At 41.8% G+C, this 282,663-nt stretch overlaps 6 protein-coding genes and 1 long non-coding RNA gene across 12 annotated transcripts; 3 read left to right on the top strand and 4 right to left on the bottom strand.

The window, feature by feature from the left end:
- Positions 1 to 7,751: 7,751 nt before the first annotated feature.
- Positions 7,752 to 40,696, bottom strand: RIMKLA (ribosomal modification protein rimK like family member A). Its single transcript, XM_042996822.1, has 5 exons — positions 40,534 to 40,696; positions 24,536 to 24,766; positions 20,387 to 20,473; positions 14,799 to 15,002; positions 7,752 to 12,313 (listed from the first exon to the last, which is right to left on the bottom strand). The coding sequence occupies exons 1-5, from the start codon at positions 40,694 to 40,696 to the stop codon at positions 11,823 to 11,825; spliced, it is 1,176 nt and encodes a 391-aa protein (XP_042852756.1). The 3' UTR covers positions 7,752 to 11,822.
- LOC122240766 (collagen alpha-1(III) chain-like) lies at positions 40,695 to 62,005 on the top strand. Its single transcript, XM_042993841.1, has 5 exons — positions 40,695 to 40,794; positions 40,886 to 41,121; positions 41,834 to 41,901; positions 56,773 to 56,812; positions 61,815 to 62,005. The coding sequence occupies exons 1-5, from the start codon at positions 40,695 to 40,697 to the stop codon at positions 61,920 to 61,922; spliced, it is 552 nt and encodes a 183-aa protein (XP_042849775.1). The 3' UTR covers positions 61,923 to 62,005.
- A 32,474-nt stretch (positions 62,006 to 94,479) lies between these two features.
- LOC122240765 (proline-rich protein 2-like) lies at positions 94,480 to 95,388 on the bottom strand. The gene has a single exon (XM_042993839.1). The coding sequence runs from the start codon at positions 95,386 to 95,388 to the stop codon at positions 94,480 to 94,482; it is 909 nt and encodes a 302-aa protein (XP_042849773.1).
- Positions 94,664 to 243,414, top strand: FOXJ3 (forkhead box J3). 3 transcript variants are annotated; one of them, XM_042996819.1, is made up of 13 exons: positions 94,664 to 94,815; positions 117,164 to 117,224; positions 145,428 to 145,752; positions 158,784 to 158,858; positions 182,358 to 182,441; positions 199,527 to 199,628; positions 212,205 to 212,333; positions 215,522 to 215,696; positions 219,601 to 220,017; positions 223,780 to 223,881; positions 224,509 to 224,700; positions 238,246 to 238,353; positions 240,395 to 243,414. In XM_042996819.1, exons 2-13 carry the CDS (start codon positions 117,181 to 117,183, stop codon positions 240,508 to 240,510), a joined length of 1,869 nt encoding a protein of 622 aa, XP_042852753.1. In that variant the 5' UTR covers positions 94,664 to 94,815; positions 117,164 to 117,180; the 3' UTR covers positions 240,511 to 243,414. The 3 variants fall into 3 exon arrangements, with proteins under 3 accessions (XP_042852753.1, XP_042852754.1, XP_042852755.1); XM_042996820.1 differs by lacking the exon at positions 199,527 to 199,628; XM_042996821.1 differs by lacking the exons at positions 94,664 to 94,815; positions 117,164 to 117,224; positions 145,428 to 145,752; positions 158,784 to 158,858 and adding an exon at positions 169,267 to 169,478.
- Positions 124,527 to 169,349, bottom strand: LOC122241282. 4 transcript variants are annotated; one of them, XR_006221326.1, is made up of 7 exons: positions 168,984 to 169,349; positions 161,983 to 162,093; positions 161,704 to 161,760; positions 157,578 to 157,691; positions 138,195 to 139,820; positions 136,169 to 136,250; positions 124,534 to 125,537 (listed from the first exon to the last, which is right to left on the bottom strand). It is a non-coding gene; the product is annotated as an uncharacterized LOC122241282 (long non-coding RNA). The 4 variants fall into 4 exon arrangements; XR_006221327.1 differs by lacking the exon at positions 157,578 to 157,691 and having other exon boundaries at positions 124,527 to 125,537; positions 139,717 to 139,820; XR_006221325.1 differs by lacking the exon at positions 157,578 to 157,691 and having other exon boundaries at positions 124,535 to 125,537; positions 161,983 to 162,098.
- Positions 243,415 to 248,631: 5,217 nt separating the features above from the next.
- GUCA2A (guanylate cyclase activator 2A) lies at positions 248,632 to 254,424 on the top strand. The gene is made up of 4 exons (XM_007077370.3): positions 248,632 to 248,651; positions 253,224 to 253,332; positions 253,772 to 253,967; positions 254,360 to 254,424. Exons 2-4 carry the CDS (start codon positions 253,258 to 253,260, stop codon positions 254,422 to 254,424), a joined length of 336 nt encoding a protein of 111 aa, XP_007077432.1. The 5' UTR covers positions 248,632 to 248,651; positions 253,224 to 253,257.
- A 3,543-nt stretch (positions 254,425 to 257,967) lies between these two features.
- Positions 257,968 to 260,280, bottom strand: GUCA2B (guanylate cyclase activator 2B). The gene is made up of 3 exons (XM_007077371.3): positions 260,191 to 260,280; positions 258,885 to 259,071; positions 257,968 to 258,150 (listed from the first exon to the last, which is right to left on the bottom strand). The coding sequence occupies exons 1-3, from the start codon at positions 260,278 to 260,280 to the stop codon at positions 258,089 to 258,091; spliced, it is 339 nt and encodes a 112-aa protein (XP_007077433.2). The 3' UTR covers positions 257,968 to 258,088.
- Positions 260,281 to 282,663: the final 22,383 nt, after the last annotated feature.

The following is a 282,663-nucleotide window of genomic DNA, read 5'->3' as shown; positions in this document are numbered from 1 at the left end:
AGGTCATCGCATCTTCCCCATGCATCTTCAGCAGAATTTTCGGGCATGGAGTTGAGGAATCATCCTTGAAAGGTCTAGCTAAATTTTTTCTACCAGCAAGTACATATTCACTGTTAGAAATTTGATCATGTTGTCTATGAACCTTAACAGAAATTCACTTTGAGTAGTTGCTCTGCCTTCCTACTATATAACGTTTAATCACTGATGGCTGTGGAGTGGTGCTGTGTCATAGGTCCTCTAATGACCAAGCTTAGTAACAAACTGCTTTACCCACCAGTCGGTCCCCCTACCTACAGATGTACATGCACAGGCAAGTGAGGGGTCTCTGTATTCACGATGGCCCAATGAAGTGCGACATCTTTCAAGAATAACAGGTCACGAGAAACAATTGTTTGACAAAGTAAATACTTCAAAAAAAGATAATGAGCCATTACTTGAATGACAGACCATGCTGTCATTTTGTTTGATAGAAAAGGTTATGTCATTCCTGATAGTCATCAATATTGATGGCAATGTGATGGAGATAAACATTTTGATGTCTACCCCCACACAAACATAGCAAAGTCTTCAATAAACATCAGCAGGCTTTAAAAGCATATGAACAAGTTACTATTGGGACCAGCTTATAAACCTAGGATCATATATTATAAAATTGTTGTCCTTTGCTTGCAAACTTTTGTAAGGATCGTAGATCCTTACAGAACATCTTAATGAACAAGGCAAAAAAAGGTTTCAGTGACAAAAGACCATTCATAATTTGAAAGTCAAGTTTCACCACAAGAAATAAACGTGTACACGGGGGATGGGGAAGATAGTAGCCAAAAGTAAGTACTGGAGTCGTGGTTTATTTTCTTCTGTTTCTTTTTTTTTCTTTCTTTTTTTCAATATATGAAATTTATTGTCAAATTGGTTTCCATACAACACCCAGTGCTCATCCCAAAAGGTGCCCTCTTCAATACCCATCCCCCACCCTCCCCTCCCTCCCACCCCCCATCAACCCTCAGTTTGTTCTCAGTTTTTAAGAGTCTCTTATTCTCTTTTTTCTTTTTTTAAGTTTATTTATTTATTTCGAGAAAGACAGGGACAGTGTGGGCAGGGGAGGGGCAGAGAGAGAGAGAATCCTAAGCAGGCTCTGTGCTGCCAGCACAAAGCCTGAAGTCAGGGGCTTGGACTCAGGAAACCACGAGATCATGACCTAAGCCAAAACCAAGAGTCGGATGCTTAACTGAGTGAGCCACCCAGGCACCCCCATTTTCTTCTGGTTTGAGCAGGCAGTTGGCATTGTGCACTCAGGTGAGGAGGCCTTGGAAGAGGAGAGGGTTTGTGAAGAAAGAAGACTTATGTGGATCCTGAGAAACTTAACAGAAGACCATGGGGGAGGGGAAGGGGAAAAAAAGAGAGGGAGGGAGGCAAACTATAAGAGACACTTAAAAACTGAGAATAAACTGAGGGTTGATGGGGGGTGGGAGGGAGGGGAGGGTGGGTGATGGGCATTGAGGAGGGCACCTGTTGGGAGGAGCGCTGGGTGTTGTATGGAAACCAATTTGACAATAAATTTTATATTAAAAAAAAAGAAGAACATGCACTGAGACTAGGGCGGGGCAAGATTGAGAAACAGGTAAGACATTTGAAGATAGATGGAAAGGTACAACTGGGCATGCATTCTGACATTAAGAAGAGCAGCCTACGGGCACCTGAGTGGCTCAGTCGGTTAAGCATCCGACTTCGGTTCAGGTCACGATCTCATCGTTCGTGAGTTTGAGCCCCAGATAAATTTGAGAGTATCGTGTAGATGGTAATTAATACCACGGAAAAGGAGGAGATCGCCTACGGAAAAGAGAGAGAAGAGAAAAAAGGAAATGCCCCCAAACCGAAGGTAGGGGAGGCTGACATAATTTCAGATTTCTTCAGACTGTTCAGACAGAGAATTCCCGTGTACCTTTCATCCAGATTCCCCAAACATTTCATACCACATTTACTTTATTATTTTTTCTCTGTACATATTCACTGTTTTCCAAACCATTGGGAAGCAAGTTGCAGACATGATGCCCCTTTACCTCCCCAACATTTAATGTGTTATTTTCTAAAAACAAGGACACGCTCTTACATATGTACGCTCATCAGCGCAATGATCACAATCAGGAAATTAACATTGATATGATACTATCAGACAATAAAACCCAGACCTTATTCAGATTTCAGCAATTGTCTTAAAGTTCTTTGTAGCAAAAGAAAATCCCTGAGCAGGCAGTACATCGGTTGCCCTGTGTCTTTAGTCAGAGGTGTGCCTTCGGATGTGACAGTGAGCTGCTCCTTAGACGTCCTCTTGGTCTCTCATGAGAAATCCAGCCAAAATTTTCTTTTCTGTTTTTTAAGTTTATTTATTTATTTTTTAGAGAGAGAGAGAGACAGAGAAAGAGAGAGAGGGAGAGAGAGAAAAAAGCGTGAGTGGGGGAGGGGCAGAGAGAGAGGGAAAGAGACAGAATCCCAAGCAGGTTTCTACACTGTTAGCTCACAGCCCAACATGGGGCTCTAACCCACAAACTGTGGGATCCTGACCTGAGCTGAAGTTGTATGCTTGACCGACTGAGCTGCCCAGGCTCCCCGCAGCCAAAATTTTCTAACAAATGAAGAAGCCAAGGACTTTGGGAGATCTGAAGAGTTGTGATTCCGTGAGGGTACAATAGATCTGAGGTTGAGGAAAGAGGTCATCCTTGGGAGAAGCCCCTTCCCTGATTTAGGCAATTCCTGCAGTGAAAGACACAGCCGCAGAGAAGCAGTGGGTACCAGTGTGACAGCCAGGTGGGTGCCAGCAGCGTGGAGGCTGGGGAAGTCTCAGAGGAAGACCATGGGACCCTGAAAAATAGAAGGGGAGCTTCACAGGCTTATTCCTTGAGGAGGAGAAATCCCAAGATCCCACAACTTGGGAGGGTGTCTGTAGGCAGCTGGTGCCCCTCCAGTGGTGTCTCCCCTGGTGCCACTGTTTCTGCCAGAACCATAATCAGGATGGTGGGAAAACGACCACCACCCTTTCCAGTGTACCTCCTGCCCCATCAAATGCCCTGGTCTACAGTGCAGCTAAAGGTAGTTCTTCTTGAGACAACCTGGGGAGTGAGATAGAATGGGAGGTGGGTGGGGCACCTGGGTGGCTCGGTTGAGTGTCCGACTTCGGCTCAGGTTATCATCTCATGGTTCATGAGTTCGAGCCCCACATTGGGCTCGCTGCTGTCAGTGCAGAGCCCGCTTTGGATCCTCTGTCCCCCTCTCTGCTCCTACCCACCCCCCTCAAAAATAAATAAATATAAAGAATGGGAAGTGGGTGTTATCAAGGAATTATTGTTCATTTTTTTTGTAGATGTGGTCAAGGCATAAGGAAATGCCCTCTTTCAAAAAAGAGATACATGCTGAAGAATGCAGAGGAGAAAAGATGTAGTGTGTGGGATTTGTATTAAATGCTTAAGGAAAAGAAATGAGTAGATGCAGTAAAAATAGAAAATTTAGATAATTTAAAATCTGGGTGGTTTCCTAAACTCTTTGCTTTTGTGTCCTTCAAAGATGTTCATATAAAATAAAAAGAAACATGGTCACATTCCCCAGTATGTGGTTCGAAGCACGAGTGGTATGACAGTAGCGATGTCCAAATCATCCCGGGCTGCAACAATGGAGCCACTCTCTTGCCTCAGGCTGGGCTCCCTCCCCCTCACAAACTGAGGAACAGCCTAAGTTCAGGAGCCTCAGGCCTGGTGCTGACCACGGTGAGTTCAAGGTCAGATCGCAGTTTTCTGCCAGGAAAACTGGCGAAGCGTTATGCGGACACAGGTCCCGCCGGCTCAGCCTGACCAGGGAGCATTCTTCAGATGGGTACACAGATCCTTTCGGTCCCCCGTGACCCTGACTGCACCACGCGGCCATCCGTCGTTAATGGCCTTCGGCCCTTTCTTGCTATTTGAGTCTTAGTTCAAATGTCAGCCCAGGAGAACGCACGGAGCAGGCCCATGACAAGCCCCCACGATCTGCATTAGTATTTTCCTCCATCATTTTGACGGTTGAGAGTTGGCGGTGTTACAACTCAGATGACACTCGGCACTTGAAAGGAAAATTACGGTTTTTCAGAATGCAGCTGGTGTGCCAGTGAATGGGATGAAGTTTTTGTGACGCTTTTTCCCTCCTTTTATGATATGAAGATAATAAAATGTAGATTCAGCATGTGGTTCTCACTGAAAAAGGCACAGGGTTTGGAGAACAAAGGCAGACAAGGCATTTTGTCCCACAGTACTAATTTTAATAAAAAGCAAAGACAGCAAAACAATCATTTAGGAATGATTTCTTCCCTGTCGGAGAAGTTAACATTGTTATTGCTGTAGAAACCACTTGGAAATGAGCTCCTTTGGTGCCTAGTTAAGGTACGTCCATTATAGCACATTTTCCAGTTTGCCAATTAGGGTGGAGGAACCGAACGCACTTTCCTGGAGGGAACTGAAGCACAGCCCACAGTGAGACAGAACCTACACATGACTCCGTTCAGTTTAGGAGCAAATTAAATACCTTGCTCACGCGTGACAAACAGAGGCAAGACAAAATAGGCAGAGAAGCAGCGTTTTCGAGTGTTTTCCTTTGCCAGCTCTGCACAGTAGACCAGCACACTCGCTTCTGAGAAATACATCACACAGGCCACCTCCCTGGGGTCAGGCGTGCCAATGCTCAGTTTCTTTCTCCGTCACCCCGTGGCAGTGGCGTACTGACAAATGTTGAACAACCAGCCCTCGGTGGGGGGGGGGGGGGGGGAACAACTGGATACGCATCTCTGTGGCGGACATATCCTACCACGGCTGATTTCAAGTGGCCAACGTGATGTCCCTGAATGGGGGGCGTTTGAAGAGACGCGCAAGCAGCTCGCCATTCGTTACATGGTGTTTCCACCGCACAGATACAACGGACAGTGTAACCTCAAGAGCATCGAGAATAGCAAAATGTAGTAAAATAATTAGGAAGTGATGAGTTTTGAGTACTTATCACCTATGTTTTTAATATACTTTAATTGTAGGTTTATAGAATTTAATGTTTAATGATGGCCGTGTTTAAAAACCAGCTCTCCAAATTCCTCTCACGGGCCACTACGGGCCGGCTCCAGCACACCGCTGGCACTCTGGGGGACTTCCGGGTGGGACTAAAAGGAACCAGCGACCTGCCCGATCCTGTCTTCACAGAGACCTTTGTTAGTTCAGCAGAGGGCTCGAGAGCCCCAGCTCCCCTTTCAGGAGACGAGCGTTCCTTGTAGACAGGAGATTATGGGCGTCTCATTCAGGACAGGCCCAGGCCAGCAGGACTTTAGCCACTGTATCGGCTGCTTCCCCATCTGATCTCAGGGCTGGCATCCCTGCCAAGTCCAGATGGTGCCGTTGGGCTATCGGAGTGCCCTGCGCCACCCTGGCCTTCTGCACTCCCCTCAGCCTCTGTTTGACAGATTTCATTCAAGTCCCTGGCACCTCCTCCCTCCATCTGATGCAAGGCCAGCAAACCTAATACAGAAAAGCCAAGGAAACCAGGTGCTAAATCATCCAAGGTCAGGCTGCTCAGCAGCTTTCCAGCCTCCCAGTTGTCCGAGGCAGCCTTTCCTTCAAATACAAGCCTAAGCCAAATACACCACCTACATCTTACACTATAGCATCATCTCAAGCATGGAGGGGGCCTTCCAATTATTAAGCCTAAGCCACGCATGCTTGAGCAGCTGCCGGCCCTCCTCGCCCTCCCAGCTGGAAAGCTGCTGTCTGCCAGCTTTTATCTCCTGGCACAGAGCCACGGTCACCGGCAGGAGCTGTCTGTGACTGTTGACGGTGGAGGAAGCAAGAGGAAAGGAAGCTGCTGAAGGCTAGGCATGTGGTCAAGTGCTCCACACTCAAGATTGTGTTTATCGCATTTATAGGTAGAGAAACAAAGGTTTGGCAAGATTGACTTTCCTGAGGTCTCCCAAGCTAGAAGTTACCGAGTCAGGGTTTGAACTGGGGATGTCTAACTTAAACTGGCGTGAGTTCGTGCTGCCTTCCATAAAGCGTGACGATCCTGACAGCCAGTCGTGGTGATGCCTGGCTAGCAGAGTGGGAATGAAATATCACCTTGGGAGATGACACTCGAGTTTCTCTTGAGGAGGGAGCCATCTTTGTTTAGGAAAATACCTTTAATAAGCCACTGGTGGGGCACCAGGGTGGCTCCGTCAGTTAAGTGGCTGGCTCCTGGTTTCAGCTCAGGTCATGATATCAGGGTTCATGAGTTCGAGCCCTCCATCGGGCTCTGTGCTGACAGCATGGAGCCTGCTTTGGATTCTCTCTCCCTCTCTCTCTGCCCTTCTCCTGCTCAAACTCTTTCTCTCTCGCAAAATAAATGAATAAACATTAAAAAAAATCTTTTGTTTAAATAAGCCACCTGTTAGAGAAGGGGAAATCTTAAGGGTAATGGCATTGGCAGGAATCAAATTAAGGAAAGGACTGGCTATGCTGCTGTACAAGAGAATGTAAATGAATTGGGTCTGTCCCAAGAAGGGAGACAGGTACTTGTGGGGTGGAAGGTTATGGGTTCCTCCGTAGCGTATCAAAAGAACATTTAATGAATGGGAGTGCCCTGTCTGCGATGCTGCAATGTCCTTTCCTCTTACATCTTTGAAAGATACATAAGCACACACGTGCTCATACACGCACATGCACGCGCGCGCGCGCGCACACACACACACTGGCTCATTTGCATTTTGTTGTGTGAAAATGGGGGACAGAACCGAGCTTCGTGTCAGCTGATGCACTGCAGGGATGAGACTCCATCGTTGCTTAAAATGAGGTAGCAGAAGTCTGGAGTCAGCTGTGGCTGCCACAATGTAAGCGCCTTAGAAATCGCAGACATCTGAAGGCCCAGTTATCAGGCTTGTCTGGATCTCGAGGGGTAGATGGTCCTCAGCTGACATGAGGGCTACAACAGGGAGGGATCCGGCCCAGTGGCTGGCTGCAGGCGGGTGCGCCATGGAGCTGAAGCACCAAGAGGGAGCGAACTTTTGACTTTGTGGCTGGCTGTAGCTGGAGCGTGTGCGTCCATCAGGATGCCCCTGCAGGGGTGCCTGATGGGAGAAATATGGGCCCTTCAAGCCCTTGGCTTCCACGGAGGCCCATAAAAGCCTCTACAAATCCAAGAAGTGCCGCAGTGGGGAAACATCAGCCAAACTGGGGCCGAGGGAGCCTTCCGCCAGCTCAGCCGGGACCTTCCCTCTTTCTCTCACGGATGGTGTGGGGCGGGGCTAAATGGTCTTAGCCGGTCTGAAGGCTCGGGCCTTAGGCCAGCTTGCACCATGGAAATCTCATATACACCTCTGGGGCTCTCATTTACAAGCCATCCAAGAGCCGAACGCTTCAGAGCTGGCACATCAACACCACGTTAATCCCGAGCAGAGGCTCAGCAGGAAAAAGGGCAGAGGGTGAGCCCAGGACGGGAGCAAGGGCTAGGCGCCAGGGAAGAACAGAGCCACCTCTGGCAGCATGCTAAACCAGAATGGGGAATCGGACGGCCCGGGTCCCAGCCCTGTGGCTGACTCGCTAAATGATCTCAGCCTCTGGGATTCAGATCCTCCATCTATAAAATGGGGAACTGAACTGGTGTCCAAAGCGCTGTTGTTCCTGTGTCCTCAAATCTGGCTTCATGGGTGACTTTCCCAGTATTGCCTCGAAGCCACAGTGAACCCGAAATGGCACAGTGAGACTACCAGACAGGGTTGGGATGCCGGCACAAGGGCCCAGAAAAGTGCCACACGTGGGCACAGGAGCCACACCAGAAAGAAACGGAAGAGCTTGAAGGAAAAAAATTTTCATTTGGAAGGGAGGGCTGCAGCGTCTGACGGTAGGCTTGGAATGGAATCATAATATAGTTTTAAGAAAGTATTCAAACGACATATTCCTGAGATGGGGGTTCTCCAGGTAGAAACATTTTAAAGTCACGATCTTGAGTCTCAGAGGCAAAAATAGGACCAGGCTTGCTGCTGGGCTGCAGCAACAGATGGAACAACACTAACTTCAGGGACAGGGACAAAGATGACCGTTGTCAGGACTCTTCCCGAACATCTGCATAGACTTACAGCAAATAGTAGCCTCACCTCCAGGTGCAAAGGAAAGTATTAAGCTGAAGTGCCCTGTTTTACTGCCTTTGGATTCGGTCTGACATGGCTCCTTAGACCCACCTCAGAGAGCTGTGGCTCTAAGCTTGCCTGCACGTGGCATTCTGGTCATTAACTTCCAGAAGGGCCAGCTGTTACTAGGGGGATCCTGGAACCCCCGGTGAGCTGCTTCAATCTCCACTGGATTTGCATCATCTTAGACCAACATTCATCAGGACATAAAGCGCTAGGGGATGTCTCTCCCACTTCCTCAGGGTTCATGAGAATCCGTGCATCTCATTTTCTTTCTACAGAAGAGTTTCAAAGACCCCTACTTCTAATGAATACGTGTGCGTGATTCTTTCCTTAAAACAATCCACAGAAGAGCCACTTCTTCCTCTTTCCCCCTGGAATTCCAAATGATCCAATTTCTTATTTCTTCCCCTGAAATGTCACAAAAGTATCCAAGACCTTTCTCCTTCCCTTTCCTCCTTGCCCCACCCCCAACTGTCACAGAATCCCCTCTGAGCTGCATGCAGGGAGTCTGCAACGGTGACAGTAAGAGCTTAGGATTTTATCGGATTTTAAAGACCTAAAAGGCCCAAACGCACGTTCTGGCAACCCCATGCCCTTCAGCAATCAGACAGATAGCATGAAGACATTTTTCCCAAGTGCAGGATCATATATATTCTGCGTGACTGAGCTATTGGCATTCAAGTTTCGACCAGTTTCAAGATAATGGGAAGACCGTGTACAGACACTGCAATTTATGTTACACAAGGAAGACCGTTAGTTGATATAGGAGAGTCAGGAGTTTCCGGTTATATACGATACATCCAGAAGGCTGTTCGAGTACACGGAGAGCCTTCCTTCTTTCAGGAGGTGAAGCCTCTGAGAAGCTGCATCCTTTTCAGGTTCCCCTGACACTCTTTAATGTGCTGATGCCAAGAATTCGTGGCCTCTTTCTTTCTTAACTCCCTCAGGGGAGGGGTGAGGAGAAACTTATAAAACCAGATGTGGGAGGTATTCTTCTACCACCTCCCACATGATGCAAAGTCTCATTAATTAACTCGCGTCAACCTCAAAGCACCCCCAAGAGGTAAACAGAGTAGGCATCTCCCCTATCAGAATGGAAAAATGGAGGCAGACTCCACCTGACTGCACAAGGTTAGTGAGCTATTTAAGGGGAGAGTCAAGACCGGGATTTGGCTCTGAGCCCCGCGTTCCTTCCAGCAGGTCTGGTCCGCAGGTGTAACAAGTGTGGCCCAGACGCATGACCGAGGCTCACAGGGCCCACGGCCAGTAGGGGAAATCCTGGAGGGGAGCTACGAGTTGGGTGTGACCCAGCTTTCTCTGCTTCTAGGCTGGGCCAAAAAGCAATGGTGCCAATGACTACAGATGTCACTAGCAGCTGGAAGATGAGCCCCCTTCGACAAATCCGGAAGCACCCTCTAGCTGCTCTGCTTAGCACAGGGCCCGCTAGTATCCTTTGAGATAAGGTGGGGGGATTGGGCTTACACTGAACAGTGGGAATGAGTGAATGCAGCTTCCAGAAGGTCATCACTCAGTTCAGATGTTTACGTCGAAAGCATTTGGACAATTCAACAAGAACAGACCTAGAACTGTCCTCCTAAACCCACCCTGAGTGGTAAAGATAAGGTAAATGTCGTAACCTGTATAAAGGTGAAGCGTTATCATTCGTCAACCGTACAATTTACTAGAGTTACAACTGAGTGGCATGCACCCTACGTTGGACTGCATTTAGACTACAATGGTGTAGTGCATATCTCCATATCATGGAGCCAAACGTTTTTCAGTTGTCTAAGTACTACTTGGTGAGATGTGCTTTTAGCCACAATATTTTAAAAGCCAATTGCTACTTAGATGTGTTGTGAGAAAACGTGACAGTGTTGGCTTTATACACATTTTTACATTTACAGCAGAATAAGTACAGGAATTTATACACCCAAATGGGTGTTGCTGCCTTCAAACTAGTCACCTTGGGAAGATGGATGTTTAGTCCAGTGAAGCTGACCTTAAGTCAGACTATTTCTAGAGCCTTCCTTGGAAACTGTCCACTTGTGAGCTTCCTCAGTGTTGGTAGGTCTTTGTCCTTTATGGGTAGATTTATGTTTTGAGGAATGATTTTTTTTTTTTAAGAGCCAAAGAGCATTAGAAGATAAGTCTGATAAATAAAATGGGTGATGAAGCTTGGGACTACCTCTCGGGAGGGGTGGTGTGAAAAACGAGGTCTCACTGTAAGGCTGGGAGGCCTCTTACCTTGCATGGCTTCAGAGATCATTCCAAAGAGGAAGTCTATGTGTTCTTGGCATATGTAACATCACAGCTCCAGAGTATGATCTCTCGAGGAAATAATAGGTTATGGTAACTCTTGAGGGCTTACGTTTTAGTGTATTTGGTTAAAGAGGGAGCCTTGCTCATTCTCATCATACTTCATATGAGCAGAAATGGAAAACTCTATCTCCATGATTTCTCCCAAGGGAAGGATCAGCATCTACTGCTTAAAGAGTGAAAATGAAAAGCACTTGGTGTCACGTCTACATTATCCAACACCGTCCTCCCCCAAAATGTGCAATGGGCAATTCCTAATACCTGAGTCTCCCCAGTGTGGAAAAGTGGGTAAGGACAGGTCTCTGAAACCTGGATAGGACTAGAAGGTCAAGGGGATTAGAGTGTGTTTCCAATGGCTCAATCTACCCAACAGGCCCACAACACCAACACGTACAAGAAAACCTCCTACAGCTAAGCAGTACACAAAGTTTTAGGAGAGAAGAGGGAAAATGATTATCTTCCAGTAGCTTCTATGATAAAAACCCACCGGCTTCTGGATGACAAATGAACAGAGTCCATTGACAAGAAAGTTCATGGTGTTCAATTCTAGTGCACGCATAAGAAATAAAGTGTGTGGCCACTAGCTCGTTGAAGTGCATTTCCAGCTGAGGCCAAAGGCAGCAAAGGTGCAAGAGGCTGCTGGGGCTGGCATTAGTTGAAGCAGGGTCTATAAATTCGGAGCGGCAAAGCAATTTGTAGAAAGCCCCAGTTACGCAGCAGGATTATCTGCCAACCAGTGAAGTCAAAGAACGTTCAATCTCGAACTTTCTACAAAGTGCTTCACTGCTAATGAGGAAGCTCCCTAAAACACCATATCCTGAGTGTCAGAGAAATATGGCCAAGATGGTGATTGACGGGGAGCAGAGATCGATCCTCTCATAGCGTTTGGACCGTGTATTCTCCACACATCACACACACACTTAACGAAGAGCACATAACCGCAGTCACATTCGGTCTCTTCTGCACCCGCCTCCGTCCAGTGGGGCTTCTGAGTACAGTATTTCCAGGGGCCGTTCTGAGTTAATGGGCTCTGCTGATCACAGCCAGAAGCAGCAGGACAGAGTCAGCGCCTCAAAAGTCAGCCGTATATCCAAGTGCTCGCAGCAGACATCGGTCTCAAGTTGATCAGTCGGGATGTTGCTCGTGGTGAGTGTCTTTAGGTTAGTCTTTGTAAAAACCACAAAGCTAAGCCGTTTGCTTAAATCATCGTTAGAAAGAATGCTGAGTGCCCAGATGGGATTTCTAGTTTCTGTGCAAATGAAATCACATTAGTCCAGATTTTATTCACTCAAAACTATAGGGAAGCAGTAGGATTTGGTTTAAATGCTGCCCAAAAAGCAGGAATTCACTTAAGTTTTAATTCTGAAGCAATCCTGTTGTTAATGTTGTAGCCAGGTTCAGGCAGCATGGGGGGCGGGGCCCCGGCTGTGCTCACTGAGGAATCCCGGATCTCTCCCAGTTCAGGCTCACTCTCACTAGAGGTAGACCCATTGTTGATGGCGTAGACGCTCTCTGCAACTCCCTGAGCTGAAGTGCAGCCATCTGGCTCTTTCTTCTCCCTGGGACTGGACAGTCCCGGGAGGACAGCCATCTTGCCAGTCTGCCTATTGGGCAGCAAGGACATGGTGTAGTCCGCGATGATGCCACCCACATCTAAATTGCATGCCTGGTCGAAGGCTAAGAAGCCGACGTTGGCGTTTGCCTCACACACCACAAAGGAGCCATCGTCCATGATGAGGAGATCAATGCCACAGAAGTCCATGCCCAGGATGTTGGACACCTGAATAGCCAACTGCTTGCCTTGTTCTGTCAGCGGGCACATGACACCCACACCACCTGTGGGGAAAGCACAGTGACATAATGGTGACATCAGACACCGAGGACACAATAACCCTTCAAAGAAGAGATGGGGAATGCCAAGGAGGGGCAGTGAGACGGGCATTGTCATCACTCACAGAAGGTCTGTTCGGAAATCAGGACACCCTTTGGGAAAACAACAGGGTCATGTCTTAGCTAAGAGTCTTTAAAATGTTTATTTCCTCAGACCCACTCATCCTACCACTAAGGAAATAATCTTACATAATGGAAAAAAGCTTTTTGCACAAAATGGATGGTAGAGTTATTTAAAATCCTGGAAAACTGAAATACTTGTACATAGTAGGCACTCACTAAATATTTGTTGATAAATAAATGAAAAGCTACAAATATCTCCTAATGGAGGAAAGCAGCATATTTTAGAATCATTAATAATAATGCTTGTAGACAGCTTGTGATCCTTTGGAAAAACACGTGAAAGGACTGAAGACTGTGCAGTATGACCACAAGTGTGCAAAGAGATATTGTTGGTTGGGGCCACCTGGGTGGCTCAGTCAGCTAAGTATCTGACTCTTGGTTTCAGTTCAGGTCGTGACCTCAAGGTCAGTTGTAAGAATGAGCCCTATGTCGGGCTCCGTGCTCATGGCACAGAGCCTGCTTGGGATTCTTTCTCTCTCTCCCTCCCTCCTTCCCCTGTGCATGCGTGCTCTCTCTCTCTCTCCAAATAAATAAATAAAATAGATGTTGTTGGAAATAATGATAAGAAAATGTTAACAATGGCTGTCTCTAGGGAGTGGGATTAATGATAGACATCTTTTTTCATTTGACTTTGTCATACTTACCAAATTTTCTACATCGAGAATGTGTTCCTTTCGTATAGAAAAAGCAAAATTAACATTATGTCTTAGGAAGAGGGAGACGGAAAGGCTTATGAGACAAAATCCTATACCAAAGACACATAGAGTCTGACTGCCCTTACGTACCACAAAGCTAAGACCTCAGGTTTAATAGTCTCCCTGGAAAGACTTAAGACTTGTGTTCTCAGGTCCAACAACTAACGTCTTTACCTTAACACTGTCCCTTCCCCACCTGTTAGGTTATAGAAGGAAAAGGCTATAAAAGAGTTTTGGACTAGCTCAGTAACATGGGTAAATGACAAAACTGTGTGGTTCCTAGTTAAAGAACTGATTTTGTAAGGTGACTAAAAAAGACAGCATCATCCACGAGGCTCACTGTGGTGGTACCACACACGAAAATGAGATGGGACAGCATGCTGGGTACTTAGCACTGTGTCAGCCTGAGCCTAGCATCTGCCCCCCTCACAGGATTTCATCACAGTGTCTTGCAATGATGTGCTTTCGTGTCTTCTCCTTCATGGACCCGTAAGCTGTTCCAGAGCAGGGGCTCCCCGGCTGATCGCTATACTCACAGAGTCTGCTCGTGGTGGCTGCTTAACCAGTATTAATGAAGGACCGAATCTGTGTCTCGGCCTCTTTATCAATCACTAGCCTTGGTACACTCACCGGGCCATTTAAGAAATAACCATAGTTGTTTTTTGTTGTTGTTTCTTTCATATTACCAACACACACATTCATTCAATGAGGGTGACGAGAGCTTTCTTTGATGGGGACAAAAATTTACATCCCTCCTGGAACATCTCCATTCACCATAACAGAAAACAAGATTAACAACAGGTTCACGGAGGGCACCTGGGTGGCTCGGTCAGTTAAGCACCCGACTTGGGTTCAAGTCACGATGTCACAGTTGGTGAGTTCGAGCCCCGCATCAGGCTCTGTGCTGTCAGGGTGGAACCTGCTGCAGATCCTCTGTCCCCTTCTGTCTCTGTCCCTTCCCCGCTAGCACTTGCACATGCTCGCTCTCTCTCTCTCTCTCTCTCTCTCTCTCTCAAAAGTAAATAAAAACATTAAGAAAAAAAACCCACAAAAAACAATAGGTTCATGGGATGGGGTTATGCGTTTGACCCAAACATAAACTGCAGCTAACAGTATCATACGTATAAGAAAAACACAATTTTCAATTACAATGTAAAAGCAGAATCACTCTCCTCCTGCCATGCATTAGTGTAGACCCTCATTATTTCTTGCCTGAGCTACTGTAAAATCTTCTGAACTCATCTTCCTGCTTTCTGCCTTATGCCTTCGATCCCTCCCCTACCCAGGGTTTTTCTCAAACACAGATCCCCCTGTCACCCCTTACACTAAACCTGACTGAGTCCCAACACCTCCCAGATAGGGTTCAACCTCAGTGTCCTGATACCCCTGGCCTGACCTCTATCACAGCACTTACACCTGTCCATTCTTCTCCTGGACTGCTCGCTGTGGCAAGGGCTCGTTTCTAACTCTTCTCTGTGATCCTGGCGCCTAGCAGAGCATTTGACAAGATAGGAGGGATCCATCCACATTTACTGAATGGGTGCAAACATCCTAATAAAAATCCCGGTGGCCTCCCGCGACTGACACACTGACTGTGAGCTTTTATACCTTACCGAGAGAGCAGTTGCTTTGCATCCGTCCGTCTGTGGAGCAGCGGAGCATAGAGCCTATCACCCGGCCCCCGACCACCACCACCCGGATGTCTTTGCCATGTGACTCCTTCACATACTTCTGGAACAGGTAGGGCACATCATGGCGGATCAGATGGCAGATGTCTGAGAGGTGATGTTTATCTCTTGCAAGAAAAACTGCTTTTCCTTTAAGAAGAAAGACACAGAGCAAGAGTAGTTACAGAAGCCTCTGAGTCCTGTCCTTGCCCTCCCATCTCCCTGGCCCATACAGTTGTCAATTCTTCCCAAACTTGCCTTACCTTGGCCCCTTCTGTTTCCTGACCAGACTCGAGCTTCTTATCAAATGGCCACTGAACCTTATTTTCTCTTGGTTTTACTCAGGTCCCTCTCCCTCAACAACTCTTTTTTCAAGATGAAACAATAATGTATTCCAGAGACACAGAGAAGAGGCCAACATAGAATCCTAAGGATCTAGTCAATTCAGTTCCAAAAGCAGTTAGCATCTCCAATCACCCCAGGATGCTGATTAGGCAGGGTCCCTCTCTAACCCCATTTATTTAATCTCCAAAACTTACACTGGGCTCGAGGCACAAGGCAGGTGCCAATCCACGCTTACAGAACACAATTAACTGAACACACTTCAGAGGAATTCCAAGTCTAGGTGGAGAGAGACCCGCAAAAGGTAACTACAACACAGCATGATATAGCATTAAAAGAGGTCTATGCAAAATGCCATGGGAGTTCAAAGAAGAAGCCACTGACAGACTCCCTCCTCCCTTTAAACATAGGAAGTTTCTTACTTGGCTATACCTGTTCAATCCTAGATGGAATGATCTATACTTATGCTGTCTAGGGAAAGCATTCCTTCTTGACTCCCAATTCTTTATTTTCTGCTTGAATCACCACTGCTTTTACAATTATTCGGCACCTGCTTTCCATCTGCATACTAGCCAACAAATCTGAGCAAGAGATTCTGATGTCTGCAAATCTGACATGAGCATACCCAGTCTGAGCCTTCTTGTTAGCAAATATGGGAAAAGAAGACACGGTTTTCCTAGGAAGTGTGTAACCACCTTCAAAGGACTGGGACCCTTCTGAAATCTTAATAAAAAGAGTGATGGATCTCAGGCCCTAGTGGCCTAGGAGACTGAGAAGTAACCTCCAACACACGTCTCCATCACTGCACATTTGACACCAGGAGATCTGGCAACTGACACCAGATGGCTGGGATTCAGTTAGAGGCACTGGGGGTTCCCTGGACATTAGGTAGGATTTTCAGCAGAAATGGGGGCTAGATACAGGGACGTGGTTCGTTGGTTGCTGGCAGGTTCCAGTATGGGGCTTAGCCTGCAGTTAGTTTTTAGGCACAGAGCAAAAAGGGGGAGGGGGTGGGAAAGAGGACTAAGATTAGTTAATCATCTACCATGTGCCAAACCCTTTGTTTTTTTTATTATTTCATTTACACTTCATACTAGCCCTATGAAGCCATTAGAACAGGATAGTTATTTTTGTTTTACAGTAGAGGGAAATAAAGGTCTACAAGATTAGTAACTTTCTCAAGGGCACAGCCTGTACCATCCCACTGCCTTCTTCAGATTTATTCCCACATACTGAAGTTTAATAGCTGCTATAATTTGTTTACTTCCAACCCATTTCCCCTAAGATACTATATATTACACTAGCAGGGAACAACCTGAAAATTAAATTAAGAACACAATTCCATAGCATCAAAAGGAACAAAAAATTTAGAAATAAACTCAACCAGGGGCGCCTGGGTGGCTCAGTCGGTTAAGCGTCCGACTTTGGCTTAGGTCATGATCTCACGGTCCGGGAGTTCGAGCCCCGCGTCGGGCTCTGTGCTGACAGCTCAGAGCCTGAAGTCTGTTTCAGATTCTGTGTCTCCCTCTCTCTCTGCCCCTCCCCTGTTCATGCTCTGTCTCTCTCTGACTCAAAAATAAATAAACGTTAAAAAAAAATAAAAAAAAATAAACTTAACCAAAAAAGTAGAAGACGTACCCCTGAAAACTATAAAACATTTTTGAGAAAAATTAAAGATCTGAATAAATGGAGAGACATCCCATGTTCAGGGACCAGCGGACTTAATACTGTTATGATGGTAACACTCCTCAAATTGATCTACAGATTCAATGCAGTCCCCACTAAAAGCCCAACTTCTTTTTTTGCAGAAGTTGACAAGCTGATCCTAAAATTCATATGGAAATGCAAGGGATCCCAAATATCCAACACAATCTTGAGGAAAAAAAAAAAGGACAAAGTTGGAGGACCCACACTTCCCAATTGAAAACTTACTACAGAGTTACAGTAATGAAGACAGTGTGGTCTTGCATAAAAAGATATAGGGATCAACAGAGTAGAACTGAGAGCCCACAATGGTCAGGTGATATTTGACAAGAGTTACAAAAGCATCCAATGGGGGAAAGAATAGTCTTCAACAAGTAATACTGGGGAAATTGGATATCCACATGCAAAAGAAGGAAGCTGGACTTCTTTGTCACACCATATACATAATTAGCTCAAAATGGATCAAAGACCCATTTGTAAGAGTGAAAACTATTAAACTCCTAGAAGGAAACACAGGTGTCAATCTGTGTGACCCTGAATTAAGCAACCAGAAAATGACATCTAAAAGCACAAGTCACCCAAGGAAAAAAAAATAAACAAATTGAACTCCATCAAAATCAAAACCTTCTGTGCATTCAAGGACACTATCAAGAAAGTGAAAACGAAAAGCTACAGGGTAGGGAAAAAACCTGTTCCAATTATGTTCGTATGTCATGAACTCTTAACACGGCAATCAAAAGACCAACAGTCCAAATGAAAAGTGAACAAAGGATCTGAACAGACAGTTGTCTGAAGAAGATCTACACACGCCCAACAGGCACATGAAAAGATGTTCAACATCATTAGTCATTAGGGAAATAAAAAGCAAAACCATGATAAGATACCACAAGGGTAAAAACAAATCACATATTTGCTAGCTGCTAAGAGAGTAAATCTTAAAAGTTCTCATCATAAGAAAAAAAGTTCTGTAGCTCTGTATGGTGATGGGCTTACTGTGCCGATCATTTTGCAATATATACAAATATTGAATCATTACATTGCATACCTGAAACTGATATTATGTTGTTTATCCATATCTTAAAAAAACATGTAAAATAAATGAAGTGGGCCTCTACATCACTAATGCTTGAAAAACATGTATTTTGGCTTGTGGCTTGCTTTTATGGTGGAAGTGTGGGGGCTATTTTCTTTATTTGTCAAGGCAAAGAGGACATTCATACATGTATATTCTAAGAGTTAAACCTGCTCACTTTTCAGGCTGTAAGCTTTCAAATTAATATATACAATCAAAAAGTTTTATTTACTACTCCCCCCAAAAAAATCAATCAATAAATCAATCAACTAATCATGAATGAATGAATAAAACAAGGGTTGGGGAGGATGTGGAGAAATTAGAACCCTCATACACTGCTGGTAGGAATGCAAAATGGCATAACCAATGTGGGAAACAGTTTGGCAGTTCCTTTAAGGTGAAACATGGAGTTACCATACTGGCCTAGCAATTCCGTGCTTAGGCAGATACCCAAGAGAAATGAAAGCATACGTTCACATAGAAACTTACACACATGTCTATCGCAGCATTATATACAATAGCCACAAAGTGGAAACAACTCAAACGTCCATCAACTGGTGAACAGATAAACAAAATGTGGTCTATCCATACAACAGAGTATTACTGAGGGACAAAGTACTATTCCACGCTATAACATGGGTGACCCATGAAAACATCATGCTAGGTCAAAGAAACCAGACACAAAAGACCACATAGGGTGTGATCCCATCGATATGAAATGTCCGAAACAGGCAAATCTATAGAAACAGCAAGTAGATTAGTGGTTGCCAGGGACGAGGGGAAGGGCAATTGCAATTGACCCCTAATAGATACAGGGTTTTTTTCTGGGATGGAAATGTTCTGAAATTAGATAGTGGCTATGGTTGTACACAACAGTGAATGTACTAAAATCCACTAAATTGTACACTTAAAAAAGTGTACTCTTTGTTATGTGAATTACCTCTCAATTTTTGAAACGTTTGACAATACGATGTATTTTATTTAATTTCTGCTTATTGTCTTTCTTACCTTTCTACAATATGAGCTCCCTGAGGACAGGAGTTTTTGTTTTGTTCCTTTCTGTATCCCCAGAGGCTAGAACAGTCCCTGGCAGTCTGTAGGCTAATAATATTAGTTGAATTTTAAATTCTGTATATTTTAGCACAAAAGAAATGGGATGTTGAACTTCAGCAGTGTAGCATATCTAAATAGCACTGAGGGCCCCACTCTGCCCCTCAAACTCATTCTTCTTTCTCCTCGACAGTGTCCTTGGTTCCCACGAGTTGCTTTGCTCACATCTACTTCTGTTTTTTCACTTCCTTCCTCCAATTCGAATTGCACACTCCAGCCTAAGTCTCCTCCCCCGCCAGCAAAGCCCACCCTGCTCGTGGCAGAGCTGGTCCCCCTCTGTTGGGTACAAGCAGGTGCTGGATGAGCCTGCCACAGCGGCCATCACCCTGCAAGGCCACCAACTCTACTCTCTACACACTGGAGCTCCCTGACAGCAGTGACCGCGTCCAGTTCATTTCACCGCCCAGTCCCTACATCCCAGGAACTGCTCAGGACATGTCTGTTTACGGTGCCCCCACTCGCTGCAGATGCCCTGAGCAGTTAAGTATGCCATCTGGGTTGCATCAGGGGGTACCTGCTCACCTGCTGCACCAGTCCCTGCTATGCACGGAGCGCCGGAGCAGGACTCTGGGACAGAGATGCATGGGACTGAGTTCCCAACCCTGAGCAGCTCACAGCCAATGAGGGGGAAAAGGCACATACACCCGTAACTGTCATAAAGCACAGTACTGTTAGAGGCACGGTCAACGTGCTACGGAAACATGAAAGACGAGCAGTTAATTCTGCCCAGCAGAGAGGCAGGGAGACTGGGGGTATGGAGGGGAAAGAGACAATAGCCAGGGCTGGCCTTTACAGGTGGCATCCCTAGGTGTCAGAGGAAGATGGCATTTCCAGCAAAGGAAAGAGAAGACAGCGCAAGGTCCAGCTGGTGAATGAGAAGTAGTCTGCAGTGGACTATGAGGGTTCACGGGGCCAGAGAAGGCTACAAAGGAAGGCTGAAGCTTCAGAGCCTTTGGAGCTACAGAGCGGAATATGGGCTTTGTCTAACAGGCAACAGGGCTCTCGGGAGGGCTTTTTAGCAAGGGAGTGACAAGAACAGAGGTTTCAGAGAAATCACTTCCAAGGAAGAGAGGACACACGGGCGCTGAAGTCAGAGAGATGAGTCAGAGTCCAGGGGATGGATGAGAAGGGTCTGACCAAGCAAGGACGGTGGGGACAGAGAGGAGGGGACAGAGGAAGGACCACACTGTGAGCCCCTTGAGGGGACGCTCCGCTTCTCTAAACCAGCGCTTCCGCGACACCCAGTGAGGGTCTTGCCCTCGCAGAGGTGCGGCCCTAACGGAAGTCCAGGAGGAGCAGCACTGACCCCGGTGTCCTCGTGTGCTCTTCACCACGACCGGGTAGCCCAGGGGCTCAGCCTCATCGATCATTTTGGAAAAGTCATCATGCCCACCTGCCAAGAAAAGGTAAACGTCAGTGAAGGTAAGGCTGATGGTCGGGAGCGGTCAGCCCCGCAGTGCCCCTTCTGTAGGATGTCTTTCAAGGCCTCGTGTTCCTGATTAAAGCAATTCGAACCCATTCCATCCGACAGACATGCATGGGGGACCTATACTATATGCAGGAGTAGAGACACAAGGAAACTGGAGCGCCTCAACTATTTCAGTGTGGCAAAGGCTGCACCTGCTTTAGTTCATGCGATCCTCCTAACAATCCCATAGGCAGGGCAGGTATCTTTCCCTTTCAAATGGCTGTGGCAGGGGGCACCTGGCGGTCTTAGTAGGTTAAGCAGCCAACTTCGGCTCAGGTCATGATCTCACGGTTCGTGGGTTCGAGCCCCGTGTCAGGCTCCGTGCTGACAGCTCAGAACATGGAGCCTGCCTCAGATTCTGTGTCTCCCTCTCTTTCTGCCCCTCCCCCGCACATGCTCCCTCTCTCTCTCTCTCTCTAAAATAAACATAAAAAAAAAAAATGACTGTGGTAGGTAGAATTCTAAAATGGCCCTAAGATTCCCACACCCTGGTTTACACGCCCTGTATAATCCCCTCTCTTGGGTATGGGAGGGACCAGTGAATATGATGGGATATTCCTGTGACTAGGTTAATAGTCTACTTTGAGTTGATAAAGAGGGGGAGGATTTATGGTGGGCCTGACATAATCAGGTGAGTCCTTTAAGGAAAGGTGAAAAGTCAGAGAGACTCTCCTGCTGGCCTTGAAGGAGCACATTGTCCTTGGCCATTGTCAAGAAGGCCATGTGACAGGGACAGCAGTCAGCTTCTAAAAGCTGAGAATAGCCCTCAGCTGATAACCAGCAAGAAAGTAGTAGACACCTCTGTCCTACAACTGCAAGGAACTAAATGCCAACAACTAGTGAGCCTGGAAGACCCCAGACCCCAGATGAGACCACAGCCCAGCTGTCCCTTGATTCCAGTCTGGTGAGGCCTGAGCAAGAACCCAGCTATGCTGTGGCTTGACTTCTGACCTACAGAAACTGTGAGATAATAAATGGATGTCTCCCTCTCTCTCTTCTCTTTTTTTTTTAGAGAGAGGCTGCGTGAGCAGGGGGCAGGGCAAAGGAAGACAGAGAGTCTCAAGCAGGCTCCAAGCCCAGGGCAGAGCCCCACGTGAGGCCCAATCTCACAACCCTGAGATCATGACCTGAGCCAAAATCAAGAGTTGGGTGCTCAACTCACCAGCTGCTCCTAGACAGGTGTTATTTTAAGCTGCTAAGTTTTTAGTACTTTGCGGTACAACAATAGAAAGCCGATGCCCAGAGAAACTAAGCCTGGGGATTTGTCTCACCAGTTAAGGCATGACTCAAAAGCCTTAATTACCTCCACTATACGCTAATTCTTAATTTAAAAAATATGAATAATAATGTATATTAAAATCTTTCTAAATTGTTTCATAAGCGTCCTTGATTTTCTATACATTCGCCTCTCTGGGGGACAGCAGTCTGCCTGCCACAGGTGGTATTATAGTTCATCGATTTTTGCAAAGCAAAATACCCTGGCATACTAATAAGATCTGCCTTGTTTACAAAAGTGTTAATGATTAGAACAAAACCATGGTGAGGCCGTGTAGGTAATCAGGAACATCCTCACGAAGAGTACACTTTATTAGAAAGGAACTCCCGCAGACAGTCTCTCTCCTGCCCGCCGCTCCCTTGCAGTGTATTTAATAAACTTCTATCTCCTTAAAAAAAAAAAAAAAAAAATAGGGATATCCCAACTTCCTGACATCCCTTGACATATCTAACTCCTCTCTAGCTATGCTTTTTCCTTCCCTTATAAAACAGTGAAAGAGGGGTCCTTCTTATCCAAGGCCATCCCTGCACCTGTGCTTTAGACCCCTCTCCCTCTCACCTCCTCGGAGCTCTTACGCTATTAAGTGTGCTCTCTCTGACGGGTCTTCAGCCTCCCCGTTCCTAGTTCTGTCGCCATTTTAAACATGCCCAGTTCTCTCCCATCTTCAACAAACAAAATCGCCATCCTTGCTCCTGTATCATCCCTTAACTACCATCAGCTACTGAGACGGGTTTTCATCTTCTCACTTCTCATTCATTCCCTCATCCTTGAACCTTGATGGGCTTTTCTCCCCATCACTTACCCAACACACCTGTCCTTTCAGAACCAAACAACACTCATCCTTTCTGGAATGTTCTTTCCACTGGCATCTGGCATCTCTGCCTTCCCTCCTCACCTCTCCAAATGCTCCTGCTTGGTCTCCTGTATGTGTTCCTCTTCCTTTACCCATTTTCTAAAGGGTTCCCTCTTGAACCCTCTCTTACTAAATTCTATTTTTTATTGTGGTAAAATATACATAAAATGTTAACCATTTTAAGTGTAGAGTTCAGCACTCTCTTCATTCTATACGTTCTCCCTGAAGCAATCTCATCCATTCTTGTGACTTCACTTAACCTAATGAAGGTTTCCAAATCCGCTTCCCTAAATTACACCTCTCTCAGGAGCTCCAGATCCATTTATCTCCTGCCTACTGAGTATTCTTACTTGCTCATACTATAGACGCCTCAAAAAGAATGTGTCCCAAACTGAAATCATCTCTGCCCGATAACCCCTCACCACCCCACCCCTGCCCCCCACCAACCTGTTTCTCCTCCCTGGTGCTTCTAGTTGCAGTGAATGTTTGCTTTCACATCTGGTTGCCCAAACCAGAAACCAGAGTCACTCTGGAGTCCTCTGTATATTCTTCACATCCAACCAGTCATCATGGCCTGTTATTTTGGTCTCTTTCATAATTTCTGAATCTGTTCACATATCTTCATTCTTACTATGGCTACCTTAGTTTAGATCATCACTGCTCATTTGGACGGATGGATGGACAGACAGATAGACAGACAGACTGATTTTTAAGCAGGCTTCACATCCAGTATGGAGCCCATTGTGGGGCTTGAACTCATGACCCTGGGCTCAAGATGTGAGCTGAGATCAAGTCAGACACTTAACCAACTGAGCCACCCAGGTGCCCCTCACTTTGACAGTTTAAAAACCCTACTGCCTCCTTGTCTCTACTCTGCCCTGATTCCTTCTTCACACTTTAGCCAAAGTATGAAGTACTGAAGTCTGATTGGGCCACCTCCTTGATTAACACCTTCTAGTAACTTCCTATTAGTCTTAGGATTCACCCTACTCCACTTCCCATGCCGTTTATTTTTTTTAATGTTTATTTATTTTTGAGAGAGAGACAGACAGACAGACAGATGGACAAAGTGTGAGCGGGAGAGGGGCAGAGAGAGAGGGAGACATAGAATCTGAAGCAGGCTCCAGGCTCTGGGCTGTCAGCACAGAGCCCGACGTGGGGCTTGAACTCACGGACCATGAGATCATGACCTGAGCCGAAGTCAGACACCTGACCGACTGAGCCACCCAGGCGCCCCCTACTCGTTCTAGTTTAAATCTCAATTCCATCACCTTTATGTTCTACATAATCTGTTATGTACCACCCATCCGTCATGTTCTCGTTTGCCTCCAGGCTGATCTATATTCTGTTCTCTGTGTAGGGAACCCCCTTGTCCCCAGTGCTTCAGCTGGATAACTTCAGCTTAGTTCAGACATTCTCTCTTTCAGCAAGCCTTGCTCGACATCTCCTAAACTGCATGCGGAGCCTTCCTGCGTGTCCCGTACCACCTTGCCCTGGCTCTTACCGTGGCACTTGTTACACTGCCCTGACCCGGCCAGTTTACTTGCCGTGCTCCACCTCTGGTGAACTGGGAACGCCTTCCGGGCAGGACTCTGTCTCACTTGCTGCTATAGCCCAGTACCTAGCATGGGGGTTGGCACAAGTGCGTACCAGATGCATGTAGGATGAGTGAATCACAGACAGAAAGAAGCGAAGGCATTTCAGACAGAGGGAGCGGCCATGTGAAAAACTCAAGATGTTGAACCACCTAAGAGGAACAGATTCACACTGAAAACCAAGATGCTGGAGCGCTTCTGGGCAAAAAAAACAGAGATGCAGGTGATGTGGAAAGCTACGTTCCAATCCCAAGGACACTCACCATAGGAGAAGGTGTCCGGCATAGGAACCCCATGTCCAGCCAGCTCTTGGAAAGTCCAGAACTTGTTGACACAGTTTAAAATGCTCTGTGGGCGGTTGACCAGGCGGCAGCCCAGCTTCTCCAGGTGGCGCAGGACGGTGATGTCGCTGTCTGACTGCACTGAGGGTGTGGGCACCCGCACGAGCACCACGTCTGGGAAAGTGGTAAGTGCCTTCTGGTTCAGCTGAAGACCTGCAATCGAAGGGCCAGCGTGAGTTCTATGCTTGCCACGGTCTGGTCCCACCAGAAGAACTGGTTCTGACAGACTCAAGGCTCAACCCAACAGGGAGACAGCCTTGAAAATGGCACTTGGATATCCTGTAGTAACAAGAAAGCTACAGTCAACCCCGCACTCCACACAAATGGGCAGAGCATGATCATGAGGAAACACAAAAGAATGAACGGGAAACAAAAAAAAAAGAAAGAAAGAAAAGAAAAGCAGCATATCAAGAATAATCCAAGTTAGAAGAATCCACAGGAGATTTACATAGTCCAGCATCTTCCTTCGATGGAGCACTAGTATTACTCAAAGTGTAGTGTCTTTCAAGGCTGGAGACGAAATAAAAAGGAAGCGGTGCAGCTCACTTAAGGAATCCTTACTAGTCTTTTATGACTTAACCTTGAAAAGTCTATCTGGAGGGGCACCTGGATGGCTCAGTCAGGGGAGCAGGTGACTCTTGATCTTGGGGTTGTGAGCTCCAGCCCCACACTGGGCATAGAGATTACTTAAAAAAAAAAAAAAGATAAAAATATGTCTGGAATATTATATAACCATTTAAATGATTTTCATGAATGTAATAAATGCAAAAATGCCAATGTTAAGTGGAAAAAAACAGGACACAAAATTATAAATACAAGTTAGAAAAGACTAGAAGGAAATATACCAACATTTTAACAATGGGTAATGGGATTATAGGTAATTTCCTATTTTCTACTTATCTGTATTTTCCAAGATGTCTCCAAGTGCATATTCTCCTTATAACAACAAAACTCTTAAAAAAATATCAATCTGCTAAAAATCAATTCAATATTAAACAAAATCAGAATGCGTCTGAAGAGAGCTGGTCCACACAGCATAAGGGCACGGGCAAACCGGGAGTATCAGCTTGGAGTGAAGACTCAAGAGGATCAGCAGTTCAGTCTTCACGGATCCGCAGGGCTTTCATGCAGAAGACATAATTTGGTTTGTCTTCTCTAGCCCCAAGAGATAGAGCTATCCATGAGCATTATTTTGTCTGTCTGCTCGCTCCTGTATCCCCAGCCCTTAGAACAGTGCCTGGTGCATGATAGGCACTTGATGGTTGCTGAATTGTTGAGAGGCCCCAGGGAAATAGGTTTGGAACCACAGAGGCAGGAAATGGGATGGGTAGGGCAACGAGGAGTGAGTTCAGGGAATTACTTGGTCAGCCTTCGTGAACCTTAAAGGAGTCTCTACCAGGCTCTAAAGAAAATCTAAACACAGTGTTTAAATCTAAAATTTAAACAGTGTCAGAACCATCTTATAGGCTTTAACCCAAGTGCCTTCTATTTCATAAGTGACACGCTATACAACCACAGAATTCGGAGAACGCAAAAGATGCTCATGAAATCACTATTTCTCCACTGGGGGGGATGAAGAATCTCAATACAAAAACTCAGAGCAAAACAAAAGTAAACAAGCAAAGAAACCAAAACCACAAAACGACTACATGGATCTAACCTGCATAGTTTCCCCCACGTTCTAGAAGATGTTTCATCAATGCAACAAAAGGGGGTCGGCGTAATCACGGAGATAAATTGTTTTTAGTACTTCTGCGGATAGCGTGAACCCGAGGAACTAGAACAGAATTCTCAGGGGTGATTTATAAAGAGCATTTAGGTTATCTTCCCTTTGCCGTCAGAAAACAGTATCATTTATACAGGCTTTTTCCTTTTGCCACTTACAGCCATTGGGGAAAATAACATAAAAGGAGAAGAAGAAAAAAAAAAAAGAGCAAACCCCGTATAGCATCCTCAAAACTGATAGAGGAAAGAAAGAAAAGTATTCATGTTGGTGAAAATGGAGAGTAAACACGCAGGGCAAAAGCAACAGCCTGAGATGACATCACACGAGGAGCTAATACGAGCAAAAATGCTTTGAAAACCATATAGTGCCATACACACGTGAGGCGCTGGCATCATCACTGCACATTCGATGAAGCCAGCGAGGACAACTTATGCAGCTTCGTGCCCGCTGGGGAGGAAAATGGCTTTGCAACAGAAAAGTGACCTAGAGAAACGAGAAGCAGCAGAACCGTCTGGCTTTTAAATCCCAACACGAGGCCACACATGAACAGTGAAGCTTCTAAATGGGAAGAAAAGAATTCAATCGTTTCTGGAAATATCAACCACACGTGGACGGAGACAGCGCGGCCTCAAGCAGAGTCACGTACACCTAGGAAATCTTACCAGAACTTCATCTCTCTTCCCCAAAGGTAAATCTTTGGGCCTGGCTCATTCCAACTGGAGCCTTCAATAAATGAAGAATGGAAGGGGGTTAAGTGTAGCCGAAAAGACTCTACCAAGCAGTTAGACAGGTGTGGTCTCTGGCCGTGCCTGCTTCCAGCTCTGTGCCGAGAGGGGTGGGACAGGTTAAGGAATTACATGTGCACACCCAGCTCCGCCTCCGCCCACGTCCACAGCTCCCGAGATTCTTGCTGTGGGCATCTTCCCTTGTCCCGGTCATTCCTGTTCTCTTTGCCATCTAAACCTAAAGAAATCGTCGGTTCTAGAAGTAGTAGACAAGAGGCTGCTGCTGGCCCGTGGCTTCACTGCGAACGGCAGTTCCACACGGCCGTGGCCAAGAACAACCTGAGTTTAAGGCTGGCTCTTGGCAAACCTGCTGCTGAACTCTGAGACCTTGAACCACTCAGAAATGGCTTCCCCTCTCCCCATTCAAATATCTGCTCTCAGGAAAGGAACTGATACACTTAATACAGGATGCAGCCTAAATGTGTCACCTTTCCCAGAGTCCTTAACATTTCCACTGCAATCCAAAGGCCTCAGGCCAAGGGAATAAAGAGCTGATGCAGGACATCAGGGATGGCAGGGCTCTGCTTGGAGGCCTGTAGATAGACGGAAAGCGTTCAGCAATGAGAGGCTCGTGCCCTCAAATACCAAATAACAAGGGATTTCATGTGACTAAGTGCCCCAGTGCTTTTGGGCATCACCTTGACTTGGGTGACAGGGCAGAAGGAAGGGAGCAGAGCTGTTTCTGGAATATTCAGACTCTCCCAGACTCCTACATTGGGCTTGAAATTTACTGTTCAGCCTCAAACCACTTTTTTTTTTTTTTAACTATATCATTCTGTCCCCAAACAGGTCAGTAAGACAGTGAAAAAGATCAGACCCCAAACTAGTTAGTACAGTGGCCAACAGCCAATCTGATCTAAATCAACCATTTAAAGCCATAACAATGTTTTCTTCATATTACTTCTAAAAAGAATAATCTACTTTCATGGGTTATTATATTCTGATTTCCTTTTGAAGTTTGTTATTTACATTCAGAAATATTTAACTACATTAAAAACAGGATAGAAAAATGGGATAACTTTTTCCAAAGAACCGAGCCTGCTTTTTTCTAACTCACATATCAGGTTCAATTAAGTTAATCAAAACTAGACTTTTGCATTTATATGTACAACAGCAAAGACATGTACTTTATAATACAGAGAAATCGGTTTAGAAAGAAGCAAATCATTCTTGGAAAGTAGAGCTCTAAATATTAAAAACCATTCTCAACCATTCACATCAATAGAGGGAAACAGAAGCACAGATAGTCAGAGGTGAGGCCACTCAGATCTGAATCTGGCTAGCATTTTTAGTGGGCATCTGTTGTATTTTAGGTACTTTGCTAAGAACTTTCACATATATTATGTCATTTAAAGGAAAAATTCCTTGGGGCGCCCGGCTGCCTCAGTTAGCAGAGTGTGTGGCTCTTGATCTCCGGGTTGTGAGTTTGAGACCCATACTAGATATAGAGATTACTTAAAAAAATTAAAAATAAATAAATAAACAAAAGATTTCTTGTCATATGGATCCCTGCCTTAGATCTGACTTTATTTTTTTAAATTTTTTTAATGTTTATTTTTGAGAAAGAGACAGAGCGCGAGCAGGGGAGGGGCAGAGAGAGAGGGAGACACAGAACCTGAAGCAGGCTCCAGGCTCTGAGCTGTCAGCACAGAGCCCGACGTGGGCTCAAACCATGAACTGCGAGCTCATGACCTGAGCCGAAGTCTGACGCTTAAGCAACTGAGCCACGCAGGCGCCCAGATCTGACTTTAAAAGTCTCCACATTGACTGATGCATAATGGGTTACCTCCCACCCCATGCGCACAGACGCACACATCCTTGGTTTCATGAGAGAAAGCTTCAAAAGTAAACTGGTTTTAGGGGTGCCTGGGTGGCTCAGTCAGTTAAGCGTCCGACTTCAGCTCAGGGCATAATCTTGTGGTCTGTGAGTTTAAGCCCTGCGTCAGGCTCTGTGCTGACAGCTCAGAGCCTGGAGGCTACTGCAGATTCTGTGTCTCCCTCTCTCTCTGCTCCTCCCCCACTCGCACTCTCTCTCTCAAAAATAAGTAAACATTAAAAAAAAAAGTAAACTGGTTTGTAGTGCACTAGAAAAAAACCTTCATGTACAAAGCAAGCAGCGGAGATAAGAAAATCACAGGACACTATAGGATGATGGCAAGCAAGGACCTCACTTACGGCAGCTTTCGGGACCCCTATATACACACATATATATACACACACATATATATATGTATATACATATACATATATATATATTTTTTTATGTTTATTTTTGAGAAAGAGCGGGGGAGGGGCAGAAAGAGAGGGAGGCAGGAGATTCCAAGCAGGCTCCGCACTGTCAGCATAAAGCCCAATGTGGGGCTCAAATTCATGAACTTCAAGATCATGACCTGAGCCGAAATCAAGAGTCGGATACTTAACAGACTGAGCCACCCAGACTCAGGATTGTGTAACAGTGGCTGGTAGTGAAGCTCTGAAAGTTGTCAGAATGGCATCGACAGTAGAAGTAAAGTAAGTGGATGATCCACGGAGCGCTTCACATGATCTCATCGTGTTATAAGGAAGATGTGTCATTTGAAACATGACCTGGCCCCTCTCGATGATGTTCCAGGCTTTCCCTGTGTGTTTCTAGCCTCCACCCGCCCCCTCCCCCCATAAGGAAGTTATTTCTCAGAAGGAAGTTATTTTTATTTTTAAGGAGATGCTATCGCCACTCCTTCCCTTTTAAAGTTCTTTGTCACAAGGCCCAAAGAGGTCTTACCTCCACCTCATTAAAACCCACAGTCATTTAGTGGTTGCTTTTGTTCTCCACCAATTGCTATTTTCAGGTCATTTAATTCAGTTCAACCTTTAGTGAACTGTTGGGGTGAGTCAGACACACTATGAAGCAGGAATACCAAGCTGAGCCAGGGGATCTTTGCCTATGAGGGGCTTAGTCTCCTTAGGGACATACAGACACAACGTAAACATTCAGTCTGTCACTCAACACATCCATTCAGCAATTATCTATTTAGCAGCTACTCTGGGCTGAGTCCACTGTTAGTTTGGGTGTCCCCAGAAGCGCTCCCGAGACAAGTGCAAGAAGTTTATTATTAGGATGGTAATTTCAGGAAACACGGGTGCGAGAGGAGAGAAGGGAATGTGGCAAATAGAGGGTATATTATTAAGTGAGTGACCGCCTTGGCAACCAGGGCTTAATCCTGCTGCGTAACAGTAAGAAATAGTTTAGTGCACACGCCTCAGTTATCCCACGTGAGGGGTGACGGAGTTGGCAATCGATAATTTTTGTGCACCGACTCAGTCTTTGGTTGAAAGCTGCTCCAGGGAGCAGCTTATTAATTTCCTGGCCCTTCTGGCTTGCCTTGCACGTATGGGCCAAGTGGCCTCTTGGGATCGGAGAGAGCCCTCAGAGATTCGGGTGTTGATGGTTAGAAGTGGGGCCCCAGTGCCATCAAATGGGAGGGCAACAGGGACACTGGAGGGCCACTCACAGCTAAGGAACAGGCACCATCTTAAGGGCTGGGCACGGGGGTAGAGGGGTGTGGGTGAAACAGATGATATCCCTGGAATTTAAGAAGAAAGACAACACACAATTGTGGTTAATGCTGTCGATGCTCTGTACAGGGTACCTGGGTGTTAGGAAGAGTTATCAGTCTGGTTTGGGCAGTGGGTGGGGAGAGGAGGTGACTGATTATAACACAAGTGGTCGAACAGGTTTATATGTCAGGGCACATATAGTGACATATATATGTGAGAGAATCAAGGAAAGTTTTGGAAAGGAGATGTTGACTCATGGTGCCTTTGGGCTCAGAAAAAATGTGTGAAACTAATAAATGCACGTTCACCTCTCAGAAAGAAATCTATGGGCAAGGTCTGGCATCTTACAAGCACTGAGTTCAGGGATATCCCAGGGTGAATATATTTGCAAAAGCACTGGGAGAAGTTAAGACAACTTGAGATGAAAGGCCATTATGATGAAGGAGATAAAGTGCTGGTCTCCAAGTCAGAGACGTGATTTAATTCCTTGTCATTTAGGGGCACTTGGGTGCCTCAGTAGGTTAAGTTAACTGCCTAACTCTTAATTTCGGCTCAGGTCATGATCTTGGAGTTCGTGAGATCAAGCCCTGTGTTGGGCTCTGTGCTGACAGCGTGGAGCCTGCTTGCGATTCTCTCTCTCTCCCTCTGCCCCTCCCCACTTGTGCACAAGCATGCACGTGTTCTCTCTCTCAAAATAAATATATAAAACTTAAAAAAAAATGCCTCGTTGTCATTCAACAACTTGGCAAGACACAAGTCTCTGTGGGTGTCGATTTCCTCATCCGTAAAACGGAAGGGTCCCAGGAAACCAACCTGCCCTCTCCCAAACCCTCCCCACCCCTACCTCACTGTAACGAGCCTCCTTGCAACCACGAAGACAAATCTCCTCAAGCCCTTTATCCCTTTCACATCAGTCACCCAAGACTCCAGTCTCCGAGGCCACCTCATCTCCCTAGACGCTAATCCCCACCTGGCTCTGACATTGTCTTTTCTACTCCCATCTTCCACCCCTTTCCACCTCGCGGTGTCCTCTGGGACTCAACGGGCAGCAAATCCCCCATCCTCAACCTTTATAGTGAGTGTTCCCTTCACCCTCTTTTCCTGAGTGTGGCTCACCCCCGACTCTCCCCAGTTAACCCGCTTCCCTAACGGTCCTTCCCAGTTGTGGTTGTGCTCTCTTCCTGGCACCTGGGATTCCCGAACCTGCCAGTGGGAGAGATGCGCTCCTTGTTGTGGCTTCCAGACCTTCCTCCTCTCTCTCCCCTAAAACTCCCACCTCAGCTCTCATCAGACTGCACAGCACTCCACTTGTACAGGCCATCTAGGGACCCCAGTCACCCACCTCTGTCTCTGAAGCTTTAGCTCCTGACTCATTGACCCCTCAACACTGCCACAGCTAATGCTGATTTCAGTACCCTTGTGCAGAATTCTTCCGATGCCCATGCCTCTGTTTCCTGACCTCATTTCCTCCAAGGATAGAAGTCCTTGGCTGAAGTCCACCACCCCAACTCAGTCACCACTCCGGGTTACATTCTAGACTTGATGCAATCATCATAATTCCAGTCTCCAAACACCGTCTCCTATCTTTCCAGCTTACTTTCTCTAGTACCCCCAACTCCAGCCAAACTTTGACCCCACTTTGACCCTAGGAACTACCATGTGTAGATCCCTGTTTTTTACTGCCCCTCGCTTCAGACCCTCACTTCCTGCCTTAACCTATTTAAATTTCATAGGAAAGCACTGTAGCATGCATCTTCAAATCTACGGTACATCCTCAGATCTTGCACCTAGTTTTTGCCTGGCTGAACCACATCCCTGGTTAGACCAATCCAACTCTGCCTACTTCGTGTTCCCTCCTGTGCAGTGGAACATGAAGAAAAAAATACAAAAACCTGCCGACTGGTCTCAAGGGCATTCTTACTGCTGCCTGGCAAGCACCCTATTTCCCTGGTCCATTCACTCTCCCTGACCCTAAAGAATGATTTCACTTTCTCTTCTTGCTACTTTCTCCCTCCTTATTTCAATGAGAGAAACTGAAGCAATCAGAAAGGAACTTCCCTATAAGCTCCCACAAGCACATCTATCCATCTACTGGCACCTGGGCCATGTAGGTTATCTTCCCTCTTACAATGGCTGAAGCATCCTTGCTCCTAGCTTAGGCCAATTCCTTGAAATATGTAACAGGTCCCAATCCCTCCTTCTCACTTATAAAGCACTGCTCCAGCAATCCACCTCCCCTGCATCACCAATTTCTCTCTCTCTACTGGATCATTCACACCAGCATATAACACACTGCTTTTTCTGTCTTAAGGAAAGACTCTCAAACCCATCTCCCCTTTGAGCAAGGTCTTAGTCAGCTAGGCTATTACAACAAAATACCACAGACTGGGGGGCTTAACCAACAGACATATATTTCTCACAGTTCTGGAGACTGGAAATCTGACATCAGGGTGCCAGCACGACTGGGTTCTGGTGAGGGCCCTGTTCCTAGCTTGCAGATAGCTGCCTTCTTGCTGTATCATCAGAAGGCAGAGAGAGAGAGAGAGAGAGAGAGAGAGAGAGAGAGAGAGAGAGAGAATTCGGGGGAGAAACAGTTCAGTTCATAGCAGGCTACTAATTCATTTTTCACCTTCCCTTTATAACAAAACTCCTAAGACAGTGCGTATATTCATTGTTTTCCATTATTTCATGAAGCTTCTCTTATCAGAGACACTAATGCTAACTCCATGTTGCTAAATCCAATGGTCCATTCTCACTGCTCATCTAACCTGATCTATCAGCAAAATCTGACACAGTCTGATCACGTCTTCCTTCTTTAAATACTTTCCCCACTCTGCTTCCAGGACATTCCTCTCTCCTGGATTTCTTCATCCCTTATACTTAGGTTCCCTTCCTGGCTGCTCCTCATCTCCCCAACCACTAACTGGAGTGCCCCAGAGCCCAGTCCTTGGACCTCTTCTCTTTTCTATGAAGTCACTCCCTTGATAGGTATGTGGAGATGCTTCTACTTTTGATATCTTCGGGCCAGGGCTTTCCCCTTTATCCCAACTGATATAACAGACTGCCTACTTGACATTTTCACTTGGATGTCTAATGGGCATCTCAGTCTCGGTCCTGATCCTCACCCCCTGCTCAAACCTACTCCTACATCCTTTCCAGGTGGGTAAATGGCAAACTTTATTCTTCTAGCTGCTCAGGACAGACACATTGGAGTCCTCCTTGACTCGTCTTTCCTGAACATCCAACATCTGATCCAGTAGGCAAATCCTGACAACTCTGTCTTCAAAATCTACCCCAAATCCAGTTACTTTGCACCTCCTCCCCCGAAATCATTCTAGTCCAACGATCGTCATCTCTCACCCGAATTGTAGCAATGACCTCAGCAATCTCCCTGCTTCTGCCCTTGGTACCATCAGTCTGTTCTCAACACTGTGACCAGAGTGACCCCGTGACCATAAGGCAGGTCATGTCACCCCTCTGCTCAAAACCCTTCAATGGATTCCCAGTTCATCCAGAGTAAAATACAAAGTCCTTCTATGGCCCACAAGGCCCGATATATTGGCTCTTCTCCCCTCACTCTCCACTTCTCTGACCTCCTCTCAGGGCCTGCTCCTTGGCTCACTCTGCTCTGGCCATACTAATTGCTTTGCTACTCCCTCTTGCCTAAACTACTCTAATCTCAGATATCTAAATGGCTTGTTTCCTCACCTCCTTCAAGTCTTTAGCTGAACATCATCTCCTAGGTGAGGAACACCCTTCCACCCTATCCAAAATTGCATCTCCTCTCCTGCCTCCAGAAACATGCCATCCCCTTTCCCTGCTTTTTCCTTCTTAGCCCTTTTCACCAACATACTATATATTTTACTTATCTTGTTTGTATCCTATCTCTCCCATCTAGACTCTAATTTCCTGGAAGGGCAGGGATTTCTTCCTGTTTTGTTCTGGTACCTAGAATGATACCTTACACATAGTAGGTAGTCAACAGGTATTTGTTGACCAAAAGAATGAACGAAATCCTAACAATGAGGATGGAGACTGTTCTTACTCTCCATCACATCTCCAGTGCCTAGCACAGTGCCTGGCACAGACTGGGCAGGCAACAGTTGTGAAATGGGAAGGACTGTTGTGAAGATGAAGGCACATAAAAGATATGAAAGCATTAATAACAGAGTTACAGAAATAGCTATTCCATTATTCCTGTTGGTTCCTCAATGCAAAGTAACTAATTTAAATTTATCACTTTCTCATGGTGGGGGGGGTCTTCTTGAATTACTTTTATTTTTTTAATGTATGTCTATTTTTGAGAGAGAGAGAGCGCGCAAGTGCGTGAGGAGGGAGGGGCGGCGGGGGGGACAGAGAATATGAAGCAGGTTCATACTGTCAGTGTAAAGCCCAATGTGGGGCTTGAACCCATGAACTGTGAGGTCATGACCTGTGCCAAAGTCGGACACTCAACCAACTAGGCCACCCAGGCATCGCTTGAGTTATTTTTAAGAGTGAAGGATCAAATGGGACTAGATTAAACATTTCAGATCATGTTGTAGTTATGTGTTAAAACAATATAAACCCATAATAAGGTAACGTGTCTCAGGAAAGTGGGTAAGGTTGGCGTACCTAACCACTGGAGAAGAGGGTGGAATGGGGTGAGGCTGGCACTGACATACCTGGATGTCACTGGACTCCCTGCTAAAAGGGGAGTGACAAGGACGTGTGGAGGGATGGGGATTACGTGGACCTCTCTGACGATGGCTCTACCCCTTCCACCAGGCAATCCTAACAAATTTGGAGGAAGTGTTACGGTAACAGCAATAGGTGGTTCAGAACTCTGTAAGTAAGGCTTTGAGATCTACTAAGGACCCCAATGTATTGGTTCTAGAATTCTTTCCAACACAGTTCATGAGGTATCCCTAAAAACTACCGTTAGAATCATAAAGTACACATCCAGTCCATCCTCAGTCCTTGAGGTTGGCCCACGGATATAAATGCGGACCCACGCGGTAAGGCGTATCCATTCAGTGCTCACGTCGGTTTAGAAACAGTATATGGCAGATGCTTCCATCCACTCTCAGACTTTTCCACTAGTCCTGTATGGTAGCTTATTCAGATTACAGAGTGTCAGGCCCAGGCTTTGGGCAGAGAGCAAGGTCAAAGATCAACCTCTATGCACAGGTTAGTATGTACCCTTGCCTGCTAGGGCCTCCTTGCACAGCAATGGGAGACCATCCCTTCTCTGTGAGGCCTCTGCCATCTTCTGGAAGGCTGCGACACGACCATTTCATCAAATTCAGTTCGGATTCCTCCCACTCGAGCACTTACATCTAACTCAGCTGATTACAACAAAGAACCAAAGAAAAATATCCCAGAACACCTTAATTTAAAGAACCTGACCTAGAAATTGCCATATGGCCACCAAGGTTTCAGCTCTGAAAGAAAGACAAGGAATGCTGAGTCATTCTGCTCCTAAGAGACAAACTGCCACACACCCTCATTTCCAGGTCAGGTGCATCTTTTTGGTCTCGATGTCTATCCCTGAGTTTGTGACTATACTTGTTTTTTGAGACAATAAACTGCCATTGTAAAGACCTGTGGGTGATCAAAGAACTTAATTTACACTGGTGGCTCTGTCCTCATAGAATGGCTCATCACAAAAACATTTACATGGCCAAAAATGATCTCCCAAACAGAACCTAATTACAGTAAAAGTCTCATACGCTTCAAATTAGCTTCTCATGCCCTTCACTCAATCACCCAAACATTAACTGGAGGCCTACTATGTATGGAGGCCGGCTTCAGAACATACATTTGAGGGATCCCCAGTCGTTTCGGGAGACAAAGAGAAGACAAACTTCGTAAATAGATAAATTACAATAAAATATGATGGATGCTATTTTAGAAAGATACACAATGTTACTTGGCAGCAAATGGGAAAGAGATTGCCTGAAGGGAGGGGAGGGGAGGAAGTTCAAGAAAGACTGTACAGAGGTGAATCATGGGATCTGAGGATGGAGGAGGAATAAATTTGCCACATGAGGGGCTCCTGGGTGGCTCTGTCCGTTAAGGATCTGCTTCTTGATGTCGGCTCAGATCATGATCTCATGGTTTTTGAGATCGAGCCCCACGCTGGGCTCCATGCTGAGCATGGAGCCTGCTCAGGATTCTTTCTCCCTTTCATCCAGCCCCTCCCTCACTCACATGTATTCTCTCTCTCAAAATAAATAGATAAACTTAAAAAAAAAAAAAGAAAGAAAGAAAGTTTGCCATGTGAGGGGAACTGCACCAGATGGGCACCTTGGGCCGAGGGAATCAAGTGCACGGGGCACAGGGAAGTCAGTGCAGGTGATGCATGGGGCAGAGTGGAAGAGAGGAAACAAATTTGCTGAGACTGGAATTCCTGAGCGCTGGTCCTCACTGCCAGCCAGTACTGTGTGCCAGACACCCTAGTGACGTTTTTGAGAGTTAATTTGCAGAAAGAACCTCAACAGCTGCCTGGCACACAACAAACACTACACATATTTTGCTTTGACTATTACTATGTGCATTTTGGTGACACATGCACCACCACCTTAGCCTGTGGTTAAGAACAATTAAGAAATATTTGTTGAATGAATGAAGAACTTGTGGTTTCTAAGAAGGAACAGAGATGCTACATCCCACGGAAAGGTGAAGGGAAAGTGTTTTCTACAGGATTGCTTCAGTCACCTGAAGGTCATTCCACTCTTCCCGGTGGCCATTCCCACTCACCCCATCCAAAGGTAGGCTGGGGCAGCTAGATCACTGGTTAAAAATACTCATCACAGGGGCACCTGGGCGGCTCAGTCAATTAAGCATCTGACTTCTGCTCTGGTCATGATCTCATGGTTCATGGGTTCGAGCCCTGCATCGGGCTCAGAGCTGACAGCCGGAGCCCAGAGCCTGCTTTGAATTTTGTGTCTCTCCCTCTTTCTCTGTCCCTCCCCCGCTTGTGCACACTCTCTTTCTCTCTCTCTCTCTCAAAAATAAATAAACACTAAAAAAAATACTCATCACAAAACTTTGCATTTGCATGGCATTTTCAGCTTACTTGTATTATCTTGTTTAAAATAACTGCCATCTTTAAATCCTAAACTTTTCATCTCTTGTCTGAATATAACCTGAAATTCTGTCTCTGGATCTAAGGTCCCACTAGCCTCCACAGGGGGAAGCTCAGGAAAGAACTGAAGTAATTGGCTGAGGTCCTGCCCATACTGACTCCTGCATCAACCCCTACACTAATCTGAAGAAGGAATGAAGGAAGCAATGGTATGAATGAAGACTTTGTAAAGGTGGTGCATTAAACTCCTAAACTTTAAAATCACTTTGAAAAGTCACGCTCTAGGCTCAATGTAATTTAATTCAGTTCAATTCCACATCCACAGGAAAAGGTACTACAGGCTGTGGATGCCCCAGCACAGACTTATTCCGTATCCACAGCTGGAAATCAGACCAGGTCTTTAACTGTCGCTACTGCTGACCAGCTGGGTGGCACTGAGTATCTTTGAGCATGTGGTTCTTCATTTATAAAATGAAAGGGTCGGGATGGACAATCCCAAAGGCTTTCCCAGCTCTCACTCAATAATTTTCAAATGGGAAATGGCATTAATATCAGTAACTATTTCTGTATTTCAAAGCCAGTAAGTTCTAGAGTTCATTTCAGAAGAATACTTGGCTCAGCCAATCACCAAGTCTTTTCTATAGTTTGACTGCAGAAGAAACTGGGAAATAGAGTGCATATCTTTATTCACTCAAAAATATATATTGAGTGCCTATTATTGTAAGACACTATTCCAGTCATTGCTACAGCACTGAACAAGCAAGCGAGATCACCCTTCACACCCTTCCTTTGGACGGAGGAAAGTTATCTGATAGGTTTGTTTTATATTATATAAATTGTGTGTGGCTATCTCTGAATTAGCAAAAGATTAAAACTGCTTCAAAAAATACCTATCTTCAGTTTCTCCTTTAACTAGGCAAATAACTATATTTTCTTCTACTGTAAGAAGAAGTAACTCCTAGTTTGTGAATAGATTGAGCTACAGTCACAAATAAATTCCTATAAACTTTTAAGACACTGAACAGAAGTGTTTAAATGCTTTCTGCAGCACCGAGAATTTAATTTTCTCTTTTTCTGGGATGAATTCTTTAAAATGTTTTAAAAAAAATTTTAGTAATCTCTACGCCCAACATAGGGCTCAAATTCACAACTCCAAGATCAAGAGCCACATACTCTACCAACTGAGCTAGCCAGGCACCCCTAAAAGGGGATTTTAGATACAAAACAGCACTTCCCTACTCTTTCACAGAATGTGTGATGGGTTTACAACAGGAATATGATGTGGAATTTCAATGACTATATCTCAAAAATGGCATCTTTACAAGCTGCAAAATAAATAGGTAAAATGAAGAGCAAACAAACTGACCTTGGGGGTAGAAAAATGTATACTAGATCTAGATCAGTAAAATATAACAGATCGTTCCATTTAAGAATTTTAGAGCTCCAAGAACCACTTAGTTTTATAAACAAGAAACCTGAGATTCAAAGACATAAAGGGACCTGGCCAAGGTAAAGCCAAGATACTTGTTAGTAGCAAAGCTGTGGTAAGAATTCAGCTTTGCAGAACCCTTATTCAGGAATCTTACTCTACGTTGACTGTTAAGCGTTTTAACAAATCGGGAATAGAGAGACAGTACCCCTTATAGATGACACATTGCTTTAGATTAATGTGTGACACCTAATGTTTATAGTATATTTCTCCAGCAGGCTATATAATCTGATATTACTTATGAAGGGTTTAGATAAATTTATGGATGAAGCATCTAGAACAGATACATTCTACACAGGTCACATTCAAAATGCCTGTAAGTATCCTGTTCAGAATTTGGAATCCCTTTCCTCTGCTAAAGAAGAGTAACAAATTATGAGCTTATTTAACCAGGTATGATTGAAATATTATGAATGGTGTCCCAAAAAGCACCCTGAACTGGGCCCCAATTCCCCTCGCCCCCAGCCCTACATCTGATCCCCCTGAAGTAGCTGGATTACTTCCAGAGTGGAGGCTGGAGCGACTCAAACTGCAAACCAGAGGGAGGTTCCTAAGCCACGGATTCCTGTCACAGACTGCTTGTATTAAAGATAATTAAGAATATCTAAAAACATACTTAACCTTTTGAGGTCAGGGTCACAGATGATAACCATGTCTTACCCCAAAAATGTCTCTTGGACACAGCATAGAGAAATCTGAGGCCAGAATGGTCTGTACCTGAAATCTTGGCTTTTCTGGAATCAGAATTCAACACTTTTAGGAAGGAGGATGAGTTTAAAGAGAAGCCATCAACGGTCCACTCTCCCACTTACATACTCAAGAGGTGACTCCAATCGTAAATGTCTTCCCCTATGTAGGTTCCTAGTCTGGGAATGACATTCTATGTAGTGCATTACTGACGCTTACACGCTCCTAGAAAACTTTTAAAAACATTCATCTTAATGGCAATTTTGTAAATTTAGTGAGGGTTTCCATAAAGCTATACTGACAGGGTATGGATGCGAGCGGAATTTGCAAATTTTCCTCGGACCTCCAGACGGCTTCAGGTGAATTCGAGTTCCTCCCAAAACAAAGTCCCCTAAGTACGTGAAATTCCGTTCTCAAATCTTGGTCTCGGAGCAGATGGTGGTGGTCAAAGGAAGCTCTCAAGGTTAGGGGCTTTCTCCAACCCTAGGAGGGCTCGCGGGGGAGGGCGGCTGTTCTGCGGGGCCCGAAGGAGACTTGGCTGGGGGAGGCCCGGGTGCGCGCGCCCACCGGCCGGCTCCCGGGGACCCCGGCGCGCCTCCCCGCCCTCCCGGGGCCCGCCTCGCTCACCGAGGTGGCCGCCGACGATGGTGACGGCGATCTGGTCCATGAGCACCGCCCGGAAGCGCACGTCCTGTTCGGAGCAGCGCTGACGGAGAGCGCGCAGGATCTGCACCTGCGGGTAGTCCTCGCGGATGCGCCGGTCCGTCAGGAACCAGAGCTGGGAGCACATGGCGGCCAGGGCGGCGGCGCCCGGCGCGGCGCGGGCCCCCTCGACGCCCCGGGCCGCTCGCTCGGGCTGGCGGGCGGGCGGGCGGGCGGGCGGCCGGCGTCCCGGGCGAGCGCGAGCCGCGGCTCCGCTCCCGCCGGTGCGCCAGGCGCCTCTGCAGCCCTGACCCAGCGAATCTGCCCGGCCACTCAGCGCCGCCGCCGGCCCGGGCCAGCCAATCAGCGCGCGGCGGCGGGCGCGGGCCGGCCGCGCGGCCAGCTGCAGAGGCGGCCTCCGCGGGCGGCGCCCGGGAGGGGCGGCGGGGCCGGGGGCCTGCGGCGGACGGGGGAGGGGCGGCGCTCGGCGGACGGGCCCCGGGGAGTCCGCGGGTGGCAGGCGGGCGACTAGCGCGGCAGCCGGAGGGCATCCCCGCCCCGCCCGGGACCCCGGTGGGCGTGGCGTCGCGGCCGGGGTGGGACGGCGGGAGCGGGAGGGGCCGGGGCGGCGGCCCGCGGGGCGGAGAGGGTGTCCCCGCTACCCCGCTAAAGATGCGCAGCGGGCGGCGGGCTGCGTCCCAAACGCGGTCGCGAGCGGCGGGGTCCGAGGGGCACCGGTGGGCCCCAGCAGAGTCCCGGGCAGGGCCTCAGGGACATCCCAAGGGGGATTCTGGGGCCTGGCGAAGGTCACCCGGGAAGGCCCCCAGTTGGACCCTGGCCTCGGAATTCTCTGCCGAAATCCCGGCCTGGAGCTGGGGTGGAGGGTGGGGGGTTTTGAGGGGGATTAGGCTTTAGCCGCCTCCCATTCAGATAATTTGAAGGTACATTTCTCAGGGTCTCAGATTTTCTTGCACTGGACACCCCCAACTAGCTTGCGGCGGCTGTGGGCCTCAGAACCTCAATGTGACGAAAACGGGTTTAAGAGTCCTTTTAGAAGGACCACTGGCTGATCTTCCCCCCTCCACCCCCACAGGCCGTGCAACTGAGTCATCTTTAAATACCGTCCTTGGTCCTAGCCAATTGCATATTCTGCCTGCAAACAATGTTTGAAGCCAGATCCCTTCTAAATAACTGCAAGACTGAAGTTAGCCATCTTTGAAGATCGCAATTGCTCTTCCAGCTCATTAAAATATATGACTTTTTTTTTTTTTTTTTTTTGGCTTAGGGAAGCAAGAGTAATTTCAAGGCAGGCCCAGCAGTGACGACTTGGAAACCCATCTTAAGATGTCTCAGGTAAGGTACAGGCTTCACTGTAAATATCATGCAGATGTGTGCATTTACCCCACTAGATGTGCCTTTGGAAAAGTTATATCTAAATAGAATTTCAAAAATTAATTCTTTTTCAAGCAAGGTTAACTAAATCCTTTTGTGTTGCAAAATGCCCCCCCCCACTACCATGTATTTTCTTCAAGAATCAGTACACTAGTGCCCTATGGATTAGTAATTTCCAAAAATTATCTTTTTTTATTTATAATTTTTTTAATGTTTATTTATTTTTTTGAGAGACAGTGTGAGAGGGGGAGGGGCAACAGAGAGGGAGACACAGAATCCAAAGCAGGTTCCAGGCGATCAGCACAGAGCTCAATGAAGGGCTGGAACTCATGAACCATGAGATCATGACCTGAGCCGAAGTCTGACCCTCAACTGACTGAGCCCCCCAGGTGCTCCCCCCCCCCCCAAATATCTTCTAACCACAGATGAGCTTGGGCACTAGAGACTCTGTCTTCTACGTTGGCCATTTCCTTGATGCTCCATGGTATTCACCTTGTTGACCCTGGTGCTTCCTATGGGGCTTTTGCAGTATCACACATAGCATGTCTATGAGATGACGAACCGTAGTTTGCTGGCACACTTGTTTACTGAAAACCGTATAAGGGTCTGTAAATTTAGAAGTTGCTTATCATCTATGTCCATAGCTATCTATACAAGGCTAGAATACTTAAGTCATATGAAGATACAGATGCATATCCAGGCTTGGGGAGAGCAGGGTCTGCTTCCTCACTGTCTTTGCTCTTCCTTGCTAGCAGGTTAATACCACCCCTGTGGTCTCCCTTTTCTAGGATGGGTGACAGGTGAGGACGTGGGACAGCGGCATATCCCATTAGGAGATGGCTATGCTTGTATAGGTGTAACGTTTTGTTATATTACGGAAATTCCTCACGCACAGAGATATGGTCCCAGGTTTAGGATTATTTTTCCCAGATGTATTATGTTATGTAACTTTCTCCATAGATGACTCCCAAATTCACATTGAATCCTGACATCTTTTGAGCTTCAACAGTATAAAACAGAATGCTGTCCTGCCATTATCTCAACATCCCTAAAGCCAAACTCACTCTTTCCCCCTCCATTCCAGATTCTACTCTTTTTTTTTTAACGTTTATTTATTTTTTGAGAGAGAGAGAGAGAGAGAGAGAGAGACAGAGCATGAACGGGGGAGGGTCAGAGAGAGAGGGAGACACAGAATCTGAAACAGGCTCCAGGCTCTGAGCGGTCAGCACAGAGCCTGACGCGGGGCTCGAACTCACGGACCACGAGATCATGACCTGAGCCGAAGTCGGACGCTCAACCGACTGAGCCACCCAGGCGCCCCTAGATTCTACTCTCTTAAACAGTAAGGAAAATATATTATCTCATGTGGCAGGTAGGGCAGCTTTAGATTTAGTTCATTTAACAGCTAAATAACATTCTCAGGGACCCAGATTCTTTCCATTTTGTCACTCTGACCTTCCTAGGTTAGTGCCCCTCGTAGTCACAAAATGGTTGCCACAGTTCCACCTAACACATGCATACACGTAACATCTGGCAGAAGTAGAGAGACTGTTTCTTCCCATGTATCCCTTTTATTATCAAGGAAAACCTGTCTTGGAATTCTTCAAGCCATCTTCCCACAATCTCATATGCTGACATCTAAACCAGTCACCATCAAGGAGGAAGAAACTATCATGAATGGCTTAAATTAATTATGATTCGCCCCTGTGGCTGAGAATTAGACTTTTTTTCCCCAAGCACGTGTAGACTTAGGTGAATAACCTGGGCAAAATGGGGGTTTTCTTAGGAGGAATGAAAGGAGAATAGATGTTAAGGGGACAAATAGCAGTGTTTAATACATGTGGTAATACAGTAAATATGTCAGCTAGGTTAGGCTGTGGTAACAGATGATCTCAAAGTGTCTTACGACAACAAAGTTTTTTTCTTGAAATACCCTACATGTTCATGGCAGGTCAACTTGGCTATATTCTAGTTTGTCCTTATGCTGGGACCCACACTGGACCCTTATCTGGAACACAGTTGGTCTCATGAAAGAAGAAAAGTGATCATGTGAATCCCACAGTAATTCTTAATATTTCTACCTGGAACCGATACATGTTCTTGGTCACAAAAAGTTCCTCTGGCCAACTCTGACGTCACTAAGGAAGGACAGCAAATATTTGTTTAAAACTGTGACCAACAACACAGCGGGCCACGCACAAGGACCAGAAATAACCAGATCTTGCTCTGCTAATCATCTCTCCTCTCCTTAGAGTTCCCAAGGGGACTATGCACAAGAAAGAAATTGGAATCGAAACCAGTGGATTATTTTATTCATAGCTGAGCTAGCACCCAATAACCTCCAGAACAGAAATCTGCCGCCAGAAGACTAGGTTGAATGACATGGCATAGGTTTAAGGCTACAGTGAAGCTCCCTAATTCCCTGTTCCCTTTCCCCCCTCTACATTTTGGGGCCAGTATGCGTGGGCATGCCTGCAGAAAGAGGGGAGAAGATGATCAGATCTGCAAAGCAGACTGGATTTACTTTTCTTAGTGTGTGCTAGAGACTGAGCCGGGCCACTTAGCAGGAAATGGGGAGCAAAGCAGCACACACGGCCATGTGACCTTTGAAGACAAAGTGACCGTAACCATGTAAAATGTGAACTCATTAACGTACTGGGTTTTGAGCAATCAGATTAACAAATTCTTCCTTCTGAAGGAAACCATTAAGAAGACAGGGCATTCTCTCTCTCTGCCCCTCTCCCACTTGCTCTCGAAATAAACAAACAAACAAACAAACAAATACATAAAAGGGCAGAAAAGGGAATTCCTTCCTATGTTCCCACACTCTCACTTCTGTTCTTACTCTGTTAGGAAGAGGAATAGAAAAGTGGCCTGTGCATCATCTATTTGCCTCCTCATCTAGACAGTAAGCCTCTTAAGAACAGGGGCTAAAGCATTGTGTATCACTGTTTCTACCTGTAGTAGGTACTCAGGTAACTGTTGATAATAGTTATGACCATCATTAAGAGACATCATTGCAATTTCAGTTGACAAAACTGTGGTCAATTACAGATAAACAGTTGGCCTTTGAATAACACGGTGGGTAGAGATGCCGACCCCCTGCACAGTTGAAAATCCATTTATAACTTTTGACTCCCTAAAAACTTAACTACTAACAGCCTTCTGTTGACCAAAAGCCTTACTGATGACATAAACAACACATATATTGTATATGTGTTCTACACAGTATTCTTACAAGAAAGTAAGCTAGAGAAAAGAAAATGTTGTTAAGAAAATCAAAGGGTGCCTGGGTGGCTCAGTCAGTTAAGTGTCTGACTTGGGCTCAGGTCATGATCTTGCAGTTCGTGAGTTTGAGCCTCGCGGCGGGCTCTGTGCTGACAGCTCAGAGCCTGGAGCCTACTTTGGATTCTGTGTCTCCCTCTCTTTCTCTCTGCTCCTCCCCGTGTCTCTCTCTCTCTCTCTCTCTAAATAAACATTAAAAAATTTTTTTAAAAAATCAAAAAGAAGGGAAAATATACTTACAGGACTGTACTATATTTAGTGAAACAAATCCATGTATAAGTAGACACACACAGTTCAAATCTGTGTTGCTCAAGGGTCAAGCGTACTAGGTTTTGTAACCTGGGATTCTGGGGCTATATTTCTCATCTTACTTTTAACCTTCAGTATAGACTGGCACAAATGGGTATTGAGATGTGGGTGTGGACAGTGGAAAGAAAGTGATAGTCTTCATAAATATTACATATGACCCTAAGCAGATGGATGTGCCAAGTATATAGAAGATCAAAATTCAATTGACCTCAATAAATTAGAGAAATGGTCATCAATGGCAGGTTAAAATGCATTAGGTAGCGAAAGAAGCATCTTTCTCTCTCTCTGTCACACACACACACACACACACACACACGCAAACACAAACACACAATTCAAGAAATTCAAGAAAGAAAAACTGGCCGGGCAGAAATGTGGCCAAAAAAAACCTGATAGATGCGGCAAACCAATAACAGAACGAAAAGAAAAACAGCAGGATATATTAACAGAAGCCTGTGAAGCCAAATTCATCTTCACCTCCCTGGGACCTTGCTTAGTGCCTGGCACACAGTGCACGTTGCTAAGTATATGTGGAAAAAATGCATGACTTTGGCTTTGGTCAGATTATCTGTGCTGTTCCCTTCCTCTGAGAAGACTTTGCATAACCAATTCCTGTCCATTCTTCAAGGCCCAGCTCAAATACAGTTCCTGTCTGGTGCCTTCCTTAAATTCAGCCTACCCTCAGCTAGAAGAACGCTGTTTCTGAATTTTCATAAGTGATGAATATGTGCTAGTGATGATTATTCCAGTAATGGGCATTGGGTAGCTACTGGGTGAATAGTAACTCAGATTAAGACAGTCCAGTACACATAATTTCGAATTATAGAAATAATAACTAACAGAAGGGGTCTGCAATTCTATAACTTCATCATTGGCATTGACTCTGACTTTCTGTGCTCTTGTTTCTTCTCTCTGTGCTGTATGTAATCCAGGTGTCAGTTTTCCCCTCCTCCTCTTATTCAAGCTCACACCCCTTATGCCCTCTCCTACCAGCATCTTAGTGAACAAGATAGAATTTGCTGAAGGGGAGACGTGATTTATGTCACGTGGGCTGTAGCAGCTGGAACCCCGCTACGACACACCTCTTTCTCCAGAGTACACACTCTCCGCTTCTGCCACGGGGATCTCTTCCCATCCCCTACCCCATCCTACCTCCCAGCCTCCAGCTTTCCTGCTCTTTACCTTCCCCCCCACCAGCCCTATGTAGACGCCTCAACCCTTCATTATTCAGAGGAATGCATTTCATCCTAGTTTCTACATCCAAACCTGTGCCCAACGAATGACCACGTTCAGCAAAACCGCAAGTTCTTCCAGTTACAGGACCTTCCCTCTTCAGGAAATAGAAGGCGATTATAAATAATATTTTTCTTTTGTAAACCTAATTAACACAAAACGACTAAATGGGGTTTTTTCATGAAGTCTTCATGTGGAGCTTGTTGGAGCCAGCTTTTGAAGAGTACAGCGGACACAGGTCTGCAAGGCAGGGTACAAAGAAGACGTCCAGGAGGGGATTGCTGGCTGCTGTCCTGCTCTGGATGAACTAGACTCCCAGAACCAGGTAGGAGTTTATAGTTCTCAAGGGGCTTGCCCTATCTGTCTGGAGACAAGGCTGCATAATTGCTTATCTTGTTATCTGCCAGCCCCAGCCTCATGCAGCTGTAATCATTAAGACAGACAGTTGTTCCGTCGGCCTTTCCTAGCTCCTTAGCCTTTTCTGACCAAGTCGGGAATTCTATTAGAAATCCTAACACTATCTTTCCTTTCCTCTCATGTTAGGGAACAGGCTATGCTCAATAACAAAAAGACCCCAGAAGACAGTGACTCGACAAGAAATTTCTCTGTCACTCAGTAGTCCAGTAAGGAGGATGTCCGGGATGGGGAAGTAGCTCTGCTTCACTGGTTCAACCCTGGACCCAGGTTCCTTTCATCCTACTGTGCCACCAACTCATTGTTGGCATGTTTGGGGCCGGCTCTCGTGGCCACATCTGTGTTCCAGGCCTCTGGAAGGAGAAAGAGAGGAAAGAGGAAGTGGACAAGTGGCCGCCTTTGAAAGATGTAACATGAACATTATACTCCTAACTTCCATTCACATCCCAAGAACCTGGACCCATAGTCACATCTACTGCAAGGAGGCTGGAGACTGTACTCCCTAATTGGTTAGGTGTGTGCCCAGCTAAAACTCAGTGTGGGGTGAGAAGGGCTTCTGTTACTAAAAGGAAGAGAAGAAATGGACATGAAGATGAAGAACAGCTCCCACCGTACCTCTCTATCCTTATGTGGGGATAAGAGACCCTACGGATGTGCCACTCTAGTAATCTCCAGTTTCTTCAAATTCCCTGAATATGCATTTCTGTGTCCCAGCTCCACGACTGTTCACGGTAAATCTTTCTCACTTTTCGTTGCCTGCTAGCATCGGCTCAAGTAGCACCTTCCCCAGGAAGTCTTCCTATCTTAGTTTGGGGTAAGTGGCCCTTCTTTGTGTTCTGATAGTGTTATGGAACCAGGCTGGAACGCTGGCGGAAAAACCAAGCGGCACTCGGAGATCTTGGTGGATCGGAGATTTATTTAACACCAGCGGGCTCAGAGGAGACTGTTTTTCCAAAGATCTGAGCTCCGAATGAAGGGAGGAAGGGTAATTTATAGTGGTCAGCTCCCATGTCTGTGGCAGGCTTGTGCGCGTGGCAAACAGGGCAAGAAGAACCTGGAAGAGGGGCCTCCAAACTAGAGACCAGAGCTGGTTTTAGTCCCGTTGGCCATCTTACGGTGTAAAACTGTATTCATTTTCCCAACGGTAGCACACTGTGCATTTTTCTCCTTTGGCAATTGTCAAAGTCCTCCAGTATCTGCACACGTGTGAAATCACCTCCTTGTGCTCTGTTTCTGTCTAGACTATAAGCCATTTGAGAGCAATTTTGCTATGTCTTAGTCATATTTGTGTCTTACTACCTAGGTTGAGCTGAATTCCTTTTCCCGCCAGTGGGTGAAATAAGTTGTGCCATCGCCTGACCCCCTGCATGCCCACTGAGGTATAGCTTTCATCCGTAATGGCCAGGCTGTCTAAGTGGGCATTCTTCCCATTTGGACAAAAGGACTAGCCTGAAACCCTGGCAGGTCTAAAATCCTGACCCTCTTCCTAGCTCTTTGAATTCCTGTCCCTCGTGAGCCCAAGACCTGTTTTTGTTACCCTCTAGGGGCTGGCTGCCAACCTAGAACCATGGTATGACTGCCATTTGCTGACATTGATCTTAGACCCTTCACTAGGTCTAAGCTATGCTTCATCTGCTGTGTACTTCCTTGATACTGAAACCAGCTGGAACTTAGTCCTGGCATATTCTTGATCTTGGGATGTTGACAAATGACCCTTTAGCTAGGTCAGTTTTCCCTAGTTCTGCTCCTGGTGGGCTCTGGCCATTTCCCATTCACCACCGGTCATCCTGCTAAAGCTCTATCATGCTTGACCTGTGAATAAATGTGCCCATGTTAGGATTAATAAGTATTGTTTGTACCTTCTGTTTGAAGATAACTGGTCCAAGATAGGAATCAATTCTTAGCTTTGTGGCATATCACTGGCACAAAGTGATATATACTTTTTGCTTTATATAGACTTTCTTTGGATGAAAAATTACTGGTGTGTGTATATATTTTTATTTATTTTATAATGCACATTATAAAATATATAAAATAAACATTTTGAAAGTATATATATATATATATATATATATACACACACACATATATATAGCTTAAAATATAAATATTTGAGTATGCAAAACCAGTGTATTGAGCAGGTTACTCATTTGCAAATATGTTTTATTTTTACAAAAGGAGTTGCCAGTAAAATCTTAGGAATTAATATGTCTCTCTTTTGGTGCAACTTTAGTAATTATTCAGTAAGGCAGAATTCCCAGTTCAGATGGATGATTTGGTCAGCCACATAATCTGTCCTTCTGTATATCAAAGAGATGGGTCAGAAGCAAGGAACTTTAACCATAAAAAGTCAGGAATTTGGTCAAATCATCCAAAGACCTTGGGAATATCCAGGGAACTGAGAGGCAGGTAACTCTTAGCATCCTTGAGAATATGAAGATGCATTGGCAGTTTGTAATGAACTGAAGGTTCCCAACTCTAAAAGGTCACTTAAGAGTTAGAGATAGGGGGGCACTTGGGTGGCTCAGTCAGTTTAGCATTCGACTCTTGATTTTGGCTCAAGTCATTATCTCCTGGTTTTGAGTTTCAGCCAACAGCATGGAGCCTGCTTGAGATTCTCTCTCTCCCTCTCTCTGCCCCTTCCCCCGCTCATGTGCACACATGTGTATGTGTGTGCATGCGTACACGCTCTCTCCCTCACAAAATAAATAAATAAACTTTTAAAAAGATTTTTAAAGAGTTAGAGATAGGTCCCACCTGCATGTACATTTGACAATTTGCAAGTGACAAATTCCGTTTAAACTAGCATAAGCAAAAAGGGAATGTACTGGTGGCTTACAACCCTTGGAAGTCTAGGAGTGGACTTCAGTCACAGCTAGATCTAGGGGACTAAAATACATTTTCAAAATTGGTCTTTCTCACTCTTTCAATCCCTGTCCCTTCCTTTCTCTCACTCTTACTCTGCTTCTTTCTGACATTGGCCCCATTCTCTTCTACAAGAGATACGTTCCTCTACATGGCAGAGAAGAGGGCCCCCATTCACATTCTTAACACTCTTTATCTGGAAGGCCACATGCCTTTTCTTCTACCTTTAAGCGGGAAAAAAAAAAAAAAAAATCCCCAGGAAGAACCTGATTGGCCTACCTCTGGGCTAATCATAGCCAAGGCTATTGGGTTTCTTGGTTGGCTGGGCCCTGTGGCTGTGAAGCCGGGAGGAATAGTTGGCAGCCTCACCAGACTCACGCAATTTGTGTGGGTCTGGGCAGACAAAACAAGAACTTTCCACCACATTCTCCTTTCTCATGCCTGAGAGTCCCCAACTAAATATCTCCAGTGTTCCCACGAAACAGTCCAGGCTTCATGTCATACTTTCGATGTTTCCACTCTTAACGTTCCACAATGATCACTGCTTGCTTTCTGTGTGGATTCCTGCTCCATGGTTCCCTTGGATTTCCCGCTGCTTATGTTGTTGATGCCACTTAGCTGGACCGTGGTTGGCCACTCTGGTGCTCAGGCCAATGCCTGTGCTGTGTTTCTTTCCTGCACCTCCTTTTAGTACTCTATTTGGAGATGTGCCCGTGAGTTTCCCAGATTATCTGACGGGGGCCAGTCCAGAGAGTTGTGCCATCATGTCCAGTTGTAGAGACTGTGAAGTGCACAAGGGCACCCAGTAAGGGCAAGCATGGGGACCAAAGTCTAGCACGAAACGTAGTTCATTAATGTTGAGTTACCCACCCACCCACCCACCTGTGTTCTCCAGGAGGAAGAAGCACTTTTTCTATTTGTACTAGGGTCCTGATCCCTGCCCTCAGGAACTGTGACTGCCCCTAGGCAGCTGAAGGCTACCAGGAGCACAGCTCCTACTGTTTCCTCTGAAAAGCAGAGGAACAGCTTCCTCTCTTGTTCGCCAGTGTATCAAAGAAATGCCATTATGTTCAACATAACACCGGGGGAGCAGGAGGGATCACAGGCCCATCCCACCTTGTCATCCAACTATAACAGCCTCATATGCCCTCTCAATATGCCAAAGCAAACAAATAATGAAAAACCATCACGAATGTGACAGAGCTGTCAAAAGCACACAGTCATGAGCTGTGGAAATTATGAAGCATTGGGGGGTTCTATGTTTTCTGAAACTGGTACATCTCTTATCAAGATAGAAAATAAAATCTAAGAAAATCTGTCATGGGGCAGCTGGGTGTCTCAGTCAGTGTCTAGGTCTCAATTTTGGCTCAGGTCATGATCTCGTGGTACATGAGTTCAAGTCCTGCATCTGCTTGGGATTCTCTCTTTCCCTCCCTCCCCCGCTTGCGTGCTCTCTCTCTCTCTCTCTCTCTCTCTCTCTCTCTCAAAAATAAATAAATAAACTTAAAAAAAAGAGAAAAGCTGTGAGAACCATCTCACGGAAGTACTGACCATCACACCATGTCAGAGTAAGCCATGCTCACATTTAGTCACGCTGTTAAGACCGTGATGGCTCTCCGATGTGCCAAGGCAGGCCTTTGTAGTGTTACATGCAGCTTAAACCTGGCCCTCTCCTGTTCCCCAGAACATAGAGAAGATACCAATGGCGAGAGACTGGGCTTGACAAGGTTAGGTAATAGCCACCATGTTGGTCCCAGAACTACCATACGAACCAAACCTGTAGCCCTGATGCTGCACGTGGCCGATGATACTGCACCCTTTCTTTTGTGATGAATGCTCTCCTGGGAATCTGGAGTCCTGCCTGCAGTTTGCTTCTGTCAGCCCTCCCCTGCCTCCTTTCCCCCAGCCCCTCAGACATACCTATTTACACAGCGTGGATATGGCTTGAGTTCTTTTCCTGGAAGGCTCCTTCACAATCGGGCAAAACAGAATGCAGCAGAAAACTGGGAGACGTGTCATCTCGTTAATACTCCAGCAGTACCCAAATCCCACTTTGATCCCAGTGGGCACTCGCTCCAGTAGGGATAGAGGAGGATGTGGCCGCTGTTGCCATCTGGGGTGTCCCCTGGAGTGGTGAGTCAAAGGTGGTCAAATGTGTACATTTCTCAATCTGTGTCTCCCCTACCACTGCCCTAGGGCTTTATTTTTCGGCAGAAGGGTGTAAAATTGAAGACACAGGACTGCTTCCTACTCTGCCGCTCAGACGTTCTCCTGTTCTCCTTTTGTGTTATCCTCCATAAAACTAAATCGGATGGGGTTCTAGCCAGTGATAGGGCCAGGGTAGGAGGGAGGTGTGGAAGGGATGTGTCCTGAGGTGGTTACCGAATCCATCAAAGAGAGTTGGAAGAAACTAATCTAGAGACAGTGGAGATAGTAAGACAGACAGCCCGAGGCACAGGAGCTTCTATTTGACTGCTCACGATTAAAGAAAATTAAAAAAAAAACACACCAAAAAAACTGTGAAGAAGGATACTTTCAGCAATGAGAGTGAAACATCTGTGAATAATTCATTTTCAAACTCGTTTGCCAAGGGAGAGCAGTCATGGGGCTAAACCCTTGATGAACTAAACCCTTGATGAAAAGCAAAGGTTGCATGAGTCACACCCATTACTTGGAAAAACTAATAGTAATTGACTCTGTCCCTTCTTGCCAGGGAATCGGACAACACACTGTGTGGTATTTCTTTGGTCCCGTCTCTCTGAAGACTTCAGATTGTATTATTTTTAAAATCTTGATACCAGCTAAAGCATCAGGTAATTTAGTCATGTCCAGTAGAAGAGAGTGTACTGTATACAGCAGACAAGAGATGGGATACATGGGGGGCAGCACAGGTAGTAGGAAAAAAACCTACTGAATTAGGAGACCCACGTTCTTGTCCTGCAAGCTAGCACTGTAACTAGCCAGCAATGGAATGTTAGAAAAGTCACTTAATCCTCACTAGTCTTTACCTGCAAGATGAAGAATTTTAAATTAGATAACCCATTATGTAAATAATCTCTAAAGCCAGCTCTAAAATACTATAATTCCAGAGCGCCTGGCTGGCACAGTTGGTGGAGTGTGTGGCTCAGGATCTCGGGGTTGTGAGTTTGAGCCCCACCTTGGGTATAGAGATTGCCTAAAATCTTTGAAAAATAAAATACAATGCTATAATTCCATAGTCTTATTGGAACATCACTAGGTATTCGAGAAACTCATAGACAACTACCAGGAGCCAGGAGTAAATGGACTGAACTAAGCCCACCCGCAGAGGAAACAAGCCCATGCTGGTAAAGGCTAAAGAGCTGCAAAGTCTGCCGTTGTCTTCCAGGGAGCTGTGTGATGGCTGGGCACAGGGGCCATGGCAGACAGTCCTGGGAAAATACTTAGTCCCGGGCTCCCTAAATGTTCCTTTTGGTCTAGGTGTGAGATTAAGGTACATCTAGGGTCGCCTGGGTGTCTCAGTCAGTTAAGTGTCTGACTTCCGCTCAGGTCATGACCTCACAGTTCATGAGTTTGAGCCCTGCATCACATCTGTACTGACAGCTTGGAGCCTGGAGCCTGCTTCAGATTCTGTGTCTCGCTCTCTCTGCCCCTCCCCTGTTGTGCTCTGTCTCTCTCTCAAAAATAAATATTTAAAAAATTAAAAAAAAAAAAGATACATCTAAAAGTGCTCTGTGATTTGCCTCTTTTCCCATTTTGTCTATTATAACTGTAGAGAAATATATCCCAAGAGATCTACTCACACAGTAAAGTTCTTCATGTGCCTATAGAGGCTGAGGCTGTACACAACATAACAGACCAGTGGCTAACACTAGGATAAAGAATTATGTTGTTGTAGCCATTCTAGATGTGCCTAAATGTGACCCAAAGGTTACTGGTTGCCCCCGGCCTTGCTTGATATCGTTCACGTTCCTAAGATATGATCTGTACTTTGTTGATGGCGCAGCTTAGGTTCCAAATGCCCTCTTAGCTGTCTACAAGACAGGAGAGAGGGCCCTGGCTTATAGGAGACAAGGCTCAGTCTAGGTCTGGAAATATGCATCACATTCCCACAGGCTGCAGACGAGACCTATGAGACACCTAGGAAGTCTTTCTGAACGCCAGCATTTCAAGAGATAGTCCCAGGCTATGTGCAGATCCTGTGTCCCAACACAAGAGTCCTGGAATCAAGGCAAGGCATCCTACTGCATACACTTGCTTTCAGTTGAGCACAATACACCATGGCCTTGACTTCCCTGGGGAGTATTACTCCAAAGCTTAGGCCTTATAGGGGTAATGCTTAACACTTCTCTTTTCTATCCAAGTTCTGAACCACTTAATAAACAAGGCAAGAGCTGGTAGATGGAGGCCAAAAGACTATGTTTCTATGACATCAGAGAACGTGGCTTAGATGTGAGAGTTCAACTGTCTTCTTAATGCTGAAACCTAGAGTTAGATGGATTTATCACCTAGTCAGAGAAATCAGTGAATTCTGTAGGACTCCTCCATAAGGGAAGGGCATTTATAAAATACACAACACGAAGGAGCAGAGCATAGAGCCTGCTAACTCTGGCCAGACACACTCCCCAAAGGAAGGAGATAGGAAAGGGGTTCTGCTGTGCATACCTAGTTTTGTCACTGAACTCAAACTTGTCCGTGCACCTGATGTGCCGTAGGCCAATGTCTTGAGACACCGGTTTTGAAGCAGAGAAAGCTTTGTTACCAGAGGGCAGTCCGATGAGGAGGCAGGGGATCATTTCCAACAGCTGCATCGCCCTGCTGAGCCTAGGCACAGCTTATGTATGTTTGGAGAAGAAGATAAATTCATGAGAGGAGGGTGAAGGGTTTCTTGAAACCTTAAGGGGGGGGGGGGCTTGAAACATCTGGAGGTATACATGCTTCCAGACAATGAAGTGCCATTCAGGACTTGGTACATCAGATAGTTTTAAGGCAAATGTCAGCATCTGTGTCCCGTCAGATTCTTATAATAATCAATGTGCAAACAAGTGGTAGAGTTACAAGGGCACAGTTAATGATTGGTCGTGCACTGGGCTTAAGACATGCATAAAACATAATTAAGTAGGGAACAGAACCACATGGAGCTACGTTAATAATATAACTAATACAACTATTGGGGTGCCTGGGTGGCTCAGTCGGTTAAGCATCAACTTTTGATTTTGGCTCAGGTCGTGATCTCATGGTGGTAAGATTGAGCCTCATGTCATGCTCTGTACTGGGCATAGAGCCTGCTTGAGATTCTTTTTCTCTCCCTTTGCCCCTCCCCCACTGAGTGTGTGTGTGTGTGTGTGTGTGTGTGTGTGTGTGTGTGTGTGTGTTCTCTGTCTCTCTCTCTCTCTCTCTCTCTCTCTCTCTCTCTCAAAAAAAAGCTATAGTGTTGTTTCTGCTTTCAAACAGGTCTAGGAACCAATTGTCCAGCCTCAGATTCTCCTTTCAAACTTACCAATCAGATAACTTACTCTCCTCCCCAGTATTATGCTAAGAATACTGCACCTGCCAAACGGAAGGGATGTGTGAAATTGAGAGGAAGCACTGTTCCACCAGCCACTCTTCCCATTAACAAAGTCCTAGACCTTTTTCTAGTCTCATAGGGAGGCTTAAAGTTTCAGAAGTGAAACAGCACATCTAACCTACCCCTCGGGACAAAATAAATTAAGTGCTCATAACACCCAGCAGAACACTGTTCATTAGGGTGCGGGGGATAAAGAATTAGTAGGATAGTAGGTTCATCCTGTTTTCTTCCAGCTCTATGTCCAGAGTACCTTCCTCTTTTAGGGTAACCAGGCCTGCCACAGGGTGTGGTGATAGTTGAATTGAATAATTACTTATTGAGGAATTGCATAATTACCTGGTAGATGCTGAATTCCTGTTGAGATCCTAGGAAAAATTGAATGGTGAAGGATCTTAGGACATCCTCCAAGAATATCAGATTCAACATGACACAAGATTAAGGACTAGCTTATCGTTGGTCTGTTATCCCCACAGATGATATATCAGAAACTAAGATTCATTCTTCTTCTTTTTTTAATATTTATTTATTTTGAGAGACAGAGAGAGAGCATGCAAGGGAGGGGCAGAGAGAGATAGGGTGAGAGAGCACAAGCAGGCTTTGTGCTGTCAGAGCAGAACCCTACTTGGGGCTTGATCCCATGAACCAAGAGATCATGACCTAAGGAGAAATCAAGAGTCAGACACTTAACTGACTGAGTCACCCAGGTGCCCCACATTCTTCCTTCTTTTTAAGTAAGTTTTATAGGGGCACCTGGGTGGCTCAGTCGGTTAAGCAGCTGACTTCAGCTCAGGTCATGATCTCACGGTCCGTGAGTTCAAGCCCCACGTCAGGCTCTGGGCTGACAGCTCAGAGCCTGGAGCCTGTTTCGTATTCTGTTGTCTCCTTCTCTCTGACCCTCACCGGTTCATGCCCTGTCTCTCTCTGTCTCAAATATAAATACACGTCAAAAAAAAAATTTAAGTAAGCTTTATAATGTAAAACTTTAAGATTTACAGAAAAATTTAGATTTTGCAAAGATAGTAAAGATATTTCCCATGTACGCTGTGCTCAGTTTGCCCTATTAGTAATGTCTTATATTACTATGGCATATTTGTTATAATGAACATATGAACAATGACAATATATGAGCATATGAAAATATTGATACATTATTATTATTATTATTATTATTATTATAGAATAAAAGGTCATTGCCTTTTGGGAGGAAGACCACAAGAGGTAAGGGTTGTTAAAAAACAAATTTGACTTATTTATTTATTTTTAGTTATCCAAAGGGAGTTTTGTTTCCTTTGTTTTTTAATGACAGAGCTGGGAGTGTGGCTACATCTGCCCCCAGTGTCTTCTGGGACCTAACCCATGTCAGTACTAACTGGAGGAGAACTCTGGGGTCTCCATCATCTAGATATCTGTGTGTTGGAGTGGATCCAAAACCATTTTCTACAGAGATTCCTGTCCCGGCCACGTCTTTGCTCTGCTCACCTGTGTGAGGCTCTGGCCCCAGGTCTCTGCCCAGCCCTTCAGTTTTTTACAAGCAAGTTCAGTCAGTGCTGCTCCCAGCTGGGTCTGTATTTAGCATGAGCAGAATAGCTTCTGACCCACCACTTGTTAGGAATCAAAATGCTTTCCATTGTTATTAGTTTGGCTCAGAGAAGCAGTATTTAGGGAGGATTGCTTGGAGAACATATATAATCTTTGAATCTTCCATTTATTTATTATTTATTTTTTTTAAAAACAAAATTCAAGTGAGTAAATTTGAAGATCTAATTCACTTTATTAAGTGATTCATGAGTTGGGCAGCATCCCACCCAGCAAGTAGGAGCTCGAAGAGTTGTATAAAATAGAAGATTGTTATAGGGAGGAGGGTGGGCAAGGAAGTTACTAGCAAAAGAAAGAAAAGATTGTTTCAGGTTGGGTCACTTCTCTTAGTGGAAAGAGCAGGGAGTTTTACGTCCTCTTCCTTTGTTGGGGGGTGGGGGGGGGGTAGGGGAGGGAGGGACCCGGTTGGGCGGTGTGGAACAGTGAGGGCCCATGTGACAGATTACCTCACTGGTGCTTATCAGAAAAAAAATTTTTTTCAATAAGCTCTACACCCAACATGGGGCTTGAACCCCTGACCTCAAGTTTAAGAGTTACTTGCTCCACCGACTGAGCCAACCAGGCACCCCAGAAAATTCTTGACTGACCTGTTAAGACTACATTTCTGGGGGAGGTTGAAATTGCATTTAGGTTAGGTATTAAGCCCAGGTTTGGTGAGTTGGTCTAAGTGATGCCATTTTGGGCTTATGGTTTTCTTTTTAATAGATGCCAGTTTTCATCACATTGTATCAAGGATACATACTATCAATATGACTTGTAACTACTGTTGTTGACCTTGATCACCTGGTTGAGGTAGTGCTGGTCAGGCTTCTCTACTGTAAAATTACTCTCCCCTTCCCCCTTTCCATACTGTACTCTTTGGATAGATGTCACTCCGCAGCTCATACGTAAGGGGAGGCAATTATATTCCACTTCCTTTTTTTTTTTTTTTAAAGTTTATTTACTTACTTTGAGAGAGAGAGTGAATGAGCAGGGGAGGGGCAGAGAGAGAGAGAAAATCCCAAACAGTCTCCACTCTCAGCACAGAGCCCGACACAGGGCTCTATCTCACAACCATGAGATCATGACTTGAGCTGATATTAAGAGTTGATACCTCCTATCAGTTGATACCTGATATCAAGAGTTGTTCTACCTCCTTAAAAGCAGAGCAACTACATAAATTATTTGGATATATATATAGATATGTGTGTGTGTGTGTATATATATATATATATATTTTTTTTTTTTTTTTTTTTTTTGCACGGGACATTTGTCTCTTCTCCCCCATTTACTTATTTATTCAATCATTATTATCACCTAGTGACTTCTTATATTCAATTGCTATTCCTATCTGCAAAAGAAATGGACATGTAGTTTTGTAGTTTGTCTGTTTTTTTTCTGGTCACATAAATTCTGGTCAGAATTTAGGAGAGAATCACATTGGATTCTCATGGATATTTATTCTGTACATTGGGTTATAACCCAATACTACTTTGTTTATTTTGTTGCTTAAATTGTACCAGTTTAGGCCATTGGGAGCTCTTTCAGGTGCTTCCTTTGCCTCTTTGACATATCCCCATCACTGTCTTATTTTTATTTATTTATTTATTTATTTATTTATTTATTTATTTATTTCTATGTCTTTTAGCACTCCATTACTTTCTGGCACTACAAGATGCTTCAGGCTCATCTTGAATATTTCCTATCCCAATCCTAGAATCAGCCATTTCTCCAAGGAGCCAGAGTTTATCCTGATTTGCATATTTGTATCTAAAATGAACTCATTTGGGGCGCCTGGGTGGCTCAGTCGGTTAAGCGGCCGACTTCAGCTCAGGTCATGATCTCGCGGTCCGTGAGTTCGAGCCCCGCGTCGGGCTCTGTGCTGACAGCTCAGAGCCTGGAGCCTGTTTCAGATTCTGTGTGTCCCTCTCTCTGACCCTCCCCCATTCATGCTCTGTCTCTCTCTGTCTCAAAAATAAATAAACGTTAAAAAAAAATAAAAAAAAATAAAATGAACTCATTTGAGGGGCACTTGGGTGTTGTTGTCATTATTATTATTATTATTATTATTATTATTATTATTTTAAGTAATCTCTATGCCCAACGTGGGGCTCAAACTCACAACACCGAGATCAAGATTCACATGCTGCACTGACTGAGCCAGCCAGGCATCCCACAAATTTATTATCTTACAGTTCTGGAGGTCAGAAACGGGCCTTATGGGACTAAAATCAAGTGTTGACAGAGCAGTGCTCCTTTTGGAGACTTGAGGGACAATCAGTCCCTTGCCTTTTCAGCTTCTGGTGGCAATCCACACTGCCTCATGGCCCCTTCCAGCAATGGCATCTCGACTCCTGCAACCTTTAACATATTCTTATTTTATGGGGCACCTGGGTGGCTCAGTTGGTTAAGCATCCGGCTGTTGATTTCAGCTCAGGTCATGATCTCACGGTTCATGGGATTGAGCCCCGCACTGGGCTCTGTGCTGACAGCACAGAACCTACTTGGGATTCTCTCTCTCCCTCTCTCTCTGCCCCTCCTGCTGCTCATGCTCACACTCTCTCTCAAATAAATAAAAGAAAGTAGAATGTTCTTATTTTAAAACCTTTCATTTAATCACATCTGCAAAACCCCTTCTGCTATGTAAGGTGACATACTCACAGGTTTTGGGGATTAAAACTTGAACATCTTTGGAGGGCCATTCTTCTATCTGCCACAAACCCCTACAATGAAAAAGTGACATTTGCTGGTAAATCACAGTCTTACCTATTTCCTTTATACTACATAGGACATTCTAAATCTAAGTATTTTTGACAGCCTCCGACAATCATCTCTCCTTTTCTCAAAAGGAGATAATAACAATATTATCTAATAAACCCTTCTAAACAACATATGTCAACTTTCTGGTATTTTACCACCCCCCCAAAGTAGCACAATTTTCCGAATTCTAGTGATATCATCCCCAATAGCAATTTAGAACATGTGGCTTAAACAATCCATGTAGTTGATTTCCTACTTGAACCAAATGCTCTCCAGACGAGAAAGAATAAAGCCTTTATCCAGGTTCATAGGGTCATAGTGGCTCTCCTGGCCTGTTTCTTATCTATGTGTTTTCCATCCTGGCATATAAGGCTCATCTGTCAATCATGTAGATGAGAGAATCTCCAACTATGTGTCCCATAAGGTGGGCCCAGTGTATTAGAATTAAAAGTTAAATAATTATGGATTTTTTTCCAAATGGGAAAAAGTTACAGTGATGAATAGATTGTTATACATTTCAAAAATGTTCCCCATTAATCTTCCTTAACACTGGTGCTTCCTACTGCTTGCCTGTCAGCACGTGCAAGCTGACAACAAAAGGAATGAATAGGAAGCCAATTAAAATTAATAGAAAAAAGTCAAAGATAAGAATAACAAATCATGCCTGGCTCGATAGCTCATGGTGCTTTCCTGTAATTTTATGTTGCATACATCTAACAGAGAAATATTTTGCTAGCCAAAATGCTGTATCACATAAAGGACTCTAGATGTAAAGGATAAATATCTTTCCCTAAATAGGATGGAGACTATACCACTATTTCTTCATTGCGTTGTAGAATCTTAACAAAAGGATACCGTTTTTGTCTTGTAAGAGGTCAATTTAATCCCGCAGGGGCAGGAATATGGGCTTTGGAACCAGGTAAATCTGAGTACAAACATCTTCCTAGCTGCATGACTGTGAATATGTTGCTTAAATGGATAATTTGAATTCGTTAAGAATTACATTTGGTTGTGTGTAGGTCATAAAGCAGCTGAAAAGTGAAAGAGGCTGATTTCTCCCTCAAAATAAAGAAGTGCCGAGTTAGGTTGTCCCAGTTTGGTATGGTGGCTCCTTGATCATTAAGTTTCTAGTTCCTTTCTGCATGCCTCACCATCCTTAGCACCTTCTAGGTCACTCATGGTCTGATACGGCTTTTGAAGCTCTAGTCACCTCATCTGCTTTCCAAGCAGCAGAATGGATGAAGGGAGGAAGGACAACAGAAGTTTTCCAGGAGCCCCACACAGTGACTTCTGTTGATATCTAATTGGTGGCTCCTATCTGCAGGGCAAATGGGAACTGCAGTTTTTCATCTGCACACAGTGCTCAGAATTTGGAAGGAGGAATCACGTTAGATTCTGTGCAGCAATGCCTAACCAATCCCCAGTGTCCATGATTCCCTTAAGAAAAAAATTTTTTTTACATTTATTTCTTTTTGAGAGACAGAGTGAGACAGAGTGCGAGCGGGGGAGGGGCAGAGAGAGAAGGAGACACAGAATCCAAAGCAGGCTCCAGGCTCTGAACAAGAGCTCAGTGTAGAGCCTGACACGGGGCTTGAACCCATGAACTGTGAGATCATGACCTGAGCCAAAGTTGGACGCTCAACAGTCTGAGCCACTCAGGCGCCCCCGTGATTCCCTCCTTCTAGTAACAGAATCATTACCACATCTGCCTACCACTAGTTTTACCTAGGCATGAGTAGAGCCTCTATTTTTCAGCCTCCCTTGCAGTTAGTTGTGGCTACGTGACTATGATCTTTCTGGACAATGGGACACAAGCTGAAGTGTTTGTGTGCAATTTCCTTAAAGGAACTGCCTGTCCTTCATCCTCTCTTCCTCCTTCCCACAGGCTGGGACATGCATGTGTAGTGGTGAGCCAGCTTTTACCAAACAAATGAGGACAGCACAATGGATGATTCAATGGTGGAGTAATGAGACAGAAGAAAGGTACGGGTGAGTGAAGCCGAGCCACCTGCATCCTGGACTTTCTGCCTGCCTCTGCTGTGTTTTGGGAGAGAAATAAACCTCCAGCTTGTTTAAGCCACTGTCTTTTGTTATCTCTTTGTTACAGCAACTTAGCCTGTATCCTAATTAATACAGTCACCTTTCTGTACCTCGGTTTATTTTTCTGTAAAATGGCAATGGTATTATGTACTCCACTGGGTTATAGCAAGAATTTAAAACATTATAAGTAAGGGATGCCTCGGTGGCTTAGTTGGTTAAGCGTCTGATTTTGGCTCAGGTCATGATCTCCTGGTCCGTGAGTTCGAGCCCCGCATGAGGCTCTGTGCTGACAGCTCAGAGCCTGGAGCCTGCTTTGGATTCTGTCTGTCTGTCTCTCTCTCTCTCTGCCACTCCCCTGCCTCTCTCTCTCTCTCTCTCAAAAATAAATTAAAAAAAGACATTAAAAAATATAAGTAAGGCACCTGACAGAGCTATTATAAGTAATAGTTATTAGCATAGGGCTCCTGAGAGGATTCTGAGAAGCTGAGTAAAGCACTTGGAGGAAACGCTCCCACCATTATAACTGGGAACGGTCCTGTGATTGGATTCTTGATTTAGCCACAAAAACATACGAACAATAAATGTCTTGGATTTAAGGATAAGTAAGCTAGTCAAAATGTTTAGAAAACACCTCCTGATGCATTTTCCCCTTCTTAATAATTTGGATTCTCTTCCTGCCTGAGGTTGTCATGGGGGGTGCAGAATGCAGAGATGATGAATTTCAGTAGTAGACATCAGAACAATACTGCAAAAGATAAGGGAGGACTAGCTTTTTCTCAGTAGGCTGTAACAGTGGGATCAGGGGAGGCCACAGGACAGCGTGGGGTTCCTCCCCTGCTGTCATGAGTGGGGAAAACAGCCAGCAGGGAGTAGAATTTTGAATTGACTAAATTCAATTTGAACTTATAGAGACATAAACATAATGAAAAGTTTTTTTCCCCATGCTATTAGCAGGAATAGAGGCTTGAGTCTAAGAATTTATTGTAGAAAATAGTGAACATTATATTCTTTGGCACATCTGAGCCATAGTATGCAAATTTCTGTCCTGCTGCATGATACTTACAAGGTTGGTACAGAAAAAGCACAAGTATAGTCAATTTCATTTATGAACATAGATTCCATAATCTTAAATAAAACATTGACAAATGTAATCCATTAGGATAGTAAAAAGAATAATCCATCACATCCAAGTAGCCTTTAGCTTACAAATGCAAGCGTAATAGGATTTTAAATTAGAAGTTTCAGTCGGAAACCCCAAGGCAGTAGATATTAGATAACAAAGTTGTCAGCAAACCATCTTGTGGAAGTTTCAAAGTAAATGGTCAAACCTAGTTGCACAGGGGTGCCTACGTAGCTCAGTTGGTTAAGCGTCTGACACTTGATTTCAGCGCAGGTCACAACCTCACTGTTCAGGAGTTCGAGCCCCCATCGGGCTCTGTCCTGATGGTGCAGAGCCTGCTTGGGATTCTCCCTGTGTCCCTCTCTTTCTGTCCCTCCCCCCTCCCGCCCCTCAAAATAAATAAATAAACTTTAAGAAAACCTAGTTTACACATTCTCAACCCTCTCACCTTCAGGGGTTTAAGGTTGCTGTAAACTTTGTAAAGAGGACTTTTCTGAAGAGAGCTATGCTCAGTGAGCAGGGGTAGGGGATATTTTCCCATTCTCAAGGGGGAACCATTTCAATGCGACCACCTGGAGACCTTGATCTGTAACTCCTCCAGGTGGTAGGTCAGTGACTGCCTCATGCTTCGAACATGGGAAGAGCAGAGATGGGCTGGGTAGCTGCTCAACCCATAGGGGAGAAGGGGAAATGGCTATGTCAAGTGGCCTGCACTCCAAGAGTTAGGGTGGAAGATTTCTTTGGAAGGAGAGCTGGCTTAAACCCTATTAAATCTTGCCCAGGAGAATTGCTTGGAAGAGCCATGGGACTCCAACAGAAAGACCCAGGTTATTGTGGGCCACTAAAAAACAAAACAAAAACAAAAACAAACCAAAAAACAAACAAAAGACCACAAAAGCTGAGATGGGAGCAGCCAATAGAAGGAAAATGGTGTCACCTGCACTGTGACAGATACTACAGAAGGTATCTACTGGGGGCCTCTGCAGAATGCATAAACATAGCCAAGAAAGAAATAGTCGGCTTTGAATATTTGCCAATCCCGGAGAACTTGAAACCACTTAACAAAAGTGTTTCTTTCCCAAACCTGAGAGAAAAAATTTTTCTTGACTATCTTCCAAAACTGAGAGTCTGCCTGTCTGCCACCTGGAAGGAGATGTGATACCCCGGATAGGGAAAGAGAGCATAACCATGGCCCCATCTCCCTCATTCTTGCTGTAAGTGTTCGTGCAGAAGGTCTAAGTTACAAGAGAGGAGATTTCACTTTAATAAAGTTTGGCCTTTTAATTATTACATAGAATTCGGCATTCCAATGCCTGAACTAAGATGGTCATTTATTGTGACCATGGGACCTTTTATTATCTAAGTCATGTGAATGCCTGAGATTCATCAGGACCAAAGGAGAAAGCTTCCCCAATGAATACATTTTAAAGGCACATTGTGAATGAGATCGGAAAAGCATGTAATTTTTAAAAATTGGTAAATTGCGTCCCATCAGAATTAAAAAATTTGGAGATGCATCCACACAATGGAATGCTAATCAGCCAGAAAAAGGCATCAGCTACTGATATGTACAATAACATGGATGAATCTTACAAACATGATGCTCAGTACAAAAGGTCAGAGACAAAAGAATACACGCTATATGATTTTGTTCATATGAAGTTCTAGAAAAGGGAATACTAACCTAGAGTGACAGGAACTAGATTAGTGATTGCCTGGGGCAATGGTGCTCATTGCAGCTTTATTCATAATAAAAAAATGGAAACAACCCAAACGTTCATCAACTGATGCAGAGATAAATAAAATGAGGAATGAAATTCTGATACATTCTACAACATGGATGACCCTTGAAACATCATGCTACGTGAAAGCAGCCAGACAAAAAGTACCTCATGCTGTATGATCTCATTTATACGAACTGTCCAGAAGAGGCAAATCTAGAGACAGAAGGTAGATTAATGGTTGTCTAGGACTGGGGGAAATGTTGGGGTAAAAAGGGGATGAGGTTTCTTCTGGGAATGATGAAAATGTTCCAAAATTTATTGTGGTGAGGATTATACTACTCTGTGAATATACTAAAAACCACTGACTTGTACATTTTATTTTACTTTTAATTTTTTTAAAGATTTTATTTTTAGCTTTATCTCTACATCCAATGTGGGATTTGAACTCACAACGCTGAGATCAAGTTGCATGTTCTACTGACTGAGCCAGCCAGGCACCCCCACTGACTTGTATATTATATTTTAGTTTAGTTTATTTGGCAATCTTTTTTTTTGAAGATTTTTTTTAAATTTATTTTTTTATTTTAGAGAAAGATCATATGCTAACAGGGGAGAGGGGCAGAGGAAAAGAGAGAGAGAGAGAGAGAGAGAGAGAGAGAATCTTAAGCAGGCTCCATGCTAAGTGCAGAACCTGATGCGGGGGCTCGATCCCACGACCTTGGGATCATGACCTGAGCTGAAATCAAGAGTCTAGTGCTCAACTGACTGAGCCACCTATGTGCCCTGACTTGTACATTTTAAATGGGTGCATTGTACAGCATGAGATCAATGAAGCTGATGTCCAAAAACTGGGGTTGGAGACATCTACAGACTAAGCCAGCCAGGTGCCCCCAAAATATACATTTCTGACTAATTAAAGACCTAGATATAAAAAAAAAATGGTATCAAATTATTAGACAAAAAACTATAGAAAAATGGTTATGGCCTTATGTGTAAGAAAAATCTTGCTGAAGAAGATTCAAATAGGGGGAAAAAAAGCTTATGGGGTGCCTGGGTGGCTCAGTCGGTTAATACTCCCAATTCTTCATTTCTGCTCAAGTAATGATCTCACAATTTGTGAGTTTGAGCCCCGCACTGGGCTCAGCGCTGGCAGCACAGAGCCTGCTTGAGATTCATTGTCTCTCTCTCTCTTTCTTTCTCTCTCTCTCTCTCTCCCCTGCTCACGCTCTTTCTCTTTCTCTCAAAATAAATAAACATTAAAAAAGAAAAAAAGAAAAACTTAAAAGAAAAGTTGATACCTTTGACTATATTGCTATTAAAAACTTCTGCAGAACAGCAGGTACCATAAGGAAAGCTAAAGGCAGTTAGCTGACTGAGAAAATATATTTGTAGTATATGTATCAAAGAATTAAAACTCATAATATATAAACAACTCATATAGTTAATTTAAAAAAAAGAAAATAGGATACCAAGAATTTACAAATGGGAAAACACAAGTGCTAATATACATATTAGTTAATATATGTACATGTACATGTATATGTATGTGTATTATATATGTATAATACATAATATGTATACATATATATATTAAAACATACATTTGGCCAATTCTCCCAGGAATCAGAGAAATTTAATTTAAAATAAAATATTTCATCCATCTTAGTACAAACAACCTCACACAAAACAGTGTTACCTGCAGGTTGTGTATGAAACATAAGAGTAAGGGGCGCCTGGGTGGCTCAGTCAGTTAAGGGTCCGACTCTTGATCTCAGCTCAGGTCTTCATCTTGGGGTCATGAGTTCAAGCCCTGTGTTGGGCTCCACGTTGGGCCCCACACTCCGTGTGGAGCCTACTTAAAAACAAAACAAAACAAAACAAAACAAAACAAAACAAAACAAAACCCAAAATACATAAGAGGGCTGAGATACTACTGACCTGAAAATAATAGCTAAGAATAGCTATTATTGAGTGCTTTCTATTAACGTTTATTTATTTTTGGGACAGAGAGAGACAGAGCATGAACGGGGGAGAGGCAGAGAGAGAGGGAGACACAGAATCGGAAGCAGGCTCCAGGCTCTGAGCCATCAGCCCAGAGCCCGAAGCGGGGCTCAAACTCACAAACTGCGAGATCGTGACCTGAGCTGAAGTCGGACGCTTAACCGACTGAGCCACCCAGGCACCCCGAGTGCTTTCTATTAAAAAACAACTGCTCTAAGCCCTTTTGAAAGATTTACCTCATTTAGTCCTTACACGCCTATAACATGGGTACTGCTATTACCTTCATGATGATCTGAAGCTGAGAGAAGTTAAATGACTTGTCCAAGTCCTGAGTAAGTTGCAGAATCAAGATTTGAATTTGTAAATAATCTCTCTTATATATGGAATCAAAAATAGTCAAACTCATAGAAGAAGAGAGTAGTACAGTGGTTACCAGGGGGTGGGTGGAGAGGGAAATGGGGAGGTGATGGTCAAAGAGGAACAAGATTCAGTTATGCAAGATAAGTTCTAGAAACCTATGGCATAGTGCTTGTAACTAACAATATTATATTTTATACTTAAAATTTGCTAAGAGGGTAGATATTATGTTAGGTGCCCTTACCACACAACAAAAAATAATAATGCCACATAACAAAAAGTAATAAAGGGGGAGGAAGAAAACTTTGGGGGAGTATGGAAACATCTATGGTCTTAATGGCGGTGATGATTTCACAGGCCTATACTTAATCCCAAACTCATTAAATGGTCTGTATTAAATATATATATATCTCATTTTTCATGTTAATCATACATCAATAAAGTGTTTTTTATACTTTGATTTTATTTACTTTATTTTATTTTATTTTATTTTTATTCTAGAGAGAGTGCGAGTGGAGGAGAGGGGCAGAAGGAGAGAGAATCTTAAACAGACTCCACACTCATTGCAGAGCCCAATGCGGGGCTCCATCCCACGCCCCTGAGATCATGACCTGAGCTGAAATCAAGAGTTGGATGTTCAGCTGACTGAGCCACCCAGGTATCCCAATAAAGTGTGTTTTTTTTAAAGAGAAAAAAAATCAAAACCAAAACCAAACAACCAAACAAAAGATTTGAACATGGACAATCTTGCTTCAGAGCTACAGGTCTTGACTGTGGCTTTCTGTGGGGAGGGGGAAGTAGGATTGGCATGGTGGCTAAAGGAACCATGGCCTAATTCGTAGGGTCTTTGTTTTTTTTTTTAAAGGTGTATTAATTTTTTGTGTCAAAATTTATTTTAAAAATATGATAATTTACCAATTATTATAGAAGGTGCAAGAGATAACTCTGATCCTACATTGTTATTCTTAGAAGTTACATTAGCATTTTTTTTGAAGCACTTTAGAAACTGCAGGTGACCACTTTCTGACATGACAACTTAAAATATGATGAACAAAAGAGGTGCCTGGGTGGCTCAGTTGGTTAAGCTTCTGACTTTGGCTAAGGTCACGATCTCATGGCTCGGGGCTCTGTGTCAGTGCAGAGCCAGCCAGCTGCGGGTTCTCTGTCCCCCTCTCTCTCTGCCCCTCCCCAGCTCAAACTTTCTCTCTCTCTCAAAAATAAAAATAAACATTAAGAAAAATATAATGAACAAAATGCATTCAATTTGGAAACTATAGTATGCTAAAACCGAGATTAAGACAAAACTCAAATACCTCTTTCTTCAGTCTTTTTTTTTTTTAATTTTTTAACATTTATTATTTATTTTTGAGGTAGAGAGAGAGAGACAGAGCATGAACGGAGGAGGAGCAGAGAGAGAGGGAGACACAGAATCAGAAGCAGGCTCCAGGCTCTGAGCCATCAGCCCAGAGCCCGACGCGGGGCTCGAACCCACGGACTGCGAGATCGCGAGATCGTGACCTGAGCTGAAGTCGGACGCTCAACTGACTGAGCCACCCAGGCGCCCCCCTCTTTCTTCAGTCTTACCATAACCTATTTTCTCAATCTATCCTGCTCCTACACCTTCCAGTAGAAGAAATTCATGCTCTATTTCCTGTCCATGTTTTGCTGAATTTGCTCCCATTTTATCCTCTGCCCAGGATGCTTGCACCCCCACCTCTTTGGTTCACTCAATCCTTCAAGGAGACATCTACACCTAGTTCAATGCATAGCATGGAGGCATATAACACATAATGTGTGTTTATGGGCCTTAGAATGATTACCGTAGAAGCCTTCTTATCCAACAGATCAGGACCAGAAATGGAACAATTCTGTTAAAGTAGGAAATCACAATAATGGGATCTGTACTTACTTTAAATATTTTAACTTCAAGCGTATTTATTTATTTTTAATGTTTATTGATTCATTTTGAAAGATAGAGAAAGAGAGAGAGCACGAGCAGGGGAGGGGAGAGATAGAGCTAGAGAAAGAGAGAGAGACAGAGAATCCTAAACAGGCTCTGCACTATCAGCGTAGAGTCCAATGTAGGGTTCGATCCCATGAACTGTGAGATCATGACCTGAGCCAAAATCAAGAGTCCAATGCTTAACTGACTGAGCCACCTAGGTGCTTCTCAAGCATATTTATATACATCAATATTTGATGTAAGGCAAGGTTGAGAATGAGTCCACTGTTTGGAACTCTGCATTATCTTTCTTGAGCAAACTACACCCACAATATGCATTTTGATGATTTCTACTTTGGGTTTCTTCCTTCCTTCCTTCCCTCCCACCTTCCTTCCTTCCTTCCCTCCTTCCCTCCCACCTACCTACCTTCCTTCCTTCCTTCCTTCCTTCCTTCCTTCCTTCCTTCCTTCCTTCCTTCCTTCCTTTTTAATTAGGCTCCACTCCCAATTGGGGCTTGAACTGAGGATTCTCAGATCAAGAAAGAGTCTCATGCTCTACTGACTGAGCCAGCTGGGTGCCCCACTTCGGGTTCTTTACAATGGAACAAGAACTTCAACACACCTGAGAAGGAAGTCTGTGTGCGGGACTTGAAATTACCGTGGTTAGAATTATTTACCCAACTTCTTACAATTGTTTTGCCCACACTTATTTCAATGGTAGTTTTTGTTTTTGTTTTTTGGTTTTTCAGTGACTCAGCTTTTACTGAATCTTTTCAAAGCATTCCACTTAAAAAAAAAAAAACTTAATGAAATGTTGCAAACATACAAGGAGAAAAACAGAGGGAACACCTGTTTCCACACTCAGCTATATGAATGCTAATGTTTTGGTATAGTTGCTTGAGATTTTACAAAAAGAAATAAACATTACAGATAGAGTTGAAAACTCCTGCACACTCCTGATTTTATTTCTTTTTTAAAAAATGTTTATTTTTATTTATTTGAGAGAGAGAGAGGGAGAGAGACGGTGGGGGAAGGGGAAGAGAGAGAATCCCAAGAGGGCTCTGCGCTGATGCGGACGTGGGACTTGAACCCACAAACTGTGAAATCATGACCTGAGCTGAAATCAAGAGCCTGATGCTCAACTGACTGAGCCACCCACGCGTCCCTGATTTCATTTCTATCCCACTTTCCCCATCCATAACAACTGTCCTGAATTTAGCATTTACCTTTTCCATATGAGTTTTTATACTTACTACATATGTGTGCCAATAAGTGTATGGCTTTGTTTTACATATTTTGCATCTATATGTAAATAGTATCATACTACATGCATTATTCTGCAACTTGATTATTTTCTCTCATCATTATGCGTTTATGATTTATCCTTGTTGATAGAGCTCTAGTTAATTCATTTCCATTCAATTTGTAGTATTTTGCAAACATTCCAAAACTTGGTTTTTTTCTCTTATCGAACATTCGAGCTATTTCCATTTTTTCTATTACAAACAACACTACAGTGATCATTCCTTCATAAATCTCCTGGTAGATATATGTGGGAGTTTCTCTAGCCTAGAAAATATAACAAGAAATGGAATTTGGGAGTCAAAGGCATGCACATCCTCACAAGTATGTCGTCAAATTAATTGCTAACACGGTTGTAGCAATTTACATTCTCGCTAGCAGCGTGTGAGAGTTCATTGCTCCATACCCAATACACCTTATCATTCTTTCAAGATTTTCCCAGTTAGATGGGGGTGAAACGGTATCTTAAGTGATTTTACTTTGATTTGCCCAATCGGTAATGAGGTTCATTATCTTTTCATATGTTTATTGGCCATCCAGAAGTCTCTGCTAGAAATTGCTTGTTTCTGTCCTTTGCTCATTTCTCTGTTGTCTTTTATTCTTGACTTGTAGAAATTGTTGTTAAATTCCGGATACCTAGTCAATCAAATGAACTGCAAATATCTTTCTCAGATTCCAGCTTGTAATTTAACTTTACATATATCATCTTTTTTTTTTTTTAAAGATTTAAAGTAATCTCTGTGCCCAAATGCGGAGCTCTAACTCTCAATCCCGAGATCAAGTGTCTCACACTCCATCAGTGGGGCCAGCCAGGCACTCCTGTTCATGTCATCTTTTGTTGAATAAATGTTTCTAAATTGTAGGTAATCACATTTACCAATCTTTTCTGTCATGGTTTGTGCTTTTGGGTTTTAAAAAAAATACTCGCTTATTCTGAGAGAAAGGTTCTCCTAACATTCTCTTCAAAATGTTCTGAAGCTTTATTTCTAATATTTAGGTCTTTATTCCACTTAGATACGGTTTTCCGTGTGGTGTGGGAGTAGGGACCTAGCTTTCTTTTTTTCTATATACAGAATCATCTTACCCCAGGTTCTCTGAAAAATAGAACCCAAGGCACTCTTGCTGAAGTATTGAGAGGAGCAATCCCAGGGCAGCAAGAGTTAAGGAAAAGAGAAGTGAGGAGTAGAAGAAAACAAATAGCAAGTTGATATGTTAGGGTAGCAAGCTGGCAATAGCCTCCCAAGGAAATCCAGCCTTGGTCACCTAGGACATCTTCCCGACAAGTTCTGTGTAAGCACCACACCTCAGAACAGTCCATCAGGGAGAGGAAGAAGGGTGAACAATTTACCTGCTGGATAAATTTCCCCTCCCTGTTCTTGGTTGAAGTTTACTCCACAGGGATTTAATTCACTTCTGGGTTGAGTTACACATTTTCTCTGTATAGCCAGGGAGCAAACCAGTCTCCAGTGCCTTTATTTATTTATTTTTTAAATTTTTTAAATGTTTTTTTATTTTTGAGAGAGAGACAGAGACAGAGAGAGAGAGAGAGAGAGTAGGAGAGGGGCAGGGAGACAGAGGGAGACGCAGAATCTGAACTGTCAGCACAGAGCCTGATGCGGTGCTTGAACTCATGAGCCACAAGATCATGACCTGAGCCGAAGGGGGATGCTGAACCCACTGAGCCACCCAGGCACCCCTCCAGGGCTTTTATATAGAGCTTCATGCTTTACCTGAGCCTGACAGTGACGGAAGAGGCATATATCCTCCATGAGTCTGGTAGGGGGGGAACCTGGGCACCAGAGCCATCGTGTCTTCTGCTGTACTAGGAACAATGGAGACCACACGAAGGCAGGCTCTCACTCTATGGTGAGATTGAGACAACCAAAAGTAGACGAAGAAATGTCAATAGTGACTGGGGGCTTCCTGGGACGGGTGGGTCCAGGTGTATCGTTCGGATTCTCTACAACCAATTTTCTCATAATTGAATAGTTCATCCTCCCCACCCTCCCCCCATTATAATGCCACATTTGAATATATCAAAGTCTGCATATGTTCACAGACCCCTTTCCAGAGTCTCTTTTCTATCCCACTAACCAATTTGTCTATCCCTAAGCCAATATAATGCCATGTTAACTGTAACTTTAAAATAAGTTGCTATCTGGTGGGAGAGTCTGTTTTGTTCTCATCTTCAAAACTGTCTTATCCTTTTTTTCTTCTATATGAATTTTAAGACCATTCTGTTTAGTTTCACAGTCATTTTTTGATTTTATTTAACATTGTATTGAATTTATGAACTTACTCGAGAAGAATTTACATACATATTTATGACATTGAATCTTCCAATTCATGAACCTGGTAGATCTCTCCATTTACTCAGATCTCTGTGTATGTATATATGTACATGCGTTTTTCAATTTTGTACTTTTCTTCCCAAGGATAATTTTGTCAGATTGATTCCTAGTAATCTTGTTTTTGTCCTTATTGTGAATGGGATTGTCATTCTTGCTACAAGTTCTGATTATTTACTGATGTTGAAACACTACTGATTTCTCCGTATTGATCTCAAATACAGCAAATTTGCTAAACTCCCTTATTAGTTTAAATAGATTCTATTCTGTGAATTATCTTGGGATTCTGTATGTAATCAATCATTTTATCTGTAAATAAGGACAATGGTCTTCTGATCTCAGTTTTAAAGATTTTTAGAAATCATGAATTAGTGCTAAATTTTGTGGATTTTTTTTTTGCATTTACTGGCATGGTCAATTTTTCTCCTTTAATCTGTTCACGTGGTATATAATATCAATAGATTTTAGGTTGTTGTAATTCCTTCATTTTTTTGGATAACCAACTGAGTCTTCATAGAAACAATTCTCATTCTTTTGACATTCATATTACATTGCTGTACATAACTTTGAATTATATTATATTACATTATTTAAGTACACCTGGCATCAGGTTATGAAATCAAATACAGCTGACCCCGGATGGGCAGGGTCACAAGTGCACAGCAGCCCATTACCTACAAGTATTATACTGATGGTTGGTTTTTTTTTTTTATGTTTATTTATTTGAGAGAGAGAGAGAGAGAGAGAGAGAGAGAGAGAGAGATTGAATCAAAGCAGGCCCTCCCAATTGTGAGATCATGACCTAAGCTGAAATTGATCCACCCAGGTTCCCCATTGTTTTCTTTTTTTTTTTTCTTAAAGATTTTATGCTTACATAATCTCAATATGGGCTCGAATTTCCAGCCCCAAGATCAAGAATCACAGGCTCTACCAACAGAGCCAGCCAGGCGCCCCACACTGATAGATCTTTTATTTTTTTAAGTTAATTAATTAATTAATTAATTAATTCAGGAATCTCAAGCAGTCTTCATGATTAGTGTGGAGCCCAGCGCAGGGCTCAATACAGGGCTCGATCCCATGACCCTGGGATCACGACCTGAGCCGAAATCATAGAGTTGGTTGCTCAAGCAACCGAGCCACCCAGGCACCCCTGATGGTCCTTTTAAAACAGAATTGAGAGTATCGGTTAAGTGGAAGTCAATTTAAAAAGCGTTCGGTTTAAGGAAATCGGTGGCTGTGGCGACAAAGCACACACTTCGTAAGTCCACATGAGTTGTCTCCATTCAACTAAATTCAAGAAATCGTTATTGAGAAACTACATTAAGTACCATGTTAGGCATGAACAAATAGTTCCTATTTACAAAATATTTTCCAACCTAGTAGAGAGGTTAAGACCAAGTGCATACATACATCATCACGATGCAAAAAGGTAAGACAGATGTCTAGGATGTACAAAAACTGTCATGAGGGGAGGTGTAACTGGGGAAAAGGAGTGATCAGGAAAGAAGTCTTAGAGGAGGTATATTCTGCAGTGAACTAAGAAAGGTGTTAGACCATTGCTGTCCACACCGGCCATATGGAATTTAACTGTTTCCTATAAATCAGCAATTGCCCTGAAAGCAATGGGAGCTCTCTGTCTGGTCTGCCCTGATTACATTTCTTTTCTTGTTGGCCTTGCACACAGACAGATTGTCCCCCTCTGCCCAGACCTTTCAGATGAGAAGTCCACACCCTAATCCCTAGAATTTGTGAATATGTCACGTTACATGGCAAGGGAGAACTAAGATTGAAGATGGAAATAAATTTGCTAATCAACTGATTATTTTCATTATTTTTAATTTTAGTTACTTCTTTAATGTTTGTTTATTTTTGAGAGGGGGGGAATGAGCGGGGGAGGGGCAGAGAGAGAGGGAGGCAAAGGATCTGAAGTGGGTTCTGTGCGGACAGCAGAGAACCTGATGTGGGGCTCAAACTCATGCACCATGAGATTATGACCTGAGCCGAAGTCAGACACCTAACCGACTAAAACGATCCAGGCACTCCTCAGCTGATGTTTAAATGGGGAGATTATCACGGATTATCCTCATGGGCCCAGGGTAATCACAAGAGCCCTTGGAAGTCAAAGAGGGAAGCAGGAGAGTTAGTGCCAGAGGGATGCAGCCTGAGAAAGACTTGACCAGTTATTGTTGGCTTTGAAGATGGAAGGGGGTCATAAGCCAAAGAATAATGGCAGCCTCTAGAGGCTGACAAAGGTAAGAAAATGGATTCTTTCCTGGAGGCTTCAGAGGAAAACGCAGCCTGGAGACACCTTGATTTTAGCCCAGTAGGTCCCATTTTAGACTTCAGGCCTACAGAACTGTAAGCTAGTAAATTTGTGTCATTTTAAGCCAGGTTTGTGGTAATTTGTTACAGCAACAATAAGAAAATAACACAAAAGGTTAATAAAGCTAATCAGGAGAAAGAAAAGGTTTTGAAGGAAGGCTCATGGCTTTGCTCTTGCTATGGTAAGGAGCAGGTGGTTATTTGTGAAAGGGCCAGAAGTCCATTGGAAATGCGGGTTGTCTGAAATGGATCTCAGAAAAGAGGGTGCGATTCGGGATACTAGAATCATCTCATAGATGCTTCACCTGAAGCATGGGGGAGATGGCTCGAAAGAGAAAATTTTGAGCGATGTTGTGCAATAGAAATAGAACACAAAACAGGAATGTGAGCCACATTTGCAATTTAAATTTCTCAGGAACCGTGTTAAAAGCATTAAAAAGGAAGATATAAAATTAAAATTTAATGGCATATTTAATTGTACTCAACATATCCAAATTATTATCATTTCAACATACAATCACTACAAAATTATTAATGAGATATTTTTTATTCTTTTTTTTGTATGAAGTCTTTAAAATCTTGTACACATTTTATACTCACAGCATATCTCAGTTCGGTATATCTATAATTTCAAGAGCTCTATGACCATCACGTGGTTGGTGGGTGCCGAACTGGACAGTCCTGTTTAGAGAAAGAGCAGACACAAAGGGTGGAGCCTTGAGAGACATATGCATTTAGGAGATCGGAGGAGGAAATGGACCCAGTGGATGAATAGACAGAAGTAGGAGGAGAATCAGAATAATGCAATGTTTCCAAATCCAAAGGAATTTTACTTAGGGAAATGTGGGGGGTGAGGGGTGGGAAGCATCATATACTTTTTTTCCTCAGCACTCTGGCTTATTCAACTCTTAGATTTTAGGGGGTTCCCCCATCTGTAGTGAAGCTCTATACTACAAAGTCGCTTTCCTTTGCTCTGGCTTTAATAGTCTCAAATATATATTGAGCCATAAATTTAGGGGCTCAGACATAGGTAGCTAGGGATAACAGGGTGACTAGGGAAAAAAGAAAGGATCACTGAGGTGGCATGAGGTTGTTGGAGGATGGTGACGATTTGGAACAGGTGCCTGGTGGGAGTAAGATGGAGATCATGTTACCATGACAACTGATTATTTCATTGGTCCAATGACCAGTTGCCATGGTGACAAAATCTTTGTGTCAGTGTGACATGGATCCCAAGGGAGAAGATGCTTGTGCAAAGGACCCTTTGCTCATTGGTAAAGCTTTTATATTTGCAATAATTCTTGCGTTGCTTGATGAAACCTCCCCCAGGAACTTCAATCACCATTGATGGCCCCTCTCCTCCTTCCTGTTCATCTATAGCAATCACTGCTTGTAAAGTGCACACATTTTCATTGTTCATGTTCTATATAGTGTTTTCTTGCCTGATAGTCTTTAATTATTTTAGCAATTTATCTCTTTCTCCTATATAGATATAATCCTGTTGAAGGCAGGGATCATTCGTATAATTCAGTTATGTTTTCAAAGGATTGGGGGTTAGTGGAAAAAAAGAGACCAAGAAGACCTTTGGGTTAGACAAATTTGCATTTGCATACCACGTGTGCTTCTGTCATTTGTCAATTGTGTGGCCTTAGCAAAGTCATTTTATCTTCTTGAAATTTAGTTGTCTTCTATAAAATGGGGATAATAAAACTTGCATTGTGGGTTTGTTGCGGTGATTACAGATAACCTAAATAAAGCAGCTGGCCTATGGGAGGGACTCAATAAATAGTTCCAATTATTATAACATTGTGCCCAGGCCCAGTCCTGGATGCCATGATTAGCACTTAGTAATACCTGATGAACAATATGACAATGATGACAGATGATAGGACAACAGTAGGACTAGATCTAATCTTCAGGGTCCTTAAAGATCAGTTGTCCTGTGATCGCCCAACTATATCTCAGCTGCAATTCTTTTATATATATACACACACACACATATATATACATATGTATATATACATATATACATGTATATATGTATATATACATATGTATATATATGTATACACACACACACATATATATGTGTATATATATATATGTATATATATGTGTGTGTGTGTGTATATATATGTTTTTAATGTTTATTTATTTTGAGAGAGAGAGACCGAGAGTGAGAGGCAAGAGGCAGGGAAAGAGGGAGACACAGAATCTGAAGCAGGCACCAGGCTCTGAGCTGTCAGCACTGAGCCCAGCGTGGGGCTTGAACTCATGAACCGCGAGATCATGACCTGAGCCAAAGCCGGACGCTCAATCAACTGAGCCCCCGAGGCACCCCACCTCATCTGCAATTCTTAGCTTGCAATCCAAGTTATGATGATTGTAACTTCTTGGGAGAAAAAATTTGTTAACTGTTTAGTGAGGAAAAAGGAGAGGAGAGAGAACCACATATTTTGTTGCCTCCTAGACAGAAAAACATACTACCAGTGGAGTAGTTGTGCCCCCCCCAACCCCTCAAAAATCACACACGAATCTGATTCAGCCTCTAGACCCAACTACTGATTTACAACACAGAGGGCAGAGCACGTTAAAAACCACCACAGGGAAGCAATCAGCAAGATCCAGATTGTGAGAAATACTACAGGAAAAAGAGTGTAGTTTCTTCAACAAATACATTGCAAGAAAAAAAGAAGTAGAAGGAACTTCTAAATTAAAAAAGATTTGGGGCACCTGGGTGGCTCAGTCGGTTAAGCATCCAACTCTTGGTTTCGGCTCAGGTCATGATCACATGGGTCCCATGGGGCCCTGTGCTGATAGTCCAGAGTCTGCTTGAGAGTCTCTCTCTCTGCCCCGCCCCCACTCACACACATACATGCATGCTCTTTCTCTCTCTCTCTCCCTAAAAAAAAAAAAAAAAAAAAATTAAGGGACATATCATCCAATTTCCATTCGTGGATGTTACTTGAGCCATGACTCAAACAAACAAAATTTTAAGAAATTCATAAGGGGATTGGAAATTTAAACACTGACAGGATGGATAAAAGATACATCTTAACATATGTTTTAATTTATTTTCTGACTTCAAAGATTCCATTAATTCTTAGATAAGAGAATGGTATGATTTGTTTTAAAAAAAACTGTTATTGAGGCACCAGGGTGGCTCAGTCGGTTAAGCTTCCTGCTTCAGCTCAGGTCATGATCTCGAGGTTGGTGTGTTCGAGTCCCACATCGGGCTCTGTGCTGATAGCTCAGAACCTGGAGCCTGCTTTGGATTCTGTGTCTTCCTCTCTCTCTGCCCCTCCCTGGCTCACGTGTTCTCTCTCTCTCTCTCTCTCTCCCTCTCAAAAATAAATAAACATTAAAACAAAAACTGTTCTTAACTTTTTGCAGATATAGCTTTAAGATATGTGTATATTGATGAAGTATGGTATCTGGAATTGCTTTAAAATAACAGGAGGGGCAAGGTGAGGGTGGGGTCTAGATGAAACAAGATTGGCTACTACTTGACAACTGTTGGTGCTAGATGATGGGGAGGGTTCATTGTATTATTTGTCTATTTGCCTCTGTTTGAAGAGGATTAAAGAATCATATTTAAAACAGGAAGTGCATTTATCCAAGATTGTATGCACAATAAAGATGCTCAGATGTAAAGAAATACAGGATATTCCATGCTGCAGTGTTGGACGAATACACCGTGTTGGTTTAACAAATAAATTAATGTATATGTCTTCCCTTGTTGGTCTTCCACAGTGAGGTTTCTACAATGTACACACAAATGATATCTTTCCACTTCAAATTACAATTATTATCATTCATAATGTTGTAGGTTAAATTCCTTGAAAAAAAAAAACAGACTCTGATAGGGAGTTTGTGGGCAAGAGGGGGTGAAGTGTGCTTTTGTGATCATTTCTCGTGGGGAATGCAGTAAAGAGGAATGGGCAGAGTAAAGGTCCAGTAAACTGGACCTGTGATCCAGTTGCCAAACAGATGTCATCTGATCCAGCACCGCTACCCCCAACACCTAGGGAGCTCAGGAGATAGGAGGGCCCTTCAAATATACACAGCCTGGAGCACTGGGGCCAGGTCTTTACACTTGACATCACCCTCCTCCTTCCCTTGCCCCAACAAACTTGAACTAAGCCTTCAAGGCTGATCTCAAATGTTTCTGTGTCTGTGAACTTTTCTTAAAACACCCACCCCCAGGTTGCTGTCCAGTTTTCCCAGCACCATTTGTTAAAGACACATTCTTTCTCCCATTGGATATTCTTTCCTGCTTTGTTGAAGATTAATTGACCATGTAAGTATAGGTTCATCTCTGGGTTTTCCATTCTGTTCCATTGATCTATGTGTCTATTTTTGTGCCAGTTCCATACTGTTTTGATCACTACAGCTTTGTAATATAACTTGAAGTCCAGAATTCTGATGCCTCCAGCTTTGTTTTTTCTTTTTCAAGGTTGCTTTGGCTGTTTGGGGCCTTTTGTGATTCTGTACAAATTTTAGGATTGCTTGTTCTAGCTCTGTGAAAAATGCTGTTGGTATTTTGATAGGGACTGCATCAAATGTGTAGATTGCTTTGGGTGGCATGGACATTTTAATTAGTTTCTTTTATACCATACATAAAAATAAATTCAAAATTGATTAAAGACATAAATGTGAGACCTGAAACCATGAAAATGCTAGGAAAGAATACAGGCAGGAACCTCTTTGACATTGGTCATAGCAATTCTTTCTAGATAGGTCTCCTGAGGCATGGGAAACAAAGTCAAAAATAAACTATTAGGGCTATATCAAAATAAAAAGCTTCTGCACAGTGAAGGAAACAATCAACAAATCTAAAAGGCAATCTACACAATGGGAGAAGGTACTTGCAAATGACATATCTGATAAGGGATTAGTATCCAAAGTATTTAAAGAACTTAAAAACTCAACACCCTAAAAATGAAAAATCCAATTAAAAAATGGACAGAAGATGGGGATAGGCATTTTTTCAAAGAAGACATACAGATGGCCAACAGACAACATGCAAAGATACTCAACATCAGTTATGCAGGGAAATGCAAATCAAAACTACAATGAGGGGCGCCTGGGTGGCTTAGTCGGTTAGGCATCCAACTCCGGATTTCGGCTCAGGTCATGATCTTATGATTGGTGAGATCAAGCCCCATGTGGGCTCTGCACTAAGAGTGTGGAGCCTGCTTGGAATTGTCTCTCTCCCTCTCTCTCTGCCCCTCCTCTGCTCCTACTCTCTCTCTCTTAAAAACAAACAAACCAACAAATCTACAATGAGATATGGCCCCGCACCCTTCAGAATGATGAAAATCAACAACATGAGAAACAACAAGGTGTTGGCAAGGATGTGGAGACATGGGAACCCTCTTGCACTGTTGGTGGTGGATGCAAACTGGTGCAGCCACTGTGGACAACAGTATGGAGGATCCTCAAAAATTTTTAAATAGAATTACCCTGTGATCCAGCAATTGCACTGGTAGGTATCTACCCAGAGAATACAAAAATACTAACTCAAAGGAATACATGCACCCCGATGTTTATAGCAGCATTATTTGCAATAGCAAAATTACAGAAACAACCCAAGTGTACATCAATTGATGAAGGGACAAAGAAGATGTGGTGTAGGGGCACCTGTGTGGCTCAGTTGACTGAGTGTCGGACTTTGGGTCAGGTCGTGATCTAGTGGTTCATGGGTTTGAGCCCAACACCGGGCCTGCTGCTGTCAGTGCACAGTGCACTAGAGATCCTCTGTCCCCACCTCACTCTGCCCCTCCACTACTTACTTGCTCTCTCTCAAAAATAAATGAGCATTAAAAAAAAAAGATGCGGTATATATGTACAATGGGACATTACTCAGCCGTAAAAAAGAATGCATTTTGCCATTTGCAACAACATGGAGGGAACTAGAGAGTATTATGCTAAGTGAAGTAAGTCAGAAAAAAAAATACCACATGATTTCACTCATGTGTAGAATGTCAGAAGCAAAACAAATGAGCAAAAGGAAAAGTGAGAGAGAAGCAAACCAAGAAACAGACTCTTAACTATAGAGAACAAGCTGATGGTTACCAGAGGGGAGATTGGTGGGGGGATGGGTTAAATAGATGATGGGGATTAGGGAGTACACTGGGTGATGAGCACTGGGTGACGTATGGAACTGTCGAATCACTATACTGTACTCCTGAAACTAATATTACACTGTTTGTTAACCAACTGGAATTTAAATAAAAATTCAAAAAACTCCATCCCCAGTCAGGTCAAATTTCTTCCTCCACTCTCCTTCCTCTATGAACACACAGGGGAATAGAAAGAGCTCCCATTTATAACACTTTTTAACATCTAAACACCATGTTGAGCTCTCTACATGTGCAATTGTTTCAGTTAACTCACGACATAGCTATGCAGTAGGTACTATTATTCTACCCATTTACAGATGAAGAAATTGAAGCTCAGAGAGATTAGCAATTTGCCCAACTAAAGTCATTGAGCTACTAACTGGCAGGGCTGGGATTTCACCCTGGGTAAGGGAGCCCCTCTTCACCTAGCATTCACTAGTGCTTACTTATCACGACCACGTAGTCATTTAATTACTATTATGCTGTACTGTCCCCAAACTATTGCTTTTCTCTTTGTGCTCCAAACCCTGAGCACAGGACCCAGCCTAGAGTCAGCATTTAATAAATGTTTACTGAATGAATGGATAGCCATCACATCAGCCTTTCTAGTAAATTTCATTTTAGAAATGGATCAAATCCAGATGCAATTTATAGGCACAAGGATGACAAATGTCTTTCATGGTAGCAAGGAACCAAGCCCACTAGAAGGGTTAAGCTTGGCTATACCTACATGGCAGAAAAAGTGATTGGGTAGAGGAAGTGTGTGTGCATAGCAGGCCACAGATAAATCACTAAGTAGTTAAAAAGGAAAAACTGTACCTAAGTACGTATACATAAGCTTTGTGTTTATGTGTGGATATGCATGTGCATGCAGGCATTTTGGCATCTCTTGCTTTGAGAATTGTTGCAAAAAAGGAAAAACACCATTTCACATTCATTCTATGCTGAATAATGGAAGCAAACCACAGATGGATCATGAATTCAGATTAAATGAAATTAAAACAACTTCATGAGTCAGAAAGTATTCAAAATAGTTGCTCACAAGTGGAGATGAGAGGGGCACCTGGCTGGCTCAGTTGATAGAGGATCTGACTCCTGATCTTGGGGTCATGAGTTTGAATCCCATGTTGCATATAGATGTTACCTTAAAAAAAAATGTAAAAACAACAACAACAACAACAACAACAACAACAACAACACAGTAGAGATGAAAACCTATAATGAAAGGTGGAGGAATTGCAAATAAGTTTCCATTATACAGAAAAACAACTCTTCACCATTTCCATTAAAATATCAGAATCTGAAAAAATATATTTAGACAATCAATATGGGGTATAAGCAAAAGGGATTTTGAAGTCATGGTATTGAGGCTCAAGTTTTTATGTCATTCACTAGCAATATGACCTCAATTTTCCTTGCCTGTAAAGTGGGGATGATGATCTCCAACTTAGTATCATTATAGCAGTTTAGTAAGACAAAATATTACTTCCTTTTTCCACTTCCTATTCCTGAGGGAGCCATTGTTCCCTCCTCTTAACTTCTATAGACATTAACATTTTGCCAGTCTTGTTTCACAGATCTCCTCGACATTTTTTTCCCCTGGAGTATTTAAAAGCAAATCCCAGACATTATGTTAGTTCATTTTAAATATTTCAGTTGCAAAAATTTCTGTTATTTTTTTTTTTTTTACCAAAAAAATCCCCAATGTGGTCTCCTGGCAAAAAATATAAAGAATCTTTTTGTGGGGCGCCTGTGTGGCTTAGTCAGTCGAGCATCCGACTTCGGCTCCGGTTATGATCTCGCGGTTTGTGAGTTTGAGCCCTGCAGCGGGCTCTGTGCTGACAGCTCGGAGCCTGGAGTCTGCTTTGGATTCTGTGTCTCCCTCTCTCTCTGCCCCTCCCCCACTCACACTGTCTCTCTCTCTCTCTCTCCTTCAAAAATAAATAAACATTTAAGAATCTTTTTGCACATGTTTTTCAGTTTGGTTAACCTGGTAAGGTTAACCCAAATAGGCTCCCTGGATAACTCTCCATTTCTCTGCTTTGTATTAGCTCTTTGGATATTCTAATTATGCCCAAACCCTGTTCTACTTCAGTATTAGATGCAAATCATACTTGCAGGATCTTAGCTTTTTAAATGAATAGTAGTAATACCAGGTTGAATCTCTTTCTGGTTTTGAAGGACTGATCCACAGATTTGGGCAGTCCTAATTTATTTTCATGACTGTCTTCAATGCTTGCTTCAAGGATGTTCCATGGAAAGTTTTTCAATTACTGCTCTGTACTCTTTGGAGATGCCTCAGGGCCCTGTACTTTTGTTTGTATGGGTTTAGCCTTCTCCTGCATATTCTCTTAGTCTGGTCACATTAAAAAATTGATTCATAGTACACTTCAGGCTGGATTTCTTATTGCCAAGTCCCCTGGGCTCTTCATGGCTTTCTACTCTTTGTAATTTACTGAGGGAGATTTGTGCACTTTATTGAGTGCCTACTATGCTCCAGCCCAGCAGATGCTAATATCCTAGACATTTTTCATTTATGTGGCCCTTCAAATAAATGAAGTGCATATAAATGATAAGGTATCATATAAAAATTAGTAGTAATATTACCATAAGTATATAACACAACACGAATAACAAATTTAGCACAAATAACAAACCAGTGAGACTACATCAAACTAAAAAGCTTCTGCACAGCAAAGAAACATCAACAAAGTGAAAACAAAACCTCCAGAGTAGGAAAAAAATCTTTGCAAACTGTATATATGATAAGGAGTTAATATCCAAAATACGCAAAGAACTCCTACAACTCAATAGCAAAACCCACAAATAACCCAATTAAAAAATGGGCAGAGGACCTGAGTAGACATTTCCCCAAAGAAGACATATGAAAGGCCAACAGGTATATGAAAAGATGCTCAACATCACCACCAGTCATTTGGGAAAGGCAGACTAAAACCACAGTGAGATATTTCTTCACACCTGTCAGAATGGCCATCATCAAAAACGCAAGAGATAAATGCTGGCATGGACGTGGAGAGAAGGGAACCCTTGTGCACTGTTGGTGGATTGTAAATGGGCACAGCCACAATGGAAAACAGTAGGGAGGATCCTCAAAAAACTAAAAACAGAACTACCATATGACCCAGTAATTTCACTTCTGGGAATATATCCAAGGAAAACAAAAACACTAATTCAAAAAGATATCTGCACCCCCATGTTCATAGCAGCATTACTCACAATAGCCAAGACATGGAAACAACCTAAGTGTCCCATTGATGGATGAATGGATAAAGAAGTTGTGGTATAGGGGATGCCTGGCTGGCTCAGTCAGTAGAGTGTGTGACTCATGATCTCAGGGTCAAGAGTTCAAGCCCCATGTTGGGTGTAAACCCTATTTAAAAAAAAAAAAAGTTGCGGTATATATGCCACATATGGAATGCTATTCAGCCATAAAAGAGAATGAGGAAATCTTACCATTTGGGAAAACATGGCTGGACCTTGAAGGCATCATGGTAAGTGAAATAAATCGGACAGAGAAAGACACATACTATCTGGTCTCACTTATATGTGAAATCTAAAATGAAATAAAACTCATAGAAAAAGAGCAGATTTGTGGCTAACAGAGGCAGAGGGTGGAGTGAGGGGGACTTGGAGGAAGGTGGCCAAAAGGTAAAAACTTCTAGTTATAAGACAAATAAGTAACCGGGGATGTAGTGTACAACATGATGACTAGTTAACTGCTGCATGTACATAAGAAAGATGTTAAAAGAATAAATCCTGGGGCATCTGGATGGCTCAGTCGGTTGAGCATCTGACTTCGGCTCAGGTCATGATCTCACAGCTTGTGAGTCCAAGCCTGGTGTTGGGCTCTGTGCTGACAGCTCAGAGCCTGGAGCCTGCTTCAAATTCTGTGTCCCCATCTCTCTCTGTCCCTCCCCCGCTCACACTGTGTCTTTCTCTCTCTCAAAAATAACTAAACGTTAAAAAAAAAAAAGTAAATCCTGAGAGTTCTCATCACAAGACATTTTTTTTCCCTTTTTTCCTTTTCCTTTTATTGCTTTTGTATGAGACGATGAATAACTGAACCTATTGTGGTAATAATTTCACAATATGTGTAAATCAAACCATCATGCTGCACACCTTAAACTTATAGACTGACATATGTAAATTATTTCTCAGTAAAACAAAAAAGACATTACTATAGGCTTACCCTCTAAGATCTCTTAGCCCACATAGGCAATACACAACACAGGAAGAGCCTTGGTGGAGAGTTAAGAGACATGAGTTATAATTCCAGATCATTCCATTACATTGGTTCAAGAAAAATTTATAAAAATTTATTGAGAGTCTTGTGGGTGCCAGGCACCCAGCAGAGCGCTAGGTTTAATCTGAAGGGTGCCTAGGTGGCTCAGTTGGTTATGTTTGACTCTTGATTTTGGTTCAGGTCATGATCCCACAGGGTTGTGGGATTGAGCCCCACAAGGGGTCTACACTGAGCGTAGAGCCTTCTTAAGACTCTCTCTCTCCCTCTTTCTTTCTTCCTCTCCCTCTGCCCCTCCCCCCCCCACTTGTGCGCTCTCTCTCTCTCTCTAAAATAAAAAAAAAAAGAATGTGAGGATAGCCCTTGCCTCAAGAACGGAGACCGTATCTTTATCTTCGTAAACTTTCTCTCAGACGTGACATGGTCTATGGAACCTATCTTATAAAGGCTTGTCTGAGCCCATAGATCAAGACTGAGTTCCAAATCTTTTATTTTATGGGGTACCTGGCTGGCTCAATCAGTGGAGCATGCAACTCTTGATCTCGGGTTTGTGAGTTCGAGCTCCACGTTGGGTGTAGAGATTCCTTAAAAAAAATAAAAATCTTAAAAAAATTGTTTTTTTTTCTATTTTTAAAGGCTTTCACTACATTACACCAGTCATTCCATTTCCTATATTTTCTCCCACTTCCCAAACAACCTTTTATACCTGGGGATGACGCCAGAAATTTGGATCATCAAAAGGAAAAAATTCAACAGGAGTTTGCATTAGTCAGGATAGACTCTGTTACACTATGGTAGTAACTCCCAAATTTTATTTAAAAAAAAAAATTTTTTTTTAACGTTTATTTATTTTTGAGACAGAGAGAGACAGAGCATGAACGGGGGAGGGGCAGAGAGAGAGGGAGACACAGAATCGGAAACAGGCTCCAGGCTCTGAGCCATCAGCCCAGAGCCCGACGCGGAGCTCGAACTCACGGACCGCGAGACCGTGACCTGAGCCGAAGTCGGACGCCCAACCGACTGAGCCACCCAGGCGCCCCGTAACTCCCAAATTTTAATGACTCAGTCAGCAAAAGTTGTTCTTTTTGCTTATGCTTTGTGTCCTTCCTAAGTCAGCTGTAGCTTTGCTGTACGTTGTCTTCACTCTGGAATCAAGGCAGATGGATTAGCCTTGAATGTTCCTGGTCATCAGCACAGCAGGAAAGGAAAACACAGTGAAGCACACTGACTCTTAAAGCTTCTATCTGAAAGTGGTTCATATAGCCCCTCACACATTTCATGTGGCTAACACAAGTTACATAATCAAGCGTGTTGTCAAAGGAGTGAGGGAAGTACAATCCATCCTGGATCTACCCCTGAGAGGCACAGTAGATGTTTGGGAACAACAAAATGGTCTACAGTTGCTCTCTTTATCCTTTTGTTGTTGTTGCAAAACAAACAGATTTTCAGCTACCTGCCCCCTCATGCAGTAAAAACTATTTGGTCTGTGTGTCTATAGAAAAAAATGAAGAGAATTCTTTGGGACGTTGTGTATGGGTTCCAGCCCCTATTGTGTCACTAACGAGGTTTGAAAGGTTTCCTGAAGTAGTACTTGGATATAAATACACCCTCTTGCAATGCCTGGCACTCAAAAGGCTACAATTCTCATATCTATGTGAATTGATGGTTTTGAGGGTCTTTGAAGATGAGCTTAAGAACCAGGCAGTTCTGGGTTCAAATTCTGCTACCACCTTCACTACTGTCTTCTTCTTCAAAACGGGGATGACCGGGGCACCTCGCTGGCTCAGTAGGCAGAGCATGTGACTCTTGATCTTGGGGTTGTGAGTTTGAGCCCCACATTGGCTGTAGAGATTACTTAAAAAAAATCTTACCCACAGGGGAGCCTGGGTGGCTCAGTCAGTTGAGCGTCTGACTTTGGCTCAGGTCAAGATCTCTCAGTTCATGAGTTCGAGCTCTGCATCGGGCTCTGTGTAGATAGTTTAGAGCCTGGAGCCTGCTTTGGATTCTGTCTCTCCTTCTCTCTCTGCCCCTCCCCTGCTCACACTCTGTCTCTCTGTCTCTCAAAAATAAATAAGCATTGAAAAAATTTAAAAAATCTTACCCACAAATAAATATTAAAAAATTTAAAAAAATCTTACCGACAAATATATGGTCAATTAATCTTCGACAAAGCAGGAAAGAATATCCAATGGAAAAAAGATAGTCTCTTCAACAAATGGTATTGGGAAAACTGGAGAGCAACATGCAGAAGAATGAAATGAGGCCATTTTCTTATACCATGGACAAAAATAAATTCAAAATGGATGAATGACCCAAATGCGAGACAGGAAACCATCAAAATCCTAGAGGAGAACACAGGCAGCAACCTCTTTGACATTGGCCATAGCAACTTCTTACTAGACATGTCTCTGGAGGTAAGGGAAACAAAAGCAAAAATGAACTATTGGGACTCCATCCAGATAAAAAGCTTCTGCACAGAGAAGGAAGCAATCAACAAAACTAAGAGGCAACCAATGAAATGGGAGAAGATATTTGCAAATGGCGTATCTGATAAAGGGTTAGTGTCCAAAATCTATAAAGAACTTATCAGACTCGACATCCAGAACGCAAATAATCCAGTAAAGAAATGGGCAGAAGACATGAATAGACATTTTTCCAACAGACGCATGAAGAGGTGCTCAATATCACTCACCATCAGAGAAATACAAATCAAAACTATGAAGAGATAACACTTCCTGTCAGAATGACTAAAATTAACAGGGAACAACAGATGTGGATGAGGATGTAGAGAAAGCGGAACCCTCTTACACTGTTGGTGGGAATGCAAACGTGCAGCCGCTGTGGAAAACAGTATGGAGGTTCCTCAAAAAGTTAAAAATAAAACGACCCTACAATCCAACAATTGCACTAGTAAGTATTTCTCCAAAGGATGCAAAAATACTGATTCAAAGAGACATATGCACATTGATGTTTATAGCAGCACTATCAACAATAGCCAAGTTATAGAAAGAGCCCAAATGCCCACTGACTGATGAATAAAGAGGGGATGTATATATGAAATATTACTCTGCGATCAAAAAGAATGAAATCTTGCCATTTGCAACGACATGGATGGCGCTACAGTGTATTATGCTAAGCAAAATGAGTCAGAGAAAGACAAATACATATGAATTTAAGAAACAAAACAGATGAACATGGGGAAGGGAAAAAAAAAGAGAGGGAGGAAAACCGTAAGAGAGACTCTTAACAATAGAGAGTAAACTGAGGATTGCTGGAGGGGGGACGGGCAGGGGGTGGGTCAAATGGGTGATTGATATTAAGGAGGGCACTTGTGATGAGCACTGAGTGTTATATGTAAGCGATGAATCACTAAATTGTACTCCTGAAACCAGTATTACACTGTGTGTTGACTAACGAGAATTTAAATAAAAACTAAAAAAAAGAAAAGAAAAGAAAAGAAAAGAAAATCTTTAGAAAAACAAATAAATAAAACGGGGACACCTCCCTCTTGGTTTTGCTCTAAGGATTAAATTAAAAAGTATAAAAGGCTATCATGTTCCCAGTCACACAAGGAACACAATAAATATTAGCCACTCTCCCACCATGCTGGAGGTTCTTGATTGTTCTTATTTAGCGCATTAGGCATGGAGTAGGTCAATACTTCACAACTTGAAATCAAATAATTGTTTCTTTTTTTTAAGTTTATTTTTCAGAGACAGCACAAGCAGGGGAGGGCAGTGAGAGGGGGACAGAGGACCCACGCTGAAAGCAGAGAGCCGATGTGGGGCTTGAACCCGTGAACCCGTGAAATCATGACCTGAGCTGAAGTTGGACGTCCAACCAACCGAGCCACCCAGGCGCCCCCTCAAATAATTTTAGTAGTTTCTTAACTACCTTGTTTGTATCCAGAGTTTCGGCCTCCTTTGAGCTGCAAACCTTGGCTGTCTTTTCCTGCTAACTACGTTTTTCATTCAATCGTTCCAAAAGATACAGCTAACTATCCGGAAGAGAGGAGGTTTCCTCTAATCCCACTCTATTTGAACATCCCCTGACTCACTCTTCCTAGTGCTGCCTAAATTTCTTCTACACCGTTGCTTACACATAATAAGGTAAATACTTCACTTAATCTACGTATCTGTTAATGTTTGCTCAGCTGTCTCCATGCCCTTTTGTCTTTCATTATGCTTTTAATTAGCCTGGTTGATTATGAGTGGAGGCAAGCCAAAGTTTGAGCCAGGTGGTTACAAGGAAGACGGAAGGGGGTACCACCTCAGGATGGGGGCTGTGGAGTGGGGAAGGCGGATGGCATGAGTGCCCTAGTCCAAATGGCATTGGTAGAACTTAGAAGAAGTTTAGGCTACTGTCTTCTACTGGGGAAAAATATTCTAAGTTATTCCTTTCTTATGCTGTACTGATATAATCTGAAGTTAACATCAAGCTTCTAGAGGGCAGGAAGTCAGTTTATGGATGGTTTACGTAGTCTGATATGGTGTAGCTTCATGAGTTAGTTATTCCCATTAGTCACTAGTGTTTAATTACCACCTACATGACTGTAATTTCCATGGCTTCTACTTTTCTCTTACTTATCCAACCTCTGACTTTACACAAGCTGTCCTCCTCTACTCCAGATTTTCTTTCTCTACTCCAGCCTCGCTTCTGTCTTTACATGGCAAACTCCTATTCATTTATTCAGACTTAGCCTTGACCTTACCATTCAGGGTACCTCTTTTTTTGGTGCCCCATCCCCATCCAATCTGACTCAGTTAAGCCTTGTTTCTTCTCAGTTTCCGTGGCACAAGTACAAATCTCTACCAAATAGCATTGTGGTTGTTTACATGTCTGCTTCTCCAGAAGCTTAGGAGCACATTGAAGATAGAGAATTTACGAATTCCCTTTTGATCCGCTAGTATTTAGTCCAATGCAAGGTATAGGGTAGGAACTCAATAAATGATTACTGAATGCCAGTTAAGTGTGCAGAGTGACCAACATCCAACTCCCAAGAGTTGTTTTTAAATAGCATTAGTGGTGCCAAGAGCTTCCCAGTGGCCTTTGTATACAGGCTTTGTTGTTGTTCATCTAATACATGAAATATAAAATATTATATAAAAATATCCAGGCAATCTGGAAGGATCCTCCAGGACTGGGAATAATAGGATGGACTCTCTCGTGTTTTTCTCTCTCCCTCTTGTAGGTCTTGGCTCATTTAAAATTCATTTCTCATTTTCTGCTTTCCTCTTACACTAAATAAAGAGGGAGAAAAGGACCAGGTAAAGCCTCATTTGTCTAAGTGGCTGTGGGTCACGTGAAGTGTTGAACACCCTGCTGTTGATGTACTGCCAGTGCCGCTGAATCAAGGTTTTTGTAGGGCAATTGCAGCCCAGCTCAGGGCTGTGTTTCTTTCAGGGAATTTATAATCCACATGAGGCTAGGAAAAGATTGCAAATAACACAAAGCAATAAAACCTCTATCTCATTGCTTTGAGCAATCTATTTCTCTTAAGGATCTGTCCCCTGAGTCGATCCCTTTGAGGGCTCTCCTGTTCCCCACACTCTGTCCCAGCCTACTCCACTTCCCAAGACTGCGTGAACTACTCTTTTCTGTACTGACACTCAACCTTGTACATAACAATCTTTGGCGGCCTTTATTTTATAGCAGCCAGTGCGTGATCTCTTGCTACGTAGCCGTGATTATTGTTTCCATTTAATAGGCAAGAAAATAGAGATTAAGTGAAACTAAATAGCTTGATATAGGCACACAGGAAGTAAGCTATGGAACATGATTGAACCCAGGTCTGCCTTCCCAGTCCGAGCTTTAAGCTTTTCCTCCCCACTCCTACCAGGTCCCAGAATGCCTCCCCGGCCATTACATCCTTCTGGGGGTTAGGTGAGGGGGATGCTTCTCCATCTTTGACATTCTGGGACTTGTGCTTCTTTCCTTATCAAAGGCTGCTGATCCCCAAGGCCCCAACCCCATTCTGGCAGCTGTCCAGACACAAGTCTTTCTATTCCTTTACCCCATCATTTGGCTGACCCAAGTCAAGTGGTTCAGAGAGACTTCTGGTTTGGGACTTTGATGACCTTGATCCTAGTCTAAAGTTGAAACCTGGTGACTCTTTGCCATAGTTTTTTTTTTTTCCTCTGATAAATAGGGATAATCTCAGCTTTTCCCATATTCTTAATTGCATGACCCAGACTGTTCTTCAGAACTGTTCTGCCTAAAGCCCCTCAGATGATGGTGAGTTTTGAGACCTGGAGGACTGGGAAGAAGATGAATTTTAGCTGTGTTATCAAGGATTCACCCAGTGGTCCAAAAAAGAACTAGAGTCTTCCATTTCCCCTAGCAACTTGGTAGAAGAGAGATCTTCTACTCTCTCTCAAGCAAGCTGGCAAGGGTAGCCCCTTCTTAGGATACTATTTCCCTTATCATAGTGTACTGTGATTAATCTATTTGCTTTCCACTATACTGTGAGTTCTTAAAGTAGAGAGATTGTATCATATTTTTCCTACTCAGTCTATTTGACTGGTCCAAGTCATCACCTTGAACCAGGATAGTGGAGCCTCTGGCTTCCAATGTTGTCCTCTCCCCATCTACTCTTAGCACAGTAGCTAGAGTAGTCTTTTGAAAGCATGAACTGTATAGCGTTCCTCTCTTCAAAGCCCTGTGGCGGTTTTATTTTAGTCAAGATGCTCACAATGGCCTACAAGACCCAACTCTGCCCTTATCTCCCCATTCTTGTCTCAGTAGCTCACCCGCTCCAGTTGTCCTGGATTCTACCATTTCCAGGAATGCTGTCGCCTCAGGGCCTTTCCACTAGCCATTCCTTCTGCCTGGGACACTCCCAGACAATGGCGTGGCTCACTCCCTTACCTCTTTCAAGCTTCTCGTTAAAGTCACCTTATGAATTGGGCTCTAATGGCTGTTTAAAACCATCCTCTAAAACCAGAATTGGGATATTATGAATCTACCTTCATTTCCCTTCTACTAAACCCTCTTGCTACCTGTATTACTTTGCTCCACGAGTCTAGATGTTTTGAGAAGTCTTCCCTCTCCTCCTCTAAATATATTTTCCTTTTTTTTCCCCTCCCTTTTGCCCCAATATAGGCCTAAAGCCACTTGCCTAGATTAACACCTGCATTTCCATGATGAAAGAGGTAAGGTATAATGAAACGGAGAAACAGGAGATGAAGCTGAGGGGAAGCTAGAAAGGGAGTTAGACTCTGAAGACATTAGGTTTGAACCCTGGCTGTTTTTTCTCCCCAGCTGGTGATTCTCTTCTGAGCTGCAATTTCACCAGCAGCAAAAACGAGCACAGGAGTTCTTTCCGACAGGCTTGCGAAAGCATTGCATGAGAGGACACGCGAAAGTACCTGGTATGTGGTCCCCACTAGCTGGGTAGTCCACTAGGTCGGAACTTTGTTGAGCGTGTTCTCCACTCAAGCCCCGGCACCTAACACATGGTTTGGCTTAAGTATTTGGTGAACAAATAAACATCTTATTGATAAATAAACTGTTGCTTAAAAAAAAAAAAAATCCCAAGCCCCACCATCCTCCAGTTTTCTTTGTACCTTACTCTGGTCTATTTTCCCCTATAGCACTGAATACCTTTTATTTTTTATTTATTTTTTTTCAACGTTTTTTATTTATTTTTGGGACAGAGAGAGACAGAGCATGAACGGGGGAGGGGCAGAGAGAGAGGGAGACACAGAATCAGAAACAGGCTCCAGGCTCCGAGCCATCAGCCCAGAGCCTGACGCGGGGCTCGAACTCACAGACCGCGAGATCGTGACCTGGCTGAAGTCGGACGCTTAACCGACTGCGCCACCCAGGCGCCCCCTGAATACCTTTTAATACACCAAATAATTTTTTGTTAGGTTAATCGCCTTCCTCCCCATAACAGAGGAAAGCTCCAAAAGGGAAAGATATGTGTCCTCCTATTTGGCTGATACATCCCAAGCACTAAAATCGTGTCTGACAACATTAGCAGTAATTAGCAAATATTTGTTAGATAAATGCATGAATGAATCTTTTTATTTTCAGACTCTTGCTAGAGTCTTAAATAGAAAAGGAACATCGGAGTACTTTGAATCCCCATTGCCTAGAAATGCTCGGCAAATGGCAGGTGTTCCGTGTTTGCTGAGGCAATTGGGTCCGCAGCTCTTTAACTACTTGAGGTCTTTATCTGATCCCTACCGGACCATGTCAGAAAGATTCCCAGGGCCAATTCACTCAAGCCTCCCCTATTTCCTTCATCCGATTAAGCTAGTATTCATCTAACAAATGTCCGAGTATCCAAATACTGAGCACCTACTGTGAGTTCAAAAGCATGTTGGGTGCTTGCTTTTATGTATGTGACTAACCCAATGAAGCAACAGCAAATTAGAGGTCTGAATGTAATTAAGTGTGAAATTACAGGGCAGATTAGCAGTGCTAATAGTTTAGAGAAAGAATCAGTGAAGATTGACGTAGAGGTAAATTCCAAAGTTCACAAGTCGTCCAAACTGCCCTTCTGTAGGCTCCACCTGTTGATAGCAAGGACCATAAGCTGAACAACTAACTTTAGAATCAAGAAGGGCCTTTAGAATGCCAGCTGCTTTAAGAAGGAAACTAAGGCTAGGGCAGGGTATGGCCTCGGCAGAGATGGGCCTAGAGCCCGGGACTTGGGAGGTTCTAAAAGGAAGGGTGAGCCGAAGGTCCAAGGTGCCCTTGTTTGGGGCCCGTAGAATTCGCGGTGTGCGAAGTTGGAAAAGGGGTCTGGTTTCCCCGTAGAGGCCGAGGGGCCTGTCGCTACGGTGAGGTGGCTGGGAAGGGGTGGGGGGCAAGGTCACGAGGCGTCAACACTCCGGAGCACGGGGTCTGGGAAATCTGTGAGCAGGGTCCAAGGCCGCAGGTCCCTGCTGTCCACAGCCCTCTCCCACACTTCCTAGTCTCCACTTTGATGCGCGGACACCCCACTTCCCTCGGAGCTGCCGGCCGCTCCAAAACACCCGCCTCGCCGAGGCAGAGCCCCCCTAGTCGAGGGGCACTACTTGTCCCAGCGGAGGGATCCCGCGCGCGGTGCAGCGGCGGTGACCGCGGAGGGGAGGGGACGCCGCTGACGCCGTGCCGGTGGCGCAGCGACGTCGCGAGAGGCGGAGGCGACGGCGGGGGCGGGAGGGGAGCGGGTCGGGAAGTAGTTCCGGGTGCGCGGCCCCGGATGTTGGCTGCTCCCGCTGCCGCCGCCGCTCTCGGCGCTGCTCGGGGCCTCGGCCGCTCGCACCAGGCGCCGTTGGGATCTTTCCCGGGGGCGGAGACGCACGCAGCGGCCGGGGGCTCGGCCGGGCCGTCCCGGCCTGCGCAGCCTTGAGGTGAGTGCCAGCCGCCAGGGCGGCGGGGCCGGGGCGGCGGGCGAGGAGGCGGGGCTGGGGCATCTCCCGGGACGGAGGCAGGGGCTGCCCTCCGCGAGACGCCCTCTCCCTTCTCTCGGCCGCGGCCGCGCTGCGGCGTGGGTGGCGGGCGGGGCAGGGGGGCCCGGGCCCGGGCTGGGGCTTGGCGGGTGGCGAGGGCTGGGTCCCTCCCTCCCCCGCGGCGCTTCTCCTCAGCTGCTGCTGCCCCTCAGCCGGGAAGCGGCAGCTCCGCGCCTCCGGCCCCTCCCCCAGGCGGGGCCCGGGGGAGCCAGACGGGGTTCCCGGGGGCGCCGAGTCCGAGGACAGCGGCCGTCTCTTCCTCTCCGCGACCTGCCCCCTGGCCTGGGCTGGCCCCCTACCTCGGCATGGCAGCTTCTTCCCTTCAAGCTTGGGGTGCTTTTCGGCCGGCGGGTCGGGCAATATGTCGCGTCTCAGGGGTGCCCTTCTGGGTGAGGCCCGCGCGAGGGGCCTCCGTTCCCACCCATCCTGACGGCGTGTCCTCTGCCGGCATTGGGGCAGGGGCCGCCGTTCCATGCGGACGTGTTGCTGCCCTGTGTGTGTTGCATCCTGCCCACGTGGTAGGGTGTCTCCCCCCTCCCCCCTCCATTTTTTGCAGCTGGTGAGGAGGGAGGTTTACGCGGTGGTTTTTCCTCTCTGATTTCCTCCCGTGGCGTGGAAGGTGTTAGGGTCAGTTTGCTTTGCTGAGAGGCCGACTGTTGGTTAGCTGGGAGAAAGCAAGAGTTGTACTCTCGGAAATTGAGAGCAGTAGGGGACATGACAGGGCTTAGTTTTCAGAGACGTCTTTCCTCCTCTCCATTTAGCTGTTCTTGTTCTTTTCTCTGTTGCTTCGTCTAAAAGAGTGGGCTCTAGCTGCTGATGCATTGAGGTGTATAGTTTTCACTTCTCCGTTCTACTTTGTGTGTGTGTGTGTGCGTGTGTGCGTGTGTGCGCGCGCGTGTTTGGCTGGCAAAGATGTCCCTTTTCTGTGTTGTGCAGTTCAGTTGGATTCCTGAATGAGCTGCGTTGGGCTGGCCAGGGAGTCAGAGGTTGGTGGGCATCTTGGCTTTTCCTGACATTCACTTTATTTTTTCCTTCTATTTTGCTTCCCACTGGAACGAGTGCATGTCATGAAAGTATTCCATCCATTGCTCTTTACTTGCAAGGGGGTACTAGTTTTCACTGAGTCACATATTTCGTGGGAGCTCTTTTATTTCACTTTTCTTTTCGTTCTATTGAGTACCTTTGAGCTGCTTTGTATTTTGAAACTGGTTTTGAAACATGTGTTTTGGGTAGTTTTTTTTTAATGTCTCTTCCAGGTTAAAGGTTTCCATCTTCCTGTGTTTTGCTCTTGTGTGACCACAGATTGCTCCCGGTAGCTAGAGTAGCAGTGAGAGAAGCCTTTTATTCCTCCCAGACCATAGCAAATATTTGTAGAAAAGCAGTAACTCCCTTCATGTTTCTGTTTTGGTGGCATATATAGATGTGATTGACTTTTTTAGTTTTTTGGTGGTTTTTTTTTTTTTTTTTTTTTTTTAATGTACACCTGAGGATTTGTTTTTTCTTTTTGTGTCTCTCGGAGTTGAGGTGAATCTTGTTCTTGATTTTTTTGTGATACCGGGGACTTTGTCATGCTTTCATTAGGTAGTTTTTGGATGGAGTCAGGACATGTTTATTTTGGCTCTCTTTGGTTCATTAGTTTGGGTGAAATAAAATCTTAATATTTTGAAGTCACTTTTCAGATTCCAAGATGGCTGGCACTGTCACTTTTTCTTGATTTGTTCTTTTGCATTGTGTGTTCTCTTTGAATATATTTTCCTTTTATGTGGTACAACTGTTAGTGTATTCTCCTGTGCAAAATAAAAATAAATACAGATTCTATCTGCTTTCATCATGCTAAGTTTGGGTGGGGCAGTGGAAAATAGAGACTGTTTTTCTGATGCATTCTGAAACAGTTTTTTAGTAAGTCAGTCAGCATTTGTGTATTTCGGCAAAATACTGTGCCGTGTGCGAAGTAGTCTGTGTGAAGAGACTCAAGGAATAAAATATGTGGTCTCTACAAATGCTTCAACTTCTTTGGGGAAACAGCATGTAAGACGTCATTCATAATTATCAAGCATCATCAAACGCCTGGTTGGAATAGCAGTGCAACCAACGTTCAAGGTATAAGTGAGATTTGCAAAAGATAGGAATTTTCAAAGGGAAGAAGATGTATTCCAGGAGGGTGAAGGAGGGGTGTTTACAAAGGTGGAGAAGTGACAGTGTTTATAAAAGATACTAAGCCTGTTGGCCTGCACAGAGAATCTGTGTTGGTGAGTAGTGACAGATGAGTTCAGGATTGGTGAGTAGGTGTTTGTGGAGAATCTGTCAAGGATGGAAGGTTTAGTTTGATGAGGTGCCATATTGGGTTCTAACGACTAGGACTGAGATCATGCATATGGTTCCCGATGAAGGTTTTTGTATTATCTGAATGTTCTGGAGCGAGGAGACTGACTAGAATGCTCTTTGAGAATTTTAGGAATAAGATTAGGTTCTGACATAATCATTATGGGAATAAACTAATAGCCAACGTTTATTGTTTCCTGTTTCCCAGGCACTGTTCTAAGCTTATTAATTGTATTTAACTCAAAATCTTCATAATAAGGTCTTACTATTCCTATGAAGAGACCGAGCTACAGAGAGGTTAAGTAACTTGCTCCAAATCCCATAGAGTAAGCTGCAGAGCCAGGATTTGAACCCAGGCAGTCTCATTTTTGAGCTTTTATATTTGGTTATTACACTGTCCTAAGAAGCATAGGATATATAAGAAGATGTATATGTGAGTAAAAATTAATTTCAACTTAGTAATGATTGTGGGCAAAGGGAGGAATGCAAATAAAACATTAAAAGACAAAAAGCCTAGAGTCCTGGGAGGATGACTGATAATAGGGAAATCAGGGAAGTATCACTGTGAAGGAAAATGAGCTAAGATTGGTTATGGGCAACGCTAGATTGTGTACAATAAATTTTTCAGTAGCAGGCTAGTTTCCTGCCAGTCCTGATGGCCTTCTCTCTTCGCTCGTTTGACTCTGGAAATGGGGGCTAGTTTAAGCAGAACAGTTAGAAAAACAGAGACTGTTCAGAAGAAAAAAATGTACCCCATGTTGCAAAGCCACTTAGAAATAGCATAGGAATTATTTTGGTTGAGCCATACCACTGCTTTCCAACCTTAGTGAAGACAATGAAGAATTGAGTAGAGTAGTACATTGCTATAGGATTAACAGATGAAAATGTAGATTGTTCACTGACCAGGGCTACAGATGGAAGTAAAAAACAGGTGAGCAGATGAGTGATGGGAAGTTGGTAGTATGCTGGTGAAGTAACTTTGAAGTTTGGAATTTTGGGTGTCGTTTTATATAGGCTAACAGGTAAAACATTCTGAGAAGAATCAGGAAATACCTTACTGCTACAGAAGCCAAGAAGAGGAGAGGTAGTATGGTTCATGGTATCAAAGGTAGTCTGGAAGTTTAGAATCAACGATCATGATGAAAACACTATTGAGGTAGGACCAGGAAGTAATTTTTAACCTTAGAATTTCGAAAGGAAGGATAAGAATAGATGTCAGATTTTTTTTCCACAGAAGGATTTGTAGAGATCTTATGGTCTGGGGTGGTAATTTTAAGTGTTTTCTCCTAATGCTTCTGCCAGTCTCATTCTTGTCCACATGTCAGAGCTACTCAAATATCAGAAAACTCAAGTTTTTGTTTTTAACGTTTATTTATTATTGGGAGACAGAACATGAGCATGGGAGGGGCAGAGAGAGGAGGAGACACAGAATTTGAAGCAGGCTCCAGGCCCCTACCTGTTAGCACAGAGCCTGACGCAAGGCTCGAATTCACAAACCATCATATCATGACCTGAGCCAAAGTTGGATGCTTAACCGACTGAGCCACCCAGGTACCCCGGATGTTTTTTCTTTAAAAAAGAAACAAACATGTTCTAAAGCCAGTGACTTTATACTTTAATGGTTCTCGCAAACTTTTTTCTTAATTCTTTAAAGTTTTATTGAGGTATAATTCACATACTGTACAGTTCACTGGTTTAGACAGCTTAACAGTTTTTAGTATATTCATCAAGTTGTTTATCCATCACCACAATCATCTTTAGTCATTTCATCATCCCCAAAAAGGAAGTCTGTACCCTGTTCTGGACATTTCATATAAATGGAATCATACAGCATATGGTCTTTTGTGTCTGGCTTCTTTCACTTAGCATAATGTTTCAAGGGTTACCCATCTTGTAGTTTGTATACTATTTCATTCTCTTTTATTGCTGAATAATATGCTGCCTTTTATTCATTTATCTATTGAATTTTTGAGTTTCTTATACTTTTAAAAACCCTTCCATTTCTTCATCTTCATCCTCACCCTGCCAATTTTACCCCTTTTACTTCATTTTTTATTTTTTAAAAAATTTCTTAAAGCTCTTTTTTCTTTTCTTTTCTTCTCTTTCTTCTTCTTCTTTTTTTTTTTTTTTTTAAGAGAGCACTCGCCCTAGCTGGGGGAGGAGCAGAGGGGGAGACAGAGAGAGAGAGAGAGAGAGAGAGAGAGAGAGAGAGAGAGAGAATATCCCAAGCAGGCTCCATGCTCAGCGCGGAGTCCACTGCAGGGCTTGATCTCATGACCTTGAGATCATGACCAGAGCCAGAGTGAAGTCTTATGTGTAACTGACTGAGCCACCCAGATGCCCTCCACCCCTCTTTTAGAGTGTAACCTCTGCTATGCATTCTGCTAGGCCTTAGGGATATAAAAATGAGTAAGACACGGCCCTCGAACATTCATGTAGTGTTAATGGTTTACGTATACCATACAGCATTCCCAGTCCTATAATGTAGGCAAAGCATTTTTTGAGATGAGCGATTTGAAGTTCAGATTAGTTTATTTACCCAAGATTGTAAATTTAAATCAGTAATGGAGCTATTGGATCTTCTTAGTCCATTGGATCTTCTTGTTCATTGCTTCCTATTACTCTGTGCTGCTGTTCTAACTTAAAGGATTCTTTTTTTTTTTTTTTCTTAATGTTTTTATTTATTTTTGAGACAGAGAGAGACAGAGCATGAGCAGGGAAGGGGCAGAGACAGAGGGAGACACAGAATCGGAAGCAGGCTCCAGGCTCTGAGCCATCAGCACAGAGCCTGATGCGGGGCTCGAACTCACAGACTGTGAGATCATGACCTGAGCCGAAGTCGGATGTTTAACCGACCAAGCCACCCAGGCGCCCCTTAAAGGATTCTTATATGAATTTCTGGATAATTAGAGGGGCTGGGAAATCCCCTTAGTGAATGAGTAATTTTTTATTATTTATTTATTTATTTATTTTTAATAAAAAAAAAATTTTTTTTAATGTTTATTTATTTTTGAGACAGAGACAGAGCATGAACAGGGGAGGTACAGAGAGAGAGGGAGACACAGAATCTGAAACAGGCTCCAGGCTCTGAGCTGTCAGCACAGAGCCCGACGCGGGGCTCGAACTCACGGACTGTGAGATCATGACCTGAGCCGAAGTCGGATGTTTAACCGACCAAGCCACCCAGGCGCCCCATGAGTAATTTAAAAAAAAAAAAATTTTTTTTAAATGTTTATTTATTTTTGAGACAGAGAGAGACAGAACATGAGCGCAGGAGGGGTAGAGAGGGAGAGGGAGACACAGTCCAAAGCAAGCTCCAGGCTCTGAGTCAGCACAGAGCCCGACACGGGGCTCGAACTCACGAGCTGTGAGATCATGACCTGAGCTGAAGTCGAACGCGTAACCGACTGAGCCACCCAGGCGCCCCAGTGAATCAGTGATTTTTAATGTTTAATCTTCAGGACTTAAAATGAACACGTGTGTGTGTGTGTGTGTGTTTGTATAGTTGTTTTTTTTAACCAGATTCTGTCACTTGTTTGTGATTTAGATAAGTCATCTCATATTTCTGCCTTCTCTTTCAGAACATCAGTGGGTGTGATGATGATGATAGTGGTAGTGATAATAGTAATAGCTAACATTTTCTGAAGTCTTACTGTGGGTCTGAAAGTGTTCTAAGTACTTTACATTTATTATTTATATAATTCTCATAACAACTCTGAAAGATTTTATTGTTATCAATTTTGTAGGCACAGAGAGGAAACGGGCACAGAGAGATTAAGTAGTTTGCCTAAGGTTGTGTAGGTAGGGATGGAAAGAGGAAGGATTTGAACGCCTGCAGTCTATTTTCAGAACTCCATGGCTGTTAATCACTACATTGTACTGCTTACTGCGTTATAGGAGTTAACGGAGGGTAATATTTCAAGTAAGGGGGCATGACGAGAATATGAAGATTGGATTTTGAGTATGTTGGGGAAACAGACAGCAAAATTAAAGTTGACATTGTGTCCACATTAAAAAAAATGTGAACCTAATACTGTAGTGCACAGGGATACATGTTTATGCTGCTTTTTGTTTGTCCTTGCTAATAGCCTCTCAGCTCAGAAATTGCATTATTTTCATGGTCTTCACTGTTGTCTTTGTTAGTCACTTAACCTTTAGTAACTTAACCACGTTGTTACTGTTCAGAAACCTTGGCTTAAGACAGCAGAAACTCACTTTTACCTTCCTTAGCTTTCCTATAACTGAATTTTTGTTTTCCATTTTCAGCAGTTAATGTTTCAGTCCTAGATAGAGGTACACTACCCTCTTTCACTCCAAAACTCAGAAAACACCACAGTGGCATTTTGTAACAACTGTCAAAAAATTTGACCATCTTAATTGGTGTAATTGGATTTTAGTGCACAAATCACAAGAACCAAAGCACAGTGTTTTGGTTAAAGAGATTGACTTATACTGAAATTGGAAAAGGCATCTGCTATACAGGATTTTGGATTTAATATAATTTGTTATAACCAGATCAGCAAAGCATTATTACTATGGGCCATCTGTTGGGATATGGAAATAGCTTTGTTATGTGGAGCCAGATGTTGTATTTATATTTATAACAATGGCATTCTACTTATTTTAAGTAACCTTTTGTAGTTAGGTACCTTTGGCTGCTATTCTGCTTGACATATCAACTGATTACCTGAGAATGTGATGGCTTTCAAAATGGTTATCACTTTTCTATAGAATTGAAACAAAGTAACTGAAACAGAAAGCAAATGAGATTCATATATGGTGTCAAACTTTAGTACTGTAACAAGATAAAATATAGGATAAATAAGAATATAATTAGAACCATATTCAATAAGAACTCTTACTTTGACATATTTAATAAACCTAGTTTTAATAATTAACTAAACCACTCTGGTTGCTTTAAGAATTTTTACCATAAATCTGAAGTGATTTCGTTTTAGCCTAATCAGACCTACGTTGACGCTGCCCTGTCTGACTTCCTTCCCATCATCAATGGGTGAAGTAGTTTGTAATGGACTCACGCTTATGGAATGCAATAAGAGGCACTATTGTCGAAACATAATCTTAGAGAACTCTCTTCTGAGTTGAAATGCTAACAGTTTGGGGGTGGGGAAAGTCCTTGTGTGGGAGTTTTTAGAGAGAGTCTCTACAAACTTTGCATGTTGGCTGTCTTAGTCTGTTTGGACGGCTATAACAAAATACCACAGACTACGTAGTTTATAAGTAACAGAAGTTAATTGCTTGTCATTCTGGAGGCTGGTAAGTCTAAGATGAAGGCACACCAGCATGGTTGCCTTCTGGTAAAGGCCCCCTTTGTAGCTGGCACCTTAACATGGTGAAAGGTGCAAGGGATCCCTCTGGAGCCTCTTTAATAAGACACTAATCCTATTCATGAAAGTTCTACTCTCATGACCTAAGCACCTCCCAAAGACCCGCTTCCTACTACCATCGTTTTTGGGGGTTAGGATTTCAACATGTGATGAATTTTAGGGAGGACACATTCAAACTGTAGCATAGCATTGGCTATTTTTTCATAATCTTCCTATGTAGAGATGGTCCTGAAGAGTTAGGTCACATATGGGAGAGACACTGTAGAGTTGATTATTCCAGGACGACTCTGTGTATCTGTATACAACATTTTCAGTACATTTCAGTACATTTCATTTTCAATACAGCTAAAAGCTGTAACTGAATTCACCTACCTGGACAGTAGTATAGTGATATCAAGGAAATAAGATTGATCTGATTGTTGTAGTGCTGATGTTACCTTATTGAAGATCTCAGAAATTGGAATTGTAATTTTTCTTACAGTTCAGACCTGTCCTTATTGTATGTTGACACAGATTTGTGAGAGGAATGGATGAGGGGGGCAGACCACTAGAACTCGCTAATAATTTTAAATTGTTTGTTTATAGAGATGGGGTTGAGAGGTAAAAATAAGTTATTGTTAAGATCTTAGATTTTAGTTGGTGGGTACGTGGGTGCTTATTAAATTGTTAAAAATGACTAAAGTTTCTGTGGTTTGGGTGTAGAACTTCGGGAAATATATAGTAGTCAAATATGCTACAGTCAGGAGCAGGTTGACTGACTCATGGTATGGAGATGAATAATATATGGATTCAGTTTCTGCTAGTGTGGTTGGGTCTGTGAATCTAAGACATGCTTTACCTGTCTACCCTTTGTAAGGAGCTGTTGAAGGTATTATATCCTCATGTAAATAGACAGGAATCACCATCAGAAAAGGCATCTTTGCCTTCCCCATGAAATGGGGAAGTCATGTTTTATATAGTTTATTATAGGGGATGTGTATTTTGGAAAAATATTCATCTTACATTTGAATAATACTTTTTGAAAAGTATTTTCTCTAATTTGTTGGATTCTGGAACCTCCCACCAGCCAAGTAATAGAGGTAGGGCAAGTAATATGCTTATTGACAAATAGAGAAAATGAGATACAAGCTAAGACTCAGTGTCACTCCAGTTGTTTAGTAGAGCAGAGACTGGGACCCAGATCCTGCATTCCGTTTCTGGTCTTGTACTGTTTAGTAGAAACTGAGAAAGTTTTAAGAACATACTTTGGGTTTTTGAGATAGAACTTAAAGGTTATGGACCCCAAAGGACCTGAGCTACTTGGAGCAGAACTTGTCTTGTGACAATAACAGAGTAAGGGACATAAAACTATTGAGAATACCTTCTTCCCTTGTTAAATTTGGGTCCATTTCCAGTCATTGGATGTATTTTTACTTGAGTCTCCTTTGTAGAATTCTGGAGGCAAGGAGGAGACAGAATCAAAAGGGACACTTTTAAGAATTATGAAATAGCGGAGCGCCTGGGTGGCTTATCCGATTCTCGATGTCTGCTCAGGTCATGATCTCATGGTTGGTGAGATCGATCCAGCAAGTGGAGCCTGCTTGGGATATTCTCGCTCTTGTTCTGTCGCTGCCTCTCTCCCACTTGTGCACGCACATGCCATCTCAAAATAAATAAACTTAAAAAAATTACAGAATAGCAGATTTGGTCTTATTTTATGGAAGTACGCATCTGTAAAATTTAGACATAAGAAATTGTACCTGGAACATGAATCTACTGTGGCTATTTGGGTTACTATCATAGTTAGGATATTGTTTCTTGCCCACTGGGTAGGAAGAGTGATGGTATATAAAGAAGCTATAACTGGGTAGAAAAAAAGACTGAAAGAAACCGTTACAATGGGTAGTCCTTATTTTCTCCTTTGAACCTGTTTATATTTTCTAAGTTCTCTACAGTGAGCTCATACCATTTTTATAATCAGAAAAAATAAACAAGGATGATTTTTATGGTTTATATGAGAACTTAGAAAAACGTGAATCATAACACTTTTGAAGAGCAGTTTAAACACTTGGTGTTATCAAAGTTTGCTTTTTTTATTAAAAATTTTTTTATAACGTTTTATTTTTGAGAGATGAGACAGAGCTCTAGTGGGGCAGGGGCAAAGAGAAAGAGTGTGAGGGAGGGAGGGAGGGGCAGAGAGAGAAGGAGACACAGAATCCAAAGCAGGCTCCAGGCTGAGCTGTCAGCACAGAGCCTGACGCAGGGCTTGAACCCACGAACCATGAGATCACGACCTGAGCCAAAGTCAGACACCTAACTGACTGAGCCACCCTGGTGCCCCAAAGTACTTTCCTTTTTGGGCGGTTATGTTAATAAATCAGTTTTATAATAAATTATTTTATTGTAATCTATGGGTCAAGTTGAGGGTGTGTTAAGTGTTTGGGTTTTTCTCTGCATTACAATTTGGTCGTTTAACTCTGCTGATTAAGGAATTAATTTTAGTTCCCTAGAAGCAACCAAGACCTTAGGTTTACTTACAGTAATTACTTATCAATAAGTGACCTAAAAATAGCACTTTGATTTATAATGAAAACTAGACTTAAGATCTACTTGTCTGGTACTGTATTGTTGGCAGGTTTCTAATAAGAAAAACCACTTGTTAGTGCTTCTTTAAGATACTGTTTTCATCCAGGGACATTGGGCTCATTAATTTCTCTCACATGTTGGCTCATTTATTACCATCTGCTGTGTGTTGGGCAATGTACTAAATGCTGGGGACACAAGTAAAAGGGTCCTTACACAAGTAAAAGACTACAGGTTTTAGTTTGGGAGTGACATTGCAGAGATAAGCCTTGGCATATGGAGGTATCCTGGAATTTCTTCTGTTTTCTAGTTTTTGACTAAAAAGGCAGAATGGCTAGCTTTGTTTTTTTGAAGAACTTAATGTATTTAGTGGTTTCAGTAGATGTCTTTAAGAAGAGCTAATGGCTTCATGGTTATTTCTCTGCCTGCAAAATATTGAAAATCATTTATCTAAAGAATTTCCTCATCTAAGGAGCATTTCTTACTGAGGTAAATGACCTAGGCATTCATATTTGCTTTGGGAGCAACCTTATATTGACTCTTCTAGGATGGAGACAGTGTCTTTTGTTATTTATCCTCTATACTTAGCACTGTAAATAACACATAACAGGCATCATTATATATTCACTATAGCAGTAAATGAAAGGGTATTTAAGCTTAATTTTAATATTGATACAAATATATCAAAAGTTTCCTTTTATCTACTATAGTGAGAAATACAGTAGTTCCTAGGATCTTGAGAATTAATCATTCTGGCCAGTGAGATTTCCCACTAAAGCACTTGATACATAGTCCTTTGGCTACTCTTAGAACACCTATAGTCACTGATACCTGTAAGGTAGATTGTCATTAGCTCTAACTGAGGCAAAATTTCCTTTAACTTCATTTCTTTTCTGGTCCTGTGTGGAACAGTAGAGACCTAGTTTGTGTTCTTTAACAAGATACTCCTTCAATAATTCAATGATTATTCATTGAGCAAATATTTCTTGAACACCTGTGCATGCAGGACACTGTCCTGGGCATTATGAGAGATCTGAAGGTGATTAAAAGGCATAGTCTGTTCACAAAGAACGGATACAGAGAAGGAGCCATTGGCTTGTTGAAAGGAGAGTTTTTGCTTATGGTCAGAAAAGCTTTGTGTTGGAGATAATGTTTGAATCAAGATTAGTGATGGACCTTCTAGGCTGACAGAATAAAAAAAAAAAACCCTAGAGATATGGAAGCACAATGGAAGTTAGAGGAATATCAAGAGGTTCAGGTTGGCTATTTTACAAGGTATGCTCCAGAATCTTAAAAATGTTCATTGTATCCCCAGCACTTGGAGGAGTGTTTGGCAAATAATTGCGGCTTGGTGAATTTTTGTTGTATGAATGAACAGATGGTCACATTTGGGAAATACTGACCATCCTTAAAGAATCACAAAGCACTTGAGGATATTGCACATTTTGATAAACCTATTAGAGGAAACAATATTTATTTTAAACTTATCTGGCAGTGGAATGCCTATTACCAACTCTTGAAATCCTCTGGAAAATACTATACTGGGGGGTCTCTGTGGTTGAGGTGACATGGAAGACTGGGAAGTGTTTTCTTCTTTACGCTAAACACACCTAGTTTTTTCAGTCATTCTACACTTGACATTGGGCTTCTAAACTCCTCACTGGTCTGATATCTCTCCCTGCAAGCATTCTAGCTTGTAAGTGTTTTTAAAATTTGGTGCTCAAAACAGAGCACAATACTCCAGTTGTGAACTAAGCAGTGAAGAGTGCATGGGACTGCTACCCTCCTTGATCTGGGTACTATTCTTTTAATGAAGTTTAAGATTGTATTTGGTTTCTTTTTAGCAGCTGAGTCACTCTCTTGGCTCATATTCAGTTCTCATATTAATTTACAAGAAGTTCTTTGAGTAGATTCAGAGAGATTCCTATTAGTAGAGCTAACAAATGAATGCCTGTTTTCTTCTCATTGAGTCTAGGCTGTTTTCTTCAGAAGTACTAGTCATTCTTAAGCTTCCTGAAATCTAAGAAAAGAAAAAGAATTAATTGTACAGTGCCGGAGTTGATCAAGTAACAGGAAGGTCCACAACTGCATTGCTCAGTATATGCACAAGTAGATAATATATAACAAATCCCTATTTATCCATCACAGATTTGACCATATGTGTCACATATACCTCAACTGTCTTTTTCTTTTTTGCCTATTTTAAAGAAAATCTTTTCACCTCTGTAAACTTTAGTATACATCTCTTAAAGATATCTTGGTACATAACCGCATGCCATCGTGTATAACAACGTTGACAATATTTCCTGGTGTTAGCTAACAACCAGTTTATAATAAAATGCTTTCAATTGTTTGTCTTTTTACAGTTGGTTTTTAATTGAATCAGTACCCAGACAATGTCTACATATTACATTTGGTTATTATGTTTATTTTCTCTTTTAACCTAACACATTCCCCCCTCCCCTTACTTTTTGGCATAATTTCACCCTGTCCGCTCCTTTGACCCTTCATGTCTCGGTACCAAGTTCTTTTACTGTTCTTTTTGAAATAATCTGTAAGAGTTGTCCTTCTTTACACCAATTCATACATTTTTAGAGTATTATGTACAAAACATGAGCTAAGCATTGTGGGACATAGAAAAGTTAATTTGGTATATACCTGGCCCCCTATGAGCCAGCAATCGAATGTTAGATGTATACAAAACAATATAAAGCAGATCATTTGCCTTCCAGTGGGTCATGCCTTGATTATATAGCCTCTCCCCACCTCCCATTTTTGTTTTTGTTTTTTCACCCTGGAAAATGCAGCCAGTGAAATCTTAACATGTTAATTTAGTCATGTACTGATGAGGAACCTACAGTTGATTTCCTCTTGAATCAAAAAATTATAGTTGTTTTTGCATGGTACTCCATGTTCTACTGGCTTCCACCTTTACCTAAAGTGGAACCCCTCAAGGCACATCCACCTTTTTTTTTCTGAACCAAATTTATATAATTGTGTAGAATTTTCATTTGTCACAGAAGATTATTGACAATTTGAGAGCAGAAACTTTATCTTTTTTTTCCTGTATAATACTGGGAAGCTTAATAAGTACTTTTGGAGAATACTGATACATATGCCAGTGAGCCTATTCTTGCTGCTTCTTACCCTCCCAGAATCAGCCAGAGCTTCTGCCAGTTAAAAGTAAATAATCGAGATCTAAGTTTCTTCTTCTCTTACCCCAAAAGTGTCCATAAAAAAAGCCCATTCAGTAGTCTCGATCACAGATGACAGCTAGATGGTTTGCATGTGGCCACTTCCCCATCATTTATGTCTGTGGCAAACTACTAATTTCAGGTTGTTTTTAGGCATGACCTCGGTGTAGCACTGCAGGTAGCTATTACCTGTTGAGCACAATTGAGCATAATTGGTAAATGATATGGAACCTTTCTGCTATCCTTGTCCTAAACCAATAGTTCCTGAATTAAGTTGTACATCAGAATCTCCTGACATACTTTTATTTAATAGATTCTCTAGGTTTCACTGTGAACTCTTGAGTCAGGATTTTCAAGAATGGAATAGAATTGGTTCTTATAAAGTGGTTTGTAGACTGACTTTGGGGACCAGACAGGTAATTTTTATTTTGTTAAACAGCTATAGCAGTGGGAGACTACAGCTTTCCATCTTTTCATTGGCAGTACAGTAGGACATTCCTCTGGTAATCAGTACATTCTGATATGTTTACTTTTTAGGGATATGGTAGGATCTCTTGCTTTGAATTACACCAGGCAAAGCACATGAATCAAATGCCCAAGATAAAGATACAGGATCCAGAGAGGTGGCATCTTGACTTTCTAAATATAACTGAGTTTAAATTTAAAGCCTCAAAATACTTCAGCCCTCTCTGAAAGCTTATTCTCCCTCTGTTTAGTGAATACCTTTAAGAGTTTAAAATAGAAAGGCTCAACATTTTTAGACCAAACAATCTTTCGAATTTTTCATATTTCATGTACATTCAATAAAAATGGTTTAAACATACAACATTTAATATCATATGCTTTTGTCATTATCATAAAACCAAATCTATAAATTGGGAAAAAGTTTTTTATTAGATCACATAATTTGGTTTTGAGACTGGAAATTGTGATTAAGTTATTGAGCAAAGTAGAGCGATTGAAGCTTCAGGATTATCCAGTAAGTTAATGACAGACCCAGAAATAGAATCCTGTGTTACTTGCTTGGGTTATGATTTAGTTTGAAGAGGGTGGCCTGTGATCTGTTTGTATAAATTGCAGGAAGTAAGGTTTGGTGTTTGGAAGAAGCTATAGCTCTGTGATGTTTGGCCAAGAAGCTCCTCTCCCCAACATTTACCACCTGTTTGATTGACACCAGACCTAAACTGTGGTGGGGAAAGAGACAGGTCAGACTTCTTAGTCTTAAAATAGTCTTAAAAAGCCAATGTGATTGTTGGTTGGCATGAATTTTTAATCTTCTGTTATTAGAGAATAACAGGACCTGGCCTTGGTTTTGTTTTAGGAGAAGGGAGGTATGACCTAAGTAGTTGATTTGTAGATACTAGTAGAATGATTGTCTGTAGAATTTAGTATAACACTTTTTTTTATGAACCATACATGTATTTTCATTAAACATGTTTAATTAATAGATGGTATAGTTTGGAAATAGTAGAGCCCACCAGAAAACAAACTTTCCTGAACCACTAATGGTTCAGGGGGTTATAGATTTGAAAAGAATTGCTATTGTAGTGTTGCCTTCTGGTGAAGTCATTACTTTTACTCTCCCCTTCCTGTTCTAGTTTGGGAGGTTGAGGTGGCTCCTGATGTACTAGCCAGGGAAGCGGGAACTGAACAGAAAAAGAACATTTGCCTGTGATTGAGTTCTAAATTTTTTTTTAAGCCTTATAGAGCTAGAATTCATATATTCTACAGTTCACCTATTTAGAGTGTGAAACTCATTGTTTTTTAATGTATTCACAGAGTTGTGAAACTATTACTTCAGTCTGATTTTAGAACATTTTCCTCTTCCTCTGAAAGAAACCCCCATACCCAGTGGCTTTTACTCCCCTACCCATCAACCCTAAGAAACTACTAATCTAATTTAAAGTTTTTTTAATGTTTATTTTTTGAGAGAGAGCAAGAGAGAGGGAGAGAGTGCACTAGCAGGGGAGGGGCAGAGAGAGAGAGGGAGACACAGAATTTGAAACCGACTCCAGGCTCTGAGCTGTCAACACAGAGCCCAACAGGGGGCTCGAACCCACAAACTGCGAGATCATGACCTGAGCCAAAGTTGGACGCTTAAAGGACTGAGCCACCCAGGCGCCCTGAGAAACTACTAATCTATAGTCTAATAACTACTAATGCATAGTCTATCAATTATTAATAGTAATTTATTAATAATTATTAATAGTAATTAATAGCAATTATTGATATAACTACTAATCCATAGTCTAACTAACATGAGTTTGCCTGTTGATGTAAACGAAATCATGTAGTCTTGTGACTGGCTTCTTAGCGTGTTTTTGAGGCTCATAACATGTTATAGCATGTACATCGTTCCTTTTTATTGCCAGCTATTCCACTGTATGGATATGGCACATCTTATTTACCCATTCATTAGCTGATGGGCATATGGATTGTTTTCGCTTTTTTGCTATTATGATTTAATGCTACTAAGAACATTTGTATACAGATTTTTCTGTGAATGTATGTTTTCATTTTTTAACTATATATCTCAGGAGTGGAATGGCCGTGTCATATGGTAATTTTGTGTTTAACTTTTCAGTAAACTGCTAAACTGTTTTCTGAAGTGGCTGCACTATTTTACATTTCCACTAGTAATACTTAAGTTTCAATTTCTCCATGTCTTTGAACACTTGCTATTGTCTATTTTTTTAATTATAGTTATCCTAGTGGGTGTGAAGTGGTATCTCATTGTGGTTTTGATTTGCATTTCCTTGCTGACTAATCTTTTCATGTGCTTATTGGCCATTTGTAGATCTTTGTAACTTATCTTGCCCATTTTTTAAAATACTGTTTGTTTATTTAGTTATTTATTTTAGAGAGCGTGGGGGAGAGGGGCGGGGAGGGCAGGGAGAGAATCTTAAGCATGTTTCATGCTGAGCATGGAGCCCAACACGAAGCTTGATCCCACAACACTGGAATCATGACCTGAGCCGAAATCAAGAGTTGGATGCGCAACCAACTGAGCCACCCAGGTGCACTGATCTTAGCCATGTTTTGCAGTCAAATACTCTGCCGATGAGCTATGTATCCAGATCTTTGCCAATTTTTAGATTTTTTTTTAATTTTTGTTTATTGTTGACAGAGACACAGAGCATCAGTGGGGAGGGGCAGAGAGAGGGAGACACAGAATCTGAAGCAGGCTCCAGGCTCCGAGCTGTTAAGCACAGAGCCCTATGTGGGGCCCGAACTCACGGACCGTGAGATCATTACCTGATCCGAAGTCGGAGGCTTAACTGACTGAGCCACCCAGGCATCCCTATATTGAGTTATCTTTTTATTATTGAGTTTTGAAGATTCTTCATATATTCTGGATACTGCTCTTCTTACTGAGGATTGGTCCTAAATTACTTGCCTTGAGGTAGGGAGAAGTATTTGATGGATACAAAGACCATAGTTAAAAGGTCTGGTGAATTTTCATTCGGATCTTTTTTTTTTATTAGAGAGAGAGAGAGCGCGCGAGAGAGCGAGAGCGCACGAGCACACACATGGACGGGGGAGAGGGGCAGGGGGAGAGAGAATCCCAAGCAGGCTCCAAAACAGGATAATGGGGGATATAGTGTGATGAACATTCTGACATATTCTTCACCCTTCCTGATTTCTTAGTCTGTTCTTCTCTGCTCTTACTGCTTGACCTTATTGCACTTTCCATTTACTTTCATTTTATACAATTTGTGGCTAAACTTGTATTTCTCTCTCCTAATTCTTAACCCTTTTGCAGCCTATTTTTTGTTTTCCCTAGGCTACAAAATCTACCCTCTTTAGTGTTCATGATATTGTATTAAAAGCCAATGTTTTCTGTGTATGTCCATCTTAATTGACATGTAATAATAACATTGTTGCCTTTCTGTGCTTTAAAATCACCTGCAGCCATCTCCAGTACAATTCTCCCAAGTTTTTTTTTTTTTTTTTAATTAGTGCCTCTTCTCTTAATTATCTATTAAAGTTCTCCAAAGTTAAGGTTGGCCTCTCGTCTTCCTTTAATATTCCTGTGGTGAATCCATCATTCTCACATGATTTTAATTGCTTTCTAAGAGTATAGGACTCAGATCTCACTTTTTAGCTCAAGCTGTGCCACTGCCTTCAGGTTTATCTAGTGGAGCTGAGATGAGCAGCTGATTGCTACTCAGCGGGATTCTTTTCCCTTTACTCCTTCCTCTGGCAGATTTCTTCTCTTCAGGCTGATTAAGAGAGGTTATTTCCTTGACTGCTTTAATAATTACCTGTGACTAATGGTATAACAAGTCACAATGCTTAGTTAAGTAACATGAGTCAAAGGGGTTGTTCCTTCATGGGTGCTAGTGAATTTTATACTTTGAAATCTTTTGAAAGATAGGTCTGAGTTAGGAAATAAGAAAAAGAGAAGGAATAGTCTCTTACCTCTAGTGCTGTAGCATTTATTTTGAACAAACTTTTAATTCTTCTAATATTATGCCTACGCTTCCATTCAAGCTGTGCTCACAGGAACTGATGCATGAATCTTCTCTTTTGTGGAGATGAAGAAATTAAGCTTAGAGAAGTTAACAATATACCAAAGGTCACAATTGGGATTCCAATCTAGGTCTTGACTTAATTTGTAAACTATAAGGCATTATATCCCTGTGTCGGTGGGAGAAAGGAAAATAAGAATTAAGGTAATTATTTCGGAGCTTTTTCAAAATACTTAGTCCCATTTCACCTACTGCTCCCAAATAATGCATCATTATACTACTTTTAGTTTGTTAAACATTTGCTTCCTAAGTGTAAATAGTTTACAACTATTTATAGTTATATAAAAACTATATGTAGTTTTTATGTGACTATATATATAGTTATATATATATAAATAATAAATATTTATATATATATAAATAAAATAATTTTATTTTATTAAAAAAATTTTTTTTAAGTAATCTCTGTGCCCACTGTGTGGCTTGAATTCATAACCTCGAGATCAAGTCACATGCTCTACTGACTGAGCCAGGCAAGTGCCTCTGTAACTCAATTTAATATACACTTGAAGACTGCTTGTGTTAAAAGGAATTCCATATTCTCGTGTTGCTAATGGTATGTAGTACAGTAGCTTCTACTGGAGTATACTCATCAAATGAAATGACTGGTTTTTACTACCAGTCTGGTAGTGTCATTCTGCACAGACTTTCTTGCATGTTGGGTTTTAAAGCATTTGGAGAAAATTCTAGGTACTTTTGACACCACCTTAAACTGTATAAATTATGGATGTAATTGAATTAGTTAATACGATTATTCAACTACAGTTGGCTTCAGAAATATGAGCTTATAATTCAGAGGACACTGAGACTTTCCTGACTGAACTGTGAACCTTAACCTTCTTTTGTGAGATTTCCATGTTGCTGATCATTTGCTGGGTAGGGAGAAGATTGGCAGAACCCCAGCCTGGAGTTCACCATTTAGGAGCAGTTATCTGGATTAAAAAGGCAAAAAACTGAAACTAAGGCATTGAAGCTAGAGCAGATTAGAAAGATATCTAGGAGCTAGAGTTGGTGGTAATTGGTAACCCATTGGGGATCCTAAAGGTGCTGATGTTTGGGGGACTCAAAATATAAGATCCTGTTCCCTTGCCTGATTTCTGAACTGAGGAGTTTAAACAAGAACAGACAGTTGAAAAAATAAAATATTACTGCTTTTAAAATTGGGTTTTCTTTTCTTTCTTTTTTTTTTTTTTTTACAAACTTTGTGCTAGTTTTGTACAACTATCATTGCTGTCTAGTGCCAGAACACTTTTCATCATCCCAAAAAAACCTGGTAGCAGTCCGTCTGCATCCCCCCCATCTTACGGTCACTACTAATCTGCTTTCCAAATATGTGGCCTTTTGTGTCTGACTTCTTTCTCTTAGCATCCACGTTGTAGCATGTTACAGATTATCATTCCTTTTTATGGCTGAATAATATTGTATATTGTATGGATATTGTGTAGATATGCCACATTTTGTTTATCCATTCATCGTTGAACATTTGTTTTATTTCTGTTTTTTTTGCCATTATAAATAATATTGCTATGAACATTTGTATGCAAGTTTTTGTCAACATATGTTTTAAATTCTTTTGGGATGTGCACATACCAATCTGTGTGTGTGTGTGTCTGTCCATCTGTCCCAAAGAAGATTTTTTATATAGACATACACACATACATACATGTCTAGGGTTGAATTGCTGGTTCATATGGTAACTTTTCGAGGAGTTACCTTTGTTTTTGCTAAAGCTGATATTGTAGACGACTGTAGAATGTGGTTTAGATTTAAAAACCAAATGGTCTAGCTCACTCTCCACATTCTTTTATCCCCACTGACCTAATTTAGACCATGGGACAGCCCACCTGGTATCTAGATTGTTAGGGTCAGCAGAGCAGGTACACCCAGATCACTGCCAGTAGAGTCCTGGATGTAGAGTCCTGGAGTTATCTCTACCTAGTAACCAAGTTACTTACCTCTTTGGTGAGGAGTGGGCTAAGAGCCCAGGAGTGTTTAGAGAAGTCAGTCATTCCTCATAGAAATCAAGAGTTGGAAAGAAGTGTTCTGCTCTAACAAAGGCAAAGAAAGGAGTTAGGCTAGAAGGCCATTCTTATATAATAGGATTGTGTCATTTTATGATAGGAAAGACATTAAAGAAAGATGATGAATTTTGTTTTGGAAATGACAGATTTCGGTTTTCCAGGATAGAATGTTATTAGATATTTATGTGAAGATTAGGAGATTGATCCCTGCTAGAGATACAGATTTGAGATTCATATGGTAATTGAAATACAGGATAGTTAAATCACCCATAAAGTGAAACAGTAAAGTGTCTAGTAGTTACCATATCTGGAAGTCTTGGAGGTTTTGATTCTGCCTACTGATGTTTCAACTGTATCTTATTCTGAGTGATTTGTTTTCTTCTATGTTTTGTGACTTTTTCCCCTCCCTCCTTCTGGGTTTTGTGATTTTTCTATTGTGAATTTATTTATTTTGGAACCTTACCTGTGGAAATTCTTCTAGGCCTAGATCAAAGGCAGATTCCCCAGAAAGGATTTGCATTTGCTTTTCTCAAGGATGGGTGGGGAACATTACCATCCTAGGACTACCCTAAAGAAAATTTTAAGTATGAAGCTTTTTAAACCATAATCTAGTGAGAGTCAGTTTATGGTTATGAATATCAGAGGAGATACTGTTTTATTGCTATCATAGCTGCCCCCCATGTCCTCCTTGGCACTCAGTGCCAAGAAACCATTTTCCTTGCTACTATTCTATTGGGTAACACCTGGACTTTGCTGCTTGTACCTTGGGTCCCGTTAGGCCTTGTAATTGCAAACTGAAATTCATAGGGTTTGGCAAAACGCCTTGAAGGTGAATGAAAGCTGGTTTCAGTACTCTGTATACTTCTTTAGCTTCTCTCTTGTATTTAGTGTTTGGCAGGATTATTGATTAATTTATAAAAGATTTTAAAAAGATTTTGTCTATTGTTTTTAATTTTCAGTGGCATGTTGATTAAGCTATCTAGTCTGTCATTCTGCCAGAAAGAGAAGTGCCTTGTCTCTGTCCAGTGTGTGCGGGAACAATTAGATGCAGGGAGTTCAGTCAGCCTCTGGATTAAAGGTTATAAACTTGGGACAAAATCTGATGTTTTCTTTGGTCCACATAGTGTTAAGAAAATAAAAATCAGGAGATTATAAATAAAATTTTGGATATCTTGCTTCTCTACAAAAATTAGTTCTTAGAGGGGCACCTAGCTGGCTCATTTGGAAGAGCATGCAACAACTCTTGATCTTGAGGTTGTGAGTTCAAGCCCCACGTTGTGTGTAGAGATTTAAAAAAAACATAAAATCTTAAAAAAATAAAAATTATTTCTTAGAATACTGGGCTTGCAGTCCTGCTTAACAGCAATTGGCTGGAACTGGGAATAGTAGCTGATCCATCCCCTGCAGCATGAACATGTTTTCTTTAGTTGCACACAGTCTCTACCATTTGTGCAGTGTATTCATGTGTATATGCTTATATCCATTCCAGCTTCTCTCATTCATGTTACCTGTAGACACTTGTGGATCATCCTTTTGCCAATTAGTAGTGCTAATAGAGACTTTTACATCTGCTCATTAATTTATTTAATCTAACAACAAACCTGCAGTTTATCCCTGATGAGTAAATAAAATTACATAGATGGTATTTATCCCCATGTTACAGGTGAAGAATCTGAGGTTCAGTGAGGTTACATAAATTCTTCAAAGTTTCACAGTATCACAGTAGAATTTGAACCTGGAACTTCTTATTCCAAACTCCTTTGTTCAAATGTTATTATTAACTCTTTTTTTTAAACAATGGAACCATTCTTCAGATGAAGTCTTAGTGAAGTCTGGTGTATAAAACCAGGAAAGATAGCACTGCTTTGATTGAAGAGTAGATAGAGTGGGGGACAGTTATGTGAGGATGGGAACCTGCATACTCAGCTCTTTGGTCTCCTCTAGACACCTCTCTGCAATCCATGGGATTCTACTAAATAGTTTGGACGCAGTCTCTGTATATCATAAGCATAACAATTTGCTAAATTTTGAGTTTTCAGCTCCTTTGGATGTTACAGTGTATTTCTCTTATTCTCTGGTATGTTTGTCTTCTTCAGTATAATTCCTCTTATCGTTTAATAGCATTTTTGATTCATATGGGTATTTGTTCAGATAGTGGTGAATGTTTTAGCCTTCTATTTGTTTTCAGAGTGTTTTAATTAGAAATGAGTCTTATTTACAGTTTAATTTACTTTGGAGCTTCTAATAACTAACTCTTGTTTACTTTTCAGATTCTCTTTGTGGCCAGATGGGTTTGTATGGACAAGCTTGTCCATCTGTAACTTCATTAAGGTGAGTACTCTTTTTTTTCCTTATTGGAACATGTAACATTTTAAAAGTTATGCTGGTCAGATCATATTAGGATGAAATCAAGGTGAGATAATAAAATACTGATAGTTTTGTCAGACTATGCTATCTGATGGGTTGGGAGATATTTTTGCTCACAGAGACATTTGTGATAATGGGATTTGGGTCTTAATTTCCATTTAGTGAATTTACATATGTTCTTGTATATGGAGTAACAAAATTTTTATACTTCTTTGTCATTCCTTTTAAAAAAAAGGATTCTGCTTTCTACTTGTTTTAATTAGAAAATACCCAGTAAATTTTGGTTGCCTTTGTGTAGCAGATTAAATAAGACTCAGTGCTAGTTTTTATCTCTTTGTAAATGATGATGTAAACATGACACCTTGATGATCCTCATTTGCAATAAATAAAGTGTAAAAAGTAGGAGCTAAGTTACATACAACCTAGTAGTCTTAGATTTTTTTTGAAGTTGCTAAGTCCTTTCTACAAATTAAATCTTATGTGAAATCCAGTGAATAAAACAGATATATACAGGACTTTTTTCTGTTTGCTTAGGCTTTCATGTTCTACCCCCACAGTTGCCCCTGAGGGGTTGTTGCAGGTCCCAGAGAACAGTCTGAAAAAATAACCTAAGTCTAATCTGTTAATTAAAATCTTTCAGACTAGCGTATGAAGTGTTGATGGAAGCATCATTTAACTACTTGCAACTGCTTCAACTAGTGCATCATTTATTCAGCATATGAGCACCTAATATGTTGTCAAGCACTATTCTCAATGCTAGGGCTGTAACAGTGAACGTAACAGATCAAAATCCTATAATCTGGAGCTACCTTCTGGTGAAGGGACAATTAATAAACAAGAAGTATCTGTTGTTATATATGGTGCTGAAGTGAGCACAAAAAGTATGTTAGTGATAAGGACTAAGGTAAAAAATAAAATAGAGAAAGGGAATGGGAAATACAGGGGTGTGTGTTATTTTTAGATAGGGTAGCCAAGGAAACCTTTACTGAAATGGTGACAATTGACCTGAAAGAGAGATGGACTTTTCCACTTTGGGTATGTGGAATATGAGCATTCCAGGCAGAGGGAATCCAGGAACTGGTAGAGCAGGAGACTTGCCTTGTGTGTTGGAGGAACAGTGAGGAAGTCAGTGTGGCTAAAATAGAGTAAGTGATGAAGAGAGTTGGGATTGCTCAGTTTTGGAGGGCAGGAGAGAAAGGAGGGATAAAAAATTATTAGAGTGATGAATGTGAATTCAAGGAATCCTTGGCTTGAAAGCAGTTTTGATTGTCTAGAATGCCACAGAAGAAAAATAAAGTTGCATTTTTATGTTCTTGAATTTTCAGCCAGTCAGGGATGGCTATCCTTTGTCCTCAGTTAGGAAAGCTTTAATCTTTGCCATTATGGCACCTCTTTCCCTGAGAATGCATCTCCAGCTTGAGGAAATAGATGGAGAGATTTGCTTTTCTACTTTGTGTGTCCTCTGCCCCTGCCTCCAAACAAGGGACACCTATGTAGCTCTGAATAGAACCTTTTAAAAAAGACTATTATCGTTTCTTTAATTCCCAAAGCTCCTGTGGAACTAATTGACCTAATAGTGATTACTGCCCAGTATGATGGGAGGAATCATTTTACCCTTTTTTTGAATGTTTAAAACTTTGGATATGGTCATATTGGGATATTTTTCAGACTTTGATCTTCTGTTGATTAGACTTCCTGAAAGTAATTTTAGTTGTGGAATATGCTGAAGTAATCCTATACCAAAGTCATGGACTGAGATTATAAACCCCTTTATTTGAGTTTTTATGTTAAGGTTTAAGCTTGCATGTGACATTGGGTTAGGAATAATGTATATCTAACTTTTGTGCTTGGTAGAATTATAGAATTGGAAGGGATGATGAAAGAAAAGAGATAACCTTGAGTTATTTGATAATTTGGTAATTTGTAACACTGACAATTCTTGTGCATAATATTCTAGAATCTTTTTTGAACATATAGCTATAAATTTAACATTAGGACTCTGGTGTCTGAGTTGGGTTATTTGGTAGTTTTATATACAGCTTTCATTTCTGTTAATATTCTGCACGGTCCATTTACGAAGCAGAGAGTTCCTAGTCTTAAATGTATGGGTAGAAAACCGTCGTTTGTCATTGATTTTTTTTGTAACTGGAGGCAAGCCTTGAGTTTGATACAAGGAAGAGAAAAGAATGACTATTCTTTGATGGTGGTGGTGGGATAGAAACTGGATTACTTAAAACCATACAAATTTTAGTCTGCTTTCCCATAGTCTTCCCCAAACCAGAAATGACCTCCCCAGTGACACGATCCAAATAGGAATAGTCAGAACTCTTAACTCAAATGCACTGATAAACATACTTTACTTGTATGTACTACCTTTATATGTATCTTGGGTTGTACTATCTGTATATCTAGAAAATGGCTAGCTTCAAAATAGGAAGTATATGAGTTGGTGGTGAAGAGCTGGATATGTGGCTGAGAATGAGAAAATGGGTAGGTAGGTAGGGATTTGTAGGCATAGGTGAGAGTGGGAGTGGACCTTTTAGTGTAAATGAAGGTAGGGGCTGAAATGAAAGTATGTGATATTTAAAAATCTGTTGGGTAGGAAAGGGTAGTAAATGGATTATGCCCCACTACCTTAAATATTTAGGCTAATAAACAAGTTAAGTATTGTTTTGGTAGATATTCAGTATTTAATCTGAATATGTTAGGATTATTTTTTAAATTGAACTTGTATTTTATGTATTAAAATAACACATTGTAGAAAATTTGGGAAGACAGAGAGAGATGGCCATTTTTAATGTCTTCGTATCATACAGTTCTATACTAGTAAGTGTTAATGTGTGAATTAGAAAAAGACACCCCATATTTCTGTAAAAGAATGATTGCAAAAAATTTTGTAGTGATAGGTGTCACAGACTGTGAGTCTGGAGTTCTCTCTTGTCCAGCAATAGAGCAGATGCAGAATTGAATATGAGAGAGGCAAATGTCTGGGAGGAGACAGGAGCCCCAAATAGGGGTTTCTGCTCCAAATTTATTGAGCTCACAAGATATTACCCACGTGGTGAACATGAAGAAAACAAGATCTTATATATGTGAATGTGGAGAAAACAATCAGATAGTAATCATTAACTTGTATGTGTAAAAAGCAAAGGGTCTGGGGGCAAATGGAGTTTCTGATCAAAGTACAATAGTACATTGGTGTCAGATGGAAAGTAGTTTTACTTACGATCCTGTTACAATATTTCACTAGCTAACCTTTGGCGTTTTCACCCCAGTGGTGGCAGCTTTCAGCCCTAAGCTTTTTTTCCTAACCCATTTATGTAAATAGCACCTATTTCCCTACAATAGCAAGGTATACTCTTTAATTTTGACCAAATTGGTTTTAATTAACACTTTGTTTTTCTTTGCTTGTTAGTATAGGTAGCATTGAATATTTGCAAGTTACTGTAACAACACTGTATTCTGTATAATGAGCCTTTTTTTTTTTTTTTTCTTAAATCAGGGTGCTGTCAGGGGCAGAAACCACACCACTTATTTGTACAGAGATACCTTAACAGAATGTTAACTACGTAACAGAAAGGATAAAAATAAAACTCTAAGGATCATGGAGAGAGAGACTTCCAGAAGCATCTACCAGCCCCAAGGGCTCTGAGACCGAAGGGAAAACCTAGAGATTTAAAGGAAGGGTCCTGTAGAACCAAAACTTGGACCTCTGAGGAGAAGGCACTGTATGACTTGTGCTGGTGTCTGAGTTCAAAAGAGGGGTCCCTAGGGCTTGAGACCCAGACCTCGGAGGAATGGGTATTGATCAGTGCTGGGTGTCTTTCAATTGTGTATGATGAAAATAGTTCCACAGGTGTTGGGAAAACTATAAACGGGATTCACTTAGTACTATGGGGGAGGATCTGCTGTTGTAGGAGTGAAGAAATCTTTGGTGGGGTAATGCTTTTATGAAGCCTAAAGAATAAACTAGAAGGCACCAGTATCTTTTTCCTTCCCCAGAGTTGTGGTCCATCTTTAAACGCTCCCTTTTGGCAGAACCTTATAGGAAACCACCTGGCAAAGCACATGTGGTTTACAGAGTCCCAGTTCTAGCATCATTAAGGCAGATTGGGAAGCAGGGCTTGGGGTTTGGTTGGAGCTGAGAGGCAGTAACTTAATAACTTGTTCTGGCAAACCGCTAAGAATAAAATGTATAAAAAAATGTTTTTTTCAGATCTATTTTGCAGCTAGTGTTTATGTGATTTTAACAGAATGCTTACATTTCTAAAAGAAAAAACAATCCTGATTTTGTAAATTATGTGAAATTGTATTAAAAGTTGATATAAGATTCACAAATATTGCTTGCAGTTTAAATCTATTGCATTCATAGTCTCAGTTTGGATAATCTAGATAGTGAATACTGAGTCATGTACATCTGTTCAGTTCCTCAGTTTTGAATAGTAAGAGTGAGAATTCAGATGATGATGGATATGGTTTCTATCAAACAATAGAATCTTAAAAATTTAGCAGAATTTGTTTGGTTCCTGAGTTTGCATAAGATGGATTTGAATCCTGAGATGTACCTGTATTTTATTTCCAAGTACAGATTCAGTAAGAGCAAATGCTTACTGAAAGTAGAAACTCACCTTGAACATTTGCTTTATGTAGACAAGTCAACACATATGTGTACATAATTTCTTTCACATGTTGTAGCAATAGACTTATTATTTGGTTTGATTAAAGCAAAATAAAATTTGATGTTTCTTTAGACTTGTTCAAATGAGGTCCTTTCTGCATTTCTGAATTGCCTGGTAATTTTATAGGATTGAATTTTTATGATTCATATGTATATAAATTTTGGGACACTGGGTTATTCGTAGCACTATAAGTAGTTTCTGGTGACACTTCTACCTGAGATCTTGTCCTTTTGTTGTTGTGGGGTTTTTTTTTTTTTTTTTTTCTGCTTTTACCCTTTTTTTGCACTTGCTTTTTCCTTTTTGTTATACCTCTCCCTTAAAGAGGATTATTGATCCAGGCTGTCTGTTTAGGATATACTAGGAAACACATAGGGATATTTTAGCACCAGTGAAGCTCATGTGTTAGCATCCCAGATGTATTTCCTATCCATCTGTTTCCTCATTTCTCTTCTCTTGATACTGTTGATCCTGCTGTTTTGCTATTTAGAATGGCCAGAGCAGGGTGGATTTATTTTAAGACCTCTTGCTGCCTTGTTTCTAGTAATAGGCTTGGTATTGATAAGGCAGCTCTGATATGTAGTCTTAGCATCAAGTAGCTACAGGTTTAAATCTCTGCCATATATTACTCATATGATCTTAGGAAGTTGTTTCACTACAGGTTTAAATCTCTGCCATATATTACTCATATGATCTTAGGAAGTTGTTTCACTTTTCCCAATTTTGCTATAATAGGGTTATTAATGCTTACCTTACTGGTCTGTTAAGATTCATGGGATTAAATGTATACATAAGTCACCTGGCATATTTTTTCCTCTTTTCTCTATTTCAATAGTAGGAAGCAAAGAGGTCATCATTTTTAGAATAAAAGAGGACAAATTGGTATCCTTTGCTGTCAGCTCAAGAACATGGCGGCGGGGGGTGGGGGGGGTGGGATTTCTTTTCTCCCTTCTATCTCCCCTTCACTCTGAATTTGTAGATTCTAGAGTATCTACCAGTAGTGTTCAGGTTTGCAACTGGCCTTCAGGCTAAGGATGTTCGCTGACATTGAATGTCATATGTTTGTTATGTCTATAATTTTATGCTGTCAGGTCTCTCCCACACAGTGGCAAAAATAGCTTTTGCATGATCATGCCATAGTTTATCATTGTTACTATCTTTGAAAAATAAAAAAAAATTTTTTTTAAATTAGTGAGCAGGGGAGAGGGGCATAGGGAGAGAATCTTTTTTTAAGTTTTTTTTTTTTAATTTAAAAAAAAAATTTTTTTTTTAACGTTTATTTATTTTTGAGACAGAGAGAGACAGAGCATGAACAGGGGAGGGGCAGAGAGAGAGGGAGACACAGAATCTGAAGCAGGCTCCAGGCTCTGAGCTGTCAGCACAGAGCCCGACGCGGGGCTCGAACTCACGGACCGCGAGATCGTGACCTGAGCCGAAGTCGGCCGCTTAACCGACTGAGCCACCCAGGCGCCCCTTTTTTTTTTTAAGTTTTTTTAAGTTTATGTATTTATTTTGAGAGAGACAGAGACAGCGTGAGTAGGGGAGTGGCAGAGAGGGAGAGAGGAAGAGAGAGAGAATCCCAAACAGGCTCTACACCAGCAGCGCACAGCCTGATGCAGGGCTCGAACTCATGAAACCATGAGGTCATGACCCCAGCTGAAACTGAGAATCAGACACTTAACTTACTGAGCCACCCAGGCACCCTGAGAGGGAAAGAATCTTAAACAGACTCCATGCTCAGCACAGAGCCTGACTTGGGGCTCAGTATCATGACCCTGGGATCATGTCCTGAGCTGAAATCAAGAGTTAGACACAATCAACTGAGCTACCTGGTCGTCCCTCATTGTTACCACCTTTATCAAGCTTTTTGGGGAAATTGATAGAATCTGTTAATTTGCACGTTAGATGTGGCATATTCCAATTAAATGAGGAGTAATGAGAAATCCTCTTAATTTTGACAACTATGTAATTTTGACAAATTTTTCTAAGCTATATTTTGAACTTTTCTGGCTTAAAAACAAAAAAATTTTTTAAATGTTTGTTTATTTTTGAGAGAGAGACCAAGCATGAGCAGGGGAGGGGCAGAGGGAGAGAGGGAGACACAGAATCTGAAACAGGCTCCAGGCTCTGAGCTATCAGCACAGAGCCCGACATAGGAATGGTGAGATCATGACCTAGGCTGAAGTTGGACTTTTAACCAACTGAGCCACCCAGGCGCCCCTCTGACTTATTTTTTAGAGCTGTACTGTCTGATATAGTAGCCACTAGCCTCATGTGGCTGTTTAAATTAATTAAAAATAAAAAGAAGAAAAATCAGTTCCTTAGGCACACTAGCCACATTTTAAGTGCTCAGTAGCTACACATGGCTAGTGACTATCCTACTGGATAGCACATGTACTTTTCCATTGTTGCAGGAAATTCTGTTGGACTGTGCTGGCCTGGAGTATACGAAATGTAATTTAATCTTTGATCTAAAATGACCGAATATCCTAGAGCTTCCATTTCTGAGCATTAGGTATTGAAGAGTACCATTGATCAGTCATTGACTTAAGGACATATTATTAAAAGTTACTTTTGTGACTGAATATTGACTTTGGAAGCTAGCATTTATGGTGTTCTTACTACTAGACCAAGCATTATTTAAGCATTTTAAAGTATATAAATTAAATCCCCTCCCAACAGCTCTATGAAGTTGGTACCATTATCTTCATTTCACAAATGAGGAAATGGAAATACAAAAGTTGAGCTTAACTGAAGCACATGCAGTGAATTAGTGGACAGAGCTGGGATTCATATTGTAGGTCTTGCTCCAGTACCCATGCTCTTAATCACGAAGTTCTGCCTCTTGGTTGTCATTATTTATCATCATTTGAGGCTTTTTCTTAAAATGAAGGCTGTAAAAAAAAAATCCACTTAATTGAGGATATTATAAAAAATAGTTGTAAAAGGGAAATATGAATGCAGGAAACTGGAAAAAAGTGACAGAAAACTGGTGATTTAATTTTGAAATCCATTGTCTAAAATTGAAAAAATGTTTTTATGAAAAGCATCAGCTTTTTTTATGGGGAGATGGTAGAGGAATTTGAGTTGTCATGAATTCATATACATATGGGGGAAATAATATAAGAGATAATAGGGAATAAAAAGCATCAGTGGGTATACTGGCAAAGTAAAAGAGTTAAATGTAAAATCTGTGCCTGTCAACAGTGTATATGGTATAAAAAAATACTGAAAAATAAAAAAGAAATATGATTTGATTTATGATTTAGTAAGCTTATTTTAGTCAAGCTTTGCTTGGCTGCAAGTAAAAGAAACCAGCACTGGATACATCAAAAAAGAAAAGGAATTTATTTGTGGAGAATACAGGGGTGTTTCACAGAACCCAGGGATAGCTGGATCTCTTGAGGAAATAAAACTTAGGTTCTTAGGAAACTAGGCAGTATACTCTCTTCTCTGTTGCTTTTCTCTGTAATTTATTTCTTCATTTATGCAAATAAGCTTTCTTTGTCTTTCGGGCACATGGTCATCCCATACCTCTCAAGTTCATAGCTTCTTCATTCAAGATACCAGCCCAGACCACTTCAGTCCTAATTCTGAATTCCTAAGGAAGAGAATTCAGGTGAACAATTTAGGTCAAATATCAACCCTGGTTTTCATCCTTTAATTTGTTGTAGTACTCATACAGATATGGTGTAAAGAAGACTTTCAGGGCTCTGGGGGTGGAGACAACTCCGAGAAAGGGCATGGTGAGCTAGGCAAAATACTACAGGGAGTGTCTGATACAAAGCAGCATGTATCCTGTGTTGGGTGAGAAGAGTTAGGATTTCAAGAGAGGATGTTTTTAGGATTCAGACCCTTTCCTAATAGTCATGTGGGTAATAAATTGAAGACTGGATTTCTACCTTCCTTTTGGAACAGAGTATCCTTAGAATTGTGGATTTGGAATTGGACTGTTACCCCAGTTCTGTTTATTTGACAGATACATATTGAATCCATACTCATTATGTGCTTATTAGCATTCAAGATTGTCATAGAAACAACAAAAGAAAAGGATAGCAGAAAGATGACTTTGCCCCATACGGATGCTTACTTGAGAGCCTAAGGGATAGGTGCTGATGGACAGGTCCCTGTTGAAGGTTATGGTACTGAATGGAAATTTTAAGCATAGGAAACCATTTCCTCACAGTTAACACTCTTTCCACTCCCCTTCCCTCCCCCCCCCCCCCCCCCCCGCCCAACTTGGAGAGTGATGTATTAGCTATGTAAGAAGGTATAAAAAAGATAATTCGTGGAGGTTATGGAAAGATGACGCTATTTGAGTGAGTAGAGCCTGAGAAAAATACAGTGCTTACTTTATTACAGGTAGGCCTATAGATAATTCAAAAAATAAAAACCTGAGAAGCCCATGTATTGTAATCAGATTAATGGATTAGAAGCCATATAAAGTGGGGATAATCACTCATGCTTTACTGTATAGCACAGATACAGTTATTTTTGTTATTGATAATCAAGACAAAACTTACGGGGTTTAAATTCATAAAGGAAGATATTACTGCTTTTCAAATTGATTTTAGATATTTAATGGGTATAGAGTGGTATCTCACTTGTGATTTTAATTTGTTTTTTCCTATTGTCTAATGATGTGTTGTACATCTTTTCATGTGCTCATTGACTACTTGTATGTCTTTATTCATACCTTATGCACATTTTAAAACCGTGTAGTTTGTTGTCTTATTGCATTGTAAGAGTTCTTAAAATATTCTGGGCACAATTTTTTTGGTTAGAGCAAAAAAGTTTTTAAATTTTTTCTTCCAGTTTACTTTTTCTTTGTGATTTACTCAAAATCACTACACACACACACACAGTAAAACCTTGGATTGTGAGTAACTTGTTCTGTGAGTATTCTGTAAGACCAGCAAACATTTCTAGTAAATTTTAACTTGATAAAGGAGCAATGTCTTGCAGTAAGAGTAGTATGTGACGTTGAATGTCACATGATCACAACTGAGCCAGTGGTTCTTCTCTCTCTCTCTTGCTGTGGGACTGTGGGTGATTGTCTCCCTTGCTTGGATGCTGGTCTCAGGCCAAGGTATTTGGCAGAAATCTGATTTTTCAGAACGTTGGAAGGTGTCCACATCTGGCATTAGTGTATTTTTGGTCACTTTAATGCACCTATGGACAGTCCTTTGCTTTTCCACACAAGAGTAAGCTTAGGATTGCTTTGCTTCATTCTAGGTCAGGCTGCCTGCAGATATAGACTCTTTGCTCTGCTGCCTTATTGCCAGTTACATTAAATACAGTATATGACAAGAGTTTATTAATACTGTACTATAGTCAACATCTGTGAGAGTGTATACAGTGGCCCCCATACAGAAAAAGGTTGAAAAAAAAAGGTGGTAAGAAGAAGAAAATGATTATGATGGAAGTTAAGGAAATCGTGAAGTATGAATGAGAGTGGCTGAAATTGCAAGATTTTAGAAGTCTACATCGACCATTTGCACAATATTAAAGAAGAAATAAGGGGGCTAGATGCAGCGAAATATCAAAGCAATGGCCACGTGTTCTGGAAGGTGTAGAGAAGTTACTTCTGGTTTGGATAAATGAGAAGCAAGTAGCAGGTGATACCATGAGAGAGAATTTCATCTGCAGTAAGGCAAAGGCCTTGTACACCAGCCTTGTAAGTAAACCACCATGTACGTCAACAGAAAAGGAACAAGGCTTCAAGGCAAGCAGGGGATGGTTTGATAACTGTAAGAGGAGAAATGGCATCCAAAGTGGTGTGAGGCACAGAGAGCCTGTGAATTTGGACACTAAGGCAGCTGAGGTTTTCACTACTGAGTTCCAGAAGCTCATGGTTTCTGAGTGATACTGGCTGGAGTAAGTTTTTAACTGCGAGGTGACAGTTTTTTTGGAAAAAGATGCCAAAGAGGGCCTACTTTACAGAAGGAGAGAATACAATACCCCATCACAAGCCCATGAAAGACTGTCTCACTCTCTTGTGCTAATGCAAGCGGTAATTTAAAAGTCAAGCCCTTGCTCATCTATCATTCTGAGAATCCACAAGCCTTCAAGAAATGCAAGGTGCAGAAGAGCCAGCTAAATGTTATATTGAGGTCCAACAGTAAGACTTGGGTCACTTGTGTCTTGTTCATTGAGTGGATCAACAAGGTCTTTGGTCCTGCAGTGAAGAAACACCTTTTAGAAAAGGTGCCACTTGAAGCCTTGCTGGTTATGGATAATGCTCCTGCTCATCCTCCAGGCTTTGAGGATGACTTACTGGAGGAATTCGAGTTCATTAAAGTCAAGTTCTTTCTTCCCAGCACCACTCCAGTCCTCCAGTCCTTCTAACTTTAAAAAGCTTTACACCAAAGCACTATTTCACTGATGCTTCAAGGTGACCTAAGGAACAAACCTTACCCTCCGAGAGTTTGGAAAAATAATTTCTACATTGTGAACTGTCTCAAGGTCCTCAGTAAAGCCTAGGATGGGATCAGCAAGAGAACCCTCAATTCTTCTTGGAGAAAACTGTGGCCTGATTGCATTCTTGGACATGACTTAGAGGGGCTTACTCATGGATAGGAGCTGCCAGTTGTCAATGAAATTATATTCTTAGGGAAGACCATGGGACTGGAAGTGAATGAAGACGATATTCAAGAGCTGGTGGAGGGGGGTGCCTGGGTAGCTCATCGGTTAAGTGTCCGACTCAATTTTAGCTAAGGTCATGATCTCATGGTTCATAAGTTAAGCCCTCTGCCAGGCCCTGTGTTGGCAGTGTGCAACCTGCTTGGGATCCTCTCTTCTCCCTCTCTTCTCTCTGCTCTCTCCCCCACTTGTGTTCTTTCTCTCTCTCAAAAATAAATATTAAAAAGAAAAAAAAAGAGTTGGAGAGGAACATGGCCAGGAGCTGACAAACTGATGGATCTGTATCATGAGCAACAGCAAGAGGTTATCGACGAGATCTCATCTGCAGAGGAGGAGGAGAAAAAGGCAGAGGAATCCCTCACTTCAAATGAGATTAGGGAGATGTGTAAAATGTGGGAAACAGTTCAAAATCTTGTAGAAAAGCACCACCCGAATAAGGCTTTAGCAATGTGAGAAATGAGTCTGTTTAAAGACAATGCAATGTCACATTTCCGTGAAATCCTCAAAAGGAAATAAAAGTGTCATTGGATAGTTCCTTTAAAAGTTGCATGGAAAGAAAAAGATTCCATTGAACCAATAGGTAGCAGTGATTTTGTTAGTGCTAGTGAAAGTCGTCCTGCACAATAATCCTCCTCTCTCTTGTTTCCCTCACACCAGCCACAAAGGTTTTCAAAGGTAAGTGCAGGTTAATTTGTTTAGCTTTCTTTATATTTTGTATTTTCTTTATTTTTTTGTATTATATTACAGTATTGTAATCATTTTTATATGAATATTTTTGGGTTGTAGAACAAATCATCCTAGTTTCCATTTCTTAAGGAGAAATTTGCTTTGATGTACAAGTGCTTTGGATTACAAGCATGTTTCTGGAACGAATTGTGCTCACAAACCAAGGTTTTACGGTATATATATTTAAAACAGCTTTATTGAGATACAGTATGATTTGATAAGCTTGCCCCCCCCCCCATAAAATTATTACCACAACATAACCATCACTCCCAAGTCCCTGTATGGTTCTTGTCACTTTTTGCAAGATATCAACTGATCTGCATTTCTGTCCCTATATGTATATTTGCATTTTCTCAAGTTGTATAGAAATGGAACTGTATAGTATATATTTTTTTATTTGTCATCTTCTTTAATTTAGCATAATTACCTTGAGATTCACCTGTGTCTCTGCGTGCATCAATAGTTCATACCTTTTTGTTCCATTGGATATGTGTACAACATTTACCTGTTGATGTATATTTGGATTGTTTTCCAGCTTTAGCTATTACAAATAAAAATGCTGTGAACATTTATACGTGTGTCTTTGGACATATTATCTATTTTGGGTAAATACCTGGGAATTAAATGACAGGATCACATGGTAGGTTTATGTTTAAGAAACTGTCATACTGGTTTTGAAAGTATTGTACCATTTTACATTCTCACCAGCAGTGTGTGAGAATTCCAGTTGCTCCATATCTTTGGCAACACATGGTATGGTCAGTCTTTTAATTTTAGCCATTCTAATAGGTATGTAGTGATAATCAGTGTAGTTTTAATTTGCGATTCCTTAATGATTAATGATGTTGAGCATCTTTTCATGTGCTTCTTCTTTACCATCTTATATCTTCTTTGTTGAAGTATCTGTTCAGATCTTCTGCCCTCCCACCTCCCTCCCTTTATCTCTTCTCTTCTCTTCTCTTCTCTTCTCTTCTCTTCTCTTCTCTTCTCTTCTCTCTTTTTCATTTTTTCTTTTTCCTTTCTTTTCTCTTTTTCATCTTTTCTTTCAGTAGACTTTATTGAAGTCCATTGCCTCTGTACTGAGGCAGAAGATCGTGTCTACATAAGCACAAGTCATAACATTTCACAACTTCTAAAATGAATGTCAACCATTACAGCAATCATGCATATGCCGATAATCACATTTTAGAAGCATTTCAACCATTTCTAAAGAAATGCTTATAACATTGTTATATATAGAACTACTTTCAATGAACTGCAAAACACTGCTCGACTTTTCCCATACGAGCTACACTGTCAACACAAAAGGGAGACATAAATATTTAAATCTTTTGCCCATTAAAAAAAAAATTGGGTGTTCTTTATTATTACTAAGTTTTGAGAATACAAAGGACTTGAGATACAAGTCCTTCTTAAGATACATGCTTTGTATTTTGTTCCAGGCCGTGGCTTGTCTTTTCATTCTCCTAACGGTGTCTTTTGAAGAACAGAAATTTTTAATTTTGATATAGTTCAACTTACCAGTTTTCTTCTATGAATTGTGATTTTTTTTCATGTCTTATCTGGGAGATATTTGCTTAACCAAATGTTACAAAGATTTTCTCTCATGATTTTTTCTAGAAGTTTTATAGTTTTAGCTTTTACATTTCTGTAATTCAGTTTATAGGTTTTTGTTTATGATATGAGATAAGGGCCATTGCATGTTTTTTCATACAGATAGATAACCAGTTGTTACAGCATCATTTTTTGAAGTTTTTCCTTTCCTAACTTGTCTTGGTACTTTAATCAAAAATCAGTTGGCCAGGAAACAAGTAAGTGAAAGGGATTAAGAGGTAGAGAATACCAGTTATAAAATAAATGAATCATGGAGATGAAAAGTACAGTATAGGAAATATAGTCCATAATACTGTAATAATGTTAATATTGGTGATTATACTTGGTGAGCATTGAGTAACATACAGAATTGTTGAATCACTGTGTCGTCCACCTGAAACTATTATAACATTGTATGTCAGTTGTACTTCAGTAATGATAATAATAAATCAATTGACCATATAGGTGTGGGTCTATTTTTGGACCCTGTTCTGTTGATTTATATATCTATCCTTTCACTGAGACCATTTGTCTTGATTATTGTAGTTTGTGTGTATGTTTTAATTATTGCAGTTTTACAGTAAGTCTTGAAATCTGGTAGTTTTAAGTACTCTGTTGAGAAAAGAACCTGATAACCCAGTATCTGCTTAGTGGTGGGTTAAAAGGGTAAAGAAAAACTTTCATATTTATAAATTGCCAAATAAATTTTTAGAAGATGGTAAAGAACTGTGGTTTTTTTGAGCACATGGAAGTAGTTTGTGGAAGTAGTTTATTCCATTAAGAAAAGATTGTGATGGGGGCGCCTGGGTGGCGCAGTCGGTTGGGCGTCCGACTTCAGCCAGGTCACGATCTCGCGGTCCGTGAGTTCGAGCCCCGCGTCAGGCTCTGGGCTGATGGCTCGGAGCCTGGAGCCTGTTTCCGATTCTGTGTCTCCCTCTCTCTGTGACCCTCCCCCGTTCATGCTCTGTCTCTCTCTGTCTCAAAAATAAATAAACGTTTAAAAAAAAAAAAAAAAAGAAAAGATTGTGATGATTTATGGAAGAAATTGCCATGCTTGATGAAAAGAAAAAGGATAAAGTCTGTGTTAAAGACCACAAAGCTGAGAAACTTTGAAGTGATGATGATAGGAAACAAAAAACAAAAACAGAAATGTAAGGTCTTTAGGAGCTAATAGTAGAATAAGCAAGGTAAGTCTCTAGGCAGAGAGATTCCCCTAGAGTCTAATAAAGTTTGAGCTGCAGTATCTTTTTATAGATTACTAGTAAACATTTTACCCTAAACAGCACTGGGATGTCTGTGGAAGTTAATCCTCTTCAGACCATCTCACGCCATGGAATGATAATCAGTATTGATGTATTATGTGCACTGATAATGTTTGATTGATGTGATCTTACAATAGAAGGTCTGTATTTAGATTTTAATAGTTTGATCAGTTGACTCATGGTGAAATTCCCTTAGATTCTAGCTTAACTCATTCTCACTTATTTTTCTGAATTACCTCAACGAATATGCCTTTGACTGGTATAGTTCTGTAATTTTCTTCTTCATTGATTATTGTTTAAAACTTTTTTTTAATGTTTATTTATTTTTGAGACTGAGACAGAGCATGAGCGGGGGAGGGGCAGAAAGAGAGAGGGAGATGCAGAATCCGAAGCAGGCTCCAGGCTCTGAGCTGTCAGCACAGAGCCCGACGCGGGGCTTGAACTCATCAACCGTGAGATTATGACCTGAGCCGAAGTCAGACACTCAACTGACTGAGCCACCCAGGTGCCTCATTGATTGTTTTAAAGTTTAGAATTGGGTGTCCTCTTCACGCAGATCCCTCCCTCTCTACTCTTTAAAATTTTTGGTCCATTTCTTATGAAAACTGAAGTCTGTTGTGTAAGACTCAGTCTGATTTTTCTTTTAACCTAGCCATACTTGAAGTTATAACCAGGAGTCTAAAAGTAGACATTAGAAGAATGCATTTATGATACTCTGAGAACATCTCTAATTCAAGTAGTCTATACTTATTACAGACATTTCCTACTGTTAAACAGCTGTATGTCAGATTGCTTATTTAAGACTTACAGGAAATTTAGAGGTTGATTTTTGGCCTTTTCAAGTTTTGTGCATCTCATGAAAGGCCTGATGTTACCTACCTGTTGTGGCCAGGGAAACTTAAGTGATACTGGACGTTTTTAAAAATCCACAACATGGATGAAAGGCCTGATGTTCCCTACCTGTTGTGGCCAGGGAAACTTAAATGATACTGAACATTTTTAAAAATACACAACGTGGAACTGAATTCAACTAAATTTGTTGTATGCTGTGCACTACAGAGACTTCACTGACCAAGGGGAAAACAAGCAAGGTGTCTTTTTCTTTTTTAAAGGTTTCTAATAGTTGTCATTTGTTGAATGTCTACTGTATGCCAGGCATTAAGTGTGTGTTAGGGTGTTCCACATATTTTTTGTCATTTACAACTCAAAGCAAATCTGTGAGGCTTACAGGTTTGTTTGACTTGTTCGGGGATGCAGTTAATAAGTGGAAGAGTGAAAATTCAAGCTTTTTGAGTGACTTGAAAGCTCTTTTTTCATTACATTGTAATATATTAGAAACTGATCTTTAGTCTTTAAGTTAATAAGTTATTATAACATGGTTCTTAAATTGTTTGGTCTCTCAAAAATTATTTAGTATCCACAAAGCTTTTGTTTGTGTGTTTTATCTATCAAATTTTATTATGTTAGGAATTAAAACTAAGAAAAAATTAAAACATTTGTTAATTTACAAAGATACAACAGTAAGCCCATGATAACGTGCTTTAAGAAACATTAAGTGTATTTTGCAAAACAAAAAAAGTAAGAAGTTTGGCATTGGTTTTACATTTTTGCAAATTTTAAAAACTGGTTTAATAGAGATAGCTGGATTCTCATCTCCGCTTCTGCATTCAGTCTGATGTGATATCACCCATCACATAGCATTTGAAAAGCTCATCAGAGGACGAGAATGAAAAAGGCAGGTAACATCTTATAATGAAAATTGTTTTGACCTTTCAGATTCCCTGAAAGGGTGTCTGTATCACACTTTGAGGACCAGCTGAATCATAGACCTCACGTGTAAAAGTTCAGGCTGTTTCTTCAGCATTTTCTGTGCATCATACTTAACACTAAATGATAAGATGGGATTAGCTTCCCAGTGTTAGCCCTCTGCCAGCACTAATGCCAAACTACTTGTGTAATGTTGTATGGTAGGTTGAAGCAGTATGGTTGTAGAGAGGTCAGGATAAATGTACACTTAAGACAGGATGAGCCAGTGAATACGTGTTATTCAGAGGACTTTTACTGTATGTACATTTTATATATGTGTTTTAAACTAAGTGTAAGGACTATTAATAGCAGATTCTGTCTGGATTTTTAAAAAACAGCTGCAAAGATGGCTTTGGGGGTTCTTGTGTTAAAGGGATTAGTGCTCATCAGTCTGTCGGACTACTCAGATTCCAGTAAGTAAGTGAGATTTAAATGCAAAATAATAGTATTTACTTAATGACAGAATGTAGTTGAGTGGTTAATGTCCAAAAATACTTATTTTTCCTTCCTACATTGTAGAGCAGAAGATACCTAAGATGAGAGTTACACATATAGCATGAAAATATTTTTTAATGTTTATTTATTTTTGAGAGAGACTGAGCACGAATGGGAGAGGCAGAGAGAGAGAGAGAGAGAGAGAGAAAGAGAGAGAGAGAGAGAGACACAGAATCTGAAGCAGGCTCCAGGCTCTGAGCTGTCAGCACAGAGCCTGATGCGGGGCTTGAATTCAAGAACTATGATATCATGACCTGAGCTGAAGTCGGATACTTAACCTACTGAGCTACCCAGGTGCCTCTAAAAATATCTTTTGATTGCATGATCCCTAAGTTTGTACACTGAGTGGAGCTAGAACTATGAGTATAGCTTGTATAAATTTAAAATACAGTTTTATGAATTTAAGATTCTATTTGGAGTAATTTGGAGATAATTTAGAGAAGGGCAGTAAGTATATTAGGGCTTCAAATTCCGGTCCTGTTGGAGAAGTTCTGGACTTGAAACTTACAGGAAAAGGAACACAAGATGTGTTAATACTGTAAAATATGTGAAGCATCATCATGAATAGAACTCTGACCAGTTCTAATTTTCCAAGAGAGAATGTAAAGAAATTTTCTTCTGTGTAGCAAGGGAGATACAGATTAACCTGTTAAAACTTTTAAATTTTTTTTTCATTTTCTTTTTATATATATTTTTTAATTTGAAAGAACATGAGCAAGGGAGGCAGTGTGGGAGAGAGAGAATCCCAAGCAGGCTCCATGCTCAGCACGGAGCCTGATGCAGGGCTTGATCCCATGAGCCTAGGATCATGACCTGAGTCAAAATCAGGAGTTGGATGCTCAGCTGAGTGAGCCACCCAGGCACCCCAAAACTTTTAATTTTTTAAATATTTATTTTTATTTAGTGTTAATTTAAATGTTTTATTTATTTGTGTGTGTGAGAGAGAGAGCACACACACAAAAGGGGAAGGGGCGGAGGGGGTGGGGGACAGAGGATCCGAAGTGGGCTCTGAGGCTGATGCAGGGCTCAAACTCATGAACGGTGAGATCATGACCTAGCTGAAGTTGGACAAGTCAACTGACTGAGCTACCCAGGTGCCCCTGTTTATTTATTTTTAAGTAATTTCTGTGCCCAACATGGGGCTTGAACTCATGACCCCAAGATGAAGAGTTGCATGCTCTACCACCTGAGCCATAGGTGCCCTTGGCTAGTTTAAACTTAAAAAACAAAAACAAAAACAAACCCCAAAACGAACCACCTCCCCCCTCCCCCAAACACCATGAGTTATATACCTTAAGAAAGGTATATAATTGAGTAAATGGTGAACTTTTCTTCCCTTGGAGATCTTAATATTGTTGGTCTCCAAGATGGGTAATACCAGGACTTAAAAAAAAAAATGATCCAATGAAGTTCTTTTTCATCTCTGATTTTATGATAAATACTCTGAAATCACATTAGTTTTTACAAATGGTGGTTGTCTCACTACTAAATCCCCCAGAATTTTGCGTTAGTGAATATTCTTGGAATTTTAGGGGGAAAGAGAAGTTGAGAAAGTCAAGAGTTTTGGATAGTTCACTGTGTATTGGATTCCCTCTCCTCAATTATGATTCCTTCACCTGTATTTACACTTGAAACCACTGAGGATTTTTCAGTTTATCTTTTAAAAAGGCCATAAACTTAGAAAGTTTAAAGCTTCAGTTATTCATACCTTAGTGGAGATTAGTTTGATGCTGTCCATTTTTCTCCTAAATGGAGCAGAGATCACTGTTTTGAAAAGATGGGAGTTTTTACTAGAAAAGAAGAACAAGTAATTAATTTTGGAGTTTATAACACCAACCTTGGGGACCAGTATTAGAGACTTAGGACATATGAGATAGGAGATCCAAGGAACAGAAGGTAGTTAGAAGTATGCCATATATAAACCATATTGAAATTTTGTCAGGAACAAGCTGGTCCTGCACCAGGAAAATGGTAAATCTTATTTCTTTTTTTTTTTTTTCCTGGGTAACTCCTTTTTCTCTCTGCTGCAAGATGTCCAACTGGGGCTTTTATACTCTAAGAACTGTCAACCTAGAATTCCTTTATGGAATAAGTAGGATTTTGTGGGCTGCTGCAGGAGTCATCTTATCACCTTATTTTATGGGGAAAAGTATGTTCTCAATTCTCATATACAGTCTACAAACAAAAATTTTAAATGTAATCCTTTCTGCGTCACTTTAGTGTATGAATGAGGGGCTCATTTCCATTGAGGTTGCTAAATGATTGTTGTGTCATTTAGGGCATGTAAGTCTAAAACCACTGAGTAAGAGTGATAACCATTTAAAATTTAGAAAATTCTGGAGCACCTGGCTAGCTTAGTTAGTGTGACTCTTGATCTGGGGTCTTGAGTTTGAGTCCCATGTTGGGTGTAGAGATTAAAATAAAATAAAATCTAAAAAAAAAATTAAAATTTAGAAAATCCTGAAGAGTATGAATTTGATCATAAAAATCGAGTGTGGACATTTATTGAGTGCTTATTGACTATAAGTTAGAAACTATTCTTTTTTAAGTTTATATATTTTGAGAGAAAATGAGAGCAGGAGAGGGGCAGAGAGAGAGAGAGGGAGAGAGAGAATCCCAGGCAGGCTCTGCAACAGTTAGCACAGAGCCCACCGTGAGGCTCTGAGCCACCCACGTGCCCCTCTTTGAAACTATTCTTCATGCTTTATGTGTGTTAATTCATTTAATCCTCACAGCAATACTTTGGGTTTGGTACTATTTTTATCCTCATCTTACAGATGAGGAAACTGAGGCATAAAGAGGTTAATTTACTTGTGTAAAGTCACATAGCTGAAAGTGGGAGAGTTAGGAATCTAATCCAGGCAGACTTGCTCAAGAACCTGTGTTCTTAATCACTAAGTCTTATCTTTTCCACTTTGCTGAAATTGAACTAAGAGTAGAAACTTTGATTTTGCTGGTATATGAAAACTAAAGTAACACCAGCTACTTTTGCTTGGAAATAAATTATTTCATTTGTAAGTTAAAATTTAATTTTATGTCAGGGAGTCTGGGTGGCTCAGTCGGTTAAGCATCTGACTCTTAATTTCGGCTCAGGTCATGATCTCATGGTTTGCTGTGCTGGCATATGGAGCCTGCTTGAGATTCTCTCTCCCCCAGTGCCCCCTCCACCCCCCGACTCTCTTGTGCTTGCTCTCTCTCAAAATAAATAAATAAACTTAAAAAAATTAATTTCATGTCATATGGTTATAGAATGTAAAGTCAATTTATATTGGATTATTTTATTTCTTTTTAGGTTTCCACTACAAATCTGCCCCTGTGAGTACATAAATATTCATATGTACTCTTCCTCCTGTATCTTGAACTTACTTGCTCTTTTCCCAAGGGAGACAACCCAGAGTTTCATCCAGTTACTATAATTAGCTCAAGATCCAAGCTCTATAGCTGCAGTCTCTTTCATTAGATCCTGGTGTGGCTTCTTGTGGTTCAAAGATCTATAAACCAAAGATGAGTTGTCTGTATTCTACCTAATACATAGTTGTGGAGAAGGAGTAAGGATAACAGCAATAAAAACTTATTCAGAAAAGAGGATAACAGGTAACACTCAATAGTCATTAATGCATTATAAAATCTTACTGGGTAAGAATGACAGTGACTCCCTAACAGTGTAATAAATTTCTTGATTTTGCTCTTTGATAGGGCCTCTATTGTCCCCTGTGCCCTATGAAAGATCCTACCTTGTCCATTATCTTCCATGGCCACATCTGAGATGGATATTATTGAAGATGCCCTTTCTGGGAAATGTGCAGCTTTTATAGCTCACTTCTTATTGATGGGCTTGGGTATTATTTTGGAAACAGAAGAGCTTTTGTGTCTAGTCTCTTTCTCTCCCCCTACCCTCCATACAGTTATTTTAAAATACTTCGTAGGCTTTTTGCCGTTTTGATCTAAAGTATCTGCCAAGACAGTTTTTCAGTGTGAAGACTGTGGCCTTTGTGCTCCATTTACCCCAGGAATTTCCAATCTTGTTTTGGTGCTATGGAACCCCTTTAACAGTCTGGTGAAACCTGTGGATCTGTTTCAGAATAATGTCTCAAAATTCACAAAATAAAATACTTAGGATTACACAGGAAACTGATTCTGTTGAAATATGGTTGGCAAAATATTAACTTGAAAACGTCATAATATCTGTGCTTTTAACACTTGAAATAAAAGATCTAGTGGCAAGTCTAATACAGTAGCGTAATTTTAAAGTAGTTGACTTTAATAGTTGAGATTCTGCAACATTTGCATGTGATAGGAATATATTTGTTATTTTTATTGGTGGCAGAAGTCACAAGTACTGTTAATGCTACTATGATTTGTTGTCTGACTTCATAATTCAAGGGGATGCTAAATTTCAGTCACAAGTTAGTGGAAATGAAGAGTATTTTTTCCCCCGTTCAAGTTCATTGACCTCTTCTGGGTTCTGAAGAAATGATGGTTCTGATGAGGCCATTTGAAACAGTGGTGGAAATCGTGGGTGGAAAGACAACACCCTTACATCATTGCTTTTGTGTGGCAAGGCACCAGTCTTCTCTATTGCCAAGGCTGCAGTTTTGCAGCTACCATTCAATTACTTCACTTTGCTTCTTCAGAAACAGTTGGTGTTTTTTCAGCTATGCAAAGCTTTAAATTATGGGAGTGTTAGTTTAAATTGCAGGCCATAGGGAGTTACCTCCCTTAGCAAATCTGCATTTTCTCCATCTCTGCTTGCAACTCTAATCGAAGTTTATTTTATTTCTCTTACAACTTTGTTCTAAGTGACCGGAGGGAGCCAACACATGCCAGCATTCTAAAATTTTCCTGTATTTCTCTCCTTGCTCTAGCTTCATTTGGTATATGATTTGCTTTCTAACTTCTGTAGATGACCAAATTTGACCAAATCCTTTTCATTCTTTAATAAGGTCACTAGCTTTCCAGCCTGCAATATCAGAGTTATTGTTTGCCTCATCAATTCCTGCTTTAAGAGTATCTTATTTTAGGTTCTATTATTTGTGTCACCCCACTTCATGTCCCAAATTTCATGTTTGTTAATAATTGAATTCATCTGCTGATAGATATCTTTTTGTAGTAGTTTCACACAGAAGAAGTCTGGAAGGTAGGCAGTTCAGGGCTCAGATGGCAGCTTCACAATTGCTTCACAAAAAAATCAAGGACCCAGATTTCTTCTCTCTGCTCTCATATCCTCAGTGTGTCACTTCCATTTTCAAAGATCACCTTGTGATCCAAGCTGACTTCTGGAGCAATAGCTACTGTGTCCACATTTTAGAGAGGAGGAACGGTAAGAGGTACAATGCCATCCAGAATGAAAGGTTGTATTCCTAAGGAAGAAGGTAAAAACAGATGTTGGGTGGCGGTTAGTAGTTTTCTGCCATAGACCTTGCTTCCGGTTGTCTTAGGTGCTAAGATGCTGTAACAGGAGTTATATATTTAAAAAAATATATACATATACATATACGTATACATATACATATACATATACATATACATATACATATACATATACATATACATATACATATACATACCTTGAAATGCCTGTGACTAGAAGTACTCCTGCGGTTATTACAAGGATTTCTTTTGAGTTTTCACTTGCTCAGTTTTTCTTATGAGTAAATCTTTGTTACGATTTTTCTTAAGTCTTTTAAGATGAAATGCCACATGCTAGGAAGAGTGCAAGGATTCAGGAATATCTAGATCACGACATCATTATCCTCATTGTTCTTATTTTATTTTCCTTGGTGTTTTCTTCTTACCTTTATTTAGGAAGCCAGCAATATCTCTACCCACTTCCCCCCTTTTTGATACTGTTGAAAACTTGAAAACTTACCTGAGTAATCCTTGGTTACTTCTTGGGAGTTAGGGAAGTTGCAGAGGGAGGCCAAGCAATGTGCTAAAGTAGCTAGCAAGCGTATTTGGTATCGTATCAGTGGCGGTGTTTCATAAAGTGGGATTAGAACCCTCTCCTCTCCCCCCATTTCATGACTTAATGTTGAGTTGTCATATCTTTAAAAAACTGTTTTTTAAATCTTTATTATTTTTGAGAAAGAAAGAGAGACAGTACAAGCAGGGGTGGGGCAGAGAGAGAGAGGGAGACACAATGTGGAGCAGGCTCCAGGATCTGAGCTGTCAGCACAGAGTCCAATGCGGGACTCCAACTCCAGAACTGCCAGATCATGAGCTGAAGTCCAGTGCTTAACCGACTGAGCCACCCAGGCAACCCTGAGTTGTTGTATGTTGATGCTGTTTTACATTTTCATTTTATGCAGAAAAGATTTCTTACGGAACTTTTTTTAAGTAATAAATATCATAGATTGAAAAATTTCAGACGTGAGTTTTCATGCCCTGCTTTCTCCCATAAGTAACACTATCTTTTTGTCTTTGCTTCTATCTCCCCATTTTTCCCTGCTCTTCTAAAACTGTCTCTGTTCCTGTGTAGTGCTACTTGTCAGTTTGAGTCCTACTTTTTTTTTTTTCCAGTTCATAAAGGACTTCAATCTTGTGATATCCTTACTGGTGCTATCGTGTCTTCCCCCCCTACCCCCCCCCCCCATCTCTTCCTTTTAGCTTGTAAAAGTGTATGGTCTCACTTGTTTGGGAAGAACCACACCCACACCTTCATTGGATAGTCACTATTTCAGTCATTTAACCATCTTTTATTGACCCTTTACCCGTTATGTTCCCAGGCTTTGGACAGAGAGAGAAAAGAAGAAAGTTTCTTCTTCCAAGGACCTCATGGTCTCTGGAGAGGTGGATAAAGATCATTATAATCTTGTATAAATCCTGGGATAGAGATATTTGTATTCTATGGGAGCAGGATCTAGTTTAATTTAGGAAATGGAAGATAAGAAGAATGGATTGACCAGGCTTTCTGGAGAGGGAGGTGTTTGGGCTGAGTCTTGAAGAAAAAGTAGAAGCCAGCTAGGCAGTATTAGAAGGAAAAGACATTCCAGAAACGAATGTTCTTCATCCAAGTACTGTGTTTTTTGGATAACATGTACCTGGCATGGTGTTAGGTAGCATCTGAAGTATTAGTTGTGTGGTTACTGTCCTCAATGTGGAGGTGGAGGAAGAGAGAGTGAGGGTAGAAAGCTTAAGCATATGATGCAGTTAAACATATGAAACAGCATGGTAAATACCAAATTGAGGTTATAGTTGCTCCAGGAATTTAGAAAAGAATTAATAAAAACTAAAGTACCTGTAGTTTAATAGGAGAAAGGAAACCACTGAAAGTCTTTGGGCATGATGACATGAAAACAGTGCTCAGAGATTTCTCTTAGAGGGTATGCTTGGACTCTGGAGGTGATTAGCAGAGAGGGGCGGTAAGAAATTAGAGTCTAGGAGGCCAGCTAGGAAGCTCTTGGAATGAGGTGAGGTAATGAGGGCCTGACATTTCTTAACCAGACTTCCATAACCAAATTCCTCAGAGCCTCCCGTGCTGTTGTTCTGTCACCATCTGTTCTTTTATACAAGTGGACTTCTGTCATCACCATTCCATTAAAAGGTTTCTTTCTAAAGTTACTGATGATCTGGCCAAATTTAATGGTCATTTTTTTATGTGCTTTAGCGTTTAATGGAGGACCATGGCCACAGCCAGATGATGCATCAACAATGGAAGCAGTTTTTACCTTACTGCTAAGAATATATAAAATTTAATAAATTGCAAACAGAAGCCACACTTTTTCAGAGTTTAAATTTGAGGGGCACCTGGGTAACTCGGTTGAGCATCCCAACTTTGGCTCTGGTCATGATCTTGCAGTTTGTGAGTTTGAGCCCCACATCGGGCTTGCTGCTCTCAGATCTTCTGTCCCTTTCTCTCTCTGTCCCTCCCCCACTCATGCTTTCTCTCTCAAGAATAAACGACATTATAATTTTTTTTTTAGTTTAAGATATTTTATAGTGTACTTCACGTTTGATTTAGCAGAACCATATGAAGATAAGTACAGCAATGGAAAGATTCTTACTCATGGTGTTTTTGATGACTAGGAACCATTTTCTTTCTAGTTTGTGTAGGTCTTAACTTTCTTCAAATCTTAGCCCAAGTTCTTTCTTCTCTACCTCTGAAGACTGTGGTCCATGTTGTCCTCTCCCTTTTTTGTACTATTAACTGCACCCAGAGCTCAGCCTTGCTTTCTTTTTCAATTCTTCCTTATGTTTGACCTTCCTAATTGGACTACAGTTTTCCAGAAATTTTATCATACTTCGTGTGTGTGTGTGTGTGTGTGTATACACAAAATTTTACTCTAACGGTTTTGTACATGTGTGATTATAAATTCTTGTTAACTGTTGTAACATGTATTAAGTACCTACTGATTACATGTTTATATTACTGAGACTCAAACTTTCAGTGGCACTGGGGGAAGGAAGCAGAAATTAAAGATGGTTCTGAATGGGGTATCTGCAATATCAGTTATATTCCAATTTGGAATGTACATTTATAGTAACTTTGGATATATATGTGACTGGCTCCTTTGGGAATTTGAACAAAATAAAGCTACTCAGTGGAGCCTTAATTGAGGCAAATAGGATGACAGCATGGCATAATAATTGCCGGTGTTTATAAATGAAATGTGAATAATAATAACAGCAGCAACTACTATTAGCATCATCACCACCACCACCAGTAGCTAACATTTATTGAATACTTACTGTTTGCCAGTCACTGTTCTCAGTACTTCACATCAGGTGAGGTAGGTACTGTTACGCTCACTTTACAGATGAGGTATGGTAGAAAAGCTACTGGATTGAACATGAGGAGACCTGGGCTCTGGTTTTAGTTCTACTGTTAACTACCTTTGTGAATGGGGGCAAGTCTTTAACTTGAGATCTAGGGTACTTTGCCCACTCGTTTGACAATCTGTGATGTCTGAGTTATCTTGTTGTCTTATTCCATAAGTTCCCGTAACCTATTTCATGCTGGGAAAAAAGCATTTCATATAATGCTGAGAGTATAGAGCAGGATGGTAAGGTTTTTGTTTTTGTTTTACATCTCTGAAGGTGCTGTGTAGAGGAATTTAAAGTTTAGATATCAGAGGAATGTGTAGAGTAGAGATGGAGGGAATTTGAGGAAATGAAAAAGGTAAAACGATGGTTCAAAATCTCTGAAGAGCAAGGTAATAGGACTCTACTACAGTGTAGATAGAATCCTCCTGGCTGTTTTTTGATTTATAATTGTTGTTGCCTAATCTGGTTTACTTTATAGTGCATTGCCTTGCCAGATAATCCTAGAGTAATATTATTAACTAACACACGATGGATGTTTCTTCTGTGTAAATGCTACCACATTTAATTCTCAAAGTAGTATTTTAACTGTAGGAACTATTATTTCATTTTACCAAAGAGAAAGCTGGAGTTTAGAGATATTAACATTTTCATTTCCCACAGCTAATAACTAGTGGAATCAGTACTTGAACTCTGATCTGACTTGAGAGGCTATGTTCTTTATCAATTCTGTATTGCTTCCCAGAAGTTCATATCCTAAGCACATATTCCATTTGGGATAAGGGCCTGTATTGGATTTTATTTACCACACATTGTTTCTTTTGACTGAGGTACTTCAAGTTTCTTGTCCCCCCCCCCCCCCCCCATTATTTTGATATCACTTAGAAGTCTTTCATTAATTCTCTATTGTCAGGGTCATTATTCCTGTTTCTTTGATGGTATGGTAGAGAGGTTTGTATTCTCCGTCGAAAGTTAGCAATTACAGTGTGAAGTGTCAGGCTTTGTTTCCATATTTTTATCTTCAATTCTTGGAGCAGCTTTCTCCCTTCTCCAGAATATGTGTCGACCTGGTAGATTTTTTCTTGTTTCTTTCTTTGGATGATAATGGCCTGCATTTTTTAGCCTTGGAGAGAAATGCATTATAGAATCCAGATCATTGGATGTTTGCATTAGCCTGTCCTGAGCTTTTAATGCTTCTTGCTATCCGTTTATATGCTTTAATCTCTCCTATCCTATGCTCCCAGATCTTTAGTATTCTTAATCTTGTTCCTTGCCTTTGTTTTTTGTTTTGTTTTGCTTTTTTTAACTGCCTGGGTACTGCATATTCTCTTTTCTCTTGTTCATCAGTGTCCTTGAATTTGCATTCCTCTTTTCTATCAGCTCCCCCAGCTAGCTTGTCTACTTACTATTCTTGTGTATCCTGCTTGCTTTTCCTACCTCCCACCTGCTCAATTCTACCTTCTTTCCTCCTTGGAAATTCCTGTGCCTATTTCTCCGTTACTTCTCTGACCTCTACTTTGGGTATTCTTTTGTTTGTGTGACTTCCCTAAAATTTGTGTAAAAGAAATGCCAGATGTACAATCTTAAGTTTTTAAAGGGCCTGTGGTGTTGGTGAGTAAAGAGCTGGACTGCAGAGTTATTTTTCATACTGTGATCCTGTTGCCCTATTTAAAGTGACACAGTCTTTTAGAAACATTGGCATTGGGATCACTTTGTGTGTATGTATTGTTCTGTATTTTAAACATTTAAAAAAAAATTTTTTTTTTTTTAACGTTTATTTTTGAGACAGAGAGAGACAGAGCATGAACGGGGGAGGGGCAGACAGAGAGGGAGACACAGAATCGGAAGCAGGCTCCAGGCTCTGAGCCATCAGCCCAGAGCCTGACGCGGGGCTCGAACTCACGGTCTGTGAGATCATGACCTGAGCTGAAGTCGGACGCTTAACTGACCGAGCCACCCAGGCGCCCCTGTATTTTAAACATTTTAAAACCAAATTGGTTGTGTTTTGGAGAGGAAAAAATTGAGACAAGATTGGAAATATTGATCCCTTAAATATTTGGTTTGGTCATTAACATACTCAATCTTTTTCCTCCAGATTTAACTCAGGCTTTCCCTCACTTTGGAACTCCTAGATTTGTGAATATTGGATATTTTGAGAAGCAGGGGTTCTTTCCTTGATATTGACTAAGGAGTCTATTTACCTTCAGGATGACATCTGAACTGGAGAGCAGCCTAACATCTATGGACTGGTTACCACAGCTCACCATGAGAGCAGCCATCCAAAAATCTGATGCTACACAAAATGCACACGGAACAGGAATTTCCAAGAAGAATGCACTCCTTGACCCAAATACAACACTGGACCAGGAAGAAGTCCAACAGCACAAAGATGGGAAACCTCCATACAGTTATGCCAGCCTCATTACATTTGCAATTAATAGTTCACCCAAAAAGAAAATGACTCTAAGTGAGATTTACCAGTGGATTTGCGATAACTTCCCATATTATAGAGAGGCTGGCAGTGGTTGGAAGGTAAGGATTTTATTTAAATTATTATTTTTATGCTGTGAACAGTAACGATATTGGCTTCTATTAAAGATAAAGCTTTGTAGAGGCTTATATAATTAAAAAAATTCTGATTAGTAGTCATTTTTAGGATGTCAGAAAGGGAAATTAAATGTTTTTTTATTAAGTGAATAACTTTATTTTTGGTAGAGTATCAATTTGTTAGAGTTTTATTATGTTACAAGACTGACAGCATAAATTAAGACCAGAGATAATGTAGCATTCACTGGAAAACAATACCTATGGTTCAGGTAAGTTGATAGTGAGTTTATGGTTTAAAAAAAAAAAAGTATTACAACTACTATTGTTTTCATCATCTATGGTTTTGTTTTTTTTTTTCTTTTTAACTTTTTATCTTTATGAATCAGTTCCAGCGGTTTTTTGGTAGAATCTTTTGGGTTTTCCATATAGAGTATCATGTCATCTGCGAAGAGTGAAAGTTTTACCTCAACTTTTTATCTTGAAAGAATTTTAAATTTATGGAAGAGTTACATAAATAGTAGAAAGGGTTCCCATGTGTTCTTCATTCACTTGCTCTGTGTTAATAACCTATATAAACATAGTACAGTGATAAAAGCTGAGAAATTAATGTTAGTACAATACTTTTGACTAAATAGTACTGTTAACTTCCAAGGCTTCATTCAGAACAGTTTCTCTCCTAATGTCCATTTATATTACAGGATTCAATTCAGGATCTAATCCAGGATCCTGCATTATGTTTAGTTGTCATGTCTTCTTAGTCTCCTCTAATCTGTAACAGTTCTTTAGACTTGTCTTTTATGACCTTGATACTTTTGAAGTGTCCTTGTCAGGTATTTTGTGGAAATGTTTGGTAGAATGGTATTGGATGGTATGTTTTATAGTATGGATATGTCTGATGTTTTCTCATGATTAGATTGAGGTAATGCATTTTGGGGAAGGATAATGCAGAGATGATGTGCCCTTCTCTGTATGTCATATCAAGAGTTACTTGCTGTTAGTATGTCTGTCTTATAACAAGGTAATGTTAACCTTGGTTCTTTGGTAAAGGTGATGTCTTTCAGGTTTCTGCATTAAATTACTATTACTTTGTAAGTTATAAAATGTTTTGGGGAGCTACTTAGAGGGCATACAAGTAAGTACCCTGTTTCTTAGGCTTTTGCTAATTTTAACATTCATTGGTAGATCATAACTATAGCAGTTATAATTATTATTTTCTACTAGTGATTTTTTTCTTTTCGTTCATTCCTTCTCTATATTAATTGGGATTCTTCTTTTTTTAATTTTTAAAAAAAAATTTTAACATGTATTCATTTTTGAAAAACAGAGATAGTGTGAATGGGGAAGGGACAGAGAGAGAGGGAGACACAGAATTTGAAGCAGGCTCTAGGCTCCAAGCTGTCAGCACAGAGCCCGATGCAGGGCTCGAACTCACGGACCACAAGATCATGACCTGAGCCAAAGTCGGCTGTTTAACTGACTGAGCCACCCAGGCTCTCCTTTTTAAAATTTTTTTAATGCTTATTTATTTTTTGAGAGAGAGACACAGAGTGTGAGTGGGAGGAGGGGCAGAGAGAGAGAGGGAGAGAGAGGGAGACACCGAATCCAAAGCGGGCTCCAGGCTCCGAGCTGTCAGCACAGAGCCTGATGGAGGGCTCGAGCTAACAAGCTGTGAGATCATGACCCGAGCCAAAGTCAGATGCCCAACCAACTGAGCCACCCAGGCGCCCCTAATTGGGACTCTTCTGTATGGAAGATTTGTTCTTTATTCCCCTTTTATTTACTTAATCATTTATTTGCATAGTATCCACTCATGGGCATTTATTCTTTGTGCTGTCATTTGTTATTCAAATTGTTGCAGCTTTGGCCATCAGGGGTCTTGCAAGTTGGCTCCTGTGCCCTTTTGACATGGCCCTATTATTTTGTTTAGCACTTCTTAACTTCCTGGCACCACAAGATGTTCCAGGCTCATCTTGTATCATTCCTGTTTAGCCCTAAAATTAACCAGTTCTTTAAGAAGCCCTGGTTCCTCATCTGGGCTTTTTGATGGACCGTCACATTGGTTTCCTACCTAATTTATATTCTGCAACAAATAATTCAACTTATTTTTGTGCCTGCACACGTTATGTTTATTTTCCTATACGGGAATTACCCAGTCGTATGTTGTGTATGTGTGTATGTGCATGTGGAAAAAAGGGAGTTTATAGAGCTTTAGATGGTAGTTACTCTTTTTTTTTTCTTAAGCCTTCCTGTCTCAACACTTGTCTTTTTTGTTTGACTAGATTTATTAAAGGCATTTACTGATTTATGCATTGTACTGTGTACCATGCTAGACAATCAAGTGTCTCAAGTTCCTTCGCATGTATCTTTTTTTTTTTTGCCTATTCCAACCTACTAGCTGTCCCTGGAAATAAAAACTGTGATTTTTTTTTTTTCTTGCTTTTGTTTGTCTCTTACATGTCCTTAGACTTTCTCCCTTCTGCCTTTTTTTCTAGTTGGCATTATCCTATTTGTTCTTTTGGCTCATATGTTACCTCTCTCCTCCCTGTAGAACTAATCTCTTGTGTTTCCATATGCTTGGTTAATGACAGTATCATAGATTTAGAGAATTTTGTTTAAATATCTTGTTTCATTAGTTTTTATTTCTGTACTCAAGTACTTAAATGATAGCTTCTTTTATTATTTTCTGTGTGTCAGGCACTACATGCCAAAGTGCCTTCTTACATCTTTGTCTTTTTAAGTCACACCACAGTATTAGGAAATAAGTACCGTTACTGTCCAAATTTGAAAAGTAAGGCAACTAAGGCTTAGAGAAGAAGTAACTTTATAGAGTTTCTCAGCTATAGAAGAGAGGAGCCAATATTTGGTACCAGACTTGGTAGATTTGGAGATACCAAATCTCATGCCTTAACCATTGTGCAGGGCCTATAATTTTGCAAACAATGTATAAATGTTTATTGAATTTAATTTGCCAGGATGAACTGTCTCTTAACTGGCTGACTTGGTATGAGAAGTGATTGTAAATCGTATAATTTGAATAAGAGTCTATTCTTACAGAATATTTCAGTGGAGGAAATACATAATAAAATTTGATCCATGAATCAAAAAGAAAAAAGTCATTCTAACCAAGTATAGTGATCTATCTAAGCTGTGTTTTCTGGCTTTACTACTAGGCACTACTATACAGTAGAGTCCTTTTATCAAGATTGAGGATGAGGGACGGCTAGCAGATTTTGATAAACTTGTTTAGCATTGGAAAAACACAGTAGGTAGGGAGTAGAAATGCCCCAAATTTGAATAAGTGGCTTAGAAAGCCCACCAGAGATTCATGGGTCTGTATCACTGGTTGTAAACTTACATACTTGCAGGGACCAGAGAGGTGACATAAAAGAGCAAAGCAAAAAAGATGCCTGAGGAGTGCATGTCTAATGTGGAGCAGGCACTTGTGGTTTTTAGGGCATATGTCAGATCTTAACAATTTTTTCCCAGAAATCTGGATTTTGTGTGCAGTTTCCCAATTTCTAAATGTTGTTAGTTCTCGTTTTCTTAAATACTGTGCAGGCCAAACATGAGTCTGTTGAGTGAGTTCAGTTTATGGACTACAAATTTCCAATCACTATTCTAGATCATATCCTCTTGTTTTCAGCTAATTTAGTCTTTCATTCATTAAATTTGAAAAGGATTTATTTACATACTCTTATGAGCAGTATGTTGGGCTTTGGCAGTACTAAGAAACATAGCACAGGGCCCTTAAGGAAGCTTATAATCTTTAATGGATAAGGGGGATATATATAAACAAGGAATTATGATGGTATGTAAACAGCTCTGTAATAGAGTGCTGTGCTACGATGAATTGACTAATTGGGCACACCTACTGTGTGTAAGCCATAATAATAACTACTTTATATGTGACTTAGCAAAAGAGTGTTAAATGAGGGGTGAAATTAATAAGTGCTGTGAAAATTTAGAAGAGCTTATAGGAAGTGTGATGAGGTTCTAAAGTGAGTGGCAAAAAGACTAAGTAAGTGTTATGAGAATACAGGAAGGGTGAATCAGTAGAAAAGTATTGAGGAAGTGTAATTGAGCTCTGTTTTGAAGAAGAGTAAGATTTAGGTTTTTTTGTTTGTTTTTTTTAAATAAAAAACACTCTTAGGAAACAGTTGGTTACAGGGGTTCTTGGGAGGGACCAATAAGAATTGGGATGGAGCCAGAATGCAGAGATTCCATGAATATATGAGTGCCAAGCTGAAGAGCTTGGTCCAAATTTGGTAGTGAATAGTACATGGATATCAGTTACATACTGCATTTACTTGTCTGACCTCAGCTTCAACTAAAGTGTAAGTCCACCTGAGAGTGCCAGATCCAGTCTGCTGAATTCCATGCTGCTGGCCAGCCCAAGTCATATTCTGAAACTGGTTTGGAGGTAACTGTTACAGTTTCAACTGGAAGATATAATTTAGATATAACGAGGAAAGAAGGAGGAACGGGAGAAATGGGAAGGTGGAGGATGATGTTGCTCTTAGAACCAAAGAGATTATCTGTTCTAGTCTCTTGCTTTAGGCAGACCTTTAATACTTCCAGAGATTGCCAGCTCATGATTATTCTTTAATTTTTTTATTTTTTAAAGTTACTTATTTATTTATTTTGAGAGAGAAGACATGAGCAGGGAGGGACAGAGAGAGAGAGAGAGAGAGAGAGAGAGAGAGAGAGAATCTCAAGCAGGCTCTGCATTGCCAGCGTAGAGCCTGACGCGGGGCTCAAACTCATGAACCGTGAGGTCATAACCTGAGCCCAAGTCAGATGCTTAACAGACTGAGCCATCCAGTCATCCCTCATGATTATTCTTTTAAAAAAGTCTTTTCCACCTAGTTTTAGGTGCTTAGAACTTGCCATGATTGCTTCTAATTTTATTTTTGTAAACACAGAAATAGTGTAAGTAAACATTGCAAATGGAGACAAATGGAAACTGGTTTATCTTCTCCTTTTCTCAGGTCCTATTTCTCTTTTCATATTTTACAGTTTGCTATCCTTAGATTTGTTTTGCACACTCCTACAGTGTGCTGCTCACTATTTCTTCTATCACCCAGAGGACAAATGTTGCCATGGTCATTTAAAAGAATTCAATAAAATTCTAATATTTAGGTAAAATTCCTTTTCACTTATGCCAGAGTATTGAAGGGAGATTACAATATTAAAAATAACTCTTTGGGACACCTGGGTGGCTCAGTGGATTAAGTGTCCAACTTTGGCTCAGGTCATGATCTCGCGGTTTGTGAGTTGGAGCCCCGCGTCGGGCTCTGTGCTGACACCTCAGAGCCTGGAACCTGTTTCAGATTCTGTGTCTCCCTCTCTCTCTGCCCCCCCCCCCCCATGCTCTGTCTCTTTCTCTCTCTCAAAAATAAATAAACATTAAAAAAAAAATAACTCTTTGAATATTCCAGAAGAATTTAAAAAACACTCTTTAGGTTTCTATAATGGAATAATTATGTAATCTGAACTAGAGGAAAAGGAATTAACATTTTTGTGCTATTCACTTTACTAAAGAAAATTAGCCTATTAACTTACTGGAGTTTAGGGTACAGAAAGAAAAATACAAAAGAATGTTATATATATGTGGGGGTATATTGTGCTACTTTTTATGTGTGTGTGTGGGGGGGAGAAAAATACATATTTGCTTATTGTTACAAAAAGAAACTTAGGAATAATAAACTAGAAATGTAGTGAACATAGTTAACCATGGAGGTTGGATGGAACTCAGGTAGAAGGGATATAGACAAGAATAAGACTTCAAGTATATCTTTTTATTTAGTTCTAAGCCATGTAAGTGTTTTACACATCTAAAAAATATTACATATAATCAAACAGGATGGAAAAAGGAAACCTTGGAACTGAATATAAGCAGAAACAAATAAGCTGTATATCATATCAAATGGATATAATAATCACACACAAAAAATTCAAAAAACTTAAAGAGCATTCTGTTGTTTTCATGGGATACATACTAAGGTTGAAAAGAATTGCAAAGAAATTATGACCTTTACTTAATGGATTTGTCTAGTGGTTTTTCACTAGAGGCTGTTTCTACCTCCAGTAACCCTGAGAAAAGAAGTTGGGAAGTTGGGAACAATTCTGAAACTATTTTATGTGCATGGTAGGGTAGAAAAAATGAGTACATATATTGATGTTGTGGGGGAACCAAGGTTCTCACAGTGGGGGAAAAAAAGATACAGGTAGGAATGTGGTAGTTAATTTGAATTGGAGGTTCCCATTTAAACTCAAGTTTAAAGTAAAAATCACTTAGAATGTTTAAAAAAATTTTTTTTTAATGTTTACTTTTGAGAGAGATAGAGACAGATAGAGTGCAAGCAGGGGAGGGGCAGAGAGAGAGGGAGACACAGAATCTGAAGCAGTCTCCAGCCTCCCAGCTCTCAGCAGAGCCCCATGAGGGGCTTGAACTCGCAAACGTGAGATGTGACCTTAGGCAAAGTTGGACGCTTAACAAACTGAGCCACCCAGGCGCCCTGAATGTTTTTAAAATTTAGGGGCACCTGGGTGGCTCAGTTGGTTAAGTGTCCCACTCTTGATTTGGGCTCAGTTCATGATCTCATGGTTTGTCAGTTGGAGCCCCACGTAGGGCTCTGTGCTGACAGCAGCCTGCTTAGGATTCCTTTCCCTCCCCCTTCCCCCTTCAAAATAAATAAACTTAAATTTTTTTTTTAAATGTTTTTAAATTTTAGATTCCTGGGTCACAACTCCAGAGATTTTGAATTAGTCATCTTGGATGGAGCCTAGGAATCTGCATTAAAATTCATCTTAATTCTAGTGCAGGTAGACAGTACTTTTGAGAAACCACACTTGGGGCTTGGATTTTCAAACCCAAGCAATATGCCTTGGTTAATTGTTTAACCTGGGCCATTTTTCTCCACATTAACTTAGACCATTTAAATTATATCTACCTCTCTACTCTCCCAACTTCTTTTCTTGTGATTATTAGAGGTAGGTTCTGCCCAGGTTGTATGAAATAATCTTTTTTTTTTTTTTTAATTTTAAAAAATGTTTTATTTATTTTTGAGAGAGGGAGAGGGAGAGAGAGCGAATGAGTGGGGGAGGGGCAGAGAGAGAGGGAGACCTCAAATCCAAAGCAGGCTTCAGGCTCCAGCACAGAGCCCGATGTGGGGCTTGAACTCATGAACTGCGATATCAAACTGACTGAGCCACCAGGTCCCCCAGTAATCTCTTTTCTTAATTGTGTGTGTCTATATTCTTGTCTTGGCTTTGGTATCTTTCTGGGTATTTTTACTTTCTCAATATGCTTTTGGTATTGTTTTCAACAGATTTGGGATTACAATATGAAAAGCATTATATTCTAGGTTGTGAGTTGATAGACAAGGTTCCCACCCTTATGGAGCCTACTTACATTTTGGTATAGGATGCAGTATATAGGAAGAAGACATTAAATAATTACAAGTGTGATGAGAAATCCAGGGTGATAAATTTATTATAATGAGAGCTAACCTGTCAAGAAAAGTCAGAAGGGACTTCTCTAAAGAACTAATGTTGGGACTCCTGGGTGACTCAGTTGATTAAGTGTCCAACTCTTGATCTCAGGGCCGTGAGTTCAAGCCCTGCATTGGGCCTCACACTGGGTGTGAAGCCTACTTAAAAAAAAAAAAAAAAGAACTGATGTTTAAGTCAAGAATGAATTGAAAGTTGAGTAGAGTCATTTAAGTGAAGGGGATGGGGTAATACCAGGGACAGTCATCTTTGCAGGGGGAGCAACAAATGGAAAGCCTAGTAGTGAGAAAGAACATTGGAGAGGATGAGTATGGACAGCAAGGTAGGGAGGTGGGGTCAGATCATGAAGGGCCTTTGGAAGCTTTGTTAAGGATTTTGGATTTTATCCTAAGTGCAGTGGGAAGTCATGGAAAAGTTTTAAGTAATACTGAATTTACCTTATGAAGAGATAACTGCCTCAGGAAGGAGCATGGTAGAGATGGAATAAAGTAGGTAGATCAAAGGTAGACTTAATATCTGGTAACAGATTTGTTTTAGATGGTGAGGAAGAAGGAAGAGTTAAGGATGTTTTACAGCTTTCTGATTGGAGCTGTTATGTGAATAACTGCTTTTAACCTCAGAAGAGAAAACTGGAAGATCACACTGGGGATAAAGATCGAGTTTAATTTTAGACATTCCGAGTTTTAGGTGTTTCTGGAGATGTCCAGTAGATTGTTAAAAATATATGTTTGGAACTCAGGAAACAGGTGTAGTTTTGAGGTCTAGATAGATTGTCACAGATGGTCATCGAAGCCGTGACTGTAGATGATATTTTCGTAGGCAGCAAATGTAGAAATGAAAAAAGGACTTAGAGCAGAGCCTTGATGACTTCCAACATTTAAACTTTCTGTAGAGGAGGAAGCCTCAAGTAGAGATGTGTTCTTCCTCTTTGGCCATTTAGAAAAAACATGACCATCTTGATTTTTTCCCCCTCCTGTTGAACTTCTAAGGTGGTTAGGTGAATGCCAGTTTATCTGATTAGTTCTTTTTTTCTTGTCTTCTTTTATATTTGGACTATTTTTTATGATTCCATTTTATCTCTGCTATAAGTTTATTATACCTTTTCCCAGATTTTGTTTTAGTGGCTGCTCTAGCTATTACCACATACATCTTTATCTTATCACAGCCTACCTTCAAGTATACCATTTTATGTATAGTGTAAGAACTTTATAAACCTTATATTTCTAATTCTTTTGACCCATCTTTTGTGCTATCATTGTACATTTTACTTTCACATGTTATAAACCATGTAATTGTTACATTTTCTTTAGACAGTTACATTTTAAAGGTATTATAAATACGAAAAAGTGTTTTTATTTATTTTTTTAAGTTTATTTATTTTGAGAGAGAGGGAGCATGAGCAGGGGAGGGGCAGAGAGAGAGAGGGAGAGAGAGAATCCCAAGCAGGTTCCACACTGTCAGCACAGAGCCTGATGCGGGGCTCAAGCTCACAAACCATGAGATCATGACCTGATGCAAAACCAAGAAGGGGACATCTAACTTACTGAGCCACCCAGGCACCCAATAAGAAAAAGGGTTTTTAAAATTTACCTTCATTTTTACAGTTTCTGGAACTCTTTCTTTTTGAGATCCAAGTTTCTGTTTGTTATCATACTTCTGCCTGAAGACTTCCTGATAATATTACCAGCCCCCTGGCACTATTCAAAATAGATTCTTACAGCTTTTTCTTGTCTGGAAGTCTTTATTTTGCCCTCATTTTTGAGGGATATTTTCACTGGATATGAATAGTTTTTCTTTTAGTATTTAAAGATGTTATTCTGTTGTCTTCTAACTTGCATAGTTTTTTTTTTTTTTGTAATTTTTTTTTTAATGTTTCTTTATTTTTGAGAGAGAGAGAGAGAGAGCATGAGCAGGGGAAGGACAGAGAGAGAGGGACACACAGAATCTGAAGCAGGCTCCAGGCTCTGAGCTGTCAACACAGAGCCCAACACAGGGCTCAAACTCATGAACACTGAGATCATGACCTGTGCCAAAGTTGGAAGCTTAACCGACTGATCCAGCCAGGTGCCCCTAACTTGCATAGTTTTTGAGAGTTCTGCTACGATTTTTATTTTTATTGCTCTGTACATCATTTTTTTCCTCTTGTTGCCTTCAAGACATTCTCTTCATTTTGGTTTTCACCATTTTGATCTATAATGAATATATGTGTGTGAATTTTTAATTTCTTCTTCTTGGTGATCTCTGAAATTCTTACATCTTTGATTTGATGTCCTACATGTCTTACAGAGGATTCTTGGCTGTTACTTCTTCACATTTTTCTTCTGCCCCATACTTTTTTTTTCTCCTTCTAGGACTCACAATATATATATTATTCCATAGTTCTTGAAATATCTTGTGTGTGTAAGTTTTATGTACATGTGTGAGTCAATTTGGATCATTTCTGTTGATGTATCCTCAGGATATCTGAGCCTTTCTCTGATTGTGTCCAGTCTACTGATGAACCCATCTTGGGAATTCTTTATTTTTGATCATGTTTTTTTATTCATATCATTTACATTGTGTGTGTGTGTGTGTATATATATATATACACACACACACACACACATATGTATATATAAATATATAATAAATAAATATATACACAGACACACGTGTGTGTGTATTTTATTTTTTTGAGTAGGCTCCATACCTACTGTGGGGCTTGAACTCATGATACTGAGATCAAGAGTCACATGCTGTACCAGCTGAACCAGCAAGGCACCCCTTTACATTTGACTCTTACAATTTCCATATCTCTGTAGAAATTTCCCACTTCTTTATGCACGTTACCACTTTTTCTACTTGGTCCTTGAACATATTAGTCATAGTTATTTTAAATTTCCTGTCTGATAGTTCTAACACCTTTCAGTTGAGTATTGATGATTTTATCTCATGTCAATATGTTTGTTTTTCCTTGCATTTCTAATGTGTCGTATAATTTTTGAGTGCGAGATAATGTGTGTAGAAAAGAGTGGTAGAGATTGAGATAAATGGTATTTGTACTTGTAGATGCACAGACTCTTTTTTTTTTCCTCAGGCCATTTGTATGGGAAATTGAGTCGATTTGTCAATAGTTGAGTTGGATTTGGGTTTTGTTGTTGGTATCTTTACCTTCAGTATACCATAGATTTTGCATTCCTCTAGCAGTAGGGTTTTACTACCTGTGCTTGGAATGAGGGGCATGGGTGCTGTAGAATTTTCTGTTTTCCTCCTTTCTCTTTAGCTGTTAGTTGTCTCTGCCTACCTTGCTACAAATGGGGGTCTCTCTCCATGCTCCTGTGCCTCCTCTGTCAATATGTCGTTAGTGTGTGTTATTCACTGCTAGGCTTGTGGTAGAGGCTGTGCATTTCCGCTGTCTTGTTGCGTCGCATCTTCTCTTCTCTTCTCTTCTCTTCTCTTCTCTTCTCTTCTCTTCTCTTCTCTTCTCTTCTCTTCTCTTCTCTTCTCAGTAATACCTGTGCCCAATGTGGGGCTTAATCTGCTGGTCTTAAGATCAAGTCACATGGTCTACCCACTGAGCCAGCCAGGCGCCCTTCTGTTTTCTTGATTCAGCCTCAGTCTTACTCAGGCCCTTGGACTTAGGTGGGGCTTCTTCAGTGTTTCTTTCCTTCAGCCATTCTAGCCTGTATCTGTAGTTGCTTTTGATGTAGGGTCCTGGACCCAAGGTAGTTTCTGACAGTTGTCTCAGAGATAAAACTGTTTTTGCTTCTATCTTTCCTCTACCAGCCAGCGGTAGATCTTTGCTTGTGTCTTGAGAAGGGTTTTTGTTTCTGTTCTCTCGAAAGCTATCTTTGCCAGAGTCCTGTGAGAAGTTTTGCTGTTCTTACCTCACAGTTAAGGCTTTGGCTTTGTGAAATCTGTCAAACGTGGTAGGACTTTGTCTTCCACTTAGAGCTATTACTTCCTGCCTATGCCACTAGGGAGACTTTCTTTGTTCTCCTTTCCTATCCCCATTCTTTTTTTGTGAGCATATAGTAAAGGCCCATGGAGAAGAGCTTGAAGAGTGAGTGGGAACTTCCCTTATATTTGGGGCCCTTGGTACTCTAAACTGACACACTAGCCCTTGGCCTTTCAAATTTTAGCTAGCTTCTTACATGCTTGGATGGTGGCCGCCTCTTTCTCTTATACTCTGCCAAAAGGTGAGACAACTTGTCCCTTTTCTCTTTGGGCTTGTCCTTCTCAGGAATTTAATTTGTTGGTCTGCCTTGTAGCTTTAGCTCCCCAGTGTGGCTCAAAAATAGGGTTTTATTTTTACTTACCCAAGCAGAGGTGGAACTCCCATTCATAAGTTTTCAATTGATGTTTTGATAAGATAGGCTTGAATTTATGTTCTATGGTCATCTTTTAAAAACTTTTTTAATGCCAGTATTACCCTGTGAGAGGGGAATTTTCATATAGGCATTATTGTTAGAGTTCTGAATTTTATGTTAAAAAATAAAATAGACATTATGCCAAAATATGCCTCCTAAAATTCTAAGTAGTGGCTAAATGCAGTTGGAGTCCCTCTCTACCAAATACCTGGCCGTTGTGGAACAAAATTTATGGAATGGATTTGGAGCATTTCATTAAAAAGAAATGGCCTTTGGTTATTTTCTATAAAAATTATGGCACAGTCCTACTTATTCATGAAAAGATTTCCTATTTCACAGATTCTTCAGGTCTTCAAGTGCATTTTCCTGTCATCCAAGATGGTTATTCTTTCTTGCCGCACTGAGGAATGTAGGTGTTCTTGCTAGCCCTCTGTAGCCAGTGTCTTCTCATGTAGTAATCTTCTCATTGTAGTAAGAACCTAATTGGCATTTATACACTCATTTTGTAATGGCACAGTGGAATTTTTTTCAGCGTTGATAATTTGAAAATTGGAAAGGTTAACAATTTTTTTCTTTTAATGTTTATTTTTGAGAGAGAGTGTGTGTGCACATGTGCATGAGCAGGGGAGGGGCAGAAAGAGAGGGAGACCCAGAATCTGAAGCAGGCTCCAAGCTCTGAGCTGTCAGCACAGAGCCCGATGCAGGGCTTGAACTCACAAACCATGAGATCATGATCTGAGCTGAAGATGGACACTTAACCAACTGAGCCACCCAGGCACCCCCCAGAAAGATTTAAATCTGAAGCTCATTTAAAAAGCTTATTCTACTTGAAATTGTATTCTATGCATAGAGATATTTAGACTCCTGATTCTGTTGTTGTTTTACTTTTTTTAAAGTTTATTCTGAGAGAGACCGTGCAAGTGGGAGAGGGGCAAAGAGGGAGACAGAGAATCCTAAGCAGCATCTGTGCTGCTAGCGCAGAGCCTAATGCAGGGCTCAAATTCATGAAAGCATGAGATCATGACCTGAGCTGAAACCAAGAGTTGGACGCTTAACCAACTGAGCCAACCAGGCATCCCCTGATTCTGTTTTTAAAGATGGGATTTGGTTTTTTGGATTTCCAATGACCCTGTGGCTTCTCTTCTTTAATTTCAGAACTCCATACGACATAATCTGTCACTGAACAAGTGTTTCCTTAAAGTGCCTCGATCAAAGGATGACCCCGGAAAGGTAGGATTCATTATCTTAAGATAAAATAATTGGATTCTTCATTATATCTGTTATCACGTTTGTATCTGAGTAATGTCTTTTATATATAGAGAAACAGAATTGGAATGAGAGCACTCAAGAACATGCCTAGTTCATTGATTAGGAACCTTCCTGATCCTTTTTCACTTCACCCTACCTCATCCCCATTTTAATTGGTAATCTTCAAGGACCAACTAGGCAGAGACAGCATTCTTTTTAAGCAGTCGAAGTTAGCTAGTGTAGAGCTGGTCTTCTGTTAAAGTTTAGTACTTCTAATCTTGTTTCTCTTTGGTTATTAAGTACTGTATATTAATTTAAATTTGGTTTTTGAACTGCTTGTCAGGAACCACAGTTTGTTATTTATTGCATGTAGGAGGTAGATTTGGTAGATCTTGACAACACATAGAAGTAATTCTTACCCTGAAATAAAATTGTATGTTCCTTGTTTTCTTAGTTGCTGTTTTTTCCTTTGCATTCCGTTTATATCCTGCCACCAGTACACTTTTAGTATTTTATCTACAGAGACTTCTCCTCTTTTTGGTTTTAATAGTCATATTAACTGCAGTGTTCCCTGAACTTGGGACTAGTTACTTGGCTTCTAAACCTCAGAGTACTCTGTTAGACCATAATTTCATTGTCATGATAAATTATTAGATTAGGACTTTGAGAGAGTGTATCTGTTGGCAAACGTGCATTGTTGTTTGGCTGGAACCAGCCGGTGTTTTAAGCTAACCATCCCTGAAAGAATGTTTCTAAAATTTTAGTAAGCCTGGTTATGTTACCACCCTGCTTAAAAGTACTCCCCGTGTCTTGGAGATGTTTCCTTGTGTTGTCAAATACCCTTTATGCTTTTCCTTGATTTGCCTTTCTAGCTATGATTCTCGTTCAAGACCCACTCTGAGGAACTACTTAAAGTTTCTCATGCCTTTCATATGATCTTCTCTTGCTGCACAAACTCTCTTTCTCTGCTTACCTGGCCTACTCCTTGGGTCTTTTAAGATTGAGCTAGCATTACTTCTCTGAAGCTTTTCGTTTCCACGTACTTCAGCTGAGTTTGTTGTTCCCTCTTGATTTCCTATTACTTTGTCATCATTGCAGTAGCTTCTGACTGTTCGATTCTTGGGTTTACTACCTACAATGTATAGTAACTTTCACAAAGTGGCCAGTGCTGTCTTTCACAAATGTTAAGCTAATCACATGTTTTCTGTGTTTAAAATCTTCATTGTTTATCTACTGTCCTTGGGTTAAAGTCTAAACTTATGAGGGTAGGGAATCATGTATATTGTTCACTTTTTAGCTCCAGTTGCTTGGACAGTAGCTGGTGGCACTGAGGGAGGACACACTCTTGTTGAATGAATGAATGTATTGTATCCTCTTCTAGATGGTTAATTTCTTGAGGTTAGAGATGGAGAGTTACTCATTTTCACTATAAAGCAGGCACTCTTAAAAAGTGGAAGTTTTCTATAGCACCTTCTGTGACCTGCCCCATTAAGTTGGTTCTCAGTAAGATTGAATAAATTATTATTATAGTCTGGTTATTTGGTCCAATTTATTATTTGTCTGTGTTCATAATTCTCCAAGGTTTTGTTTCTTTTCTTTAAAGCAGGCTTATTTGTAAAAAAACAATAATAATAATGAATTGTAACTTTTTATATTTGCTTCATTACAATTTTGGGGGGCAGTGAGTATATATGAATCTCAATGAAAATGTTCTTAAGAGTTTAGAGATTATTTTATTAGAGTTCTTTGAGGGCACTAATTGGATTTTATAAATATTTGGTTCAGATTTAATTTTTACATGAGGTTTAAATCATTAAAAAAATAAACCAACACACCTGAGTGCTTTACTATATTATGTACTAAGTCTTAACCAGCTGGAGATCTATTTTAAAAAGCTTGTGCTGTCAGGTTTTCTTTTGTGCAGAACCTAAAACTTTTCTCCACCTTTAATTAAATAGTGTCATGGATAAGGCAGATGTAGAAAACATATATTACTCTTCAACTATTCTTTTTGAATCAGAATTGTCTTAACATGCAACCAAAACAAAATGCAGAAATAAATAGAATCCTGAGAAGTTAATAACAGATTTCAACTTTTACCATTAGTCTCCAGTTTTAAAGTTTGTTTTAATCAAAATGCATCATTGTTATCATTGATTTGGGTCACAATAGTAAATACCATACATTTAATCTTATAAAGTACAGTATATTAATAATAGATACATTTTTTTTTTCCAGTCTCAAGGTGAGATTTAAATACCCATTGTTCTTACTTATTTTGGTCAGAAGTAAATGTTGTAAATCTCATCTTATAAAATTTATATGAATCAAATCATTTTAATTTTTGATATCAAAATATGATTTTTGTCTAAAAATCCCATTGCCTAAAAAACATTTTGAAAAACTTCAGATCTAGCCCATTTGATAGAAGAGGAAACTCAGGCCAGTAAATGAAGAATGACTTGTCCAGGTTTAGTGTGGAATAAGAGCCCAATTGGCCAGACTTACTTGCAGTCACAGTAACCCAACTACAGACCAACTGAAGGGACTAAACATCTACAGGACGAGCTGGAGCCTGGTTCTACCACAAATGTCTCTTTACATCCCTTAGTTCTGCTAACTTCTCTGATGGCTTCTTTTTTCATCCCAGTTAATGGCAGAGATGACCATCAGCAGCTTCTGGCTTCTATTCTCCTAGTTTATTCTGGCTTCTGTTCTACTAGTTTACTAACCCTTAGCAGAAGGGGGGTGTTTGGTGTCCTCCCCTACCGAGTCACCTGGAATAGAGCAAACATCTTAGAACGCCTGCTGAGCAAGCAGAACATACCTGGTTTCTTGGTTCCTTGTTTCTTAGACTAATGCTGTTTCTGCTGTACCAATCTTCCTTGAGAGGGAGACCAAAATGTTAGTTAAGTTTTGGTACTTATGAATTGTTTTTTCTTTTTGTATTACAGTGTTTCCTGGCATTTGAGGAGCTTTTCCAAAACCACCCTCACCACAGTGGGAGAAAACCATTGAGCCAAGGTGGGGTGGGAGTAGTTTTCGGTCTTGGGTATGGGGTGGACTTTAACCCCTTAGGATTTTACTAGCTGCTGCCATGACTCACATTGGGTCCAAGAGGTAGAGGTAGAAGTAGTGTGTCCAGCGTCTTTTTCCCTCTATTTTCATTTGTATGGCTTCCTGTTCAGTGGATTACCGGAGAGATATGAAGGCCGACCTAAACTTGGAAGAGTGTTGATGAATTACAGATATTTTTATATGACTATTTATTCCTGATTCACTTCTTCATTTTCTAGAAATCTTTGTCATAAAAGCCCTTAATATTTGAATCTCTCCCATGTACATTAATGGGCTGACATTGATTTTCCTATGTTCCCTTAAACTAATTTCAAATAGCCACATTATACTTTCTTTAAAAAGAAACACAAAATGAAATTACATTTTGCAGCCATAACTCTGTCTTTTGTGGGACAGATTTCTATTTTCTCTCCCCCAACCCCCTTTAAAGTTTATTGATTTATTTTGAGAGAGACAGAGCAAGTGGGGGAGGGGCAGAGAGAGAATTTCAAGTAGGCTCCATGCTGTCAGTGCAGTCTGATGTGGGGCTCGAACTCTCATGTATGGTAAGATCATGACCTGAGCAGAAACCAAGGGTGGGACACTTAACCGACTGAGCCACCCAGGTGCCCCTCTTTTCCCTTGATTACAACCATGTTTCTGTATGTTTTAGTCCATCTCCATTTTTTTTTTTAATTATTTCTGCCTTTTATCTCTTCTCTTTTCATTAGCTTTATTTTCTGTATTTTTGTCTGTTTTTTTAATCTAATTGTTGTTGTTAAAGTCTTCTTATCCTGCCTTTTATTCACACATGCCTCTTAATTAACTTAAAGGAAGGTAAATATTTTCACATTATGGGAAAACAGAGCCTATCAGCTAAATTTACTTAAAAAAAAATATGTCTTTCTTTGCTTTCTACCTTCATCATTTCTCAACCCTTTTCCCTCTTCTCCAACTCAGAAAAATGGTACTTTGATTTTAAAGGAAATGAAAGATAATAGGAAGTAGTTTCAATAATTGCATAATTAATTAGCAATAGTGGGTTCTAATAGAACTGAGGTGATAGCTAAGAATACCCCGTGAAGGCCACCTGTCTGTTCTGTTCTGGGAAAGATAACTTCAGTGAATTCATAGTAAGAAGAGCTTTTTGGGGCTGGTGGAGGTGATGCTTTTTCTTGCCCGGGGATGGGAAAGTTGTAAAGGCTTCGTGGCTGTGAATATCGGAGTCTCCTGGTTGGTGAGGAAACAACAAACTCAGCTGCTAGAAAATGAACTTTTGGAAGTTCTGAGACTGTAATTTTTTTCTATTCTTGTCCTCTGTCATGATATGGAGACCATAGCTTAGTTGACTGATCTCTTGTTTTCAAAGGGTATTCTTTTTTTGGCCTTATTAGTATTGTGTTGTATTTATTTATAAATTGTCTCTTATTTGTTGGTATCCTGTTTTGGTCACTTTATTTGTTAAAAGATGTAGAAAAAAATGGAGAGGTTTGAAAGTACATAAGATACAGCATTAAGTGATTTAACAGTGTTGTAGCAATCACAGGTGCGTAACGTAAAGAAGGAAGATACGAGTGTAATTTTAATACTAATCTTAAAGTAGGTGTATGATTTTTGTGAAGAAGAAGTTAACTTCTTATCTTTGTCTTTGTGTAAAACCAAACAGGAAATAGGCTTTAAAGACAAAAGCAAGAGTTTGGTTAGACAAAAATAAGGGCATCTTATTTATTTGATTGAAAAAAAACACTGGTAGGGTTCCAAGGGATGTTTTAGAGTTTGCCACTTCTGAAGCATTTTAAGGATAGATGAAATTCTTAATCTTTGTGGTTTTAACTCATGGTAGGTAAGAGCCCCACTTGAAGGCTGAGAACAGGACATGATCAAGTTGAGCTGAGGGACTAGTGAGAACAAAGTTGGGATAGAATCAGGAGTTAAGGGAATTAATGTAAGTACAGTAGTCACCCCTTATCTGCAGGGGATATATTCCAAGACCCCCAGTGGATGCCTGAAACCGTGGATAGTACAGAGGCTCTATACTATGTCTTTTTTCTATACATACATACCTATGATAAAATTTAATTTACAAATTAGGCACAGTAAGAGATTAACAATAATAACTAATGGTAAAATATTAACAATTTTTATAATATACTATGATAAAAATTATGTGAATGTCATGCCCCCCACAAATATCTTATTATCATCTATTCCCCCTTGTTCTTGTGATGATTGTGAGATGATAAAATGCCTGCCTGCCTGATGGGATGAAGAGAGGTGAATGATGTAGGTATTGTGGTATGTCGCACTGGGCTACTCTTGTCCTTCTGACGATGTTAGAGGGGGGGTCATCTGCTTCTGGACCATAGTTGTGACAAACTGCAGAATGTGAAACTGGGGATAGGGGAGGGACTAGTGTACTCTTATGAGGTCCAAGAATGACAAAAAGGATTGGTACCATGAGTGCATTTTAAGGCAAAGGTGGATTATGAATGTAAGACTGTTCATTAGACAAACCACGATTAGAAAGCCCAGAGTGAGCACAGCATTTGAAGAGGTTTGAAAGATTGAGTGAAGTAAGAGATATGAGGGTCATATTCAGAGAGGGGGAGAGAGAGAGAGCGCATTGCAGAAATCGACAGAAGTGCTGCCATAGAGCCTTGACAGTATACTTAGGGCAGTTTAGAGTGGCCTTTTATTTGCACCATACCATATTCTCTCTTCTCTTTTTAAGGGTGGGAGGTAACATTTTGTTGTTGCTGGCCTCCTGTTTTCTTTTCTGTATCTAAACTACTTTAAAAAATAGTATTTTGCCAACAAATTAATTTAAAAAATTATATATGGTAAAATTTCCTTTTTGGTGTATAATTCTAGTTGTTTTGACAAATGGATACAATTTAACCAACACTATCATCAAGCTGTGGAATATTATTGTCCGTTGGTAGTCAGCCCTTTCCTCCACTCCCAGGTCACTGTTGATCTGTTTTCTGTCCCTGTAATTTTGCCTTTTCCAGAAGTTCATATAAGTGAGACTCATAAAGTAGGTAGCCTTTTGAGTCTGGCTTCTTTCACTTAGCATTAGGCATTTGAGTTCCATCTATGTTGTTGTATTAGCAGCTCATTCTGTTTTATTGTATATATTCCATTGTTTAGATTTACCACATTTAATCACCATTTGAAGAACATGTGGGTTGTTGCCAGCCGTAATTTCATTTGACCATCAAATTCTTTTCTTTTAGGCTTAGACTCAATAATTAATTTGGCAAATACTAAGATACAGGACAATGTTGAATTAATCTAAACTAATAACCTATAATAGTCATACTAAACTGCTTTGTGGGTTATATTAAATATAGGTGAGCATTCTGTCTCTTGCAAATCAGTTGTGATACAGTAAACTTTATTTATTTCCAGCTTAAGAAATTAATTTCCAAAAGGACTAAGGGCACTGATGATTTAAAAACAAGATATGGCCAACTATTAATCACTTACTAGAGCATATTATTTTTAAGTATCCTTAACATTTAAGGATATACTATAATTGATATGCTAATTATATATTTTTAATTCAGTGATTAGGGGTAAATTCCTTAACAGTCTTTCCTGAGCAACACTTAGCTTAATTTGATAATCAATATATTTAAAAGTAATAAAAACCTTCACTTGTTCAGCAAGAGTATTCCAGGGAACTGAGCTGGCATCAGGATAATTTTTGTCCATATATTCATTTAGCCACGCTACCTGCCTTTGAGTGCCTCCTGTGTATTCGACTGCTTATAGTCTGTTTTTGTGGTCTGAGTAGAATGACTGTTTAACTTCTGGTCCAAACTAGAGACTGCTAAGAATGAAAGGGGGCACTATTCGTAATTATGCTTAGGAAACAGGTATAAACCAAGACAAACTGGGAAGTATGTTCACTCTGTATGGTACATGCAACTGCTGTACCATGGAACTATGGGCAGTTACCAGGCAGTTACCAGCATCCTAAGATGTTGGAAGGTAAACAAAACAAAACAAAACAAAACAAAACAAAACTTTTAAACTGATTTGCAAATCTAAACTGGGAGAGAAATAAAACATTGAGACAAAATATGAAGTATAAAGCCAAAGAAGTCAGGGACAAAAAGCATCCAGTATTGTGTCTGAGGCTCTTGATGATGTGCATTGAGAGATGAGGATGAGCAGAGAATAGTCTGTGATGATTCACTTTACCAGCGAACCATGTATACTTGGCAGTAGGGTTCGTTAAAACATAAAATTCACAGATTTAGCCATTTGGAATGGTTAGCAATTTATGATAGGGACTGTTTTCCCCAGGAGTATGAAATAAATAGTAACTTCTTATGTTTATATTTAATCAGATAATGGCATTAAAAATATTTTATTAAAAAAATTGTTTTAATGTTTACATATTTCTGAGAGAGAGAGAGAGACACACAGAGAGAGAGAGAGAGAGAGAGAGAGACAGAGCATGAGCGGGGGAGGGGCAGAGAGAGAGGGAGACACAGAATCCGAAGCAGGTTCCAGGCTCTGAGCTGTCAACACGGAACTCGACACAGGGTTCAAGCGCCCAACCTACTGAGCCACCCAGGCACCCCAAAAAGATTTTTTTTAAGTGATCTCTACACCTAACTTGGGACTCGAACTCACAACCCTGAGATCAAGAGTTGCACGCTTTTCCAAGTGAGCCAGCCAGGTACCCCATGTGGGATATCTTGAAGTTGGCAGTTGATTGTTTTTGGAAGATGTGTTCAAAGCTGTACAATTCTAGTTTGTGATCTTTGGGATTTTGCACACTAAGACATTGCAGTTTTCTCCCTCAGGAGGACATTAACCTGCTGTACCAGAATTGTTGACATGAATTAATAACAATTCTACATCTGTATACTACTTTACAGATGAGGGAGTTACTTATAGGTATTATCTCAATCTTTACAATAAACCCCAGTTTTAGATGGTGATCTTTAAGCCCATGGTAGAGTTTTCCATAGAAGATTAGTTTTTGTAAGTGTCACATAATGGAACTTCACGTAGATGAAATCATTCAGTATACAGTTGATCCTTGAAAACACAGATCCACTTATACATGGAATTTTTCAAGAAATAAAGTACTTTAAGTGTATTTTGTTTTTCTTACATTTGTTTTAAACATTGTTTTCCTCTAGCTTACTCTATTGTAAGAATACAGCGTATAATACATATAACACAAAATGTGTTAATTAACTGTTTATGTTATCAGTAAGCCGCCTTCTGGTCAACAGTAGGCTATTAGTTAAGGTATGGGAGAGTCAAAAGTTAAATTTTGATGAACATGCCCCAAAGCATGTTCTCAGGGCAACTGTATGTTCTGTTTATGTCTGACTTCTTTCAGTAATGTCTGTGATGCTATTGCATATGTCAGTTTTTGTTTATTATTGCTAAGTAGTATTCCATTTATTCATGGATCTGTTGATGGACATTTGGGTAGTTTTCATTTTGGGACTGTTAAGAACAGGCTACTAAGAAATTATTGTACAAGTTTTCTGTGGACATGTGCCTTCATTTCTCTAGAATAATACAGTATTTCTGTGTCAAAGGGCAGGTGGAAGAGTAACTTCATAAGAAACTGCCAAATCCTTTTCTGTAGTAGTTGTGTATTTTAAATTCCCAATAGCAGTGCATGAGAATTTCAGATGCTCCACATCCTGGTCAACAGGTGGTGTCAGCTATCTCTTTAGTTTAGCCATGTTGGGGGGTATGAGGTGGTATCTTGTTATGGTTTTATTTTGAATTTTTTTATGTTGAGCATCTTTCCATGTGCCTACAGGTCATTTGTATATTCTCTCTTCTCAAGGTTCCTTTAAAGTCTTTTGCCCTTTTTTTTTTTCTTTTTAAAATTTGGTTGTCATTATTACTGAGCTGTAGGAGGGTTTTGTTGTTTTTTAATGTATTCTGGATACGTTTTTTTCTTAGATTTAAATTTTGTAAATATTTTTTCAGACTGGTTTGCCTTTGTTTTTATAATAGTGTCTTAAAACGAGTAGACATTTTGGCTTTTGATGAAGTCTAATTTACCAATTTTTAATTTAATGATTAGTGACTTTTGCGTTGAGGAAATCAGCCAAGGCCATAATGATATTATCCTCTATTTTCTTCTGTAGATCTTACATTTTTTTAATTTTAATTTTTTAAATTTTATAAAGTAATCTCTATGCCCAGCGTGGGACTTGAACTCAGGACTCTGAGATCAAGATTTGCCTGCTCTACCGACTGAGCCAGCCAGGCACCCCAGATTTTATGGTTTTAGAGTTAACTTTTAGGTCTGTAACTCATTTGAAATTAATGTGTTTAATGATGTGTTTAATCTTCCTGTTGATTTGTCTTTTATCTTTATGAAATGTTCTTAAAATACTCTTTGTTTTGAAGCTTACTTTTTCTTATCCTAATATAACCACTACAGTTTTCTTATGTAGCTTTACGGTATATATTTTCTAGTATTTTGCTGTTGGCCTATACATGCTTTTGTATTTAAAGTATGTCTCTTATAAACAGCATGTAGTTATTGGCTCTTGCCTTTTAAATCCAGTCTAACAATCTCTGCCTTCTAGTTGGGGTGCTTAGTCCATATTTAATATGATTATTCATATGGTTGCAATTTGTTTTTCTTTTGTTTCTTTGTTGCTTCATTTCTGCAACCTTTGGGATTAATCAACTAGTTTAAAGTACTCTCTTTTATCTCCTTTATTGACTTAACTGTGCTCTTTTTATTTTTTGTTAGTCATGCTAGAGCTAAATGTGTAATACTAACTTACCAAAGTCTAGAGGTAATATACCACCTTTCACTTCATATTTCATACTTCATAACGTTTACTACTTACCTTTTCCCACCCACTTGACAAATCCAATAACCTTAGAACAGTACAGTTCTATTTATTTATATTTTTCTTTCTTTGTGCTGTCATAGCTTATACTTTTACTTACGACACAAGTCTCACCTTAGGATTGTTTTATTTGCTTTAGATAGCTGTGTTTTAAGGAAATCATGTTGCAGAAAATATTTTCCTAATTATTTACCTTCTCTGATGTTCTTTTCTGTAAATCCAAGTTTCAAGCTGATCTCTTTCCCCTTTAGCCTAATACCATCCTTCGGCATTTTTTATAGTGCACGTCTGCAGAAAACACATTTTGTTGGCTCTTATTTATCTGAAAAGGTCTTTATTTCATCCTCTGAATCCTTTTTCTGGATGTGGAATCTTCAGTTTGCAGGGTTTCCCCCACCTTTCAGATGTTCTGTTGTACTTAGCCTCCCTTATTTCTGGTGAAAAGTCAGGTGTCATTTGTATTTTTATTCCCCTGTACCTGTAGTAGACCCATCTTATCCATGGATTTGCTTTCAGCAGTTTCAGTTACCCGTGGTCAGCTGTGTTCCTGAAGCAGATGATCCTCCTTCTGACGTATCGTCAGAAGGTCAGTGGTAGCCTCATGCTGTGTCACAATGCTTACGTCATTCACCTCACTTCATCTCATCATATAGGCATTTTATCATCTCACATCATCGCAGGAAGAAGGGTGAGTATGGCACAATAAGATATGTTGAGAGAGAGACCACATTCATATAACTTTTATTATAGTATGTTATAATTGTTCTACTTTATTATTGTTGTTAATCTTTTATGGTACCTGATTATTATTTTTATTTTTTATTGTGCCTAATTTTTAAATTAAGCTTTATCATCGGTATGTGCGTATAGGAAAAAACATAGTATGAATAGGGTTTGATGCTATCCAGTTTCAGACATCCGCTGTGGAGGTCTTAGAATGTATTTCCTGTAGATAAGGGGGGCTGTGGTAATGTGCCCCCTTGCTCTCCCCTCTCTGTCTTTTGTGGTTTCCAAGATTTTTCTCTATTTTTAGATTGAAGGAGTTTGTGCCCCAGTGTAATTTTCTTTGTATTTATTCTGCATGGGATTTGCTTATCTTCTAGGATCTACAAAGAGAGGTTTTCATCTAAATTTGGGATATTTGGGTCATTAGTTTTTTCAAAAAATTAGGGCCCTGTTTTCTTTTCTTCTAGTCCAGTTAAAATACAGACTTAAAATAAAGTAAAATAAAATATAGACTGTTTGGGGCACATGGGTGGCTCAGTCTTTTAAGCATCTGACTCTTAATTTCGGCTCAGGTCATGATCTCATGTTCCATAAGTTTGAGCCCCACATGGGGCTCTGCACAGATAGTGCAGAGTCTGTTTGGGATTCTCTCAACTCCTTTCTTTTCTCTGCCCCTCCCCAGAAATGACTGACATCATTTCATAGGTCACTGAGGCTTTATTTTCACTTGTTCTTTTTTTCTTTTTATTCCTCATATTAGATCACTTTTACTGATCTATCTTCAGGATTTCTCTTTCACTTTGTCCTGTTAAACCTGTCTGGTGAACTTTTTATTCCGGTTACTGGATTTTTAAATCTAGAATTTCCATTGGTCTTTTTTGGGTATGTTCACAGATAATTGGTGAAATTAGTTTAATCAAATGCTTTGATGCTGGGACGTTAGGGCTTTTTTGTTTGTCCCAGTCAGTTCCTGGACCTGAGACATGCCCAGGAGCTTCTGCTTCATTGTGTTTTTTGTTTTTTTGTGTTTTTTTTTTTAATTTTTATGGTAAGAAGATATGTAGTACTGCCCTGATCTGTACAGGGTTTAGGAAGCTCATGAACCTAGTTTATTCTTTCATCTGATTTCTTACATCTTTGATGTTTTCAGATCCTGGGTTTTTAAAGAGTTGTTTTGTTTTGTGTTTTTGAGAGAGAGAGAGAGATTGAGTGAGCATGCACACAAGTTGGGGAGAGGGACAGAGAGAGTCCCAGGTAGGCTCCACACTCAGAATGGAGCCCAACATGGGTCTTGATCCCACAACCCTGGGGTCATGACCCAAGCCAAAATCAAGAGCTGGACGTTTAACCAACTGAGTCACCCAGGTGCCCCTGAATCCTGGGTTTTTATGTTTAAAACAAAGTTATTACAAGAAATGAGAATTTTAAGAAATAAAGTTATTTTAATGATAAGTTATATTACTGTGTTACTTCCAACTGGTCTCCTTCCTCTAATCTGTTTCCCTCTGCTCTATCTGCTGCAATGCTACCTTTAGCTATGATACGCAAGTAAAACCACAAACATGTCTCTATTGCCATATTTTCAACTCCAGCCCCCCGCTTCATGCCCCTAAAGTTATATTCAGGCTATACTGCATTATTTTTCTTCCATTTATGATGCAGTTTTATATCTTTTTATTTCTGAAGGTATTTTCCTATCTTCATTGTGTTTAAAATAGTCTTTCTTTCCATCTTCTTCATCCTTTGGTGGCCAACTGAAATGTCCACATTACTCTGAACAGTGGGTAACAGTCTTTATTCTCCCTGTAACAACTTTTCTTCCTTTCTGTTTATTTTCACCTCTCTTCTTTTTATTACCATAGCTCTTTGAGCATACCACTATTATAGTTCTTGAACGATGGTAGCTATCTGTATTTTTATCTGTTATACTCTGTTGTGAGTTTTTTGTTGATAAGGTTTGGGGATTGGGTCTTTGTACTTGACATCTTCATACCCCCATAGCACCTAGCATTTTATCTGTACATAGTGGCTGTTTAATAAACATTTATCACAAGAATGATATTTATCTTTTCCTAGTTAACCAAGAAGTGGCTGTTGTATGTTTCTTAAGGAAACTTTTCTAATTATGCATTAATTCTCTTGGTACTTTAAATTAAGGATGGTTTTTAGATGTTTAGAAGTTGTCACTTTATTTCTTCTTTTACTCTTGATCAGTAAGGCAGCGTCAAGACAATTTATTTCATTTCTCAACATTAGTTTACTAATACGAGTTTGAGAGAATCTTTGGAGTTCTTATTCTTCAAGTAGATGAACTGCTTGACTTTCTCTGACATTAATGACTAGTTAGAACTTGTATCAAAGACTGACATGGTCCAAAGAAATCAAGAGATTTGAGTTCTCTCTGGGCAATACTACTGACTTGGTTTTGTGAAAAGTGACTTTTGACTGTTAAGCATATCACTTTATTAGATTAGAGCTCTTGATTCTTATTTTTTCTTAAATATTTTTTATTGAGATCTAATTCACATGCTATAAGATTTAGCGTTTAAAGGCATATGATTCAGTGGTTTTTAGTATATTTGCAAAGTTGTGGGACCATCACCACTATCTAATTTCAGGACGTTTTTATTTTATCACCCCAAAAAGAAACCCTTCAGTAGTCATTAGTAGTCATCCTTCATTCTGCCTTTACTCTCCATCTCTATGGATTTGCCAGTTTGGACATTTTATGTGAATAGACTCATTGTATGTGGCCTTTTGTGTCTGGCTTCTTTCATTTAGCGTAAGATTTTCAGGGTCATCTATATTGAAGCATGTAGCAGTATTTCATCCCTTTTTTGTGCCTAAATCATACTCTGTGATATGTATGAACATATCACAATTATTTATCTGTTCATCAGTTGATGGACATTTGGGTTGTTTCTACTTTGGTTATTATGAAAAATGCTGCTATGATCATTTTTGTACAAGCTTTTGTATGAACATAATGTTTTCATTTTTCTAGAAATGGGATTGCTGGGTCATATGTTTAATCTTTTGAGGAACTGCCATACTTTTCTGTAGGAACTATATGCCATTTTACATTTTCACAGTTATGAGGCTTCCAGTTTTTTCATACCCTTGCCAACCCTTTTGATTATGCCTTTTTGATTACAGCCATCCCAGTGGGTATGAAGTGGTATCTCATTCTCTTATGGGTTTGATTGCATTGCTCTAACGGTAAATGATGAGGTTCATTTTTTCATGTGTGTATTGGCCATTCATATATTTCTTTTGGAGAAGTGTCTATTCAGATCCTTTGGCCATTTTTTAATCAGGTTGTCTTTTGATTAGTGAGTTTTAAGTGTCCTTTATCTATTTTAGGTACAAGTCCGGTATCATATGTTTGTTGCAGGTTTCCTTCCATTGTGCAGGTGTGTTTTCACTGTCTTGATAGTGTCTATTGATAAAACACAGACTTTAAATTTTGATAAATTTATCTATTTTTCTTTGGTTGTTGTGCTTTTCGTGTCATATCTAAAAAGTCATTGACTAATCCCAGGTAATGAGGATTTAATATTTCTTTTTTAAGAGTTATATACTTTCAGTTCTTACATTTAGGTCCCTGATCCATTTTGCGTAAATTTTTTGTATGCTGTGAAGAGGCCCAGTTTCATACTTTTGCATGTGGATATCCAGTTTTCCCAGCACCATTTGTTGAAAAGACTGTTCTTTCCCCATTGTTTTATCTCAGTATTCTGTGGAAAAATCCTTTGGCTGTAAATATACAGGTTTATTTCTAGACTCTTAATTCGGATTACTATAATTTCATACTTTTAAAATTAGGAGATGTGAATCTTCCAACTTTTTTCTTTGTTTTCAAGATTGTTTTGACTATTCTAGGTCAAATACATATTTATTTTAGGGTCAGCTTGTTAATTTCTACAAATAAACTGTGATTTTGATAGGAATTGCATTGAATTAGAGATCAATTTGGGGTGTATTGCCATCTTAACAATATTAAATCTTCCAGTCCATGAGCACAATATATTTTTACATCCTTTATTCCTTTTAATTTGAATAAAATACTGGGTATGTATAAAAACAAGTAGAGCAGCAGTATCTATAGTCCCATGAACCTCTGGAAGTTCTGAATATTTTAACTATTTTAATAATTTTAGTGTATCTTCAAATAAGACATTTATTGGAGTTAAGCTTGGTAATCATTTATTAAATTATAACTTATGCTAGTTATTAAGCTTGGCTCTGGAGATACAAGGATGACTAAGAGATCACTGCCATTAAGACTTCTGGTATAGGGAGGAAATCACTTATAAAGATAATTTCATACAGTATATTAGGTTCAGAGATAAAGATTTCTTGAGAGTTGTTGGCCAGTCTTCACTGTGTAAAGCTTTTTGCTACATAAAAAAGTGATTATGAATTGTGTATTAGCACAACTTTTCCTAGTTGTGATAGCTTATAGAGAAGTTAAAAATAAGTACCGTAAAGGTTCTTAAGACTTTGAATTTTGGATTGTTAGTATCAATAATACATTTTTAATGAATTTTCAGGATTTATGAATTAATAATTACAAAAAAACTTAGAATCAGCATGCCACCTAAAATATTGAAGGAAATAAACAGCATTCATGTAAAGCAAAAGAAAAACTAAAAAAAGAAAAAAATTCTCTTTAGCTATCTGGACTCCTTTCTTGCCTTTTTTTTTTTTTTTTTTTTTTTTTTAAACCTAGTCCTATTTAATTTATTATTGTCTCATAGATCTGTGTGACTTTAGCACCAGAATTTGGCAGTTCTGTTGAAGCCTGGGAACCCCTCTCGGAATAATATTTAAATTTAAATTAAATTAAATTTAATTTAACTTCATTTTTATTTTTTATTTTGCATGAGTTGGGGATTACAGGCAGAGGGGAGAGAGACAGAATCCCAAACAGGCTCCACGCTCAGTGCGGAGTCCGACACAAGGCTCGGTCCCACAGCCTTGGGATTATGACCTGAGTTGAAATCAAGAGTCAGACTCTCAACCAACTGAGCCACCCACGCTCCCCAGAATAATATTTTACTTAAGCCAGAATAATCAGGATGCAAAAGATAAACAGTTATATTAAAATTGTTATAAAAATATTATAACAAATTCATGATTCAGTAATCTACATGCTGCTTTAGTAACACTAAATAACAAAATTGAATGTGGCAGCATAGTAGTAGTAGTATTTTTGAGTGTGGTAGCCTATTAAATAACAAAAGTGGAAATGAATAATGAGTAGTAATGACTGACCTTTTGAGACAAAAACTATTAACGTGACAGGAATCAAATCGATTTGTCATTTGTTCCTTACATTTGTAATGGAAGGACATGCTGAATTTTCAGCATTTTCTCCTTACCCAATTTCATAATGTCCCTGAATCCTGTGCATAGACCCTTGCGGAGTTCATGAGTGCCAGGTTAAAAATGCTATTTCCACTCTTTTCCTCTGCCTAAAATTGTTTTTTATTCCCTTTTCCTCCTGCCGCATCTGATGATGATCAGCCTGAGATTTAGCTCACTTGTCTCACTTAGCACTTGCTGATTATTTACTTGCCTTTTATTTGCTAGTCACTATTCTGATGTATTTGGAATACATCAGGAAACTGAACAAAAATCTTTGCCCCTGAGGAACTTACAGCCTTATGGGAGAATGACAGTAAACAAATACATAAATTATATAGAATTATATAGAATGTTAGATAATTATAAATGCTGTAGAAAAATATGCAGTAGGATAAAGTGGATTCATTATGCATTGCCATTTTCAAAAGAGTAATAAGCAAGGTAAGCTGATTGAGAAAATGACTTTTAACAAGAACATGGAAGTGGTGAGAGTTAACAATACAGATATCTTTTCCGTCTCCTTCACCACAGCTGAAGACTGACTTTTTTATTTGTATTCCTAGTGCTAATGTTGTGACTAGCACATACACAATCAGCCCTTCATGAACTGTCATTAAGAGAAAGGTTGTTCACCTTTCTTGTGTCTGTCCATAGTTTGAGAAGTTTAACCAGTTTGGGTGATTGAACATGTGTCATTTTCCCAGTGGTGGGTTAGATAATATTCAGGTTATATCTAGGCATAGCTTGCTGTTCTTGCATTTACTTTCTGATAAGCCTTACTAAATGTAGTTTGGCTGTTATCATTAATCTTTTGTCTTTTTTTGTGCGAAGTACAAATAAAATAAATGTTAAATGAAAAGATGAAAGTTTAGGATCAGCCAAATTATTTAACTTTCTCAGGCACAGGTCTCTTCAAGCAATCAAATGAAAGTTGTAATAGATTATTTCAAAGGTCCTTTTCAGCCCTTAAAATTTAAGATTTGCCAAATATTTTTTTGTTTGCTGTTTGATAGAAATTGTAGGAGATGAGAAAGAATATTGGAAGAGTAATTTGAAGCAATATGTGGTCAAATACTGGAGGAGGAAATATTTTATATATGTTTTATTTAATCCTCAGTACTTCATCAGAGTCCATTGGACCCGGTTCAGTTTTTGAGTATCTCTTTTGAGCAGTTTTGATTCATAAAGATGGTTATTTTATGACTTATATTCTTTCTTAGAAATTTTCTAAAGAACAAATAGAAAATTTATGTATTTAAAAAAGTGAATAAAACTTATTCTCTCTTGCAATTACCATGTGATTCCTTTATAAATCTAACATGCATTATGGGATTTTATTGATCTTATTTTTCCTAAATCTTCAAATGATTGCATCTCCTTATTTCATCATTGCCCATCAGTCCACAATGCCCAGACACTAAAGTAACACGAAAACAAGTTTCAGTACATAACTAAAGGGTGAAAATTTACATATATATTTTTTGACTGGTAGAATTAAATTAGAAGTCAGTAACAAAAATATATTTTAAAAACCCCAAATTAGAAACTAATTGATACATTTCTTTCTTTTTTCTTTTTTTTTTTAATGTTTATTTATTTTTTGAGAGAGACAGAGACAGAATGCGAGTGGATTAGGGGCAGAGAGAGAGGGAGACACAGAATCCGAAGCAGGCTCCAGGCTCTGAGCTGTCAGCACAGCCCGACGTGGGGCTCGAACTCACGAGCTGTGAGATATCATGACCTGAGCCGAAGTCGGATGCTCAACCGACTGACTGAGCCACCCAGGCGCCCCTAAATGATACATTTCTAAAGTACCTCTGGGTCAACAACAAAAATCATAAGGGATATTAGAAAGTATTTTGAACTGTATGATAATGAGAGCAGAATATATAAAAATTTGTGACATACAGCCAATGCATGTTGAGAAAGAAGCTTAAAACTTTAAATTAGAAAAATCAGAAGGGTCTGAAATCAGTTATGTAAGCATTTACCTTAAGAAGTTAGGAAAATAAAGAGCAAATTCAACCCAAAGTAAGTGGAAGGAAACAATAAAGGTAAAATTAGAAATAAATAAAATAGAAAATGGACAAACAAAAGCAACGAAACCAGAAGCTGAAATACTTGAGGAAATAGTGATGCCAGTCTTCCAGAAACTTTTAAAAAAATAGTGGATGAAGTAGCAGTTTACAGCTCATTTCATGAGTTCAGCATCACCATGATACCAAAGTCAGGCAAAGAAACAATAAGAAAACTACAGACCAATATCCTTTGTGAAAATAGACTACTCAAAAATCTTTAATAAAATAGCACCGAACTAAATTTATTGATACATAAAAAGAATACATCATGATCAAGTGGGATTTGTCCCAGGAATGCGATGCAGGTTAAAATTGGAAAACTAATTGATGTAACTCACCATGTAGTAGAAGAAAACAGAAAAATCATATCATCTTAAGTGTAGAAAAGTTTTGGCACTCATTCAGCAAACTAGGAATAAAAGGGTATTTCCTTAATTTGATTAAAGAAATCTATCAAAAACTTAACAATTTGCATCATATTTAATGATGAGAAACTGAATGCTTTCTCTCTGAGATTAAGAACAAAGATGTTTGTATTCACTGTTGTGCAACATTCTATTAGAGGTCCAAGCCAATGGAGTAAGGCAGGAAAAAGAAAAGACATCCATATTGAAAAATAGTAAGTGAAACTGTCTTTATTTGGAAGCAACATTATTGCATATATAGAAAATCCTAATCTATGGGAAAGCCCCTAGAACTAATAAGTGAGTTTAGCAAAGTCAGAAGATACAAGGTCAGTATAATTTCTTTATATTACTGAGGAATGACTGCAAGTTAACAGAAGCAATTCCATTTACAGTAGCAAAATAATGAAATACTTGAGGGATGTATTTTAACAAAATAAATATAGACCTGTTTACTCAAAACTGTAAAACATTACCAAGAGAAATAAAAGACCTAAGTAAATGGAGAGATACAGCATGTTTGTGGAATAGAGGACTCACTGTTAGATGTCAGTTTCCCCAAATTGATTTATAACATTAATGCAATCCCAATAAAAATCCTAGCATACTTTTCTTCCCCTCCCCTCCCCTCCCCTCCCCTCCCCTCCCTCCCCTCCCCTCCCCTCCCCTCCCCTCCCTTCCCTTCCCTTCCCTTCCCTTCCCTTCCCTTCCCTTCCCTTCCCTTCCCTACCCCACCAACAAGCTTTGCAAGGAAATGCAAAGGACCTAGAATAAGCAAACAGTTTTGAAAAACAAAACAAAACATGAAGTTGTGGGACTTGTAGTGCCTGATTTCAAGACTTTCTACCTAGCTACAATAATTAAGACACAGTGGTATTGGTATAAGGATAGACATGTAGATCAATGGAATAGAATAGAGTTCAGAAATAGACTCAGTTTATATTGATCCTTATCTCAGACTTACGCAGTTAACCTTAAGTGGATGAGATACCTTAGCATAAAAATTAAGACTATTTTATAAAACATCTAGAAGAAAATGGAGGAAAATATTTGCCATGTTGGAGTAGGCAAATGTATTTTTTTAAGCTAGACAAACAGCACAGACCACAAAATGAAAATTGATAATTGGGACTTGTTGAATTTAAGATTTTTGCTCCTTAGGTGATGCTGTAATAAAAATGAAGAGATAACCACAGACTGAGAGAAAATATTTATTATATATTATCTATCTATATCTATATCTATCTTTCTATCTATCTATCTATCTATCTATCTATATCTCTTTTGTTACTCAAAAAATATTAAAAAATTCTTGGAATACAAATAACCCAAAGTCTTATAATCCAAATAAAACATGGACAAAAGTTTTCAACACTTTGCAAAATGATACATGGATGGCAAGCACATGCAAAGATGCTGCCTACTATCATTATTCATTCAGGAAGCACACATAAAAATCACTGAGTTACAATGACAACTTCCACTATATTGTTTGTCCTTGAAGACTTAAAATACTAAGTGTTGGTTAGGACATAGAGCAGCTGAACTCATGCATTGCTAGTCGGTGTGGAAAATAGTTTGACAGGTTGATTCCATTTATGTGAAATTTTAGAAAAGGGTGAATAATTTATAATGGAAGCTGATCAACGGTTGTATGGGATGGAGGTGGGGGCAAAGGAAAGGGAATTGCTTGCTGAGTCACAAAAAGGATCCTTTTGGGGTGATGGAAATGTTCTGTATCTTGATTTTGGTATTGCATGAGTGTATACATTTGTCAGAACTCCTTGAACTGTATATTTCAAATGGGTGTACTTCATTTAAAAATATATATACTCCAATGAAGTTGGTTTTAAAAATAAAATCACAACAATAAACTGTTGTTTCCTACTTGTTGCACATGAGCCTAGAGTAGTAGGCCTTACTCTGGGAAGAAGTTCAATGAAATGTGTGTTTGTAGATAGGTTATATTTGGGCAGTTCAGTTTCTGTGAGAAATATTATTAAGGAAGAACAAAGATAACTGCTTTTTAAAGGTAGCTGAAAGGGACCTTTTGTGGTATGATATAGAACATAAAATTTATCATTGTCACCATGTAAGTGTATAGTTCAGTGGCATTAAGCATATTTACATTGTTGTACAACCATCGCCACCATCTATTTCCAGAACTCCTTCACTTCCCAGATTGAAACTACACCCACTAAATAGTAATTCTTCCTCTTCCCATCCCCCAGCCCATGGCAGCCACCATTCTACTTTCTGTGTCTGTGATTTTGACTATTCTTGGTACTTTATGTAAGTGGAATTACACCATGTCTTTTTGTGATTTACTTCACCTAGCATGATGTCATAATGGTTCACTCATGTTATCGCATATATGACAGAATTGCCTTCCTTTTAAACACTGAATAACATTCCATTGTGTGTGTGTATGTGTGTGTGTGTGTATACACCACATATTATCTATCTATTGATGGACATTTGGGTTGCTTTTACCTTTTAACTATTGTGAATGATACTGCTGTGAACATGAGGATATGAATATCTGTTCAAGTCCTTGTTTTTGATTCTTGTGGGTATATACCTTGAAGTGAAATTGATGGATCACATAGTAATTCTGTGTTTAATTTTTTGATAATCTGCCACTCATTTTCCACAGTGACTGCACCATTTTGCATTGTTAGTGTGTCCATTTCCTTGCCAGCACATTTTATTTTATTTTATTTTATTTTATTTTATTTTATTTTATTTTATTTTATTTTATTTATTATTTATTATTTATTGATTGATAATAGACATCCTAATAGGTGTGAAGTGGTATCTTGTGGTTTTCATTTGTGAAGGGAAATTTTAAGGTCATTTAATCCAAACCTGTGATTTTGCAGATGAAATTCAGTCAGTAGGTTAGCAAGAGCTACCTAAGGTGGACGATTTTACAATTTCTTTTGTGAATTTCAACGGTTTGTGTTTGCATTTAGGCATTCAGGGTTTTGTGACTATATCCTAAATAGTTAGGCGTATGAACAATTTTTTTCTTTGTGATAAGCTACACCCATCATATTTTGTGTGGAAGAATAGATACTTTTAAAAATAGTTTTATTAAAATGTTTAATAAGTCTGAAGTTTGGACAGTGAACCGTTTCCCCAGATTAACACACAAGTGTACACCATGAAAACAGCATGAAACACTGGAATTTGTCATTTCCATGAACATTAAACTATTGTTCAACAAGTGTTGGTATTTGTCTTCCTGCTTTAATTTTCAACTTCTATAACAACGGAATATAAAACTTTTTTCCTTCTTTATTTTGCAACTTGCTAGCTGAACCTACTCAAAAATCATTGTTTTCATTTTTAGTGCTTAATTTCTGTAGTGTCTACATTTTACATGGTTCTTGGCAAGTTTATATCAGGTCTGCTAGATTCATTAGCTGAAACCACAGTGACTACTTTGAAAAGATAGAGATGAATCCTCCAGTAATGGCTGGGTGATGAAATGAGTGCTAAGTTGAGGTACCTTTATAGACTAGGACCTGGGAAGACCTGGTATCATACCCTGTACTCTTAAAATTGTTGGCACTGTTCAAATGCTCTTCTTCGTTTTTCAAAAAATGTTTCTTGAGTACTTACTATGTATTTGACATTGTACCTGGCGCAGTGGATATAGAAATGAGTTTCTACCGTTAAGGAACTCAGTCAGCCCAGAAAGGATACAGACCTATAAATAAGCTTATAATGTAAAGTGCAGTCAGTGGTCTAAATGTGTAAAATGTGTGGAGATCTTACAGAGGGAGAGAGTGATGAATTTAGTAGGAGGATCAGAGGAAGGATTCCTTTAGATGGGATCTGAGCTGGGTTTTGAAGGTAGAATGTGAGTTTGTCAGTGGTACTGAGATCAGCATGTAGGGTAGGCAAAGCTGTGTGAAAGAACATGGTACGTATGCTTAAAAGACAATAAGCAGATAATTCATGTTGGACACAAAGAATGAGGATTGTTAGATGAGAGCTATATTTCCCCTTATTGTCAAATACTGCCTGAAAAAACAGCCTGAGAATGTTAATGAAGTAATAGAGGCAAAGATTAAACTTTTAACACTGGATTAATTGTAAAATTATAAAACTGGGATGTGCATTGTATTTCTGTTTCTGAAATGCATATCTCCCTCCCTTCCTTTTACTTTCTCCCTCATTCCTTGCCCTCCTCCCGTGTGTGTGCGTGTGTGTGTATAAACAAGTTAACTGAGGGAGAAAGGAAGCACGCCTTGGTTCTGGTCCCGGTTCTCATACCCTTGGTTGAACAAACCACTTCTCTTTTTGAGCTTTGGTTTCTTCATGATCTATACTTTTCAAATATTTTTTGAAGGAGTCCCAATTCTTGAGTGCCTGGAACACAGTAGGTGCTAAATATGTATGTTCAAATGAGTGGTCTTGAGAATTTGTATCTAAGAGAGGATAAATAATTAAAAAGCTTTAACAGAATAAGCAATAAAAGATTTATGTACAGACCATTGCTCTCCAGGATGCATTTATTATATAAAATGTGTTCAAGCAGTTTGTCTTTATATAAATGGTTTCATTTACCATTTAGATTTGTGAGGTCCTAGAGTATGGAAACTGTAGTATCTTTATATATATAAAACTCTCCCCAGACTTGAATGTCATATGCTGTTGTAATTATCATATGTGTCCAAAGAATTAGTATATATTTAAAAAGTGTGTTCATTTGTTCTTTGGCTGTGGCAGAAGTTCTTGGACTTAACTACTTCAGATTGTGATTTTTTTTTTCCTCTTTAATAATCTAGTTGTAAATGGACCTTTTTTCTCATGTAAACCTTATTTTTCTCAGTGCAAAGCTAGTATTTCTTCTCATGCTACTTTTCCACTGTTGTATCTGCAAAATATTTGCTTCTGGAGCAGAAGATTGTAAAAATCCATTTTTAACCTTATAGAGTTGCTGTGATATACTGTTAATATTTCTTTCTTTACCTTTAGGGGTCCTACTGGGCAATAGACACCAATCCGAAGGAAGATGCACTGCCTACTCGGCCAAAGAAGAGAGCACGATCTGTAGAACGGGTAAAACGCTCTTTATCACAAATTGAATATGGCAGGGTTTATGTCAGCAGTACAGCTTTTTAAAGTTAATTTCCTATATAGCAACTACAACCTTAATGAAGGTAGTATTTTATTTGTATAGCATTTCTGTTTTTACAGAGCACTTTCAGACTCATTTTATTTGATCTTCATAACTCTTTGAGTGAGGTAGGCAGTTTAGGAATTAAGTAAAAGGTTTGTTTCGTAATTATGGCATAACTGTTCCCATAGACTTGAGTCCAGGTCTCTTGAATTGTAATTTGGTATTCTTTCTTCTGTATCTCCAACACCGAGGACTGGTTTTATGTAACAGAGCTGTTCCTTTTCACTGCAGAGAATCAGTCTGATTACATTGAATTTTCCTGATGGCTTTCAAAATGGTTTTTCCTGCTTCCAACCATGGAATAATTATTTTGTGTACAAAATCTGTGCCTCTGTGTTGTTTGTAAGATCATTCTTGGGAATTTATGGTTAGAATGAATTTGCAAGAACGAAAGAGAAAAGGAGCTCTAGTTGATATCCTAGGATACTTATTGTAACATACTTTTAGTCAGCACTTTGGCTATCATCAGACATTAACCTTACCTTTCAGCTTTCCTCATTCTGTATTTCCATCTCAGCTAAAACACATACAGACCCCATTCTACCCTACTATTCTTTGACTCATTTCAGGTGTTAACTGCATTGTGAAACCTTTCCTCAATTCATTGTGTTCTTGTAGAACTTTTACAAAGTTGTTTTATAGAATTTCTCATACTTGGTAGAAATTATTTGTTTCTATATTTGTCTCCTTCCCTGGACTGTGATCCCTTAAGAGCAGAGAAAATATATTTGTATCTCCAGTGTTAGTATTTTTCACAGCTAAGTATCAGTAAGTGTTTTCAGAATAAATCAGGGCAAAGGGAATAAGATAAGATAAAGGAAACTGGGTAATTGTTTGGTCAGATAAATTTGTTTTATGCCCCTTCCTGGTAGAGAGATAAAACTTTTCAATCTTAAAGATAAGGACCTTAATTAAGCTGAGGGTTTAAGTTGGGATCAGGCGAGCTCATGAAGTATAGGTGCAATGGGATTTAGTGAGGCAGATTTATGGAGCCAGCAGAAGGAATTCGATACTCCAGTTACCAAGCTATATGGAATTAGAGGTGAACTCTTAGGCCCACTTTTTGGTTTTGTACATACCAAAGTTTAAGAAATTAAAGTTTCATATTGGTGGGATGGTCTTCTGTTAACAGTTTTAAGATTGAGATGCTGATGAACTATGCATGTAATGATTTGAGAGGGAACCAACCTCAGTTCCTGCCCTCCCACTTCCGCCTTTTAGAAGAGACTTAGCACATGGACTTTAATTGTGTGAGAACGTGGAGCACAAAATTTTTAGCATCTCTTGCCAGAATGTGAAGGAAGGAGAGAGGTATCCACATTGTTAACCCAGAGCATCAGCAGGGATGCATATCTTGGAGGGTTGAGGAATTGTGGTCTTCTCAACCATTTGTTCTTTTTCTGCAGTGCCTGGAACTTGAATTATTTTTGGAAATTTGAATTGATAGTTGGGTTGACAACTGTGCATTTCTTTTGGGTATCAGCTTTAAATTTTATTCTTGTTTCATAGTTCTTAGAGCAATCACTCTGAGAGTCCTTTTTTTTTTTTTTCTGAAGACCATATTGTCCAGTTTACAGTGGAAGTTTATAGAAATAAAAGATTCAGATTACAGAAGTATGTTTTACATACAAAGCATGTGTTCTTGAATTTTGGACATATTTTCTGATGTTTATCTTTTTATTTTCATTTTAAGCTAAAATGTGTGTAAAAACTTCAACAACTTATCTTTGTAGTATAGTCCCATAAAATATCCAGTACCAGAGCCTTTTGGCTAGTACTGTTGATAATTATTTTGGCCTGAGCTGTGTATTAGTTGCTACCATAAGAGAGAAACTATATAGAAAATTCTAGCTGTAAGCAGAGTACATATAATCAGGGAGACAGATGTTGTTTAACAAATTCTCTAAACGATAATCTTTCAAAACAAAATTTATTGCTTTGACAAGCTGGTTATGTCTATATTTTTCATTTAGAGGTTTTCTTGGGAGTAGAGGGGTAGTAATATTTTTATTAGAACAGAGTTTGTATTTTAAATGACCGTTGGGTCTTATCTAAGGAAATGTGTAAGACAGTCAAATAGTGATGGTTCTGAATGTGATTTTCATGTATTTAAAGTTTTCTCAAAAACTAAACATGACCCATAAGTTGAAACTTTTAAAAGATTTTATTTATTTTTATTTTTTTAAGTAATCTCTGCACCTAGTATGGGGCTCAAAGTCAGCGCTCCAAGATCAAGAGTCACATGCTCTACCAACTGAGCCAGTTGGACACCTCTAAATTTTTAAAAGATTTTAAAATGTAGATGGCAAATATGTTGACATCCCTCAAAGATTCTTATTAAATTTCTGAAATTTGCTATTTTTTTCCATGTGTAAACATCAGAATTCTTTGTGAAAAATCAAAATATTTCACACAATTTTGAAGAGATGAGCTTGTAGTGGAACAGAATTGGCTTTCTAAACTGCTGAAGAGAAAGAATTTTTAAAAATGCAAGTAACAATGTCTTTATGTCCTAAATGAAAAATGAAGCATGATCATTATTTCCAGCCTAATATTCTTAACTCAGTTCTCTGGACCACCTCCCTGTCCCTCTATTTACTTGAACAGAAGCCCATGTTCTGGCCTGATCATTACAGTGTCCCTTTCTTCTTTTCTTAATTCTTGAGTATAAATGTCTCTCATTTTCCTTTTTCTTATTTCTTCCATTTTCTTACCACTTTTATCATAAAATGGACCTGTAGACCTTAAAAATATATTGAATAAAATTTAGCATGGTGAAATGAATGGGCTCCTTTACTAGGAGTCCTGTGTTTCTCTTCTGGCTTTACAATTTACTTGTTCTTGTGACTTTTGGCAAATTGTTAGACATTTTTTGAGCTTCAGTATCCTCAGTTATAAAGTAAGAAGATAGAAGTCTTGACAGCTGCTATGAACTGAATGTTTGTGTTCCTCCAAAATTCATATGTTTGGGGTGCCTGGGTGGCTCAGTCGTTTAAGTGTCTGACTTCGGCTCAGGTCGTGATCTCGCAGTTCGTGAGTTCAAGCCCTGCATCAGGCTCTGTGCTGACAGCTCGGAGCCTGGAGCCTGCTTCAGATTCTGTGTCTCCCTCTCTCTCTCTGCCCCTTCCCCGCTCTGTCTCTCTCTGTCTCTCAAAAATGAATAAACGTTAAAAAAAAAAAACCAAAAAACAAAAAACAACCAAAACCCCCCCAAATTCATATGTTTGAAACCCTGCCTAATTCCAGTGTGATGGTATTTGGAGGTGGGCCCTTTGGGAGGTAATTAGGTCAAAAGGATGAAGCCGTCATGAATGGGATTCGTGCCTTTACATGAATAGGCCAAAGAGCTAGCCAGCTGTCTGTACCATGTGGGAATACCCATGAGAATACCTGGAAGAGGGCTCTCACCAGAACCTGACCATGCTGGCACCATGATCTTGGGCTCCCTGCCTCTAAAACTGTGAGAAATAACATTTCATTTGTTGATAAGCCATCCAGCTTATGATTTGTTGTAGAAATCTGTGTGCTAAGACAACATTGTAATAATAATAGATAATTGTATTGAGTGTATGTGCCAGATGCTTTAAAGAATTTTATGTATATTAACTCCTGTAATTTTTATAGTAACTCCAGATTATGAAACGGATAGGTATAGATGTTGAGTAAGTTGTCAAAGGGTACTAAGACCACTGGGTACCAAGACCAGGATTATGAACCCAGGTAGTCTGCCTTTAGAGTCTGTGCTGTTTACAACTGTCCTGTCCTGCCACTAGTATGTACTATGCTGAAGACCACATTACTGAATCAAATTTCTTCTTATGTGTGCATATCTTCCGAGCTAATTAATGGTCCTTGATTTTAAAAGAGAACCCTAACATTTAACATACATGTATAATATATATGCATACATAGACACATAATTAGGGACATGAATATGATTATAAATGACAGAACAAGTACTAGTTAATCTGTTACACCAAGCAAGGATAACTAAAGTAGCACAATATGGATAATACTGCCCTGGGAAGGCCTTTGGGAAGAGGAGTGAAGCTTGGCGTGGAATTTTTTTGCCTAGAAATAGTTGTTCCACTTGGAGAAAACTGTGCATGATTGAGTGGCAGGTAGGAAGTGCAGGTGGGATAATTGAGAACCCTTTTAACAATAGTGAAGAATTTAGGGCATGGACATTTAGATAAGGAGTAGAAAGCCTAAAGCCTTGGAATCAAGGAAGTTATTTTGATTTGATAACCTGTAGTGTTGAGAAAGGAATCAAACAGTTAAGAAAGATACTTGCTCTTGGGGCGCCTGGGTGGCTCAGTCGGTTAAGCGTCCGACTTCAGCTCAGGTCACGATCTCGCGGTCCGTGAGTTAGAGCCCCGCGTCGGGCTCTGGGCTGATGGCTCAGAGCCTGGAGCCTGCTTCCGATTCTGTGTCTCCCTCTCTCTCTGCCCCTCCCCCATTCATGCTCTGTCTCTCTCTGTCTCAAAAATAAATAAAGGTTAAAAAAAAAAATTAAAAAAAAAAAAAGAAAGATACTTGCTCTTTATAAAAATACTCCTTGCAAAAGGAATATGCTGTAGCAGGAGAAAATTAATTTTCCCTCTACCCTTCTAGGTTCTTGGCTGGGACCCCCCTGTAATAAAAAGGCAGATTAGTACAAGAAAAACAAATTTAATTACACATGTGTATATGGAAGTCCCACAAAGATATCAGGCTCAAAGGCATTTGAGGCTTATATACCACCCTGAGCTAAGGAAAGGAGTGTGGTCTGGGGTTTCAGAGAGGAAGAAGGCAATTCACAGAAAGGGGAGAGAAGAGCAGATGTTTGGTAAATAAATGTTTTCCCAGGTGTGCAGAAAAGTCAGATATAAAAAGTTTTCTCTGGTAAAAACTTCCTGGTACAGATCCCTTTCTCATTTCTTTTGGGCAGTGAAGGAGAAAGTAATTTTTACTGAATCTACTGGGTCCTGTTTGCCTTCAGCTCAAAAATCACGTGCCAGAGTGGGGCATGTTTTGGGATGCCTTGTTCTGAATCCCCTCAATGGATGGAGTTGCCATTGTGAAATGACAATGGCCTGGGCTAGGGATATATATATGAATAAGAAAGTTCTCTAGAAAATTAGCATAGTATCAGGTTTCTTAATACATACTCATAATTTTGTGAAATGCTGTCATTTTACCACGTTAATTTGACAGATCTTTGTTCTCTAGATACTGTGTGTCAGGCATTATGCTAAAATGTACGGTATACCAAGAATAATGAGACCTGATAAGACCTAGAATTCTAACACAAAGACAAAGTAGTGTACAGAAAGTATTTTAAGAAGGATATGACATGTTATTGTATACAAAGGAAGGAGAAATTATGTTTTACCATAATATCTGGGGCACCTTCATATGGGTTCTATGGTTTGGCTTTCAAGTATAGATAAGCAGGGCAACACAGAACAGCATTCACTGAGCACACAATTACTGAGTGTTGAGTGCCTGCTCTGAGCAGGCACTGTTTTAGGTGCTGGGGAAGCCTCAATTAACAAAACAGACATTCTCTGCTCTCCTGAAGTTTATATTCTGTTGAGGTGGGGTGTGGATAGAGAGGCATGAGATACGAGGGCATGATCAAAGGTAAGATAATAGGGGTGGAATAGTGTCAGGATTTGGGAGAGAACATAGTAGGTCATTTTATCTGGATGAATTTTTCCTCTTTTACTTTAATTTGCATTATACATGCCATTCGTTGAGTGAGTGAGTGTACACCTTTTATAAGCGTAGAGCTAAATGTCGGGGGAATAGTGGTAGTACGCAAGACAGATTCTCCTTACGAAGCTCTTAAGCAGGAAAGCTAAGCTGATAACTCATAATATGGCTTGTTGTCTTAGCATAATTAATAGTTCCCTGATCATTCTCAGAATAGCATTTGGATGATAAATTATGTAAGTACTCTAAAGAGAAGGGTTTTGAGAACTTTGCGGCCATATAGCAGAGAGCTGATGTTGCAGTGAGGCCTGTTAAATGAGCAGAAATAAGGCAGATGAGGGTGGTTGGCAATGTGAGAGTGAGGGGAAATCACATGTGTAAGCCTAGTCGTTAAAACAAGTGCCCAAAGTTTTGAGGAACTGACTAGTTAGTGTGGCTGGAACATAAGAGTCCAAGAAGGACAGTAATTTCTAACTTTCATTTTTTTCTGTCCTATTAGTTTCTGTTCTTACGTTGATTAATAAATACATTTCTCTTTGACCTTTTGCATTTATTTTCTTTTTTAATTTGGCTTTGCTTGTTCAGTTCAGCCAAAGGATATATTACTGAAAAGTGCCCTGTCCTGGAAGCTGCTTAGTGTAGAAAAAAAGCAAGATTAGCTGGATATTATCTACAGAGTTTTGTTTGAAGACTGCAAAGCAGTGAACTATTTCAAGGGAACCAAATATTAAGGAATAGAAAAGGTAACTCCAGTTTTGGGCAGTTTTTTGTTAAAAAAAAAAAATGCTTTGAGAGAATGAGTACTCCAGAAGATTAGTATGGTAAATTATTTCCTTTATCATATTGATAATCACAGAAACATATTCTCTGTTCATGCTTTGATTGCCCTCCCCTTCCCCAAACTAAATCATGTGTCTTAGTTATTTTGTAGTTATTCTTTACTTACATGGAATCTCTTATGCTAAAGCAGTGGTTCTCTGTGTGTAAGGCCCATTCAGGGGACCCACAAGGTGAAAACTGTTCATAATACTGAGGCAAAGAACTTTGTCTTTTTTACTCATAATTTTTCAGAGGTTACATGACCTGTGATTTTACCATAGATTGAAGGCAGAGGCAGATATGAGAATCCAGTGGTCTTCTATTAAGTAGAGCATTAAAGCAGTTTGTTTAAAAATTTAAAATCCATTCTTCTCACTTAGTTTTTTGTTTAGAGACTGTATTTTTCATACAGAACTATGTTAGCATGCAATGTAAATTAATTAATAAGTTTTGTCTCAGTTTAAATTTCTAGTAGGTAAATATCAATAGATATAACTCACATAAATAAGAGCTCTTTGGGAGCCTCAGTAACTTTAAATAGTTGCAAAGGGGTCCTGAGATAAAATTTGAGGCATATTGTATTAAAGGAAGATTTCCTGTCTCTTCCAGGAGACATTCCTTTTGAGAAAAGATCTTTGTCATGATTTAAGTTCTACTGCAAGTAGACAAGGAATTGAGTGCAGGTAGTTTGAGGGGTGATACTAGGAAAGTAGGGCAATTATCAAGTCAGTTACCACTGTGAGCACTTAAGAGCGCAGTCCAACTGGGAAACGTTGGGAGGTGGTTTAGAATTGTGGACAACAAGCTAAGATATCTGTCCATCAGCTCTTCCCCCATTGAGTGATGATGCTACCGGGGACATGACCTTTTCTGCACTTCTGGCCTGCCCTGCACAAAGCCAAAGCATGCTCCCCAGTTAGGAAAAAAAATGCTCAGGTGGAGAGGTAGAGGTGTTTGTAGTAAGCAGGGTAGAGAGGAACCCGAGGGGAATGTGGTTGGGTTCTGACAGTGTTTACTATGTGTCTTTACTTCTTTTCTACTAGTGGAGTGTATGTGTGTGTTTTCAGATCTGTGTGCACCTTTGTTTGTTTGTTTGTTTGTTTGTTTCACAGGCTCTTGCATGTTCATAGCCTTTGACTTAAGAAATTGATTGAATCCAATCCAGGAAATCCTTTAAAAAATCTTTTGTCTCTTCAAGGTGTGTATGGGCACAACTGTTAAATTGGTAGATTGAAGGTACATCTTTTGGAGTAGATTTCTTGTAATTGAAAGAGACTCTTCCTGGTCACTGGTTAGTATTTGCCTAGGTGCCTCATTCAGGGTTTTAAAATAAGTGGACAAAATTTAGTACTGTTAGAGAAGTTGTTGAAATGGTTGTATGTGACTGCTGCTTATGGATAGTGAAGTGTTTTTGTTTTATGCTTGGCACAAGTAAGGTGCTTTGAAAGAATTGTAAGTAGGAAATAATGCCCCTGTTAGGAATGTAAAATTTCTGAACATTTCAAAGCTGGGAAGGAGGATGGGGTACTGCTGGTGGTAGGAAATAGAAATTCTAAATACAAAAACAAGAAAAAAACAACGTTTGGACTGTGTTATGTTTTAGCTTCATGTAATTATTCAAAGTTCTTTTGTTTAAGAATATAGTAAAATTATGAGCACAATCAAGTCATATTACAGAGTCACGAGGTGTCACTTTTATTAAGTACAAGATTTGGGGGGAAATAGAATTTAACCAGGAAGTTAGGAGATCTAGTTTTAAAATTAATTGTACTATAACTTAAATATTTAATTTTCTGGTCATGGTTTCTTTAAATATAAGTGGATTGTCAGCTCTGTAGGCCCAGGAAATCCCTCGAGTGCAAAGGCTCCGAGGGAGAAACATACCTGGCACCTTGAGAAACAGCAAGGAGGTCACTGTGGCCATGTGTGAGGAGGGAAGAGTAGTGGGACCTGACATCAGAGAAGTAAATGGTGGGAGCAGGAAAAAGATGGTGTAGCGCCTTGTGTGCCTTTATAAAGACTTTGTTTTTACTTTGAGGGAGGTGTGGAAAGCCATTGAATGGAAGGCTATAAGCAAAGTAGTGAAATAATGTGACTTACATTTTCATAGGAACACTGTAGCTGCTGTGTGGAGTGTAAGTTGTAAGAGAACAGCACTAGAAGCAGGCAAATCAGGAGGAAATTGCTGTGGATAGTTTTGCTTAAATCTTCCAAGCACTGCTGTGGAAATTATTTGAAGGAGTAAAGGCCAGATAGAAGTATATAAACTCACTGCCTTAAGCGTGTTGGACTCTGCAAAGAAACACCTACTCTGCGATTAGCCAGCTTTTATTGGAACAAAGATGGGGGCATAACACATTACTTTTTCTTGAAGTTGTGTGTTAACAGTTCAAAGGTGATTACAGGTTTAATCGGGGAGATAACTGAAAGATAGATGGATAAATAGAAAAGAGGACATTCTTCTAGGCAGGATATTCTGCATTTGCTGCATATCTCAGATTGTTGTCATTCTGTTGTTATTTTGTGACGCAGTTTCAGTCATATGGAGTGGTCTTGTTGATTCAGAGAGCCCACTTGTGTGCCTGCGTGAGTCTGAATAAGGGGGGATTCATTTAAAGGTATAAGTGAACAGAGGAAGGAATGTAATCTACATGCCCACTCTTCGAACTCCTAGAACTGAAAAAAACATTTATTTCAAGTGGACAAACATGTACAGAGTGTACATTATGTGGGAGGAGCTACATGCTGCCTGCAAGAGATAGGTGTGACTAGAATTTCCTGGGAGTTTTAAAGTCAGAGAAATCCTATCCAGTTAGAGATTTTTGACCAGGAAGTGTTTCATGAGGGGTCATTTGGACGAATGGGTAGGATTTGACAATTCGTCAAATACAGTTTACAATTTGAGGAGTTTTCACATGTGAGGTTATCACCAGTATCAAATGAACATTGTTGTCACCCCCAAAAGTTTTCTCATGCCCCTTTGGAATTTATGCCTTCCTCCGTTTTCATTCCCAGGCTGCCCTGATCTGGGGGGATTTGACATATTAATGATATTGATCATTGCAAGTCACAAAAATGTTGTATCTTTCCATTAATTAGATCTCTAATTTCTATCAGGAATGTTTTTTAGAGTTCAGTGTAGGGGACTGTGATAATTCCAGTTAGATTTAATACTGAATATTTTGTTTTTGGAAGCTATATATTTTAAAATCAGTTTTCCAATTGCTTGCTGCTAGTATATAAAAATGTAATTAATTTTTATATATTAACCTTGCATCCTGTAATCGTGTTATTGGTAATAGTTTTATAGTGCCTTGGGATTTTCTATATAAACAGTTATGTGATCTGCAAATAGTTTTCCTGTCCCTCTCCCTCTTGCTCTTCTGTCCCTTCCCACCTTATAGTGACTAGAATCTCCACTACATTGTTGAATAGAAGTGATGAAAGTGGGCATCCTTCCCTTAATTCCATTTTTAGGGGAAAAGTATAAAGTGTTCAGTATTTCACCACTAAGTGGAACATAAGCTGTAGGGCTTTTGTAGATACCCTTTATCAGAATGAGGAGGTTCTCTGTTAAGTCTAGTTTGCTGAGAGTTTTTATCATGAATGGATGTAGAAAGAATTTCATCAAATGCCTTTCATACCTATTGAAATGGTCATATGGCTTTTCTTTATTCTGGTAGCATGTTGAATTACATTGGTTGTATTTTGAATGTTAAACCTTGCATTCTTTGGATAAACCCTACTAAGTCGTGATATGTTACCCCTTTCATGTATTATTGAATTCAGTTTGCTGTATTTATTGTTAAGGATTTTTGCATGTATGTTCATGAAGGATATGGATTTATAATTTTATTCTTTGTAATGTCTGTCAGGTATTGGTGTTAGAGTTGTATTGGCCTTATGTTGGTAGTATTCTTTCCTCTATTTTCTGAAAAAGTTTCTGTAGATTGGTATATCTTCCTTGAATGTTTGAGAAAGTTCATTAGTGGAACCATCTGGCCCTGCAGGGTTTTTTGGGGGGAGGTTTTTGGTATTTATTTATTTTTTAATTTTTATTTATTTTTGAGAGAGACAGAGATAGGATGCAAGTGGGTTAGGGGCAGAGAGAGAGGGAGACACAGAATCCGAAGCAGGCTCCAGGCTCCGAGCTGCCAGCACAGAGCCTGGACGAGGGGCTCAAACTCACGAGCTGTGAGATCATGACCTGAGCCGAAGTTGGACGCTCAACCGACTGAGCCACCCAGGCACCCCTGTTTTTGATATTTAATTTATTTGATATAGGACTATTAAAATTTTCTTTCTTTTTTTCAACACAAAGTGGAACATTTATTGTCTGTATAATTATAGGTTTAACTTAGCCTAAATTGCTTACTCTTCTGCAGTTTTACAGATTATACTATTTCCATTACGAATCTCAAATATCAAGAAAGAAGAAAGATAATTCACAACATTATTATCCTCTGATAAATTCCAAAAAGTAATCCAGGTAGTATCCTGAAAAACTTACACTTGTTTTAATGGTCTCATTGTATAAAGAGGAATATAATAATGATACTTATATTGGAAAGTAGAGAATATTTAGGAAAAAACCAACCTGCATGTAAAGGCTGTGCTGTAAAAATGCACTCCATTCTTTTTTTTTTTTCCCCTCATGAATACCTGGGGTTTATTATATTTCTCTCCCTCCCTCCCTCCTTCCATCCCTCTCCTTCCACCCCTCCCTCTCACTCTCTCTTTTTAATTCTCAAGTTAGTTAACATACAGTGTAGTCTTGGCTTCAGGAGTAGAACCAGGTGATTCATCACTTACATATAACACCCAGTGCTCATCCCAACAAGTGCCCTCAATGCCCATCACCCATTCGATGCACCTCCTCTTGTAATATAGGAGTGTAAAGCCATAGGTTTACCTCTAAGCACTGCTTTAACTGCATCTCACAAATTTTGGTATGTTGCATCTTTTTTATAATTTAGTTCAAAATATTAAAAAAATTCTCTGGTGAGCCTTATCTGACCCATGAATTACTTACAGATGTGTTCATTTCCAAATATTCCAAATGTTGGGTTTTCCTGGATATCTTATTATTTTAGAATAATTTTTTTTTTCATTTCAGTCTTTACATATTTATTCAGACTTATTTTGTGGCTCAACATTTCCTATATCTTTGTGAATGTCTGTGTGCACTTGAAAAGAATATGTATTACACAGTTTGGTGTAATGTTCTCAGATCAAGGCATTTGCTAATGTACCCCAGTGTTCTTTTTCTTACTGATTTTTAATTGTCAGTTTTTCACTTCATATGTTTTGAAGCTTTGTTATTAGTCACATTTACATTTATAAGTGTTATATCTTCAATTATTCTTTTATCAAATGTTTTTAAAATGTCTGATATACTCTGTCTTAAAGTCTATTTTATCTGATATTAATACAGCTATTTCACCCTTATTTTTACTGTTTGCATTGTATATATTTTTCCATGTATTACTTTCATCTGTGTCTATATGAAGTTGTGACTCTTGTAGGCTGCAGTTAGCTAAGTCTTTTTTAGTATCTCTGATGATCTTGTTTTATTGGAGGGTTTAGATTATTAGCATTTTGTAATTATTGATATTGTTAGATTTAGGTCTACATTTTGTTTTCTGTTTGACCTCTACATTTTTAGTTCCTTTCTTCCCCACTTTCCTGCCTTCTTTTAGATTACTTATATGTTACTTACATTACTTAGCTATATTTAATATTCTATTTTAACTTATCTATACCTTTTTGAGTATTTCAGTACATTTTTGGGCATTTTGGTATACATTCCTAACCTTTTCAGTCTACTCAGAGTTCATATTTTACCATTTAAAAAAATAATATTTTGAACATCTATTTGTTTTTGAGAGTCAGAGAAGGAAGTGGGAGAGGGGCAGAGAGAGAGAGGGAGACAAAGAATACAAAGCAGGCTCCAGGCTCTGAGCTGTCAGCACAGAGCCCAATGCGGGGCTCGAACCCACAAACTGTAAGATCATAACCTGAGCCGAAGTCAGACACTTAAGTGACTGAGCCACCCTGGCACCCCAGTATTTTACCATTTCATACAAGATGCAGAAATTTCCAACCATATGGGTCCCTTTTGCCCCTTTCCTCATCATTTCTCCTAGTTGTAATATGTATGACGTATTACATGGAAGCCTTGCAAGGCAGTGTTTTAAGTTTGGCCTTAAATAATCATATGTGATTTTTGAAACGTAAGAGGAAAACAGTCTTATATTTTACTCAGATGTTTACCATTTCTTTTGTTTTATTTAGTTCATTCCTCAAGATCCACGTTTTCCTGTGCTATAATTTTTCTTCATCTTAGTGAACTTTCTTATATTGCAAGTCTCCTGGCAATAAATTCTCCTGGTTTTACATTCTCTGAGAAGGTCTTTCTTTTGCCTTCATTCCTAAAGAATATTTTCATTAGATATACAAGTTTAGATTGAAAATTTTTTTCTTTCAGTACTTTAAAGATGTTTACAGTCTAATGACCTCTGTCATCTATGAGAAATACAGTCATTTCCAATCAGTGTTCTTCTGTATGTGGATGCCATCTTTCTTTGGCTGCTTTCTATCTTTATTTTTCAACAGCTCAATTATGATGTATCCAAGTGGGATTTTTTTTTTTAATTGACACTGATGGAGGTTCACTATGAAATTCTCAAGTCTGTACATTTGTCTTTGAATAAATTTCTGAAGTTTTCAGTCATCAATTCTTCATATTCTTTCTGCTCCCCCCCGCCCCCTTTCCTCTCCTTCTGGAACTCTAGTGACACATATTAAACCATTTGAGATTATCCCATAGCTTTCTGATGCACTGATCTATCTTCCTCCTCCTCCTCCTCCTCCTCCTCCTCCCCCTCCTCCTCTCCCTCCTCCCCCTCCTCCTCTCCCTCCTCCCCCTCCTCCTCCCCCTCCTCCCCCTCCTCCCCCTCCTCCCCCTCCTCCTCCTCTCCCTCCTCCTCCTCTTCTTCCTCCTCTTCTTTTTCTTTTTCTTCTTCTTCTTCTTCTTCTTCTTCTTCTTCTTCTTCTTCTTCTTCTGTCTTTATTCTTTTTGTTCTTTAGATTGGGTAATTTTTGTTGATCTGCCTTTGAGTTCATTGACTCTTCACTGTTTTATCTCCATTCTAATATTCAGCCTATCCATTGACTTTAAAAATACAGATAATGTACTTTTCATTTGTAAATGAAAAATTTGTTGATTTTGTTCCTTTTTATATTTTTAATTTCTCCACTGAGATTTCCTTTATTATGTTTTCATTCATGTGTGCTTTGTTTTGTTTTTACTTTACCTCATTGAGCTTAATTGTAATAGCTTCTTAAAAATCTTTGCCACATAATTCCAGTAGCTCAGTCTTCTTGTTGTAGGCTTTTATAGATCGTCTTTTCTCTTGAGAATGGGTTTCATTTTCCTGTTGCTTGTATGTCTAGTAATTTTAGATTGTATCCTGGACACCGTGTTATGTTATATAGACTCTGAGGTCTGTTATAATCTTGTATAGAATATTGATATTTTTGTTTTAGCTGGCAGGTAACCACGTTAGACTCAAACTGTTAATTCTCTCTGGCCTTCTGTGGACAATGGTTCTAATTTCAATTTAATTCTTTAAGTCTGTGCTTTAGTCTGCATTTGCATGGTTCAGAAGTCAGCCTTTTGTGAAAACTTTTGTGGTGTTTCATACATAGTACTAGGGCATCTCTTTTGACTTTCTCCCCAGGGGATTCAGTCTTCTCTCTGATAGCTGGCAGTGTTTACCTGGGCTCTCTTCCCTAGTTCCCTCTGACAGAAAGATAACTTCAGCCACATCTACTTAGTTCCACATCTACTGCCCAGTCTTGGGGCAAAGCTGCAAGAAAACAGGAAACTGAGGCTGGTGTCTCCCAAGTTTTGACTTGTCTCCACATCTGCCTCATAGAATTACTTTTCAGAATCCTCAGCCAGTTTTCATTCTGTGTCCCATGCCTCCCTCCTCCACCGCCCCCAACTTGTAGTTGTTATCAGCAGAAGCTTGGTCTGTGGGAAGATCACACCACCATTCTGGAAGTAGAATTTGAATGAATAGGATTTTGACAGGGAGAAAGAGGAAACTCCAGAAAGTACCTTTCACAAGCTGACTACTCTCTCCTAGATTAGACTCATTGATACTTGCTTTGTCCAGAATTTGAGTTTCGGCTGCCATTATAATAGTTATCAGGATACATTTTGGGATACCTAGATGACTGGCTTTACTAATCAGACTGTTTATTGTCTGTTAATAGTGTAGAATCCTTGAGCCTATTACTAAAAATATATACCATACTATTGAGCATATCAAAGCATGTAAAGAGAATGTTGTTTATTCTCTTGATGGAACCAGACTGAAGTATCCATGAAGAATATATAATTAAAAGAGTTTTAAATTTTGCCATCTAATTTATTATAGCTGAAGTTATGAATCTGCCTTTGTAGGGAAACAGTGTCTCATATCAAAGCTCTTTCTTTTCTCCTTAATCACTATTAAATATCCTTCTGTATCATAGATATTCAGCATCAGTAACAGCTAAGTTTTCGTGGTTATCATAACAGCTAGCCCTTACCATGCATTTCAGGTACTGTGCTAAGAGCTTTGCACAAGTTATTTCATTAATGCTCTTAACAGACCTCTAAAGGAAGTGACATAATCCTCTTTTTTATACATGGATAAAAGAGCATAAAGGTTGAGTAATTTGTCTGCAGTCACACCACACAGGCTTGCCTCTTCCTACCAGTGAGGAGGAGTGAGAATTATAGTCGAAATGGAGATGACTAAGTTGGGTTAGAGGAACATGAGATTTGCAGTGTTCCAAAGTAAATGTTAATTCAGGTATAGCTAAATTGGTTGGCACCAAAATTGAGGCATAGACACAGTTGTCTGTGTAGTTCTTCCACTTGTATTGCTTTCTTTTCTTTTTTTTTTCTTTCTGTTTTAGAGAGAGTGTGCACAAGTTGGGGAAAGGGACAGAGGGAGAGAGAATCTTAAGCAGGCTCCACGCTCAGTGTGGGGCCTGACACTGGACTGTATCCCACGACCCTGGGATAATGACCTAAGCTGAAATCAAGAGTTGGATGCTCACCTGACTGAGCCACCCAGGCGCCCCTTTCTACTTGTATTTCTGAAGCCCTTTGCCACTTTCACCTCATTCTCATTGTGTACCCAGCACCTAAGTGCCAGATACTATTATCTGGGGGGTGATTCTTATCTTTTATTTTGTTCATTTCAATAAGCTGCCTATTCCCTACTTTCACAGGATATCTGGTGAAAAATTCACGGTGAGGAATTAATTGATAAATAGATTAATCTTAGAAATATGTCTCAGTGAAATTGCTCTCTTTTTTCATTTAGTGTGATCTTTTAAAAATGCATATTCAGTTGAGATCATGTGTGGCACTTTTTTTTTTTCCAGAAGAGGAATGTACATAGAACTAGCATCATAGCCACAAATTGTTTATATCTTCCCTTTCTTTAACTTCCAGCATTGAAGTTGAACTCCCTTGAGTGCTCATCAAAGCCATAAGCACCATTTTGATGGAAGAAAGAGGAGTTATCACAATTTATACCCCAAATTCTAAATACAGAATTTTGACCCCCCATGTTAGCTCTATAAGCAATGTGTATGAAGTTATGTTCTTCAGTGCTGTTTAGCTGCACTAACAAGGGAAGAAAAATGAAACAACTGAGAACCTTAAATCAGAGAGATTTATTTCTCTTTCAAGTAGAAGTTTTGAGATAGATTGGACCAGACAGATAACCAGCTGTGTTCCACAAATTCATTTAGATGTCCGTGTTCCTTCTAATCTTGTATTTTCGGTGTTCCCCAGGGTATTACCCTCAGCTTTATGATGAAGCAAGATTACCACCACTCTGTGTCCCAGCCTGCAGTAGTAGGGAAAGACAAGAGTGGAGGACAAGCAGGGTTTTTTTCACAGGCACGATCCAGAACTTGCACACATCACTCTTGCTCACATCTTCTTTACACATGTTAGTTATATGGCCACATACACCTTAGTCGCATGGACACAGATGGTTGCAAATGAGGCTGGAAAAGGTAGTATTTAGCTGGGCAGGCCATAAGTCAGTAACTGTAGGGTTTTATTACTAAAAGGAAGAAGGGGGGAATATGGATATTTATAGGACCATTAGCAGTCTCTGCTATAGAATTTTTGCTAAACTATCCTACAGTCAATTAAAAGAGCTGGTAAGAAGTAGCCATACCAATGGACTTTGTGATATCAAGTCAGTAGCATATTAAAATATAGTACAAGAGATTTAAGCAGGGATTTAAGTTCATGTTTTTAGGAACAAAGCACAAAACCAGATGTTAGAATTTGATGAAATATCTTCAAATTGTGTTAAAGTTGCTGGATATATGAGCTAATAATTATTTATTTTGTTCTTGTATTTTAGGCCTCAACTCCATATAGCATAGATTCAGATTCTTTGGGAATGGAGTGTATTATTTCGGGAAGTGCCTCTCCAACTCTGGCAATCAACACTGTGACTAACAAAGTAATTCTGTTTTTTTAAACACTTTTGAAATGTGATTGAATAATACATTTAATTTGCCTTTATAATAACAATAGAGTTCTGTATGAGTGAGGTTACAGATGATATAAATTTGGCTAACCTATTCATGGCAGCTTGAAAGCTTGAATCCACAATGTTTTGAGGTGTGCACAAATTAGAAGGAAATATTTCTCTGAAGATCAAGTTGGAGGATGCTTATTGGGAAGCTCTATATTAATTTAAATCCTTGACACTGCCAGTTCCCAATGATAAAATTTTGAGTCTGCATTTTATCAAATCAGTTTGTTTAAAAAAAACCATTGATTACCCCTCTAAATATGTGATTGAAAAAGAAAAGATTGTCAGATTCCCAAGCAGTCAGCACAATCCAGGAAAATGAATAATGTGGACAAACTCATACAGTTCGCTGGAATGGTGGTCACCCTATTTCATGATATTCAACTGTAGGTCCATATCCAGAAATACAGTATGTTATAATCTGCTGTCCCTCCCCTCCCCTCCCCTCCCCTCCCCTCCCCTCCCCTCCCCTCCCCTCCCCTCCCCTCCCCTCCCCTCCCTTCTCATTCAAATTTCATGCCAAGTCAGATACCTAGTGGGAAATACATGTCTCATCTTTACAAGGTAATTTGTTAAGGTCATATCTCAAAATCCTAAAAGGTATTGGGAGGTTTATGAAGTAATTCAGTTCTATGCATGCATTTCCTCCCTTCCTAGACCATGAACGCCTTGAAGCCATATATTTCTGACACTCATGCTTGTATTCTCATTCAGTCTAACTTTCAAATCTTGCTTTTACCCTAATCTCCTCTCTCCCTTGCTTTCACTTGTTCTTACTTTATTTCTGTCTCTTTCTCTTCCACTTTATCATGCACACACATAAACACATACACGTGCACGTGCGCACACACACACACACACCCATAACTATACTGACACAGCGTACACAGGATCTTTTTATTTGTACAAAGATAATAAACCAATAGAAGACAGTTTATAATTTTAGTGACTGATCACATTTACAATTTAGAAAGTAAACTGGCACCTGAGGTGTAGAGTATTGATTTTTCTCAAATAACCAGTCCATGGAATGATTCCATCAGAATCACTTAGGAGAGGTCTGTGTGGGTGCATATGTGTGAGTGTTTGGTGGTGGTGGTGGTAATTACAAGGTTTTATAGCAGGCCTACCAGATCATTTATTTTACACTTATGGATAGGGTTCAGAAATCTGTACTTTAAGAAATCATCCCTTATTGTGCCCAACTAGACTTGAGAATTTGTGGTGAAGCAGAATGGGCTAGGATCAGAAATATCCAATACTGTTCTTTGTGGTAGTCCAAGTAGGAGGCTTAAACATAGGTAGTTATGGCTGTTAAGAAACAATTAGGAACTAGTAATGCTAGGACTTCATGATGAAATAATATGGAGGTCAAAGGAGGTGGAGTTTTTGGACTTCTAGATACAACGGAGTAGCTAGTTTTAGATTAATCCTTCTTCCTATCTATATAAAATACTACCATCCCCCACTACCAATAAAAAACAGGGAAGAGGCACTGGAGAACAGAAAAGCCAGGCCTTCAGGGATGAAGATCCCATAAAAAAGGGAAATACATTGAGATAAGCCCTACAAATTTTGCCTTGGGACATTTCTCAGTTCTTAATGCATGACATACAGACTGAAAAGAAAACAGAAGCCAAAAGCAGCCATTGGGTTAGGGAGACAAAAACTGGAGTTTGGGGCTACGAAACAGCCTGGGCTTGAGGACTAGATCCTCATGGATCTCAGAAGTAAGTTTACCTTCTTGCAAGTAATATCCACTTAAGGCATTTGCTAACTCCTGATTCATTTATGTAGTTGGGCTCAGGCCTAGACAAAACAAGTGGATTTTTCACTACTCAGAATTAAGCAGTTTCACAGAGAAGGAAGGGACAAAAATTGTCGTTCATGATCTTCAGGGAGGAGGAAGCCATGGTAAAAGGCTTTCAAGTTACCTCAGAAGGGTTATGTTCCAGAGGAAGAGCAAACCAAAATAGACCAACTGCAAATTATTATCGGGTGGTTGCTAATATTCTTCTACTTGCCAAAAGAAAACTAAATCCTTTCTGGAAGAAGATAACATCATACTGAGCTTTTGCAGTTTTTCATAAGATCTCAACTTTCAGTCAAAAATTTCAGACATTCCAGGAAACAGGACCAAATAAGTGACAAGGGGGTGGGTACGGAAAGACAACATAAACATATCTACAAGTGATCTAGATATGGATTTTAAAATAACTATGACTAATATGTTCAAAATAGTCGAATTATAGAAAATTTATCCAAGAATTGGAATCTGTATGGAAGAATCAAGAGGAAACTCTAAAATTGAAAAATATAATAACTGAAATTAAGAATTTGATAGATGGGTTCAGCAGTAAATTAGGCACACCAGAGGAGAGAATAGTGAACTGGAAGAAAGGTTCGTAGAAAATAGAATGAAACACAAAGAAAAACAATGAAAATTCAGAAAAACTTAAGGGATAAATGGGATATGTGGGAAAAGGTCTAACAAACTTTTTAGTCTTCCAGAGGAAAAAGGAATAAGGAAGGAACAATATTTTAAAGTTTTTAAACTGATGATGACACAGTACAGATTCAGGAATTTCTGAGAACCCCAAGAAAGATTAATGAAAAGAAACCTTATTGGGCAAAGAAAATCAAGCTCCTAAAAAAACAAAGATTAAAAAAATCTTAAAATCAGAGGCAAAACAGGCAACTTCAAAGGAACAACAGTAAGCCAGGCACTGACTTCTGAATAGAAATGCTAAAAGCTAGACATGAGAATGAAATTTGTATCATGCTTAAAGGAAATACCTACTAATCCAGAATTCTGCAATTAAAATTTCTGTGGAAAATGAAGGTTAAATAAATAGATTTTTATAAAAACAAAATTAGAGAGAATATGTTACTAATACATCAGTAGTAAACAATTAAAGGGAACTAATTTTTTAGATAGAAGGAAATTATCCTGTGCTGGAAAGAATGGAGAACACTAAAAGAGTATGTTGATAAATGTGAATGTGTATTGAGTATTTAAAACAATAACATTTCTGTTACATAACACAATGCCTTTGAGTCTAAAATACTACAGAAGTTAAAATACATGACAATACTAGGGTAAGGCAGGAAGAAATATAATTGACCCTCGTACAATGTGAAATTTAGGGATGCCACCTCCCATGCCCCCCAAACAATTGAAAATCCGTGTATAACTTTTGACTTAACTAATAGCCTACTGTTGACTGGAAGCCTTACTGATACCATAAATAGTTGATTAATACATATTTTGTATGTTATATGCATTATATTCTGTATTCTTACAAGAAAGCTAGAGAAAAGAAAATGTTATTAAGAAAACCTTAAGGGAGAGAAAAAATATTTTTACAGTACTGTATTGTATGTATGTAGTTATTTGTATTTATTTTTAATTTTTTTAATCTTTATTTATGTTTGGGGGCGGGGGAACAGAGTGAGAGCTGGGGAGGAACAGAGTGGGCAAAATGAATCTGAGGTAGGCTTCAGTCTCTGAGCCATCAGCACAGAGCCCGACGTGGGGCTTGAACTCACTGACCGCAAATTCATGACCTGAGCTGAAGTTGGACGCTTAACCGACTAGGCCACCCAGGCGCCCTTGTATTTTTTTATTTTTATTTTTTAAAGTTTATTTGTTTTTAGAGAGAGAGAGAGAAAGAGCAAATGTGTGCCCACACAAGTGGGAAGGAGCAGAGAGAAGGGGGGAGAGAGAGAATCCCAAGCAGGCTCCTCACTGGCACAGTGCACTGTCAGCACACTGTCAGCACGGAGCCTGACACAGGGCTCAAACTCCCAAACCATGAGATTATGACCTGGGCCAAAGTCAGACACTTAACTGACTGAGCCACTCAGGTGCTCCTATTTATTTTTAATTTTAAATCAAACTCTTCACCCAACATGGGGTTTGAACTCATGACCCCAATATCAAAAGTTACATGCTCTACCTACTAAGGCAGTCAGACTCCCTAGTACTGTGCTGGGTTTATTGAAAAAATTCTCTGTATAAGTAGACCCACGCAGTTCAAATCCATGTTGTTAAGGACCAGCTGTGTATACAGTTGAAACCTTTGCATTACATGGGAATTGGTAAAAGTACGAAGTCAAGGGCATGTTGTGATATTTAGGGCAGTGGTTATTTTAACACACCAGCATGTATCAGAATAACTAGGAGGACTTGTTAAAACCGAGGTTGCTGAGCCTCAGAATTTCTGATTTAGTACATTGGATTGGGGTCTGAAAATTAGAATTTTTTTTTCTTTTTTTAAGATTTAAGTAGTCTCCACACCCAACATGGGCCTGGAACTCACAACCTTGAGATCAGAAGCCACATGTTCTACCAACTGAGCCAGCTAAGCAGCCCTGAAAATTTGAATTTCTAATAGTACTCAGATACTGGTCCTGTTATTGCTTACTACAAGAAGAGTAAAAGAATATAAAATAAGCAAGGAAAAATAATAAATCCAGAAGTAGACACAAAAGGAGAAATAAATGAGCAAAGAAGAGATAGAGAAATAGGAAAATAAATATGTATTCAGATTGAATTGTGTTGGGAAATGTAAATGAACAAAATATTCCATTTAGAAGTCAAAGATTGTCAGACTGGATAAAAAAGTAAAATTCAACTATGTGCTACTTACAAGAAGTATATCTTAAAGGACAAGACACATTACTGAAAATAAAAGATACTTTATTATGAAAAAGGATCATTTTAGTAATACTAAATTTGTCGGCCTTTTAAAGCCAACAAAACTAAAAGGAGAAATAGATAAGTCCTTGATCAGAGGAAGATTTTATGTCTCTCTATAACTCCTGGAAGAAGCAGATCAAAATTAAAACATAACAAATCAAACAAATCCCATTAAAGATAGAGAAGATTTGAATCATGAAATTAGGAATTTGACCCATTTGATATATATAGAATATTGCATTTAACAATTGCAGAATATACATTTTTAAGTGCACATGGAATATTTACCAAAATTGATCATGTAATACTGATGAATGCTAGACTATAAAGAAGTCTCAACAAATTTCAGAAGACCATCGTACAGTGTATCTTTTCCAGCACAGGGGAATTTAAGTGGAAATAATAACAAATAGATAATTAGAAAATTACCTAAAGTTTGCAGATTAAGCAGTATAGTTATAAATAACCCAGGATCAAGAAAGAATCATAATAGAAATTAGAAAATACTTAAAGAAACATAAAATATGAAAGCCTGTAGAATGCAGTTGAAGTATTAGCCTAAATGCATGTACTAGAACAGAAGAAAGATTGAATATTAATGATTTAAGCATCTAGATAAAGATCAAAATAAATCTGAAGAAGACGAAGGTTATAAATAAGTCAGCAAGCAAGAAGTTGATTCTTTGTAAGGATTAATAAAATTTCTAGCCAAGGTGGGATAACAAGGTCTAAATTTACTTTGCTACCTGAAACAATTGAAAAAACAGACAAAATATGTGCAACAATGGTTTTTAAGAGATTGGGCCATAGGACAATGATCCCTGAGAAATTGTGAACAAATAAGGTCAGCCCTATGATTGTCCTAGCTTACTGTCTGGAGAAAGTTTCCAAGGTACAGAGGTCTCCCTGAGTAGAGCATGTTGGATCTAGGAGATCATGGCATCTCCAGGGTGGCTAGAGTTCGCAGGGCAGCATATCAGAGAAGAGAAAGCTGCACCAAGGGAGAATTCCAGTGATATGCAAAAGGTCTCCTTGAGTCTTCAGCTGAGTACTTACCAGTGCATGCATGAGTAAGGAAGACAAGGGAAAGAACCACCTGAAAGGATTAGTGTGGATAATTACTGATATTCCTATAGGGCCAGGCATAGTAACTTTCACACAAGAGTGAAGTGTTTTCGTAATTCACAGGTCATTAGGTAAGGTACTCAGGAGTTTGCTTTAATAGTGGAATAAAATTAGCCCTAGACTAAAACGCTGCTCTGGTCCTGTCTACACACCTTCAAAGCAAAACCCAAGAAGATCGGTCTATTTTCAGATAAATCAGTTTTTTAAATTTGATTTTGATTTTTTTCATATGTAATTCAGAGGCCATTATAAAATTTCCCCTTTTAAAGTTTATAATTCAGGAGTTCTTGGTATATTCACAAGGTTGTGCTCCTGTTAACAACCATCTAATTCCAAAACATTTTCATCACCCAAAAAGAAAACCCTGTACTTATTAGCATTCATTCCCTATTCCATCCATTTCCTGTAACTGTTAATTTACTTTCTAACTCTATGAATTTGCCTATTCTGGACATTTCGTATAAATGGAATCCTATAATAAATATGTGACCTGTTATGTCTGATTTCTTTCACTAAACACATTTTCAAGGTTCAGCCATGTTGCAACATATATCAGGACTTCGTCCCTGTTGTCAAATAATTTAACTGTGTTCCAGAATAAAGCTCAAGAAAATTTACAAGAATACAAAACTGTCTAGCACTTAACAGTGTAAAGTTCACAGTGGTCTGGCATCTAATAAAAAATTACCAGGCTGGCAAGAAGTAGTAAAAAAAACAACCCATAATGAGGTGAAAATTAATCAGAACTGACCCAGAAATAACACAGGTGATAGAATTAGTATAAAAGGACATAGACAATTACTGTAAGCCAAGATACAGAAATAACCGAAGTGTCTATCAGTGGATGAATGGGTAATGAAGCTCTGTGTGTGTGTGTGTGTGTGTGTGTGTGTGTGTGTGTGTGTGTGTGTGTGTAGACACAAAATAGAATATTATTTAGCCATGAAACGCAAGTTCTGCCATTTATGACAACATAGATAGACCTTGAGGGCATTATACCAAGTGAAAGATATATACTGTATTTATATGTGGAATCTTAAAAGGCCAAACTCCTAGAAACAAAGTAAAACGGTGGTTACCAGGGGGCTATCAGGTGGCAGAAATGGAAAAATGTTGGTCAAAAGGTACAAACTTTCAGTTATAAGATGATTGAGTGTGGAGGATCTATTGTATAGCGTGGTGATTATTGTTAACAGTATTGTATTCACGTGTACATGAAAGCTGGCTAGGTGAGTAAATCTTAAATATACTCATCATTAAACGGAAATGGTAATTATGTTAGTTGATGCAAGAGTGGTATTTATTTTGGAGTACATAAGTGTATCAAATGAACACCTTGTATACCTTAAACTTTTATGTTCTATCTCAAAGTTGGAAAAAGCCCAGTTATTATAACTGTATTCATGGAGGAGCTAAAGGATAGGTTGAACATTTGTATAGACACATGGAAGATATTTTTTTTAAATACAAATCAAACTTCTTAGAGATAAAAATTATGTCTGACTTGAAAAATACACTTGATGGAATTAATAGCAGATAAGACAGAAAGATGATTGACCTTGAAAATATAGCAGTAAAAGTTAGACAAAATGAAATACGTGAAAAGACTTTAAAAAAGTACATACATAGAGTATTAGCACTGGTAACAACTTAAAGCAACCTAATATATGTGTAATTGAAGTTCCTAATGGAACTCTGGATCTATAGAAAGGAATTAGGACTAGAAATGGTAACGACATGAGTAGATATAAAGCTTTTTCTTTTTAATCTAAATCTCTTTAAAAAACAATAAACTTTTTCTTACTATTTTTTAAAAAATGTTTTATGTTTATTTATTTTTGAGAGAGAGACAGTGTGAGCAGGGGACGGGCAGAGAGTGAGGGAGACACAGAATCTGAAGCAGGCTCCAGGCACTGAGCTGTCAACACCAACACGGGGCTTGAACCCAGGAACTGGGAGACCGTGACCTGAGCTGAAGTCAGAGGCTTAACTGACTGAGCCACCCAGGCGCCCCGATAATAAACTGTTTAAAGATAACAAAAGTATGTTCTGGGTTTATAACATGTAGAAATAAAATATAGGACAACAGTAGTACTCAGGCAGGTAGAGGAGAAATGGAAGTGTTAGGAAAGAAGTATTAAATAAACTTTGAGTAAGCAGAAACAAAGCTATTATAGGTGACATGATTGTTTATATGGAAAATTCAGAAAAATCTACAGATAAACTGAGAACTAATAAATTAACAAGGTCTTGATATCAGTATTAGATTTTAGAAATCAATTGCATTTCTCTATATGAGACAGAAAATAAAAAGATGACAATTAGGTTAGCTTCCAAAAACATCAAATACCTAGGATTAAATGGAAGATGAACTCTACACAGAAAACTATAAAAAAAAAGGACTCAGAAAAATAAATTATAGAAAGAACAAAATAAGAATTAAAAAAATAAAAAATCAAAAACCCAGAGAAAACAAAGGAAGTATAAATAAATGTATGTATAATTTTCATTGAGAAGATTATTATAAAGTCAGTTTTTCCTAAATTGATCTGTAGATTAAAATCTCAATCAAAAGTCCCCTATGTTTTTTGGGGGGGAAGGGAAGGGAATAGAAAATGACTAACTGATCTTAAAATGTAAATGGGAATCCAAATGGCAAATGGTAGTTGAAGAAAATGTTGAAGAAAAAGATAAATGGTAGAGGATTTATATTTATACTTCCAAATATCAAGAGTAAGCCTACAATAATTGAAAGAGTGATATTGGCATAAGAGTCCACAAATAGACTTAAGGAACAGAACTCAGTGATGTCTTTGAACGAACGGTGCTGGATCAATAGGGAAACCAGATTTTCCATTCACAAAAATCAGTTCGAGATGGATCTGAGATACAAATATAAATGATAAAACCATAAAACTCTCAGTTGGATGAAAAAGAAAAGGAATTTTAAGAAATGTAATGAAGTAATAAAGATTTAAGAGTAGATATTAGTGTAACAGAAAATAAAGCTTTGTGTAATCCTTTAATTTTACTATAAAAGGACAGAAAAGCATACATTGTATGATTCCATTTATACTTAGTTCAAAAACAGGAAAACCAGTCAATAGTGGTAGAAGTTGGTATAGTGGGTGCCTGTGACAGAGAAAGGGATGGATAACGACTAGCTGGTGAATGGGAGAGCACCTGAGTGGGCCTTCTGGAATGCTGGTAATGTTCTGTATCAGGTTCTGTGGTCTTTGGACACCTAGGTAACTAAGACCCTTTTAGGGATTCCATCAGGTCAAAACTATTTTTATAATAATACTATAATACTATTTGTCTTTTCCATTATTTTTGTATTTTCATTGATGGAGCAGAAGCAGTAGTATGTAAATGTTAGCACAGATCAAGGCAGTGACACCTAAGTATTAATAGTCATTGTATTTTCGCTGCCTACACCCTTCAGATTAAAATAAAGAATAACAGTTTTACTTAAAGATTTCTTTGGTGAAGCAGGAAAAATAGTTTTATTAAGTTGTGACCTTTGAGTACATGTCTTTTTAACATTCTTTGTAATGAAATGGGAAGTATGCATAAAACACTTAGACTACATGCTGAAGTACCTGCCTGTGGTTGTTTTGTGTGGTTGTTTTAGGTGGATGTGAAGCCAACTGCTTTGTTCGTGGATCATAGGGTTCCTTAGGGTTGAGGGAGAGGGGCAGAAGGAGAGAGAGAGGGAGAAAATCCTTAACAGGCTCCACACTCAGTGCAAAGCCACACACTGGGCTCAATTCCATGACCCTGGAATCATGACCCGAGCTGAAATCAAGAGTTGGACGGAGCCACCCCTGTGCCCCTGGATCATTGTTTTTACTTGAAAGAACAGTTGACACTGATTATTCAGATTTGGGTATTTGGCAGGTGTTTTCTTGGTAATGAACATAGTGAATCTGTCACCTCCAGGAAAACTGTTGGCAGTATCCTTTGCCAATGGTAAAATTTGAGCTTTGAAGCAAAAAGTAGAAGTTTGGAACACTTGTATCCACCACAAAAGACTTCTAATGAGATCATTGGTGATATTAGCAAGTATGATGTTTTGATGTTGTGTAATGAAATGTGTCCGTATTTAGAAGATCTGTATAACAATGAACGAGTATTTTCCATATGGCAGTGAATAATGTTACAAAACCATGCATAGATGAACGGTCCATTCACAATACAGGGTCCAACAGTGGACTTTAATGTATCAGAGTATGAAAAATTTAGTGGTATGTTTTCAGGTCCACATTGCAACTAATCTTTAAAAAATTGTCATTTGTCCTGTTTTGGTATGGTATCAAAAAAGTCCATCCACAATGATCTGAAAGCCTGTTAAAATATTCTTCCCTTTTCCAAATATATATGTGTGTGTGTGTGTGTGTGTGTGTGTGTGAGAGAGAGAGAGAGAGAGAGAGAGAGAGAGAGAGAGAGATACTGGGCTTGCTTTCTATAGTTGCACCTAAACAACTTACTGCAGCAGGAAAGAGAATCTAGTGGTTTTCTCTTAAGCCAGGCATCGAGATTTACAATAATGTAAAACTAAAGGAACTCCTCTAATTTTGAGAAAATATTTCTTATGTTAACATTTAGTTGGGTTTATAATTGTTTTCTTTAAGTTAATGAAAAATGTGTTTTAATATACAACATGCTAATTATTAGTAGATACATCAGCACAAACAGCTCCTTGACTCTCCAATTTTTAAGACTGAAAAAGTGTTCTAAGATCAGTTTGAGAACTGTTCTATACTTTGTTCTGGCTGGTGATTACATAAGTAGCCCACTTTGTAATAAATTAGTAATTTGTGCACTTTACTCTGTGTATGTGTTACATTTTAATAAAAAATGTTTATCCTTCTTCCAGATAAGATTTTGTCCAAGATTTCTGACTTGAGTGATAGGTAACTGAGCATGGACAGGACAGAGTGATTGGCTAAGAAAATTACCATAGGATGCTTGTAATTTGTTGGGCTAGGAGCCTGTAAGGTTGATTTTTTTTTTTTTTTAATGAAATTTATATTGGAAGTATTTACCAGAAAAATCTTTGCCAGAGTTTCCTTTATTCCCTCTTAGTTTTTCTTATATTCTTTTCCCTATTTAGTTCCTAGGCATGTATTGTTCCTAGCTGATGTTGAATGAGGAACAGTTTGGTTTTGCCTTAAGTATAGAGGCATACATGCCCAGTTTTTTACATATTTGGCCTCTTGGCAAATATTTGTAGCATTTAGCATGACTCCATTTTTAGCACAAACAGAAGGGTGGTGATAGGTCAATTGGTTATTAAGTTAGCAAATATTTATTAACTGTATACTGGTAGAAAGCACTATGTTGGTTATGATTACTTATTGGGGACTTAAGGAGCTAACAGTCTAATAGTGGATAAAAATTTGATAAAAATTAGTTATACCATACAGCTAAATGTATTGTGCCCATGGAAATAGCACAGAAAGGAAAGTTGGTAGTAGCATCTGAATAGAACCTTGAATTATACTTAGGCTAGTTAACTGTTTTAAAAAATCTCATTTTTATTGGTTTCTAATTAAAAATTATATTACTTATTTTAAACAAACTTGAGCATTGTAAAAATATCAGTGATAAGTCTTCAGGAATACCCAGCCACCTGCCAATTAACCATTGTTAACAGCTTGATTTATAGACCTTAACATCTAATGTTTATATTAGCATCTTGTTACTTTTAATGAGGGTTTTTTTTTTTTGTTTTTTTTTTTAGTGTTTATTTTTGAGACAGAGAGAGACAAAGCATGAGTGGGGGAGGGGCAGAGAGAGAGGGAGACACAGAATCCGAAGCAGGCCCTGGGCTCTGAGCTGTCAGCACAGAGCCTGACATGGGGCTTGAATTCGCGTACCGTGAGATCATGACCTGAGCCAAAGTCGGAAGCTTAACCGACTGAGCCACCCAGGCACCCCTTCATCTTGTTATTTTTAAAAATTAGATCACATACCTATGAATTTGCAAATGTGTTAGACTGTTGAGTTTCCACTTTTCAATAATGCAACCACTATGATGCCTGTGATTTTTAAAAATTCCTTTTTTGTGTTTTTTGATGCCTAAGATTTTTTTTTTTTTATAGAGAGCATGTGCCCACGCACGCACATGAGTGGAAAAGGGTCAGAGAGAGGGGAAGAGAGAGAATTCCAAGCAGGCTCTGTGCTAACAGCCCCAGCATGGGGCTCAGTCACACAAAATGTGGCATCATGACCTGAGCTGAGATCAGGAGTCGGACGCTTAAATGACTGAGCCACCCAGGCACCCTGATGCCTAAGATTTTGACAGAAGAGAATAACAGTTTTGTTTAAGGCTTGAGTAAAAATAAATGTATGCATTGTAGAAATGTTTAACAGTAAAAATCTACAATCCCCTTATTGAATGTTGATGAACTAATTATACCTGAAAATATATCGAATTTATGACTTCTAGATAGGATATGCTTTTCAGTTTGAGAGTAAATTGTTTATTTAATGGTGAACATGGAGTTAGCAATGAAGGGCATGGAGTTGGGGTAGGTAAGCAGCAAAGGAAAGACTGCTAACATTTTATCCTCCTGCCATATACCAGCCTAATTGTATTTTTGTAGAGTTGCTTAAAAAGTACTCTTTTCAGTGGGAACTACTTATACAAATGTTTTTTTCTTTTCTAGGTAACATTGTACAACACTGATCAGGATGGTAGTGATAGCCCACGCAGTAGCCTTAACAACAGTCTCTCAGATCAGAGTTTGGCATCTGTTAATTTGAACAGTGTTGGAAGTGTGCATAATTATACACCGGTAAGTCTTGATGAAGTTAACATCTTTGTTAAGTACTCCTTTAGTGCTTAAAACTAAACCAGATATCATTGAAGTGCAAATAAAAAGTGAAAATGTGTATTTTTCACAATCAGTTCATTAGCTTAGATAAGTAGAGCAGATTCCTACCTTGACAGTGTATTAATTGGACTTATATTTTACCAGGTTAGATACAAATATATGGTTGTATGATGTTTTATTATTTTGGTCTACTTTATCTGTTCTGTGTCCAAATGAAAAGTAATTGGAATAGGAAAAAAAATTCTACTTCAGTCTAGCAAAGCTATACTTGATGATACTTTACAGTCCTTGGTAAAAGAGTTTAGAAGATGTACATATCACCTCGTTTTCCAGCTGTAGATATGAGAGGGGGATTCTACAAACCACAAAGATTAGGATGACTTGGTACCCAGTTGTTAAGGAGCCTTATATTTTTAATTTTAGTCTGGAAAACAAAGCTATGCTATTAAGGGACCTGTGTGTGCTGATTTTGTTACCTATAATAAGAACATGACCCTTGTGTTATTTGATACCTCTTTTCAAATCATCTGGCAACTGTCTTCCCTAGAAGATAGAACAGAGCCCAAGAGCCATATACTACTCTGTTCTTTGGTTTAAATTTGGTCTCACTAGTTCAGTCCCTATCCCAGATTGAGTAAATAGGCAAAACCTTATACAGGATAAAGATACACAGGGGTGGGAGGAACCTTAAATAAGAAAACAACTCCAGGGAAACCAAACTGAAAGAGCAGAATTAAAATTCACATTGAATGTAAAAAAACAAAAGGTGGCTCTGCAAAACTGTTTTCAGTGCTCTGGGGAAAAAAATACTCCTTCAGAATGCAGAAGTAACATAATGGAATAACAGTTATGTAAAAGAAGGTACTAGATCTGGAGAATTGAGAATTATAGGTGTCCCTGAAGAAGCAGCTAGAATAGTGAGCATAGAAGCAGTTTTCAGAAGAAATAGAGATTATAAAAGGGTTACTGAGCTGTAGGAAAAGTTAATGGGGAAAAACCTATACCTAGACACATCATGACACATTTTAAAATTTCAAAAGTAATCATCCATATAAATACTCTGGTAGAAGAAATAAGATATATTCAAAGAAACACAAATCATACTTCTGGAATGCTAAGTATCAGAGGATAATGGAATACTTCATGTAGAGTTTTGAGGGAATAGGTTTGGATTATGTCCAGCTAAATTTGCATTCATATGTGAACTCAAGAGAGAGACCTTCTTTGATACATGGAGCTTAAAAAGCATCCTACCTTTGTTTTCATGTACCCTTCCTAAAAAACATTACTTCGCTGATCAAGAGATGAACTAGAGTAAAGCATTCAGTAATGATGAAATCACGATATAAAAGGATTGGTTGGTGCATTGAAGCAAACTAAGCAAAGATTTAATGATTTTAAGTTGCTTTTAAAATAATGTGAATGTAGGAAATCTTGACAGCAAACAGAATCAAAGAACACAGAGTATGGTATCAGAAAATAAAATAAAAGGAAAAGAAAAAATTAAATTTGTAGAACTAGGTGACAGAAGAAAGAACAAACCTATCTATGTACACGTAGGAGGGTTAAACTTCGCTGTGAAAAGCCAGACATTGTAGACCGCTCTTATTTATTTATTTTTTTAATGTTTATTTATTTTGAGAGAGAGAAATAGAGAGCAATCGGGAGGGACAGAGAGAGAGGGAGACAGAGAAACCTAAGCAGGTTCCGTAGTGCCCTTGCAGAGCCGGACACAGAGCTCCAACTCACGACCCATGAGATCATGACCTAAGGTGAAATTAGGAGTCGGATGCTTAACTCACTGAGCCACCTGGGTGCCCCTAGACTGCTCTTTTTCATTTAACAAGACACCAAGTGGTCATCAAACACTTCTTAAGCAATCGTATAGCACCAGCTGCTGGTTGGGCTTGTCACAGGTGTATAGATTGAGCCTGTAATGACACAGTGAGCCCAGATGCACTGGGACAGTGTTACTACTTATGTATAAGCCAGATCAGTATGGTGTCAGCTCCACATCCCACAGGATGATTCCAAACTAGGGGAGCCAGGTGACAGACTTCACAAGTGGTGGGTCACTGTAGTGCAGGAACACATTCCATACTGCAACTAAGCAGTTGTATAACTTACAGCTGTACCCTAAGAGGGTAAAATAGAAAGTCCCCTGCCTTGCTGGAAATAGGGAGGCAGATGAGAAACTGTCTCGTGGCAACTTCCTGCAAGGTAGAGAGGGGGATGAGAAACTGCCCCATGGCTGCCTCCCACAAAATAGGAAGGCAGATGAGAGATGGATGAGAACTTGCTCCTCATAAGACCACTCGCATTCCATGTTCCAGGATAATCGCCACAGCTTAGGTCATCCTGCCATTGAGCCTTGCCTCTATGGCCTGTGTAGAGATGTGTAATGTTGCCAATGTGTCAGTGCCAGTACCACCCCTTGATAAAATCTTTAAGAGATACAGATGATCATTTTTTATTTTATTTCTAGTTGTGCTGCCTTCAACGATAATTCTTATTTTTTAGGTAGTTATGCTGTTTGTTTTTTTTTTTTTCTTTGCATAGCTCAAAGCCAGGCTGTATTTGTTTTTCTCAGAATCTTCTTTACCTGTTACCTTTCGTTTCTTATTTCCCCTTGGTTTCATTTGAAACAATTTTCTTTAGAAATGGAGAGTTAGGTGTATTGAAGCTCCTTGCTGCTTTGGGCAGTGCCATACAACCTGACTCACAGTATTTGAGTTTAAATACTTAAAGATTAATTGAATAAATGAATGAGAAATGTTAGTAATACCCTAATAGAGTGGAGTTGGAGACGAAATTGCTTCAGAAGAATCAAGATGAAGATTCTGCAGAAACTGGAAGGGTTCCAGGCCTGGCTCATCATTTATTAGTGTGATCTTGGGAAGGTCATTGAACTTCTTTGAACTCTTTCCCCTCTTTTATGAGATGTGGTGATTGGGTTAGATTTCTGTGGTTCTTTAAAATCCAAGTTAACAATTTTGTGGTCTTGTCCTTTATGTGTACCCAACTTAACAGAGAATGGGAAAGCCAAAGACAGGGACAATATTCAAATAGTTTCATTCCTGTATTGTATGTAACAAACCAATTCTGATGTATAGAGCTCCTAAATTAGTGGTATTTTCTTTTAACGTTAGGTGACAAACCATCCAGAAACGGTCTCTCAGTCATTAACTCCTCAACAGCAGCCACAGTACAACCTTCCCGAACGAGACAAACAACTACTTTTCTCAGAGTATAATTTTGAAGATCTCAGTGCCTCATTTCGGAGCCTTTATAAGTCAGTTTTTGAGCAGTCACTTAGTCAACAAGGTGAGTTTGTTTTCTTGGGGGTGGGGATTGTTTTATTGAAGTGTAATTGACATACATATCCTATTAGTTTCAGGTGGACTTTTTTAAAATACCTTTTTTGTAAAATAAAGTTTTCTAAAAATTTAATTTATTTTTTAAATTTACATCCAAGTTAGTTAGCATATAGTGCAACAGTGATTTCAGGAGTAGATTCCTTTTTTTTTTTTTTTTAATGTTTATTTATTTTTGAGAGAGAGACAGAGCATGAGTGGGGGAGGGGCAGAGAGCGAGGGAGACACAGAATCCCAAGCAGGCTCCAGGCTCCGAGCTGTCAGCACAGAGCTCAGTGTGGGGCTCAAACTCACAAACCGTGAGATTATGACCTGAGCTGAAGTCGGACGATTAACCGACTGAGCCACGCAGGCGCCCCCAGGAGTAGATTCCTTAATGCCCCTACCCATTTAGTCCATCCCCCCCCACACAACCCCTCTGTTTGTTCTCCATATTTAAGAGTCTCTTATGTTTTGTCCCCCTCCCTGTTTTTTAATTACTTTTGCTTCCCTTCCCTTATGTTCATCTGTTTTGAAAAAAAAAATTTTTTTTTAACATTTATTTATTTTTGAGACCGAGAGAGACAGAGCATGAATGGGGGAGGGTCAGAGAGACGGAGACACAGAATCTGAAACAGGCTCCAGGCTCTGAGCTGTCAGCACAGAGCCCGACACGGGCTCAAACTCACGGACCGCGAGATCATGACCTGAGCCGAAGTCGGCCGCTTAACCGACTGAGCCACCCAGGCGCCCCTGTTCATCTGTTTTGTATTTTAAAGTCCTCATATGAGTGAAGTCATATGATACTGTTGTAAAGGAAATTTTTATTGAAAAATCTTTTTAAGGCTTATTTTCACATAGCAGCTGTTACATTTCTTTAATGGTTGAACAGTATCATCATGATCAAACTGAATATTCTTTGTGCCTTTACTGTGCCCTGTGTATATTTATATAATAGCACAAGAATGCAGATCAATTTCATCTTGCATACTTACTTCACTTCCTAGTGGTGTCCTGGAGGAGTGCTGTGTGAAGAGTTCTGACACTGCATCTGTGCCCTGTGGGGGAGGCTGCCATGGTTAATTAGTGTCTGGCATGTGAAGTGTTTGAGTGGTAAATGTTGCACTACAGGAATAGATGTGCCTTGCCTTTCTGTACCGTTATTAGCAAAGAGATAGCTGTTGGAATATGGTAGCACCAAGTTTGTAATTTAATGTGTGGCACTTATAAGTGAACACTATAGGATCACCATTTTATACAACACACTTAAATCATATTTTAGCAATAAAAGTGATTTTGGTTGAGATGCTCTGTTGGCATCTCAGTCAAATGCTAGATTGTTCTGTTATGTGTTACTGTCCTTTAGCTGCTGGTTTAATTTTAGTTAGAGTCATGTGATAGGATCAAGATGTTGCATTGTCCTTCCTCCATAAAATACTAGTCAGAAATTGTTGGGAACTCTACTATTAAAGTACTTTCTAATTGCTTCGTTTGACAAATTATTTCTGCCCCAACTCAGAGAGCGTACCTGTTCACAGCAGTGAATAAAATAGACAAAAATCCCTGTGTTTATAGTTTACATTTTAATGATTATCATTGTCAGATACTATGAAAGTTAGTTATTTGCATCAGTGAATATCAGTAACTTGTACAGGAAGTTGGTTTTTCTGGTTAAGGTAAGATTCATGTATTTTTCTCAAATTTTGTTTTAAATTTTCTTTCTAGAAAAGTGCAAAAGGGACTAATACAAGATTTTGCTAGCAGATCCAGCTGTGGTGATCATATTAGGAAAATACTGGCTTTGCCCTGCGTCGGGCTCTGTGCTGACAGCTCGGAGCCTGGAGCCTGCTTCAGATGATGTGTCTCTCTCTCTGTTCCTCCCCTGCTCACACTCTATCTGCCTCTCTCAAAAATAAATAAACATTAAAAAAAGAGAGAGAAATACTGGCTTTGAAATAGCAATGGCAAGAATTTCTGAAACCCCTAATGATATTTCATCATACTAAATTTTTTTTTTTAAACAATTTGGGATTGAAAATGGAATAGATCATATCTGGGTTCCCTTTTAAAATGGTAAGATGTTATTGGAAATAGATAATGAAGTAACTGCTTTATTTTATGTGACTGTAAAAACCTTGTAGATTCCCTGTAAATAACAGTTCTTTCCAGGGCCAAGGCAAGAACTTAACTCTTCCGTGTATAAAATCTTAATTTATTAGGTTTTGAGGTTATCTTACAAAGTACTCTAATGCAATTTTGCTATTAAAAAAAATTTAGTTTATTTTTTGAGAGAGAGAAAGAGCAGGGGAGGGGCAGAGAGAGAGAGAGAGAAGGAGAGAGAGAGAATCCCAAGCAGGCTCCCCACTGTCAGCACAGAACACAGTGCAGGGCTCGAACCCATGAACCGTGAGGTCATGACCTGAGCTGAATTGAGAGTCGGATGCTTAACCGACTGAGCCACCCAGGTGCCTCTAATGTAATTTTACTATTAATGGGGAGTATGAGAATAATATCACTTTTGTTTAAAAGGTTTGATTCTTTTACTGACTGGCACTACGCTTCAAGATTTTATTTTTCATTTAATAAAATTTTTCTTGTGTTTGGTTCAGTAAAATGTGTTATGTGCCATCCTTTGGGATCTGTAAGTAGCGTAGTCATGTAGAACAAAATATTGGAATAAGATTTCTTAAAATGAATGTCTACCTGCAAACCAAAAGTACATTATTTTTAACATTAGGTGCTTCTGGTCTAATCATCATTATCATCATAGCAGCTAACATTTACTGAGCTCATCCGCACCCTGCACTTGCACCATGGCATTTAATCCTCACGATTCTGTGAAATAGATATATCATACCCATCTATAATTGAGGTAATGGTGGCTTGCAGAGGTTAATAACTTTTCAAAGTTACCAAGCGTGCAGATGGCAGTACAGAGACTTGAATCCTTACTTTCCGGTGCTGTAAATTATGCAGTCTTAGTCCCTAAAGTGTACATGTCTCAAGAATACTCCATAAGCCAAATGAAGAAGCAGTGGAGGTGGCTGTTTTGTTTCTCTTAGTTTTAAGAATTCTAGCTACCTTTGACTTAAGAGTTTTTGGAGTAGTCAAAGAGTTCAGAAATAACAGGGCCTTATTTTCCTTTCCACCTCTGTCAAAGCCTTTGGTCTTCAGGCCTGTAGAGAACCATCCTGGATGTAACCCAACACCTTTCCCACTTTTCCCCTAACATTTACTCGGTCTTTCAAGACTTTATCTCAGATACTGCCTTTTTAAGGAAAAAAAAAAATTTTTGCATTTATTTAGTTTTGAGAGACAGAGACAGAGCACACATGGGGGAGGGGCAGAGAGAGAAGGAGACACAGAATCCGAAGCAGGCTCCAGGCTCTGACCTGTCAGCACAGAGCCCGATGCGGGGCTTGAACCCATGAACCGTGGGATCATGACCTGAGCTGAAGTCGGATGCTTAACCAATGGAGCCACCCAGGCGCCCCTCAGATACTGCCTTTTTAAGGACAGCTTTTCCATATCCCAACCCTTTCCTAACTGAATAGGCAAGAGGCAGAATTCCTGTGTGCCTTCTGTATACTTCTGCCTTAGTACTTACGTTATTGGACATAACCTCCTTGAGTGTCTGTCCTTCTTCTAGGCCATGGGCTACTTGAGGGCAGAGCCTGGTGTTTCTTAACTCTTCTCAGTGATTCCAGAGTCTGGTGTTCAGTGGATGTTCCATCAACACTTTTTAAACCGAACTGCATTGTTTCCTGAGGATGTGTACCTCTGTTCTGTAAACGTCTGTTTATTTTGTAAACGTCTGCCACAAAATACAACTGAAATCTGACCCTGAATGCTCTTGCTTCTCTGACTATGTCTAGGTTTGATGACCATCCCTTCCGAATCTTCCCAGCAGTCCCACACCTCGTGTCCATATCAGCACTCTCCTAGCAACACAGTGAGCTCTCATCCACACAGCAACCAGAGCAACCTGTCCAACAATCATGGCAGTGGCCTCAGCACCACGGGCAGTAATTCAGTCGCACAGGTCTCACTGCCTCACTCCCAGATGCATACACAGCCGTCTCCACACCCATCCCATCGACCACATGGTTTACCACAGCATCCACAGCGTCCCCAGCACCCGGCATCGCACCCGCAGCAACACAGCCAGCTCCAGCCCCCTCACCCCCAGCACCCCTCTCCACATCAACACGTACAGCACCATCCGAACCATCAACATCAGCCGTTAACACATCAGGCGCCGCCACCCCCACAACAGGTATCCTGTAATTCTGGTAAGTTGGTGTCTCCTGACTTGTGTTTGGCTAACTGTGAATTAGGATATGTTCTTTGTTATCTGGGGCTTATGTATATTTACTACCAAAACTCTTCTCTCTTCTCCTTTTGTGTTTCCTTGCTGTAATCCTGTAGTTGTAACGCATTGAATCCGTACATTGTATCAGATTTTTGTGATTAAAATTTATCGTGACATCATAGGCAGACTCAAGGTTAACTACAAGGTTAGTAGGTTTTGGTTTTAACTCTTGTTTGTTCTTCTGGAAAATAAGTGTTTTTGTGATCATTTGAAAGAAGAATGGGATGCACAGTCTGTCTACAATCTATTGTGATTCAGTGTGGTATAGAAGAAAGTATAGATTTGTGTCAGAAAAGCGTGTATTTGAGTCCTCATTATGGCTCTTATGATCTTTCATGTATTTCTCTTAGTCTTATTATCTTCTCATCTATAAATATGGAACTAAAGTACCCTGATATACAGTGTTGTTATGAGGATTGCATTGAGAATACAAATAGGAAATGCCTCGTCAGGTACCTAGCCTTTAAGTATTCAGAGAATGTTCCCACTCTTCCTTTCTTCGCTTATTCCTGCCAAGTATCTCATTTTAGAAAGATAGATTGCAAAGGAAGAAGACATTCTTCACATTCTCATTTTTAAAAAAATCTATTGCTCTTAAGATAGGTCTTGATAGTTTCTGGTGACATGCTTAATTGACATTGCTTATAGACCAGGCATCTCTCTGTACTGCAGCACTCCCAAGGGGTGCCACAGACATAGACTACAAGGTGATTGGGGCCCTTTGGAGCTGTGCCAGAGTACAGATCCTTCCCTCAGCTTGCCTGGCTGCCCACTTAACCATCTAAATCACTGATGAGATTTCTATCCTGGAGGGACAATTTCTAAGTGCTGGCCAGTGCTAGTTCTTACCAATTAGAAATTGATCATTATTTCAGGCAATTAAAAGTCTGTTGAGGGGGAAGTAACCTTTAGATGGTGTATACTGTCTCTTATATTCTGACTTTGCTATAAAGTTTAAGTTTTTCTGAAATGGTTTCCTTTTTTACAAAGTAGAAAAAATAAAATTTGGGGGGAGGGGAGAATTAAGGTACAGAAATGCATATCAGAGTACTTGAAACTTAGTAAGTTTCTTTTCATAATTTATTTTGTTTTCCCAGTTAATAACTAAGTAGGTTCTAGAATAAAGTTGAAAATTGGGTATAGTTCTTTCCTTGATGGAAGATCTCCTAAAACACCTTAAAATTATTTTTAAGTTTATGCCTAGAAAAAAAAGTATAAATATAGGCCTCTTTTGTAACTGTTAGTGTTAGTCACTATTGCCCACCTTTAAAAAAAATTTTTTTTATTGAACTTGTAATTCATGTGCCATGTTACATTAGTTTTAGATGTACAACACAGTGATTCAACAACTCTACGTGTTACGCTCTGTCCACAAGTATAGCTACCATCTGTCACTATACAATGCTGTTAAAATACCTACCACTGACTGTATTTCTTACGCTGTACCTTTCATACCTGTGACTTGTGTCGTAATTAGAAGCCTGTACCTCCCACTCCTCTTCACCCATTTGGCACCCCCAACCTGTTTGTTCTGTGTTTTCAGATTCCACATATAAGTGAGATCTTAATGATATTTGACTTCCTCTGACTTTCTTCACTTACACTTGCCTACCTTTTAATGTCAGTGCACTCTTCAGAAAGTTAAGCTTGTTCTTAGTATGATTTTTTAAAGACACTTTAAAAAAAATTATTGTATTTTATTTTAGAGAGTGCTAGTGGGGGAAAAGGGCAGAGAGTGAGGGATGGGGAGAGAATGAAAATCTTAACCAGGCTCTACACCCAGCATGGAGCCTGATGGGGGGCTTGATTCCATGACCCTGGGATCATACCCTGAAGTGAAATCAAGAGTCAAATGTTCAAATGAGCCACCCAGGCACCTTGTTTTTAATATGATTTTAAGGATTGACTAATGATTGTAGAGATTTGATACCAGTAGAAGTCTGATGCTCTGGTCTTTCTTTCTATTAAATCTAATGATTGCTAGGGCAGAAAAAAGTACTATTACAGCTGAAAACACTCCATCATGTGGTCTTAGTCGCCTGTTATTATATCAGCAGTTGCTTGCAGGAGAAGGAAAGTAGCTGTTCACCTGGAGCTGTTAGGAATAAACATTTTGGCTGTGATAATAATCTCTTTGAATTAAAAATTTGTCATTTATAAGATGAGGCTAAGCAGGTTGTCTTAAATAGGGAAGGAATGGAAGAAACTAATAGTTGTTTGAGTTCCCACTATGTGGTAGGCAATTTAGATACATCATCTCATATTATCTTCCCAATTCAAGTATGAATTACCACATTTAGTAGATAGGAAAGTATAACTCAAAAAAATTAAGTAGTTTGCTTGAGATCAGAGCTAATAAGTGGTAGAATTGGAATTTATTTTGTGGCTCGTCAGGACTTCAAAGATTGTAACACTAGTAATTCCAAAAGGACTAAAATCAGTAACCATTTACTGATTTGTAGAGCTTGTTTGCCTAGCCACTCTCTTGCAGAGATTGCTTTGCGTTGCCAAGTCAGCATTTATTATAGGTTATGGACTTGAAAGTCTGATGGACTTGAATGTTTGTGCCTCAGTTAGGGCATTATTTTTCCCCAACAAATTTCTCGCTAAATTAAGAGTTGCCTAAGGGCAGAGTCATGTTGTCTCTGGTTCATTGTTTATTTGAAACAAAAGTCCATAATTGGCAGGTTTTTGTAAACCAAGTAACCAGTAGTTGATAGAGAGTTATCCGTGTTACGGCAAAAAAATCCTTTTTACTAGTTCTTACCTTTATCCATCCAGGGATGATTCCGATAACAGAATAATTTGTGCAGCAGTCACTGAAGGGAGGATTTTCTTCCTCTGCTCAGTACTGTCTCATTGAGGGTAGTTCTTGCCCCATGCCCCTGAGTAGTGATCACTTTGCTGACATACAGACTGTGGAGTCTTAACCCTCCTGATGATGTCACATCAGAGCGCACTGTTCCTGACTAGAAATGCCCTGGTTTGGATTCATCAGCATTTCTTAGAGAGGTCTCAACCCTTTCTTTTGCTACTTTGCCAGGAGGACTGTATTAAGACATTTCTCTCTCCTAAGGTTGCCTTGTAAGAAATTTGTCTACTTGCTATACAATCTCATTTACCTCCCTTAAGTCACTTAAGTCAGTGCTTTAAGTTATACTGTGTTGCTTCTAAATGGGAACCTACCTCTGAGTTACAAAGAACATATCTCTTAATGTCATAACAAGACAGGAAAATGAACTTCATATAGTGGCGAGGGCAGATGTATTATTGATTTATATGACCTGTAGTGCCTGGCCATTCATTTGTACTGTACAGATGTAAAGAGCACTAATCAAGTTTGACATTTTAAGGTGATAGGGCTATTTGTGAGCTGTCAGACTAGAGCTTAGAAGCACCAGGTTCAAGTTTTGGATTCATCATGGTGACCTTGCTAAGTTATGCCATCTCTCTGGGTTCATTTTCTTTTTATTTATGGAACGAAGAGGAATAAGACCCCTCTTCCTGTTTCACAGAGATGACTGCCCCCAGAAATACATGATATTAATGTGTGCAAATCCATTTGTAAAACTGGATAGGAATCTGCCAGTGTCAGGAATAAGCCCAGCTCATTATCTTCCCCTACCCTATACTTCACACTCACTATTCAAGACTTATAGTGTTGTCAATATTATTTTTATAGGTGTTTCGAATGATTGGTATGCAACACTTGATATGCTAAAAGAAAGTTGTCGAATTGCCAGCAGTGTTAATTGGTCAGATGTAGACCTTTCACAGTTCCAAGGTGAGTATTGGGTCTTTTTGACATATAACCAAATACACATGATCCTGTTTTCTCTCATAGATACAAGTTTCGTTGTGGTAGAAATAGAGGTCTTCTTTTTATTATTATTATTATTTTTTTAACGTTTATTTATTTTTGAGACAGAGAGAGACAGAGCATGAACGGGGGAGGGCCAGAGAGAGAGAGGGAGACACAGAATCTGAAGCAGGCTCCAGGCTCTGAGTTGTCAGCACAGAGCCCGACGCGGGGCTCGAACTCATGGACTGTGAGATCATGACCTGAGCCAAAGTCGGCCGCTTAATCGACTGAGCCACCCAGGCACCCCAGATATCTTCTTATCTAGTGTTTCTTTTGCAGTTGGAGTATGCTTAAAAATTCTGCAAAATTCATAATTAAGTCTTTTAGTCAGTTGATATAGCAGAGGGTCAGACAAGAGTTCTGAAAGAAGTTTGGCCACATTTAGAATAATTAGGCTTTGAATAATTTTTAAATGTCATTTTGCATTGCATGGGAAAATCACTACCAGTGGAAATCTTGAGGGCTAAAAAAAAATTGTGTCTTGTTATTTTCATTGGGATATTTGTAGAACAACCTATGCTAACTGTATTTCTAATGCTTTTCTCATAGGTTTGATGGAGAGTATGAGACAGGCAGATCTCAAGAACTGGTCTTTGGATCAGGTTCAGTTTGCTGATCTCTGTTCTTCTCTTAACCAATTCTTTACACAAACTGGCCTTATCCACTCACAGAGTAATGTTCAGCAAAACGTCTGTCATGGTGCCATGCATCCAGCAAAACCTTCCCAACACATTGGAACAGGTATGGATTTAATTATCTTCTCGATTTTCTCTCCTTATTTGTGTGAAATTCAGTAAGTGAGGTAACTTGGTATGTTACCTGGTATATTAATGGTGACAATGATCTGTTTGCATCTTTTTATTTTTAAGAAATGAAATGAACTCAAATAATATATGTATTTAAGGTATATTTTAGAAAAATTGAGATAAAGAGACTATATTTTTCTGTCATGATTTCTATGATTCTTTTGTTTGCAATTGACTTTCCTTTGTGATCTTTTAAGTTCTCAAACAAGAATTAAATGTTTTAGATACATTTTTATAAGAATATAGTTATGAAGTTATATCAGTTTAAATGTGTATAGACTTGCAAAGAAAATCAGCATGTCTAATTTTATATATCTTCCAAGAATGTTAAGATTTAAATTTCAAAGTTTACTTGAAGAGCACATAATGGTAAATAGTCTCAGTATTTTACTCTTGACTCAAAATTTGTGCTCTGTAGTTTTCATCTCACTTTCTTTTCTCGTTACCTTTGTAGCCATCTCTGATTACAATGCCTTCTCTTTTCTCAAGTTTCTGTTCTGTAGGTGTTTAATATCCAAGTTCTTTCTTCATTTTAATTTCTTTCCACCTTTTATCTCTTAAGTTGACTTTCTGTTTGTTATTTTGGTTTTATATTTGATGCATTTTTAAAAAGTTCTCTCATTTTATTTACTTATTTTGAGAGAGACAGAGACAGCATGAGTGGGGGAGGGGCAGAGAGAGAGGGAGAGAGAGAGAATCCAAAGCAGACTCTGTGCTGTCTGCACAAAGCCCAGTGCAGGACTTGAACTTACCAAACCGTGAGACTATGACCTGAGCTGAAACCAGGAGTTGGATGCTTAACCGACTGAGGCATCCAGGTGCCGCCAAAAGTCCTTTCTTTTCTATCCTGAGTGGCTTTCTTCAACCATTATCCTAGCAAATTTCACATATTTGGTCTTTACATATTCTCAAGATTCCCAGATCTTTCTTTTCCTGAAATCTTTATTTATGTGTCTTTTGGTAGAAATCTTCCATCATCTGTGCTTCTTCCACTTGAATAGCTTACCTAACGTGAAACCCTCAGTGGCTATTTGATTTTGATGACTTACTCATTTCATAAATTATATCCAAGAACCTCATTCAGTGCTTGCCATATACCTGAATTTGTTGAGTGCCCTCTATGTGCCTGACAACTAAGCTTCATGTTTTGATAACTCTTTAGCTCATTCCTGTCTGTGTCTTTCTCTGTCACTTCGTTTTTGGTATCTTCCTGATATATACTCTATGAAAAACATTTTTTATTGTAAAATATAATGTAAAATTCACCATCCCAGTCATCCTTAAATGTATAGTTCAGTGGCGTTAAATATATTCATAGCGTGCAGCTGTCCCCACCATCCATCTCCATAACTCTTTTCATCTTGTAAAGTGGATGATATTCTGTACTCATTAAACAATACATCCCCCGCCCCCCGCCCCACATTCTAACCATCCCTCAACCCCCTGCCAAGGCCCTGGAAGCCACTATTCTACTTTCTGTTTCTGATTTTTGACTACTCTAAGTACTTCATGTAAGTGAAATACAGTATTTGTCTTTTTGTGACTGGCTTATTTCACTTCGCATCTCTTCATCCATGTTGTGGCACATGTTAGAATTTCCTTCCTTTTTATGGCTGTGTACTAGTGCACTTTATGTGTATACCACATTTGCTTATCCACTCATCTGTTGATGAACACTTAGGATGCTTTCATGTTTTAGCTGTTGTGAATAATGTTGCTGTGAACATGAGTGTACTGATATTTTTTCAAGGCCCGGCTTTCAGTTCTTTTGGGTGTATATCCATATCTGGAATTCCTGGATCTTGTGGTAATTCTGTTTCTTTTCTTTTTTTTTTTTAAATATGAAATTTATTGTCGAATTGGTTTCCATACAACACCCAGTGCTCATTCCAACAGGTGCCCTCCTCAATGCCCATCACCCACCTTCCCCTCCCTCCCACCCCCCCCCCAATCAACCCTCAGTTTATTCTCCGTTTTTAAATTTTTTTTTTTTTTTTAACGTTTATTTTTGAGACAGAAAGAGACAGAGCATGAACGGGGGAGGGGCAGAGAGAGAGGGAGACACAGAATCTGAAGCAGGCTCCAGGCTCTGAGCCATCAGCCCAGAGCCCAACGGTGGGCTCGAACTCACGGACCGCGAGATCGTGACCTGAGCTGAAGTCGGACGCCCAACCAACTGAGCCACCCAGGCGCCCCTATTCTCAGTTTTTAAGAGTCTCTTATGGTTTGGCTCTCTCCCTCTTTAACTTTTTTTTTCCCTTCCCCTCTGCCATGGTCTTCTGTTAAGTTTCTCAGGATCCATGTAAGAGTGAAAACATACGTATCTTTCTATGTATGACTTATTTCACTTAGCATAACACTCTCCGGTTCCATCCGTGTTGCTACAAAAGGTCATATTTCATTCTTTCTCATTGCCAAGTAGTATTCCATTGTGTATGTAAACCACAATTTTTCTTTATCCATTCATCAGTTGATGGACATTTAGGCTCTTTCCATAATTTGGCTATTGTTGAAAGTGCTGCTATAAACATTGGGGTACAAGTGCCCCTATGCATCAGCACTCCTGTATCCCTTGGGTAATTCCTAGCAGTGCTATTGCTGGGTCATAGGGTAGATCTATTTTCAATTTTTTGAGGAACCTCCACACTGTTTTCCAGAGTGGCTGCACCAGTTTGCATTCCCACCAACAATGCAAGAGGGTTCCCGTTTCTCCACATCCTCACCAGCATCTATAGTCTCCTGATTTGTTCATTTTAGCCACTCTGACCAGTGTGAGGTGGTATCTCAGTGTGGTTTTGATTTGTATTTCCCTCATGAGGAGTGACGTTGAGCATCTTTTCATGTGCCTGTTGGCCATCTGGATGTCTTCTTCAGAGAAGTGTCTCTTCATGTTTTCTGCCCATTTCTTCACTGGATTATTTGTGTTTCGGGTGTGGAGTTTGGTGAGTTCTTTACGGACTTTGGATACTAGCCCTTTGTCTGATATGTCATTTGCAAATATTTTCTCCCATTCTGTTGGTTGCCTTTTAGTTTTGTTGATTGTTTCTTTTGCAGTGCAGAAGCTTTTTATCTTGATGAGGTCCCAATAGTTCATTTTTGCTTTTAATTCCCTTGCCTTTGGAGATGTGTCAAGTAAGAAATTGCTGCGGCTGAGGCCAGAGAGGTTTTTTCCTGCTTTCTCCTCTAGGGTTTTGATGGTTTCCTGTCTCACATTCAGGTCCTTTATCTATTTTGAGTTTATTTTTGTGAATGGTGTAAGAAAGTGGTCTAGTTTCATTCTTCTGCATGTTGCTGTCCAATTCTCCCAGCACCATTTGTTAAAGAGACTGTCTTTTTTCCATTGGATATTCTTTCCTGTTTTGTCAAAGATTAGTTGGCCATACTTTTGTGGGTCCAATTCTGGAGTCTCTATTCCATTCCATTGGTCTATGTGTCTGTTTTTGTGCCAATACCATGCTGTCTTGATGATTACAGCTTTGTGGTAGAGGCTAAAGTCTGGGATTGTGGTGCCTCCCGCTTTGGTCTTCTTCTTCAATATTACTTGGGCTATTCGGGGTCTTTTGTGGTTCCATACAAATTTTAGGATTGCTTGTTCTAGCTTCAAGAAGAATGGTGAAATTTTGATGGGGATTGCATTGAATGTGTAGATAGCTTTGGGTAGTATTGACATTTTAACTATTCTTCCAATCCATGAGCATGGAATGTTTTTCCATTTCTTTGTATCTTCTTCAATTTCCTTCATAAGCTTTCTATAGTTTTCAGCATACAGATCTTTTACATCTTTGGTTAGATTTATTCCTAGGTATTTTATGATTCTTGGTGCAATTGTGAATGGGATCAGTTTCTTTATTTGTCTTTCTGTTGCTTCATCATCACTGTATAAGAATGCAACTGATTTCTGTACATTAATTTTGTATCCTGCAACTTTGCTGAATTCATGTATCAGTTCTAGCAGACTTTTGGTGGAGTCTGTCGGGTTTTCCATGTATACATGTCATCTGCAAAAAGTGAGAGCTTGACTTCATCTTTGCCAATTTTGATGCCTTTGATTTCCTTTTGTTGTCTGATCATTGATGCTAGAACTTCCAACACTATGTTAAACAACAGCGGTGAGAGTGGACATCCCTGTCGTGTTCCTGATCTCGGGGAAAGCTCTCAGTTTTTCTCCATTGAGGATGATATTAGCTGTGGGCTTTTGATAAATGGCTTTTATGATGTTTAAGTATGTTCCTTCTATCCCAACTTTCTCGAGGGTTTTTATTAAGAATGCTGAATTTTGTCAAATGCTTTTTCTGCATCGATTGACAGAATCATATGGTTCTTTTCTTTTCTTTTATTAATGTGATGTATCACATTGATTTGTGAATGTTGAACCAGCCCTGCAGCCCAGGAATGAATCCCACTTGAGCATGGTGAATAATTCTTTTTATATGCTGTTGAATTAGATTCATTAGTATCTTATTGAGAATTTTTGCATCCATATTCATCAGGGATATTGGCCTGTAGTTCTCTTTTTTTTGCTGGGTCTCTGGTTTAGGAATCAAAGTAATGCTGGCTTCATAGAATGAGTCTGAAAGTTTTCCTTCCCTTTCTATTTTTTGGAACAGCTTGAGAAGGATAGGTATTATCTCTGCTTTAAATGTCTGGTAGAATTCCCCAGGGAAGCCATCTGGTCCTGGACTCTTATTTGTTGGGAAATTTTTGGTAACTGATTGAATTTCTTTGCTGGTTATGGGTCTGTTCAAGTTTTCTATTTCTTCCTGTTTGAGTTTTGGAAGTGTGTGGGTGTTTAGGAATTTGTCCATTTCTTCCAGGTTGTCCAGTTTGTTGGCATATAATTTTTCATAGTATTCTCTGATAATTGCTTGTATTTCTGAGGGGTTGGTTGTAATAATTCCATTTTCATTCATGATTTTATCTATTTGGGTCATCTCCCTTTTCTTTTTGAGAAGTCTGGCTAGAGGTTTATCAATTTTGTTTATTTTTTCACAAAACCAACTCTTGGTTTTATTGATCTGCTCTACAGTTTTTTTAGATTCTATGTTGTTTATTTCTGCTCTGATCTTTATTATTTCTCTTCTTCTGCTGGGTTTGGGGTGTCTTTGCTGTTCTGCTTCTAGTTCCTTTAGGGGTGTGCTGTTAGATTTTGTATTTGGGATTTTTCTTGTTTCTTGAGATAGGCCTGGATTGCAAAAACATCTCATCCTCAGGTTGAAGAAGCAAAGAGGAGTGAAGAAAGATATCGCTCAAAGTCTCTGCAGTAGAGATTGTGACCGGAATGGACTTCCGGAACAAAAACCACTTCTGAAATACATGTGATTTCCACTCATTCACAGGCAGATCTATCCTACTTTAGGTCTTCAGAGATCCCCACTGTGCCAAGCTCAGGGTCTAGCACTGGCGGGAGCTCCACCCTGGATTGCGGAAGTAATCCAAATTACTGCTTGACTATGGTTAGCAGCAGGGTTATCAGCGAATAGCTCTTTTCCAGTTGGTCGGCCTGCCAAAAGCCGAGCCAGGCTTTTCACCGAGAACCCTCTTAGCAAGCTTCCCTGCTTCATTTTTTTGAGGAACCACCATACTGTTTTTCACAGTGGCTATACCATTTTACAATCCTACTAACAGTGTACAAGGCTTCCAGTTTTTCTGCCTCGCCAACATTTGTTATTTTCTGTTTTTTTTTTTTTTCTCTTTCTTTTTAAAAAAAATAGTTATTGGGTGTGAGGTGGTATCTCATTGTAGTTTTGATTTGCATTCGTTGGTAATTAGTGATACTGAGCAGCTTTTCATCTGCTTATTGGCCATTTTTGGATCTTCTTTGGAGAACTGTCTATTCAAGTCCTTTGTCCATTTTTTAACTGGGTTGTGTTTTTGTTTTGTTGCTGAGTTTTTAGTAGTTTTTGTTAGTAGTTCTTGATATTTCTGGTTATTAACCCTTTGTCAGGTACATGATTTGCAGATATTTTCTTTTATTATTTTGTTTTCTTTTTTTACTGTGTTGATAGTATCTTTTGATGCACAGTTTTTAAATTTTTCATGGCGTCCAGCTCATCTGTTTTTTGTTGCCTGTGACTTTGGTATCCTATCCAAGAAATCATTGCCAAATCCAATGTTATGTAGCTCTTTCCCTATGTTTTCATCTAAGAATTTTATGGTTTAGGTCTTGCATTTAAGTCTTTGACCCATTTTGAGTTAATTTTTGTATATGCTGTCAGATAATAGTCCAGTTTCCTGCTTTTGCATATGTATATCCAGTCTTTTCCTAGCTGAAAAGACTGTCCTTTCCCCATAGAAAGGTTTTGACACCTTTGTTAAAAATCATTTGACCAGGGGCTCCTGGGTGGCTCAGTCAGTTGGGCGTCTGACTCTTGGTTTCAGCTCAGGACGTGATCTCATGGTTCATGGGTTCAAGCCCCACATTGGGCCCCACACTGACAGCACAGGGCCTGCTTAGGATTTTCTCTCCCTCTCCCTCTGCCCCTTCCCCACCCCCTCTCAAAATAAATACACAAACTTGAAAAAAAATCATTTGACTATATATGCAAGAGTTCGTTCCTGGGTTCTGTGTTCTATTCCAGTGTTCTTACTATATTTGTCTTTATGCCAGCACCACATTATTTCAGCTACTATATTTTTGCAGTAAGTTTTGAAATCAGGAAGTGTGAGTCTGCCAGCTTTGTTGTTCAAGATAGTTTTGGCTCTTCAGGGTCCCTTGAGATTCCCTATACATTTTAGGATGGGATTTTCTGTTTTTGCCAAAAAGAAAAAATGGATTTTTGATACAGATTACATTGACTCTGTAGATCACTTTGGATAGTATTGACATCTTAAGAGTATTGTCTTCCAGTCTGTGAACATGAGATACGTTTTCATTTAATTTATGTCGTCTTGAATTTCTTTCAGCAATGTTTTTGTCGTTTTCATTGTACAAGTCTTAAACTTCTGTAATAATTCCTAAGCATTTTTTATGCCACTGTAAATGGACTTATTTCTATAATTTCCTTTTTCAGATTGCTCATTGTGTAAAAATGGAACTGATTTTTGCATATTGGCTTTGTATCCTCTACTTTGCTGGATTTACTTATTCTGACAGTTTGCTTACTTTGGGGGTGTAAACTTTGGAGGTTTTTACATATAAGATCATATCTGTGAGCTGAGATAAATATACTTTTTCCTTTCTGATTTTGATGCCTTTTATTTCTCTTTCTTGCTTAATTGCTCTGGGTAGAACTCCCAGTAGTATGGTGAATGAAAGTGGTAAAAGTCGACATCCTTGCTGTGTTCTTGGTCTTAGAAAAGTTTTCAAGTCTTTCACCATCGAACATAATGTTTGCTGTGGGATTTCCGAATATGGTTTTTAACATGTTAAAGTAGCTTCCTTTTATTCCTAGTTTGTGTTTTTATTATGAAACTTTCATCATTAACTTCTCCTGCATCAATTGAGATGAGCATGTAGGTTTATCCCCCCCTTTATTCTGTTAGTGTGGTGTATTGCATTGATCAATTTTCATATGTTGGACTACCCTTTTATATTCCAGAAATAATCTCACTTGGTCATGGTGTTTAATCCTTCTAATATGGTATTAAATTAATTTTGCTTGTATTTTGTTTAGACTTTTTGGATCAGTGTTCATAAAGGACACTGGTCTGTAGTTTCCTTGTTAGGTGTCTTTGTCTCACTTTGGTATCAGGCTAATTTTGGCCTCATGGGATGAGTTAGGAAGTGCTTCCTATCTTTCATTGTTTTGGAAAAGTTTGAGAAGGATTGGTGTTAGTTATTTAAATGTTTGGTATAATTCACCAGTGAAGCTGTCAGGTCCAAGGCTTTTGTTTGCTGATAGATTTTTGATTAACTGATTCAATCTTATAGTTTTAAGTGTATTCAGATTTTCTATTTCTTTGTGATTTAGTCTTGGTGGCTCTTGTGTTTCTAGGAATTTGTTCATTTCATCTAGGTTATCCAATATATTAGTGTACGGTTGCTTGTAGTACTCTCATATGATCCTGTTTTTTTACTTTTTGATCAGTTTTAGTAATTTTTTAATGTTTATTTTATTTTTGTGAGAGAGCGAGCGAGCAAGCACAAGTGGGGAAGGGCAGAGAGGGAGACACAGAATCCGAAGCAGGCTCCAAGCTCTGAGCTGTCAACACAGAGCCCAACATGGGGCTTGAACTCAAACTGTGAGATCATGACCTGAACCAAAGTTAGATGTTTAACTGACTGAGCCACCCAGGTGCCCCATTTTTTATCCATTGTACTATCACCACTTTCATTTCTGATTTTATCCGTTCTCTATTTTATTTATCTCTGCTCTAATCTTTATGATTTCCTTCTTTCTGATAACTTTGGATTTATTCTGTTCTTTTTTTGTAGGTCTTTTTTTTTTTTTTTTTTAATGTTTATTTATTTTGAGAGAGGAATTGAGTGTGCACCAGCATGGGAGGGGCAGAGGGAGAGAGAGAATCCCAAGCAGGCTAACAGTCAGCACAGAGCCTGATGCAGGTCTTGAACTCATGAACCATGAGATCGTGACCTGAGCTGAAATTGAGTCAGACACTTAACTGAGCCACCCAGGTGCCCCTGTAGGTCTTAAAATTGTAAAGTTAGGTTTTTGATGGAGATCTTCCTTGTTTTTATGTGTTTATGACTATAAATTTCCCCCTTGACACTACTCTGGCTGTAAATTTCCCCCTTGACACTACTCTGGCTGTTCCATAAGTCTCCATATGTTGTTTTGTTTACATTTGCCTCTAAGTATTTTCTAATTTTTCTTATGATCTCTTCTTTGATCTGTTAGTTGTTTGAGGGTTGTTTTAACTTCCACAAATTTGAGAATTTTCCAGTTTACTTCTGTTACTGATTTCTAACTTCATCCTGTTGTGGTCAGAGAAGATACTTTGTATATCTTATCATTTAAAATCTGTTGAGCCTTAATGTGGAGCCTAAATACGATCTGTCCTATGAAATGTCCAGGTGCACTTGAGAAGAATGTGTATACTATACTGTTTTGGGTACAATGTTCTGTATTTGTTAGATCTAGTCGGTTTATTGTGTTCTCTGTTTCCTTACTTATCTTCTGCCTGGTTGTTCTTTCCATTATTGAGTGTGGGGTATTTACATCACCAATTATTATTGCAGAGTTGTTTATTTCTCCTTTCCATTCTGTCAGTTTTTGCTTCATATTTTTTGTGGTCTATTATTAGGTGCATAAGGTGTTTATAATTGTTATGTCTTTTTGCTGTATTGAACCTTTTGTTGATATATAATGTCCTTCTTTGTCTTTGTAACCTTTTTTGATTGAAAGTCTGTCTGATACTAATGTAGTAATCCCTGTTCTCTTTGGTTGCTTTTTGGCATGGAATATCTTTTTCAATCCTTCCACATTCATTTTATGTGTGTCTTTGGATGTAAAGTGAGTCTTTCATAGATATGTGTTCTTACATATTCTGCCAGTCTCTGTCTTTTGATTGGAGAATTTGATCCCTTCACATTTAAAGTAATTACTGGTGAGTGATTTCTGTCATCTATAAGGTTTTATAGGTTTTTGACACTTATTTTTGCATTACTGTCTTCTTTTGTATTTAGTTGATTTTTTGTAGTGAAATATTTGAATTCTTTCACATTCCTTTTGTGTATATTGCATAGCGCTTTGTGGTTGCCATGGGGATTACATTTACCATCCTAAAGTTATAACACTCTAATTTGAATTTATATCAGTTTAACTTCTATAATACCCAGAACCTCAGTTCCTTTACAGCTCCATCTCTACCCCTTTTGGTTGCTGACATCACATAATCACTTCTTTATACATAGTGTGCCCAAAAATATATATTAATAATTCCTTTAAATGCATTCGTCTCTTAAATTATGTAGAAAACAACATGTGGAGTTACAAATAAAAGTTACAATAATATAAGCTTCTAGACTAATCGTTTTTAGAAAATATATTAGTCTCTTTAGTCGTGTAGAGAAGAAAAAGTAGTTATAGATTGTTGCTACAGTAATACTAGCTCTTGTGATTCTCATGTATTTACCTTTTTTGAGATCTGTATTTCTTCATACAGCTTTGAGTTACTGTCTAGTGTCCTTTTATTTCACCCTGCACAACTCCCTTGAGCATTTCTTGGAGGGCAGGTCTAATGGTAACAAACTTCTTTAGCCTTTGTTTATCTGGAAATGTCCTATTTTCTCCCTCCCTCTTGAAAAGGACAGTTTTGTTGGGTTTAGCAATTCTTGGTTGACACTTTTTCTTTTAGCACTTTGAATAGATTAGCCCATTGACTTCTGACTCCCAGCATTTCTCATGAAAAATCTTCTATCTTATTGAGGTTCCTTTGTATGTGACAAGTCACTTCCCTCTCCTTTTAAGATTGTCTCTTTATCTTTGGCTTTTGAAAATTTGATTATAATATGTCCCTTGACACGTGGGTCTCTTGGCTTGATCTTACTTAGAGTTTGTTGAGCTTCTTGGATGTTTTCATTCCTCTCTTACCAAATTTGGGTTGTTTTTAGCCATTATATTTTCAAACATTTTCTCTACTCCCCCCAACCCCCACTTCTTCTGGGACTCCCACAATGCAGACTTGGTCTGTTTGATAGTGTCCCACAGGTCCTTAGGCTCTGTTTGTTTTGTTTTTTTAATTTTTTTCAAATTTTTTTCTTTGGTTACTTAAGCCTAGATAATTTTCATTGTCTTATCTTCAAGTTTGCTGATTCTTTCTTCTGACTGCTCAAATTTATCTTTGAATTCTGTAGTGAATTTTTCATTTCAGTTCTAGAATTTTATTTCTTTTGAGGTTTTCTATCTCTTTATTGGTATTTTCAGTTTGTTCATTCTTTTTTTTAAAGTTTTTTTAAGTTTATATATTGGGGGCGGGCAGAGAGAGAGAGAGAGAGAGAGAGAGAGAGAGAGAGAGAATGAATCTCAAGCAGGCTCCACGCTGACAGTGAGCCCAAAGCAGGGCTCAAACCCACCCACAAACTGTGAGATCATGACTTGAACCGAAATCAAGAGTCAGATCCTTAACTGAATGAGCCACCCATGCACCCGTGACTTTTTTTCATCTTCCTTTAGTCTTTGAGCATCTTTAAGACAGTTGTTTTAAAGTCTTTGTGTAGTAGGTCTGTCATCAGATCTTTTTCAAGGGCAAGTTTCATTGATTTATTCTTACTTTGGGGCATACTATTTTGTTTATTTGTATGCCTTGTGATTTTTTTTGTTGTTGAAAACTAGACACTTGAATCTAATAGTGTGGTACTTATGGAAACCAGATTATTTCCTTTCCCCGGGGTTTGCTGTTTTTAAATATTGTTTTTGCCTATTGTTTTTGTTTTCTTGGTTGTTGCAAGGTGTCCTTGTGCTAAGATTTTCCCTAAAGTCTTCTCAGGTCTTCTCTGAGCCTGTGCTTTTTCTCTTGGTGTCGGTGGTCATTTTCTAATTTTCCCAGTATACGTAGTTGTTTTTCACTGTCCTAGTTTTTAATGTCTGTCTCTCAAAAAGGTAAAAAGAGGAAAATGAAAGAGGGAGGAAAAGGGGCAGTAGCCCCCTTTAAAGCCCCAGGAAATCAGTTTGTGTTAGGTGAGGAGCTTGCAGCATTGGTAGAAGGTACGGCATGACCACCCTCCTTTTTGTCTGTATCTCTGTGATCAGAGCACAGATCCCTAGTATTTGGAGAACAGTGTCCTTTTTTCCCACCCTGGCTCCTGCCAGCTGTATAAGTTCGAGGAACACAGGAATAGCTGCCTGCAATGGGGTAGGGAGGAGGGATAAGTTCAGAAACTTGGGCTTTTTGTTTAATGTGGGTGTCCATTTATTCCTGTGATTCTTGTTTATTCCCATCATTCTTCTCTAATTGTCACCTCGCTCTCTCTTTAAGAATTACTAAGCCAAGAAAGAGAAATGAAAAAAATATAAAAACAGAATTAATCTCCATAAAAATCAGTTGTCTTTTGATTGTGACTTGAATTTTTAAGGATGAGTAGAAAGAGAGCTAAGATTTTACAAGACAGAGGCTGAGAAGTCACTGATAAATGAGTGACCATATTACTCAAAGTGGCTTAGTCCCTCCACCCTGGTGCAGTGTTTAGAAATTGCACCAGCCACTCATGTAAAGCCTCATCAGCACTTGGGGGCAGGATTTTTCCTCTAAGAATATACTAGAGCTGCAGCTTAGTGTAACTTTTCTCCTTTCTTTTCTTCCTAAATCTTCAGTATGGGAAATTGGCCAAAGAGTTTAGTTCTGACTGTAAACTTTGCTATAAAAAGTCATGTTATCTTGGGAAGCAGTGGCTGGAAGTCAGAGGTCTGGGTTCTGTTCCTGGTTCTGTCTTATTTTTCCTCTGGTCTTAGGTCCTCATTTGCATGAACAGAGGTAGGCCTGAATTAGACTGTTTCAGAGGCTGTTTTAAGCATGGACAGTCTGACATTCCAGTGACAGGTAAAAACTTGTGAGCAGCCAAATACAGTGTTCCTACCATGAGTATCGTTTTAGTTTCCTCTGGGAAAATGGTTGCTATTTTCTAGTTTGATTACAGCAGTGGTAGAATGCAATTGTAATTTGTGTGACACAATAGAATACCTAAGGGAGAAATAGCCTTTCCAGAATTCCAGATGCTCCATACAATGTGAGCCAGTGTTATGGTTCTTTTTCCCCAGGAGTAATTGGTGGTGGGCTTATGATGTTTGCTTCCCTCTCTTTCTACTTTGCATTAGGATGCAATGTAATTGACATTTTAGAGCTGTTACACTTAATGGCTCCTGTCAACAAAAATATATTAAGAACCTTCTGAAATGCCATTCAAATGAGATTTCTGTTTCCCATCTCCACACTTCTGAATAATACATTTTTGATCACCTTTACTTGTTAAACTTGCACAGATCTTTCCTGTCATTTTGTGCCCCCATTCACTTTGTTAATCAGCTAGGGCACTTAACAGATAGGTCTGCTTTGAAAGTGAGAAAATCAGGGACATAGGGACAGTGGTTACTAGAAAGAGCCTGTGATTTAGGAGAACTGGATTGTAGCCCTACCCCTGTCAAACTGATATTCTTTGGGCAAGTCTGCTTAGTCTCTCTGAGCCTCGGTTGCCTCAGCCATAAAATGGGGATAATCCCTGTCTTGCCCTCATTTTGGACTTAATGGGAGGCTCAGATGGTAATAGATATGAAAATGCTTTTGAACTGTTATGAAGTATATAACAACAATAGAGACATATAACTTGCCTTCAGGCCTCCAGACGGTAAGAGGCAGAGCTGGAATTAGCATCGTGTACTCACATCCAGCCTGGCACCATGTTCGAGAAGCCAGCACCACCTTTTGGTAGTTTTAGCATCTGAAAGGAGTAATTTTTCTTTCTCTTTTCTTCCTTGCCTTACCTGCTTAATTTAGTTTTAGGTAACAATTGTATTAAGATTTTAATGTTTAACTTGTTTATTTATGGCAATATGTTTTCCTTCTTTCTGTTTTTCAATCTGATTAGGAAATTTGTACATAGACTCCAGGCAAAATCTCCCTCCTTCAGTGATGCCGCCCCCTGGTTACCCTCACATCCCACAGACACTCAGCACTCCAGGAACGACTATTGCAGGTAATTTGGGCTGTGTTGCGTTGCATTTGGTACTCAGAGGGTGATACGGAAAAGCTTTAGCTGTCTCAGCAGCGAACAAGGCCATTGAGGAGGGAGTAAACTCCTTGGTGAGGGAGGATGGGGTGTGGGGTGCAGAGTTACTTGGCTTCAGTGCTGAGGAAGGGGATTCAAGTGCCATTTGCTCTTTAGACCATTTGACCTGAAGTCTCTTCGATGCTATGATTCTGATTGTTGTCCTGCCTCTCTAATGAGGTCCAGGGCATAGAGCTTGTCCTGGGGTCTTAGGAATCTTTGAGGCTTTTTGACTTTGATGGGACTTGAGCAGGCTTCAAGAACTTGCTTTGATTAGCTCCTACGTATTCTGTTCCATTCATTCTGCTGAAGTCCCCCTCCCCCCGCCCCACCTCTAGTTTCTAAGGAAGCCTCTTACAGAAGAGGTAAGTTGCAGGAGTCACTGGTTCATAAGCTTCCCCCCCTAGGTTCCTGAATACAGGATAAGTTACATTTACCAGGGCAGCAAAGGCAGGCACGTGGTTAGAGGTGGAAGGGAGCTTAAGGATTATCTAGACGAGGAAATGGAGGCTCAGAAGTTGAGATAACTTGCTCAGAGCCCCCAGTTTGGCTAAGTTGCCAAACCAAGACTCAAGCCTTGATATCTGGATTTAGAGTTCATTGTTTTTCTCGTGTACCACACTGCCCCCTCCACTTAGGCTGCTCGAGGAGCAGAATGGTGATGTGCAGACAGGAACTCAAAACCCCCAAAGAACTGTGTGCCAGGTAATAGTGAAGGAGGAGTTGGGGGCCAAGTGACCTATTCTTTGGTGAACAGGAAAGAATAAGTGTTATCTGTCCTCAGCACTCACCAGGAACTTGCAGGTGGCAAGATAGGGTAGTTAAGACTCTGGCACTGGATTCGCAGGGTTTGCATTCTGGTGCTTTGCCACTTGATAGCTGCCTAACCTTACTATTTCCACTTCCTTCTCTGTTAAAGAGAGCTCACAACACTATCTAACTCCGAGGATTGTTAAGAGAATTGAATGAAAATTATAGGCAAATCACTTAAATTAGTGCTTGGCACATAGTTAAGATATTTATAAGTTAAAAAATAAATATAGGCATTTCTGCTGTACTGTGATGTATTGAAAACCTTAGCATTTTGTAAAACGGTACATTAAAAATGGCAGGGCTTATAAGAAAAATGAGATTAGCAGCAGACTACTTGAAACTTTGTAATCAGGTTAAGCAAGCCAAACAAAAACTGTAATCCAGTAAAAAAATCTGCATGAAAAGGATATGTTTAATTCCTGATAAAAGAATGAATTCTGCAAGTAAACAGAGATTATTACTTTTAAAAAAAAGTCTGGTTTGGAAAGGGGTTTGTCAAAGCCATGGTGACAAGGGTAGAACACACCAAAATTGCAGAGCACAAGCTCTTGCACACGGCCACACAGATCTAAGAAGAGGAACGTGGAGAGCGGGCGCCCTGTCCTGCACTCAGGGAGGGCCTCCGGCACTCAGCCACGCTGATATCCTCTGTGTTTACCCGCTGTTACTTGGTGGCTCAAAAGTTAACTTGCTGGTGAGAATTCATGATGACCCAGTGTGACCTCACTGGTACACTGACATCATTCTTTTCCCATTCTCATGGGAGCCAATTCATGTTGCTGAAACACAGATTGACGCAGGACAGACTAAGAGAAAGGGTTGTGCCCATACTTGGGCACTCTAGCATTCTTTTTATGCCCTCCTTGCTACCTCCTGGTTTAATCCAACAGGTGTGGGTTTTGGAGCCAAGTGAATGGAGTTCAAATCACTTCCCTTTACTAGTTGGATGACCATGGGTAACTTGCTCATTCTGTTAAACCCAGGCCTTGTTATTTATAAAATGAGGATCATAAGAGCCACCTCGGTGAAGGCTCTTACGTAGATTAGAGCGATAATGTGCACTGAGTGCCTGGCACATAGTAAGTACTCAATCAGTGTTCATTTATTTCTTTCTTCTCTACCCAAGTCACTGCTGACATTGCCTCCTTCCTTCTAGGACATCACGGAGCCATGAACCAGCAGCACATGATGCCTTCCCAAGCCTTCCAGATGCGGCGCTCTCTGCCTCCAGATGACATCCAGGATGACTTTGATTGGGATTCAATTGTGTAGAGCTTGTTTCTGCAAAGGCACCAGACCCCAGCGTCACCTTTCTGTGCAGTGAAGGGAAAGGTTTCAGAGAATCCAGTCGAGAAAACAAAGTTGCTAATCACTTTACCGATGTTATCAAAATTTCTTTTGAAGACAATCAAAAAGATTTTAGCTGGATAAATTACTGCTTTTATCTGACCCAAACAAGTACTACATGTTTGTCTCCCTGCCAGCTGCCCTATGTAGCTCCTAACTGTTGTGTGATTTGAACGGCTTTTGCATATTTGTGTCAGTTCGATGTTGACCACAAGTGCCAGACTGATTTTTCAGACAGAGCCTATTTTGCTGCAAGCAGTTTATAGATACATATGTGTAAATATATGTACAAAAATTACTGAAAGGCTTCAATTTTTCTAATTGGATTATTACGTCTTGGAAAGAAAGTTAACTGTGAGTTTTTGTTCCTCGTTAGGCTATTTTCTGCAGGATGCTTTTAACTGATGTAGGCAACTGAAAGGAAATGGATTTTTTCAAAGCCCAGTTCCCCTCATTTAATCTGTTTTTCAGAAACATGGGCATTGAGTTCTACTCAGTAAGGACCCAGAGTTTGATGCTTTCCAAACAGTCCAGAGGGGCATGTTGTTTCTGAGCAGCATAAAGAACTGACCAAATTTGTTCTGATGCTTGGGGGGATTATAGAGTTTATGTTGTACCTTTTCCATGTCTGTTTCCCTAAATCTGCATTATAACAGTTCTAAAATTTCTTTGATCGATTAGCAGCTGGGCATATTGCTCAGCTCTTTAACAAAATCATTGCCTCCATATTCACTCTTGTATTTATTATTCAGAAGTGTTATTTTAATATTTATTGCTACCTTCTGTGAATGCTCAGCTCCTATTGGGTTCATTAAGGAGAAGTGCGGTGTCTGAAAGCACAGAATTATTTTTCTTAACAGTTTACAGACAAGACAATCAGAAAGATTGTGTCATTCTCTTTGTCGGCACTCCTTTTACCGTGAGAGTGCATGTCTCTGTCTTAGCATTCCTGCTGATTGAGACTTACTAGCTAAATAGAATTTTTCTGGAATTTGAATCAGAGTTCATTTGGGCAGTAGAACAGCAGGGCACTGTTTATAAAGCAGGTTTCCTCACTCATTCTCTTTCCACTTAGGAAGCACTGAAAGGAGGGTAGAGCCACACATAGATTTTATTTGCCTCAGTCTTCAGTGCAGATGTCATTAAGTGGTTTGCTCTTTCTGTTGTCCTTTGTGTCTGTGTATGCATGACATTTGGTTACTTTCCTTGAAATGCAGCCTGCCTCTTTGAGGTTTTTATTAGTTGTTTTTTTTGTTTTGTTTTGTTTCATATCATATCATAGTTACTTTGCATGGATTGATTGTCTTAGTTTTATAATAAAAGTAACAGAAATTAGATTTTTTTTTTAATGAATAGATTTTTAATTGGTTCTTTAGACCATAAAAAGGTGGAATTTCTTTCAGTTATGATGAGGGAATGATCTGTTCCATCAAATCAGGGGGTAATCACTGCTCACTGGTTGCTTTTCAGCATCTCTAGTCTCTACAGCCATGCTTATTAAATCACTCCAGTTAGCCTTAGTGATTTTGTGGTTGAGTGTCCTCTGCTGGGACTAGACAGACATCTTTGTTTCTGTATGTGTGTATGTGAGAGTGTTTGTCACTGTGTGTGGCTATTTTGTTTTAATGGAGTGTTGCCTTTAATGAATCACTGGGAGGCCAGCCACGGTAAAAGGCTGATGAGGTTGGGGAGAAAGGAAGGGCTTTTATGTTCCTGTTGTTTGGACCTTGCTTGGCATGAAAAATGAAGCTCGGTTCCAGCCCCTTGGCTCGGTGAAAATCGGAGGATTCTGGCAAGGCAGCCAACAGGCCCCTCTTACGTGGATCGGAGGCAAGATGAGCTAGCAGCCTGCAGAGCAAACACTTGGAAAAATGGGGGTGATTTTCAATAGTCTGCTCAAGTCACTGTTTTCTAGATACCACAAAAGCTGTTTTGAAACTTTAAATTGCTTGGGTAGCAATGTGCACTTTAAACAATTTGGGTATTGGAATGCAGTCTTACATTGAATGATTTGAGTAGAAACCACTGATGAAGATTTTACAAATTGTGTGAAGCTGATTTCCCATTTGGCAATCATTTACTGATTTGCAGTGATCAATATTTTTATGAGAATTTAAACCTAACCACACACGGCCCTGGAGGCAGAGCCTCCACTCGGACCCATCCCACCCTTGTGACTCAGGTGGCCCGGGAGCCCAGGACAGGCCTTCGTGGGGGGCACCAGACAGCCGGGAGTTACCCGGTGAGGTGCAGCGCATCCCCTCTGGCGGCTGTTTCTGTTGCTAGTTGTCAGTGCAGAACAAGCTCTGTCTTGGGTTTAAATTGACCGAAGACTCTTGGGGAAAAGAATAATAAATGCATATAATCAGATGGGGGCACTCTGTCCAGGAGAATAATCCGACTGGCATTTGTGGCAGTTTTTGAAATGTAAACGTATTCATGTGTGTTCTTGTAAATACATGTCTCTCAGATGTCCTTTGAAGTGGGAGGGAATCAATCCGGGGATTATTTCAAATGGAATAGAGTATTTTGATATTGTTCATTCAGAGGGTGATGTGTACATATCTATATTGTATATATGTGATGAAAATGCATTGGCTTTTTGTGCAAACACAATCTGCTCTCTGTACTGCTGTTGGACAGTCAGTGTTTTAATGTTTCTACAGTTTTGCTATTGCACGATTTCATATTTTGCCTCTATGATGAACGGCACCCATTCTTTGTAACTGTTTAGTGCTGTAAAGAAATATCCCAAGTGTCATTAGGATTGTTGCTGCCAGACTGATATGCATGAATGGCACTTAAAATAAATATATTATGTTAACTCTATTTACAACACCAGTTGGCCTGTGTCATTTGCTACAGTTGAGGGAACAAGATTGGAGCCAGTCCTGATGCAGAAACTTGCAGTCAGTCCTTGTGGTCTTGGAGATTGTATGTCCCATTTGTTGCTGCCTTTAGGAATATCTCACTAGCTCTAAGAAGAACTTCCTTAGTTTCTCTGAGCCTCGTTTTCCTCATTTGCAGTGCTTCTAAAATGAGAATAATAATACCTGTCTCCTAGAGTTGTAGTGGGATTAAATAAATCAATGCATTTATACATTTAGAACAGTATCGGAACACAAAAAAGTACTCAGCGTGTGCCAGGTGCGATGCTAAGTAGATACTGTTATTCTCATGATATGGGTACAATGGCTCCCCCAGATCCTTTGTTGGAAGTGACAGAGCTGAGTTTGAACCTGGGTCATTTGAATCCAATGTCGTGTTCTTTTTACACCATCCTCCATTACTTCCAGGAAATACCCCTACCTTCCCCCTATCTTTGGCCCCTGTTCTTGCCCCCGTGCGGCCTTCCCAGAGAGCTACTTCTAAAGGTGAAAGTGGAGCTTCTTAAAGTTTGCCGAACAGACACCAGCTCAAGCCTTTCCATGAGAAAGCCACAACCCCTGCCTTTAACGAGTGCAGACTTCTCCGGGACAGGTGTGGACAGCAGCCGGGGGGAGCAGCCTTGGCACAGCAAAGTTCTGCTGGTGAGGAGGTGGGTCATGCTGAGGGCTGAGGCAATGGTTTAGGAAGGCCTGAGGCTGGCATGGGCTGTTTCATTTGAGTCTTAAAAGGGCCCTGGACACACAGGAGAAGGTTTTTCCATTTATACTACTGGGCCAGGCATGAAAGCTAGACCAGCAGAGGGCTGGAGTTTGAAGCGGGAGTAGTTGTGGCTTGTCAGGGAAGAACCAAGCACAGTGATCCTAGGAGGTAAGTGATGGTGGCCCAGCTTGACTGACATGACAGGTGCAGAGGCTAAGCACTGGGCAGGGAGCAACATGGATGGAAGTGGACTTGAAGTTGCAGTCTCCCTCCCTCAGGAAAGGTAGGGCTTCCTGCCCAGGGCCTCTTGCTACTTCTAACTTAACTGTACATCACTGCTAGGAAAAGCTATTTGTTGCAACTTTACAGTTGGGGAAACTGAGGCTCAGAAAGGTTAACTTACCTGAGTTCTCCCAGCCAATGGATCTGGGATAATTCAGTCTGGGACTGACCCCAAAGCTCATTTCTTTTTGCCCCACTGCCTTCCGCAAGGGAATTTTCCCAAAGCCAGAGATAACGCCTGCCCACCAGCGTATAGGGGTCCCTTGGAGAGAGGAGCTCTGCTTTTTTCCCGTTAGAGGTAAATCTTGGTCATCAGCAGGGCCTCTGAAGGACTGTAGTTGGGGCATGGTTAAGTCTGGCCACTTTGTGCTGATTCAGGTGCAGCTGAATTTGGGCTCATCAAATGAAAAAAGTAAACAAGATCATTAAGATGCAGGTTTAACTCTTGAGCTTTTGACATGTTCCAGTGTGCAAAGGGCTGCTGTTTACAGATGCGCCCTTACCAGTTGGATAAAGCAGTCCTGCAGAAGCCACAGTAGCATCAGTTAGCATTCATATGAGGGTCCAGTGTAAACGCCCTAGGATCACAGAGCTGTCTTAAAGGCTTCGAGCTAGAAGGGGCCTTTGAAGTCTAGTGATGACCTAGTGAGCAAGGGAAGTGACTTGCTCGAAGTCACAGATCTAGAGGATTTGGGGAAGGGCAGGAGTGGAGAACGTCATTTACTTGGCAAGCATTTAAAACTCCTACATAGATCTTATTTGATCTACGCAAGAACCTGATGCTGTAGTATGTTACTCCCCGTTTTACAGCAGAGAAGCAGGCACAGTGCAGCTACATCCTGAATGCCTTCCATCAAAGCTCTCCTAGTTCAGCTCAGCCAAAAAGGGAGAATGGAAATACCGAAGATCCACCTGCGATGAACATGTGCCCTTCTGTGAGTGCGAGGTGGAAAATCTGAACCTGAGACCGTAAGTGGTAGCTGCGTCCATGTACCTGTCTGCGTGAGCATCTGTCTCGTCGCCGAGCGTAATTCCGGCGGGTTAAGATACACCTGTTCTGTGCAATATTGCTTTTGGATGCAAGCCAGCTACTTCAAAGACCTACTGTAACCAAGAGTAGAAAAACTGGCGTTAATTGGCCTTACTGAGACATGGTCTCTTTATCCCCAACATGGTGCCTTCCCAAAGGATTTTCAAGAGTGGCTTTGAACTTCACCTCCCTGTGTCTCTCCCTCCATTTATGATGTGTGACTAGTCAACATGTGCCAAGCACAGACCTGGGAGGTGGCTGCAGCAGAGCCAGAACTCAGCCCCGAGTCAGGGCTGTCTCCAACCTCCAAATCTCAAGCAGTGCCCCTAAGTAACGCTGACCCCAGAAGTACAGAATAGGACGGCGACTGTTTATTGTTACTTAATATTACTTATCCCAAGTGCTTGATGTAGAGCGTATTTACTGTTCGAAACAGCTATTATTATCAACCTCATTTTTGCAAACGCAGAATCTGAGCTATAAAGAGATCAAGTCACTGGCCCAGTGTCATCCAGCTCGTAAGTTAGTAGATGTAATAATAGCAGCGACAGCCGGAGAGCTGCCATTTCAGACCTAGGCCGCCCAGCCCTGCTGTTCTGCCCTCTTCATCACAACGTGCCCTTGATTCCTATTCCCAGGGCTGGCCCGTCAGAGCGTCAGGGCCTCCAAGCAGCGAGGCTGCAGTGAGCACCGGAGGCCACCAGAGGGCAGAGGGCTGCGGCTGTGTGCCTTTCCCACTGGGGCTGTGCTCCCTTTCTCCACAGCCCCCAGGGCTGGCTGCTCCCTGGGTAGGGAGCCCAGCCACCGGCCCTCGGATCTTCTCCCGATTTAGAGCTTGCCGGACGGAGCCAGGAGCCCGCCTAGTTCTCATCAGTAAATATACTGCTGGGGCCTACTCCAGAGCTGCCTCTGAGCCTGCTGCCCTGTCCCAGCCCTTCTGCTGTCTGCTGTCCCCCTACTCTGACTGAAGGCAGGGTGGGAAAGCTCAGCCCACCTTCACCCCCAAACTCTGACTGTCCTGAGTTTCTGCCTTTCTCGGACCGACTGATGCTGGGGGCTGGCGTTGTTCAGGCAGATATGGAGAGAGGGCTGTGGCCCTCCCAGCCCTGCTTCAGCCTAAGCAGGTTCTGGTGTCCCCACACACTCACACTCTCCCGCGGCCGTCACAAACATTGTGATTACTGCCACCATTTGCCAGGCCCTCTGCCCAGTGCTTGACAGCCACTATCTGAGTTAACACTCCCAACTGCTTTGGAGGTCGGGGTCATCATCTCCCTTTTCCTGCTGGTCCCTGCTGTTGAGAGAGGTGAAGTCATTTGCCCAAGGTCACAGCCGGTGAGAGAGGCAGGCAAGAGATCAGGAAGTCAGCTCTGCCTCCCTCCAGTCTGCTCTTCCCACTGAGGCACGCTGCCTCTTCCACAGCACTGTCCAGGTGCCCTTGACTTCCCTCCCCGCAAAAGTCACCACACCACACCCCACTCCACCCCACCCACCTCGGTGCAGGGTCTGAGCTGACGTCATCACGGGTGAATGATGCCCCTCTCTCAACGCAGGCCCCAAAAGGTCAAAGAGGCAACATCCTCCATGTCCCAGAGGACGCTTCCCTGGAAGAGAGCTGGGTTCCCAGGCACTGTCAGGGTTGAGGACTGGGAGTCCCATACAAAAGAATTCTTCCCCTTTTGTCATCTTGGCCCTGGCCTTGGCCCCATTGCCACTCCTCCCTCCTGATCGGAGCTGGATCCCAGATCTAGCTGTACCTGCTCCTGTCCCCAGGCAGCCCCCACCCTGCCCCGCCCAAAGCTTCCCAGAAGCTGGTCCATCCTGAGCTGCTGGCCTGTGGCTAAGCATGTTCCCTGCAGGCCCCAAAGGCCAGAAAAATACAAGAGGCTACAGTAAGAACACAGACTCTGCAGTCAGAAGAAGCTGGGGTTCCATTTGGGCAAGACACTGTCCTCTCTGAGCCTCAGTTTCCTTATCTATTAAATGGAGATGAAACGCCTTATCTCAAAGCGTTGATGAGACGGTCCAGGAGAAGCCCGACGGAAGGCAGCCGGCCCGGCCCCGGCCCATCTCAGTCCTGAACACTGCCCTGCCCTGTCTGCCGCCGCCTTCTTTGTCTTCCATGCGCAGCCTGTCGATGCGCCGTCCAGACCAGTCGAGTCTCCTGCACGCCATCCTCGCCCTCCCGGAGCAGGGACAGGGGTGGCATGCATCCCTCGGCTGCTGGACTGGTGCAACACCCCAGGTGCCAGCGTAGTCTTTGGAAATCGCTGCTCTTCTCGTGATCTTCCCCCGCTCTGAACCCTCCCCGACTTGTCACCGTCTCGAGGTGAAGGGCAAAATGCCTCAGCCCGGTATTTAGAGCTTCCCTCCCTGGCTGTTGCCCACAGCACCTCTTGACACATTCTCGGCTTCAGCCCTGTCCACTGCCCCCTTCCTCTCTGTGCTTCCTGCCCTTTGCCCCACGGCCCCCATCTCTGGGGCCTCAAATCTGCCCAGTGACCAAGGCCCAGTTCAAACGCCACCTGGTTGGGCAAGCATTCTCAGACCTGGCCCCAGGGGATCTTCTCTGGTGGCTCTTGGTCTGCTTCCCGCAGAGCCCTGGGGAGGCTGTGCTCCTGTGCTCGTGTCCTGCCCTCCCTCAAGCCTGTGGCCTCCGGGGCATGTGGTGGGGCATGTGGCGGGAGCTCCAGCTGTGACCCTTTCCTTCCCAACAGTCTTCGGGGAGGTAGGGCGTCTCGGTGGCCAATGCCGAGAGCAGACTGGGGGCTGGGGGGTGAGGAGGCAGCTGCCAGTTAATGGGGCTCCGACACTGCTGCCTCCTGGCCAGGCCACAGGGATGTGAGATGACAACCAGACACACCCTCTGTCCACTCCCCCACTGCCCCCTGGAGCATCAGTGAAAGAGCCTGCCTACCCCAGGGCCTGGGGGAGAGGAGGGACCCCTCCAGCCCAGCCTGGACTTGGATCAAGCCAATAGGCTTCAGATGCCAACTCAGCAGGCATTTCCTGTGTAACACTGGGCACTCTCTTCCGACAGCCTCTGTTTCCTCTTCTGTAAAATGGGCATCATTGACCTACTTCCTGGAGTCTGACTCAGCAGCTGCTCCTTTCTTCTTCCCCTTCTTTAAAGATGGGAGCCTGGGGCCAGGAAGATAGTGCGGAGGTATGGACTGAGTAGATGTTGAATCCTTTCTTTGGAATTGGTGAGAACTGACTTCTTTTCTGGAACTTTTCAGCTTTATGACCGTAGCTGTGGCCAAGCCCATATGGCAACGAATCCGAAAAGTTGCACCTTCCTCTAGGCCTAGGTAGCCACGTGCTCGTGTCTGCACTTTATCCTCTTTGCTGGCTGGGTGCCCTGAGCAGTGCACTACCAGTACAACTGTACATGGCACCTGTGTATGCACCCTTGGGAAAGCCATGGTTTCTTAGCCTCTCAACTTTTTTTTTTTTTCTTCAAAGAGAGGAATGCCTCTTTATTTTTCTTTTTTAATGTTTTATTTAGTTTTGAGAGACAGAGCGTGAGCGGGGGAGAGGCAGAGACACAAAATCTGAAGCAGGCTCCAGGCTCTGAGCTGACAGCACAGAGCCCGACGCAGGGCTCGAACTCACGAACCGTGAGATCATGACCTGGGCCGGAGTCGGATGCTTAACCAACTGAGCCACCTGGGCAACCCAACCTCTCTAGGTTTCTGAGCTTCAGTGTACTCATCTATAAAGTGGGGTCCTACAGTTATTTCTTCCAGGGCTCCTGGGTGGCTCGGTTGGTTTAGTGTCTGGCTCTTGATTTCGGCTCAGGTCATGGTTCTGGGGGCATGGGATCGAGCCCTGCCTCAGGCTCCACGCTGAAGCATGGAGCCTGCCTGAGGTTCTTTCTCCCTCTCCTTCTGCCCCTCTCCCCACTCTCTCTCTCTCAAATAAAAAAAATTTTTTAAATATTATTTCTTACATATTCCCAGAAGTGTTAAGAAGTTCACATACACTGCAACTCTTTCTCTTAGAGGAACCAGAACCTGTTACACCCTCCAGCACATGTTTACAACCGGACGGGGAGCCTGTGAAATGTGAGCCACGCCCTCTTCAAGGTCACACATATCAGAGACTCCCGCCTGGGCTCTGGTCCGGGCCTTTCTTGCTGGAGTCAGCGGGGGGCCTCTGGCCCTGGCGGACCGGGCCTCGGCGGACCCAACTTTGACGTGCACGCTGGAACCAGGCTGAGTTAACCGCTGGGCAGAAAGGAGTAGCACCAGGCATCCTCTCAGGCAGCTGCTGGTGGGGGTGAGGGGTGGCTGGCTTCCACACCTATAGAGCACTTAGTCCATAATGGGTGTCTGACAAATATCCATCCACGGCTATTGCAAAAACCACTACCTTCCTGATCCCCTAAGGGCTCAGCAGCCCCACTAGATGCCAGGCCTTGTGTGAGCACTGGGGTCACAACAAAGCACGACACAGGCTCTGCTTCCAGGAGCTCACCGGAGAGTGGGCAGGACAGACAGGTTGGCAGGTTTTACAGTGGGAAAGGGTAGGTAGGAGGTTGGTGGAGCCCAGAGGAGGTAGAGATGGTCTTAAGCCAGCCTTACTGGAGCTGGGCGTCAGGGAGGAAAGTTTCCCGGACAATCCGAAATTCGCAATGGGGTTCTTGTCTCCACTTTTCGGATGTAGAAATTGAGTTTGGGAAAGGCCACACAGCTGTTCACTGATGGGGCTGGGACTCTAGGCCAGGGCTGCTTAGCTTAGCTTCAAAGCTGGAGCTTTGTCACCGACAGCAGGTCTGGGCCCTGCCTCCCGGTTCATTCTTTGGGGCGCTTTTGGGATTCCGGTTGAAGGGTGATCAGGGGCTGATCATGAGGGGCCTTGAATGCCAGGCCAGGGAGTCTGGGCTTTCTTCTGAAGGTCTGGGGCAGCCACGGATGGGTTTTCGGGTAGGGCAGCAGGTGGTAGAGGCAGAATGGCCTGGAAGGGTACAGAGGAGCAGGAGTTTGCCAAAAGAGGTGGCCTCGGATGTGGAAAGCACAACAACCCCAGCCTCCCCTGCTCCCCATAAGGAAAGAAGAGGGGTGTTGGGTGTCCTGGGGACCAATGCCTCAGGACTCAGGTGTGGGCCCGGGGTTCCAGAAGGGCCCCAAGATCCAGCCCCCGGCAGGGAGGGGGCCCGAACTCACACCTGGGCCAGGGCTGGGCTGGGAGGGTACGGGAAGGGGAGCTGGTTCCCATTTCCCAGGGCAGACATCAGAGGTGGAGTTAGGTAGGGCAGGGCCCAAAGTCCTGAGGGCAGGGAGCTATTTCCTCTTTCCCACAGTGTGAACTGTGTTAACTACATGACTCCTGCAGCCCCCACCCACTCCAGTCCCGCCTGGCACCAGACAGGCCCCGGCTAGGGGGCTGTGGGACAAAGAGGCTCTAAGAACCAAAGCCCCTCAGTCCCTCTGTTCCTCAGGAGGGGAAAGACAAAAAAAAACAAAGCAAGCCAGAAATGGGGCTCTCCCAGCACACAGCAGCCCCACCCAAGCCTCATCCTTAAACTATATTTCAGTTTCCTTGAGTCCCCCACTGACGCAACCCTGATCCCAAACCCAGTCCTAACCAGCATCCACATCATTGGCAATCCCGACATCAACTCAATCTCAGGCGCACCCCAATTCCAAACCTCACCCTGAAGTCCCGCCCCACCCTCCGCTCCCTCTAACCTTGGCTCCCGACTTGAACTCCTACACTAACTGCTTGTCTGCCTTGCCGCAGCTTAGCCCCGACCCCAGCCCAGAACCTCAGGCTGACCCTAAGCAGCTTTCCCCTTACCCCAGCTGTACCCCGGATCTGTACCTGGTGTTCACCTCCATCCCAATCACAGCAGACTCTACCCTTACGCAAACGTCTAGCCTCACCTTCAACCTGGACTCCATCCATAACCCTACCAGATCCTATCCCATCTCTGACCCTCCCCGCGGGTGCGCTCCCACCCAGCACTCAGCTAGCAGAGGCCGCCACGTGGCTGGACTGCATGTGCAGACCTTGGGGTGCACACACATACACACGCCCCTCAGCATGCACAGACATGCACGCACTCCAACGTGCCCCACCCTCGGCTGGACTCCTCCAGCTCCTTCTTCAATACTTACTCTCTCCACCGAGCGGTTCCTGCCCCTCTCCCAGCTTTCCTGGCTTCTAGCCTGGTTTGTTTGTACATTAGAACCACGGAGCTCCCAGGGCTTTCCTTCTTCTGTGTCCTGGAGGCCTGGCTCACAACAGAGTCCGATGAACACCCACTGGACCAGGGCAAGTCCTCGTGGTGATCAGAGTCTAGAGGGGCAGAGACATACACCCGGGTAATCCTGCCCAACATTCCCGGTAGAGGAATGTGCCTGCTTCTATGGGAGCTACAAGAGGCAGCTAGGGATGGAGTGGGGGTTCTTTGGTCCGGGTCTTAAAGTTTGAGGAGGAGTTCACCTAGTGACAAGGGTGGCAGATAAAATAGCACGTTCAAAGGCAGGGAAGCATGTTCAGGAAGGGTTGGGGAGGTGAGCCTGGTAAGAAAGGCCAGGGCAAGGTGGTTAGGCTGGTCTAGTTGGGGAAGAAAGGGGGTAGGAGGAAAAGCACACATGGTGGGGGTAGTCGGAAGGCAGAAACAGTGGGATGGAGAGGGCTGGGGGAGCAGCAGCCAGGGTATCTGGAGGGAGAGGGGAGGAGTTCATTCTAAGACCATCTGAGACTGAAGGACAGACGGGAGAGCCAGGTCAGCACAGGCAGGCAGGTGGTCACCAGAGGGGTCAACCGGGGCCAGAAGCTGATATTGATCAAAATAATAATAATAATAATAATAATAATAATAATAATAGCTGAATGAGCTTTCACCGAGTGCTTCCTGTGTGCCAGGCACCGAGCTGAGCATTTGTATGACATCATTTAATCCCCAGCATGAGCCCACCAGGTGGGTGGTATTAGAATTATTGATCCACAAGGGATACTGAGGCTCAGAGAGGAGAAACAATTTGCCCAAATTCATGCACATTAAAATCAGGCAGCAGGTAGGACTTGAACCCAGTCCTGTGGGACAGGAAGAGCTGAGGCCTCCCTCAAAGTCATAGTGGCCAAACCTAGGACCTGCCTTGGCCTGCGACTCATCTCTCATCATTTGAAGCCCGCTTGGAAGCCCCTCCTCCCTGCAGGCTGAACTCCTCGCATTTCCCTGAATATTCCAGACCGTGTTCACCTCCTGGATGTTCTGCATATAGCGTCCTGTGCAAGAAGTGGCCTTCTAACCCTTGCCCCTTCTCTAAGAAAATTCCACCCCTTCTCCAGAACTCAGCCCCGGCACAACTTCCTTTGGGAAATCTTTCTGAACTGCCTGCCCCAGGCTGGGTGAGGGGGCACCACCCTGGCCTCTCTACCTCCCAACCCCCACTCCCTGACCACCCTGCATTACCACTGTCTAGGCCTCCCTCCTTAAGGGCTGGGCTCTGTCTGCAGCCCCACCCCAGCAGGTGTCAGTGAGTGCGTGTGGTTGGTGAATGAACACAGGACCCACCTGGCTAGGGGTTAAAGTAGGAAGGAGCTCAGGGTGGGGCGGGGCTTCTGCCCGGCTTCTGGGACTGATCTCTTATTTGCCAGGGCTGTCTCCAACCTTATCTGGTTAGGCCTGAGTTGAAAGCAAGCTGGTGACATGCTGACATGGTTCCCGGGTTACTCAGTAACCTTGCCCTCTTTAAAAATCCCACTGTTTCCCCCTGGCATCCAGAACCGACCGCTTCTCCCTCCTGGGCACTGCTGCCATGAATACCTTCCTGCTCTCTGCACTGTGCCTCCTCGGGACCTGGGCAGTCCTGGCAGGGGGAGTCACCGTACAGGTAAATCCTCTGTCCCTACCCCGGCCCGGCTTGCTCTCTGCTCCCAGTTCCCAGGGCCCGTCCCCTGAGAAAGCACCCCCTCTTTCTGGAGCTGGAGCAAGGTCTCAGGTGTGGCCCTTTCTCAGGAACCTGTTTCTCAGTCCTGTCTCGTATGCCCTCCCCTTCAAACTTGGACAGAAGAGAAATCACCATTTGGGAAAGCGGGTTGATTAGCCAATTTACTGAGAATGGGATTATTAGTCCCATTTTTCAGAGGAGGAAAATTGAGCCTCAGAGAGGTTCTGTAACTAGCCCTAGGCACACGGCTGAGAAGTGAAGGAGCTAGATTCAGTTCTAGACCTTCCTCTCAGCCAGAGCATCGACCTGGGTCTTGGGAACCATGCGGACATCCCAGAGCAGGCTGTAGCCTGGTCTGACACTCTGAACTTGTCTCTCTCAGGATGGAGAGTTCTCTTTTTCTCTGGAGTCAGTGAAGAAGCTCAAAGACCTTCGGGAGCTCCAGGAGCCCAGCATTCGGAACCGTAGGAAGAGTGGTGGGCCCGTGGTTCCCAAAGCCTGCAGCCACCAGAAGTTTCCCGAAGAACTCAAGCCTCTCTGCAAGGAGCCCAATGCCCAGGAGATCCTCTGGAGGTTGGGTGAGTAGCCACCTCCCTGGTGGGTGGGGCCTGGGAACTCCCTGATTGGTGGCACGGGAGGGGGATGTGCTCTGATTGGTGGGTCTGATGAGGCGGTCGTAAGTAGTTCTAAGTTGTAATTGGTGGAGCTTGCTCTAGGAAGATCCCCGCTCTGGCTGATGATTCGTTGGTAGTTCTGCATCCCGCCCCTCCGGCCTTAGCAATTGCTCCTTCTGGGCGGCATCTCCACTTTGACTGGCTGGCTTGAGCGCTACCTGTTTGAGGGGGAAAGGCCAGCCGGTCGGAGAGGACAGGCTTGGGTTTCTCCTGGGGACTCCGGGGCAGATGTCCAAGCTCTGGCTCAAGGGAGGGCGGGGCCTTGGCTCTCTGGACGCCCCATCTCTCCTGCGCAGAGGCCATCGCCGAGGACCCGGACTCGTGCGAGATCTGTGCCTTCGCTGCCTGTGCTGGATGCTAGGACGGTCGGCTCGCTGCCTCCTGCCCCGGCCGATGCTCCCACTGCCCGCAGCTCGGCCTACCCTGCCCCCAGGGGAGGCGTGAAGAGGGCGTGGCCTGGGGCGACCTGCGCAAGCCCGGCCCCTGCCCCCCAAGATCCCCTCCGACCCTCAGCTAATAAACCAGATCCCAGAGTACTCCTGGTGTCGATCTTTCATCTGCCAGCCGACTCATCACCCAGCTTTATGGGTGCCTACCCTGCCCTCAAGCTCAGAGTTTACTGTATGAAGTGCAAGGACCCTCTCTCCCTACTGAACTGGGGCTGCCATCGCACACAGGCACTGAGGGGACCTCAATCTGCAGGCCACCAGCTGGGGGGAGGGGTGCTGGAGCAAAACCTCTGCTTTTCTTTCACCTCCTCCGGGCGGGTTGGGGGAGGGCACCAAAGTCTCTAAGCCCTGAGTGAGCTCAGGAGTCCCTGGTCTGCATGTCCAGCCCAGTTTGGGTGGCTGTGAGACTGGCCCCAAGCTCTGCGGTGTTCAGGGGACCCCCAGCCCTGGTTCCCTGACCACCTCAGCGTTGCCTCCTGCCCTACCCCCTGGGACTCACCCCTTCCTCTGCTCCCCTCACCTGTGCTCTGCTCCTCTTCCCACACTCCTGGCCAGATAAACTCCTGCTCAGGTGCCAAGGTTGTGCTCCCATGGCCCCTCCCCAGAAGCCTTTCTTTACCCTCCCAGGGGGGTCTTCATGCTCCCGCTTTGTCCTCTGTGCTCTGTGGGCACTTTGATCACCCATGCCCCTTGCGAGGCTCTGGCCACCCTGTGCCATAATGGCTTCTGTGCCGGGGGAGTCTCCCTGACCCCCAGAGTGGGTGAAACCCACCACGCCAATGATTGCATGAGGATATGACCTAGGGCAGGCAAAAGCCAGAGATACCCAGTTCCAGCCCCATACCACATACCGTGCAATGCTAGGAGAAGTCACTTTCCCTCTCTGTGCCTCAATCTCCTTCCCTGTAAAACTAGGACTGTACTAGTATCTGCCACCCAGGCTGGGAGAAGTAAACCAAAACATGGGGAACCAGAGCCAAGCTGAGAATGGTTCAGACAGGGGTGAGGAGGCGAGGCATGGAGGGCTGCTTGTTAGCAAAGTTAGAGGGAATGGGCAAAGAGGAGGTGACCAGGGTATTTCTTGGGGAGTCAGGCAGAGAAGTGTCATGGGGTGATTGAGGCAGAAGTCCTTGGGCCGCAGAATTCAGAGGGTGAGGTGTCTTCAGGGCCAGGTCAGGGGAGGCTCTGCAAAGGGGAGGGGTGGCAGGCATCTGCACGAGTGTTTGGGATAGGCACTGGGGTGGATGGACATTCAAAACCAATCTGGAGGGAGGGAGGCCGAGGGCGTTCCAGAAGGGGGAGTAGGTGCGGACCTAGAAGTGGGAAGGTCCAAGGCACTAGAATGGTTCAGTCTGGACAGGGTGGGTCCTGGGAGGCACCCAGGGCTGGGTTTGAACCTGACCATGTCACTTACAAGCTGTGTACAAATAATGCACGCAAATGTGTATGTAATGCTACTTACCCTACGAACAAAGTCTCCCTGAGACTTGGTTTCCTCATCTGAAAATGGGGATGATGACAGCACCTCCCAGGGCTGCAGGGGATTTGATGTGACGCATGCTGGGGCAGAATCATGAAACGCTCCCACTCTGGAGCTGAGCTCTGGGTGTGAATCCTGGCTCTGCCTGTTACCGGCTGTGTGACTTTGGCCAGTTACTTAGCGTCTTTTCTCTTCAGTCTCCTTATCTGTGAAATGGGGATCACAAGAATCCCTACTTGGTAGGGTTGAGGGAAGGTTAAATGCAGTCACATAGGAAAAACTCTGAGAGCCCTGCAGGGCCCATAGTGGACACTTCTGCGGCTGCTATTATTACAGTTTCTGTGTAGATGGCTCAGCTTGAGCCTGGCACATAGTAGGTGGTCGGTCAGTGGCATTTCCCTTCACTGCCTCCTCCCCAGGCAGGTGGACACCCAGCGTAGCTGAAGGGAGCAGTGGGAGCGAGGCCAAATGGTACCTTTGGGCTCAGTTTAGAACGGAGAGGGCATGCTGGGGAGCCCCAGAAGGATAAGGGGCCCTGTCAGAGCAGGGCTGCGGGGTTCCCCTGGCATGTTGGGCACAGAGAGTCTGCAGGATGCAGGGCCAGGGAGGAAGGTCTGCCTGGCCTGGGGAAATGTGATAAGGGCTCATCTCGAGTGGTGGTAAGAGAAGAGAGGGCCCCGAGAGTCACAGGAGGCATTGCAAAGGCCCCAGCCAGCCTTGCCCGTGGGGTGAGGGAGAGGAAGGAACTAGAACTCTGGGGTTTGTGGCCTGGTCAAATGGGGGGCTGTGGGGCTCATGAGCAGAGCTGGGCGGTTGGGATGGGGAGCTGGTCTGGGGAAATTCGCCATGGCCTTGGCCCTGGGTGATCTGAGTTCAGAGATCACCACCCCTTTATGCCTGGCTCTCCTCTCTGGCTGCCTGGGACAGGGGCTGTGGAGGAGCCCATCGTGTGGAAGGGCCCTTCTTCAGGGAATGCCCAGCACGGCTCCTGCCTTGAGTGAAGGAGTTGGCTGCAGCTGCGAGGGTGTTGCATCAGGTGTCATCAGCGTGGCCGAGTCACAGGGAGGCAGCAACAAGATGCTTCAGAGCATGGGCTCTGTCCCCGACTGCCTGGGAAGAAGTCCGCTTTGCCACGTTGCCGAGCCTGTGGTCTTGGGTGAGCTGGTTCTCTGTCTGTACCTGGGTCTCTTTATTCATAAAGTGGAGTATTTATAATAGCACCTGCTTCATCAGACAGTTTTGAGGACTCAGTGAGTTAATAAGTGCAAAGCATTTAGAATAGGGCCTAGGGTATAGCGAATGCTCAGTAGATGTTGGCTATTATTGTTATTTTTATTCCTCAGGGCCGCCAGGATGGAGTGAGGGAGGAAAGGTCTTCCTTCCATCTAGAGCTGGCCAGAGGGTCCTGGGGAGCTCAGGAAGGTAAGGATAAGGGCCAAGGCCCCTCTTCTCGGGAGCCCTGGGGTGGAGGCAGAGCAGAAAACGGGCCTGGGGAGGGGGCACCACGTGGTTCTTCCCTGCACCCACTACTCCTGCAGCCCCACCTCCTGGGGGACGCTCCCTGCCCTCCCTGCCCCCTGGTTGTCGCTCTGGCTCTGCCGCTGGGCCAGCCCTTGGGCTCAGCTTGTGGGGTCAGGTGGGAACAGGTGCTCCATGGTTTCTTAGGTCTGAGACTCATTTCACTCCCCCGGCCCACATCCTGGAGCCTCCCTCCTCCTATATGAAATAGGGCTTGATGAACCAACTCCCCAGGCGCTGGAAACTGGGAAATTCCTGACCATATCATTAGATCAACCTTTTTCCTCAACCGCTCAGCTACCCGAGCGCCTCTTCCCATGGCCCCCGGGGATGAACAAATGGACTCCAGACTCCGTGTGTAGGTGGGGAATCTTTATTCAGCAGCAGGGTTGCCTCAGGGGCCAAACTCTCCTCCAACCAAGTGTCCAACTGCTTTGTGCCCCCGATCTAGCCGCTCGAGCCTCTGGCTGGTGGTGATGACCTCAGGGTCCCCCCCGGAACTCGGGTGGGGGTGCAGGCTGTGAAGGCAGCGGGCTGGGGACAAAGTGTCCGGGGTGGGCTCAGGACGCCCAGCCATCTCAGAGGCAGCCGGTACAGGCGACATTCACACACAGCTCACAGTCGTCATTAGCCATGGTCCCTGGGCAGGGGAGAAAACCGGTCAGCTGACCCTGCCCGTGAACCACCTGTGGTCCAGGGAGCTGCTGGCCGGGCAGCCAGAGAAGGCTGCTTCAGAGGGGGCCTGAGGGCGAGGACCAGCATCTTTCTCACAGATCAGGAGCATGATGCTGGAGAAGCAGAGAGTGACTCGGGTTCAAGTCCCGGCCCTCTCCTTCCTAGCGGGGCCTGGGCGTGCCTCTTACACTCTCCGGGCTGGAGTTTCCCTGCTGACTCTGTGGACAGCATCAACTGACAGGGTGGCCGTGAAGAGAGAAGACCAGCAAAGGGACTGACACAGGCCTGGCACTTAGTAGGTGCTCAACAAATGCTAGTAAGTCGCTATTGTCACTGGCCAGTTCTGCTTCTTCCCTCACATTTCAGCTTAGATGTCACCTCCTCTTGGAAGTCTTTCAGACTCCTTATGCCACCCCAGACACGAGCCATCTCTCCTCTGTGGCCCCCGTGCTTCCCCATCAGCCACCGTATTGCGGGCATGGCCTACGGGTCTGTTGTCCGGTGCCCCCTTCCCTCCCATCCGTGACGTCTGGTAGGACAATCGACGGTCCAGGTTGCCAGGGCCTGAGGGGGCAGGCCTTGACTCTCCCTGGCCCGGCCACTGGGTGCTTAATGGAAAGAACGGGCAGTGGAGGAGCTGGGGTGTGGGCAGGAGAGGGAGCCAGAGGCAGGAAGCTTCGCAGGGGTGGGGGCACTCACTCAAAGCCTGGAAGACGCTGGCCGCTTCCCTGGATGCACAGATGGGCTGGAGGTCCTGTGGCAGGGCTGGGTGGTGACACACGGAGGGCACGACGCTCTGGGCCTGGAGGCGGGGGTTGGGCAGCCACTGCTGCTCCAGGTTACTCAGCTTCTTCACTGATTCCAGCTGGACCTGGAAGCCTTGGTACTAGGGGGGCAGGGGAGAGGAGATGAGAGGGATCCGCAGAACTTTCCCTGTTCTCACGGGGGGTCCAGGCCATACGCAAAGGACAGCCTGGGAGGTGGGAGCAGGCACCTGCCACTTCACACCCCATCGTGCCTCAGGCCCCCAGGAACTGTAGATGAGGATCCGATGGGGCTGGGGAGCAGGTGGTTCAGGGCACGGGCTTTGGAGACCAGTGTAAACCCCCTCCCCCACCCCGGTTCAAATCCCAGCTCTTCCCAATAGGCCGCCTGTGTCTTCTGCACTCTGAGAGTCATCTGGCAAATGGCCCCTCCCCAGCGCCTGCCACCAGTACAGTCCACGCTGGGTAACTGGGCGATCACCCCTGAACCGACGTGGCAAAATGATGGCAACCCCAAGTTGGCCGGGTTCCAAGGCCAGGGACGCAGGGGTGGGGGGAAGGTGACTCTTCCTGTCCCTCCCAAGGAGGCTCCACCCAGAGTTGGGAATGTGACAGGGCCACAGACCTCCCCACTCTTGCTGGCCAGCGGCATCCCGCCTCCTGGCAGGCGGACCCTGCTTCCACGACTCCCTCCAGCCTCACGGTTGTCCAGGAAGGAGCCCCTGCCCCCCTGCTGTCTTCTCTCTGAGCCTTTGCATACGCGGTGCCCTCTGCCCTGAACTGTCCTTGTCCTCTGTGCCTAGCTACCTCCCGCTCATCTTGCAATATCAGCTCAGTTACCTGCCAGGGAAGCTCTTCGGGTGACTCTCCCCCGCTCCACCCATTCATGGGAGAATATAGGGAGCTGTGGGAGACCCCCCTCCTTCTGGGCTCCCGAAGGGCAGGGACTATGTCTTGTTCCACCTTCTGACCTCTGGCCAGGACCGGCCTTCTGATAGAGCAATGCTGAATAGCAGCGGTTTATTATTGCCATCACTGCTATCATCACTCCCTTCAGCCTTCTCGCTGCCGTCACCCACCAGCTGTCTTGGTCCCTGGGTCGTGCTTGGGTGTTGGGCTGAGCCCTGGGCCCACCAGCTCTTGCTCCCCTATATCCCCTGACGTTTCTAACATCCCTTCTCCATCCCAGCCCCTCACGGGGGGACCTTCAGGCAAAGGGCACACTGGCCGGAGGGACTCACCTGAATGTAGACTGACTGTGTGCCCTGCAGGAGCACCAGGAGGAACACAGCCATCCTGGACAGGAGTCCTGACGCCATCCTGCCGCGCATCTCACGCCGTCTGTATCCCGCTGCTGTTCCCACAGGCTCCCACCTGCTTCCCCAGCGAGCAGCTCTTTATAGGCCAGGCTCCAGTACCCTAGCCACTCATTAACTGGCCAGCTGGGGCGGGGTTGACAGCTGGTTGGCTGGCAGGGGGTGATGAGGGCAGAGAGGCCCAGAGAATTCAGAAACAAGATACTATGTGTCAGGCACCTGTGCGGGTGGCTCTGTGGGAGGGCCTTGGATGCACCCCTCTCTTTAGCTCTGCGAGACACCTATTCACATGGAATGATGGAGAGACCATTGTACAGACTGGGAAAGTGAGGCCCAGGAGGTGAATTCACTTGCCTCAGGTCACCAAGCTAGTCAGTGACACAGCAGGGACTCAAGCGTCTTTGACTCAGGTCAGCCTATGGTCCTTTCTCCGGGCAAAGGAGGCAGATAGACAGGCTGGTCCAGGGTGAGATGGGCAGACACAGGACTGATGTCAGCACTCTCCGTGGCTCTGGACCTGATTGTCTCCTGACCCTCCACCGGGTTCAGTTTAAGGCCCCTCCTCCTGATCAGTCCCCACCCAGGCCCTCAACCTGCCTCTCTCTGCCACCTGCAAATGGTGCTCGGGACCCTCAGGCCATGTTTGACCCATCTCGCCTGTCCGTGCCTCGCAGAAGCCAATCGCCTAACCCAGCATGCTATTGGGTTAGAGGAGGAGCAAAGAATGCCGACCTTGGGGACAGATTGACCTCGGCTCGAATTCTGGTCCTGTTGCAGCTCTATCAGTTTGGACAAGTCACCTCAACGCTGACTGAGCCTGTTTCCCCTTCCATCAAATGGGCATAATGACAAAATCCACTGCATGAGGTTGCTGTGGGGGTGATGGGGCCGGGTCCACTGAGTAATACTTGCCCCCTAATCTCCTTCTAGGCAATGTGTAACCCACTATATCCGTGGCTGAAGGTGGGGTCAGAGAGAAGAGGACAAAGTCCGCGAGGGTGTTATCACCACTGCCACCAGGTAGCTGTAAACAGTGCCTGAGAGTCAGGACTCACCTCTGCCGGACAGGGAGCCTGGCATGTGATAGGCACCCCACACGTGACATTGAATTGAAGCCCAGGTGGCCCAGCTAGGTATCTGAGGCTCACTCTCCAACCTGTGGTTCAAATTTGCTGTCATCACATGTCCTAAGACAAACCCTACCTGCACATGCCTTTGCTGACGCATTCTACCTGCCTAGGATGCCCATGTCCCTTTCTCTTAACTTGGCAGGAAATGGAGAAGGGCTGGAGTGAACTCTGGCATTTCCTATGTCTAGCTCTGGATCCAGACTTCAGCCTTTATTGTTTAGAGTATGAAAGAATTAACGCGCCCTTACACGCTTTCTCATCGGCAAACTGAAAAGAATCGTCAGGAACCATAGCTCTCGTTTCTTGAACAGGCCCCACGTGCTAGGCCTGGTTTATGTGCACGAGTCCTTCTAATCCTCTAGGAGAGGTGTAATGGTTGTCTCCATTTTCCAGGTGAGTAACCTGAGGCCCGACAAGGTCAAGCACCATGTGAGTGAGAGGGGAGAGCAGGCTTTATCGCTGGATTCTTGCATCTGCTCAGCTGATGGTGTTCTAGAAAATGGAACTTGGGCCTTGGAGGCAAAAAGATCTCAGTGCTTCTCAACTGTGTGACCTTGGATACCTCACTTAGCTTCTCCGAGCCTCTGTTTCTTCATCAGTAAGTGTGGGAAATAATGGACGACCTCATCGTGGCTTCATGGGACCAGTCCCATCCCAGAGGAACTGGTGACTCCCCCTGTCCCCAAGCGGACTGTCTCCCCAGCCAGCGTCTGGTCCACGGTGGCCACGCGGTCAGTGCTGGGTCGTCCACCTCTCCTTCTCCAGGGAGCTCTCCCTGACAAGCCCCATCTCTGAACCTACGGCTGGAACAGTTCTGATCTTTGGCTCCTGAACCCTTGCTTTCCCCATCAGAGCAAGCTCAGCCCCCCTGCCCCCACACCAAAGGGTGAGGAACAAACCTGGAGGGGCTGGAGGCCCCCCTTTCTCTTCTCTGCCTTCCAGCTCCGCCAGCCAGGGCCCCTCATGTGTTCTTCTTTCCCTGGGAACAAGTTGTGTGACTTCCCTATCTGCCTAACATGACTCAAATTCATAGTTCAGCCCAGCTCCTCCTAATCACTTCACGAATGACCCATTATCTATCAAAACTAAACCAGTCACAGACACAAACCCTGCCCGCCGCCCCGTTCGGCCAGCGTACTCTGACGTTTCTCGGGGCGCTTCTTTCTTGAGGGACCTGGGAAACGACTGTCGCGCTAGCCTGTACTCTGGTCCCTGTGCGGAAGCCTCAAACACCCCAGCGGAGTGAGTGACAGCTCACTGTGTGTGTGTTTGGGAACGTCTATCTCCACACTGGGCTCCCCACTCAGGGCCCCCCCGCCGTGGTGCCCCAGAGCCTGTGACCCTCCCTGCCCCTAAACGGACCCCTTCCCCAGCAGAGCAGCGTTTGTCACAGCAGACCACCCTGTCTTTCTTGGAATAAAGCATTTTTTCCACTTGCCGACTGGGCCACCCGCTCCCCAGATTTTCTGCCAATCTCATTGGCTCATCTTCTCTGTTTCCTCAGAATGACCCAGGGACCCCGGGGCTCGGTCCTCGGACCACTTTCCTGTGTCCATAGTCACCAGTGATCTGATCCAGTCTCAAGGACTTAAATGCCACCAGTGCCCTATTCTCTCCCTAACCTGGCCTCTCCCCTCTGTTCCAGACTCCTTTATTTACGAGCTCAGCATCTACCATAACAGTCGATGGCACTAACATCACCTCATTGCTCAGGCCGAAAATCTGAGTCATCCCTCATGCCTCTTTTTCTTTTATCTGCCAAATTCAATTCATTAGCAAATCCAGTTGGCTCTCCCTTTAAAATATTTCTAGACTCTAACCGTATCTCACCATGTCCACTGCTCCCTGAGGTCCAAGCTATCATCCCTGGTCATTGGTCTCACAGATTATTCCAACAGCTTTGTATTAGTCAGAATTCTGCAGAGAAACAGAAACAGAATATGAATACACACACACACACACACACACACACACACACATATCCTATTTATATATATATATATAATTTATATCTTATCCTTCCTTTCTTTGTACAATCTATCTATCCCCCTATCAGCTACCTATCAATCAATCATCTAATCTATGTCTGTCTATCTATCTAGATGTATTTTAAGGAACTGGCTTATTTCGTTGTGGGGCTGGCTAGTTTGAAATCTGGAGGGCAGACTGCAGACTGGCAGGCTGGAAATTCAGTAAGAGTTGACACTGTAGTCTTGGGTCTGGGTCTTGAGTCTGGGTCTTGAGTCTGAGTCTTGAGTCGGAAACCTGTAGGGCAGGTCAGTAGGTGGCAAACGCAGGCAGGGTCTTTCTGCGGCTGTCTTGGGGCAGATTTCCCTCTTCTTTGGGAAACCTCAGTCTTTGCTCTTCAGGCCTCCCACTAATTGGGTGAAGCCCATCCGTGTTATTCACTTCAAGTCTGCTGATTGTAAATGTTAATCACATCTGAACAAATATCTTCATAGCGACATCCAGACCGTTATTTGACCAAACAACTGGGCACCATAGCCTGGCCAAGGGACACCTTCGGCTAGATCTCTCTGTACCTGCTCTTGGCTTTCTTCAGGCCCTTCTCCACCTGAAGCAGCCAGAGTGATCCTATCACAGTCTAAGTGAGACCATGTCTCTCTTCTGCTCAAATCTAACAGCTTTCCAGTGTACTCAGGGTAAACCCAAAGGCTTCTACTGTTCTGTAAGGTTCCTTTGGCATCCCTCCAAAGATTTTGAGCTTATCTCCAAAGATTCCGCCCTTCACTCTCTGGATTCTGGCCACACTAGCTTCCTTGCTGTCACCCAAACACACTAAAGGTTGCTTACGTCGGGTCTTTGCTCTTCACCCACTATATATGTGGCTCACCTGTCACTTCATCCGGGTCTCTGCCTAAATGCCACTTGCCCAAAGAGATCTTGCCTGGCCATCCTACCTCAGAGAGCTTCCCCCATCAATCCTTGTTTTCTTAACTTGCTTTCCTGTAGCACTGGTCCTATATATACATTTTACTTCTTACATTTCTCCCCCTACTGGATTGTAAGCTCTATTAGAGTAAGGAATTTGTCCATTTTGTTCTCCCAAAACAGTATCTGGCACACGGCTGGTGCTCAGCTAACACCTGATGAGTTGAATAAATGAATATATTTGAAATATCTACTCCAGGAACCACTAGATGTTTGGCCTTGGACAGTCTCCTACTTCTCTGAGCCTTATTCATCTCATCTAGCACCTTCCTGACACAGGCAAGGAGCCTGGCACGTGGTGCGTCTTCAAAAAATGCTGGTGATTATTATTTTCGGAGTTGAGAAATCATTTGTTTATCAAGAAACAAATCCTCTTTGTGTCTTATGTGCTTGGCAAACTCTAAGGCATCCAATAACTTAGTCACCAAATATTTACTGATGGCCTACCATGCGACAAGCACCAGGGCAGGACCTGGTGGGAGTGCAGGTGTGGCTGTAGGGTGAGAGCTCTTAGCTATCCCTTTACATTCAAGGCTAAAATGGGAAAATGACAGATTTACAGAAGGGTCAGCATACTGGGTCCAATGCATGAGCAGGATCGATCTGGAAGGCCCTGTGTGGGCAGCTGTATAAGCCAAGGTGTGGTGGATTTCCCAGCAGCCTCCCAAATGAAATTTTGGCCTGTCCCTGGAGAAGTAAGTGGGTGACCTAGGGCATGGTTCTATTTTTTCTATGGCCAAAAGGAAACTCAGAATCAAATATATACCCCAATAGTAGTAACCACACTGAATCTCATCCAGTCTATGTCTTCCCCTTTGTCTCTTTTCCCAGTCTATCCATATTGCACTGATCTTGCTCTCCACACACCCCCAACCCCACCCCACACACTTAACACCCACTCACCCCCTCCACCCACTCACCTTCCCCCACTCAGCCCCATCCACACACCTCCACCCACACCCCCCCCACCCACACATCCCCACCCACTCACCCTCACTCTCATCCCCCACCCACACTCACCCTCACCTACTCATCCTCACCCCCACCCCACCCACACATCCCCACCCATACCCCACACACACCCACACACCCACACACCCACACCCACACACACTCCCCCTCCCCCTCCCTCCTCCACCCCACCCACAACCACACACACCCACGCACTCACCCTCACCAAGTCATCCTCACTCCCACCCACACCACACATCCCTCCACACCCCCACACACACTCACACACACCCACTCACCCAAACCCACCCACCCCCCACACACTCCTTTCTGGCTTGTGTATATTCTCACCAGCTTCACTGTTTTTATGGACTGGGGGTGGGGTAAGAAGTGTTTAAACACAAATACGTGAATCAGGGTTGCCCCCTGGTGATGGGCAGGTGACACTGCAGACGGAGAAAGATGAATTGCCTTTAATCCTCGAAGAATCCACGTCTTTCTGAGGCGCTGCTTGAGAGTTAATGGGTGAGCAGACATTTATACTCTCTGATGTGAGGGGCAATGGGAAGGCTTGGTCCCCATGTGTATGCCTAGGTGGGGGGCGGGGGGGGGGCTCCTACCAGCACGATCATGATGGTCACCGTCAGTGATGTTCCTTGGAGGTGCCAGGAAGGAAAACGTGTGAGGTTGTTTCGGAAAAGTTCCTGTTTGCTGGCGGATACCCAAGTCCTGTGGTCTCCAGATAGCAGATGCTGAGGTGAACAAAAAGGCTGAAATGGGGAGGAGAATGTTCAGGCCATGGGGAGGGGGGACCTGGCACTGAAATCGGGTCTTGGGGGGCAGCCAAGGGCCTGCTGGGGCAGCAAGAGAAACTGAGAAGAGACACTGGGCTTCCGGAGACCGGTGCTGCCTGAGCCGGGCTGTTCTGGTACAAGGGGTGGGTGTGTGCCTTTGACCCTGACTTCTGCCGGCATTTCTGCCTTCCCTCCCCTGTGTCAAAGGCAAGCGTGGCAAGTTGTGTGTGTGTGTGTGAACACGCACGTGTGAATGAGCGTGTGTGTGTGCATGTGCGTACACGTGAGTGTGTTTGTGTGTATCTGTGCCCGTAGGGGTGAGAAGGATGTGTTGTGACTGTGCGCCCGTGTGAGTGTGTTTATGTGTCCACGTACGTGCATGTGTGAGAATAGCATGCATTTGTATATGGGTACGGTTTCTGTGTCCGTGCACCTGTAGGTGTGAAAGCGTGGGTGTGTGTGTATCTGAGTGCGTGTGTGTAGGCACGTGCAAGAGCACGAGGGTGAGCAGATGTGTGTGCGAGTGGTGCATAGGAGCATGTGTGTGTGTGTATTTTTGGGTCGGCATGAGTGTGTACAGGTGAGGGTGTGTGAGTGCGTGTCCGGTGTTGGAAGGGAGGCCACGCGCGTTTGCCTGCGGAGAGTGGCTGAGAGGGTTCCGTCCCACGTGGGAGACCCTGTGGCGTGGTGCCAGGGTGAGGGGAGGGCTCGCGGTGTGGACAGATGGAGGCTGGAGCCAGGCGGAGGTGGGCCTTCGGGCAGCTGACTTGAAGTGACGCAGGAGCCGGGAGGGTGTCCAGCCTGTGGCAGCCATATCAGAACGTTCTCCCTTCTTCCACTCCTCCCTCCTGCCAGCGGCCACCTGAATGGTATGGCTCTGGAGTCAGGCCGAGTGAGGTCCCACTACTGCCGGGTCTGGGGCCGGTCACCCACTTGTCTCAGTGTGAGCTCTCAGTGGTGAGGTGGGAACGACACCTGGCTGCAAAGTGGGGGTGATGAGGGTGAATGGGGGCAGTCGTGCCCGCTAGCGCTCGCTGGGAGCCGACGACGCGCCGGGCCCCGATCTGAGGCCTTTGCAAGTGCAAACACGTGGCTTCCTCCTACAAGCCTGGGCAGTAGGCAACTCCCTTTTTAGAGAGAACACCGGGGCACGGAGAGCTTTGCTGACCTGCCTGAGAACCCACACCTTTAAAGTGGCAGAGCCCCCGCGCTGATGCCCTAAGCACTGTACGATCGGCCTCCGTGAGCCATAAGTGACTATGAGGCACCCCTCCCAGTGCTGGGCACATCGTAGACCCTCCACAGGTGTCCCCTCATCCCCTCCACTCTCTGTCCCTCCTAGGGCTTAAGGGATCAACTGAGGGAGAGAATGAGTCTTCTTCCCGTCCCCTGTGAACACCACTACACCACAGGAAGTTCCTGGATTCCTGGAATCCTGGTCGCTCGAAGAATAGACTCAGATGTTGGCTCGTGTAACCACACCGCTGGCAACATCACAGCAACAACATATGGAGAGTGTAGAACATGGTTAGGCGTGATGCTTCGTTTGACCCACAAACGTTTACTAGGCACCTGGAAATGGAGAAGACAGTGTCGGTCTGCAAAGGGCCCATGGTCGATAAGGACAGATGAGGACGATGTCATGTGTTAGATGCAGGGAATGCGGAAGCTCAGGAGGTGCAGGAACCCCGAGAAGGCACCGCCTTCCTCCAGTGAGGAAGCAGGGAGCTTTCAGGCTCCTTCGGCCCTTTGCTCACATTTCATGCCTGGAATGCCCTCTCCCACCCTACTGGAGCACCAGCCCAGACCATGGCTCCCCATTCTCTCCTCTTCTGAGGAGTTCCTGCAGTCTTTGGGCCCCCCACGGTGAAACCGAGTGTCTGCTATCTTTATAACTCTGTTTTTGGTGCAAGGGACCCATCTGCACAGTTAGACTGTGTCCCCTCCAGGGTACAACCTCAATGTCACGTTCCTCAGGGACGCCCGTGCCTAGGTGGTCCCACGCAAGATGGGGACACACTCATCTTTACTGATGCTTGAGTCTGGGGGTTCTTTGTTTGCAGCCCCCGGGGCTGAACTGCTGAGGAAATCCTAAGTGCTGAGTCAGGGCCCAGCTTTGCCAAGCAGGATTGCGTTTCATTAAGTGGGGCTGAAACACAAATTCTCCGCAGCATTCATGGATCGATGTCCAAGGCGCAGCTGCCATTTATGTTTTAAAATTTGCAGTTGGGGATCATTGTGAAACTTGATTGCTCTGTCTTGGGGACGTCTTAAAGTCCAACTCCACAATAAAGCCAATCAGACTCAACCATCAAATGTCAAATAGGAGCTAATGAACCATTCACAGGCTTGGGAGAGAAATCAGGCAATCTCTTATTTCAGGATTATCCCTTCCAAATATTGAATCTGAACCGTAAGCAGAATTTGCTATAATTGCGTCCCCCTCCTCTCGGGCGTAGGGGATCATTGGCATTCACGTCATGTCTCGGCTTTCTGGAGAGAGGCTTGCCAAGCCGACCCACTGCTTTCCAGAGACACGTGCTCCTGGGGCATCATTCTGAGAGGGAGCAGGCAGGGGGTGCCGGGATTCCTCCTTGCCTTGTAGTGGAGCCTGTTGAGCTTGATGTTGGCTGGGTGTCCCGAGTATTTGCATGGCATCCTCTTCGTGGGAGAGGACATCTGCGTGGAGGGAGGGGGATCCCCTCACATAAGCCCCACTGGGAGCTTGGCTGAACTTCAGGAGGGTAGGTGGAGCCCAGGGACAATGTAACCTGTCTGGCCCCTCTGTATCTCTCTGTCAGTTGCATTAGGGTCTGCGAAGACTGGCATCGTGGCCCACCCGATGATGCCCCAGTACATACGCTGCTCCCTGTGACTCTCTGAACCATCTGGCTGGGTGATGTGGCTTTGCCATCACCTCTACCTGGGGCAGTGCCATGATGCAAGAGGTTATTACCCTCCTTCTCATCCTCTCAGGAGTTTAAGGTAGCACAATGGTGAGTCACTCCCGATGTCAGATATGGCTGGTCGTCCATTGAAGCTCCCTTTCCCCTCCCGAACTATACAGTCATGGCTGGAAAGCAGCTGTCTAGCTGGGAACATGCCGCTAGGCTTGGTCATAAAGCTAGCTTTCATCGCTGGAGTATGTCAGGAAGTGATGCGGGCCACTTGAAGTTCAAGGCTCTTGAGAGACAACATGCCTCCTCCATCCTTATTTCCCTCTTTTGCTGGTTAGTTTCAGATGATGACAATGTTCTATAAGATGGCAGGGTCACAAAGGGGAAGGAGCCAGGGTCCTTAAATCGATACCTTCAGGATAGGGTCCATGGCAGATAGAGTACATCGAATGGTTCCACGTCTTGTCCCCGTGTGCATCTACGTCTTACTGTTATGTGAACTCATAGTTCCCCTCAAAAAGGTGAAGTATACTGGTCAAATCAGAGGAATGGGGAATCAGTAAAATGAGGCAAAACTTCCAAGCTTAAATCTCATGAAACCCCACATGCTTCTGTGTGTGGGCTTTCATTTCTGCCATCTGCACGTGAACATTGCTGACTTGTCTGCTAGAGGAGACGAGATGAGCCTAGGAAGCTTGTTGGAGATGTCACAGTTGGTAAGAAGTAGATCCAGGCCTTGGACCCAGGCAACAGAGCCCACCCACCCCATCGAATGGCCACTTGAGAGTTTGGCCTGCATGGAGTAAGCCTAGTCCCCCAGTTGTGCAGCCAAGGCCAGCCTAGACCAGCCTTCAACCAGCAATCCCTGACGCCTGAATGAGCCCGGTGAGATGCGCAGAGCTATCTCGCCGAGCCCCATCTGACTCCAGATGTCTGCGCAATAGACACTGTTGTGTGCCGCTGAAGTTTCGCGGTTGTTCGTTACGTGGCATCACGACGATAGGTAGCTGACACAGCAGTCTACCAGCCAGGACTGAATCTGTGCCGGAAAGTTCTGTCGTACGTTTTGGGGTTGACTTGCGATAGCAGTTTGGCTTACCCTAATTGGAGTGCTCCACTGCTTCTGGGGCTCCCTCATTGCTTCAGGATGAAGGGTCCGGAAAAGCCTGGCCCCTGAATGCCTTCCCGGCTCCACCAAGCATGTCCCTCCCCTCTTCTCCTACACACAAGTCGTATGGGCTTTCTCCCAGGTGCTCGGATGCTCTGGACAGTCTCCAACATTATGACCTTATCATACGTTTTCCCCTTGGCTTAGAACTTCCCTCCTCCTCACTTAGCATAAGTGACTCAGCTAAAATATGCCTCCTTCTGGCAAGCTTGTCCTTATTCTCAGAGGAGGCCGGTCCCCATTAAGATGGTCCCAAATCTCTTTGTACCTCCTCATGGCACTCAGTGCCTTTGCAACTCCTGCCCGGATGTGTCTTCTCCATCACGAGGCAGGAACCCTGGGTGGTGCGCTCATGGTGTGTGCCTCCCAGGGCCATGTACTGGAGAGTATGTCTTGAATAAACGGGTGACTCAAATGGCATAGGTGACACCCTCAGACCAGGGTTACCAAGCTTTTGTAACAGACACCTCTAGCTTGCGAAACATATTAGGGACGCTCTTCTCCTCCACGTATTGTCCAGTTGTGTGTTTATTTCTCTCTCGCCCTTACCCCCCAGCTGAAGCTCTCCAGCGGCCGTTCAGTGGGGTGGATGGACCCTACTGTCAGCCTTCCTGGCCCCAAGGTCTGGCTCTACTCCTTACCAACTGTGACATCTCCAACAAGCTTCTTAATGCTTCCTTGCCTCAGTTTCCTCATCTATAAAACGGGGATGATGAGAGTACTCTTCTCATAGGATTGCTCTCGGGAATACATGAGCACACTTCGAAGCCTCACATTTGGTGCAAGTTATAAAAGCATTAGCTATGATTATTCAAAGCCAGGGACTGTATTTTATTCATTTTTGTATCTCTCATGCGCTGGCAGAATGCCTAACCCATTGCTGGCAGAAATGTGCTCCATAAATGCCTTTTAAAAAACATCCTGGAGGTCTTAAAAAAAACTATGCTTTTTTTTTTTAAGAGCAGTTTTAGGTTCAACACCCAGCTGAGAGGAAGGTGTAGAGATTCCCCACCTGCCCTCTGTGCCCACACGTGCACAGCCTCCCCTGTTCTCAATACCGCTCACCACAATGGCGCAGTTTTTTAACCAAGGATGAACTCCTACTGACACATCGTAACCACCCAAAGTTCATAGTTAATCTTAGGGTTCACCCTTGGTGTTGAATATTCTATGGGTTTGGACAAACATATAATGACATACATGCCTCATTGTAACATCACACGAAGTGCCTTCACTGCCCTCCTCCTCCTTCACCGTCTTCTTCTTCCTCTCTGTCTCCTTTTTTACACCTGTTAGGCCATGAATTCAGGCTCCTTTTCATTGCTTCCCACAAACGTGTGTCTCTGGATGGAGAGGCTGGTGGCAGTTGAACCGTCTTTTCCTGATCATTTTTCCTAGGCCTTTCGGGAATCTCACTCCATTCTTAGAGCGCTTAATACACTCAAGATGTACTTTCGTTCTCCTGGCAAGAGTCTTGCCTTGAACTTGTCTGTTCGTAACAACGCCAGCAACACACGCTGGGCAACGCAGACCCTTCCGGTTTTGCTGCCGTGGCCTTTACGGGCCATTCTTTTCCTTTCTGAAGAGTGTCCATTCCCTTGCTGTCTGGACATCACCTTCTTTACAGATTTGCATGGAACAAGTCCTTGTGTAGATCAAGTCCGTGTTTATCTTTTCTCTTCTTTTTTTAAAAAATTTTTTTTTAACTTTTTAAAAATTTATTTTTGAGACACAGAGCATGAGTGGGGGAGGGGCAGAGAGAGGGAGACACGGAATGGGAAACAGGCTCCAGGCTCTGAGCTGTCAGCACAGAGCCTGACACGGGGCTCGAACTCACGGACCGTGAGATCATGACCTGAGCCAAAGTCGGAGGCTTAGCCGACTGAGGCACCCAGGTGCCCCAAGTCTGTGTTTTTCTAAAAGCCTACAGAACACAGAGTTGCCGTCTTTCCTCTTTTCCTTTGTGTTTGTCACTGTGGCAAATTACCAGAAGGTGGTTATTCCGACTGAGAGGTGGTAAATGCTTTTTGAGGGAGTGAATCAAAAAAAGTCATGGAAAGAGTATTGAGAGAAAAAAAGACAAGAATGTGGACATTGAAAGAGCTATTCAACTCCGAGCCGGGCACCTGTTGCATATGTCCCACCATCCTGCCATTGCTCAAATCTGGGTTGGAAATGACAATCAGAGAAAACTAATTTCATGGTGTTTCCTTTGCACCTTATCTGGACGCCAAATGGCACCCCAGCTTGGTCCCCAACTTCCTTCCCTTGTCGCTTGCCACTCCTGGGGCTCCTGAAGAAATGGCACAGGAATGGGCAGTGACTGAAAGTTTTCAAGCGTCGTTGAATAGCCAAGGCGGTACATTTGAAGGGGCACCATTCATTGGCATACGTTCCCACCTGTTCATTTAAAAATCCATCATGTTGGGGGAAGCCTGGGTGGCTCAGTCAGTTAAGCCTCCGACTTCAGCTCAGGTCATGATCTCACGATTCGTGAGTTCGAGCCCCGCGTCAGGCTCTGTGCTGACAGCTCGGAGCCTGGAGCCCGCTTTGGATTCTGTGTCTCCCTCTCTCTCTCTCCCCCTCCACTGCTCTCTCTGTCTCTCTCTCCCTCTCTCTCAAAAATAAACATTTAGAAAAATCCATCATGTTGGGGCACCTAGGTGGCTCAGTCAGTTAAGCATCCGACTCTTGATCTCAGATCAGCTCTTCATCTCAGCGTTTTGAGTTCAAGCCCCGCATTGGGCTCCACACGGGGTTCGGAGACTACTTTAAAAAGAATCCATAGTGTTATCAGTACCTGTATCCCCCACTTGTCCTTCTTTTTTCTTTATGTCACGATTCAGGAAACGACTTGGCAGCAGGTTGGGAGGTTGTGACCTTCCTGGAAACTGTCACCATCATATCAACTCTCAGCAGCTGCTGAGGGCTTAGTCTGTGCAAGAAGTTGTCAGTATTTTACAGTATTCAGTCATTTACTCCTCACAACATCTCTGGGATGTGGTCAGCACCACTGCAGTGATGAAGAAGCTGAGGCTCTGAGAGCCTGTGTCCCAGCTGGTACAGCTCGGAACTGGTAGAGCCAGGATCCCTGACTTGAGAACACACTACGGGACAGGTGTGGTGTCTCCCGGTGGGCCACAGGTGTCATATCGAAAAGGCCTGGCGAACGCCACCCTGGAAGACCTGTGTCATGACAGCCCATTATTTCAAAGCGTTTGTGGGGTGGCTTGTTGTGTCGGGAAGCTGCAAGGGAGGCAGGGAGGGTGTCTGATGGTTGGGGCTGGAGAAGTGGAAAGGCTGCCTGGAGAGACAGGGCTCTCTCTGCTCCCTCCCTCCCTGAACACGGCCAAAGATGATGATTGGGGAGTTTTGTGTGAGCAAAATGCTGAACTGGGTGACCCTGAAATTTCATTTCCATTCTTTTTTTTTAAATTTTTTTAAGGTTTATTCATTTTTCAGAGTCAGAGCGTTAGCGGGGGAGGGACACACACACACACACACACACACACACACACACACACACACAGAATCTGAAACAGGCTCCAGGCTCCGAGCTGTCAGCACAGAGCCCAATGCGGGGCTTGAACTCATGAACTGTGAGAGCATAACCTGAGCCAAAGTTGGATGCTCAACCCTCTGAGCCACCCAGGTGCCCCTCATTTCCATTCTTAAGAGCCTGCGGGTCTATGTCTGACTTGCACCCGAGTGGCCCTTGAAGCTGTGTCATTTCTGGCCCTAGGAGAGAGCCAGATCTAGAGAGGAGCCTCCTCACACGGCAGGTTCTCCCCCACTTGAAATGAGGTCCTGGGACAGGTCTGCAGTCTCCCACCAGGACGGGTGAATAAGCAAGGCCTGGGGCAGGAGAGCACGTGGTGTTAGAAATGGCCCACTCTACTCATTGGCAAGTCATCCTTTTTGGGAGGAAAGTCACTGTGGACTGGCAGTTAACAGCATGGATTTGGGGCCAAAAAGACCTAAGTTTGAATTCCAGCTCAGCCACTCCCCGACCACGCTGGGTCTCAGTTTCCTCATATGTAAAATGGGGATAATAATTGTACCTTTTGGGGGTTGTTTCAGTAGGTAAATGCATAAAGCTTTTAGCCCAGGACCCACGTAGAATTAAAGGTTTTGGTTGTTTGTTTATTTTAGACACAGAGAGAGTGGGAGTGGGGGAGAGGGGCAGAGGGAGAGAGAGAGAATCTCAAACAGGCTCTGCACTGAGTCCGCGGTGCAGGGCTTGACCCCGCCACCCTGGGATCATGACCTGAGCCAAAATCAAGAGTCAGACGCTCAACCAACTGAGCCACCAGGTGCCCCTAGAAATAAATGTTTATTACAACAACGAGAATTGTCCAGGTGTCTTGCCCCAAGGTGGTATATTTGGCCTGCAATGGAAGTCTCCAGCGTGACACGGTGTGAAGTAATAATACCAGATCACAGTGCCAGACGCTGTTGTAAGAGCTTGACAGGTATTAATAAGTTAGTTCCTACATCAACCTTATGACCCCAGTATTATTATCGTCTTTATTTTACAGACGAGAAAATGGAGGCACAGAGAAGTGTCTCCGGGCAATCTCTTAGGGAGCCCCACATGGCTGCAGGCTGCTCATCAAGGGTGTGCTTTGGTTTCAGACGAGAGAACGATAGAACGTATTTCACGCGTTTCGCGAAGCCATCCTGATGGGTCCCCTAACATCTGTGAAACCACTTCACCATAAGGTGAGTCTTTCTTTTTAATTAAAAACAAAGAACTCTCGTCCTTCGTAAGACACCATGAAGCGAGTGAAAAGGCAAGCGACAGCCAGGGAGAAAATACTCGCAAATCCGATATCAATAAAAGCTTTGAACCCAGATGCCATGAGCAAGTGTCAAAGGACAACAACAAATAAACAAATAGCCTCATTTTTAAAAAATGGACAAAAGAGATTTCAGCCCACACTTGAACCGAGAAGTCCAATGGATGTCACGTGAGCACATGACAGAATGCTCCACGTCAACTGTCATGGTTTTAATGCAAATATTACTTGACGCCCACCAGAATAGCTAAAATTGTAAAGACTGACTGCACCAAGGGTTAGCAAGGATGTGGAGGAATCAGAACTCTCATACACTGCTGGCTGGAACAGAAAGCAGTAAAACCATTTTTGGAAAACAGTGTGGCAGTTTCTTAAAAAGTTGAACGGACACCTGTCTTATGATCCCAGCCGTTGCCAAGTAAACACTCCTGGGTATTCATCCAAGAGGAACGGGTGCGCATATCCATGGGTACACTTGCACACGGACGTTCACAGAAGCCGGTGGTAACAGCCTGCCAAGGGAACGGATAAACAACTTCCAGGTAATTTCCTGGAAATTACAGGAAATGCAGAGAAACCCGTATCGACGGAAAGCAGAGCGGTGGTTGTCTGGGGACCAGGGGCGAGGGGTGAAGGGGGCAGATTCCAAAGGGGCATGAGAAGATTTTAGGAGAGAAAGATATGTTCACTCTCTGGCGTGGCCATGGTTTCACAGGTGTATACATTTAGCAAAACTTACCAAGCTGTAGGTGTTAGATAGCTTCCGTTTTTGCCTGTCAGTTATACCTCAACACAACTGTCGAAAATGAGATGCTTATGTGAAGAGGGGGGTTGGAGAGCTGTTGGAGGCCCCGAGTGGTTCAACCCTGGCTCCCTCTAGCTTACCGCTTATTAAAAAAACCCTCTTTTTAAAAATTAAATCTCCAGTACAGGCCAGGCCCTGTACTAGCCCCCCCCCCCCCCACTTTGTGTTCTCAGGACCTGGGAAGCAGATGTGCAAGCAAATGCCCCCTTAAAGGGCAGGGGGTGGGGGAGAGCTTGGAGAAATCCCTTTACATCCCCCACTCGGCCCTCCACTTTACAGATATGTCGTCTTGGCCCTTCTAGAAAGCAAGTTCCGTGGAGTGGTTTCCCTAAACCTCCTTCTAGGCGATGGGGGAAGGTGAAGACCATTGTGTTTCAGCGATGCTGGCAGTCCCCGTGCCAGCCTCCCGGCTCAGAGCTAAGCCAGGGAAGGGGAGTCTCTGGGGGCCCGGCCCTGGGTGTTTTCTCCACGTGTTCGTCATCTTGCAGCGCCCCTGGGACGTGGGCGGTCTCATGCATATCACAGCCTGTCTCCCGAGCAGGCAAAACTCGGCAGGCAGACAGGGCTCGGCTGAGACGATGCGTCTGTCCACGGTCTGGTGCTCCTGCCCTCCCTGCACCAGCTCAAGTGAAGATTTTTAATGATGCTCAGAAATGGTTTGCAATGGAAATCGCCACTGGATATCCCACCCGCAGCTTCTTGGTGTGTGTGTGTGTGTGTGTGTGTGTGTGTGTGTAGGATACAAACCCAAGGCAGATGCCAGGTGCCACTGGGCTCCCTCCCAGGGCAGCCGTGCAAGTCCCCTCTCCTGGCTTGCCGGTCCTTGGAAGGCCCTGCTGGACCGATGGATAAAGGCAGGCTCAGGCAGAGGTGAGCTGTGAGAATGAGGGCAACACACAGCGAGTGCGTGCATGAGCCCTAGAGTCCTTCCTCTGACCCTGAGCACCGCTGGCATCCCCATGGCGAGGGGCTGTGGCACTCGGGGTAGCGCTTTGAGCAACACCCTGGCCTCCACTCAATGACGCGCCAGCAGCATTTACCACCCCGCTGACCCCACCAAAGTCACGACCGTCCAAACTGTCCCCGGACATTGCCAAATGTCCCCTAGGGGAGAGATCACCCTGCTTGAGAGCCACTGGACTAACCACTTGGGGCCTTAGCTGCATCACCTGTGAAATGGCCACACTGGACCTCCTGGAGGGCGAGAGGTTGGACTAGACCTGCACTGTCCCGTAGGGCAGCCACGGGGCACAGGTGGCTATCGAACACTTGGGATGGGGCTAGTGGGACAGAGATGTCCTGCATGTGTAAAACACAGGCTGCATTTGGAGGACTTAGTACGAGAAGAGTCGTTCAGAATGTCTCATCAGTTTTCATATTGCTTCCATGTTGAAACAGTATTTGGGATATTTTGGGCTAACTAAAATATAGTATTAACATTAGTTTTGCCGGTTCCTTTTTACTTTTTTAAAAATGTGGCTGCGAGGAAATCCAAAATGACCTGTGTGCCTCACACTCACTTCTGTCAGACACTGTTGGTGTAGAGAAGGGACGAATGTGAATCAAAGAGACACCAGGGAGAGTACCGAGAGGACGAGCTGCTCACGAGGGAGACAAGAGCACGGGCCAGGGGAGCTCAAGGGCCAGAGGTCGGGGGTCAGGGGTCAGGGAACGCTCACCTGAGGAAGCGATGTTAGAGAGAAGCTCTGAGGGAGGAGAAGGAGGAAAAGCAGTTGGTGCAGAGGGGACAGCTCGTGCCAAAGAGCTGAGCCAGGAGGGCACCCGGTGCAGCTGAGACAGACAGTAGGCCGGCGTGGTGGAGAGTGTGGCCGACTGTGCAGGGTTTCGTGGCCCTGGCTGAGGAGCTGGTCCCCATCCCGCAAACAGTGGGAAGCTGTCAAAGGGATTTTAAACAGTGAGGTGACATGATCTGAGTTGCATTTTATTTTAGCTTTGGTTTTTATTTTTAAAAACTTTTAATGTTTCTTTTTGAGAGAGACGGAGGCAGAGTACAAGAGGGGGAGGGGCAGAGAGAGAGGGAGACACAGAATCCGAAGCAGGCTCCAGGCTCTGAGCTGTCATCACGGAGCCTGACGGGGGGCTTGAACACACGAACTGCTAGATCATGGCCTGAGCTGAAGTTGGATGCTCAACCGACTGAGCCACCCAGGCGCCCCTATTTTATTTATTTTTTTAAGTTTGTTTATTTATTTTTGAGAGAGACAGAGACAGTGTGAGGGAGGGAAGGGCAGAGAGAGAGAGAGAGAGAGAGGGAGAGAGAATCCCAAGCAGGCTCCATGCTGTCAGCACAGAGCCCGATGCGGGGCTCGAACTCACAAAGCCGTGAGATCATGACTGGAGCCGAAATCAAGAGTCGGGCCTTTAACGACTGAGCCACCCAGGTGCCCCCTGGTTTGCATTTGTAAACGCACACTCTGTCCTTGCTGTGTTCTCTCCTCTCCTAAGAGGTCACAGAGGGTTCTGAAATCAGATTTCTGGGTCCAAATCCAAACTCTGTTACTTGCTACCTCCATAGTCTTGAGCAAGTAACTTAAACTCCCAGGGCTTCAGATTCCACATCTGTAAAACGAGGATGATGATGATAACGCCATTTACTTCACGAGGATGTTGTGATGTTTAGACGAGTTATTACATGGGGAACAAGTAAAACAGAGCTGGACGTGGTAACCACTTGGTGTTATTCGATACTAACTTTCTGACGGGAGAATCCTTGACTTTAGAAGTCTTGGTTTTCCTCATTCTGCGTGCAATACAAATGTGCACTCTACGTTTCTCTTTTCTGTTAAACTTTATCCTCTGCCAGAAGCAAGTCCCAGCCCAGTTAGGATTCTTGCCTTCTGTTCCACGGGGCCTGGAGAACATAAAGGAAGGAGTTGGGGGGCAGTCAAGGGACACAGGGACGAGAACGCCACCAAACACCGGGACTCCAGGTTCTCTTCAACAGCGGGGTTCTTTATGGCTCCTCACAGCATCGCTTCCTTTTAAAGCCAGTCTGCATAAAGAGGTGCCGTCCCCAGCAGGAAGGAGAAGAAAAACGAATCTCCCTTGGCTCTTGCCCACAGGAGCGCCCCAAGCTGCTGGGCCAAGGCGGGGAGAAGGCACAGCTTTCACAACTAAATGCACATATTTGGAAAAGTCCTGGATGGTTAAGTGCTTTGACCGCAGTCCAAGAACTCAGCAGTTCCTCCTCAGAGGGTGACCCCTGGGAGCCAAGACCGGACTAGGATATGTTGCAAATTGCCCGAGGGTTTATAGCAACTTTGGCAGTATGACATGTATACATAAGAACTCAAAATCTTGAAAGTCCATCTGGGTACTGAGCTGGGTAAATAAAACCAAGTACCTCTGCGTGTTAATTCAAGCAGAAGTTTCACAGCAGGGTTTAGCCACGAGCCTGACTTACCATAAGCGGCCAGCTTTGGGCAACTCTCCATGGCGCTGGTCTCCTGGGAGGATAGAGTTCATGCTGTGTGCACCAGTGGCAAAAGAAGAGAGGCTCCTGTCAGCCTTGACCCAGGGAGACCTGGACGTGTCCATTCATCTTCTTGCTCCCTATACAACCGAGAGCTAAATTTGGTCCAGGCTTGCTCAGAAGTTCTGTTCGCCCTGGGGTACATCTTGGGAGCTCAATCTTTTGGGCTCCTAAGGGATTCTGGATCAACTTCCTTCTCTCTAGAGGATAGCCTGGGGTGGTATGATGTAGGATACTGGTGCAGCTCCAGGCATAGCCCTCCTGCAGGACAGTTTCCCGAGCAGAAAGGCAGGGGCTGTGAGCAAACCTCTTTGCATGCTGTGACAGAATAAGAAACAGCTTTATCTTTGTCTCTGTTCCTGTCACAGAGTTCCTAAAACCCTTGTAATTTCCCGAGGGCTAGGGGTGGTAGGAGCATCCTTTATTCTAACATTTGGTCTTTGGCCCCGGTTCCTGACGCAAGAGCTTCTAATATCCTTGGAATCTCCTGAGTGATAAGTGTGTCTTTTTGTATGCTGATGAAATGACTGGTGGCTAGGGGGCGGGGGGCCCTAGAGAGCTCCGGAATGGGGGATGAGCACCAGAAATATCAAGCCATGGAACCTTCAGCCCCACCTCCTGACCTCCAGGGAAGGATGAGGGGCTGGAGATTGAGTTAATAATTGATTATGCCTACGTGATGAGGGCCCCATACAAATCCCTACACTATGGAGTTCAGAGAGCACCCAGGCTGGTGGACACGTAAGGTGCAGGGAAGGTGGCGTGCCTGGAGAGGGAACGGAAGCCCCGTGCCCCCTCCCTATACCTTGTCCTATGCACCTCTTCATCTGGCTGGTCATCTGTATCCACCGTAATATCCTTTATAATAAGTCAGTAAACATCAGTAACTGTTTCCCTGAATTCTGTGAGCCATGCTAGCAAATGATCAAACCTGAGGAGGGGTTCTAGAACTCTCGATGTATAGCCAGCCAATCAGAAGTACGGGTGACGGTCTGGGACTTGCAAGTGAGTCTCGAGTGGGGGGCAGTCTTGTGGGACTGAGCTCCTAACCTGGCGGGGGGGGGGGGGGGCGGGGGGGAGGTCTGCCCTGCCCTAACTCTTGGCAGAAAAGTGTCAGATTTGAGTTAAATTGTAGGATGCCTATCTCCGTGTCCACGGAGAATGGGAGATTTGCTTAGTGTGGAGAGGCCCATGCATCTGATGTTGGAAGTGTATCTGAGGGCAGGGGAAAACAGCTTTCTTTTAATGTTCTCTCTTATCAGAGAAGAACTTTCCCCCAAGTGCCCAGCAGACTTCTCCTTGTGTCTATTGGTCAAAACTGTGTTGCCCGTGCACCCCAGACCGGTCCCTGGTGTTGGATTGCTGTGGCTGAGTTAGACCAGCCACGACCCATCCCCTGGAGCCAGCCAGGCTTTGGTGGCAAGGAAGAAGTGGAGAATGGATGTTGGCAGGAACTCTATTGTTCTGTAGAGCCTTTATCCTGACAGCAGCGGGGGGCCACTGTGGGGCTTGAAGCAGCAGAACGACACGATCTGATTTGTGTTTTTAAAAGATGCTCTGGCAGGAGAGTGGAGACTGGGTTGAAAGGAGGCAAGAACAGAAGTGGGGAGATTAGTTCCAAGCCGTCCAAGCTTTTATAACAATGAATAAAGTCAGATAGGATTTTCATTCTCTATGCTATAAATACTTTTTGTTAAGGCTTTACTATACTGGAAGGATAGTGCTTTGAAGAATCTCCTGATATATTTTCCCTTCTTAGCAATCTACTTTTTGCTCTCTTGAAGCCCTTAAAGCTGGGCCAGGAGACCAAGTTCATTGTCCAGGAAAGAGGAGAGAGGCTACTACCTATGACAAAGAAATCATTGCTAGCCCTAAGTTTCAGACTAAACTTTCTAAATCCATGCAAAGACAATAGTCTAGGACAGGAGTCGGCAAACTATGGCATGTGGGTCAAATCTGGTGGCTGCTTTAGTAATAAAGTTTTATTGGAACACAGCCACACTCATGTATGTACAAACTGTCTATGCTGCTCGGAGTCGAGTCCTTGTCATCGGGACTGTATGGTGCACAAAGCCTAAAATATTTACCATCTGGCCCTTTATGGAAATAAGTTTGTCAGCCTAGTTTAGAAAGGTAGAATTGGAGAGAGGAGGCATTTTCTCGGAACATCTAAAGCTGAATTTTTCATATCAAGATCCCACAGCTTGGAAGACTTACCACAGAGCAGGAGGGACAAGGATCTATTGTGAGGGAAGTTTGGCCACAGAGGATTGGGGGACGTTCCTCTAGTGCTGAGGCAGGCAAGGCAGGATGGGCTGTAGATGTGAATATCCTGGCTTCCCCTTCAGAGTCAGAACTCCCAAAGGCCCATGGACGTAGCTTGGGGAACTTCAAGGCACCCGTTTTCATTTTCTTTCTTTCTTTTTTTAAGTTTATTTACTTTGAGGGAGAAAGAGATCGCAAGCAAGAAAGAATCCCAAGCAGGCTCTGCACTATCAGCCTGACATGGGCCTTGAACCCACAAAGCCATGAGATCATGACCTGAGCTGAAATCAAGAGTCTGATGCTTAACCGACTTAGCCACCCAGGTGCCTTCCGCCGTTTTTAGGCTTATTTATTTATTTTGAGAGAGACAGAGACAGAGTGAGTGGGGGTGGGGCAGAGAAGGAGGGTGAGAGAGAGAATCCCAAGCAGGCTCTGTGCTGCCAGTGCAGAGCCCGACATGGAGCTCGAATTCACGAAACTGCAAGGTCATAACCTGAGCCAAAACCAAGAGTTAGACGCTTTAACTGACTGAGCCGCCCGGGCGCCCTGCAGTTTCTTTTTTTAAAGTTGATTATTATTATTATTTGAGAGAGAGAGAGAAAGAGAGAGAGAGAGGAGAGAGATGATGAGTGGGGGAGGGGTAGAGGGAGAGAGAGAGAGAGTTTCCCAAGCAGCCTCCGTGCTCAGTGTGGAGCCCAACACGGGGCTCGATCCCACAACCCTGGAATCATGACCTGAGGTGAAATCAAGAGCTGGGTGCTCAACCGACTGAGCTGCCCATGCGTTTCCATCCTCACCATTTGCATTTTCATGGTCCTGCTCCAGTGTGGCTCAGGGACAGCAGGAGCAAGTGACTGGGGGAGACTCCTTGGGAAGGTGGGCCCTCCAGCAGCCCCACCTGGTCCCATACACTCTGGTCTCTGGATAACTTTGACATGTCAGGAAGGCCTTGCCCGATCCCCCTTTCTCAATCTGTGAAATTAGCGCCTCCTTTATATACTTACAAAGTACTCCAGCCTCCCCCTTTCATAACACTCATTACACCTATAACTATTCAGTATCTATTTAGCCTAGCAGACCATTGGTTCCATGAGGCAGGCACCATAACTCGTTTGTGGTTTTATCCTTTTCCTGTAACTTAGTG

This window comes from Panthera tigris, chromosome C1, assembly GCF_018350195.1.
Source record: "Panthera tigris isolate Pti1 chromosome C1, P.tigris_Pti1_mat1.1, whole genome shotgun sequence".
Lineage (NCBI taxonomy): Eukaryota > Metazoa > Chordata > Mammalia > Carnivora > Felidae > Panthera > Panthera tigris.
The sequence above is the reverse complement of the archived record's forward strand: the minus strand, read 5'-3'. Positions and strand labels throughout refer to the sequence as shown.

Coding starts and splice junctions, on each gene's coding strand:
- LOC122240766 (XM_042993841.1), top strand. CDS start 40,695: ATGGCGGCCAGGGCGGCGGCGCCCGGCGCGGCGCGGGCCCCCTCGACG. Junction 40,795..40,885: donor CGGGCGGGCGGGCGGCCGGC/GTCCCGGGCGAG, acceptor CCGGCCACTCAG/CGCCGCCGCCGGCCCGGGCC. Junction 41,902..56,772: donor CCCATCTTAAGATGTCTCAG/GTAAGGTACAGG, acceptor TTATTATTATAG/AATAAAAGGTCATTGCCTTT.
- RIMKLA (XM_042996822.1), bottom strand. CDS start 40,696: ATGTGCTCCCAGCTCTGGTTCCTGACGGACCGGCGCATCCGCGAGGAC. Junction 15,003..20,386: donor GAGCACACGAGGACACCGGG/GTCAGTGCTGCT, acceptor TTCTTCTTAAAG/GAAAAGCAGTTTTTCTTGCA. Junction 12,314..14,798: donor GCAAAGCAACTGCTCTCTCG/GTAAGGTATAAA, acceptor CTTTCCCCACAG/GTGGTGTGGGTGTCATGTGC.
- LOC122240765 (XM_042993839.1), bottom strand. CDS start 95,388: ATGGAACGGCGGCCCCTGCCCCAATGCCGGCAGAGGACACGCCGTCAG.
- FOXJ3 (XM_042996819.1), top strand. CDS start 117,181: ATGGGTTTGTATGGACAAGCTTGTCCATCTGTAACTTCATTAAG. Junction 215,697..219,600: donor GCAGTCACTTAGTCAACAAG/GTGAGTTTGTTT, acceptor GACTATGTCTAG/GTTTGATGACCATCCCTTCC. Junction 238,354..240,394: donor TCCAGGAACGACTATTGCAG/GTAATTTGGGCT, acceptor CCTTCCTTCTAG/GACATCACGGAGCCATGAAC.
- GUCA2A (XM_007077370.3), top strand. CDS start 253,258: ATGAATACCTTCCTGCTCTCTGCACTGTGCCTCCTCGGGACCTGGGCA. Junction 253,333..253,771: donor CAGGGGGAGTCACCGTACAG/GTAAATCCTCTG, acceptor TGTCTCTCTCAG/GATGGAGAGTTCTCTTTTTC. Junction 253,968..254,359: donor GGAGATCCTCTGGAGGTTGG/GTGAGTAGCCAC, acceptor TCTCCTGCGCAG/AGGCCATCGCCGAGGACCCG.
- GUCA2B (XM_007077371.3), bottom strand. CDS start 260,280: ATGCGCGGCAGGATGGCGTCAGGACTCCTGTCCAGGATGGCTGTGTTC. Junction 259,072..260,190: donor CACAGTCAGTCTACATTCAG/GTGAGTCCCTCC, acceptor CTGCCCCCCTAG/TACCAAGGCTTCCAGGTCCA. Junction 258,151..258,884: donor CAGCGTCTTCCAGGCTTTGA/GTGAGTGCCCCC, acceptor TCCCCTGCCCAG/GGACCATGGCTAATGACGAC.